Source organism: Harpia harpyja, chromosome 16 (genome assembly GCF_026419915.1).
Source record: "Harpia harpyja isolate bHarHar1 chromosome 16, bHarHar1 primary haplotype, whole genome shotgun sequence".
Lineage (NCBI taxonomy): Eukaryota > Metazoa > Chordata > Aves > Accipitriformes > Accipitridae > Harpia > Harpia harpyja.
Window position 1 is genome coordinate 2,837,285 of NC_068955.1, and position 268,529 is coordinate 3,105,813.

The following is a 268,529-nucleotide window of genomic DNA, read 5'->3' on the forward strand; positions in this document are numbered from 1 at the left end:
GTGAGGGCTAGTCTGGGAAAATACCCATACTAGGCATTTATTCATGGACCGCATTTCTGTGTGCATACCATCTTTACCTCATATATGACACAAATTAGACCCTCCCCCCTAATCCTGATTTACTGTATTCAGCAAGCCAGAGAATCTGGACAGCAGCAAAAAGCCTCTTCTTCTTCCTTATGACAGATAAATTAATTTTAAGTCCTCGTCTGAATTGCCCCTTGCTCACCTAGGACACTTCTGAACATCAGTCTTCTGCCAGGATAGATTTTCTATCTAGCAACAGAAAGACAATTAACACTTCAGCCAAATTCTTTGGAAAAATAAGACTGACATACATACACATAAAACCACACACACATGCATACACACACACTCACAGTTAAAAGCACTGTCTCCCACCAATCAGAAAAGGCCTTTAGCAGATTCACCAAAGATATTAGGCAGTGAGTCTTCTGTTAAAGCCTACCAGGAAGTTTTTTCACACCTGCAGAGTCTGATCACCATGTAGACATACACCACAGACATCACCGCATCTCTAGAATATGCCCAGGTTGGGCTTAAGGCTGCCAGACTGCTCCCATACAGCAACAAAGGCTCCTCCTCATGTCTCTCTGCCAGGTCCCAGCAAGGTTTAAAAAAAAAAAAAAAAAAAAAAAAAAAAAAGGCAACTCCATTTAAGAGAGTCCCATAGGAATTAATGTATCAGGCCCTAACTGTGGGGTACTTTCCTCAAGTCAAGAAAATAGTTTCTGCACAAGCCAATGCTCTGCTGGTTTTCCTTAGACATAAAATTTACTTTATTTCTTTTCTTAAAAAGTTAAAAATACAGAAGGTTCAGAAACTGATTTTCTCCTTGCAGATGTTCAAACTGCAGCTTAAGGAGAAAACAATCCTTCACTGAAATGTTTCTCTTAATTTTTTTTTTTATTTTTATTTTTTCAATCATCACCACCATTAGGACAGAGGTTGAGGAGCACTGACTCCACCACTAATTTGATGACGTAGTTTGATTCCAGATTCACATTTCCAGGTGCCAAGAGTCCAGAAAACAGCCATGCTAACTTCTGCCTTCGTTTGAGATTATTTTTTTTTTTATTGAACACAGCAGTGACCGTTGGCATCTTTGAAGCGTAATCGCATCTTAGGTCGGTATTTTTCAAGGTAAAGCAGCTGTTTGGAATTGAAAGCTCCCCTCCTTTTCCTAAAACAAAGAGAACGAAGGCTAATATCAATGGAAAAAGTACTGCTTCAATCACTATATACATTCTAAGGCAGATTAGTCCTCATTTCAGAGCTTTTCTGTATCTACAAAAGAGCATTTTGGCTTGGTTCCATATCCATTGACACTTTGAGGAAGGATAAACCAGGCCAGCACATGCAGTTCATCACCTACATGCAAATATTAAAATCAAAATCCAGTTAGCAAATTTCAGCATATTTTCTTGGATTGGGAGAGTTTATTTCCATCACCAGCAGTAGTCACTGAACAACATCAAGGTCACCCTTTCCTTGCAGACGCATGTGCTACTTATTATATTAGCTAAGTAAGACCATGACATTCAGATACAAATATATAAGAGGTTCTCAGAAAAGAGCTTCTCGGTATAAAGTGTACCATACCCAGGAAGAGAAAAAAGGAATTTAAGAAAGGAAAAATTCAGAGAAATCTGTTGACAACAATACAGTTTACAAAGATAACTGAAGACCCTGGGAATCCATAAAAGGATGAACTGCTTTTTTGGCAAAGCTCATTCAACATAATCTTACCTGCTGGGCTTCATTTCAAGATCTGATGTTATCATCACTAAACCAGAGCTCTGCAGTCTCACCCTTCACCAGTTTTGTTATTTTCCAGCCAGGGTCATTGCTGACATTTCCTGGGTGGATAACACACTCACCCACAACACCTGTAGGAGTGCTTGTGCTCATCTCCTTGCTGTACAAATTCTGCTCACGGGCCCAACCTCACTAGATTTTTTTTTTTTTTTTTTAATTAGGAGCAATTAGTCCATGTTCAATTCATCCATGATTTTTACAGCCCCAGCCCAGACTTTTTTTCCTCTCAAGTTCAAAATCTTTGAGTCTTAGATCAATGGCTTAATATATAAGCCCACATTAAAAAAAAAAAAAAAAAAAAAAAAAGAGAGATCACCTTTTAATCCTCATCTCTAAAAAGAGGAAAGGGCAAAAGCCTCAGCATTGATGTCAAACTCATGATGCGCACTATTGTCAGGATATACTACTAGAAAACAAAATCGGAAATCTAACAAACTTTGCTGGACATATGCTGTTCAAATACAACATAAACGGAGAGATTTCTTGAGAATGGGGAAGTTTAACTTACTGCCTTATAAACTGAACTGCATCTTCGTACTTCATTCCACATTCAATGAGAGCAAGTGCAACCAGTACAGGAGCCCTAAAAGAGAAATCAATATCTAAGGAAGATCTAGAGAAACAATATACTGAACCCCTCAAAATACATCAAATTTATCTATTAACAGATAGCTTAAGTATTTTCTCTTTAAGCATTATCTGCAGAAAGACATTTGCCTGCTGAATACCTAATGTAAAATTTGTTTTAGTAGACAGCTCTGCCTCCAGCACACACATAAAAAAATAAAAGTCAATAGCTCCTGAGTGTTTGGGGCGTGAAACAATAATTCTAGATTTTTACTCTCTCTCATTTCACTATAACCTAATTTTCTACTTGGATAAAACAAGTGTGTAATACCTCTTGCATGCATTCTTCTTCTTATGAGACTGTAGATTTAGCTGTCTGAGACAAATCTATGAAGCATTGAACAGATAACTTATTTAGATTTTTTTTTTGTAATTATATGCTGTACATGGAAGTGGGTGTTCCAGGGAAAACAGAGTAAAACTTTCTACTTTGGGGTCCACATTTTGGAAATCAGTTAAATGTAAAGAGCTGACTTTTCAAACAAGCAGAAATCACAATACACACTGACTTTCTCCTGCATTGATGTTCACCCCACTAAACACACACAGTTGCAACAGGCACCGCTGACAGAGTAGTGAAGGATTAAACACGTGCTAGCAATTGGACAACTTGTACTCATGGCTAAACAAAAATATAGTTCAGGAGAAACAGCTCTCACTATCACTGCCATGCTGCACCTCCATGAACAGAATTATTCACTTTCCAAAGGAAAAAATTTGAAACTTCAAAAGTCACTCGAACAAAAAAAAAAAAAAAAAAAAAAAAAAAAAGCTGTCCCTTTTTACTGTAGTTGAAGTTCAACTCCCTACTACAGGTAGACAGTTCTCCAGATTAAAGCAGAATCTGTAAAGCTCTTGCTTTTCCCTCTGCCTGAAGAAGTCTGAGAACAGCAGCAAAAAGGTCATTCCGTAAGGAATAGATACACAACATAAGCTTATGTGACACACAGAAGATGGGAAGCTTCTGATACCCTTTAGCCTGATATTATGCAAGAAACAGGAGAGTTGAAAATCACTTGAGTTGCACGTGGCCACCTTCCTAAAGACATTCCTCAGATAAAAATAGAGCAGAAATGGATAAACAAATGTTAATTGCCTTGGGTTTTTGGCTCTTGTGTCTTTAAATATTGGCCGTTTCTCCCTCTACCTCTTCATTTCCCCCATCTTTTCTTCTCTAGAGGTGGAAATTTAAGAACTTGACAGACTCCAACTCTGTGCTTACTTATTTCTTTAATCCACCTTTCTTGCCCACTCATTCATATCCTTAAATATTAACAGTCCCATGGTTATTGTAAGAATACTAACACTTAAGCTCCATTTCCTCCTAGCCCATAGGATAAATATAACATTTAGAGATTACATTTGGGAATATGAATGTAGCATTTAGCTTTCCTGAATCAGTCTTTTTTTTATTTTGTCTTGAAAGGAAGTTCTTCCCAAAGAAGGAAGTTACATTTTGAGTGGTCAGGAGAGAAACATCAGTGTGCATGTGAGCAAGAAATACAAGCCTAACTCTTCTTGAAACTGAAATGAAGCCACTTTCAAGTAAGAAAGCAATTGAACCGGTTTTTCTAAATGCTTTTTTTATTACCACATGGCTTAATAGTATACCAGTTGAAAACAGGAGGAAATTAAAAAAACCTACTGTACAGCCTTAGAAATTGTACTATACATGTATATTGCATTTGTCAAGAAGCACAAGAGATTTTATTGTTTTAGCAGGAAGACATATACTTTCAAATTAATAGCATCTCTTAACTGCTTGCATCGTTCATGATTGACAGAAGTGTTCTGAACAATCTCTCCAAGTTTTTCCTTTCATCCTTGATCAGAGGTATGAAATTACTGAAAGTTTTTAAGCTGCAATAAATCTCTCTTGCTTTAATGACAGAAACTTGATGCTGCTGCTTTAAAATGTCATTTGGGAGAAAACAAGAGAAATTGGCATTTACTTAACACCTTCCGTGACCTACCTCACAAACTAACTTTAAGTCCAGTATAAAAACAAGACAGTACAATACTAACCTTCCCAACCCTGCAACACAGTGAACAGCAACACAGCATCCAGGCTCTTCACGAAATTTGGTTTTCAACAGGTTTAGCCAGTCGTCAACTATCTGATTCGGGGGTGGTGCTCCATCATCAAATGGCCAGTCCTTTGAAGGAAAAAAACTACTTTACCTATATGGATTTCAATTCATAATTAACAGCAAGGCAACCATAACTGGGAGAAGGAAAATATTGCATTCAGCAAGAAGCGCATATTACACGAACAGTTCTGTGGGTGTTTTTCTGGTTGCACAGAAGTTTGCAAGTCAATATCATAATGCAACAGTAAGTGTTTAACAACCATTTAATTGTACTTTTCAATAAAATTTCAATAAAACTGTACACTAACTCCTTTGTAGTATAGAATTTTTAGAAAAATAGCTGCCCTTGAAATCTCATTTTATTAAAAATATGTAAAAATCAATAGACATTTCAAATAAACATTTGAAAGATGAGAACTCTGTAGACTTTTGCCTGTGGTTGTGTCAACCTTTTAAAATACTATTTGTACTTCAGACTCTGTACAGAGAAGCTACTTCATAACAATTCAAGAGGATCAGAAGAGGAAAAGGTACTTCATAATGACTCAAATGGATCAGCTTGTCCAGCTGCCATGAATCCAGTAAGCAAGACAGTTAAAATTACCTGGGTATTTTCAAGTCGAAAAAAACACATTCACAAGCAAAAAGAAGAGTGCTTAGACACAGGCAGTCAACAATGAAGCAGCATTTACAATAACATTTCTGCCTATTAAAGGGGTAGCCAACATTTAAACTACCTAGGTCACATTTAGTATCATCAACGTGGCTGTCAATCAAAACTACATGCGAGAAGCTTCCCATTTTCTCGAGGTCACAGCTCTCCCCTGGAACTTGTGCTAAGTGGAGTACTACATGTCCTACATTTCAAGACCAAGCACAACATCACATGCTTTATAATCTCCTCAGACACAGGGAGTGCTGTAGAAAGAGCACTCCTAGATGCAAGGGAAAAAGTAATACCCAGTACTTATTTAGCACTTTTCATTAGACGAATGCAACGCATTTTACAAGAGAGACTCATAGCCAGAGTTTCATATTATTCAACCACCTCTCCAAATGGTAGGGAAATTGCTTTGAGAAGAGCCCTCTTCTTCCCCCATTGGCTAGAAACAAGTCTTTCATGTAGTATCTTGAGAACAGGTTAACATGAAGTAATATTCTCTGAAGCCTGAAAGAAGCATGCAGAAACTCTGAACAAGTACAACCAAAGGTAAAAATCCGCCAGACTTTTCATTTTGAAACGCACTTATTGCTACCCTAATACTTCCTGAACAGCAAGTACAACTTAGCACAGACCTCAGCCCAAGAACACCTTATAAATGTGTCAGCACTTGAAAAAGCTGCAAGGTAGAAATCTGTCTCAGAACTACAAAACCAAAAAGCTTTAAGTTACTGAAATAACTTTATATGCTATTAATTCAGAAAGATACACAAAGTCTGAAGAATGCGGAGAACTCCTTCTTTAAAGCAATGGGAAATTAAAAATATCTGGGACAACACAGCAAAATAAAAGGCTATAGAAACAAGATCATAAAGTAAAACTTGCTCTTTCTAATAAAAGGCTTTTATGAGATTTTCCACTCAATCACACACTGCTAGCTGTATTATTTTAGGCCCAGTGTCATCCACTGTCCCAGGAAGAGATGTATGGGCTGCCAAGAAGAGAGACATCACCCATTGCAAGATGCTTTCTTTTGAAACTGCCTTGCAAAGAACAGGATTTACATGTCAGTTCTGTGTCCTAGTTTTAGATTAAATTAAATCCTTTCCTTCAGACCAAATACAGCAGCTTACTACATTGCTTTAGCTTACATCTTAACCATCATGTCCACACAACTCTTGTGCTGGCCTGAATTAACCACAATCATCGCTTCCCCACAGAGCATCACCTTCTCAGCAATGGTACACCACTGACATTAAATTAGCACTGATAAAACACTGCTGCATGGGACACTGCCCAGAATGAGGAACAAGAATAATTCTGGGACTAGAGGAGTAATTGCAGCAAAGTTTTGCAGTTTTTTTTCCTGATTACGAGTTCTGCCAGCATCACCTCCGAACTCCTGTCAGACAGGAGAGAAAACAAATTGCTAAGCTCCACGACCAAAACAGTCATTAATAACCAGGATCATGCACCGAGACTGCACAAACAGAAAATACACCTCTTTTGTACCACCCTGCAGTAGCTGGGAAGGAGGATTGGCCAGAAAGGGTTATTCTTATTTACCCTTTATCTGAAGCAGCCTTGCTCAGCAGAACAGCTCTGAGTTTGTCAGTAACAACGACTGCAGGATTGGCAATACAGAACTGAGAAGACCAAGAAGCAGTAACAGGACTTCAAAGTGACAAAGAACCCTTTCTTCAAAACCTGCGTGCAACTCGCACTGAAGTTATGGCAGCAAAACGCTCCCAGAACTGCCTGCATCTGTGTAGGATGAGACCACAGCCACCAGCATGGAACCTTCCCACCTTCAATACCAGAGCCCATGGCAATGCAGTAAATATCAGATGGCAATGAAGTCACATCTCTAACACGGGCACTCCCGACTGCCTGCTAGCATTCAGGCGGTGGCCATTCTGGAGGGCACAGAGGGCAAAGAAAGTCTGATCCAGGGATGAACAGTAAATGAAGGACTGATAGAAGCTGAACAATAGAACGTGTCTTAGATCCTTAAGATGAACAAAACTATCGCAGCCTCCTTGGTTGCCAGCCAGTGCAAAAATACTTCCAGAAAAAACTACCAGTTTTTCTGATGTAACATTTCTATGTTAAAAGACCTTACATGTGAACATAACTGTAAGAACTGCAGAAGCCCACAGAAACTAAATCCATCCCCGCCTCCTGTCTCCTGGATTTAATCTCTGTTGATAAACATGCGGACGCAATAGTACTACCTCAAGCATGGAACATCTAATTCTCTACTTTCTCACTATGCCATCTGCCAAAGCAACTCCGTAGCTGCCACATTCTACCCATCTTGCCAGTACATGATCCTGTATCACGGCATGAGAGCAGGCTTTGCTAAAATGCTCTCATTTTCAGGGGTTTCACTATGCTTTTGACCTCAACAGTTTTAAAATAGACACTAATCTCCCTCAGGCTGTGTTTTTAATCTTAATGTTATTTTTGCAAGCAAATATTAGCTTTAAATAGTGACGTGTTATTTTCTCAGCCAGCTGGTAATTCAATACCATTTCTGAACAGCAACAGGACTCTGCTTTGAAAAAGCATGCATTCATAGGAAGGAAAAGCTATACAGGAGGTGGTTATGTTGGTGACTAACTAGGCTTATCTCAAATAGCAAAACGCTATTGCAATACAGTAAATTACTAAGACAACCTCATGACTGGGATCATCAGGATCAGTGATCCCTGTCACCTCCTGCTTTCTGTTACCCTTAACAGATGCCTGGTGGATTTATGCTCTCTCCTGTTTTGCCTTCTGCAGCAGTGGAATACTAAGAACTGGTATGTACCAAACGCAGAGAGGCTTGCTACCCGAGGCAAAAGCGTACAGACACAAGACTCTCACATGTGTTACTCAAAGTGAAAGGCTCTCCAAAAGAATGGTGCTCAGCAGAGCTGGCGGAAACACCATTTCCAGTTTTTAGAAAAGCTTCCTCAAAAAACTGCTTTCAGTTCAAACTTAGCCAACACCAAGTTTTTAAAATTTTTTGAGAACCAAAATCCCCAAACTATTTCAGAAGTACAGGCTCCAGAGCACAGAGCGCTCCCCAGCTCCTGCAGCTGCCTCTGGGGCCCCAGCCATGGGCTGGAGAAGGTGGATTTCACTCACAGCTGCAGCAGCCAAGGTCAGCTGGTCTCACAGGGCAGCCACTCTGGCAGAGCTGGACACCTGCAAAACTGTCCTATGTCTTCTACAAAGAACTCGGATCTCTGCTCTGGCAGCAGAACACAGAAATACTCTTAAGCCCCAGCTTAAATCAGGGCTCTGAGGGCTTCTACACCATGAGTTTAATCCTTGCAGTTTCTGGCAACCTTAGGAATATCACAGCTAGAGGTTTCACAGCAGCGTGCCCGAAAACGGTGTGACGTCCAAGTCCAAGACAGCTCTAGAGTGAACAAAAATGCTATTCCAGAGCACAGCCCTAGGAGCACTGGTAGCCCTGTAACGACTGATTTTTCCAACAACACTGAGGTACACGTGGCTGCCTGGAACTAGAGTAAATGCTTACTAGGGCCAGAAGCCAAGAAACCTGACTGACCTGTACGTGGAGTTTTCACAGATATGCCAGGGTACAAGATTTTCTCCTAATGGAAAACTGCAGAAGTTTTCCTCTGACTAAGCCATAAAAATCAAGAGGCAACAGAAGACTGACTACCTGCAACAAGAAGGTAAGATGCAATTTCTGGCCTCACAACAGAGTATTACTCACTCCAGTAAAATAAACTGATTATATCTGACACACTGTAATAATTCAGAAGCATTGCCTGGAAAAATACCGCCTGCAAGCTTAGTATGAGCACACACCTATTAAAAAAACCTCCCCTAAAACACCAAGCAATACTAGACGATCTAGTCAGACAGTCATTGCATAATGCTAACTATGAGTAGCAGTTAAGGAATTCCACCTGCTGAACAGGGAAGCCATCAGCAGCCAGGCTCCATTTAGAGGTGAGCAGCGATGAGGCCCTGCTACAGCCAGTCCACGGAAGCCTGTATCAACATGTCAGCTACAGTCTCAAAAGGTGGCCCTTTTTGAAAGGGCAAGAGAAGGGAGTTTTATCTGCATTCTGAGAAGGTCAACAGTAAAGCCAAGAAGTGCTGTATCTAGAGAAAAGGACCAAACTGAGCTGTATGGACCACAAGGCAAGGCTGAACACTGGATTACTATTGAGCTAGCCACTAAAACGCAATCAAAATATCTCAACAAATCCAGAAATCTGGGAATAGACATTTCTATTCCAACTAAAGCGCTCAGGCAATAGTAATGAATCAGCAAGTACCTTTCACAGAAGTACAGGGAGTTTCTCAAAACCAGCTTTAGCTGATGCAGGGGATCACTTTGCTTTTGGCCAATCTGAAACAGTCATAAGCTCTTGCCCAAAACATGAAAGCCATCCCCACCACTTCTAGACACATAATTTTGCATTTTTAGACAGTTTTAAAGGCAACTCACTAGAACCTGGATTCCTTCTTTTTCAATAGGAGCTTGATCATAAGTGGCATCACAAACTCGCACCAAGGTTGTCACTCCGTACTTCTTCAACTCCTTTAAGAAAAAGGAAAACATGTGAGCACACTGGCAGAGCGAAGAATTAAAGAACTTTCACATCAGCTACAAAACTAAACATTTTACAGAGTCAGCGGTACCATGACCATTGCACAGCTCCAAGGTGACTACACAGTGAAGGAGCAAGGGCCAATGCAGAAAGGGGGGTTTATGGCCTACATTAGGACAAGGGTTACAAGTGACAGGAGTAAGTGTGAAACAGCTCTGAATTCTTCTTCTCTAGGGAAATGCCAAGGTGGAGAAGAATTGCATATATAAGAGCAAAATTAAAATAGCTGCTTATATTCTCCAAGCAGCTTCTTCTTCTCTTTAAATAGAAGCCTGGAACTGTTTGCTTCAGCCAGTGTTGACATTTTGAGGCAGGGAGGAACAGAACACACACCCCACCATACTCCGGCTTCCTTGTAATGCACTATAAGTAGCACATTGTGCTAGATAAATAATCAGAAGATCAAACAAAAGCTGTTCCAGTTCACTTTGAAGGTTCATACAGCAAGCAGAATTTCCTCTCATATTTGGACTGAATCACTATAACTTCTAACAACTAGCAATAATATCTATTCCAGAGTCAAGACTCCTGAAAAAGGAAGACAATCCACAATAATAGGAAAAAAAAATAGAGAGACCAAAAGAACATGGCTTTCAGACAAAATTAACCACCAATATCTGAGCAGATTCATGGTGAAGAGCACACTGCTAAATGATGGAAGTCTGTTAATAGCCACAGTCAGACATCAGTATCAGATGACAGGATCTCTTTGGAATGAAAAGGACCTGCATACACAAGATAAAAGTCCTCTAGATACAAGATACAAGGGCACAAAGATATAGCAGGTTTGGAGCAAACTAGAATGCAGAAATACACTGTACTACTACTTCTCTGATGACACCATCTGTTACTTTTTCAGAAAACTGAATATTAAATTTTGCTGTATTTAAGATCTTATTGTGTTAGTAATGGTGTGATCCACTGCCCATCGTAAGTGACTCTTCCCACAGTTTGACCCAGGCAAATGCCATTTTTCATGGATAAATTCTGGCATATGAAATCTGACAATTCTGGGATTGGTAGGGCAGTTGGATAACACATCCTGTAAACTGAAACATCAGTTTAAGTATTGCACTTAATCCTACTCTGAGAGAGAAGAAAGGTCAGAAACCAGGTACAATTCTGTTAACTATTTTAAAAGCCAAAAGACAAGCAATAGATCGACATATTAGAAGCACTGCATTATTTAATGAAAAATAACACTTAGAATCATAGAACATGCAGTCCTTCAGAAACCAGGACAGGAACGATGGCAAGGGTGTGTGTTTGTATTCTAAAAATGGAAGCTCATCCAGCCTCTTGCAATTAAAGAAACGCAGGACTTTTGAAAAAGTAATCGGTGGATTCTCTTCTCATACTGTCAAGAGAATGTGAACAATAAATTAAAGATAAAAATGCCTTAAACTTCAAGTAACATGTAACATAGCCAAAGCATTGAGCAACAGGTGTGAGGAATGACTGTTCTGTACTCCTACAGAAACTATGAGCATATAAGGAAAGAAGGATGATACTTTGACTGCCTTACCTCTATGAACTTGCTGAGGGTTGCATTGGTTGGGTTGTGAGTGATCAGGAAACGCATATTCTCATAAGTAATTTCCACGGGGGCTGGACGGTTCATAATGGCAAATAAAATGTGTAAGGGGCCAAAAAAAATTAAAAAAAAAAAAATCAATAACCTTGGAAACGTTTCACAGCAGAAAACATTAAAAAGACCACTAAAATGCCTGGGATTGATCAGAGCTTGCTTTGACGTGTTTGTTCCTTACAGAATTCGCTTCTAGAAAAGCAGGTTTGCTTCAGAATCCACTTGAATTCAACTTCGGCCTCAATTACTGCAGGTGGTATCCTTCAGACTCCAAAAATTCTGACTACATGCAAGACTAGGCAGCCTGTTCTACATTTAGGCACTGGTGAGGGAAAAAAGTAAGGGCAGATTTTCTCTCCACTTTGTTTTCTTGATGCTTAGTTTTGCTAGAGTCAGTAAAAGGAATATGCTTCCAATGTTTAGAAGATATCCCATATATTTGAGTGTGTTCGCTGTGTCTGGAGTCTTCAAGGCAAAGTAATTATGGCACGTAGAACCCCCTGCACTCAGCTCACTTGTCAGCCAGGATGCTGTGCTGGGCCTGGCAGAAGTCTGCCCTCACACTCAGAATCGCCATAAATGTGCGACGTATATTCCAACAGAACACCTAAAGAGAAGAAAAATACCACGTAATAGGATTTGTTGCTTCTGCTTCCCGAAACACCAACTATTGACCCTCCCAGAAAACTCAAATTGGACTAGATAAAACTATATTTAAAAAAAACAAAAAAAAAATCAGTCTTCACTGGAGTCCCAATAGCCATAATCCCGAATATTCTTTCGGCACCAAGTATGCCCTAGCCCAGAGACACACGACTTCTTGTAACTCCTGTTCCTCGCAGCCAGGCACCAGAACCGAGAACAAGGAAACCTTTCTGTGCTCTCTGTGGCCCCTCCCTCCCAACCAGGTGCCCTAGAAGAGGAGAAAATAGCACAAAGCCAAGTACACGCTTGAAAGTGTCTGTTGGTACAGTCATACCTGTTTGGCTTAAGCCCAAATATGTAAAAAATATTGTTGGTATGGCTTTATTTTCTGAACAAAATCAGCAGTACAAGTAGAAATAAGAGTATAACTAAACTGCCATATATCTGAGTTTTTGCTAGCACATAAATTTCACCAACATTGTTGTACCACCAAACTCCCAACTGTAGTAGGGAGATACCCTTCAGAAATCAGTCACTTCAAAAGTAACCAAATGGTCATTTAGCGGTAATAACTTTTAGTTATTCTCAGTCTTATCTGTGTTTACAGACTAGGGCATTAAGACAGCGGCAGCTTCCAGTCCTAACACCCAGGATTCAAAATATAGATGTCCCAGCAATAGAAGATGGGACAACGTAATCCTACCATGAAGTTTAGAGGGATGAAAATGGAGCTAACCTAAACTAGCTCAACTCATTTAAGGCTGAAATACTAAATAAGCAACATGGCTTTTCATTGCATTTAAAAATCTTGAAGCCAAAGAATCACTACCGACACTTCCTTTCTAAGGAAAAAGTTTTAAATCAGTTGAATAAAATCCAAACTAGCAGCCAGAAGTCACAAACCTGCAACTCAAGCGGGAAGGTCAACGTGGCACACTTAAGTGAGTACAATTAGGGAAAAACACACACGCATGGAAGTTCACACCCCAAACTTCTAGTGCGCTCAACATTTTAATGAGATGCTCACTTTAAAACAGTCAAATTAAGAACTACAAAATTACCTTTTTCACTGACATGAAGTCAAAAATCACCCAAAGAACAGCAATTATTTCCTTAAAGAACAGCTTTCAATGCTAAAAAAAATACATTAATTAAGTTGCCAGAGGCAAGAACAAAGATGTTTTCAATAACCTTCCCCGACCTTAACGCAGTTCTTGCTCTGAGTGACTGAAATACAAATTTCAAAAATGAATACTGGAATATTTTATCAGTGTAAAGACTACAAGATTAAGTCTCACCCCAGATGGAAGAGTCCCAGCTAAACACATCATACTCAAGTCCTTACACTTGTCAATTCTTGCACATTTGTCACAACTCTCTCATACATACTACCAAATCTCAAAGCAAAGGATTTGTTAAAATGTATTACAGTCTGCTATAGCGATGATGTACCAGGAACAGAATGACTGAAGTTACAGCATCCACATGTGTCCAACACCTGTAAAACTTGATGCAAGAAAGTCTTTTTTCAGTCAAATACTGGCCTGTTTTTACCGCATTTGAACATACACTCCAGTCATCTGACATGTCCTGGAGAGGGACCTGCAGACTTACATTACAGGAATAATTTCAAAACTAACTTTTGAGGACCTAACAAGGTCATTTAAATAAAAACAGTGGTCAGCAGATCTTGGCGTAGGAGATCAAAACTTGGATCCAGAGTACCAGAGTGTTACAGCATTACAAAGTACACTGTCACGAGGGAAAGAGCTATTGCATCATATTTTAAACAAATCCTTTAAACATTTTTCTTTTCAGCACCAATAATTTGGTTGGAAGAGCCTCATCCAGTGCTATTTGCACTGTGAGTTGTATCAAATCAGGTCATTATGGTTACACTTCTCCTCCCTCAAGCAAATCAAAGAGGGAATTTCAACCCAATTATTTTAAAAGTCTTTTGTAAAAACGATTTACTAAGTCATTAAGAAAGGACACATGGAGATGACATGTTCCACTAAATTAAGTATGGCAGGGGAGTCACCAACTCAAGTCCTACTCTCACATCTGCAGCTGCTCATGGTCTGACCTTGGCCAAGCCACTTTCAGTAGCTCAGCTCATCGGCAGAACAGGAATGACACCATCTTACCTTCCCCAAAGGAATATTACTGAAGCATTTAATTAGCTAATAGCTAAGGAGTGATTAAAAATGTAAAGCACTGTATTTAAGTCTGAAAAATTATTTCCAGAAGGATAAGAAGTTTATGTAGCACACAACCCTATTTTTAAGAGTTTGGCTAGACACATATATCCCTTCCTGCCATGACTTTCAACTGCTAACAGTTAAGCTGAAGTTTAAAAAGAAAAACCAGGCTTCTAATTAAGAAAATGAAAAACAGGAAAAACCCTATTGTCTACAACCTCTGATCTCCCCAAGTAAATACATTAAAATGTCTTCCTCCCCGTCTTAGCAAGCAAATTTGCACTTCAAAACCCCAAGAGAACTGAGCACTATCAAACTGATGACAATAAATGGTAACCAGGTCTATGCACAACATAAAACAAGAAATAATTTTTCAGCCAATTAACCTTCAACTTTTTCTACATAGAAAGTGAGATAGCACATGGAGAGAAACCAAAAAATTACAACATGTTTTATGTGGCTGGCCTCAAAGGGAGCAGCAGTATCCAACACGTCAACGCTACGAATGAGGTGCCATCAGGAACCAGAGGAGAAAAAGCAGACAGCAGGACAAACAAGCCAAGCAATAACCATTCATGCATCTGAAAAGAACTAGATATGCTTGGGAGTCAGTTCCTGATGTTGTTTAACTTAATTATCAGAGAATAAACATCAATCAAGATGCCTATCTATACAGCCAAGTTTAGTGAGCTGTGACAGTCTCTGCACCTACAGACAGGACTAATTTAAGTTACAACTAACAGCACTGTGAGCTCCCCACCTCTCACACTCGCACAGCCATACACGCAAGAGAGCTTGATAAAGCCTAATGAGGCCAATTGGAGGAGAATGTCTTTCAAAATGCTACGAACGTGCAAGAATATGCTTAAAAGTAAGCAAGGGGCAGTTGTATTAACTAGCATAAATAAATCAGGGTGATTAACTAATTAAGAGAGGACAGTTAAATGAATTCCTGACTCGATAGAAGCTTCACTTGAGATTGCCTTAAGTAAAAATCCAACACACCTACAATATTCATCTCCAGTGGCTGCCTCGTCTGTCATTGCATTGACTCCTAAATTAGTTACTTCAATAGGGCAAGTCGCTTGCTCTTCTGTATTGAGCCTATACAAGTTCAGGGAGACAGGTTTAATGAAAAACAAGTAATAACATCGTAAGGAATTCCTAGTTCCACAATCTCCTTCAAAACACGCCCGTAAAAGTGCTGCCGTAGCTACACTGAGACAGCAAAACAGCTTACAACAGCTGCAGCTTCCAGAGATTGCAAAACACAGATACCTTTGGAAAGGTCACTTGGATCACCTTTCAAAATAACCCAGTGCACAGGATGCACAGCAAAGCCCGCTAATTTGTCAGTCGGTATTAAAAGAATACTTCAGTGTTTTGAAGACTAGTATTTTCAACTGATCTCAACTGATTTTGTTCCTGTAAGTGGAAATCCACATTTGATGTTAACTAAGTTAGGTCATGAGCTTCTAATTTCCCTCTTCTATAAAACCTCATTCTCGTGGTTCGCATTTACACACGTGAAATCAGTATCTCAGAGCACTGACGGTGTACAACTTGATCCCATAAAAATTGCCATCCTGACACAACACTGCAGTCCAGCCAGGCTTTTCCTGACACTCTGCGTACATCACATTTCGCTTCCCCTTCCTGCATTGCCCCACTAAGTGACCCACGTTCTATCCATACACTATCAAAATGTCCTGTTTTGTCTGGAGCACAAGGTGCTTTTCAAGTGAAAGAATTCACCCAGACCTCCAAAATGAGCGTTAAAACAGTGAAAACACACGTTAGCAAGAACCAAAGCAACCATCTTCTCTAAAACATACTCTCCTAGTATACAGAGAAAAGAAACTCTGGAACTAACATTCTTGGAAAAAATTCTTGAACGCTCTCTGAAGGAAGCCTGCTCAGAATGACACGTGCCTAGAGAGGGGTGAGGTCAAAAATTTTACTGTTCCACCCTATCCACCCCCGCTGCAGAGCTCCCTCCCAGCCTGCTGACAAGTTCTGCGGGTGACTCATTCGTTTCCTTTTGCACTAACCCAGTCGCTCCCTCCGAGGCTGTAAAACCCATGGCAGCAGATAGAGATCTGCCTTAGCAAGAAAAAAAAAAAAAGTCCAGATTAAAGAAGTCTCAACTTAAAAGCCACACATCAGGAAACAGTAAGCATTGTCAAACATACCATGCAAGACTACTCGGCAAGAGAACAATCCTGCAGCAAAACTTAAAATTGATTACTACACAGAAAAAGTTTAGCGGCTATCCCTAAATTTGGGTGAGGTCAAACCACTATATCCAACGCAGGCATCGATGCACAGAGATCATCATCCTGGCGAGCTCAGCAGTGGGAAGCGATTAGCTACAGCGTTAGCTCTTTCAGAAAGAATTGATAGGCATGCATGCTTTATGCTTAAGATCTTTTCTTTCCTGTTAAATAGAACCTGCTTCATAGTTATAAATGCTATTCTGACACAGGATTTTTTTGAACACCTTCCCCACCCACCATTTAGTTTTTAAAAGCCCTTCAGAGGACACATTTGAATGTTATTTACATACCATGCCCAAAAAGTTTAAAGTTACTAAAAGTGTTTGAAGTCAAAACCAAAAGGCCCCACTAAGAAAAAGAAATTTAAGCTATTATCCTGTTTAAGTCACAGAATTATATTTAAGTAAAATAAAAAATTACTTTAGACAACAGTTCATGAGTATGTGACACTAATAACCCATTCCTAAAAATCAGAATGCTGAGTTGTCTAAGCTGTATCAGCTCTTGGTCTTTGAAAAAAACAATCCTGCTAGATCATCAGTTCCCCCGACAACTCAGGCTAAATATTCTCAGACTTTAAGATGAAGTATCAAAAAAAAAAAACCCAAAAAACAAAAACACACCAAAAACCCATTAACAAGTCAAGCAGGACTTAAAAGCAATTTCAAATCAGACAGCAACAGGAATATTACTCTGTGAAGTTACAGAGTTGAATTACTTGCATCTTACTCATCTCACTTATTTGAATTTGCCATACACCTCTGCCGGAAGAATGACTTAGTGGAGAGTTGGCTCCTTTTCCATGCTCCTGTGGCAGTTAAATTCAGTCTGACAACTGAAACTGAAGCTTACTGATAAGTTTCACTGCACGTCCCTGAAGCCTCAATTGTTAGAATCCACCGTCCATTATTTCCAGCAGAGCTAGACTTCCAGTGTATGAGACCAAAAAGAATTTAACTTTTTAGTACAGAACAGAGGGAATCAAGGGGTAACAAAAAGGTACACGTAACAGTGACCTGAATAGAGACAGCAACCCAGCATCTCAAGTGTTACAACTGAAAAAAGGATTAAGAGATTTAAGACTCCTTTACCCCTTCACAATTAGCAAAATGAGCCACGAAAAGATACCGAAGTCAACAGCCACTATAAAGGTACTTTATACTCTCTTCTGATATGCATCAGCCAGATACTGGCCTAAATAGCTGCCAGCCTGATCTAGCACTGTAATTCACATGTGTCAAAAAGATAACTTCTAGCCCAGATTTTCAAGCCATTAGGTCTATTTTTCAATGTTTAGACAGAGCTCTTTTAAATCTCCAAGTCTTTAACAGGCAAAGCAGCTGTCAAACTAATCCAAATACAACAGACAACAGAGCTCCTCTCTGCTAGTTCAGTAATGGTGCATCACTGACAACATGTTTTCTCCTCCAAAGACGTTATCAAAATACACAACCTACACCATTTACTGTAGTGCAAGCAAATAATTTTTGTATCTCAAGAGCTACATTTTCAGCTGTGGATGGTCCACCTTAAAGCGAGAACAGAAACGTGCCTTTCCATGAGCCATGCATCGCCCAGCTCTCCCCAGGGCCGCACATCAGTGCTCTCCCTCCCAGGCCTCACAACGGTTAACCAACACAGCATTCCACCACGGGGCAAAGTCCAGCGGCAGGAGCGAGGAAGCCAGCTGCGATCACAGTTCAGCTCCACTCTGATAGAGGAAGAACATTTGAGTACTGCTGTGTGGAAGAGAATGATGAGTATTTGCAGGTAATTAAACTTGAAGTCAATCATCTATGTTTATGAGAGATGTACGTAAAAACATCACTACTAGACCCTGTGTAAGAAGGCTGACATTCCTGGCTGCGCATCCATACGTACACAGATACGTACTCCTACCTTAACTCCGACTGATCTTTTCTTTCCAACAGTTGAGTTCATTAAATTTAAGTATTTCTACATGTTGAGTCATAAGGAGATAGAGTTTTCTGGCTGTTGCTAGCGGTGGGTTTATCTTTTTTCTTCTTTAAATACTAACTGCAGTTCTGAGTCAGAACCTGACGGGTTCATTTTGGGAGTTTTGAAGTGAGTTTCCATTTATACAGTAGCCTTTAAAAGCCAACTTTCTGCCTTACTCCTCCTCACACTGAAACCAACAAGCACACAGCTGCCCTGAGAGAAAGAGCAGATCGTGACTAATCACACCAAGGAACCACGAGGAACCATCGCTGCAACTGAGCGGAGGCCACTTCTACGATCATCCCCATACCGTAACACCTCCCAACCTGCAACCTCGCCTGTGGTCCAAATCCCAAACCTCCAGCTCTCAATAACTAGGGCTCCTCACCCACCAAAGCATGCCCTAAGCAGCAAACGACAGCCATTCCCAGTAAGTACACCACTCCCTGTCTCAGGCCTTCCTGCAGGTCACTCTTAGCACCCTCAGCAACACTAGTACTTTCTTTAGCCACTGCCCTGGCCAGGCCAGACTTCATCAACTTCCCCCCTTTCAGCCCAGGCAGCTCCAAATCCCACAGGGCAGCCCTCTAACTACACAAACCGGCCAGCATTCACAACCCTGCCCCCACTCAAACCCCAGGAAAACCACCACATCCTGGACACCCTTCCTTTCCAGCTCCACATGCCCCCCTCCAGCCTGAGAAAGATTCCCCCCTCAACATTGCTCCCAGCCTTCCACCTCCGTTTTCCAGCCCAGATCCCAGAAAAATTCTTTACCCTTTACAGACCAGCTCCAGGCCTGACACAGGGCAGGCCCCTCTTCACCCAAAACAACTCTCCCATCCTTTCTCAAACTCTTCTCCCATCTGTACAGACACACAGGAATAAGTAACACCTCCTCCCCTCCAACAAACCTCTCCAAATGCCCCCCCATACCAGATACAAGACCCCCCCCCCCCCATTCACGCACACCAACCCCTCTGCAGTCTCCTCATCCTCCTACTGTTGCAATCCTACAGGCAATGACCTCCCCTCCTGAACACCACCCCCCCCAAGCCCAGGTACAAGGCAGACTACCCCCACTAAACTATCCCTTTGGAGTCCACTCATCCCAGCCCCACAGCTGAGGGGGGGACCCACACAAACCAGCCATACAAACCTGGCGGGTGGGCACTGTAAGTCAGCCCCATCCCACAGATGAGGGGAGGACCCTCCAAGCCAGCCTCGCAGATAGAAGGGACACCCCACAAAGCAGCCCAACACTGCAGGCAAGGGCTACCACCCTAAAACCAGCCTTACCGGCCACGGGGGTCCCTCATACCAGTCCAACCCACAGGCAGGAACCTCCCCTGCCAAAACCAAAATAGAGTAGGGACCCCATAGGCTAACAAGCTGCCCCCAAGGCTGCTCCAAAGGCCGAGGGAGCCCCCAGGGCCCAGAATGATTCCCCAAACAATCCCCACAGGTCAGGGAATCCCCCCAGACCAGGAAGGACAACCGGAACCGGCCCCTCAGACCAAAGAGAGCCTCCTAGACCAGCAAAGACCCCCCCCCCCCCAAACTAGACCCGCAGCCCAGGCGGTACCCCCAAAGCACAAAAAACCCCTCCGAATCAGCCGCGGGGGCCAAAGGAGAATCCCCAGGCCAGGGAAGCCCCCCCAGACCAGCCCCACAGGCCGGAGATCCCCTCAATCCCTCCCAAGGAGCCGGTAGGGGGGGGTCCCACAGGCCGCCCCGGAGCCACTACACCCCCACCCCACAACCCAGGCCCGCCCCGGGGCGGGGGCTCCAGCCTCCCGCCGTCCCTCCTCACCCGAATCCCCCCCCACCCCCGCGGCTCCCCTCACCCTGGGCATTGAGCGCGTCGGCGTTCCTTCCGAGCGGGCCCGGCGCCTCCCACACACCGGGCCGGGGAAGGAGGGAGAAGGAGCGGGAGGGGGCGCGGCGGCAGGCCCGGCCCGGCCCGTCGGCGGCGGCGGGGCCCGTGACGGGGCTGGGGCTTGCGCTCGGTCCGGTCCGGCCGCGGGGAGAGACCCGAGAGCCCGCGCGCCGCCAGACGGCTCCTCGCGCACAGGCCGCTCCCTCCCCGCCCGCGCCCCCTTTGGTACGGCCCGCCCGTCGCTGATTGGCACGGCCCTCCTCACACCCACATCCGGCAATTGGTACGATCCGTCGTCGTCTCGGTCCCCCGCCCCGGTTCAGCGCGCTGGGTGCGTCCACTCGCAATGGCGCGGGGGTGCTCCGGGCACGTCGGCGCCGGCACTAAGCGGCGTTGGGGCGGCCTCGCTCCACGGTTGCCGCGCCTCGCCGTACCGCTGCCGAGCGACCAGCCAGGTCCCCCTCCCCGTACCGCGGGGAACGGCTCCCTCCCTCCCGCTGCTGTTCGAACAGGCCCTCTCCCCCCCCCGCGAAGAAGGCGCCATTAGTACAGCCCGCTTCCCCCCCCCCCTTGGGCATTGGTACGGCCCTTCCCAGCGCGGCCCGAGACCGGCTCGCCCTGCTCCTCCTGCCCGCCCCCGCCTGCCCAGCCGGCGGTGAGCGGGGCCCGAAGCGAAACGCGCCGCCCTGCTGTCCCCAGTCACCCTTGGTACGCTCCGGACCGCCCCCCCCCCCGCGCTTCCGGCGCGCTTGGACTGGCCCTCCGGCCGCACGTGCACGCGGGCCTTTCCACGCCAGCACACACCCCCACCCACCCCCCCGCCAGCGCACAGCAGCAGTGGTACAACCCGTTTCCCCCCACACACGCCATGGTTCGGTCCGCCCGGCGGTTCCCACGGCTTCCGCTTCCCCTCCCCGCCCCGGGGCCGGTGCCCGCCGCCCCGGCAGAGACACGGGCCCGCGGCTCCCGAGCGGGCCGAACGTCCCAGGGGAAAGAGCAGTGGGGGGGACACACAGGTGCTTACAGCCCTGGAAGCACTGAGACACCTCGGGTTCCCCGGGAAGGCCAGCTCACGGCCCGGCAAAACCGAAATAAAGAAACGAGCCATTAATCCGGTTCCCTGCTCCGGGGCGGAGCACCGGATACGGTGACTCAAGAGTTTGGTGGGAGTAGGATCCTGGCCCGCAGGAAGGCCCACACTTGGCCGGAGCCTGTCCCGGCTGCGTGGCATTCAGTGACGCGAGGTGACAACCCCAACCGGACCGCGACGTCCCCTCCCGACGTGGCTTTTATCGGCAAGGGTGTGACAGCGAGTGTGTAACACGGCTCCGGCACCAGCTCCGGCGAGGGGGCCAGCTTCCTAATCTTGCCTGGAAGACGGGGTCCGTGCCCATCGTCATCCTGCCGAGAAGCTGAAGGACCCGCTCAAAATCGCCACTCCGAGACAGGGGCAACAAAACGTGATGTGGAGCCAGCACGGAGAAACCCTTTGCTGGGCTGGGCTGCAGTGGGAAAGGTTTTCCCGAGTGCGGGGTGATATTTTGGAGCCACGGATTAACGCGTCCTTTTCTGCCAGCTGAGATAAAAATACAGGAGCAAAGGACAGAGTCGCTGGACAGACGGACCGTTCCCGTGGGCATCGCTGCTGCTGCCGCCGCTGCCGGTCCAGCCCACCGAGCGGGCATTACGCGCTGAAACCGGCACCGGCGGGAGCTAGAACAAGAGTTTCTCTGTTCTCGGCTCCCGTGGGAAGCCCTCCGCAGGGCCCCTCACTCGAGCAGGCAGAGCAGGCAGCAGTGCGTCTGAGGCGCGGCCATTTGCATAATGCACAATATCGAGCGGTCCGGGCTGCCAGGCCTCTTCCTCTTCTGCAGCAAAACAAAGGCATTTTCTCCAAAAGCTGACAAACGGTCCCGTCAGAAGCAATCGCGTCCACACCAGTCATCAACTGCTCCCAGAAGACGTTCACGGAGGAACGAACTGGGAGGACAGAGCAGGGATGGCCCAAAACACACCCATCTCCTATTTTCAGCTAGAGGAAAGCACATCGCTCCTCTGCCCTCGGCCTGGCACTGTCAGGAAGGGAACCACTTCCATTTTAACACCCAGTGACTCTATTTCTGTAGCAGCTGGAGACTCTGGCCAGGCTCAGGGCCGCACTGCTCTCCCTGTAGGCTGCGTAAGGTAGTAACAAAGGAATGTTTCAGCCCCTTCACACCCTGAGCAGATCAGACAATATAAAGAAAGAAGATAGAAGTGACTTAAGTGGTTAAGCAAAGTGTCCAGGTTCACTCAGGAAGCCTGGGAAGTGTTGGAAACTTGTCCCAGATTTCCTAATTTTCAGTCCAGGGTGTCATCAGGCAACCTTCCTCTAAAAATTGAAACATTCTAAAGGAACCACACACATCTTTTTTTTTTTTTTTTTTTTTTGCTGAAGTTCTCTGAGGAACGGGTCCAAATCAAACAGCTAACGACAGCTGCCACCCACAGCTCCGTGAGCACAGCAGAGGTTGTGGGAAGATGGGAGCTGTGTGTGCTCAGGGAGTATGGCTGAAGCAGCAGGTGGAAACCCCAAGGCAATGACAGCCCGTTACTGGGAGCAGAGTTAGTTCATCCTGGTTCTGGGAAGATGCCATGGCATTTAGAAGTGACGCAGCTGTGAGTAAGGATGAGACGGGGATGGCAGGCAGGGAAAGAATCTCAGTGGAAAATATGCAAGAATGACATTGAAGATACACAACAGGGGGTGAAGGAACAAGAGACAGTATGTGAACGAGGAGGGAACTGGCGGAGGAGGAGCAGACCAGGCACACATATCTGGGATGCACGCAGCTCCAAAGTGATCAATAGCCAGAGCTCCCTTGTACAGGCAAGATGTTTTGTGCAGCAGAACTGCGCAGCCATTGACCACTGAGTGACAGGTTTGCGCAGGTTCAGGGGGGGCTGTTTGGAAATGGCACCCTGGAGGCAAGAGGAACAGGACAAGGTTCAGGCTGTGTTACCTGATGACGTCGGAGACTACGTCTGTCCATGAACATCAACTTCAGCTCTGCGCAGAAGGGGCTGCTGCAGACAGTGGTCTGTCACAAGATATTGAGAGGTCAAATAAGAATCGCATGCTTCCTTAACAGGCTAAAGCATATGTGTAACTTCACAAATTATAAAAGCTGTTGTCTTCCCATGTTCTCGTGCTATGACTGTCAAATTATTAATAAAAGGCCACGTTTGGTACTAAATTAAGGAGCTGCAGTACCTGAAACGTATCCTGTGTGCTAGTTAAATAACTGCTGCCTCCACAAACCACAATAACAGAAACCCCTGCACACAAGGGTTTTCACATTTGCAATCACCCTGACTGAAAATCTGTTGTGCCATGCTGCTGGGTTTCAAGACTGTGCAAACAAACCGTCCCCCGCTAGCTCCACCCCAGCACCTTTCACTGGAGTTCCTTAACCTCTGATAATCGTAATGGGTAAGACTCTTTTTCTTCCCTCTTCAACACCGTGTAACATCACCTGCTACACGGGAGTCAACTGTTCTCTCCAAAGCCCCATACCACGGCATGGGGCCAACACAACAAGGACACCAAGGGCTCGCCTCCCCAGCGGGCACTGCCAAGGCCCTGTACCGCTGAGCACAGGCAGGCCGTGGGCTCAGCCCTCAAGACAGGCTGGGCTGGGCTGTCTTACCGTACCAGCGGAGGCCAGGCGGGAGTGGCTCCGGTGCCCCTTTCGCTCTCCAGACGGACCCAGGCCCAAGACCCCCGCTCCCACAGCGCGCTTCGCGCCTCAGAGCCGCCGCCTCGAGAAAACGCTGAGAGCGCATGCGCGAACAGCCGCTTTGGCCCGGGGCGGGCGGCCTCTGCGCATGCGCAATACAGCCCCTACGCAGGCGCCGCGAGTCGGCGGGAGGCTAATTCTCTCGGCAGCCTGTGACTAATGTCACGCCGGTAGAGCTGCGCCTGCGCACTGGAAGCCGAGAGGGTGGTGGCCCCTCCCACACACGTGTCCCTTCCACCGGCACGGCACTGCGCATGCGCTCTGCCGTAGAGCGCTTCCTCGGAAGCCGGCCGTTGGCGGAGCGCGCGTGCGCGTCCTGGGGGCGGGCCCTGAGGAGCGAGGCGGGGGGGGGGAGGGTGGTCGGCGCGCGGCGGCTGTACTTGCGCAAGCGCAGAAGCGCGCGGGGTGGTCGCGCGGGAGCCGGCGGGTGAACGGGGGACGACGACGACAAGGGGCGGTCCTTCCGGCCCCTCACTTCCGGCCCTGGCGCTGCGGCGGACGGTGTGGCAGCGCCGCTCGGCCCGCTCCGCTCCGCTCCCGCCCGCCCCGCCGCCGCCCGCCCCCCTTTCCCTCATGCAACGCCGCGACGATCCCTCCGCCCGCTTAGGCCGGGGACCGGGCCCCGGCGGTGCCCGGCAAGGGGCGCCTCCACCACGGCGGCCGCCCCGTGGCGGTGGGGGCCGCGGAGCCGCCGCCGCCGCCGCCACCGGGGCGCAACCTCCGCCGCTTCTGCCGCCCAGCGCCACGGCCGCCGCTTCGGCCGCTCAGGCCCCCGCCGCCGCCCCCACTCCGCTGCTGCCCGGGGCCGCTGTCAAGATGGAGCCTGAGAACAAGTACCTGCCCGAGCTGATGGCCGAGAAGGACAGCCTCGACCCGTCCTTCACGCACGCCATGCAGCTCCTCACAGCAGGTACCGGGGGCTGGGCAGGGCGGGACCCCCGGGTAGGGCCCCCACCACCACCACCACCCTTCCCCCGTTCTCGGTGGGGCGGGCAGGGTCGGAGGCAGCTCCTAGTAAACGCTTTGGGAGAGGAGGAAAGGGGAGAGGGACACCCCCCCCCCGGGTGGCTGAGGCGGCGGGGGGCGGGGGGGGCAGCTCCCGGCCGCCCCGGGTGAAGCGGCGGGGGCGGGGAGGGGGCGACCGTTGTGCCGACCCGTTCTGGCTCCCCTGCCCGGTACGAGATGCGACCCCCGGGGTTTTGACGATTAGATATTTCTCTTATTTAATCTCTGTTCAGTCCCGTGCTTAATCCAGGGCCTGGGCCGGATTAAACGCAGAGCCAGAACTTGCTTTTTAAAACGGGGTGTGCGGTCGTACTGGCCCTTTTCATCCCTGGGGAGGGAGGGGACCAAAGAGAACGGTAAAACCTGGGGTTTTCCATGTAGCGTCTGCTTGAGTCCCCGTGAGGCATGGTTTGTGATCTCTTTGATTTTCCACTCTGGTAATCTGTATTAGAGCTTGTTTCATGCTTCTGATGAACCTAAATAGGGAATGGAAATGGCAGTCTTTGTTCTGTGCCCAGACTAGCCTTCTCCTTCCCCATCACCACTGTCCAATCGCCTGGCAGCTCTGATTTCTCCATATCTCCACAGTGCAGCTGCTGCACCCGCGTTCAGTGCCTCTATCAAGTAGATTCAGCTGCCTCAAGACACTGTAGTCAGCTTAAAAATTGGAACGAGTTAAAATATTTGCTGCCACTTACAGCTTTATGTGTGTGTAGTGGAGAGCTGGGAGGTACCCGGCACGAGGATATACTCAGATTTGATTTGCAGATGAGCAGAGTGTTTAGCTCTCTGGTACTTATCATTCTGCTTTTAAATGATTTTTTTTTTTTTTTTTAGGTCTTTAAAACGTATAGTATTGCCATAGTTGGTGCAGTGCTAGAGATTTTATTAGCTCCTCCTTTAATGTAGGAAATAATTCTTAAGAATTGCTGCCTCCCATTGTGCAAGTAACTGAGGTATATCGTCATGGGTAACTTGGCATCACTCGCGGACATCTTGATCTAAATAAATTAGTTTTATAATCCGATTTGCCGTCAATTTAATGTTTTTCATTAATAAAACCCTTTAGCCAGCTGATGCTTGACAGCTCAGTGATAATGCCTTCCAGTGAAATGAAACCTAAGGAGTTCGCTAATTCCCACACAAAGAACGGCGTTCTCAGCCCACTTAGTAAAGCTTCGTTCACAGAGTGGTGTAACAAGGATTTATGAGGTTTTTTTCATTAATTTAAAAATTGCTGATAGTAGACTGCAGCTTTGTGAGACTTAAAATTGGTCATTGGAAGAGCGCCAGATGCTTCCTGCTTGCTTTGGATATTTTGAAAATTGCTGTCCTTTGGGAGCATTCACTAGCAGTTCAAATTCAGGACCATCTGAGCAGAAAGCTCATGAGAAAGAATCTGAAATAAAACGGTGGTTTTAGGCGACTACATCTTTTTGCGCAGATGACCCCAAACTGATCTGGATTCCTCAGAATTTCTCTACTGCTGTGGCACCCTTTGGGGATGTAATGTTGGAGAAGCTGCTGTAAAGCTTACTTTGGAATTTAGGTCTGGGCCAAAGATTATAATGCATACAGCCAGCACAACTTAAGCAAAATGAGTTCCAGACAAAGAAATGACTGATTATTGTATGTCAGCAGTATTCCTATTCCAGCCTTTTTTCAGGAGTGGAAGTTGCTTGTCCTGCCTGCCTCTGGGAGGGAATCCTGCAGGACTTCTGCATTGAAACTAAGACTTCTTCTTTAAAAAGAATATGTAAAACTAGTCTAAAATACTTTTGTGGTTCTAAAGCTGCTTAGAGTTTCTGGAGAAAATTAGCATTATTTAGGAGGAAGATGAAGGGCAAGAGTGAGTAATACCGATTCTTGAACAATGTACTGTGTGATGAAAAGGTAGTAAAGCGGCTAGATTTTAGGATTCTGTTACCCAGCACCCTGAACAGAAACTGAAAACTGGGATTTCTTGCACCTTGGAACATGATCCACGTTTCCTCACTCCTGTGGTTCGGAGTCTGTGTGACCTTCTTCTTCCATAGGAGCAAGAAAACCCTTTTTCCTCACTTTGATTTATGCTCTCCATCTGCTGCGGGGAGGGCGGGAGGAGATGCTGGTGTTTTGAAAGGCACAGTCCTCTCTGCTTGCATGCATTGGGAAGACAGGAGACGTCCACCAATGTGTTAGTTGGGCGTAGGTTTTTTTTCCAAATTCTTGTGGTAATCTTAGCTATTTTTATTCCATGGAGAAACTCCAAGTGAAAAGAGCTGGTCATCTCTGAGCTTCCTATGCTGCAAACAGATATGTGAGCTATGTCATTCCACTAGCAAGTCTCTATATAGCTAGCATCTAGTTGATCCTTACGTTAAATGCAGCCCTTTACATCCCCAGAAGTGTGGAGTGGTGAGGAGGGATGGAGGCGGGTGGATTCAGAGCAGCGGGTAGGGTGTTAGAGCAGGATCCGTGGAGGGAGGGAGTGCCGAGCAATTGGAGTTGGAGCAACGCATTGCAAAGCAGGGAGCAGCTTGAGGTGTTGGAGGACTCCATGACAGAATCCCCAGCTGACCGTGCTGGTCCTCGTGCCAGATTCATTCAGTCTGTGTGTATTCCAAGGAAGGGAAAAGGGCTGTATGGGAAAGTCGGATGGATGGGCGGTTGCCTCGCTGGAGTGCCTTGCCAAGGAACCAAATAGTGGGATTAGAGATGGGCTGAGGTCACGAGGGTGATGAGAAACTGTATGTAACCCAGAGCAGTACAATGTCCTGAAGCTTGCTTTGTGTGGAGTTAAGACTGTCCTGAAATGGAGATTATCTAAATTTCTGTGTTTCCAAGTGTATCCCCTACCTCCCAAAGGAGCTGTAACTGCCACCTTAAACTTGTGCCCAGATGTCGCAGACTGTAATATGCTAATACCGTTTCACTGTTGCATTTTTAAATGTATATATTGCTAAGCCGTGCCAACATTATTAGATGCTGATGCTAGCCTGCCTGTCACTGCTGTGACTCTGCCTCCTCCCACTCCTCTGCCAGGAGCCTCTACTACCTGTGCCATTTCTCATAGCTCACCTCCAGCCTTTCTCTCCTCCCTGCCTCATGCTTGAGCAGTGTTTCTTTTCTTCCCCATGCGCCCCCTTCTCCCTGTGCTAGTGGCAGTCCCCTCCTGTCTCAGCAAAGCTCCAAAGCAGAGTTGTCTGCGTATGAATCCCAGCATACAGGCTGGAGGGTGGGGGGGTGTATTTCAGCAGAAAGCCAAGGGAGGGAAATGGTGGGGTTAGGCTTGCCAAATTCTGCAGCTTCCACTATTGGCAGAGTCCATCCAGGAACAGGTCCCTGCTTCCTCTCCTCTGAAATCAAACCAGCTGGGGAGCAGTAGTGTAGGAGAGGGGGCTCTGCTTTCTTCCAGAGGCTCCCATTCCCAAACTCTTTTGGGTTTTTGGTGGTTTTTTGTTGGTTTTTGGGCATGGGGTCAGTATTATCATACTGTTAAGATAATACTCTCAGTATTAGGAATAAACAGAATGTGTCTCTGCTTACAGAGCACAGGTGTGCTGCAGGACAGTGTTTAATGTGGGTTTTTTTGTTAAGGAGGAGCTTGGGCTTAGATCAGGAGTAGCACTGTGGCTGCTTAGCCTCCTCCTTGTGAAGCAGCGGTGTTACCAACCCCCTTTACCTACCCCTTAGGATTTCTTCTGAGACAATGCAATCACTGCCCCACATGAAGTCCTGGAAACCACTGCCACACATGCCGCCAGACTGCTGACATTCCCCGTGGCAAGAAGGTAACCTTCTGCTGCACCTCTGACACGGCTTTAAAAAATCAGCACTGAAATGAGGCATGCTTAATCCCTCAAGGTATATGTACGCTTCTTCATATCAGTAAGTGGTCTGACAAACTGCTACCACTCATCAGTTCATTCAGTACTGCTTCATGTTGCATAGCTAATATGCCAGAATGCATACAGATAACGCTGGAATCCGGAGCAGTAGGACACGTCACAAGTGGCATGTTTTTAGTTCTTCTTCACACCTATTTCCAGACTTGGAGTTTGTTCTGAAGGTGTGAAGGGGACTGCTAGGTCACCCGCGCTGACCTGAATTGCAAAAGCTAGAGAACTTACGAGTTATTCTGCTGTGCAGGGCTTTTTCTTCTATGTTTTGTGTTTCATTTGAAGACATGGTGATGGTGGATCCGATGCTTTTTTTAGCAACTGGTTAATTAATTGTTGCCCTTACAGACCGATTCCCAGATGTTGTTGCTACTGTTGCAGGAGGCAGAATGGATTTTGCTTTGTGATTGATGTGAACTGTGATTCATTGGTTTGCAGAGGCTTACATCTGATTGCGTTGTGTTTTGACAAGGTAGAAGATGCCTCTGGGTAGTTTAATTTGTATCAAGAAAGTTTTAGGGTGTTTTATTCTTGATGTGTGTGTAGAAGACACTTCTTGTTAATATGCAGAATGCATTTTCAGAAATTCACTTACTGTTTTTGGAGAACCAAAATATTTGAGAAGTAATCGCATTGTGTTACAGGGTCTAAAGCTATGTCTAACCAGCAATAAGGCCACCAGTGCAATCTTTAGTTTCCAAATCTTGATTGTCTGATCTATTCTTATAGCTAAAATTAAAAAAACTGCATAAAACTAACCAAGGCAGCCATCTCTTTTGCTTATGTTATAAATAACATAACAAGTGCTTGAACTTCCAGGTTTTTTACTTTTGCATAGTGTCTTCAGAAAATCATTTCTTTTTAAATCAAAAATCAAGCTATCTTTTTCAAAGCGATTAGATCTGGTAATTTTTTTTTAAACTAAGGAGTCATGGTAACACTTTTGTAAGGGAGCCAAGGTGCTGTTGCAAGTAGAAATACAAAATTTAGGCTTTTTTTCATAATTATGCAACACAATCTCCAAGTTCTATATTTAGATCTCTGAACTAAAAACCAGTTTATATTACTGTGTCCATAACTGAAAAGTTAAAATATCGATCATTTGATCATGTTTTCTTAAGATTTGGGTTTTTTTGGTTGCACATCTAGTTGCTTGACTTCCTTGTGGTCTGCACCATTTGAAAGATGCTTCTCAGCCCATGAGGCTGTGGTTGCCTGTCCGGTCAGAAGGATGATGGTAACCCATTGTTCTATTTCTGTTTGGATGATACGAGAATATTACTAGGTGGATAATATGTCAAGTATCTGATATGCCAATATTCTGAAACTGTAAACATGAACATTTAGTCTAAAGCATATAGTTTCTGACATGGACAGAAATCACAGGAAACACAAGATACTGCAGCTGCCCTCTTTAAATTCTGGTAATGACTAAGCAGTCTTCAGTTTCAGTTTTGTCTTGCAGCTTTAATCCAGTTATGTGTATAATCTTGTGAAAGTGTCTCTCTTTCCCCTGAGATGTGAGAAGTTGTATTTAGAGCACTTTCGACTCAGAAGAGATAAATATAGTTCTTGGGTTTGCTGATGAAATGGCACAATTTAACTTTTAAGGAAGGGTCATGCTCCTCCCCTGATAAGCATCTGTAAATAATAATTTGTGATGGCTATGCATGGTGTGACCGATTTTTTTTTTTTTTTTTTTTTTTTTGGTTGGACCAAAGAGTGCATAATGGTTTATTATCAGTAATTTGGGATTGTTAATAATGGATTGGCTCCAAATTTGGGGGAACTTGTCGCCTAGTTGTTGGCCATTAAATAAAAATTGTACATGACTGGACATCTCTGGAAAAGAAAAGCCAGTCAGCTATGGGCTGCATTCTTTTGAAGAATGTTGGGCGTTTTTCTTGTACAAGGGAAAGTGCATTAATGACTATAAGAACCTATGCTAGAAGTGCCTGCCTTGGAGATGATCTTCAGTCTTCTCCATTTGGGTCAGCTTTTATGAGGTGACTGTCTCCTGCCATCTCTCAGTGAAAGTTTAATTTATAGGCAGATTTGAGAAGGTGTTTGTGTACTAGTTCCTAATTGGCCTACCTTAATGACCTACTTCCAGAAGGTTATTTGGACTTTGTTCCAGATCCCCCTCAGGCTACAGCATGCCTTCAGTTCAGTCAGGCCACCTCAGTGTTTTTCCAAGACTCTATAATTCACAATATACAATTAAAAATGAGAATCTTATTTTGAGGTACAGAAATTTGTAGTTGCGTTGCCTGAATCAAGTTAAGGACTTCTGACACTCACTTTTATGGCTCTATGCCTGAGGCTTACAACTTAAAAACCAACTTATGAATTGCTTGGGTGATAAAGATGCATTCATTTAATGAAATGAAGCTTATAAGAATTTCATAAGCCAGACTACACTCTAGTGTGTCACTTATTCGAGCTTCTGTTTATCAGGAATGTTTTCAACCAAACTGAAATTCATAGTGTCGGTATGTGTTGGCACCACTAATTAAATTACAGATTTAAAATAGTGCATCAGTTTGAATGATAAAAACTTGCCTGATTTGCTGATGGCTGCTGCATTGTAGCAAGCATATACATTTAGTGTAGTTGGGGCTGGTTTCTTGGTAGGTTTAGGAGTCTACACGTGGGTACTGCATTCACGGTGGAGGCATGAGGTTGGGGACTGATAGAAGAAGGCACAGCAGAAGTGATACACAGAACTGTACTTGCAGTTTCCTACTCTTATTTGTTGAAGTTATTTGTAGGGCATTCTCTGCTGTTTTTTCTTATTTTTGTTCATTATCCTGGTTTTGGCCTTCTGGAATCCCTAGATGTGAAGGGAGGAAGAGGCAAGCTGGGCTAGCACTAAAGAGGTGGCCTGTCTATCCAGATTCCATTAATGCAATTATGTGTTCATATATTCACAGAGAATGAGGGTGGTATGTCCTGTCATAATTCCAACTCTAAAAATGATGCTTGTTTGAGGAATATAAGCAGCCCTATTTTTATCTTGTTTAGAAATTGAAAAAATTCAGAAGGGTGAAACAACAAAGAAGGATGAGGAAGAAAACTACCTGGATTTATTTTCCCACAAGAATATGAAACTGAAAGAACGAGTTCTGATACCTGTCAAACAGTACCCCAAGGTGAGGGCCAGAAAATAGCTTACTGAATCTCTGTGATTTGCTTATTTTCTATGGATTTTATGGCTGACTTTTAGAGATAGTAGCTGTCAAAGTGTCGTGAGGAGTTATGCCAGTGTTCCACTATCGCTACGGAATTTTTCCTATGCAAGCTTGCAGGATCTTATTTCTAATATATTACATTTCTAGAATGTCTTGGGATAAAGCTAAATAGTGATGCATAGTTGTGATCTTTTATTACTAGAATAGACACTTTCATATGTAGAGCTTTGTGGTTTACAGTTAAGAATTCATTTAACTCTTAAGACTTGCTGCCTGTAAAACTACTGGAGAGTAGATGTTAGAATTAAACGCTTACCATGAGTTAATATAGCTTGATTTTCCGGTGGAGCATTTTTTTCATGAAAAGAATGTTCTGGAACTTAAATTTTCCTGTGCATTTTTTGGTCTGTATTTTTTGGTGAGGTGAAGAGGAAATGGAGTGGCTAAATTTTTTGTCAGCCAGCATAACATTCAGAAAAGCTTTTGTTAAGGCTAATGAGCTCTGGAGCTAATTTTTTTTTTTCTTTTTTTCTTCATTTACAGTTCAACTTTGTTGGAAAGATTTTGGGACCTCAAGGCAACACCATCAAGAGACTTCAGGAAGAAACTGGTGCTAAGATATCTGTGCTTGGGAAGGGTTCAATGCGAGATAAAGCAAAGGTGAGGGCATCACCCTTGAAAACATATATTAATGCCTTTGATAGTGCTGTGACAAGTTGTGGTTCTCAAAGCATTTTATAAAAGATTAAACCATTAAAATCCAAAAGCAAAGGTGGTAGAAAGTCACCCTTCCAAAATTACTCTGTGCATGTTGGGAGCAATCTTGATTGGGGCAGAAGTGTGGTGCATGTTTTCTTTACGAGCATAACTTAGAGACTAGTCATCTTTTGATATCCTGTACCCTTGGATGCAGAGATAGTTTATATGAAAGGTGAAGTATAAAGTTTGTAAAATAAGAATTAATTCCAGCTACTCTGTGAAAAGTCATTCGCTAAAGGAATATATTACCCCTCCAGAAAAAAAAGGCGGAGGGGGAGGAATCACAAAGTGCCAGGAGGAAAAATTAAAAGAAATTTTTTTCTCCCTGCTTACTCCCAAAACTGAGCTAACAGTCAACAGAGCTGTAACTCGATTCAGCTTTTTACTTTAGCAGCATGAAAAGCTTTTACACTTCTAGCTTATTTGTAGCTTCTTAAAGCCATCTGAATAACACAGATATCTAAGAGCAGAGTTAAAGATCAAGCTTGTTTGAGGCATTAGACTTCACTAGGTGGTAAAGAGCACCTCAGGCAGAAAGGTGTTGTAGAAAAGGAGGAACACTGCTTGCATACGCTTAATCTTTTGGAAAAAAGGTGGCTGGCATCAATGCATTAGCAAAAATATCAGTCACCTGAAAAGGGAGCTATAAAAAGATGGAAGGTGTAGATTGCATGTGGCTTTTTATAAAACCGTATGCTCATGTATGTTGTTATGATCTGTGTCCAGGGATGGCCAAAATGCTTTTACAGACATTTCCTGTTCAGGTGTAGAAAAACAGATAAAAGAAAATTAGTTTCTCTGCATCTTATTTAGTTTTAGGAATCGCTAATCTGCTTTGTTGCAGGAGGAAGAACTGCGTAAAGGGGGAGATCCTAAATATGCTCATCTAAATATGGATTTGCATGTCTTCATTGAAGTTTTTGGACCCCCTTGTGAAGCGTATGCTCTGATGGCTCACGCCATGGAAGAAGTCAAGAAGTTCCTCGTTCCGGTATGTATGCCGATGTTGTTTTCTTTTTGAAGGGTGTAGACGAGCTGTGAATCTGGCTATAAGGATGGGTAAGATTTGCACAGTGTAAGGCTCACGCTACAGGAATTGGTGTAGTCGAGGAAGCCTGGAGTATTACATATGTGTGTGGCAGCTTAAGATGACCCCGTTAATCTGGCATGAAGGTATGTGTTATTCCCCTAACCATAATTAGAAAGACATACACTTACAGGGCAATTGTATAGAACACTTGGAGTAGGTATTTCTCTCCCAGTATTAGCTGTGGACACTGGGGTGGGTGGGTAGCTTGTATAGCTCCATGTGTCACTTTTAGTGGGAGAATAAGTTTAGCCATGCCTGGCGTGGAAGAGACTTCTCGGATGGGTTCCTCTGACTTAGAACTATGGCATAGAAATCTGGCTAGAAAACTTCATTGGCCAGATCAGAAACTGTAAGTACGGAGATGTTTGCTCTGCTCTGAAGGAGTGGTGTGAGGATGAGGAGGGTGACTGCCTAGGCAGCTCGGTCGTAGTATTCAGTGTTGTAGCTAGTTTGAGACACATCTGTTAAATCAGTATTTCTGTTGTGTTTAAACGTGTATGATGTGAAGGAACCTCTGTGTTCATCAGGTGTTTATACAGATGACACTTAGCTGTTTGTGGGTGTCTTTTACTGGTGAACCTTATAAGACCTTTATGGTCAACTTCATGTCAGTTTTGTGCCTGCTAGAGTATTGACTCCAAGAACTGCAGAATTCGAAGGAGTCTTCCGCATGTTATTAAAATGATAGTATTGATTGCTAAAGTAGGAAAAAAACCCAAAATGGAAAAGAAGCACACAGTGCTCCCTGCTTCTGGCTAGCTCAGCCTGTAATTCAGAGACCTGGCAGGTAGAGAGCTGAATATACCCTGGCACCATGTTCCACAGCTGAGACTGGGAGCTCAGATGTTCTGCCTGAGATACCGGGGGGGGTGGAACCCAAGAGCAGTGGGTAGTAGGGAAGTGTGGAAAAGCGTGTGGGTACTGTGTGATTTCTGTGAGTCTGACATGGAGAGGAGAGATTGCTATGTGAAGTGTCTTTGAAGGAAAGAGGTCATCTTCAAGGAGCCCCTGGGATGTATAAAACCTCACGCTTGCTAAAGCAAGCGTGCAGCCTTGCTATTTCAAGTGTCTTATCTATCGCTGCCTTCAAACAATGTGTTAAACTTCTGAAAATTGACAGAGAAGTCACTATGGAAGCCAGCAGTGCTCTGAAGACACATCTGGTAGGAGACTCCTTGCTTTGTGGTGTTGCCATGGCATCATGAAGATCCTCGATGCGAGGCCCAGCCTGCCTCTGTGTTGAGGGGAGGGGTGGGGTACAATGACTTCTGCGGGGTCACCAGAGATCTGTACTAATTCCTGAAGCTAGATGCTCTGAGGTGATAAAAATGCATGGAGCCAGACACGTACTGTGTTCCTAAGGATTTGAAAAGACAGCCTGGATTTGCAAATGGGTGTTTACTCTTTGTCAGGCTGCATCCTATCCTGTTCCTTCAGTGTGTTGGGAACACAGCAGTATTTTATGTTATGTGGGCTCACTGTCAGCCACTTGCCTTTAAGTGGGAGTGTAAGGTGCTTGAGGTGAGATATGGCTTGCCTGACTTCACCTCTGAACTGTCCAACACTTGCAAATAAATCTTGCTGACATCCCTGGGATGCTGGACATCAGATACCTCCAGAACCCCTATGAGAGAGGTTCTCTTCCCAGGGACCAGCTATAGTGCTCACTGCAGCTCCTGGACATGCAGGTGGTGTGCCCTTCTTGGCCGGTTTGGAGAAGGCTAGCAGTTTTGCCCTGCTGTCTGCTGAGCAAATCCTGGTAAAACTAACCAGCAGATTTTAATTTAGGACTATCAGGTTATTTTTATTCCAGCACAGTAGCCTGTGATATCCCGGAGCGCAGACTGGCTAGTTAGCTGTTCTTTGGAGTTGACTCTTTCCCCTTTTTAGGATATGATGGATGATATCTGTCAGGAGCAATTCTTGGAGCTCTCCTATCTGAATGGCGTACCAGAGCCAACTCGTGGCCGAGGAGTTCCTGTGCGGGGAAGGGGAGCAGCTCCGCCACCGCCTCCACCTGTTCCAAGGTATCTTTCCCAAAAGCACAGACCTAGAAATGCTGGATCTTGCTCAGAGTTGTCCTGCCAGATGAGGTTAAGCTACTTGTTCTTGCATATCAGCTGTTGGCCTTGACCTTGGCTTTTGGCCAAGGCTTTCTAGCCTTGTGTTGCAGGCTTGCTTTTAGCAAGCTGGCATCGAATGTTTTGTATGTTTTGAGATGTAATCTAGTGGAGTGGATGTTTTCTGTATTATTTTTGATGTCTGAAATCAGCAGCTTCATAAAGTAACCTTTCAAAAATTGGCCTACAAAATCACGTGTAGATAGATGTGTCATGTTTGCTTCAGCCTTCAGCAGAATAAGCGTTTTCAGTTTAAACTGACCGTCCTTTGAAAGTTATAGTGTGGCATTATTCTGTCATTGCTGTCAAGGCATTGGGATAAACTGGCGATAAAGCTCTGTTACTATAGTTCTTGCTTCACTACCTATTTCATGGGGGGAAAGTCTTTACTTCTGAGTGTTTAGCCCAGAAGTGTCCCTGCCTATCATCATTGATCTTTACAGTCCTGGAGGTCTGGCAGTCATTGCAGGTTAGTGATAGAGGGTTATTTAAAATGAACTCGGAGAAATTACTTGCCCAAAGTTCTGTATCAGATTTATTTCTTCGTCTGTACAACATCTAATGCAGTAGAGTTCTCATCCCAGAAGAGGTTTTTGTAAATCCTGCAATACAACAATATTAACGATTCTTGTGCTTTCGTTCCTGATAAAGAATTCATGGCTTAGTTAATAGTGACTGTATTTATTTATCAAGCTATTGCATTTTAAAGTAGGTGTAAGACGCGCATGCAGTGCCCTCAGTATTCAGCACACGAGCAGTACAGCAGTAGCTGTTCACAATCCTTTTTATCTCCTTTGCAGGGGGCGTGGTGTTGGTCCTCCCCCTCCTCCTCCTCCTCCTCGGGGGGCCCTTGTGCGAGGAGCCCCGGTTCGGGGTGCCATTGCTAGGGGAGCTGCTGTAGCCCGCGGAGTACCTCCTCCCCCAGCAGTACGGGGTGCTCCTGCACCCAGAGCGCGTGCAGCCGGAATTCAAAGAATACCGCTTCCTCCTCCTCCCGCACCAGAAACCTATGAGGAATATGTAAGAAACTATATATCTTTGTTTTTTTTTAATTCCAGCTAGCTGACCATGTATTAGATGCTCAACATTATTGAAATAAGGGCTAACAACAGTAAGATTGCTCTAGAGGAGCGACCACCAGTGCAAACACTGGCGTGGTGCTGGGTGTGACCTGCTCTGCCTCTTTAGTCCTCAAAGGAGGGAACCGCTAGTGTCCTAAATACAGGGTAAGGGGTGGTTTTTATAAAACTGAAATGTGCCCCCAAGACTGAAGTTTGCCATAACTGTCGGTGCATGGTAGAAAAACTACATCACAAAGATTGATGTAGTTCACATCACATTCTCTTCCTGCAAGAGAATTGTTTGAGCAACACCAAAGGTTTCTTACTTCCCCTAAAATCCTTAAAGTAAATATGTGAATGAACATGATGATGCTTCAAGCCATATAACTAAGCACCACCCTCCTGCCAAGCTTATCTTAGCATCTGTGCTCTTGGTATTCTAAAGGAAAAACAAGACAACTGTTCTCGATGCACAACAGCATTTTCAGGAGTCATCACAAATATTCATACATCTAAAAAGTCTGTTTCTGCTCTCGGTAAAATTTCTTGAGTTTTTCCACTGAAACCAATCCTAAGTTAATAGGTTGCTTTTTGTCTACCTGTAAATCTGTGGTTTGGATAACACAGTTACAGGCCTCCTGGCACATGGATTTTTACCGCAGACAAACTGCAGCCTTGGACATGTAAATGACTTTCAAATGTGTTGTAAATATTAGTATAGTTCATTCCTCCCAAGCCACAGGACACAAGCAGATCTTAGCCACCTATGTCTTACGATTGAGCTCCTTACCTGCAGCAGGCAAGGATTCACAGGCACCTCTGAAAGCTGCTGTAGCCTGAATACAGTTTTCGCATTACTCTTGGTCAGGCATTAACCTTTGGTCCTTCCATTAACGCCATTTATGTCATCATCTGTTTCAGGGCTATGATGATGCATATGCAGACCAGAGCTATGAGGGGTATGAAGGCTACTACAGCCAGGGCCAAGGGTAAGTTTGCTTGTCTCCTGTTACTGAGAAAATTATGCATGATCTTTTTTTCTTTTTTCTTTTCTTTTAAGGGAATGGAAACACTCATTTCTGAGTTTGAGCTGTAGGGAAAGTGCCTTCTGCTGGAATCCAGGAGTGCCTGGGAAATAACTTCTGGGAGTGTCCCAGTGTCCTTGACAATTCTGTAAAAGCAGTGATCAGACACACCACAGCCATAAGCAATATTGGGCATCTTTGCTTTTCAAGTGTTTGTGCAAGTTGTGTCAGTTTAGGAATACAATTTCAGCACTGTGTGTAACCACCATAATTACTCTTCCAGGGACACAGAATACTATGATTATGGACACGGGGAGGCACAGGAAACCTATGAAGCTTATGGTATGTCTGGGAATACTGTTCTCTTGACAGGGAAGGGGCTGCACACAGTTGGGAATTGCCTGCAGCAGTTGCACATAGTTGGGAATTGCTTGTGGTCGACCAGCTGTTTTCCAGTGCCACTCCACGCTCTGAGCAAAAGCTTACTGAGAACCTCAAGTAGTTTTCATGGTTGAATATTTATACCCTACAGATTATCCAGGTCTAAACAACCAAAGGCATTCTGGGTCTTTTAGATTCTTATCTAGCTTGATTGTCTCAAAGGTGGCGCTTTTAAAATTCCATTTTTTAACTATGGAAATATCTTTTAATTTCCTTGTAGCTTTAGAATATTTTAAGAGCTCTGGATTTCCACCCACAGCGCTACTTTTGCTGCAGTCTGGTGTTCACGGATTATATTTTGTTGAGCTGGATGAGTGCATGGTTCCATCTGCTTCCTTATCCTCAAAAACCCGCTAGCTGATACTGACTCTGCACTATACATTTGCTTGAAAAATGGATTTAAATGTCATATGAAGGCCTCCCTTTGATTAGGTGGAACAATTTTGGTCAATATGACTTGCAGGTAGTCTATGAAGTGCAGCCAATTTGAATTATGTAAAGCTATCAGCTTAGGCTAGACTGAGGGGTGTGGGAGACCAATTTAACCACAACTGTGTAAACCACCAACTGTTGAAAACAATAGGCCTTATATCTGAGGTGCTGGCAATAAAAGATTGGGTGACTGCATTTATTTTTTTTAAGCTAGTTCATATATCCAAGCTTATGAATGGCATCTGCATGTGGCAATGACTAAGATTCATTTTTCTCTCTCTGTAAACAAGCTGAACTATAAACAGTTACAAAAGCTATACAGTGAGCTGCTTAATGGCATGGAAATATGCTGTATTGAAAGCAGTCCCTTTAGCAGATCATCAGTTGCCTGAAGGCGTGAATGAATGCAGATAGTGACGAGCTGGAGGGGCTTTCTGGGATCCTCAGGAGCTAGGAATCCCCTATGCCATGTCATGCTGGTATTAGGGAAGCAGAGTTGTTAATACCTGCCTGTCTCCTGTGTGGGCCTCGGGGCGTTCCCTGCTCTGGGCTTAAGTTGCGAGAAGTTCAAATTCAGGTGCCTAACCAGGGATGCTTTTCCAGTCTAAGATGCATTTGAATAGACAGCTGCTGTCAGTAACATTGGCTATCTTTCCTGCCTTCAATGGCTTGGTTTGTTGCCTGCGTTAGTCACGCAGCACAAAGAGGCTTTTGTGCCTCCTACTTGGTAGGAGAGCGGTTGTGTTGTCTGGGATATGAAGGCCAAAATGCTCATTGTATACTTGGCATGAAGTTGCCACAGCTAATCTGTTTATCCACAGTAATTTCCTTTGGTCTCTGCTTTCATGAAAACAGAATTAGAGAAATAAATTGTTGAGCCAGGCTGGAGACAGTTTTGAGAAAATGGGAATGTGCTCCATGGTGGTAGGAACAGGCTCGGCTGTCTTCCGGGCTTCGGACACTTGCTTTCATAAACTGGTGACCCTGGAGAGAATGGCAGGCATGCAAGTATGAATGTTGCAAGCAGAAGCCATAATGAAAGCTGAGCTTGGATATTTGGGGGATATAGCTCGGGGACAATGGGAATGCAAACTTCATTTGCTTCGGTGGTGGTTGTACGTAGCAGAAGGGTTTGGGCTGTCCTGTCGAGTTCCCGTCAGCTGTTAATGCTGGTACAGCACTAGCAAGTGATGTCTTCTCCGAAGAGGTGAGCAGATGCTATGCGAGCTGCGGCTGTGAATTTTCCTGTATTCACGGAGGGGAAGGAACAGCAAGTCACAGTCAGAAAGCAGACTGGTGTCTGGAAGTTGTCGGACGTGCTGCTTTCCTACCGCAGCGTAGGGACTTAATTATTTTAGCACAATTATCCAGGAGCTGCCTTGCTTGGTGTCTGGGAAGGAGAGAAGCACTACCTGTAGCAGTCCCCCCAGCCCCAGCCAGACCCCAGGGTTATAGATGATGCTGGCCGCCAGCCCAAGGGGCCGTGACTGCTGCGACCTTCGCCACGGCTGGCTGCCAGAGCTGCCCCGTGAATTGGCTTCAGCTCTGCTGAAATTAATTACTCCTAAAAGGCACTGGGTTTGTCCAAGTCGGCACTTAGCTGGGCTGTCGGAGCTGCAGGCTTCCCAGGGATCCCGCGCAAATGGGGTTTTTTTCCCCGTGATGTCGGAAGATGTGCTGCAAACGAGAGGTTTTGGTGGACCGTGGGGCATTTTGCAGACCGGTTTTGGGGTGAAACGGCTGTGAAGATGCCCCGTGCCTCTGTGTCGACTCTGGAGGGGGAGCCAGCTCCGCCGCTCCCTCCGTGCCCCTTCCCTGGCAGCACTCCGCCGACCTTGACATATCCCTCTCTTTTCCGCAGGGCAAGATGACTGGAACGGAACCAGGCCCTCCCTGAAGGCCCCGCCGGCCAGGCCAGTGAAGGGGGCCTACAGAGAGCACCCATACGGACGTTATTAAAAAACAAACATGAGGGAAAAATATCAGTTATGAGCAAACAGTTGTTACTGATTCTTGTATCTCCCGGGATTCCCGTTGCTTTACCCACACCAGACAAGTAATTGTCTAACTGTTTTTCTTCGTGGCCCTTTTTCTCCCACTCCATCCTCACCCTGCATTCTGGCTTCTGTACGTAGTATTTTAAAATGAGTTAAATAGATTTAGAGGACCGACTTTAATTTTTTTTTTTTAAGTGTGTAGATGGCTTTTCTTTCTTTGTTGTTTAGATAAACACAACTGTACCTTTTTTAATAAAAAAAAAGTTGAGTTAAAAATGTTAGTTTCAAAAGTGACATGCTTTGCTTAGCAGTTATGAAATTAAGGTTTTGTTAACCTTTCAAGTTTGGTTTTAAGGAACCCATAAAAGTTGTAGTTGCAGAATCCCAAAGTAGGCTACATTTCAAAATTCAGGGCTGTTTTTAAGAATTAAAATCATAATGTAACGGTAGTAGCTGCCACCGTTTAAAAGTAACCTCAGATGTCAAACGTTCCTTAAAAGCAGATTGCTGGTGAATCTTAAGTTTAAATTTTAATACAAAGGATCCTCAAACGAATTAAATAGCATTTTTTAAAGGTAATTGACTTAAAAGAAAAAAAATTAGGTTTGTAAAATTGACTTTTCTTATGTGGGTTTTGAAATCTAGCCCCGAACATGCGGTGTTGAGAGATGCTTGGGAAGCAGATTTTCCAGTGTAAAGGGGTTCTTAGTTTGGTTCTATATGAAGAACTTTTAAGGGAAAAAACAAATTAAAGCATGGCTCTAATTGCCCAGTGTTTGATATTAGAAAACAGAGTATTATTACGTGAGTAGGTCTGAACTCTGTAAAATTACAGTCTTCTCATTTTTATAGTGCTTGGGGCAGATAATGCAGTGCAAGTTTAAAACTGACAAAATTGTCAATATTAGCAATCCCATTGACTTGTTCAAGTGTATCTCAACACTAGCTTTGCATAAAAAGGGACACTGCAGCTGAAAAAATGAGGAAAAATTTCACTTTGTACATAGGATAAAGTCCTAATTGGATTTGTACACTGTCCTCCCACTCTGTTCTTGAAGATTAAATGCTACATGTGTAAGTCTGCCTAAATAGGTAGCTAAAACTTGTCAAAATGTCTGCCGCAGTTTGTCAATAAAGTTTAGTCCTTTTTTAATCAAAGTAAATGTGATGAATTGTCATTTTTTTGTTGAGCAATAAAATAGCTATTTTTTTTCAAATAAATTTAAATTAATGCTAAAGCTAATTGTCTTTTTAAAACATGGAGACATTCTAAAAATGGTGGTTTTTGTAATTCTCACAAAAAGTTTATCAAGCTCATTGAACGAGCTTAATTTTTTTAAAAAAAAGAAAGAAAAATTGTTTTTCACCCCCTGGAAGTTGCTGAAAGCAGTTTGATCCTGGACTATGGCAGAAATCTGACTTCAGTCTGCTGGAAAGTGTTTACGGTTCTTTGCTGAATTACTGATTCAGATTTCAGGTGGCCTCGCAGAGTATTCCAGGCTGCAGGCTCCAGATTGAGTCTGAAATGGCTGGTTTAAACGTAGCGTGACAAAATGAATGCTGAAAAATCCAAGGCTTAGCTGCCACCAGGAGGAGAAGGAAGCTTGCTTTCTGCTTTATGTAAACACCCCTAACCCCCTCGGCTAAGATGATGCCCTTCTTATTTTACGGTAGCCTTTACTTGGAAAGCCACTTAAAAATGTATCTTTGTTTGAGGAGGGTGCTGCAGTTGCTCCTCATATCCTTCTGAGAGGGTGTGTATGCATAGATATATAATATAATAGTTTAAAGTAAACTGCTGCTTAGACAGACATGAAAAATGGTTTGTATTTCCCATCTGCAAAATGAATCTGGCATTCTAGGGGGAGAGAATTAAACTGCTCGGGGGTGAAAAATAGAGCATTAGGAACCAAACTGCTTGTAGCAGTGCATGATTGAGGGGAATACTTTAAAACAAAAAGTTGTATTTGTAGATTGTTATTAAAGTGTAAATAACTGAATTTTCAACAATGGTTTGGAGTCAGCTTTCAGGGCATAATGTCTTGCTTGATGAAAAGATCACCCTATACCCCCCTTTTAAAGGAAAATTATCGCAGGAGAATCAGGATGTGTAAAGCTAACATGCATCGCAAAACCCAAAAGGTAACCTAAATGTCTGATTTTAATAGCACATTTCTCTTTTACATAAACTGTGACGGCAACTTGCATAAACTTTATTGAAACAATTCTTCAGATGTTAATTTTAATGTAAAAATTTGCAAAAAATGTTTAAAATAAACATTTAAAAAAAACCACATGCTTCTGCATAAATTAGCAATAACTTTAATAATGTGCCCTTTGAAAATGCACTGTAATGTAATGTGGGCAAAAAGGAATCGGCAAGCTTAAATATCAAAAGATGTAAAATGACAACGAATATAGATAGTCCTGCTACTGCCAAAAAAAAAAATTCTGCTCAGTTATTTAAAAATGTAAAATGATGGCCCTTTTTAGACCCCAGTATTGATATTTACTGTGAAATGTTCAAAGCTCAGCTTAAGTTGCATGTTTTCCTTCCTGTGTAATTGCATGCAGGACTCTCTTTCTTTTGATTTGTGCTCACATTAAGGAGACTCACAAATGTCTTCAATTTGCAGGAGTCAAGAGTACATCGCTGTGAATCACTTGGGTGAAGATGAGCAGGGGCAACAAGAAGTGGGTAAGTTTGTTTATTTTTGCAACCCATTGCAAGTTACTAACATGTTTTGTGTGGGAGGTGGGGGGCGGCACCATCTGAGCTGCTAAATTGAAGCCATTCTTTATATACCCACAAATAAATTACTCTTGTGAAAGGCCAGTTACATGACTGACACTCTTGCAGAGGTCATGGTGTGGAGGAGGCTTCGGTACGTACCTGCATAGAGCTCTCCCACCGAGATCCCATGGAGAAGGAGGTTTAAGTGGATTTGAGGAGAGAGGGAAACGTAAGGAGGTCTGTGGGAGCTGATTCCCGGCTGAGATGCTGGCCTTCGTGGGAGTGCTCTCGGCAGCAGGGTAGCGTTGAAGTTGTTGTTACCGCATGCTCTAGAAAGAGAGCAGCTCGAGGAACGGCTCAATAAGAATTCCTATAGGAGTCCGTGATGCATCAAAATTATAGACTGCAGATTTTAGACCAGATGCTGCCCAGCTAGGCCTTGCTAGTTCTTCCCCTTCCACCCCCATCGATGGGCTCTGAAATGTGATCTGCCTGCTGGCTGTTCTTTTTTTTTATGGCTTTTTGTCTGATGTCATTGCTGGAGACGGCTCGGGCAGCGGTCCTGCCCGCCCGGCTGGGACGCGTTTAGCTCGGAGCCCCGCAGGGCTGCACGCCTGGCGTCAGCGAGCGAACACCCTGAGCCCTCGGGAGGGGTGATGGACCCCCAGCACCTTTGGGTGCTGGTGGGGGTCAGCACCCACAGTGGCGGGGCTCCCTCTGGCGGCTGCTCTGGCCCCACTGACGTGCTCGTTCTCCAATAAATACCTTCATAAATGCACGCCGGTGCTTGCCAAACCGAGTGGTACCTTGGTTGGGGAGATAATCACGCATCAGTGGAGTGACCTGCTTACACAGCAAGGACACATCTCCCCCCAGGCCCAAAGGCAGCAGCCGTAAGCGTTTCCTTTGGGGACAGCTAATCGCTTTCTCTCAAATCTCGAGATCACTGAGAGTCTGAGCTCCATAAATAAAAGAACAAAGAAATAAACCCTTGCAATGCTGAAGAAGTCTAATGGCTTCAAAAGACAACTGTGAAAAGCCCTGGGCATAGGACATCGAAGGACATAATTCTCATTTTATATGGAATTGTAAAGCTACCAAACGAGCTTCTCTTATCTTAGCAGTATTGGGAACAAGAAAGCGGTGATATGTGGAAATGCTGCAACAGAGTGAGATTGCCCTCAGTTCTTTGACTTTCACTTGAAAATTGGATCCATAGTTTTCTGCGAGGGAAATCATAACATGTCTGGATTTGTGGCCTGTTTATCGAATGCATCTTCATTTACAATGTAATTGGAACATCAATTTATATGGTGTTGTACCAATCTTTCCCATTTCTTTCTTAATAGGCACAGCTTTTATATCAAGTGGAAAAGACTTGATAGAGATCATCTATTATGATGCAGTTTTTTACCAGTAGAAGTGGATCTTGTGACACTGCCTTTGGAGTAATACAGCTTGCTTGTGCATTGCATTTGTTGCATGTTTATGTGAAAGATTTTAATGTTATGGAGGAATGTAAATCTTAATATATTGAAATAACTGTATATGCTAAAAGTATTTTGAAAACATGCCCTGCGTCAAACATCTTCCTCCCTCTCATAGCATTACTACATTCAGATTTTAGCCTAGAGTCTGCAAAAGCTAATTTGAGATCCCAAAATAGCCATCAGCATCGGATGTGTCTCTCAAAGATGCTCTAATTAGCCAGACGTTCCGGGGGTGATACAGGACTTGCTGAAATTTGTGAGGGGTAGAGATTCCTTTGACTACTGAAGTCTGAGTCACCTAAATAACCTTCCCTTTTATACCGGCATGTAGCCACTGGAGGTGGTATTCTGCTGGCTGTGAGCTAACAACCGCCAGTGATCTTTCATCCCCCGATTTCCCCAAAGGACTAATCCACATCTTATTATTAGTAGGATTTTGGTAAAGGCCATAACCAAGATAAAGGCCCCCATTGTGCTTGGTACTGTACAGTGTGATGTGCAGCAGCAGTCATGTCTCCTCTGTGGAAGTGTTTCCCAACAATACTGTTCTTTTCAAGAGAAGCTTGGCTCTAGAAACATCGTCCTGCTGCAGAGCGCTCTGTGTCCCAGCAGTCCCATCTTCTCTGCCCCTTGCTCTGAGTGGCCACAGCTTCTTCAGCCTCTAGTCCAGCCCTTTGGTATAAATACTCCGGCTGGCCTTGCTTGGAGCTGGTACAAACCTGGACTTTACACTTCCCCGGTGAGGTCTCACCATGCATAGCAGTTCATAGCCGGTATCTTGGACAGCAACAGGAGTGTGAAACTGAGCTTGCAGGAAAAACACTCCAACTGGTATTGCAGAGATATCCCCAGCAGCTTTTCCTGGAAAGAGACTGTCATACCCTGCCTGTTCCTTAACCCTGGTTTCAAGTTGCTGTTTGGATTATTAAGTAAAGCAAGTGGCTACAGGCTTTGTTTTATAACTTAGCTGTGGTATTTTTATGTTTAACTTAAAACACTGTGCTTTCGGTAAGGCGAAGACATTACCTTGATAGGGCCCTCTGTAAAACTCCCTATTTGGTAAGTTGGGTTTAAGAGCACAGCTGGATTCCCTGTTCGGCTGTTAAAGCAGATGATTCTTTTTGTACAGAATGAGTTTTTAAATTTGTATGAGAGCATCTGTCACAAACAGAGCCAAGAAAAACAATTTAAATGTGCACGTCTTCCCTTCCTCAACCCATGCCGCTGCTCTCCTAAAGAACACTTGGGCAGAGGGTGATTCCTGCAGCCTGTGATAGACCCTCCAAATGGCCCCAGAGGAGGAGAGACCAGCTGTGACCCGTCTGCTGGGAGATGCAGAGGAGAACAGGCGGTGTTGCAAACACAGCTCTTCTCTCAGCTGTGAGGAACAAGTACATATGGTGCTTTTGGGGAGGAAGACAGGGCTTAGGGAAATTCTTCTTTAATTGATAAACCTATAACATCTTGGATGAGATGTTGGACACATGCCCCATTTGTAAGCTTTGAGGGGGAGGAATTTCTGCAGGCTAGTCAGGGCCCGTGGGAACTCCCATCTCGAATGTAGATGTTACTCCTCTTTTTCTACTCAGGAAGCTCAGTTCCTTTGAGCACAGAACAGAAACCTTTGCTGTTATTGCTCAGTTGAGCCTTCCATTGCTACCATATGTTTTAATAGAAATGTTTGTTTCCATGCTCATTTTGCTCCTTTTGCAAAGTGGGATGAATCTCCGACGAGCTGATTTCAGATCTGATAAAGGAGCACCGTTAAGATGCCGTTCGCTTTACTGTGGCTGGGAAATAGGAACCTGCCAGCTCTTGGTGAGTGTTGGAGAACACCGGAGCCTCCCTCGGCTGCCGCAACCCCTGGAGAGCAGCAACTGTGTGTTGGAGTACTGAAATATAAAGTGTTTTCCGATGAAGCTGTTACTTTTACCGCTGGCTTTAGAACCAAATACGACCAAAGGCTTGTACACGCTGTTACAGATGCAAACCTGTTTTTAACCTGACATTGGTGCCTCCTACCTGTTACCTTTATAGTTGTTCCTGGAAGACTTTGTTAAAACTGCAGGTGTCTGGATACTCCTGGTTTTTGATGGCTCTGCGCAACGTAGGTTTCAAAACCAGTAAGAAATGAAAGATCAGCCCTGTGAAGGTTCATTAATTTTAGAGCTGGCTTTGCCTCCAGCCCAGGCAGGGGTGGTTCTCTGGATTGTATAATGCTCCATCTGTACTGAAGCATCAAACCACCCACAAGTTAGGGAAATCAATGAGAAATCCTGCAAGTGGTTGGTAAAGATGGTGAAAACTGATCAAGGTGAATCACAGCATTAAAATAACTTGTATAGGAAACTGGCAAGCTCTTCTGTGCCTGGTATTTAGCGAGAAGTGTTCAACAGATGTTGAAAGTGATTAGTCATTCCCAATAATAAAGGCCTAACGTTGAAATTTTTTTTTTTTTTTTTGGCTTTCAAAGGCGTGAGGTTTTTCTTTCGTTTCTCTTCCTGCTGCAGAGTTGCCGTTTATGGGAAGATGGAGTTGGGGGAGGTTGTTGAAGCAGGGTGGGCGATGGGGGTCCAGCCATACCTCAAAATGCCCGAAGTGCTTCGGGGGCGGGGGGGCGTGGCCGCGGGGACGGAGGGCGTGGCCGCGGGGAGGCGGGGCGGAGCGCACCCGGCGCCCCGCAGGAGGATTGTCCGCTGGCGGCCGCCATCGCGCCGCCGGCCCCGCCCGCCATATTGTGCCCGGCGCAGGCTGTGCGGCGGCCGGAGATGGGTGAGGGGGGACCGAGCGGCGGGACGGACCCGGGACCCGGGGAGGAGGGGAGGCGGACGGGTGCGGGAATTGGGAAGGGGGGGGGGGGCCGAGCGGCGGGCGGGGCTCTGGAGAGCCCACAGCTGGCTCCGCCCCGCCGCCGCCGCTGTGAGGGGGGCGGCTCCCGGGCCGCGGCCTGGCCCGGAGCCCCCAGGGCGTCCCGGGGCTGCCCGAGAGCCCCGGTCCTCCCTGCAGCCTCGGTGCGTGCTCCTGGAGCCCCCCCCCCGTAGCCCCTAATGCTCCCCTGCAGGTTTCTTGTACCCCGGTGGAGTCCTGCGAGCCTACGGCCCCCGCGGCCCTCCTGTAGCTCCCACTGCTCCCCTACAGCCCTGGCCTGCACCCCAAGGGCCTTTATAGCCCCCATCACGCCCTTACAGCCCCAGCCTGTGCCCCCAGAGCCCTTACTGCTCCCCGAGAGCCCCTGTGCTCCCCACTGCTCCTCTGTAGTCCCCACTCGTGCCCCCAGATTTCCCAGTTCTCCCCTGTAGCCTCTGCCTGCGCCCCTGGAATGTTCGTGGCTCCTGCTTGCGCCTCTGTAGACCCCCACAGCCCCTGGGCCGTGCCCTCACAGCCTCCACTGCTCCTTCAGAGCCCCCATCTGAGCTCCCAGAGCTCCTACAGCCCCTGAACTGCACTCCTGTTGCTCCCAAGTGTGGCCCCCCCAGGCTCCCCAGCTTTCTTCCCAGGCCCAACACTTTGATCCTACCACTTTTCCCTCACAGACTCTCTTGTCGTGGTGTCCTGGGCCTCAAACCTGCTGTCTTCACCTCCCCCCAAGGTCCTTTCAATCTGGTGCCCCCCCCCCAGCCCACATGTTCTGTCCTGGGGGGGTCCCTGTGCACAGCCTCTCCTCTTCACCAGCAGTTGCTCTGTGTCCCCCCAGTTCCCCCAGCGCTGCAGCCAGCTCTGTGCCCCACTGGCCTGTGTGATGGCACCCATCTCGGGGTATCTTTGCTTTTCTGGGGTCTAGCCCCAGGCGCAGCCCCCCTGAGCCCTGTTCCTCATTGTCTGGGACTAGTACGGCAGTTTGCTGGAGGACTCTGGAGCTCAGCATAAGCTTTAAAACTTGTTTAAGAGCAGTCTCTAAGCCTTCAGCAATTTTTGTTTTACTCCAGCTAATTGCTAAGTGATGCAAATTGGAAATTAACAATCAGAAAAAGAAATGTTAAGCAATTGATATGACCTGATCCGAGTTTCTTCACAGCTCAGATTTCACTTCTAAATGGTGTATTATTACCCTGTCCTTTCTCTAAGTTGTATAGATTCTCCTAAGGTTAAACAGGATCCAGAGAAGATTTTTAAAAACTTGGCATTGTTACTATTGTTTACACCATGGCAAGCAAGCACTAGAAAAGCTAACTTTAGGCTAACATCCCGTTGAGCTCTGTGCCACGCAAACATACTACAACAGCAAATGCCCCAAGAATGCTAGTTATTTTTTTTCCCATCTTAAAGGAGCAAAAAAGGAAAAAGCCGGTTTGTGTGCTTTTGCAGTGTCCCTTTGAAAGAGCTGTGAACCTTTTATTCCAGCACAAAATTGGGCAAAAGGGGATCTAGGTAACATCCCCAGTTTACTGAATCCTTTGGGCAAATTGTTTAGCATCTCAGTAAGTGTATTGCTCTGCCTGTAAAACAGGGATAACGCCACAGCGATGCAGATTAAATTCCTTGTAAACTGCCTTGGGTTGGGAGAGAGGCATGAAATGCTTCTTCCTGCTCCGATGGAAGCCTGCGTACTTTAGGCTTTAGACTCTCAGTGAATTCACAGCACCTCAACAAGCTGCTGCATGTCCTAGGAGTGTCAGGAGCTATCAGGGGCTGCATCTATAGCCTGTGGCAAATACAGGAGATGTAGAAAAGGGTTGAACAAAGTTGCATTATCCTCCTTTGTGCTGCAAGCTAGCAGTGCGAGTGATCGGTTCCGTTGGTCACCAGGGGCGTGGTGAGCAGATGAGCCTTGATTATAAATCTTTTCCTTTCAGTTTTAAGGACTGAAGACATAATCACGCAGTGAACAGCAGAGAAGCCACCTGCAAGAACAGCCCTCCGCACCCTCTGTTGTTATGGCAGGGGGAAGGCGGGGCCCTAACCGTACGTCCTACTGCCGAAATCCCCTCTGTGAACCTGGGGCCGCTGGCGGCTCCGGCCATTCCACGAGTTCCTCTGTCACGGGTGTGCGCTCACGCACCAGGTATGTCCGGCTCTCCACGTCTTCCCATCTAGCCAGGCCTGCCGCTCCTCTCTGAGGCAGTTGTGAGGCCACCTGTATCTCCCCATCTGACACACTGCTGGTTTTCTTGTGGCTCAGCGATTTGTTAACTCCCGGTGTCTAGCTGAAATCCTTTTCCTGTATGTGGCAGTGTCCATGCTACGTGTTGTAATTTGGATAGGTGGCTTCTAATTTGCCCGAGACTGTGAAGTGCTTTATCAGACCGCGACAGACTTCCAGGAGTGTTCAAAAGCCTTTAGTGACCATTGAATGGAAAATAAGAATAGTGACAAGTTTTTATCCAAGGCCTGACTCTGGAGTTCAGGTTGTTGCATCTCCTATGCCCTGAAGTTTATGTCAGGTGAGGCATTTCTGGGGTAGAGTTTAGCTAGGTCAGGTGATGTGTAGGCTGCGGGGTTTTTTTCAGGTTCTAGCCTAGCTGGTTGGTTGCATTTCTGCGACTGAGGTAGAGAGGAGGAAGAAGCGGAGCACCGACAGCAATGCGTAAGCAGGAGGTGCCTTATGAACTTTCTGCAAAGAAAATGTTAGATCTGTCTTAACATACTCCCTGCTTACGGCCCTAGGCCAAGAAATTTATAGGGATACAGTTATTCAAACAAGTTATTGCAAGGCCACAGAAGGTGGAGCAATCCACCGCGTACATACTTTGCTGTGAGAGCATGCACAAAGGTTCTTATCGCAAGTAGGTAATGCAGTACAAATCCATGCCCCAGCTTACCTCCAAGTGGTTTGTCTCTGTAGTCGTATCCTCTGATACCCATCACCTACGTGGCGGTCCAGGCCGAGGAGTCCCAAAGTGCTTTATGCATATGAGAGCCTTGTTGCTGCTCTTGCAAGAGCACCCTTAGGTCTCGTGTGTCTGTTCAAAGCAGAAAAGGCTTTGTGTTCACATTTAAAGCCCTTTTCTAGAGGACCAGGACAGGAACTCTTCTTCTGTGTACAGGAGCAGAGTTTATTGGTGGATTTATTAATCCTGACAGGCTGAATCAGTCTTGTCAGCTTGGGAATCTGGGGATTTCAGAGAGACAGCTCGAGTTCCTAAAGTTTTCCCCTCACGCATAGCCTTATTTTAGGCTGTCAGCCTTCTGTTTTAAAAAGCATGGACTGATCCACCTGTGTCCACCCCTGGGCTAGAAGTCTTTCTACAGTCACACTCTGAGACTTTTGTGGTTTCGTTTTGGGATTTTCAATAGGAGTTTGTGCTCTGTAGTTCCTTTGAAACCCACACCCAGATTCCTTTGACTGTTGTTATTTAGAGATTGCAAATCAGGAGAGATACATCTAGTATATATTAATTCCCTTCCCTTTGATTAAAAGGGTTGCTGTCTGGGATTGTGTGCGTGCTCACACAGGAATATGCACCTCTGGCTAAACTTGTTTTTCCTCCATAGTTGAATAGAAGTTGAAGAATGAGAAAGGGCTTGTGTATAATTGCTCTGTATTTCATGTTCAAGCACTCTTAGAAATGTAAATAGCAACTCGAGGCCTAAAAGCTTCCAATTAATTAAGAGGGCCACTGGTTGCCCCTTGAATAGCAAAACACAGCCACAGCTTTTAAACCTGACTCAACACAAGGGATTTAATATCAAATGACCTGGTGCTGTAGACTGGCCTGGTTCCAAATATTGCTTTCGCTGGGCAAATTCCTGCTCACATCTGCCTGTAACAATCGTCCTAGACATCTTCGGGGTGCTGACACTTCTGGTTTGTGGCAGCCGTTGATCATGATAGTCAGCTTAGGTTTCTCAGTCAATATTAGACCACTGACTTCTACAGTCTGAGTGTGTGGGCTAGAGGACAGCGCTGTCTTTATCTCACGGAAGTGACTGCTGGCTTTTGGTTTACCTTGGTAGGAGCGGTTCAGGTACAGGCCTTTCCAGCCCACCTTTGGCAACTCAGACAGTCGTCCCCCTCCGGCACTGTAAGATCCCAGAGCTGCCTGTGGAGAGGAGTGTGCTGTTCGAACTTCAGCTCTTCTTCTGTCATCTCGTTGCTCTGTTTGTCCACTATATCAACATCTACAAAACTGTGTGGTGGTACCCACCCTCCCATCCACCTTCGCACACATCCTTGGTAAGCACCAAAGGACAGCTGCTGTCCGGTGATATTCACAGACTGTCTCTTGGGTCGTTAGACAAAGTTTTCTATATATGTTTGATGCAACCTACATGTGACTGTACAGCCCTGCAGGGTTGCTTATGTGACTCTTATTTGGCAAATTTTGGGCGCTGTCTGTCTGCTTGGCATTCTCTTTCTGATCTTGGAAGAGAGAGTCTGAGGAGAAGAAAATAACTTGGGAGATTCTCTGTTGAATGTGGGTTTCTCCTGCCTGATGGAAAGTGGAATCATTTTGTTTTTGTCACCACAGAACTTTCATCTTATCGACTTCAACGTGCTGACAGTGACAACAATCGTCCTGGCACGTCGGCTGATCGGTGCTATTGTGAAGGAGGTAAAATCCCCAAGCAGATCTCAGAACGGTTCTTTCCTCTCAGGCGAAATGTAAAGCTGTGCGTCCCTTTTGCAGTTCCAAGCTCTTCTGTCCTTTTCTGAAGAACTCTGTGCTATGTCCAAGTCAGAAACCTAGGCGTAGTTTCTAATGGGAAGAACAGAGAACAGAAATGAGCGCCTCAAACCATTGCTCGTGACTCTCTCTGTCCTTCTGTGATTCCTTCTGAATTACGGTCTCAACTAGCCTGTAGTAATTCTGCTTTCTTCCTCGTGAAGAACAGTATTTGGCTCTTTTCCTGTTCTCTTAATTACCCTAGCTTTCTGCAAGGAGGAACCAGCATAAGCCGGTTTCTGCAGACTGCAGAAGCTTTCTGTGATGAGCAGGTCCAGGAGAGGGGCCTGGTCACACCGATAACTATCAGACCTTAACAAAAAACTCTGAGAGCTCTCCTCACTCCAGCTGGAGGAATGAGGCCCTGGGTTTTGGAGAGTGCAGATTCCAGCCTAGAGAAGGCTTCCCCTTCCTGGTGGCAGCCAAACAGAGCCTTTCACTAGCTCTTCCTTCATGCATATGAACTTGATTTTACAGATCGAGTGCTGCTCATTTACCATTTGCTTCCTGTTGGAAGAGTGAATTAGTCTCTCCTCTGCCCAGCTCTTTCTTTTCTCCCCGCAGGCTTCACAGAGTGGCAAAGTCTCCCTGCCACGCTCTATTTTCCTGGTCATCACTCGGTTTGCTGTTCTCACTGGCACAGGCTGGAGTTTGTGTCGATCAATAATTCACCTTTTCAGAACCTACTCCTTCCTTAATCTCCTGTTCCTGTGTTACCCGTAAGTATCTTCTGTCACTTGTGTGTGATTTCTAATGTTGCTTCAGTGCAGTGAGTGTCGCTCAGTTGAAATGAAGTCTGAAAGTAAATAAGCACTCGATTACCTGGTAACAGAACTTAAACTACCCTTTTCCCTCTTGCTGTGTCACATTTCTTCTTGGTGGCAGGGCATGCCTTTAACATTTACCCGTATGCCAGCTTTAATGTAAGCATTAATTATTAGATTGCTCGTGTCCTCTGAAGAGGATTGTATGCATTTCTCATGGTATTCGAAGAACCCATGTCTTCGGTTTACCTTCATTCTTAGGTGCCTCTGCCAGGTGGAGCAAATCAAACAGCTTCCCTGCTTCATGCTAACTAACAAAAGGAAGCCAGTTCTATTTCCAGTCAAGTAGTGGAAATAGCTCCCTTCTCTCTGGTAGATGCAGGAGGAAGCATCTCATAAAGATCTGAGACTTGGTGCTTGTGTTTGAGATCAGATTAGTGAAGCTCTTTCCTGGAATTTATATAGGTACTAGATGCCATTTAGGAGGGGCGTGCGATCGTAATGCTGATCTGCTGCCAGCAAAGGCATTGCACGGGGAGCTCATAAGAAAGTAACCCCTTTGCTGCACTTTGCTGCTCCAGGTTTGGCATGTACATTCCCTTCCTTCAACTGAACTGTGACTTTCGGAAGACGGGCCTCTTCTCCCAGGTGGCCAACATTGGTCCCAGAGAGACCGGCGAGGTGAACTCCAGGAGCCGAGACTACCTGACTGTCCTAAAGGAAACCTGGAAGCAGCACACTCGACAGATGTATGGCATAGAAGCCATGCCCACTCACGCCTGCTGCCTCTCCCCAGATCTCATCCGCAATGAGGTGGAATACCTGAAAATGGACTTTAACTGGCGGATGAAAGAGGTGCTGGTGAGCTCCATGCTCAGTGCCTACTACGTGGCCTTCGTGCCTGTCTGGTTTGTGAAGGTGAGCAAGGGCCACCACTGCTCTTGAGACACTGCTTCTGCAGGTGTGGGACTGGCTGGGGAAGATTGTGGGGAGATGGACACTGGGTTACGGAGGAGGTCTGGTTCTTGCTTAACTGGAACATGGGAGAAGTTAGTCAGAGGGCTGATCTCTGTGCACAGGCGGCTGTATCAAACCCATTTACAGAGGCCTTGGAAAAAGTAAGAAGCAAAACCATCTAGGTTTAGCTTTGCTTAAACTCCAGATAACAGAGGACAATATTGTCCTGTATTCTGACCGTTCATGAGAGTGTGCATCCATCTGTTAGGGAGCGGTGTCTTCCTTCTGGTTCCCCGTAAAGCTAGAAGGACTCCAGGCTGACCATTCCTTCGCACACTGACCTTCTGTGAGGACAGAGCTCCAGGACAAGGGGATTGACTTTAATAAGGGAGGCAGTATGAAGGAGGATGGACTTTATTAGGATTCTTAGCTGTTTTACTTAAGTTACTAATACGTCGTATAATGAGACAAATGTCTTGTAGTAAATCTGTCAGACCTCAGGGATGAGCCCAAGTCCCCTTCTCCTGAGGGCTGAGCCCATTGTCAGCTGAGCTAGGGGAACATCAGGAACTATCTCCCTAGTTTTGATGATGGGTGATGATAGTGTAAATGTTTCGCTGTGGTGTGTTCAGGAGTTGTACAGCAGCCATCCTATGTGGGCGCTTCTTTTTCAAGTGGGATTAATAGCTACGTGAAAAGCCCTCGTTTTACCTGCCTGAGTGCTTTGTGTTTTGATGGCTTTGTTGGGTGAAGTTGTCCAAACACGTTGTCACACATTCTTCTTGTCCCCCCACAGAACACTCAGTACTATGACAAACGCTGGTCGTGTGAGCTCTTCCTTCTGGTTTCCATCAGCACGTCTGTGATCCTGATGCAGTACCTCTTACCTGCGCGCTACTGTGACCTGCTCCATAAAGCTGCAGCGCACCTGGGCTGCTGGCAGAAGGTCGATCCAGCTCTCTGCTCCAACGTGCTGCAGCATCAGTAAGGAACTCTCTCCTGGGGCTAGGGCTGGAGTTTTCTCTTAGCTGGCATGCCTGTTGGCGTGAACAGAGGCTGGATGGGAAGCTCAGCTTTCCAGTCATCATTCCTCCTCCTCTTGTTGCTTAAAAAAAACAAAGAGAAAGAAAAATGAAAGCAGAGCTGTCGGCTGACACACCTGACAGCTTACAGACACTATCTGTACCGTCCACTTCTGAGTGCAGCAAGCAGATCTGATTTTTGGCAAGGTGCCTGCTGCTTCTGGCCACAGGTAACTGCCGTTTGTCACTGCCGTTGTTACATGCCTCGGTGGGCCAAACTCTGCCCTTGCAAATGACGGCAGCTTCCTACTGTGGCCAACGCTGCGGAAGCAGCTCGTTCGTTATCCTAGCTGATGATGGGAAGGCAGCAGACCCCCCCCCTTCAGCTGCAGAGGTAGAAATAAGAGCTCTCTGCTTGTTTCCTGCAGGTGGACAGAGGAGTGCATGTGGCCACAGGGAGTGTTGGTGAAACACAGCAAGAATGTGTACAAAGCTGTGGGTCATTACAACGTGGCGGTGCCCTCTGACGTCTCGCACTTCCGCTTTCACGTAAGATCGCATCTCCTTTCTGGGGACCGAGGCGTAAGTGCCTCGGCAGGGTCACGGTCCTCTTCTGAACGCCTCAGACTGCCTGAGCTGGCTCTGCGAGCAGGAGAGCTGCCCATGGGGTGTGCCGGGGCGGTGGAACAAGCGGGGTTCCGTACAGCGTTTCACATTAGTCCCGCGTCTCCCGTCGGTGCTGCCAAGGGGGTGACTCTGGCCCCTGCAGACCCTGCAGAGCCGTTCACGGGTGGATGTTGTGTCTCCAGAGGGGAAACCCAGAGGAACCCTCACTGGCCTCTGCCTCACGTCCTGTCAAAAACACATCCCGAAGGGTCTGGCCTTGCTCGGTGCCTTATTGTGGTCTCTCCTGCAGTTCTTTTTCAGCAAACCACTGAGAATCCTCAACATCCTGATTCTGCTGGAAGGAGCCGTCATCTTCTACCAGCTTTACTCGCTGATTTCTTCAGAGAAGTGGCACCAGACTATCTCGCTGGCTCTGATCCTCTTCAGTAATTACTACGCCTTCTTCAAGCTGCTGCGTGACCGTCTGGTGCTGGGCAAAGCCTACTCATATTCTGCCAGCAGAGACTCAGAGCCGAAGTTAAATTAAAACAATTGCACTGATGCTCAGCTTATTACAAAACAAACAAAACAACAAACCCTCAGAGCTTTGTATTTTTGTTACCACTGCTTTTTTCTTTGATAACTGATGTAATTAAAAGGAAAAAACATATTTTTTTACTCCCAACAGTTGTTTGTGTGTTTGTTGTCTGGTAAAATCCCCCGAGAAGGCCGCCTCCTGCTTGTATTTGAGAGGAGTGATTTATTAACAACAGTGCTTAGTTTTGAGAGGTGCAAACACTGCTGCTTCTGCTGCAGTCGGAGCTCCGGCTGGCACTGAGTGGGAAGATGAGAACTACAGGTACGTTAGAGCTCACAACTTCCAGTCTGGGTTCCTTTATAAGGGGGTGAGCCCTGATCCCGTCCTTTCCGGGGAACCCCGAAGGACCTCCCGCAGCACCCCCGGATGCTCTGTGGCCGGAGGGGAGGGCTGCATTGTTTCACTCTAATGATTTTTAAATTCCTGTGCCGGAATTGCTGCAACCCCTCGCTCGCAGCCCACGCAGGTGATGGTCTGAGGTCGTGGGGGGACTGGAAGGGGAGGACAGCCACGGTGGGGAGCTCCAGCTGCTCCCGCTTTGCCTTTCCATGAGTGGGTTGGGTGTTTCCCCCCCCACACACTTGCCTCCTCTCCAGCCCAACCTGCCCGTCAGGTCTGCTCAGGGCTGGGGCCCCGGCAGGATGAGCAGGGTGACATCACCCGGGCGAGGAGGAGGAGGAAGAGGAGGAGGTGGAGGAGGAGGAAGAGGAGGAGGAGGAGGAGGAGAAGGAGGAAGAGGAGGAGGAGGAGGAGGAGGAGGAAGGGCCGCAGCTCAGCACCCGGCTGACTCGGGGCTGGGGATCCCCGCTGCCCGTGGGGACAGCGGCCGTGCCCGCCGCTGTGACCGGGTCCAGGCTCGGGCCCCCTGCCCGTGATGGGGCTCCCCGCCGGTGCCGGTACCGGATTCGGTCTTTGTTCTGCTGCGGCCCCCGCCGCCGCCAGGGGGCGCCCGGAGCGCGCGCGGTCCCGCTCCCGGTGCCGGTACCGGTGCCGCCCCGGCGCGTGCCGCTCTCCGGCCTACGGGAGCCCCACCCCCCCCACCCCCCCCGGGTTGATTATTGCTAATGAAACCGGAGATCAAACACCCGACCGGAGCGGTCGGGATCCCGGTAGGGGGGGGGTGGGACCGATAGGACCGAAAACCCTGCAGCCCCTGTAGAATCGTCCCGGTGCACCGGGCGGGGGCGGGGGGGGACACACACACATAGGATTCCATACGCGGACACGGCACCGAGGTGACCCCGGGGGCAGCGAGGTGACCCCGGACACGGCACGGGGGTCTCGGTGCCCGGCAGAACGGCGCAGTCAGCCCCGAGAGCCCGTCCCGCGTGTCCCGTGTCCCCCCCCCGGCAAAATGTCACCCCGGCCCTCGGCGGGGACACGGCGGGGCCAAAGGCCACCGGGAGCAAAGCCCCCGCCGCCGCCACTCGCCGGTTTGTTATCAACCCCTGCGTGTCAGCAGGGCGAAGGGCACGGTGAGGAAGAGGAAGGAGGAGCTGGGGGGGGGGGGGGGAGCCCTGTGGGACTGTCCACCCCCCCCCCCACGCAGTCCCCCCCACCCGTGACAGCACCGGACGGGGACGGAGACTCCCGCCTGCACACGGGGAAGGCGACGGTCGAAGGGCAGAGGTGCTTTGCTGGCGTGGGAAAGCTGCACGAAGCCCCCCCCCCCACGCCAAGGACCCCCCCGGCAGGTCCTGGGGGGCTGGGGGGGGGATAGAGAGACCCCCCCCCCCAGCCTGTCCCCTGGCTCTCCTATTGCCCCAGCCAGGGCCAGATCCAGTTTCTGGATGGGATTGCTAACTGGGACGGGGGGGGGGGGACGGGGGGGGTGATGTCGGGGCGCCGTGGGCGGGTGTGCCTGTGCCCGGGCCCCCTCCCCACCGCGGCGGGAGGAAACGGTCGTGTCCAGCCTTTCCCGAGGATGAGGATTTCCTTCCTCCCATTGAATGGGGACCCTGAGGTTAGCACGCAGCCACGGGGTGCTCAGCCCACGAGACGGGGAGGGGAAGGGGGTGCCTGGCTGGGAGGTGGGGGGGCAGAGACACCCTCCAACCCCCCCCGTCCCACAGCTCCTGGCAGGACCCCCCCACTTTCCTCCTCCTGCCTGGCCAGGCCCAGTGCAGGCGCACAGGCAGGAGGAGGGAGCCGGCTTTGTACTGGGCTCGGGATGGAGACTTGGAGATGGAGACTGGAGACCTCCTTCTCTCCTTCCACCCCTCCCTTTGCCCAGCCTGAGCACCCTGCTGATATTTTGGGGGGCAAGAAGAAGCCAGGCTGAGCGGGCAGCCCTGAGGTGACAAAGCCCGTCCCCTTGTGGGGTAGCCCAACTGGGGCTGGCCCAGCTGCAGCCACCCTGGCTGCAATTTTTGGGCTCCCAGTCATGCCCGGGAGGGCTTGGAGGATCCTCCGGGTCCAGCAATTTGGGCAGAGCCTCCCAGCCCCGAAGGGTGCCTGCACCCCTCCTCCTTGCAGGGACATGGCCCGGACGTGGAGGTTACTGGATTCCCAGAAAAGGCTCTTCCTGCAACTGGGAAGGGCTGTCTTGGGGAGCCGGGGACACTTCCCAGTTCCCTTGAATCATCTGAGAGCACAGGGGCTTTCCCAGGAGCCCCAGAGGGGTTGATGACCCAGGGGACATCCTGGGTGGGAATTCCCCTGGGAGCAGCCGGACAGTCCTTGGAGGTGGCTTCACTGGGGACCCAACTGCTTTGGTGACCCCAGGGGTCCCGGGCAACCCGAAGGGTGCCCGGCCCGCGGGCAGCGCTGCGCCGCGGGGGTCCCAGCCTGGCCGGGCTCCATCTGCCGCCCTCCTCGCACCCGCTAATCCCAGGATTAGCAGCCAGATGCCAGGCGCAGGTTTGCTGCAGGTAACGAGTATCCCTCGGGGAGGAGGTTGCGGACATCAAAGTGCCGGCAATTATGGCTAATCCCACACCTGCGCCTAACGAGCTCGGCAGCCGTCCTGCCTGCGCCAAGTGGGACCGGGCAGCTGCCAGGGAGAAGCCGGCTGGCATTGCGGTGGGGTCCCTGAGCCAGGAGGGCAGCGGGTACAGGGAGCCTGCGTGTGCTGGGGACCCATCCGGGGGTGCCCCCAAGCATGGGACCCCAGAATAATGGCCGTGTTGGTGGGTCACGGGGCAAAAAGCCAGGCAGAAACGCTCTCCATGGGGCTCAGCACTGCTGGGGGCACGACTGAGCCCTCCCTTGTGCACACCCAAAATGGGGCACGTGCGCAGGGGATAAGCTTCAGCGTCCCGCTGCCTACCGGGAATCCCCTCACTGCTTCCCAGCGGATGCAGCTGATGGGAAGTGGCTGTTTTCCCCGAAGAGCCCATCGCGACATTCCTGGGAGGCCACATGTGCTGCTCACATCCCGGGACCTCCGTCCGGCTCGTTCCCAGCTGGTCCCACCCCAGCTCAGTGCAGATGGAGGACGGACGCTGCAAGCACGGGGTTGCCGGCAGCCCCCGACCCACAAACCTGCCCCACGCGTGCATCCTGCCGAGCTTCTGCCCCCAGCATGGTGGGGGGGACAGAAACAGCCGGCACAGATTTCACACTTGAGCCTGCAAATGCCCGTTTTTCTCCCCCGATGCAGTAGGCAAAGCCGCTGCCACCTTCCAGCAGCAACGCAGAGATGGTGTTGGTGCCCCTCAGGACCCTGATGCTCCGGTGACGGGGGGGTCCCAGGTTGCTGGGTGAGCCTGCAGCAGCAATACCCCATCGGGAGCACTACAGACACCCCCCCCAGCTCCTCCTCATCCCCCTGAAAACACCAGCCTGTCCCTGGTTGATGCACTGCCGAATCCAACATCCAGCAGCCGCTGATGTGGGGAGTGGGGGGGGACGGGAGCACCCCACGAAGCCGAAGGTCCCCAGTCTAGGCACGCAATGCATGCAGGTAATCCCAGCTGGGCCATGTCGTCCTTTATCTGGAGGCTGGTAGCTTTAATTCATCCTTAATAATCATTTATGCCATTAATAAAGCCAAATCCCTAAAGTAGCTAATTAAGGGTTCGTTCACCCGCTGCTCTCACACCGGGGCAGGTTTTGTGTGAGATCAAGAGGGGGAAAAAAAGAATCACAGGGAGGGTGGTGGGACCATCCTCCCCGTGCCCATCCTGCCAGCATCCCTGCTCCCCCAGGATGGGGGCTGGGGGCCAGGGACCCCCGAGCAGCACCCCAGGCCCCGCTCTCCCCCAGACCCAGAGCCATGGGGGTCTCTGTGGGGCCTGGGCACCCAAATCCGGGAGATGCTGAGCCAAGATGAGCTGAGCCGGCTACCGCTGCCCCCGCTGCTGCCTGACCTTGCCCGGGGCTCACCTGGCCGAAACCGGGGCAGGACATGGCCCACGAGGCCCGGTCCCGAGACCTGCCGAAATTGGCAGCCCTGAATTAGCATATGCACATCCTCGTTAGCAATTACACACACACACACGCCCTCATTTTCTTATCTGAACAAGTCTACGGTGGGGACCCAGGAGACAGGGTGAGCAAACATGGGGCTGTGCGCCCAGCCTCTCCCGGTCCTCTGCTCATCACCCGAGACTGCTAAACTCATTGCACTTGTGCAACGGAGCAGAGACAACACCTCCGGCACCCACGGCCCCGCCGGACCGCTGCTTGGTCCCGGGTGGGGGCAGGCAGCAGCCCCCGCGGGGAGCAGATGGCGACTCGCAGCACTACACCGCACGGAGCAGCGTGGGGGCCAGATGGACCGCAGGGAGCAGAACTGTCCCGTCGTCGTCGTCCCCCCTCCGTTTCCGCTGCCATTTTACCCAACCAGCTCTAACAGCAGCTATAAATATTTAACAGCTTCATCCTCTGCTCCGCTGCTGAACCGACAGCCGGAGGGACGGCAGCTCCCACCGCTCCAGCCCACTTTGCACCGCACTGGGGGTCACTGGGCCGAGACCCCCCCCGCCACGTGGGCACGGCTAAGGGCACATCCCCTCCCTGCAGCATCGCTAAATAACCCCAGCAAGCCAGGCTGGAAACGCTTGAGGACTGAAATACGGTGAATGGAGACTTCAGAGGGTGCTGGGACATTTCCCAAGAGCTGGGGACGAGGGGGATGCAGGCAGAGCTGGGCAGGTCACCCACCCTCTCGGGTGGGTGTCAGGCTCTGCGGTGGCCCCATCCTGGGCACCGTGCCGGCTGAGCACCCCTGCGCCCTCCTGGAGGTCCAAGGGGCCATAAATACCCCCAAAACCACCCCTACACCCCCAAGGGACCGGGCTCCTCGGTCAGACCCCAGCCAAGAGCCCTGTGGGCAGCATCACCGCCTCGCCGGCCACCGCAGGGGGGGGTCCCAGGGGTCCTGTCCCCGGCACAGGCACGCCGGGTTGTGGTCCCCGGCCGACAGCGGCGCAAAGCCGGTTGCAGGATCTCCCACGCTGCGGCACGAGGCTGCAAGTCCCGGCGTGCGGCTGCCGCGGGGGCACGCCACGGCCTGCAACCCCCAAGGGCGGCAAAGAGGCGTTTGCAGCCGAAGTCTCGCCCGGGAAAGGCCCTTTCCCGGCATCGAGGGAGTTTCGGTCCCACCGCAGGCACGGCCGGTGCCCCTTCTCGCAGTGCCCAGGCACAGCCTCGGTACCCCCCGTGGGACACACGTTGCACCGGGGCAGCCCCTTGCCGGATCGGGCTTCCTCCCACCGCCACCACCGCCGTGGCCCCGAGCTTTTCCGCCGTTCTTCCGCCGACCCCGGGGGCCGCCGGCTGCCTTCCTGCTCCGTCCCGCGCTGCCGCCCCGTTTCCTGCCCGCTGGGGCTGCCGCAGCCGCTCAGCCTCCTCCCCGGCCCCACATCCACCCCACGCACATCCCTGTTTTCCATCCACCGAGCGTTCCCAGCTTTCCCCGCCATGCCGGCACCGTCCGTCCTCCCTATTGCTCTTTCCCCATCCTCGGATGGGGGGACCTGGCCCTGTCGCTGTGTCCCCAACAGCTCCCCGGGGACCCTGTGCCATCCTTGGGGGGTCCGGTCCCCAGCCTCCGCGTGGGACCTGGCCCCGATGCCGCTGCCGGAGCGACCCGGCTCGGTTGGGCGATTTCAGGGGGTCCGCGTTTCACCAGCCATTTTCTTCCAGCTCAGTGATAAAGGTATCGAACGCAGCAAGTCTCCCCCAGGCTCGCGCCCGGGGAGCGGCAATTCCCCGATTGCAATCACTTTTGGGGATCTACCACTGACCTAGTTTTTAACCCACTGCGCCGGGGCGGCAGGGATTGCACACAGGGCTGCCTTCGGCCGGCGGGAACGAGCAAGAGCTTTCCAGGAACATCGATCCCCCCGCCCAGTGCAAAGCCCCCCTCCTTGTTTTTGGGAGACAAGGGTCCCGCAGGCAGCTCGGCAGGGCTGGCCCCAGCTCCGTGCCGCGCTGCTGCTGAGGTCAGGCCGTTCCCACGCTGAGCCCAAGGGTCTCCCCGAAACCGGTCGGGCGTGCGGAACCATTACTTAGCCCCGAGTCAGCCGGTGGGGAACGGCATGCACCGGCAGGCCTGGGGGTGGGGGGTGCCGGCGGAGGGCACGGGGTGCGGCGGCAGGATGAGACCTCTACGGGGGCCCCCCCCGCTTCCCGGGCAGCCACGCCAGAGCCCTTAGCAAACAGGGAAGCAAAAAATTTCCTTTTCCTTCCTCCTGCAGAACTGCAGAGCTGGGGTGATCTGCCCCTAAAGCAGCCCCCCCTGCCCCAGTGACCCCACAGGGTGAGGACTGGGAAGGGCTCTTAATCTCCATTCTCAGCTGACGCAAGGTTTGCTTATCGCTGCTGCTCCCCAGGGCCACCCCGCTGCAGGGCAGGTGACACTGGCGGTGTCACCTCCCCTTCCAGATCCAACCCTCCCTGCAGGGATGGAGCAGGGATGATGCCACCCTCCCTCCACGGTCCTTACATACATTTCACCCCCTCCCCAGCATCACTCGCTGCCCCGTGGCTTCTTGGCCGAGACCATCAGGGTTTTCCCCCCCAGACCCCGGGGCAGCCGGGGGGTCCGGGGTGGGGGGTTCGCTGCATGCTGGGCGTTGGAAGCAGGCTGTTGCCAGCCCTCTGTGCCAGCCAGGAATAAGTGGATTAGGAACCAATCTCATTATCGCTGCTAGCAGCCTTGGCAAGGGCCGTGGGATGGGGACAGGGTTGGGGACAGTCCCGGTGGGGGGGATCAGGGGTGGCCGGTGCCTGGCGCGGGGCAGAGTGTGGCCACGGTGCTTCAACAGCAAGGGCTCGGCTGCCTGCTGTTCCCAGTGGCGCGGCATCCGGGCTCTAATGAGCTGGGACGGTTAATTAGTCAGTGTCAATTTATGTTAATTAGTCGGAGGAGTGGAGAGACCGATTCCTCTGCCACCTGGCTGGCACCAGGATGCGCAGGGCCTGGCTGGGGCGGCACGTGCGTGTGCATGGGGGGCACGCACGTGTGTGCACATCTGCGTGCGTGCGTGCATGCATGGGTGCGTGCACAGATATGTCTGTGTGTGTGCATGTGCACAGCCCCCCCATGCAGCCACGCACTTGTGCACACACGTACCCATGAACACGTGCACTCATGCACCCATGAACATGAACACCCACACGCTCACGCAGCCATGCACCCACGCACACGCGTCCATGCACGCGCGGCTCCGGAAAGCCGAGCTCACACCAATGCCACAGCTCCGGGTGCCGCTGCTCGGGTGGCCCCGAGCAAATAAAGTAGGTGACAAGGGACGGGGCAGCCACGTCCCCGGTGCAGGACAGGGTGTCACGGTCCCACGAGCCGCGGCAGGCAGCGTGCGCTCGGTCCCGTGCAGCGATGGGAGAAGCGATGCAAAGCTTCCTGCGAGTGATTCATGCTCTTCCTCGACTTTTTGCTGCCGTACGAGCAAGGGCTGAGACCCCAGAGGAAGCCGCAGGGATTTCCAAAAGGGCTCAGAAAAACTCCCCCCGCCCCCGCCGCCCGCTGTGATTTCCTCCCTCCGCTTGGGTCGAAACGCAGCCGCTCTGGGGGCGAAGGAGCCGTGTGGGCAACTCCATGAGGCAGCAAGGCTGGGAAGCTCCCGGCGATGGGAGCAGAGCTGGGCTCTGCTGCAAGGAGGGAAGAGGATGGGAAACGTGCCGTTGTCGGATCCAGCCGGGGAGCGAACCCCTCTCCGGGCTGGGGATGAAGCTGCTCTGTCTCATGCCGCACCACGGTTTATTCAATCCAGGCTAACAAGCATCACAGCTTGGGCTGCTGTTAGCTTCTGGGGTTTGTTTCTTCTTCTTAAACCAGGATTGCAACCACAAACAAACAAAAAAAAAAGGCAAAAACCTTAATCCTGCAAATCCTCTGCTGCTCCTGCCGAAGGCCTCGGTGTGTGGCACGGGCTGGACGTGCCCGTCCCCCCCAGGGTGCCCACGATGGGATGCTGGGGTCGGATGCTACCGCAGGGCTGCTCGGGGCTGCCCAGCTCAAGCCCAGAGCAGCTAAAAATAACCCCCCCGTGTCTTTACCACACCAGCCGAGGTGTTGCAGCCACCAAATCAGCTATGCAAACCAGACCAAAATTAAATCAGCTGCATGCAAGAGAGAAATCCGTTAACCCCTGCCAGGGCGGCACGGATGCGTCCCTCCGCGGGCACCGGCACTGCCGCGGCGGTGAGGGCCGTGCCGGTGCCAGGGATGCGCGGCACCCACCGGGGCCGAAGCCTCACCGGGGCAGTGGGCTGCCACCAAGCACAGGGAGCGAGGGCTGTGGTCCCATGGTGGGGCTGAGCCGCTGTCTTCCCCCCCCCCAGCTCCCCAGGCTCACAGCCATCTGGCCGGGGTGTATTAAAGGCATGAAGAAGCTGGAGAGAAATGAGGTCAGGGCTGTGATGGCAACCAGGGGATGGGGCGAACCTGCACCCTCCTCGCCTTCTCCAGCAGCAGGACCCCTCGTGTCTCCAGCGGGACCCGATTGTGGCACCAGCCAGAGCAGGGACGGCTCTTTGGGATACCCTTGGACCCCCCCAACGGGAACCCAAAGCAAGCCCCGGCCCTGACCACGGCATCTGGCTCCCGGGCGCAGCGGGGGGACGTGCTGGGTGGACCGCGGTGTTACCACAGCCCGGCAGCACCGGCAGAGCTGAGCAGAAGGGCTGCACCGTGCCTGAGCGCCTGCCGGGAAATATGCCCGTGCCACGGGCATGCAGCCCCTCGCCGGGGCTGGGGACGCGCGGGGCATCAAACAGCACCAGGAAAGGGAGAGCAGACCCCCCCCCGCCCCGCTGCCGATACCCCGAAATCTGGGCAGCGAGCCCGGTGTGCACCCCCGGGCTCCCCCACCGCTGCTGCCTGACCCCGGGTGCGTGGGTGCAGTGCCAAAAACGTGCCCTCCCCCCCCCCCCAGCCAGTGCATGAGCGTGAGCATGCGTGTGCGAGTCCCCGTAGGCAGCTGCCTGCATTTCATGCATTTTTAAGAAGAACAAGGTTAGTGGGTCACTCCAGCGCCGGAGGCTTTTCTCCAGCTGAGCTGCTTTGCTGCCAAACCCATCCGGGCTGGTGGCTGCCTGCACCGTGACGGCGAGGGGGCTGGGGCAGGCAGCGGTGCAGGCAGGCAGGCAGCGGCCCAGCCCGGCGTCGTGGCAGCGAGGTATTGCAGCTGCTTGGGGCTGCAATGGCCCTTTCTGCCCCCCCCGCCAGCTCCGGGCACCATTCACCCCCAGAGGCACCCGAGAAGCTGGCAGGAGTGGGATGCAGCCAGACCGGTCCCTGTCCTGCTGCCAACAGGCAGGGAGCAGGCAGGGAGCAGGCAGGGAGCGGGTGTGCATGCTGGGGGGGACTGCAGCCCCCCAATAGGGCTGCCAGGTGTTGGGGGTCCAGCACCCCGAGCCACGGGACCTTGGCGAGGCTGGCAGGGTGCAGCGGTGGCGGCAGAGAGGAAAAGCCACCGCGGTTAAAAGTTAACGGGGAGACAAAGCAGAGCCGGGACGGCAACGCCAGCGCGGCCACACCAATGCAAACAGCCCCGGCTTTATGGCAGCCCAGCCCTGATAAAGGGGTGAGCGGCTCCGTCCCCACCCTGCCCAGCTTTTCCCTGCGGCGTTGCTCCCCCCTCCTTGGCACCGTCACCCCAGGGAGAGCGTGTGCATCCGTGCAGCCGCGCCAGTGCCCGTGTCCACGCTTGCACACATGTGTGCAAAGCAGCACGCACGTGCCAGTGCGCCGTGGACCGGGATTTGCGCCAGCATCGCTGCTGGGAACGGGGTGAAGCCAAACCTGGGGCGAACCCAGACCTGGGGCGAAACCAAGCGGTGGGGTGCGACGGCAGCGATGCAGCGCCGCGTCACCGCGCAGCCCCCCGGCATCCCGCCGCCGCGCAGCCGTTGTCATGGCTACGGCCATGCAAGTCTGGGCGAAATGCATCTGCCGGTGCAGCCTGCTGAGCCGTGGGGGTGGGGAGGGCACCGACGCTCCGTGTCGCTGCCGCCGGTTGGGCCCACACCACCAGCCCCCTACCCAACAGGTCCCCATCAAACCCGTAACGGGCTGCCGTGCCCTCCCGGGATCTTTTTGCCGAGAGCGAGAGCCATCGCAGGAGAGCGGGGTGTGGATGGTGGGGGGTGCCGGCCCCCTGCCATAGAGGGGCTGCAGACCCCCTTTGCGGTGGGATGGGGTACATCATGGTGAGAGCCCACCACGCTCCCCTGACCCTGAAACCTGTGCGAGAGATTTACCAGCGCTGGGCAAGCCCGGGGAGGGGGGGTCGGAGAGCGGTGCCTGCATCCAGCCAGTGCAAAACCCCCACGTGTCGTCCCCCCCAGCGCATCCCACCAGCTCCCGGGAGCAGAGAGCCGAACCGGCGCAGCTGGGATGCCTGGGACGCAAAGTGCTCCCCAAATAAGCTTAGCACTAGGCTGGGGCACGGAGCAGCCCCCCTGGAGCCCATCACCAGGGTCTCTGGGCTCTGCCAGCCCTCGGGCTCCCACCCACGGCCGTGGTGGCCCTGGGAACTCTTTTGGTTTTGCTTTGAGGCAGAGGGGAATTCTGTTCCTGGCAATTAAGCAATCCAGTCTGGGGACAGCAGGGGATAAGGGAAGGAGGGGATTTCTGATGGAAAGTTGCAGACAATCCCAGCGCTGCCGTCATTCCCCCGCCGAGCTCCACTCCCGGCTCCCCCCTCACAGCCCACCGTGGCACGGACCGAGCCCCTGCCCCATCCCACCTGTGTGGAATTTTGGGGAGAGGGTACCCCAGGATTTACCAGGGGCGACAGGTATCCCCGGCTGCCCGGCCCCAGTAAATCAGCCGGGATCTTCTGGTAGAGGGAGCAGCAGGTTCCTAATAAGGCTTTAAAGTTAATAGTCCGTTAAGATGAGGGGGGGGCTGGAGGTTTGCATCTCCCAGGGCTGTTTTTCCAGGCTGTTTGGGTACCAGAAGATAACACCCCCCCCCCTCCCAGCTCCCACATCGCCCTCCCGGCACCCAGCACTCCCTATCCCTCCAGCCCTTCATCCAGGCAGACAGAAGCCAGGCCAGGCCTGGGTGTCCCTCCGTCTTTCCCGCTGCCCGTCCGTCCATCCCGGTCCCTTCCCCCACGGCCGTCCTCCGCACACACTGGCCTCTCTCTGCCTGGGCCCGTCAGATGTTGCTGAAAAGGAACAATGCGACGTATTGTCTGTCCCTGCTCGCAGGCTTCAAAACCCAGCAGCGCAACAAAAAGACACATTGACTTGCAGGGAGAAAGAGGCCCATACATCCCCGGCTGCTCGCCGGGGGAGGGACCGCTGCCCCAAAGCATCCCAGCGCCGCTTTCCTGTCCTGGGTCCGGCAGCGCCGGCTGCCCCCCGATGCGGTTCGGCTGGCTGCCACCGGCCCCAGGGACTTGGGAGAAAGGGGTCACCACGCTGCGCTGGGGTCGGGGGGCTGGCGGTGGAGATGATGGGTCGCCCGTGCCCCATCGCCAAGGGTTGACCTTGGGATCAGAACGTGCAAGATGCTCGCCGGACCCCCGCTGGTGAGCGTGCACGGGCTGGGACGGTGCTGGGTGTGCGCGCGTGGGCTGGACCCATGCTGATTTTGCACGCGCAGGCTGAGCCCTCGCCAGCCGCGCACCCACCCCTGCAACCCCGAGGAGACCCAGGGTTCGCCCGTGACCGTACTCTCCGAGTGGGGAAGGAGCGTGGCACCGGCACTGCCTGCCTCGCACCCACGCTCACGCAACCGGGGAAGGGACACGCCATCCTCGCCCGTGCCCGAGGCCAAGGCGAGCTGCCGTCACGCAGGCACAGCTCTGTGCAGAACGGTTGAGGCGTTGCCCCAAGTAAGAGCAAGGGCTGACCCTAACCCATGTGCCCGTGGCACCGTGAGAGCCACCACGCGTCCCCAGCCCTACTGGGAGCTCCGGCAGCCACCAGCAGCCCACCTGCACGAGAGCAACCTGGGCAGCGTGGCGCAGCTCCGAGGTCCCGTTTGCAGCCGGTCACCAGGACAGGGCACAGGTGACATCGGGGATGGAGGGAGCTGAGCCCACCCTGAGGACAACCATGGGCTCTCCCTGACTTGGGGGGGTTACTGTCCCCAAGGGAAAGGCAGGATCCCACCTCCACCTCCGCTCTGCCGTGGCAGGACACCGCTGCAGCCGGCCACGTTCACCGTGGCAAGGCTGGACTCGGTGAGCACCGTGCAGCGGGGCGATGCTCAAAACATACATGCCCCCCCTGCCGTGCTTCCCCACCGCGTGCCCCGGCTGTGGCGTGTGGGCACGCTCCTGTGGCACCTCCGCAGGCAGCTCCGGAGGAAATGGGACGGGAAAAGCTCCACTTGGACCGAGTATCGCTTTTGTTTCTATTATAAACTTCCCTTCTAACGAGGAAGGAGGCTCTGAAACACGCTCACTGCTCAGCCCCCGGCCGGGGGACCCTGCCAGCAGCCCCGGCCGGGGTGGGGGGGAGCAGAGCCCGGTGTGCCGTAGCACCCAGCCACCCTCCCATCTCCGCTGCCAGCTGGATTCTGTGGCTGCTTTTCTCTCCGGACACCCGCTGGCAGCCGTCCTGCTCTCGTAATGCAACCGAACCGGCAGTGCACGGCTCGCTCAGGGTCAGGGAGCCCTTTATCAGCATCGAAATGTAGCCTAGGGCGGGGATGTGGGAGATAAGGTGCGTGGGACGAGCATCCCGCCTGGACGAGGGTGTTGCGGCGGGTTCCTGTTCTCCCAGGAGGAGTCAGGACAGACTGGCAGGCTGGGAAAAGCGATGCGGGGGCTCCCCATGGGGTGTTGATCCCTGTCATGCAGAAACTCCCCCAGGACTGTGCCCGCGGGGAGGCACCCCGGACCCCTCATGTCCCACCACCATCCCCATCCTCATCTTGGGGCGAAGCGGGGCTGGGGGCCCTGGGTAGCACGGCACAGCCCACCCCATCTACCCCACTCATGAGGTTGGAGGGTTTTAGGTTAGAGGGCTTGGCTTTGTTTGCAAATGCTCCAGCTCCTGGCTGAAAAGAAGGGCAGATGGTCTCCGAGATAAGAGACCGAGGAGATTGCTCTCTCTTTCCTCCGCCATGACTCACAGCTGCCAACCTCTGCCCCCGGCCGCCCCAGCGCGAGCGGGGAAGGGGGTGACGGAGGGAGAAAGGTCCTGGGGTGGGAGAGCAGGGCTGGTCTTGCGGGGTGGGATGCGGGAAGGATGTTACTGGAGTGAAAAGCAAGCCCAGAAATAGCAAACGCAGTTACACAAGGCACCGGTTGCCATGGGATCTTCACAACCAAAAATGACGGGGCTCTGGCAAATACAAGAACGGGCCCTTTCATGTGTTTCTATGGGAAGTCAGCGCCTCGCTGCAGCCTCCCGGGCTGGAGCCTTTCCCAGGGCAGGAAGGATTCGGGGACGCCGGTTGCGGCACCGGCTCCGTGCGGGCGGCAGGGAGACCCCCGGCAAAGTCCCAGGCAGACCCTTGCTCGGGTCCAGGATGCTTTTTCCTGGTGCAAATGTCAGAGGGTCGCTCGGCGCTGACTCGACACAGCCCGAGTGACGGCGCAGCCACAAGCAGGTTCGGCAGCAACCAACTTCTGCTTGGGCGAAGGATTGGAAAGATCCCCTTGGCCATCACACGGCCTCACTCTTCCTCCTGCCTGCTCGGCCCCGACCGGCCCTTGGCCCCTGCAGAAATCCCCCAGCATGAAGCTCAGCAGATTTTTCCTTCTGCAGCTGAGGACAGCCTCGCTTGGCACCTGCGGTCGCCCCCAGCCCTTTCGCCCCGTCCCCTCGTGGGCTGCGCAGCCGGAGCATCTCTCGCCCTGGGGACCGGGCAGGTGGTCACATCCTGAAGCTGCACCGCGGGGCCCGGGAAAGCCAAACCGCAGGCAGGCACGGCTGGTGGACACGGCAGCACGGGCAGCAGAGCAGAGGCAGACCCCGGACCCTAACCTGTGGCTACTATTTTTAGCCGAGGGCTGTTTGCAAGGGCCGTTCCCATGCCGGAGCTGCTGCGGTGGCAGAAGCCATTACCGTCCGTCCCTGCATACGGCACAGCCTGGCCACACACTCTCCCTGCTGGAATTCTCTCCCCGGAGAGATCTAATTAGCTAATTCCTTTGCTATTTATAAATCAATATGGAAATCCCTCTGCTTTATTCCCAGCACCGTTGGTTGCCCTGGCTGGGCCCCTGCTAACTCGGTTAAAATCCTCGAGCAGATGATCAGAGGCTTGTGAATGGCTCTAGATACATGAATAAATAATTGCATTAATTCTTCGTAAAGGGCTGGGGGAATACGGCGGGTGGCAGGAGCAGGGCAAGGGGCTGGGGACTGCACCCTCCTGCTCCACTCCAACCCCCTGGTGCAGGGGCTGCGCTCGCCGGTCTGCCTTGCAGCCTGTCAGCGCTTGACACCTAATAAATTAATAATCAGCACGCAGTTTAAGTAGGTCTGGAAAGTGGAAAATAACATCCGCAAAGATCTTGCGTCCCCGAGGCCTTTTAGGCAGGAGCAGCACGCAGAGAAGCAGACAGATTTGTCTGCCTGTCCATCTGCTTGAGGAGCAAACAGACCCGTAATCTGTCCGTCTGCCTGCACCCTGCAAATCCCCGTCACTTCCCGAGCAGCCAAAGCCCCGGGAGCCAGCGGAGAGCCTGTGCGGAGCCGGAGCATCCTCTGCCCCGCTCCGGTTCCCTGCCCGACGGAGCCCGACCCACGGCCAAGGCAGCAGCGGAGGGATGGGACCCACGGCAAGCGGGTCGCACTGGTTTCCACTGGGAGGGTTTGGGTCGGGGTTCGATTTATGCTGGAAACCCACCGCTGTTCACAGCAGCCGGCTTCTGCCCTCCACCCGCTCTCCCGGTGTAGCCATACCAGCCCCGGCACCTACGCGCCAGCACCATCTGCTCTGTGCCACCAACAGCCCCTGCGACACGCAGGAGAGGAAAACGGCCTCTTCCCAGGTTGAGAGCTGGAACAACCGGCCGTGGGTCTGCTCCGGGGAGAGCCACGCTCACCCCACGGAGTGCCGGGGCTCCGGCACCAGCAGCAGCTGCCGGTGTGGCCGCACCGAGCACCGCTCCTGAGCCAGCTGAGTCCTTCAGGTGCTGCTGCCATCAGCACAGGCAGGACAGACATCTGCAGCGGAGCCAGGCCTTGGAAGAGGAGGCACGCTCAGGAATCCACGGGGGAATGTGTCTATTTATAAACACCCCCCTTACACAGCGCTGCAGAAGAGGGTTTTCAAGAAAAGGCAGGATCAAGAGAGATGTGGCAACTGGGGATTCCTCGGAAATGAAAGCCGCTAGAAAACCACACGCGAGGTTTCCTGCATCACCTCTGATGGTGACGGAGAGCTGCCCCCCCAGCAGGTCTGCATCTTGACCTGTGTAATCAGGCTAAAGTTTGCCCTTTAGAGACATCGCATCTGCCTCCCATCACTCCAGCGCTGCCCGCCGATTGCTGTGGCAGGGGAGCAGCGGGGTGTAAAGCACTTTCTCCCCTCCAGCAAAACGTGGAAGAGACCTGGGCTTTGCATGGGGGTCGGCAGACAAGGGGGGGGAACCGAGCCGAGCAGCCCCAGCTGAACCAGCAGCACAGAGCACGACGGCAGCACCGCAGCCACCCCACCGGCCCCAGCCTGATAAATCCCCTCCCGAATAAGCAAGCCCGGCCACTCATCCACCCCACCACTGAAGAAAACATCTTTCCAGCAAGCAGCCTGTTTCACAGCACAGCGTACACGTTTCCATCCCCAACCCAAAGGACAGACAAAGCCACACCAGGGCTGCCACCGTCACCCCAAAGGCTGCACCCCCAGAGCCCCCTCCCAGCTCGCAGTACCCGCAGCGGGGACGGTGTAGATGGATGGTGGGTTGCCGGTGCTGCCTGACCTTAACGGTTCCCCTGTGGCTTTGGTACAGGAGGACGGGAGCGTCTCAGGGCTGTTGCAGGGATGGACAGTCTCGGACGGGTGCTGCGAAAGCTGGTGCTTGGTCAGGTTTGCTCGGCACAGCCAAAACATGCTCTTGCCGCAGCAGCGGGGCAGCATGGCTGGGTGGGATGGGTCGGGATGAGACAGGGCAGCAGCGTGAGGACTCTTTGCATTCCTGCAGAGAAGAGCCAGGACAAAATGAACCTCAGCAGAAAGACAGAAAATCACTCCCAGAAGGTGGGAAGAAAAGTCTGGGTTGGCACAGATGCTGCCCGATGCCGGACGGCTGCTGGGGCAGAGGGAAGGGCTTGCCAGCCGCGGCTCTGCTGGGTTTTGCTCCCCAGCAGGTAACAGTCGGGGACACTGGTCTGGAGGTTGCACTCAGGAACAAATGGCAGAAGCCGGAGCATGTTTACCGGCTAATTCAACACACTTGCTTAGACCGTTTGTCTTCCCAAAGCAAACAGCCTCACTACGCTCTGAAAAACGTGCTTTTAAACAGGGTACATCCTCCGTGGCTCCTTTGCAGCCCTGACGGCTGCTCGGGCAACTCTCGGTCTTGCAGACGGCCAAAGGCACGGCCGGCCGGCCCAGCAGCAGCCCGGCAGCCATTCAAAGGCTTTATCAACTGGCAACCAAAAGTCAATAAGGAAGATGCCGCCTGTTTTAATTAACAGAGAAATTTCGCTCTAACGGGGGTGAGATGATGTGTGCCGGGGCGGGGGGGAGGGAGGACAGAGACAAAACATGACCTTGTTGGCGGAGCGCACACAGCAGCACATTGTTTTCCCCTCAGAGACACTGGCCTTGATCCTGCGCGGGCTCTGCGGCGCAGCTGGGGGCTGAGGGGGGGTCCAGCCTGCCCGTGGCTGCTCCCGGGCAGGTTTGGCAGGAGCGGGGTGCCTGGAAAGCACCGGGGCTGCTGGGCTCAGGACAGGGCATTTGGGAGCGTGGTCCGCTGCAGTTGCTGGTGGGATGCGGGCTAGCCAGGGACCACCGGTGGCTTGGGCAGGCACAAAAGGGTCTCGATTTTGGGAGCCCCCAGTGAAATCAGCTGTGCCTGGGTGCCAAGGGAGCCCCTGGGAGCGAGACCCCTGCAGCCACTGCTGGCTCCACGCTGCGGCCAGTGGCTTTGGCAGCATGGGGAAACTGCAGACCCCTCACCAACATTAGCATCCACTTTGGTTTAGTCCCATTTTTTTTTCTTCTAAGCTCTCTTTTCTGGGAAAGCAAAGAGGAGGAAGACCCAGAGGGGAACTACCTACCAGTCTGTGTGTCAGGGAGCACAGTGAGGTGGAAAGCCGGGGTGTGACCCGTGGCACAACCTGTGCCCCACAGCAGAACCAACCCTCCGGGAACTGACGGGGCTGGGGTGAGCGGTACCCGGGGATAAGGAGTCCCGGGGGGTAAGGAATCCCCTCGGGTGACGGGACTGAGGCAAGCTGCACCGTGACACCGATCTGGGGGTGATGGGACTGGGATGAGTGGTACCATGGGACCCTCCCAGGGGTGTCGGGGCTGGGAGGAGCAGCACCCCAGGGGTGATGGGGCTGGGGGCAGAGGCACCCCAAGGATGTCGGGGCTGGGATGCACAGCACCCTAGGGGTGATGGGGCTGGGGGCAGAGGCACCCCGGGGGTGATGGGACGAGCAGCACGCCGGGGTGAAAGGGCTGGGATGAGCAGCACCCCAGAGGTGATGGACCTAGGGGCAGAGGCACCCCGGGGGTGATGGGGCTGGGGGCAGGGGCACCCCAGGGGTGATGGGGTTGGGATGAGCAGCACCCCAGGGGTGATGGGCCTGGGGGCAGAGGCACCCCAAGGGTGCCGGGGCTGGGAGGAGCAGCACCCCGGGGGTGATGGGGCTGGGGGCAGAGGCACCCCAAGGGTGTCGGGGCTGGGAGGAGCAGCACCCCAGGGTGTCGAGGCTGGGAGGAGCAGCACCCCAGGGGTGATTGGGCTGGGGGCAGAGGCACCCCGGGGGTGTCGGGGCTGGGATGAGCAGCACCCCAGGGGTGATGGGGCTGGGGGCAGAGGCACCCCAAGGGTGCGGGGGCTTGGAGGAGCAGCACCCCGGGGGAAGTGGTCTGGGATGCGCAGCACCCCTCTCCCCTTCCCCACCGCCTCTCCCCACCCGGGGCTGCCCCGACCTGGAGGGTCGCAGAGCCCGGGAGGGAGAACGGAGACCGTCCATACCCCCCCCACCCGCCCCATCCCCGCCGGGGCGGTGGCTCCATCCCCGTCCCCCGCCCCCGGGGCGGGCTCGACGGCGGCCCGCCCCCGCCCCCGTGCCTTATTACCGGGGCGGCGGGGGGCTCTCCCCCACTCCCTCTCGGCGCCGCTCGCCAGCCGAGCGCAGCCGCCGCGGCGGGGTCCGCCCGACGTTGCCGCATCCATGGGCAGCCAGGGCTCTAAGCCGGCCAAAGCGGAGGGCAGCGCTCCGCTGGCCGGTCACGCCGCCGTTACCGAGCCCGCCAAGGCCAACGGGCAGGTAAGTACCGGAGGGGGAGCGGGGAACCGCGCCGTGCCCCCCCCCCCCCGCCGCCGCCGGGGCGGGCGGGTAGACAGACAAAGGCAGCCGCGGCGGCTGTTTCGGTGGGGAAGGGGAAACGGTGACCCGGGGGGGGGGGGGGCCTTTTGCCCGGCGGGTACCGAACCATGCGGCACCTCCCGCTCCGGGCACCCTCCCGGTACCGGGCGGGGGGGGGGGGGGGGACACCCGTCCGCCGCCTCGCCCCGGGACCGGGCGTGGAGCGCGGGCGCCGCCCGGTGGCAGCGCACTGACACCCCCCCCGGTGTATATTCCCCCCCTCTCCATGCTCGGTGCACCCCCTTTCCCCGGCTGGGTGCCCCCCCCAAGCTGGGTGCGGGGCTTTGGGGAGGGGGTGCTGAGTCCCGGTGGTGCCTAACGCGGTGCTCCGCTCCCCCCCCTCCCTTCCTTCCCCCCCCCCCCCCCCGTAGGAGAACGGCCATTTGAGGCTCAACGGGGACATGACGCCCAAGGTGGGTGGCGAGGCGGCACCCCTGAACGGGAACGGCTCGGCTGAACCCCTCAAGGAGGAGAGCAAGGGCGAGGCGGGCGGCGGGGATGCCATCGAGCCCGCTCCCCCCACCGAAGCTGGGGACGCTAAACCCGAAGGTGCTGCGGCCCCCAAAGACACCCCCAAGAAGAAGAAGAAGTTCTCATTCAAGAAATCCTTCAAGCTGAGCGGGATCTCGTTTAGGAAGAACAAGAAAGAAGCTGGGGACTCCTCTGGGTCCTCTCCCACGGAGGACCAAGGCAAGGCGGAGGCCAAGGGAGAGGAGAACCCCGCTTGCTCGGCCGGTGGGACGGAGCCGTCGGCTCCCCCCGAGGAGGGGACAGCGGAGGAGCAGGGCAGCCCCGGGGAGAGCCGTCCCGGGCAGCAGGGAGCTGAGCCCAAGAGGGAGGATGCAGAAGCGGGGGGAAGCAAGGAGGAAGAGAAGCAGCAGGCAGGGGAAAGCCACGGGGATACAGCCAAACCAGAGGAGCCCTCAAAACCCGCGGGGACCGAGCCTACAACAGCTCCGGCGGCGGCGGAGCAGAAGGAAGAGTAGAGCCCGCTTGGCATCGTTCCTAACTTAAGACTCTTACGCCATCCTCTCCATCCTGGTAACGCCACGGACTCGCCGCCTTGCCCACACACCTCCCTTCCCACCTAGAACTGACAACTCTTTCTAAAACCGACACCCCCCCCCACTCCCCCACTGAGTTATTTCTTCCCTTCCCTGTTAGAAAGCTGGTTTGGATTCCCACCACCGTCACCACAACTTGGAGTAGTTTTACCTGAATCCTTTAAAACTGTGGAGGAAGACTCTCCTGGACATAACTGGAATTTACAGTTTGTAAGAACCCGGCTCTCACATCCCGCTCTGGTATCTCTGCTGGTCTCCTGACTGTCCCCACTCCTCCCGGCAGCCTTCGAAGCCCAGCAAGCCAGTGACTGTTCAACGGATTCTTTTTTTTCTCAGTTTACATTCCTGGTTCTGACTTCATTTAAAGTATTTTGTGCTTTTTATAGAAATCAATGGTTTAAAAGCTAATCTGGTTAGTTTTTTATAATGTCTTACTATTGGCTTAAAACCATAAAGCTTGTAAGTCCGCTGTGTTTAATTCTGCTTCTAAGGGATAACTTTTAGGGTGTGGGGTGGAGGGAGGGGGCCTGCCAGCTGTATAATGTGAAGCAACATTGTTTTCTCTGTAAATAATTTTTTAATGGCCAAAACACTTGATTTGCAATTTTCTAACTTCTAAAAAAAAAAAAAAAGCTGTATGGGCTTTCTTGTAACACTTGAAAGGAATAAATGGTGACCCCTTTATGGGTGAGCTTGAGTCCTTCTTGTCCTGGATGCCAGACAAGGGCCAGGGAAGATAGCAGTTGCTTATTTAGTTCAACAGCTGCTGCATTTAATCACTCCAGCCCTGGCTCTGCTTGCAGTTAATTGACTTGCAGCAGATGTAGAGCTACAGCCACAAAGGACTTTCTCACACAAGCCTCTTGTCGCTACCTTAGGATCACTGTTCAGCTGGCTGCTCGGTACCTGTTTTCTTAGAGATCTAACCCATTTTTTTTCCTGGTGGGGGGGGAAAGGAGAAAAAAAAGTCTTTTCTCCTAAGGAGGGGCCCAGGAGGGCTACTGGGTGAAATTCCCATTTTCAAGCTTGGTTTCTTTAATTTTAAATTTATTGGTTTTAGTGGCTTTAGAAAAGGATTGGCTCCCCTTTCCTGAAAAGACATGCTAGAGCACAACAACTATGCACTGGGAGCAAAGATTTACTTCCAAAGAGAAAATGAAGGCACAATGGCTGCCTCTCTCATTTCTCCTGTCATCTGCACAGGGATAGAGGTGATTTTTTTTTCCTGAGACAGGCGTGCAGCAGAAGGAAGGAGCACTGCCCCTCTCCAGCAGCTGAGCTTGAAGGCTACAGCCTCCATCAGAGCTCCTTCTGCCAGCTTAGGCTGCAGCAGTAGTGCACAGCCCCTCCATTTAATGGCCTGCTCCTAATTCCCAGCTAATCACCTGCCCCTGCTGTTTTGGCTGGCAAAGAAGATGGAGAAAAGCAAGGACCATTGTTTGCCCAACTGGCACCACCCTTGGCAAGGCAGGGCCTGGGGCAAGGACCATCACTGCTCTTCTGTAGCCCTCGAGGTAGGTGGGAATTGCCAAAACTCTTAGTTTCATGCACCACATCCTATCAATAGCAGGAAGGTAAAGCAAGTGACCCGTTTCCAAATGCAGCAGGGTATTCATCCCTATTCATTGGGGGGGGGGGGGGGGGGGGCAAAAAAAAATGGTATTTTAAATGTAGGCACTGTGGTCTGCAAATTATTTCTAAGATTGCTCGCAGTCTGTCATGCGAGACACAGCTGCATTGTGCCCCAGCCGAGATCCGGGGCTCAGTGCATCTGCCAGGGAGCTGCCGTACAGCATCGCGGCAGCCATTTTAAGAAACCCTGGAAGAGAGAAGGACTGCAGTTGCACATTGGCATGCGTGATCTGGCAGGGGTAACTTGAATTGTACAGTTGTTTTTGTTCAAGGAGGAGGGGATTTTAATTGTCTGCTGTGGTGAAAAAGGGTAACTTAAGTTTCCTGGAGTATTATTACAGCAATGAAAGTCAACTGTGCCACGCAAAGCTTTTTCTTAACTACAAAACCAGCAGATTTGGCTTACGAACCTTTTGTGTCCATTTCAGGTGTGATCACCACTCGGTTGCAGAATGAACCTGCTCCTAATTATATTAAAGAAATTTTTTTCACTTGAATCCCAGCCACTTTCATCCAAAAGATAGTCTCTTCCCCTAACTTACTATTCCTTTTGTAGATTAGCATTGCTTTCAGAGCATCAGCTGCGTGAAGTGCTGTAACTCCAAACAAACCACAAACCCAGTTAGCAGCAGCAATGCTGCTGGATGAGAACCCAGCTGTAATTCAGAAAAGAGACAGAAAAACCACCCCAGTGACCCTTAGTAGAAAAGTTGTGAGCAAACAAAACCCACAGTATTTTGACTTACCTTTTCTGGAGAGAAGGGTCATGAGGAGAAGTTCAAGGCTTTTTTATAAAACACAGGGGAAAAGAAAAAAAAAAAAAAGACCAAACCAAACATCTACAAAAGAAACTAAAGCAATCTTTCACATGCAGCACAGAGTACTACGTTTCAAATAAAATGCTCTGGTGGATGGCATTTAAACCAACACATCTAGCCCTCTTCCTGAAAGAGGAGGGAAAGTAATCGTGCCTCACCTCACCTTTCTTTCCAAAGCCTTACTACAGCTGTCATTTTTTGTTGTTAGGACCTACATTACATCACATCGTGATCACAACCAAGCTACTGCACCATTTTCCAGCAATGGTTCTGAAAACAAAATGAACTCCCACTCTGAGTGTTTCCTCTCAGCAGAAAGCAGTACAAACTCACACCAACCATAGAAATGTACCAGTTTTATTACAAAGATTCTCAAAATTCAAAATAAAAGCATCTTTAAAAAACCACAATATATTTCCCCCCCAGACACAAAGATACACTGATCTCTCTCGCTTCACATACAAACACTGAAGAGCAGGAGTGACACGTCACTCGGATTCAAAGAGACTAAAAAACTCACGGTGGAAAAGGGAAAAGAAGTATTTAAAAAAATAAAACATTTTAAAAATAACCTGTGTTAAGTTAGCAGCATTATTAGAGTTGAAACCATCAGCAGCGCTCCGTGGGAGGTACAGATCCTCTTATGGACAGAGGAATCCCCCTGAGAAAGGAGAGCAGCGAGTCAAAACTGCCTGCAAAACTTCTGCAAAGCATTTCACCAAAAGCTCATCTAATGATCAGTTGTACAAAACGAGATGCAAAAGAAAGGCCAGTTCTGTTCACAAAAGACCTTTGGGTGTGAGATAATGCATGGGAGTAGGAAAAGGAGTAGTTATAAAAACGTACAGAGCCCCATCTGCTGTTCCCTTATAAAGATAACAGCTCAGCTGATAAAAAGGTTTTCCATATTTACTGGCCTTGAGAGCAAAAGAGAGGAAAGGTTCAATTTGAAATCATTTGTAACTTCACTTCAGAGAAGAGTTTTTCAGTGAGCGACACACATCGACAAGAGGTTTCAGCCAGGCTCTGTTCGGTCTGGCCTTTAGACGAGTTGGGAATTTCTGCAGTGGTTTCAGCCTAGGACACAGATCAGTACTGAGAAAGCACATTACGGCACATGTAGCCGAGGGCAGAACAAACAGGAAAAGCAAAGCAGGCGGCCAAATGGGCAGTAACTCACTTCCCCCCCAAAAAGGGGCATAGGTATAGAAAAAAAGGTATAAAAATTTCATCCCTTCTCTTACTTGAGATGCATAATGCTGCCACACTAACTGGATCTGCAAGATCTTGGAAAAATGTTAACCACCACATTAGGGTGATTTTCATTTTGCATTTTCCAGATCTGCACCTGCAGGGCTCTTGGGCTGATTCACTAAAGCGCTTTTCAGACTGCTTTTAAGCTGCTTCATCTCTTTCCACAAGTTTGCTGCAGGGAGGTAGCCAACTCTATTCAAGAACTGCACTATTTGACCCTGAGAAGCGGCACCAGCTTGCAGTTACTTGCCATGGTGGAATCAAACTGAAGACCAAAGGAATAGTCTCTCACAGGCTTCGTTTGGGAACTCATATTCTCCCACCAAAAAAAAAAAAAAAAAAAAAAAAAGAAAATTGATGGCCATCTTTCCACCTAACCTGAAATGCAGATACTACTTCTACTTAAATTATTCTTTTCCAAAGGTGGTTATTTCAGAGGAGAGAGTAAAGAAAGGAAGTGATTTTTTTTTTTTAAAGACACACTAAGGAGGCAGTGGAAGGCAAGAGTGAAACTTCCCAGTCACCAAATCTGGGCAGTGCAGGTCTGTCTACTCCGCAGAATCCTCCCTATCTGCTCCCAGCGGAGTGCAGCAAGGAATAATTTACAGTTCTCAAGTCATTTATATATTTATATAGAAATATATACAGAAACATATATAAAATATAAATCCTGTGGAATGGGAGGCAACCAGAGAAGCTAACCTACGACAACTACGCACTGACAGGTACTGTCCAGCTGCAGCCATCTTAGGTGGATTTTGTCTCTTCCTTCACCCTGTGGAAGCAAGCAGTGAAGAATTTGGTTTAAACAAGCAACTTGGGCTGTGCCCAAGCTTTAACAACAAGCCAGAGCTGCAACCTTAAAAATGCTGCTTATACGGCCCATCTTCACCTAAAACTTGTAACATGTTACTGAATGCAGGCACCATATTTTTAAGCCCTTTTCCCTGAAGGCTCTCACAGCACTTTATGAGGCGCGCTGTTGTACACATGCAAACTTCTTCCCATTAAGAGCCCATGACAAAGCCATCCAAGCTACCACCTCTCTCCTTCAACCCCTCAACTTGTGCAACTTCCCACCAGGGGCATGGGTAGGTGCACAAGGAAGTACAGGCACAGCCATTTAATCACCATGCCAGGAGACAGGGCTCACCCTTTGGGTTCTGCTTTCTCCTCTTTTGCTTTTTCCTCTTCTTTCTCATCTAGGGGAGAGAAAAAAAAAAAAAAAAAAAAAAAGACACACAGTAGTACAGTAGAAAAGTACATGCCAGGCAAAGTTCCACAGAGCTGGGAGGGCTTCTAGTCCTAGCTCTCATGCGTACCTTTCTTCTCCTCTTCCTCCTTTTCCTCTTCTGTTTTCACACGCTTAGCTTTCTTAAAGTTGGCAACATTTTTGCGCCCTCCTTCCCCTTCATCTTCAGAGTCAGAGAATTCTTCATCACAGGATATTCTCTTATCGGAATTGCGGACTGAGTGCAAAGAAGATGAGAGGTTGTTTCAGCAGATTTAGAAGTCAGGAGACACCAAGCACTAACTTCTCCAAGTACGTCTACACACCGGAATGAATTAACGAGTCTACGTAAGTCAGAATTAGGCCACAATAAAAACACTGTCTTTCTACCTGCCATATCTTTTAACTCACCACTCCTAACTGCTCATGCCTAAGATCCAAGATCACATGTACAACTTGGATTAGGTACAGTGTGATGTCTAGACTTGACAGCATAAGCAGGTTAACCAACCTCGCACTGAGAAAATCTGTCTGCCAGATCTAAAGGCCATCAGCCAATCTGGATATAAACTAGCATTTTCACTGTGGAAGACAACTTCTGGCATCAAACCTGACAGTCTCCCAGAAAGTATTCTGTCATAGCATCTACATCACAGGAACTGTTTAAATTCTCACATTAAAGCATAGGTTCTCCCATTATGGAAATCATCTGGCAAAAGTGCCGTTTCTCCAAGGGAAAAGAAATCTATCAGCCCTGCAATCCCTAGCATCATTGCTTTATCTTACAAAATCAATCAGGAAGGTGGGAACAGATTCAAATTGAAGGACTCCAGAATAGAGATTTACCTAAATCATATATCCTCCTCTCTTTACTAAGGTAACTCAGTTTAGAGCCTGCACGTTTCTCCAGCTAACTGATCCTGTTCAGCTTTGGCACCCACAGGCTCTGAACAGTATGCTCCCCAGCCAGGCAATGCAACTACGCCAGAGACAAGCACATACTTGAAATGCGTTTCTCAGGATCTTCCTCCTCTTCATCTCCACTGTCTTCCTGAACAGCATCCTCAGGAATTGGCTGCATCTGGACACCAGGGGCATGAGGCAGCATGCGCAGATTCTCAAAGAGACGCTGCCTAGAGCCAGCCAGGAAAGGAACACCTCCGTCAGCAAGATGCCGCCCACGGCTGCGAAGCCCCCAGTAGAAGGTGTCAGTCTTGCAAAGAGGAACAAACACTTACTTGATCTTCTCAAGATACTCATTGGTATTCTGGTTAGTCATGTTCGAGGGACTGATGTGGAGCTTAAAGTCTGGTCCAAAGTACTCAAAATAGTCATTATATGGAAGTTCTGCAGGCAATTTAAAAAGGAATAAACACCAAATTACCACTGGATGGGTGACGAAATACCACAAACACATTGTACTTCTACGGAAAAGCACAACTGCATTTACCTAGGCATAGGGCTCTCCTAGCCCAAATTCAGATGAAAGCAGACAAATTAGCAACAGTGCAGTCAAAGCTTACTTGGCAGTTAAACACTATCAGTGCACACAAAAGTTTTCAGAAGGTCATCTCATTTCAGTAAGTCAGCAAGGCTGCTGGGTACCTTTTGCTGGAGGGGAGAGCTACGGGACTAGAATGCAAACAAGAACAGCTACCGCAAATCAGGGAATCCAAAAGCTCTTCCACAGTAATAATCAAGAGCTAATGAATCATGTTAGGGTTGCTACCTCTCCCACAGCAACATCATCTCCCTGAGCTCTGTTTCTAGAGTGTCATTGTCCCTTAGTCTTGCTTCAAAGGCTCCAGGGGAGAATTACCATTGGGAATTTCAGTGTCCAAAGCCACAGCAGTCTCATAGGTCCAGCATCTAGCCACGTTGCGGATCGTATAGCCACCTCCTCCCAGCATCAGCATAGGCAAATTAAAACTTTTTACAAACTCCACACACTTGGCATGACCTGCAGCAAAAACAGTGGGGGAAAAGGTCATAGCCTCATGGCAGAAGAGGAACAAACTCTTCAATGAAATCTAATTATATCAGTTATGCCAGTTCAACACAGGCACTGTACAGTAGGTACTCTTACCTTTGATGGTCAGATTAAAACAACCCAGCCTGTCCCCTGACAGAGAATCTGACCCACACTGCAAGACAACTGCGCTAGGCTGGAACGTCTCCATCACTTTAGATATCACCTAAACAAGAAACCCGTTGTTACACACTCTCCACAGGACAGTGTCACAGCAACACAGTAATGTCCATGTCAGCAAGTGACATGAAGACATCCCTAGTGTTCCCACAGCTGCTGACTCCCCTATATTGGTAACACTGAGGCTCTTGCGAAGAGAAGCTTACTGACGACAGGCTGCAATTGTTAGGGAGGAATACAGCCCCTGAAAAATCTTTTCACCGAAGACTGAATCAATCTCCCCAAAGAACGGCTCCATGAGCCACCCAGTGACAAAGTATGATCCACAAAGAATCACTCAGCAAAGATGTCTTCACTTACCGGCTTGAATATTGCTTCATAGGACTCATCATCAATTCCGTCCCGGAGAGGATAGTTGACAGCATAGTACTTGCCTTTGCCTGCACCAATATCCTATTAGAGTGAAAGACAGGAGAGACCACAAGTCACCAGAGAACCAACTGCAACACATAAATTGTGCTCCAAATTAGGAAGAGAAGTCTGGGATTCCATCGGTGTAATCCAAATGTAAGCCTAGGCTCTCACAGACAAATACTGTCCTGGCAGAAGGCAGCAAGAGTCAGCTGACTCTAACAGCAGCTTATTTGGCATAATTGGGTGCATTTGGCCCTCAGTGTTCAGAGAAGAAAAATCTACTACTACATGTTGCTCTGAGCGCACAGGCTCTCATTTCACTGGCAAAAGCCACTTTCTTACATAGCAGTAAAACTGGCAGCCAAAATTCTAGTTCCAAACCTGTACACTGCAGAGATGTACAGCTCGACATACCAGTTTGGGCTGACCATGCAGTCTAGTAACTGAAGGAATCTATTTTTTTTTTTAAATAATATATATATTTTTACGTTTCCATTATCTCTCTCATACCCAAGTGTTTTCTTAAAAATAGGTATTTCCTTTATGGTGCAGAGTGGCTGCACCAGGGAAGAATGCTGCAGCTGCACACAAGTTCACATCACCAGCACCAAACTCTGGGCAGGGCTGAAAAAATACAAGTCACAATTGGAAGACAAAAGAATTTAGATAAGAAAAATGTAATTCCACTAAAAAGCATATAAAAAGAGGTAAAGAACCTTTCACCCCCGAGAACAGCATTTTGGCAATGTCAGAAGTCGCAAAGTGAACCACACCTGTACCTAACCTGAAAGAGTGCCACAGTTAACACCACGATTCATTAACATGCAGAACTGACTCACAGGAGGAAATGCCAACAAGATAAACCAACACACACAGAAGTACTCCCTCATAAACTTTCACCCAAAAGCTTGTGTGACCAAGCTTAGTTTGCAAGTAGCTAGAGATGACCAACATGCCATCTTCAGAGTCACTTTTCTGAGCATAATCCCACCAGAAGGCTGCTAAGAGACTGATATCAAAGCCTTGGTTTTATTACTACACAGGATCACAGGAACAAAGCACCCACTCCAAGAGCCGAGCCAGCTGCCTCACACCTTTGCCCTCAGAAAAAGGATGCCACTTTGAGAGCAGAAAAACCCAGGAGAGCAGTGATTTTAGTTAAATTAGTATAACAGCAAACAGATGGAAAAGACCAAATTTCAGAGTAATTTTCTGCTAAGCCTTCATTCTCACCCGTAGGTCCCCTGTTCCTGGGAAGTATTCTCCGTACTTATGAAAGGACACGGTCATGACACGGTCTGTGGTATAAAAGGCTTCCTCCACGCCATCTCCATGGTGAATATCAATGTCAATATAGAGCACTCTCTGGTGATACCTAGGATCAGAAAGGAGTCAAAATACTGCATTTCTTCAGAGCAGAAACTGCCTTCACCTGCAGAGCAAATGGGAGGAGAACAAGGAACTTGGTGCTAATCCCCAGGCTGCACAGCTACCGGGCAGCTCTCTCACCAGAGTCTACAAGCAAAAGTGCAGCAGAGAACAGACATGTGCCTTGGTCAGCAGCGGAAAAGAACCACAGAGGAAAATAAAGTGGCTTTTGCTGCTGCAACTGATCTTTGAAGGCAGACTCAACTCAGTTTATTCAGATTCAACCAACAGACTGCATTTTTATGTCCTAGCCTCCCATTGAGGTTTGCCTTGAGCCAAAAGCTGTCACATATTACAGCTGTGCCCCCTTTTCCAGGGTGGGTGGTAGAGAGAAGGACCTAAGAGCAACCACACAATGCTCCAAGCCTTCTGCCTCCTGCATAGTGCCACCATTAGACATACCCCTTCGGGAGAGAGGGTACCACAAAGATAGCTGATTAAGCCCTCCTGGGAAAACACAGCTAAAAAAAAAACAACAAAAAGAAAAGACTGGGAAGAAAGCACTAAGGACTGAGAGGAAATGCAGCAGAAAGGACAAACAAAAGGGGTAAATAGTACTGCCCTTACTTTAGGAGCTCCAAGATAGCTAAGACGATATCGTTAACATAACAGAAGCCAGAAGCCTCTGACTTCTTAGCGTGGTGAAGGCCTCCCGCCCAATTCACAGCAATATCTGTCTGTTGCTTGTTCAGCTTCACAGCACTGGCTGTTGGGAGAAGAATTACAAAATGTTAGCACAAGAGCAAAGGCCCCATGACAGAGACTGAGGGGTAAAGTACTGGTCCCTTACAATCACATCATTGCTTATGTGTGCATTTGGGTACTTTACAAAGCACAAGCCCAAGGGTTTAACACTGGATGTCTCAACAAACTAACAAGAGACAAGGGAAGAGAAATGCAGGCTCTGTTTTGCCTGCACACACTTTTCACTGCTTCCCACTTTTGCCTCAGAGCATGAAATCTGCACAAACAAGTCCACAGCATTCTAGCTGGGGTCACAGTTGAAGACAGTCTAGATTTCTCAGTGCCCTGAACAAAAGATTTTAATGAAAGGTTTTATCCAACGTATATTTAGGTCATTCACTGAACATGCATTTAGGCAAAGGAAGTTCTCTTCCCCCAGCCCCTTCATAAACTTTCTGCAAATTCTGCAAGTCTCCTGGGATCAAAACAAATGATATATTCTGTGGAATCAACAGCCGTGGGACCAGAGAGCATAGAGCTACTTCAAAAAATGCTGCAGTCAGTACTTGTACGTACTGCTGAACTACGTTACAGGAAATAAAGACTTCTAGATGTCATTGTGGGAGTAGCAGCCACAAAGCTTTAACGCCTATGTACCCTAACACAGTTCCGCAATACCGGTCTTTCTGCAACAAAGTATTTGAAAATAGTGAAAGCATTTAAAATGTTCCAGCTTTCAGGGAGCTTACTGAAACCTTTCAGGTTCTATTTTGCCTCATGTCCAGAGACAGTGGCTTCTTGTTAAAAACAACAGATAAAGTAACTCTTTTCTTTCCTTTCCAAGTTACGCCTGCCCAGAGCAAGGTTTTTACAACTTTTTTTTCTGTAAAGCTCACGTTGATTTTTTTTATTAAACCCCTGTTGCTGCTGCGGTTTTGTTTTAACTATCACTGGCAATGTTGTTATACCACTTACAGAGTCCTTCACATATTCAGCAAAGTAACCCAGACTAGTGAAGATATGCTTAACAAATGTAGAGGGATCTGTCAATATGCAAGGCTTGAACTCTCACATGGGAAGAAATCTGGATCTAATTATTAAGGAAATCAGAAATAGGTTCACAGGGCTTCCCCACCACCACCTACAACCATTTATTTCCTAGACAGAACTACATTACACACATCTGCTTAAGAGAAAAAGAAAAGAACATACAACTTGTGAGCTTACCAACTGAGCCTCCAGCAGAGAGCTGACAAAACTCAAACAACCCATCAAACACAGGGCAGTCTTCCCCAACATTAACTTGAAAAGAATACAACAGAGTTTGTAAGACAAAACTACAAATAAATGGCAAAGCTTATACCACCAGTCTGATTTAAAAAGCTAACCAGATAAGCGATCAAAAGTTTTAAACAACAAAATACCATGCAGAAATAATAAAACGTTAAGGTAATCAACCTGAGGATTGCCTGATGAGGCAAAAAGGTCGTTGCTGTAGGGAAGATGCTCCTGACTCGTAAGAAAACAGGAAAGCAGGTCCCAGGAGCTCTGGCGAAAGCGGCACGCCATCTACCGGGGTGCGCTACGAGGGATCCCGAAACCAGTCAATCGTGTCGGAAAATGAGTGGGCAGAGAGGAGATGCTATCAGAGCTGTGTAATACCGATACACATCCTCAGCAGCAACTCAAGTGGCGCTCGTTGACGTAGCACATTGACAGTATTCTGCTCTGCTCCGGCAGCACATGCTGGTCACCACGAGCACACGCAGGCTGTGCAAAATGGGGGCCAGCACCCCTCACTGCCCCGCATGGGCCACGCTGCAGCCCTGCTGCCTGGGCACTGTGCCTTCTGAGGGGGAACGTTGCTGTTTCTGACTACAGAGCTGACACCGAGCTCCATTACACAACCCCACAGCAAGTGGGAAAGGTTTTTGCGTCTGTTTCCTGCTGTATTGTTGATGAGGAGTTCAGAAAGCAAACAGTGCCAGCGCTGCAGGAGAAAGTGGGGAGATGGTAGATAGTGGCGCATACTGGACCAGAAGTTTACATCTACATCTGTTTTGTTACACTTTGTACATTCCTTTTACTTCACACTGGACAGTCAGTTTTTAAGTTCTCAGCAGTACTGTAGTTTCGGCCTGGATAAATTTCTACTGTAAACTGTTCCACAATTACAAATAAAAACAGTAACAAAAGACTTGTATTGAATCTAGATTTTGCAAGATTTGGTTTAACAAACAAACAAAAATTTGTATTTTTGTAACAACAACTGTAGAATGTTTACTCCTGTGCTTAATGAGAAAAGCACAAACAGCACAGTTCTTGCAGCATTAGAAACTCGTCAGCGCACAGTCTTCACAAAGACTGTGTGATAAGGGAGTTTGAATGGTCCCAGTTCGGGACAGGGATCTCCGAGAAGGACAATACCCATCAGGAGACCCAGAAGGAAGCAATTGTTCCCACTTTCCAATTGTTTCAGCAGGGCATGGCAACTGGCGGAGTTTGAATAATCAACTCAAAGAGGTGGTGGGAAGCTTTCCCTGTTAAGTGAGGAGAATTTAAGTCATCAATTTCTGCATGCTTCCCATTACAACAAATTAAACTTCTTGCCCTTTAGGTTATAGAGTAGTCCTCCCAAGTCCTCAGGCAGGCAACACGACATTAGCAGAATGAAATTAGAGACTGTTCATTACCTTTACTGCCCCTCAGAACTTTGTGGGCAGCTCTGAGTATTTGAGGGCATCCCCCTGCTATACCTGTCAAAGGCAGGAGCTGCTGGGTAAACAGAAGCCAGTTGGGCTTTTTCCCACCAGGAGAGTCAAAGCAGCTAGGACTACTAAGGAGGGATATTAATAATAGGGGTCAATCACTTGACTATAGGCATAAAGCTCTGGTGGAAGATGAGAGGCAGATGCTCCTTCTTCCTTGCAGTGGGTGAGGAGCTTCCTATCTGGGAGAGTGCAACCAGAGAGAGCCCAGCATTAAAGGTGGATACATTCTTATGGAAATCATAGCAGCTATCCTTCCCTCAAAAGAAAAGCTGAAGCACCGGGCAGGCTATGAAGACCTGCCACTGTACTTGGGAGCGGTGACCTTGTCTCCTATATCCCTAACCTCTGTTCTGAGCCTCCTGTGCTAGTTCTCTAGCTACACAGAGGCCACTATTTTGCAGGTCTCATTGAAGAAAAGCTCTGTCCTCCGCATATTTAAGATTAATTTTCATATTTTTGCCTCCTTCAGGTAAAAATAGTTCTGTGGAAGTACAGTACAGAAAATGTTGACTACCAGAGAAAGCAGAGTGGGTGTTTATGAGCTGTATCTGCTTCAGGGGTAAACAGTTCAGTTTGTGTAAATATGGACTTTGGTACATGTCATTTGGTGTACTAAGGCATATCATTTACTGTAGGAAGTCTTTCAATGTATATTACTCATGAACCATATTTACCATTCCTCTTACATGCTTGTGCCTTAACATCTGTCCCCTTCAGCTCATACCAGATTTCCAAGTGTCTCTACTTCAGACTCCAGACCCGTATTTCTTCTAAATTGGAGATTACACTTACTCCACATAAATGAACCCCATGGCCTAACAACTTTTTTCTGCTCTAAAGGATTGCAGTGTGCAAGACCAAAATACTGTTTAAATGACCCTTGAGCCTTCCCCACTATTTGTCTATACTTGCTAGAAATCTAGTTTGCCGCAGTCATTGCCAAAGAACATCAACTCAGAATTGCAGAGACCAAAAAAAAGGTTTCTGTAACACTGAAGTCACCATTAAAGAGCCCTTCTGCAGACTGTAGAGGTTAGAGCAAGAGATTAGCTCACAAAATAAACCTTTCTAACACAAAGTGGACAGGTATTATCGTGCATCTCAACCCTTCCCCACTTCCAAACAGCCATTGCCCTGAAAAAATCCTTCAGAGTTACTGCAGATTTTGGACACAATTGATGAGTTGGGGTTTTTTTGTTTGTTTGTTTTAAATATACAACCCTTTCCCACCTCAATACCTCTGGTTAAAGATAAGCGATAACACAAAATACATGCAGCTCAAAAATGGAGTAGTTCAGTCATCTCTGAACCAGAAAGGTTTCCACCAAAACACAAGACCAAAAAAAAGACAGCCAGGTCAAAGGGTTTTTCCTCAGCTCTTTCAGCATATTGGCTTGAGAGAAGGACCCATTTTTAAAATGCTTGATTTACCAGAAAAATCAAAAACAAAGTCAGGAGAAAGACAATTTTCCATGGTTCTTCCTACTCTTTTTATCACAAACCTCTAAAGTTGGCCTAGGATTCCCAGAACCACAAATTTTAACATTGGCAGGAACTACAGCACTACACGCATAGCTTACATCTTTGCATCTGCTTGCTGTACTCAGACATGTTATCTGGACGAATAGATCTCAGAAATTTTATGTAGTCATCACTGTGGTACTTGGTCATTTCTTCTGCATTTGCCTTGTGAGGGCGCTGCAAGGACAAAAAAAGAGCAAGGCTTGTTTTGAAATATCTCTCTCCCTAATTCCCATTTCCAATCTCAGATTTACTCCCAGGAACAGCAAAAAACTCAAAACAGCAGCATTAAACAAGAGAAACTTTTTCTCAAAGGCAAGAATGCCACTACCAGAAACTGGAATGTATTACATATCTAGACAAAGAAAATATTGAAGTTAAGGGAGAAGAGCAAATTCTCCAGTCTCCAGAACTTATTTGAGGCAAAGAACATCCCACCACAAGCAATCAGAAGAAAGCTGAAATACATCAGCACAACTGTTTGGGTTTTTTTCTCCTCTTTGGCTCGTCAACAGAGAACTTCTGTGTCTGAAGCATCAAAATTAAAACCTGACACGTGACTAAGATCTTTCATGTATATTTCTCTTCATGACCAGCCCTACACTTACATATATCTCCATCTTCCTGTAGAGGCCATAGTTCAGCAGCAGGTTGTGGGTCATCCGGATCCTGTGGGGTTTCATTGGATGTCCTTGGCCATAATAATAGTTTCCAACATCACCTGGGAGCAGAAAGGATTTTGTTACACCAGAGAAAACTATTAATTCCTTCAAACAGAGTCACAGCCAATCCACAAAAGCCATCAGGTCATCTGTCATTTTATTTGTCCTTCAGCAGTGCATCTGTTCACAGGGGATAGGGTCTCCCATCTTGTTCACACAGCTATCTCCATGGATTCAGAGAAGTTCATCCCCGACTCAAGTAAGACAGATATTTGGAAATCAGGGTATGTCCAGACAAGGAATTTTTTAACGCCAGTTCTGGGGAAGGCAATCCAGGTAGAGTCTGAGCAACTAACATCACACTGCACAAGAGGAGGGAGCTCCAGCTTTCTTGGACAGAAGGAGCTTTGGGCACCACATCTGTGTGTCCTCACTCAGCAAATGACAGCTCTCCAATGTCCTCTCCAGGCAGTTCAGGTCCACAGTGATATCTCACCTTTACAGAGCTCACACATTTCACCAAGAAATGCAGCCGCACTCTGAGCAGAAACCCGCACGCCAAGAGGCATGCAAGTTTAATCCCGGCTCAGACAATGACTCATCAGATGGAGCACATAGCCTCTTTGCCTCAGTTTCTTACTATTTAACTAACAGAAACAAGATACAAAGCAGCTAATTCTGTCAATAAGCAAACACCAGCACAGCTGTAGTTTTACGGCTTCTCAGTCATTTTCACCCTTTATTATTGCTTGAAAGGCTTCAGAAGAATCCCAGTCCCTACCAATCACATACCCACACAGATGCACCTGACGAGATATCCTATGGGCACCAGCGTTAACGAAGTTACGTTCCTGCAAATACATCCCACAGGTCATCTCCCCATGCGGATTTTTTCCTACCAAGAAAAAGCTGAGCTCATCCTGCACTCTCCCACAGTAGGCACAGCTAACTGTCCTCTCCCAGAGTACTTATTTCCATGACACTTACAGAAATTTAACTTTCAGATTTCTGCCTCCTGCCTGATTTGGCTGTGAGACGCACAGACTCCAAAGTTGCCAAGAGCAGGAAACACGCAGACAGCCACATGCAGCAGCAGTATCGCGCAAGCCTCATTTTCTTGGGAAACCAGACTAAGTTGTTCATGTAGTTGTACAACTCCCGATCAGTTTAAGCAGCAGGACATCCAATCCGGTCTGGCTGGTGACTCAGTTGGGAGTATTAATATTTCATCACCAATCTTAACATTCAGGAGAAACTGCTACTTCCTCACAGCACGCAGCTGTAGTTTTTCCTCCTGTGGACACAGCTCTGTTTTCAGTCAAAGTAGATGCAAACGGTGCAAATCCCAAACCCAAACAACACTGCTGCTGGAGTTTACCTGTCCATAGCACTTCAGTGAAATGGGGTGTTCTTTGCACAAAGGTATTTTACTGGGGCAACTATCCCTACAGTAAAATCAGGTTAAATCAAGCTTTGGGGAATTCAGTAAGAGATGCTCAAGACCCTATCTAGAAAATACAAGCACAAAACTACATGAAGCTTTGAAAAATCATCATCTTCACCTCAGGCTGTCAGTGAAATGCCCTGGGCAAACCCTGACTTCCAGAGCCTGTTCATGTTCACTCTGCTAAACACATCCCACCACGAGTCCTACAGAGCAGCAGACGAGCTTGTCTGCTCATGGATGTCAGTGCAGATTAAGAATGTGTGAACTTAGCAGATACCTCTTCCTGTCTGCTAGGGTTAAGCAAGTCCTTACATAGGGAGCTAATAAAGGAGAAGTTACTGTTCAAGTTCAAACCCTTGCACACACCCTCAGCACCCCTCAGAATTTCCATGAAGGACCCTTACAATACCCAATTACCTTTTCCCCAGCCTCTGCATCCCACCTAGACACTTCCCTGCAGCTCAGGTTCCTTCTCCAGCACAGGATGCCCTCCCGCCATCTGAAATGCATGGCTCAAGGAAGAGACCCACACGCCATCTGAAACAGTGCCCAGGGACCTCCCTTCGGGGAATTACTGCACTAGATTGCTCTGCTCTAACTGCCCTGCATGGAAAATAAAAGCCCCTGACAAACTAGCCTCCCGCAACTGCAGATTATGCCTTTCCCAACAATAAAAGCACACTTTCACCCTAGGACACGCTGTGGATGTTTGCCAGCCACTCGTAAAAGAGCAGTGGAAAGAAGGCACTAAAACCTCACCACAGAGTAAATTAGTGAGGGCAGCTACAGACAAGAGCATATAACGCTAACTTCACGTAGTTATTGTGCAATAAAGACTACAAGGATAGCATCACTGCTTAGCATTTTCAAACAAAATTACTGGTTATTTCATATTTAAGACATCATCACGTGCCTTTAAAGATTATAGCTTGTTCACAAACTGACAAGTTTCTTTCTGAACACGTTATATTCCAAGGACAGGGATAAGTTTGGACATAGAGACCATGTTTTTCCAACACCCAGGTTGTATGCACATGTATGGCATTCTGGCACTCCCTGCAAGCACCCTTCAAGTTTAAACTAGGCATTTTAGGGCCAGGGCTCCACCATCCCCTTGTATATTTTGATATGACGGGTGTTGTGCAGAGATCAGTTGTGTGGTGAAACTGGGCTCAGTTTAGCTGCACCCAGAGCTCTAATCCAGACTCCTCCTCGCCCTGCCCTCCCAAAGACACAGGCTGAGTCAGAGACCCCACAGGACTGTCATTACAGGTTGCAAACATACCGCTTAGATTTACTTCTCTAGAGAAATGAAAGCCCTCACTATATGCCTGACACATACGGCAGTTTAAAAGAGTCTGCTTTACTGCTTGAACGCTGAGCACATCCATTTACCAGGAAAAAGTAGCGAGAAAAAGTTTTTATTTGATTTCACAGACTAAAAACCACGATGAAATAGAGAATTGCACAATGCCTTTCACAGAGAGTGATCACAGACTCTATTAAAATGAGCTCGCCCATCACCGACGCACCAAGCCACCCCTCCAAAGGGGAACCAGTTGTGAACGTGCAGAGGTGACGTGACTGTGATTTCTCTCACAGACTACGGGGTAGAAGTGGGGAAGCCGACAAGATACCCAGCTTGGGATTTGGCCAGCTCTAACACCCCGTTACTTCCCTACCCCAACAGGATGATTATATAGCCCCAAAGCAGTGCCTCCCCAGCCTCGTAACAGAAAAAAAACGCCAACAAAAAAACCCCACCAGTCTACAATCCAGCCAAGTTCAGAGCCAGAACTAAACAATGCTCCTAGACACAGGAACTCCCTACAAACAACCACGCAGTCTGTCTGGCTCCTAACTTCTTTGGGTTTGTTCCTTGCTTGACAGCAACACCGCTGACCTAAATGGGAGCTTCAAGAGTGCCTCTTCCTCTTAACGTGGCTCAAGGAAGCTTCATCTCCCACAACGCGTCCCATCCCCCAGCACATCCCAGAGTGCTCCTCATCCTCCCAGAAACCTTCTTCAGCATCTCAGCACAGCTCCCAGAGCCTCTCTTGGCCTTATACCCCTCTCCCTATCCTGGACCCTTCACAGCCTTTCCCCACCTCCAAAGTCCCTAGGTCTCCAGACCTCCCCATCCTATTCTACCCCCCCCCCATCTCCCCCAATACTGCTCCCCTATCTTTCCCCCCACTCTTCCCCTTCTCCTCTCCAGTGCTCCCCCATATCCCCGCCATGCTCCCCCATGTCCTTCCTATGCCCTCCAGTGTCCCCCATTCCCCCCGACCCCCCATCATCCTGCCCCCACACCCCTACTGCTCCCTGCCCCCCCCCCGGGCAGCCCCCAGCCCTCCCCTGTCCCTCAGCGCCCCCAATTTCCATCCCTCCATCCCCCAGTGCAGCCCTCCAGTGACCCCCATTACCCCTCCCACCACCCTCAAGGCAGCCCCCAGCCCAGCCCCGCTCCCCAGTGACCCCCCCACTACCCTCAGCCCCCCCCCCTCAGAGCAGCCCCCACCCCCCCGTCCTCCAATGACCCCCCCATTACCCTCCCCCAGCCAACCCCTCACCCCCCCCATCCCCAGTGACCCCCATTACCCGCCCAGTGCAGCCCCCATGACCTCCCCCAGCGCCTCCCATTGCCCTCCTCACCCCCCCGCCCCCTCCCCCACCCCCAGCACCGCCTCCCCTCCCCCCCCCCCGGTGCAACACCCCCCCCGGCCCGGCGACCCCCGTGGCCGCCCCCGTCGGTGCCTCGCAGCCCCTCACCGTCGTAGTAATAGCAGACTTTCCGCTTGGTCCCCTGCGTCAGCGCCATTTTCCTGCCTCCCCACAGCGACAGACCCTACCGCCGCCCCGCGCAACCCAACCCGGCCCGGCCCGCCCCGGGGCCCGGGCCCCGCCGCCCCACTTGCTCCGCCCCCGCACTGCCCCCGGCCTATCGGGGAGGGGGGCTCCGCCCCCTCCCGCCCGCCGACCAATAGGAAAAATGGCAGCGGCGGGAGAGAGCGGGCGCGGGGGTAGCTAGCAGGCTAGGCGGAGCGGCGGGGTGCCTGGGCTGTACCACCGCCGCGGGGGCGGCGCCGTGCGGGCTGGACCATCGCTGGGGCGCGGGGGGCGGGCAAAAGGGGAGAGGGTCCAGGTGGGCGGGGCGGAACCATTCGGGGCGGGGGGGGGGGGCAACAACACCAGGTGGGGCTGAACCATCCCTGGGGGTGGGGGGGGGACACGGACACGGTAGAGGCCGCTACCAGCAGCCAGGCCCCGTTCCCGGCCTTTCCCACCCGGGGTCGGCGAGAGTGGGGCCGTGGGGGTCTCACACAGCCGGGGTCGGCGTGAGAGGGGCCTCGGGCCCTCAGCAGCACCCCGGGGTGGCGTTGGTGTGAGTCGGGGTCCATCCCTTGAGGGCATCACCCTGCTTGCCCCATGGCGGCCTGGCCTCCCCAGGGCCGTAGCGAGGCCCCACGGCCACCGCCAGTGCAGAGGCCTTTATTTCCCCAAAACGCGATGGTGGTTACTGGACAAGGTCCTGCAAACGCCACGGAAGCAGAAAGAGCATCCCACGGCCAAGGGCTGGGGTGGCCATTGCTTGCGAGGAGGGGGTACCTGCCATCACCGGGGTGGAGGGTGTGAAGGAGGAGGCGAGGCCCAGCCAGAGGGGTGCAAGGGGGCTGGTGTGGACCCTGGGCAGCCTCCTGTGGGGCTGGCGGCTGGATTTGCACTCGGGCAAGCACAGGAACAGCGTGGTGGGCACCCACTGGGCCCCGCACAGCTCCACCAGAGCCCCCCCAGCACCAGCCCTCTGCTCTTTGGAGTCACTTGTTGGCTTTGGCCATCCGTCACCTTCTGGGGGGGGTGAAATCTGCTGCTCCAAAGATTTGAAGCATTTCAAATCTTTACTGCTGAGGTCCAGGCAGTGTTCGCCAATGCCCCAGGGCGATGTGTATGGAGTCTGTGGGGACCTGGTGCAAGGGGGAGTGCCCCCGGGCACCCCAATGCAAGGGTGTCCCAGCTGCTGCTGGGGTCCTCACGGCTGCTGCTGGTACTGGCCCTCGGTGGCAGTGAAGAAGTCCTCCAGCACACTCTTCATGTAGTCAAAGGTGGGACGTTCCTCGGGCCTCTCCTTCCAGCACTGCATCATCAGTTCGTACAGCTCCTGCGGGCAGTTGTCTGGCTGCGGCATGCGATAACCACGCTCCAGGTTCTGTATCACCTCAGGGTTGGTCATCCCTGCGAGGACAACATGCACAGCACTGAATTTAGGTCACCCCCATGTCACGGGCAGCACCCTACATGTGCAAATCCCACGGGGATGTTTCTTTCCCCCTCTATTGCCTCTGAAACCCCCGGTGGCTTTTGGGCTGTGGCTGGCCACGTGCATCGGGAAGCGGTCGAAACCATCACGGGCTGGCAGGGAAGGGAGCCAGATGGGGCGGCTCAGAGCATGTGTGCGTGCGGGAGTGCATGCACACACTCGTGGGTGTGCGCTTGCGTGTGTGTGCGAGCCCTTCTGCCGCGCAGCTGCTGGGAAATCCTGACCTGGATATGGGATCCGGCCGTAGGTGACGATCTCTGTGAGCAGGATGCCGAATGACCAGACATCGGACTTGATCGTGAACGTCCCGTAATTAATAGCCTCCGGTGCCGTCCACTTAATGGGGAATTTAGCCCCTGAAAAACAGCAGGAGGGAGAAAATAAAACATTACAGCTGAGCTGGAAACGTTCCTCTCTGTTTAACCTGATGTGACAACCCTGAGTCAGCCTCTGTCCCTGCTGTATGCCTGGGGATGAGCTGGGTCTGGTGGCAGCCACCCCCCCGACCCCCCCCCCCGGCTGCTTGGCTGGCTACAGAGCCCCCCTGCAGCGGGCCAGCACGCCTGTTCCTGCAGTAGCCACCAGATAGGGCTGTCACCCCACAAAAGCAGGGTTGGGTGGGCATGCAGGGTCCCGCAGCCCCCCTCCGGTTCAGGGGAGAGAGATGGAGGGGGGAGAAGGACCACCGCACCCCCCATTTGCTTCCCTCTCCCAGGGCTGCAGGCAGTCCTGCAGCTCCCGGGGCACCGCGGGGACCCTCAGAAGAGGCTGGGGTGGGTGGGGGTTTTCCTCCTGTGGCCCCAAGCTGTGTGCACCCCAAGAATGGGGCTCGGTGGGGGCACATGTGGGGCCGGGGCAGTGGGAAACGCACCCTCGCGAGCTGTGTACTCGTTGTCCTCGATGAGGCGAGCCAGCCCGAAGTCGGCGATTTTGCAGCACAGGGTGTCCGACACGAGGATATTGGCAGCCCGCAGGTCGCGGTGGATGTAGTTTTTGGCCTCGATGAAGGCCATGCCTTCGGCGATCTGCGGTTTGGAGTAATCGCAATTAATAGCCGCCAGCCCGAGCAGGGCAGCCCCAGCTCCAGCCCTGGCAGAGCCTTCCCCACCAGCAACGCCACGGCTCCGTCCCCCCTCACCTGTGCGGCCATGTCCAGCAGTTTGTTGATGCTGAGCTTGACTCCTTCCGAGGTCTTGAGGAAGTCCACGAGGCTGCCTGCAATGAAGGCGGCAGGTCTCAGCAGCAGGCAGGCACGCTGCCTCCCCCCTTGGCATCTGTTGGGGCTGGGGATCATGGTGGTGGGGTCACCAGGGCACTGTCCCCCACTGCAACACCGAACGTGGGGCCGGGCAGCTCACAGCCCCTGGAAAGGCAGGCAGGAGTGGATGGGCAGGAGACCACCCTGCCTGCAAGGTCCTTTTCCCCCTGCCAGGGCTGACCCCCGAGCTCCCAGCTGGTGACAGAGCCGTGATGCAAAAGCAGAGTGCGGGGGAGGCAAAGGATGCTAAAAGCAGCTCAATAAACAAAAGCCAGCACTGACCGCTGGACGGGAGCAGCCAAGAGCCGAAGGACCACGGCTCTTCACAGCCCCCAGCCACCCCCACCCATGGTGGGCAGCACCCAGGTGCCCTCACCCTTCTCCATGTACTCTGTGATGATGTAGATGGGCTCCTTCGTCACCACGGCGTAAAGCCGCACCAGCCGTGGGTGCTGCAAGTTCTTCATGAGGTTGGCCTCTGCCAGGAAGGCGCTGGGTGACATGCTGCCCTGCTTCAGGTTTTTGATGGCCACCTTGGTGTGGCCATTGTAGAAGCCTGCAGAGAAATGGGGCAGAGCGTGATGGGGGAGAGGGACCCCATCACCAAGCACGGCCGGGGGACATGTGGCAATAGCGGTGCTGGCGGAGGAGGCAAATGTGGGGGCTGCTCTGTGGATCTAGAGCATCCAAACCCAAGACTGCACAAGTAAGAAGTTGGAGATTGCAAAGGTGGGCAGAGGACCCTCGCTCCCTGGAGGACTGTTGCAGTGGGGCCAGAAGACTTTTGGAGGCACTCACAGCTCCGTACTGATCACCTTCTGGGCAAAAACCTGTACCCGCATTTTAACCCACCAGGCAGATATTTTTACCTGTGGCTTTCAGCCACCATGAGGAAAGGAAGCTGTTGGTTGCTGGGCTTTTAACTGCAGGGGCAGCTGGGGGAGCCAGGCAGCGATGCCAAAGCCTGGCTCCTGCTGGGTACCCAGAGAAGCCTTTGTGGGACAGCCAGCACTCGTGGGAGCGAAGGCAGGGACACCGCTCCGGAGCTGCAGGGCAGGATGGAGGGGAGCAGGGCAGCCCCAGTGCCTTCCCCACTGTGGCACCTGGGGAGCAGGAGGTGCTTTTTGTGGCTGGATCGCAGCACGCTCGAGGCACCGTACTGCCTGCGAGCCCCCAGCTGCTCCCAGCGTCGGAGCGACAGCCACAACAAGGGCCATTTCCCGTGCGGAGCCACGCACGGTGCTCGCGGGCCCCGTGCCAAACCCGGCAGCTGCTCTCACGGTGAGCAGAGCCCAGCTCGATGAGGACATGGTGCAGCCCCCCGTGCATGCACACCTGCACTGGCACACCCGTCCCGGCGATGGGTGCCTGCCCGGGCAGCGGTGCAGGGGTCCGGGTGACCAGGGATGGGAGAAGGGGGAAGCTTGGGCTGCTCTGAGTAAACCAGAGCTGCCCCTGGGCTGCTCTAGCTGCTGGCTTTCTCCCTTTTTCCAGGGCCCTTGTAAAAAGCCAAGATCCCACGCTTGGGGCTGTGCTGGCTGCTCCATGCAAGACCCCAGCTGGGGACACCGCGGGGCTCAGCTGACGCTGCCCACACCAGTGGCCTCAGCCGGGAGGAAGCACCCCAGTTTCACCCTGACTCACCCATCCAGACTTCTCCAAACTGCCCTGCTCCCAGCTTCTCCACCAGCTTCAGTGACTCCCGCGGCACCTCCCACTCATCCTGCCACCATGGCTTCTGTGGCTTCTGGGTCCGGCAGGGCTTGCCGAGGCGGGTGCACAGCCCGTCGGAGCTGCCTGCAGCGCAGGGGGAGGCAGAGCCAGTGTCAATGCAGGCAGAGGGCACAGGGTGCCCAGCACAAGCTAATGACTTTGCTGGGGCATGGGTAGCAGCGTGTCCTGCTCATCCCATCCCATCCCATCCCATCCCATCCTCATCCCCATTCCCATCCCCATCCCCATCCCCATTGCCATCCCCATTCCCATCGCCATCCCCTGCCTGCAGGCAGGATCAGCCCCTGGACCACTCGTTCCCCCCCCCCAGCCCCTGGACGACACATACGTGTGTAATATTCCACCAGCTCGTGCAAGCTGCTGAAGGTGACGCGGGGGGAGATGTAGTACCCCCCGTTGTCCATGTTGCGGATCTTGTAGTGCTTCACCGTCTCACCCTGGTTCTGGTCGAAGTCCCTTACTGACAATGAGTAGGAGCCTGGGGAGACGGGGGGACCGTGTGGGTGCGGGACCCTAGCACTCCTCCTGTGCTTCCCCAGTGCCTTTCCCAGCGCCCGCAGCAGGAGATGCCGGCAGGACCCGTGGGACGGTACCTTTGGTGGTCTCGCTCTCCCGGATGAGGAAGGAGCCGTGAGTGTTGCCTGACGCCAGGAGCTGCCGCTCCGCATCCTTGCGGCTGATGTTTTTGAAGAACCACCTGGGGACACGGGGCAGAGTTAGGGCTGGGGGGGCGGGTCAAGCCACCTTCACCCACCGGCGCTTTGGGGGATGCTTCTGGCACCTTCCTCCACCCTGCTGACATGGCTCCTGCCAGGGCAAGGCTCCTACTCAACCCCTACTCACGGCTCGGGCTCCAGGCTGTTCACCATGGCCACGAAGTTGTAAGGGATCAAACCCTCCTGGCCGGTGGTGAGCGACTGCGCCTTCCACCACTCCCCGCTCCTGCAAGGACACAGCGAGGTGAGACCCCCCCCCCTCCAGCTGCCAGGACCCCGCACGGACCCCCCCGACAGCACCGGGATGCCGGCTGGGGAGCCGCGGGGTCGCGCCGGCGCGGGTGCTGGGACACCGTCGGCGCTCACTCACTCTTCCAGGATGCGGAGCTTCTCGCCCTTCCGCAGCCCCAGGTCCCCGTCGTGCTTGGGCTCGTAGTTGTACAGGGCCACCACCAGCTTATCTGGGAGGACAAGCGGAGGGGCAGGGGGGTGGTGGCCAACTGGGGGGTTTGTCCACAGCCACCCCCTGCTGCGGCCGGACCTTACCTTGCAGGGGGGAGCATGGCGGAGACGTGGCCTCGTAGGACACCAGGGGGTCTTGCACCTCGGAGCCGTTGCGGATCAGCCTCTGCCAGGGGACGAGGAGCCCGGTGAGCCCTCGCCTTCCCGGGAATTGGCCATCCCACGGCCACCTCCGGAGGCGTTCAGCTACCGGGATGGGGGACGGGGTGTCTGCTCACCCCCTCCTCACCTGGCGCTTGCTGTCGGGCTCGATGGGGTAATTGCAGTGCTCACAGATGTCGATGTTCTCGATCCAGTCCTCATCGTAGTCCGAGCTGCAGCAGCAGCCCATGGTGGCTGCAAAGGGGCAAGAGGCGGTGAGGGAAGCCTTCGCACCCCTGGCCCCAGCCTTGCCTCTCCTCCCGCTCCAGCGCATCCCCATTCTCAGCTTCCCACATTGCATGGCTCATCCCACACACTCCCCAGGTCCTCAGCTGAACTGGGAGCATCCTCTGACTCTCCGTCACTAGCCATATTTCCTCCTAATTTCGTTCTGGCTTTGTTAATTAAAAACACTGAAAGCAATTAGTCCCCAGCCTGAGGCTCCCCTTTCCCACCACTACAGCGTGGCGTTGCCTTCTTCGCCGGCTCCTTCCCACCCTGCAGCCCTTGGGCTGATCCCTATGTTCTCCATCTAGATAACAATCTAAACATGAATATCCCATTAGCAATTAATACATTCTTGCATGGCCCTGCAACGCGTGTTTTATGAGGTTTGGCTGGACCAGGCACCTCCCCGGCCCTAAAAAATGGCTCCTGGGGTCAGAAGTGGATGCGAGTGCTCACCCACCCACGCTGCATCGCCTCTGATTTCCTTCCCCCCAGGGCTCTCATTAACCTTCCCCCCCCCTGCCCCCACCCCAGCCGTGCATTCAGCCCTGTCGCTGTGGTCCTGTTTCTCCTGCATCAAGGATGTTCTTTAAACCCACATCCCTGCTCGGGCACCCCTCATCCTCGGCAGCTCACCCTGAAACATCAAGAATCCCCCAACCTCAAGCATCAGCCCTGGCTACGGTGATGCCAACACAGTGCAGGACTGCGACCCGGGGTCCCTGGCACCGTGGTGTGGGCACCGGGGCAGCCTGGCAGCGATGCCACGAGTGTCGCGTGGGCTCTGCAAACCACCTGGGTAGCTCATGCCTTCCCGCAAAAGCTGAGCGCAGCACAGAGCCAGGAGCCCCGACGGTGCGTCACATGGAAACGGCAGCCCACGGCCCTGGTAAAAGCTCTTCTGCAGAATCCCCCACGCCTACGCCACCGGGATTTATCTCCACCAAAACCTGGCCCCCAACCCCTCTTTTCCAGGCTCTGCCCAGCAGGTTTGGGGGCCGGGGCACAGTTTCCGCCGGTACTGGGTGCCAATGGCAGGGCTGGGACCCCCGCGCTGCCAAAAGCCATCCCAGGTGTCTCTGCCCCCAGCACCCAAAATCAGCGGCCACTTTTGCAAACGCCGAGTGGGAGCTCTTATCTGGCAGCGAGGCAGTGCAGCTGCGAGGGTCCCCATCCTCGCCGTACCCTGCAACGAGCCGGGTCCCCGGCAGGCTGGCCGAGCCCCGGGAGCTGCTTTACTGGGAGATGCCGGCTGCCGGCACCGCCGACACCGTTTTCTCCTTGGTTTCCTACCCGGGAGCCATTGCGCAGCTGTGTTTTCACAAGCACATGCTTAAATCCACCTCTGTCCGTACTGCCAAGGAGGGCACGGCAGTGGGGGCTTCGTTTGAGCCTGTGCCCCCTTGGGCAGCTGGGGACAGAGGGAAGAGCCTCGCAGGGGGTCCCCAAGGAGGGTGCGGGGTCCCCAGGGTGCTGCCAACCCCCAGTGCCACCAGTCGCAGCCATCAGAGCCTGCTGTCAGGGCTGGCTCTGCAAACCAGGACCCCCCTCCCTCAGGAACAGGGTCGGTGCGGCTCTTTCGGCATCCACGGCAGGGACACGGGCGCTGTCCCCACGGCGCTGCCTCGGGATGCCCACTGCCACGGCAGCCGATGGGCAATTTTGGCGAGGAGAGGGCAGACGAGCGAGCCCCCCCACCCCCCCCATGCCATGCAATGCTGCTTTGGGGACTCAAATACTAAAAACCACCCTGGTGCCTTCAGCTTTTGGTGACACCTGTTTGGCAACACACTTTGGCACCCAAAAAGGGGTTTGGCCACGCTGCAGTGCCCCGATGAAGGCAGGAGGAACAGGCAAGGCCCCGGTGATGCCCAGGCAGCAGCAAAGCCCGTACCCAGCCCCAAGCACAACCCTGGCCCCGCAGAGAAGCCCCCACTCTCCCAGACCTGCCCGCAGCCCTTCAAATGCCTTTACCAAAGGCGAGCACTGCCAGGAGGTGTTTTTTCCTTCCTGCACGAAGCCGAGGTGGGGAGGGAGGTGCTGCTATTGTGCCTTTTTTTCTTATGTACTCAAGCCACAGCGTAATTTCCACCGAGCAGCCGTTTCACCTGCGTGGCGCGAGGGCCACGCCGGTGAAATGGGGCGTTTGAAGTCTGATTTTGTGACTGCATCTGTGCAACCGAATTTCTCGTGCCAAGGCTGCCTGGGAGGGATGTGTAGGCGCCTCTGCCCCTTGCCTCGCCATGTTCCCGGGGAGGTGTCTGTGTGTGTGTGTATGGGTGTGCACGGGTGTGCACGGGTGTGCACGCGTGTCCTCGCACGGCCGTGTATGTGCCTTTCCCCGGCTTTGCTCGGGAGCATGTCCGGACTCCCTGGCTCTTGCTGGCCCTTCCGCACACGTCTTCTTTGGCCAGGTCCGGTTGGTTTGTTCACAAGCGTGGGCGGGCGTGAGGAGGGCTGAAGGCTGGGCTGACTCCGTCCCTGATGCTCTTCAAGGCTCACTGGGATGTCCCCAAGCCAGCTGTGACCCAGCTGGACAGTCAGCCCCACGCTGGCACAGCCTCGCAGAGACGGGAAGGACCAGGGCCCCAGAGCTGCCATCACAGCAGGGAAGTGTTTGCACTGAGACGGCACCAAAACCAGGCGTATCTCAGTGTCTGAACCCCCCAAACTGGGCAGCGGAGCCCGATGGACCGGCACTAACCCACTGCCTGTCCCTAAGCTGCTCTTGCCCACAACTGGGCAGGCGGGAGCCTGGCGTTGGGGACAAAACTCCTGCTTTGCCCTGGAAAAAACGAGGCTCGGGGAGAGCCCTGCGAGGGGGCCGGCGCTCCCACCCCGGGCAGGCCCCCCCGGTGGGCAAGAGGGCATCAGGGCAGCGGCTTTCACCCCAACTGGGAGGCCACAGAGGAACGGGGAGCACAGCCCTGCTCCCCCCATCCCTCACCCCGGCACCAGCGCTCCCATCCCCCTGCAGCAACAAGCCTGAACCCCATTTCCATCTCTCCGAGGGGCAACCTTGGAGAGTGCAACAGGACCCCCGCCCACCCTCCGCAGGCACCCGGGTGGTCCCCGGCTCCCATCTGGAGGGTGCAAACCCTCTCACCCCCAAGTCCCCATTACCTGTTGGCAGCAAGGCGAGGACCAGCTGCTCTCAGACTCCCATGGCCCGGCAGCAAGAGCGACGGCACCGTCCCCGCTCACGTCCTCTCCATCCCCGGCGGGAGCACGGCGACCCTCTGGGGGAGCAGAGACGAGCCCCCCGCACGCGGGCGCGCGCTCCCCGCTGCCGCCGCTCACTCTTGCTCACTGCCTGCCCTGGTTTCCTGCCTCATGAGCAAACTCTAGAGAAGCTGGTTCGCAGTTCGCGCACAACCGCAAGAGCTAGTGACAAACCCCGATGGCTTCCTGCCATCCCCAGCACGGAGGGTCCCTGCTCTGGGTGCCCACCCGGCCACTGACCCCCAAGGACCGGGTGGGCAAGGGGATGCTGAGCCCCTTGGCCAGCAGAGGAGTGGGGTCCCATGGGCTGGGAGAAGTGCTGCGAGGGGCCGGCGATGGGCAGGGGATTATCACCCGCTGCTTGGGCAGTCCCGGCTAGCTGAGTCCCCCCGGTCCCCTGTGCTGTCCCCTCTCCGGTGCTCGGCATGGGCAGGCTGGCAGTGCTGTGTACGAGCCCCCCCCGAACCCTGTCAGACCCTACGCAGGTTGTGGGATTCATCCTGCACCCTGCAGCCCCCGCTTTGGCCGTCACCACCAGGTCACCCCAGACCCTGGCACCCTGCGAACCACGGTGACAGGAGCTGAAGCCAAGGGGACACGTTGTGCCCCAGCCGGGCTGTCAGCCTTGTTTTTTTGGAGACAGCTCAGAGCAGAGCAACCACAACCCTATTGTCTTGGCTTTTGTGATCAAACATGAAGCCACAGGTACCTGCCGGCTGCTCTGCGGAGGCACGGGCAGGAAGCCCATCTGTGTCAGGGGGGAGGCTGTGGCAGCCTTGGGGGGGGCACCGCCGTGGCAGCACCGGACGCAGCACCCACCCCGGCAGGGACATTTCCCAGGGTCAGCCGCGCGGCCCCATTCCCAGCGCGCTCCCCAAAACCGTGGGTGCCCCAGGCAAGGGGTGATGGGGAACGCTCCCAGGCCCTGGGGTGTGCCACAGCCTCGGGGCGCACATTGGGTTCTCCCTGTGTCCTGCCGCTACCCTGGGAAGGAGAAACAGCCCCCAAAGTTGTCCCCGGATCACCCCACAGCTTCCCTGGGTCACCCCACAGCTTCCCCGGCGCTGCTTCCAAAAAGCATTCTGTGAAAGTCACATCCCCAAGCAGCAACTTCTTTCGTAAAGGGTTTGATGTTAATGGAGGAAGGGAAAAAGCCAAAAGCAAACCCCTCTGGTGAAGGCAGCGTTGTCAGCCCTGGCTGGTACTACCCCCAGGATCCCTCCTGCTCCCAGCGCAGTGCTGCAGGGGCTCGGACGGGGGCACGGGGGCTGCCGAACCCTGTGTTCAGCCTCCAGCACCTCCTGGCCTCAAAGCCTCAAAAACAACCCCTCCATTTGCAGCCGGTTCGGTGACGAGCATTTCCTGCAATGGTGCAGCCCGAGCACCCACCCGCTGCCAGGGGCATCCCGGGGAGAGGCTGGCAACGAGGTCCCCAAAGCAGAGACACTGTCTCTCCAGCACGGCACCGTCCTACAGCAGAAACCAGCGAGAAGCCACCCACCCTACGAGCCAGAGCCCTGGGGAGCAGCCGGGGAAGGGGCGATAGCAGCATGGTCCCCCCCTGCCACCCCCAGGTCCCCCACAGCGAAGAGCCAGGAGCCACGTCTAGAGGCACAGGCAGGTGCCCAGGTGCATGCAAAATAAGGAAAAAACATCAGCTCTCACCTTCACCTCCTTTTATTTCTCCTCAAAGGGCTGCTCCCCACATTTTCCATGGTGGTTGATCCCACCATCTTTAGGGACAGGGCACTGGGTGCCCCAAAACACCCTGTGCCCAGTGGGGATGGTGGCATTTGCCATGCCACCGTGGCATGGTGTGGCATTGCCCTCAGGGCAGGGCTGGCAGCACCACTGGCCCAGTACTGCCTGCCCCGAGGGAGCTCAGCCCCAGCAGCAGCTCCGCAGTCCCTGAGGCATTTTGGAAGGGATCCTCAAGCCCTACCAGGTCTGGGTGCACCCATGGGTGCCTGCAAGGCTCCCATCTGGGCTTGGTGCAAAGCATTTCACGGGGTCCCGCCGTGCTTAGCAGAGGGAGAACCGTCGAGAGTTGATGTTCATGCGGGTGACTCCGATGTGCTTGAGCGGCATGGACAGGAGGAAGGCGGCCTTAGGCGGGATGTTGCAGAGCAGGTCCGAGTCTTCCTCGCAGCCCTCAAGGCCGAAGGTAGCGTCGTCCAGCATCTCCTTGTGCTGGTGGCAGGCCTGCTCCACCTTCAGCCGGTGCAGCTGCGCCCGCAGGCGCATCAGCTGCTGCGCCAGGCGCTGGTCTGCAGCCTGCATCTCCCGCTGCACGGGGAGATGGGCATCAGGGTCGGAGCAGGACCGGCCGTCGGGTCAGCTGCCCGGGCAGTGGGGATGCTGAGGCAGCAGGGCTGAGGTTTGGTCAGGGCATAAACCCACCGGGGACCATGTGCACACGTGGCCTTGGGATCGGCATAGAGCCCACGCACACAGTGCCAGGGTTGGCACGGGGTCTGTGCCAGGGTCACGGCACGGGGTCAGCTCAGATGCCCGTGTGTTTGTACCCGCATGGCTGTTGCTGCCTGTGCCACCCTATGAAAGTCACCGCAGCCGTGCCACCAGCAGAGCAGGCAGGAGGTGGTGACAAGCACAGACCCTGACAGAGCCGTGACCCCCCAGGGGACACGGGCAGAGCTGTGGCACTGGCAGAGCCACATGCGCCTTGCAAAAAGCCACGTACTCTGGCCATGCTGGGCAAAGGAGCAAAGCACGGCGCTGCGGCTGGTGCGCCCCGGCCCCCACGCATCCCATCGCTGCTGCACGAGGTTGGGCTGCAAGCGCTCCCTCTGCACAGCGAACCCCCACGGCCCCATCCCTCCCATGAGGCTCAGTCCTTGCCCACCCCTTGTGCCCCCCATCCCACCAACATCTACTCACCAGCTCCGTCCTGAGCCACTCCAGAGCTGCCTCCATGGTGGCAAAGCCACAGATGCCACCATCCCACTTGTCCTCGGGGTGCCCAGGGGCCGGCTCTACCCCCCGTGCCCCCCCAGGGGTCCGGCTGTGCCAGGGCTGGCCCCGTACCCGGGCTTCCCACTCCAGGTAAGAAGGTCTCCGTGTCTGCAGCTTCAGCTTGGCCGTCAGCGCCTTTACGCTGTCCAGGCTCTCCTCTTCCCAGGTGGGCTCCTCCTCACCCAGCTCCTTGAACTTCAGCTGGCTAAAGGACATAGCGGCACCCACCGGAGCCCCCCAAAATCTTTGGGTGAGCTCTCGCCCCCTCAAAGCCCCCGTGCAAGCAAAGTCTCTGCCCCGCTGCACCTACAGAGCAAAGAGCACCCTGACCACGGACACCCACCCACTCTCCCCAGCTACACCCGAGTCCCGGCTATTTATTCACCCCCAGAACAATAAAGGTTGGGGACGCCGAGGACAATTCTAACGGGCAGGAACTTTCCTTATCCCGAGGAGTGCAAAGGAGGGGGCTTTTTTTTTGGTTTTGTTCGGTGGCAGTTTTGTTGGCTTTTTTTTTTCCTTTTTTTTTTTTCCCCTTTTTTTTTTCTTTTTTAGCATTATTGTCTCCAGCTGGGAGGAGACTCCCTGTTCCCCGGGAGGAAACCTTCACCGGGACGTACTGGCAAGGAGGAGCAGGGATGATTTATCCCCGGGCGCAGCCGCCTTCCCGCACCCGGCTTGGGGGGGGGGGGGAGGCCAAAAAAAGCCCAAGGAAGGAAAAAGAAACCGGTGGGGGCTACGGGGGTGGGGGGGGCAGCTGGGGTCCCGTATCCCGGCCGGGCCGTTAAGGTGGAACGGGGTCAGGATCCGGCCGCTGTCCCCGTTCCCCCGCCCCAGCCGGCGGTGCAAGCCGCCCCGGGGCCGGGCTACCTTAAACCCGACATCCGCCGGGCGCGGAGCCCTGCGCCGAGCTGCCGTCCCCGCCGTGCCGGTAAAGCTGTGCGGGGCATCGGCCGCCTCCAGGCTTGCACCCCGAGGTCCCCTGCTTGCACCCCAAGGTCCCTGCTTGCACGCTGAGGTCCCCCGCTTGCGCCCCAAGGTCCCCCGCTTGCACCCCACGGTCCCCTGCTTATGCCCAGCGGTTCTCTGTTTGCACCCTGAGGTCCTCTGCTCGCACCCCAAGATCCCTGGTGCGCCCCACAGTCTCCCGCTTGCACCCCGAGATTCTTGCTTGCTCCCCAAGGTCCCTTGCTTGCGCCCCAAGGTCCCCCGCTTGCACCCCAAGGTCCCCTGCTTATGCCCAGCAGTTCTCTGCACCCTGAGGTCCTCTGCTCGCACCCCAAGGTCCCCGCTCGCACCCTAAGGTCCCCCGCTTGCACCCAGAGGTCCCCGCCTGCCGCTGAACCCGAGCAGGTAAGTACAGGGGTGGCCAGGGCAGGCAGCGCTGCCAGCCGCTCAACCCTCCTCCTCCTCGCCCAGGGCACTTGGCAGCAGCTTCTGCTCCATCCCCAGGCCCGGGGGTGTCTGTGGGTGCAGGCAGAGCCCACGGGGCCGTGGGAGCCAGGGTCAGGTTGGTGCCGGTGGTCTGGCAGCGGCCGACGCAGCACCGAACAGCCCCAGCGCGGCAGGCCCCACCGCAGGCAGGAAAGGACCCAGAGCTGCTCCCTGCAAGGCAGCAGTTGCATTTTCAGCAGCCACCAAAAATGCCCCCCCGCCGCAGCGCAGCCAGCATCGGGTGCGGGGTACCTGGCTTGGGGTCTGGGCGCTGCCGGGGAGCTTGGAGCCAGCTCAGCCCCCTCTGCCCTGTGCCTCAGTTTCCCCATCTGCAATGACAGCATTGCTGGGGGGGGAGAAATGTCACGCTTCCCTGCGTTTTGCAGCGAGGAGGCTCCATATGCTATAAGTGACAATGTAAACAAGAAGAGGGGGGTGAGGCTATAGGGCCCAGCGTGACAAAGAGGGAAGAGGGGGTTTCCAGGCTGGGCTCTGCAGCTGCAGGATTTCCCCTTTCTCCCTCCAGCCCGGAGGCAGCCGCTGGCCGCAGGTCCCTGTCCCTGGCAGAGGCAGGCTACGCCGAGGCTCGGCGGCTGCCGGCACCGCCATGGAGTTCGCCGAGCTGATCAAGACGGCGACAGTGGAGAGCGTGCTGCTGTCGTGCGCGGGGCTACCGGCGGTGAAGGGCACCCTGTGCATCACCAGCCACCACCTACTCCTCTCCTCCTGCCCCGGGGGGGACAGCCAGCCCGGTACCGTGGAGCTCTGGCTGCTCATCCGCAACGTGGACGCCGTGGAGAAGAGGTGGGTCTCTCCCTACAGCCAGCCCCGCGCTCCCTTCTAGCAGCATCACCCCTGCCTTAGCTGGAGGAGATTCCCCACTGCTCTCCCGGTGCCCACGGCAGAGCACGGCCACCCCACGGTGCTGCCCGCCGAGCCTCGTCCCTCCTCTTCCGCGCGGCCCATGACAGGGAATGCTCGCGGCACCGGCCATTGACCTCCTCTTCTCCTCTGTGCCTCAGAGTGCAGAATTTAGGCTGGTACCAGCCTCCCCGGACTAACGGCTCCCCACGAGACACCAGGTTTGGCTTTTAACATGCTCTTGGCTCTGCTAACCCGCCCGGCAGTGCCCAGCTTTGTGCTAACCATCGCGGCACCCGCCGGGCCCCGGCCAGGGCAGGGAGATGGTGGAAATCCCGGCTTCAGACCGGCATGCCATCGGTGTCAGATGAGAGCCAGCGATTTGGCACCCACACCAGCACAGCCCTCCCGCTTCGCCCCGCTCGGCTCTCCCGGGGGGAGAGGGCAGCTCAGCGCTGTCGTGTGTCTGTCCGTGTGCATGGACCAACAGCCAGCCCTGACACTCCTCCTGCCTCCCCCAGGCTCGCCGGCTCCTCCGGCACCATCACGCTCCGGTGCAAAGACCTGAAGGTGCTGCAGCTGGAGATCCCGGGCATGGAGGAGTGTCTCAACATCGCCAGCTCCATCGAGGTGAGCTCCCGGGTGGCCAGAGAGCCTGGCCCGAGCCGCGTCGGGGTGCAAAGGGTTGGCAGGAGAAAGCAGCCGCCTGCAGTGTTTGCTCTCGGTCTGTCATTAACGTGGGTAAACACTCGGCTCCCGGACAGCGTTGGCAAAGGGTGCCCGAAGAGCTGGTGGTGCCAGCGCCTGCCTGCCCAGCCCTCGCTTGCAGCTGGGACACGGCCAGGAGCGGGGAACGGGGATGGGGTTTGCAGAGCCCTGGGGACGCAGCGGGGACTTTCCCAGCCACCTCCGTGCCCCCCACCCGTGACCAGCTCCACCTTTGCTCCCGCTCCAGGCCCTCTCCTCGGTGGACTCCGTGATGATGATGTACCCGTTCTTCTACAGACCCCAGAGCCTGAAGCTCGAGGAAGGATGGAACCTTTTCCCCCTCGAGCGGTACTTCCAACAGATCGCCTCGCAGGTGAGCCTGGAGGGGAGAGACCCGGCTAGGCTGGGGAGAGAAGTGACTCCCTGCACCCGTGCCGCGCTGCCCGCTGGGGCTCACGCTGCCGGGGAGGCACCTGAGGCAGCCCCCCACCCCGCATCTCCCCCAGACGAGCCAGTGGCGGCTGAGCGACGTGAACCGGGATTTCACCACCTGCCCCACGTACCCTCCCGCCGTCATCGTGCCGGCGGCGGTGGACGATGATGCCTTGCAGAAGGCTGCTCGTTTTCGGCAGGGTGGGCGATTCCCCGTCCTCAGCTATTACCACCCCAAGAATGGCACCGTGAGTCCATCTCCCCATCCTGCCCCTCATCCCCTCTCCCACCACTGCCAGCCCTTGAGCGAAGGTGGCTCGAAGCCCCCCCCCCATCCTGTGGGGTTCCCCCGGTGTCCCCCCCGGCTCTCGCTGCCCACCGTCCCTCACCCCGCAGGTGATGCTCCGCAGCAGCCAGCCGCTGACGGGCCCCAATCGAAAGCGCTGCCGTGAGGACGAGATGCTGCTGGGGACGGTCCTGGATGAGGGGGAACGGGGCTTCATCATCGACACGCGGTCAGCCCAGGCGGCGAAGCAGGCTCGGATGACGGGGGGGGGCACGGAACCCAAGTCCTCCTACCCGCGGTGGAGGAGGCTGCACCGGCCCCTGGAGAGGTGAGGGGTTGTGCTGAGGCTTTGCACGCTCGTGACGCTGCCCTGCCAATGGCACGGGGACTCCAGCCCCCCCTCAAAAAAGGCTCGCCAAGCCCCTGACACCGCTTTCCTCCCCTCCCAGAGGCCGCCCGCTGCAGGAGAGCTTTATTAAGCTGGTGGAAGCCTGCAACGACACTTCGATCAACATGGACCGGTGGCTGAGCCGGCTGGAGAGCTGCCGCTGGCTGAGCCACGTCAAGGCGGCCCTGAGCACAGCCTGCCTGGCCGCACAGTGCATGGACAGGTAAGGGGAGAGGGCTGCCACCCCGCAGCCCCTGCTTTCCCCCTTTCAAAGCTCTCAGTGTGACACAAACCTCAGGCATCATCCCGGGCTCGCCGGCACAGCCGGCATCGCCCCGACCACTCGCGCTTGCCCGCAGGGAGGAGGCCAGTGTGCTGGTGCACGGGGCGGAGGGAACGGACACCACGCTGCTGGTGACGGCGCTGGCCCAGGTGATCCTGGACCCGTCCTGCCGCACGCTGGTGGGCTTCCAGGGGCTGCTGGAGCGGGAGTGGATCGAGGTGAGACCGGCAGTCCTGAGGGGGCTGGGGACCCCAGCCTGGTTGGGCAACCTCTTCACTCCCATTATTCCCCCTCCGGGGTCCCACAGGCCGGCCATCCCTTCCACCTCCGCTGCGCCCGCTCTGCCTACTCCCATGCCCGGCTGAAGCAGGAGGCACCGCTTTTTCTCCTCTTTCTTGACTGCGTGTGGCAGCTGAGCCGCCAGTTCCCCTTCTCCCTGGAGTTTGGGGAGCACCTCCTCCTCACCCTCTTCGACAACGCCTATGCTTCTGACTACGGCACCTTCCTCTGCAACAACGAGAAAGAGAGGTGAGTGGGTCGGGATGCGGGGACAGCGCTTTCCCTTAGGAGCAAGGCCGTGGTCACCACCGTGACCTTGCGGCAGACCCTGCTGTGGCCAGGGCAGGGGCTGACCCTGCTGGATAGGGCAGAGCGAAGCTTTCCTGGACATAGCTTGGGTCGCACCAAGCCCCACGACTCCCGGCAGGGACTGAAAACTCGTCTCAACTCTCCCATAGGTGCCTGTGTAAAGTGAAGGAGACCACGCACTCCCTCTGGGCTTGGCTGAACCAGCCTGGAGAGAAGAAGAAGTACCTGAACCCTCTCTACTCGCACAACGCCCTGGTCATCTGGCCCTCCGTCGAGCCCCAGAGCATCCAGCTCTGGCAGGGTAAGCTGGGTCCAGTGCTCTCTAAACCCATCTTCAGCTCTGAGCAGAGCTGCGTGAGGGAAAGCTGCTCTGCTTTTCCTTCTCTCGACAGGGCACTGCTGAAATAACACACAGCCCCTTCTCTCCTAGGTTTATTCTTCCGATGGATCCGTTCATCCCAGTACCTGGACGAGGCCTGGGCAGAGATCGAGCGGTTAGTAGAGGGCAACAAACCCCCTGTCAAGGAGAGTGCAGGGAACAGGCTGAGCCGGTCCCTCTCCGATCCCGCTGCCCAGACAGAGAACGAAAGATGAACAGCAGCACGGGCAGTTCGGTCCCCGTGGGTTGCCGGCCCAAGGTGATGCTGCAGCTTTCCGTGGGAAGCGCTGTGCAGGACACAGGCCTCGCCGAGCCCAGAGGACAGCTCTGGTGGTGCAGACACACTCTCCCTTTCACAGCCTCTGGGCTGCGCAGACTGAGCTTGTTTCAGTAAAGTGCTCTCTCTCGCAGCCCACGCCGGCTTTTCTGCTCTTACATAGGGGCAGAAGCAGCCCCGCTCCATCACAAGCGAGGGTCCTTCCCGCTCTCTTTCCCAGCGGGATTTCAGCAGCAGCGGCGGAGCAGAAGGGCAGGAGGCAGCAGGAGGTCGATGTGCCCAGCAGCATTGGCCTCCAGCAGCTCCCACCGCAGCATGCCTGGCTCGCAGCCCCTGCCCAGCTGCCAGACACAGTCAAGCAGAGCAAGAACTAAGCAGCAGAACACACTAAACCCCCAACACCCTCTCCACAAAGGGCACGCTGGTCGCCCACGTTGCGTTAGTTGCTCCTAGCTGGGAGCCAGGCTGGGAAATCTGCCCTTGAACCCAGTTTTGAGGAAGGAAAGAGATACAAACCACCCCTCCAGACAGACAGACACAGGGTGAGAGGGCTGGAATGATGAGGATTTGCAACACAAGCATGCTAGTGCAGGAAATAACTGTTCCATGAGGAAAGTTGGCTCAGGGTCAGTCTAGCAAATAAACAAAGCACCAGAACTGGGCGCGTGCGTGTCATCTGGAAAACAATGACTGGCTGCTGCGCTTCCAGCCCGTTCACACTTCAGGGCCGGACCTGAACCATAGCTGCAGATCCTCCCTGGGAAAGAGTTAACCTAGGCCTGGGCCGGACAGAGGCCCCAGGAGTAACAGCACTGCTGGCTGCCCATGGGTGGGGAGCAAGGCACAGCCAACAGATCCGGGAAAGCAAAGCATTCGGGATAATTTTGTTCCAGATCGAGAAAAAAAAAAAACGAAACCAAACCAACACAGAGAGGTGCTTTTCCTTGTGTTTATAAAAGATTTATATTTATTTCCTGATGATTTTTTTTTCTCCCCTGATGTATAAATATGCCCAGCAGGGCAGGAAGCTAGCATCCCCAGGGGCAGGCAGGCAGCCAACCCAACTCCCTTCCTTGCCTTCACTCTATCTCCTGTGAAAGCCAGTCCTGCCCTTTTGAGCCGGTTGGGTTTCTAGCTCCCCACCTTCACACAGCCCCCCGAGGTTGCTGCTAACTGCTTCCCGCTGCCTCCTGCAGCGCAGAATAACTTCAGGCCTTACAACAGTTCTGCGCAGGAGCCGATGGACTGGGGCAATGGGTTGGAGGAGGAAAGAGAAGAGGAGAGGAAGTCCTCCTTTAAGCTTCAAATTCAAACTCAAAGTACTGGGGATCGAAGTAATGGATGCGAACGTAGCCATCCTCACCCCCGCTGCTGTAACTGTAAGGGAGGAAAGACAAGATAAAGTCAGCAATGTTGTCAGGAGCTCACGACATCTAGGTTTATACCAGTATTGGAGTCTGTTCTCACACCCCCCTCCAAAAACTAATAAAGGAGTCATAGGACAGAAAAAATATCAGCGACGCAGCCAAAATGTGCAGTAGGGCATCAGTGTGAACCCCCTGGACAGCATGGGGGGAGGCAGCAGGGCTGGAATGGGAGAATTAAGGAAGGTGCTTGCTCCATTCCCACTGCAGAGCTCCTGTGAGTCCAGCCATCTCCTAACTGAAAGGTGGGCTTGGCTTGACCGGGGCACGCTGCAAGACCCACAGAGATCCTCACCTCTTCCCGTCGGGGTGAAAAGCAACGCTATTTATCGGACCAAAGTGACCCTTCACTCTGCCAAACTCTTCTTCAAAAGCCAAATGGAAGAACCTGGGAGAAGGAAGAAGATTGAAATTATCACAAGAAGTCAGGAGCCTGGTTAGGGACACAATCAGGGTTTCCTCAAAAAAGCTCTGCAAGTTTAATGACTCCTCCAACACTGCCAGGAGAAAGATGCTCTGGGACAAGCACCCCTGGGCTGTCAGGAGTCCTCCAGGTGAGGACTCGACCCTGCCAGAGGAAAAGTACCAACCTCGCCTCAAATTTGCCAATCCTGGTGGAGGTCGTGGTCACATCCATGGCCTCTTGCCCACCACCAAGCACGACCTGCAAAGGAGAGAAGCCAAAACACTTCAGTGCTGCTTACACCACACGCACAGCAGCAGCCGGGAGAGGAGGGAGCCGAGCCTTGGGGATGCCTCCTACTAACCCTGCAGATCCCAGAAACTCATGAGCAGGCCTGACTCCAGCCCCAGAGAAGGTCCTGCCTCCCAGACACACTCATTTGAACATTAGAGGACACAAAGCCTTGTTCCCTGCACCAGACCGCAGCAAAGTTCCCCAGACCCATCCCACAGTCATGTTTTTTAGCTGAACTGGTGACACTCTTGTTTCCCAGCTACCTGGGACAATGCAGGAGTCACAGCAAGACCGTTACAATGAACGAGCTCATTCTTACGTGATCAAAAATGGGGGAGAGTGCAGCAGAGTTCACCGGTCGCTCCGTCCGGAATGTCTTCAAATGTTCAAGTGTCGTGCAATCAAATAGCTAGGAGGCAAGAGGGAGAGAGTTATTCTGCAAGAGGGCTGGCAGCCCAATTAACTCACACAAATCTTGCTGCTGGGCCTCACCCCTGGCCGTTAAATTATAACGTGGTGGCACCTCCCCTTTCTCCCTGAACTTTCCCACTAAGCTTTGACTTTCCATTAACTCAAATTTCTAAGGATCAAACCTCTGTGATAGCCACAGCTCTGAGCAGAGGTCCTGCAAGCAAATACCAACGGTCCACTGCAATTCCAACAGGAGGCCTCACCTTGGCTGTGTTGTCCTTGGAGGCAGTGATGAACATGGTCATGTCCCTGGAGGTCTGAATATCGTTGATTTGCTTGGTGTGCTCCTTGATGTTTGAGAGCTGCTCCCCTGACTGAAGGGCAAAGAAGGCAGTTTCAGCGTGCTGGCAAGCAAAGTGAGTGTACACACGATTTCTCCATGAAAAACAATTTAGGAGATGTCGCTGTCAGCAGCAGGGCAGACATTGGTACATCAGCCTTGCTCAAGGGAGCTGTGTATTTTAACTATCCTTCCATGAGGCTGCTGGTTTGAGCCAAAAAGCCCATATTCTGTCCCATGACCAGAACAGGAATGCTGCGATATCCTCCCCCAGGCATTGCTGCCCAAAGAAGATGCTGTTCCTTATCAGGCTGACCTTGGCACTGAACTGGTTCAGCTCTCCGCTCTCATGTCCTGCAATGATGAACTCTCCCAGGGGGCCCCACACAGCACTAGTGATTTTAGAGTCACTGCAGGGGATTTTCATGTAAGGCTCGTTGTTCTCTGCAGGAAGGAAGGAAGGAGACAGACAGACAGACAGACAGAGTGGCACCAGCTCCAGTGATCAACGCTTCCCCTTATTCCCTGGTGCAGGCACTGGCCCGGATTCCTCACCGATCTGGCTGGGGTCCCGGAGGTCAAAGAAGCTCACAAAACACTGATATCCCATCTGCTTGTCCGTGGAAAACATGATGATGTTTCCTCCAAAGTCGAAACCACATGTCCTCACTGCTGAGCTGGTCTTCACCAGGGCGAGCTGCTTTCCTGAACACAGAACAGAAAGTGTCACTTCACCAGGTATTTTATTGCAAGGTTAATGAAAAAGATCAGCTGAGCGGCAGGGTCAGAGGGAGGGTGAGAGCATCGGGCGTAGCTGACAAGCAGGTTTGGTGACCTGTAAGCACTAACTGCACGATTTGACTACTTGGGCGGTAAAGTGCACAAATTCACTACATAGTCGCTAGAAACTAGGCACATCCACAGACCCTCCCCTCCAGCAGTCTGAGTTAGGATTCGATTCAGACCTCTTTCAGGGGGGTGAACAAGCACATGTTTTGCTGCCACTATGCACTCCAAGCTTAGCAGACTTCATGGCAGGACAGAGCTGTGACTCAAACAGAGAGGAAAAGAGTCTTACCTGTTTCACAGTCCCAGAGCCGACAGCTGTTATCTGCAGAGCCAGTGAGCACATGTCGTGTGTCCCCTAGGTCACCAGTTAGGGAATATCAGCACATTCTCAGCCCCAAAAAGCTACTGTCTAGATACCCGGGGAATATTTATACACAAGATTAAAAAGCTGTATTACACAGAGATTGGGCAATGTTCATTCCAGGACCAGCAATACTCCAGTACAGACAGACGCAGAGTCCAAGTGTTCGCATTACAAAATCCACAACTTTCTTCTAGAAATGTTAGAGGAAAAGGCTCCAGCTCTTACATTAACACAACCTTTACACGTTTTTGTCTCCGCTAACTGCTGCCCACACTGGAGACGGAAGACCTTGTGCAACTCAGACACGTTCCCAGGGCCACAACAGCAAAAGCAATGATGCACAAATGAGAGCAGACGGGGCAACGCTGCACACGTTATTCCAAACGACAGCCCGGGATGAAAAATACCCAAAAGATGGAGTAAAGGAAAGACAACAGAAGAGTTAAATACACTGTATGACCCCCCCTCCCCAGCTCCTCTTCAAGAGGAAACAGTGCAGCAGTTGGGAGGAATCGGCTCAAGTGAATCCCTGTAAGGAAAATACATGGGGCAGATAAACTGGTTTCCACGATCAAAGGATACAGTCTGCATCCACACACCACACGGCTCCTGTGTGGCCGTTGTAGGTGCCGAGCCTCTCTCCATTCACTGAATACCAAACGTTGACAATCTGGGAGAAGAAAACAACCAAGCACCCCTCTTACCAGACGGATTAATTAACGGGACTGATGAAAAACCCGTCAATCATCGCGGCGGACGCTGGTTTTCACCCGGGGGTGGGGGTGAGGGGAACACGGACGGGCAGGGCCCGCCGCACTCACGGGATCCTTGGCCACGGTGAAAAGCAGGTCTCCCTCCCGGTTGTACTTGATCTGCGTGATGGAGCGCTCATGGCCCTGCAGCAGGATCGGCTTCTGCGAGGCGGGGGGAGACGCCATTTAATGCTTCAGGCGAGGCACGGCCTCAGCCCCCGGGCCGGGGCTCCTGGGCCGCGGGGAGGGGGCGGGGGGCGGCAGTGCCGCCCCCCGCCCCCTCCCCGCGGCCCAGGAGCCCCGGCCCGGGGGCTCTGACACCGTCCGACCACCGGTCACGACCACCGACCCGACCCGGCTCTTACCATGGCGGCAGCTCTGAGGGGAAAGAACCAGCCGGTCGCTTCCGGGTCAGAGGGTGCGCGGGACGGAAGTAGCGTCACCGTCGCTATGGCGCCCGTGGGTGAGCTTCCGGGATGGAGGGGAGAGAGTTCCCGGGCGGGGAAGGTTCTGCTTTGAGAAGGGAACGGGGTCTTCCCTTGGGAAGGGAAATAGCCACCGGCTGGGCCTTTGTGGGGGGCTTCCTTGAGGGGGGGGGAATGTGGCGGCAGGCTGGGCCCCGGCGGGATCTTCCCTGAGGGTGGAACAGGGCCATGGCTGTTACCGAAATCCGGAATAAAACTCCTTAACACACCGATGTGAAGTTAAGAAGCAGGCGCTTCGTTTAGTGCAGCGCTGGGGACGCGGGGGATCGCTCCTCCAAAGGCGTGTCCCACTTGGTATCAAAATCCATCAGTTTTTATAGACTTTTTCTGTCAGGTCATTGTTACATAAGCTCTTTACGTAAAAATGCATACTATGCTCGTTCTTAAATTTAACCTTTATAATGATTGGTCCTTTGATTATATAACCTTATCAATATTCTTATTTAAAAACAATCATTGGTCAGTTACACTTAGCTCTACTGATTGGAATCTTCGATACTCAAATCAAGATGGGAAGGGTAAGGGGGTTTCCAAGCAGCAAACTGGTGTCCATGATGGTTTCCTTAGTTTGTTGAAACAAAACATAGAAAAACCAGTAACTTCCTGGTGAGGTTTCTATGGTTAGCTATTTCAAACTTTAACAATATTGAGGTTCCTATAGTCACACATAACACAGTTCCTAAAGTTTCTACGGCTACATGTCAAACTTAACAATCCTATACATTATGCTTCACAATTTTACTTCTTAATCAAACCTAACTCTTCTATGTGATTAAATTTTGATTTCTTTACCAGAATATTTGCAGCATGGCCTGGACCCCTGTGGGGTCTTCTCTGTGGGGGGGGATGTGGCCCTGGGTTTGGTCTGCTGTGAGGTTTTCCCTGAAGGGAGAGCGTGGCCACAGGCTCGGTTGGCTCTGGTGATTTCCTCGAAGGAGCATGGCTGCAGGCTGGGCCCGGTGAGGGGGATGCAGCAGCAGGGTGGGCTCGCTGCGGGGATTTCCCCACCACCCCCCCAAGAGGAACGTGTCAGTAGGCCCAGAGTGGGGTTCTTCACGATGGGAGACAGCAGTGAGCTGGGCTGGTGAACGTTGTCCCTGATGGGGAATAGCAGTGGACCAGGCCAGGCCCTCTACAGGGAGATGAGGCCAGGCTGACCCAGTATGGGCTCTCTGAGGTGATGGCAGACCGAGCTGGCATTCCCCTGGGGCCAGTGGGTCGCTGAGCCCAGGCTGTGCCGCAGGAGAGGCAGCGGCGCTGGTGCTGGTGGCCGTGCTGTGGGGCAGCACCGGACCGTTCCTGCGGACGGGCGCAGCGGGGCTGGAGGAGGTGCGGCGCCAGGGCCGCCTGCAGCAGCTGCTGGCAGAGATCCGCTTCTTGGGCCTCAACTACAAGGTGCGACACCGTCCAGGCTGCCGGGCCAGGGAGGTAGCAGGGTGTCAAACTGCCTTTGGGATCATTCCTTCCTGTTTACTTCTGGACTTGATACTTAAACTGTTAAATATTCCATCTATCATCACAATTCTTTATCCTTAGTAGTGTTTCATTTACTTGCCTATAGTACTGCTCTTCTTGTGCAGAATTGAGACCACTTTCATAGGTGGCAGGTTATTAACCCTCATATTTTACATAAAATAAGCACGGTCTGCCTTTTGCAGATTGGAGAACTAAGACGTTGAGGAGCTTGTGCCTGGCAGCGGAATCGCCAGCGTGCCACATTTCCGCTGCCCAACACGGCACAGGGCAAGGGGGTCTGGGCTCTGCTGCCCGCTCGCTGCGGGGCACACAGTGGGTTTGCAAGCAGCAACTGACAGGCTTGTGTTCTTCTTGCAGTACATGGTGCCGTTTCTGCTCAATCAAGGTGGATCTCTCCTCTTCTACCTCACCTTGGCATCCGCAGGTTAGTTCTCGTCGCTTTTGCGGAGCGGGTTGATTGGGATTTTGGGAGGATCAGTGCTATTGATTACTCTGGTGACTCAGGTAAACATCAAGCAGCTGTCTTGTAATAATCACAAGTAAAAGAAGTCCCTTATGATTTGTACAAGATCATCCATTTTAAACTGTTTGTGTTACAACTGTTCAATTTCAGATCTGTCCCTGGCAGTACCGCTCTGTAACTCCCTGGCTTTGATAGTCACGCTGGTGACTGGGAGGCTTCTGGGAGAGGACATTGGTGGTAAAAGTAAGCTACACTTAAAACATTTCCTCACATTGTCTCCTGCACCTATTTGCTGACTTAATAGCATGGGCTGCCCACTGGTCTCCTGAAAAATAGCAAACACTCACACAAGGGCTTTAACTAGTTAAGCAGCAGTTCTTGCTACAGGACCTGAAAGGGAAGTGAAACAGACTTGTGGGCAGCGGTAGTAAATTTGAAGATAGAACTGGCTGTTCTAAGCTAACAAAGTTTATAGGACCGAGCTTTTACCTAACTAGATATTTAACCATAAGAGAAGCACTAAATAATATGTCCACCGTGGAAAAGGAGTGCCCCATAAGCCCCCAAATGTTAACACCCATCCTTCTTTCCTTCCCTTACATCCTACAATAACATTACCTTGCTCGGAAAGTCAGAAAAATGGCAGGAAACTTGAAAGCTTAAAAACACCAGGACCTGGCGCAATAGCTGTAGGAATACACTAAAATGTTTTTTTGTTGTTTAAGCATGGTTCTTGCTAGCCAGACATACAGCATCAGCAACGTTTTCTTAGAAACATGCTTTGCTCAATGTACGCGGGCAGTCCAGACATCCAAAACCCTTCAGAACTCACCTGGTCCAGGTCATATCTATCCAGACATTTATGCTAGCTTATTTACTGTGACATCTGAGCATCATATAGTTAGCAATGAGAAGATCTGACTAGTGTTGAACTGTGTAAGTTCCCAACATCTTGTTGTTCATTTCCGCAGGGGCTGTGGTGGGAATGCTGCTCACCATCCTAGGAGTCACGCTCTGTGTAGCTGGTTCATGAACAAGATGCAGTAAGAAGGAGAGGAAGAGAACCTGTTCAAAGGTAACCCCCGTGGCTGAAGAGGGTGCTTCTGGCTCAGCAGCAGACCCTTTGGCTCAGTTGGACCTAGGAAGCTGTATTTTGACACACAGATGTCAAAAAACATGAAAACCTGGACCAGGGTGGAACAAGGCATGTTGCAAGGACATCCTATTTAATGTCTTGAGTTAAGGAATTTTTTGTTTGTGGGTGTTTCAAGGCAAGGATGATTGAATTGTCTTGTTCAGCACTGCAGGGATAATAAATGGTTAATAAATCGTTCAAAGGGAGCTTCTGGGACCGAGTGTTTTTTCTGTAGAAGGAATCTGTTTAGGAACTCTCCCTTTTTGTGGCCAAGCACATGGAAGTGGCTTCCTCCACTGCGCTCAGCTGCAACGTACCAGGTCACGCTGCACAGCCCCTTACGCTGAGGTTACCACCTGGCTTTTCTCCACTGGCATCTTGTAGAGTGCCTCTCATCTGTAAAATAACAACAGTGCAGTTTTTCCCTAGGGAGGGAAGAGTGTTTTTCTTTTTAGTGAAATTATCAGTCCAAAATACCAGATGGATCACAGAAGGAAAAAATCTTTGTTACCCTTGTAATTAATCAGAAACACTAGGGAGGGGAATACAGAAAGCCTTGCACAAAGAGGGTTAATACAAGAGCTGTTTATTACTGTGACTTTTCCTAAATCAGACAGATGCTCCTAAAAGAAGTTAACAGAAACAAAATGTATATAGTTTTGGGAACAGGTTTGATTGCTGCAAACATTATCCAAGCATTCCAAACCAGAGGGACAATGATGCGATGAAGTCTCTTTATAAGAAGCATCTGACATAGAACAAATTTCCTGGCAGACATTTTGTTATAAAGGCGTGTATCCTATTTGGCAATTCTTCCTTCCCAAGTTCAGATACAAACCAGCTTAATTAGAGTTCAGAAAAGCAGCCATCGCCTCTGCCGCATCATCACACGATAGAGATGAGGAAAGAGGGAAGATCATTATTTAACAACATTGTGCATCTGATTCATTACTCACTGGTACTCTGCTTCTCAAGCCTAGACGGTGAGGATGCTTGATTTTAGAAGAGTTTGTTAATTCATCAAAAAGCTTGGCCAGTCTGTGGTGTTAGAGAAATCTAGGATTCACATGCTTTTGTTTTCTGCAGCTGTGCAGATAGCCGTGTACCAAACTGTCCCTCTTCTCCCATCACACTCCCTTTGTGAACTCTTCAGAGCTCTTTCCTGCCAAGGGCAACATCGTTCGGTGCTTTTCATCCTCAGAGTCACTGGCATCCCTTTTCCTTGCCACAGTCTTTTGTGATTTGTCTGTAGTCTGTGCCTTTTTGCGGTGAGAAGGAAATACAGTTATTAATGTAGCACTTCACTATTACAGAAAGGCTCTGGGACGAAATTCCTGGATTCCATTTCCAGTCTTACCATGGCTTTGGTATGCAAACTTGGGTCTCTACATTAAATTCAAATGTAGTTTATTTAAGGCCTCATGATTCTCTCCCACTGCAGAGGAAAGCTGTGACACTCAAATAATAACAACTGTAGAGCAGAGTGATCTGGAGGGGAGAAGGCCAACGGAAAGCAGCGGCATCAGAGTGCCCACCCCACGGAGAAATGCTGGCCCAGCCTCTAAAGCAAACACAGCACGCCAGGCTCCCCATTGAGCCAAGAAGTCAGAAGCCATTAGCTAATTCTTTACTAGGGCTTTCTCTAATTTAAGTTCAAAGGAGTTGTTTTCCTTTGAAGTTCTAATTAATCCAAAGAGACTACCTAGGCAGAACTATGAATCACCTACAATATAATGCATGTCATCCCATTACATCAATTCTAAATGTCCTTACGAAAAGTTTAAAACATTAATATGCCACAAACAATAAGCATCTTGCAGACATTTTTCACACAGAATTGTGTTTTAAAAGAACTGCTTTTTTTCCCTTTTAAAAAAAAGGCTTAAACTTGCTACTATCTAATAAATGTGTTCGGTCATTTTAGGAATTACATGTTTATTCCCTGCCATGTTTACTCACCTGGCTACAGGCAAGTTCTGCTTAACAAGTTGTATTTAGGGGTACTGAATTTTAGTGTAAGAACTCTGAACACAGCCAGGAAGGATCTTACACACTTCATAGAACCATTAAGTGGAATATATACCTTATTGTGGTGTATTATTTTGGCTTTTGGTATAAGTTCTTCTGCAACTCTCTGGAACAGGAGTAAGGATAGAAGTAGTACACACAGAAAAATCCAGGAAAGCCTTTGATATCCTTACTGCAGTGGGAAGCTGTAACTCTCACATTCCAGAAGGGAAATGTTCATTACCCAGATGACAATCTCTCGGCTTTCTAACATGCAAAGCCCTGCCGTTACACACTGTCCTCTGGTTTCTGAAGTTCCCCCTGGTGGTTACTTTCATCTTTACACATTGTAGAGAGAAGCGCAGCGCTTCATAAACCTAACGAACAGGACTTAAAAGAAGTGAGAAAACTGAAGGACTTCCCAAGCAATTGCTATAAACTATTGACTGATGTATTCTCACAGACTGTCTCTGAAGGGCTGGCTCTTGGAGTTAGCCTCCCTGCTGTGCAAAACCTGCAGCACCAATAGATTCTAGTGGGACCATAAGTACCTCCCTGCAGCAGCGAGACTCTTAACAGGGCAGAAATTCGTTTCTCAGACCTGATCAATGGGTACGTCCACCCTTGTGTGTTCATCCTCTTTTACTTCCCAGGCACCTCGCATCTCCTTCCCAGGATCTCTGGTTTTATAGATGCTTTCTTCTGCAAGGAGAAGAAAAGAAAAAAGCTGTTCAATAGGTATTGCAGATAGCTGTGCCCTGGTCTTGATGAGGCTACGGAAATGTCCTCGTATATGCCCAGATGAGGAGAGGAAAGAAGCAGAAATTCAGAAGTTATTGGATGCATCACTGCTTTCTTTTGGTGCATCTGCAGGTATTTTGTCCTTTAGCATCAAAGTAAAGCCAGTCTTCCTCTATGCTTACAGCAGTGTCCTTTACCTTGATCAGGCCAGTGCTGCATATTCCTGTTGCTCCTTCTGTTTTGTCCTGCACGGACAGGTTTAGCATGGAAAATGGACTCTTCCTCTCTGAGGCAAGATTTCCTGGCTTGCCTTGGCAGTTGTGGAAAAGCAGCTGGGATCTTGCCTTTCTCTGCAGCTCCTGTGGTCTGCATCCTGCGACTGTCCAGCTGAAAGTATTCACCACACACTTCTGATAGGCCTTCTTGATAAAACAGTTTATAAAACAAGAGAAGTTTTGCAGGGCAATCCCTTAAACACTGCAACTTTCCTCTGTGACCCTTGATCCTGACTGGTACAAATCTGTAACGCTGCATTCTCTGACTGGGTTTTAAGTTGATACTACAAGTGAAACAGATACAGGGAACACATAAAACACTTTTTGCAGTCACTCCTACCTGTTGAGGTGGTTCAGCAAGAGCAGAGTCACCAGCTCTGTCCTGGGAGGTGGCACAGAGTTCACCAAACTGAAAACAAAAGAAAAAAAGGAAAAGGAAATTTTAAAAGCAAATAGCACAGATAACACAGATGCACATTTCAATGGACAATCCAGGACAGCCCAGCTGCTGTACCTGTAGTCTCTGTTGGGCATTTTACCCACACAGTGAGCAGGAAAGATATCCTAGCTCCAGGATGAATTCTCCCTGCCCATCAGCCAAAAAGGAGAAGAGGTAAGTGAGGCCACTTTAAGGAGTTTTTCTTCAGGCAGTGAGATTTAATTCAAGTGTGATCTGGCCACATAACTGTCTCTAGCTCCTCTCCTTTGGGAATGGTGCCAAGCAAGGATGCCATAGCCATGGCAATTGGGAATGGAGATTGTGGTACACATCCACTGTGTATAGAGGGATGCCTGCACAAAAGTAATGGTGACAGTAGCACAAACAGTCCTGCGCCAGCTGAGCCACCTACCCTTCTGTGGTATTTCTTGCGCCTGCTTTTTGGGTGGTTCCTGCAACAAAAAAGAAGCAGATTCTCAGTATCAGGTAGAAGTCAGCTGCAGGAGGACACGATCTCCCCTTTTCCCATAAGAGAGAGGGCCCCTGGAGGTGTTTTTTCTCAGCACAGGTAGAGCACACTCCACAGCAGATCACCTTCCCATTATATCACACCACCCACCACAGGCCTGTGAAATTCAATGCCTGGCCTAATGGGCAGGTGCTCCTCAGTGCTTGATGAACACTTAACTGAGAAACAACCAAACCGCTTGCTTTCTCTGGCACTGAACTCTGGATTTCAGGGGCTAACCTTCAAAGCTTTGAAAACACATTATTTCTTCCTAAACTTCCAACACATGAAGCAAAACTCAAGCCCTGAAGCAGACAGCACTGAACAGGAGGGCTACAAAAAGGATGGCTTTAGCTGAAGACCACCACGGACACGATTCTTTAAACCACTTGGCCACAGTCTACGTACCACAGCGTCCTGCGTGCAGAATCCTGGGGCACCAGCAGCTCAAAGTAAGGCAGTTTTTTGTACTCCTCATTTCCCACTGCCACATAGTAATTGCCATTCACCAGCTCCTCCCCACTGGACACCTGGGTTCCGTCCAGCCTGCAGAGCCTCAAGGAAGAGACAGCAAAAGGTTTAGAGATGTCACCAGACCCTGAACAACCCCTCAGCATGGAAGCAGTCAGGCAAGCGCAAAGTGGTAAACAGGAACGAGACAAGGCAGAGAGGATCAATCATTCTTAGTATTGCTCCGAGGAAGTATGCAGAAATATTACACCCAGTGATCACTGAGATGCAGTTGATCTTAGCTTTTTCCTTGGGAGTCAGTAAATAGGTGTATGAGGAGAAGGTAGGCTGCATTTGTTGGATAAAAGCCCCTCTAGACATAAACTCCTTTTTATGCCATGCTTTACAGCTTGCTTACTGATTTTTCACCAGACCACCAGCAACATCAGCCCTCCTCACAAAGCACCCAAGACATTGGGGTTATCCCTGATTTGAAGATGGGAAAACCAGAAAAGCAAATGAGTTTGCAAAAGCAGACTTTAAGTGGCTGTCTGAACTCCCAGTCTTCTGTGCTAATCAGAGCTGCTTATGTTCTGGACATAAGGAAAGAGGAGCCGGCAGTGCCTTATCTGGATACCCACTTTTTAACAGCTCCACTGCGCAGGTCGGCTTTCTCTGTCAATGTGGCCAGGAGCGCATCCCACTGCAGTGAGGTGCTCTTGGAGAGCGGCAGCGGGAAAGGAGGGCTCAACAAATCCCCATTCCGGAAAACACTGCAGTAGAAACAACCCAGAGCATGCGATGAGCCAGTACTCCTGCAGCTGTGGAAGGTGGGGAAAAAAGCCAGCCACTGGTGCCTGGACAGTATTTACAACAAATAGTTCTGGTAGAAGCTGGGAATTGTGCCTGTGGGGCAGCGCTCCCAGGATCTCAGAGAAATTGCCTCCTCCAGCCTCCAAAAACATTCCCAGAGACCCTCCAAGGAGAAAACACCAAGGCACTTACTGTATCGTGCAGGGCAAGTGGGCGTGCTTCTGCCATCGCGCCAAGACGTTCGACTTCCAGGGAGCTACAGCGCAGAACTGTAGAGACCGAGTTCAGTGCACAAGAACAGTGACAGCCCTGACAGAGCCTCCCAGGGCTGTTCCCTTTTCTCCATCAGGAGCTGCCTGCTCTGGGACACCGCCTGCCCTGCCTTCAGGCTTGCTGCTGCTAGGTGGGATTTGTTGTCAGCAACACCCAGGCTGGAAAGGCTCTTCACATAGCTGAGCACGTTCCAGAATTGCCAGCCAACCTCTGAGCACAGATCCCTCCCCTGCACCATTAAGGGGGATGAAGGTACACAGCAGTAGCCCCTGTGCTGTCTCACATGTCCTACTGATTCCTGTGGCACTTTCCTGATCTCCACTGGGCACCTCGCAGCCTTAAATCTCAACTTTACTTTCATCAGTGCCAGCCCTAACATCTCTCTTACCTCCCCGCTCATTCTGCGCTCCCGCCTGCCCCCACTCAGCTCAGGGACTCACCTGCAGACCCTCGCTGTTCCTTGTCCCACGGAGCTCCTTCCTTCCGTGATTTAAATAGCTGTGAGAAAAAGACAACAACATTGCCACATACCAACTGGGTCATGGCTGACTAAAGAGCAGTGAGGAAACAACCAACTGCTCTGCCTTGGTGCATCGCCACCAGAAGTGTGGGTCACTTATTTGGGTCACTTCTGAAACAATTCTCCGGGTGCCCCACCTCATGGTCTCCCAGAACTTCAGTCTAAATTAAAGTCTGCTACATTTAAGAAATTCCCAGCCAAATACAGACCATTTCAGATCCCCATGCTAAAGACACCCAAAAGATTTTATTCCTTTGTGTTGCTCACTGATCAAGGCTCCAAGGGCTGACTGGCGTTAATGTAGCCTAGACCACCTCCTCAACAAAATACAATACACACCTGGGAGCCAAATTCACCTGGCACACACACCACACACCTCACCTCTAGAGTCAAGCAATGCCACAAAAACCCCTTTAACCCTCTGTATTTCAGGATGAACCAAAACAGCTCTACTTTGTACAGGATTAGAAAACAAAAAACCTTCATCAAACCAAAGCAAAAGTATTTGTCAGTGGAGACAGTGTGACTGACAGCTCTGCCAAGGAAGCGGGCAGCAGAACCTCCCACGCCACAAAACAAGGTGCACGGGAGGCAGAGCAGCACCCATCACAACATCCTGCCAGAGAACGCATGCCTCCCCCAACGTGTGTTCTTCTGAGAGTCAATTGACCTTATCAGGAATATTTGCATTTTCCATGCGATCTGGAATATGTCCAGTAGTTTCCAGTAAGAAAAGAAATTAATCTGTCTCTGGTTTTCGTTGGGTTTCTACCCCTCTTACCTCTTTTTTCCATTCACACCCCAATACATTCCCCACAGAGGTGATGTAAAGCTGCTTACCAAACCCAGAGACCAAAGTTCCATCTACTCACTCAAGCTTTTTGAACTTTTCAAAGCCCGCAGCCACGTACTGGCATCCGTCCTGCAGGTCCCCCAGCTCAGTGATGCGGTGGCCGTGCCTGGGTGTGTAGATGTTCCTCACAGCCAAGGGCGCACGAATGCTCTTGGTCACCTCATTCAGAAATGCCTCAAAGGTCAGAAACCGCCGCTGGTTCACTACAAACTTCCTCCCGGGGAAGAAGGGGTCACCGTTGCGATACACCACCACATTCTTGGCTGGAGGTGCCAGAGCTAAGCCACAGGAGCTCATCCCCCGTAGGTCAAGCAAGTCCCGCTGACCAGAGAGGCAAAACAGACCAACGTGGGGAGCAGAGGAGAGCTCCAGCCAGCCTCCCGCTGAGCCCAGACCTTTCCGACCAGCCGCTCTCACGCTCTGCCGTCCCTTCCCAGCGTAGTCTGGCGCGGCTGGCTGTCTCCATGGATGCACGCCCAGCAGGAGGAAGTTGTGGGCCCGTCTGGAGGCCACATCAAACAACCTGCAGAGCACTTTTCTATTTAAGAACCGGGAACCACACAGCTCTTTAATCCCCAAACATCAAGTACTGCGAGCTCCTTCACCGGCCGCTGCAGCCACCAGGCTGATTAATCAGTCTGAAGGTACAGTAAGTGCCAGTATCTTTACGGCAGCAGCTCACATCCCATCCGGAGCAGTGCTATCCAGAAGCTGTCACCCCCTTGCCATTGCTTGCTACCTGCATGAGAAGTGCAATGGGTTTCTGTCCTGCGTTTATTGGACAAAGATCCACATCCCAGCGGACACACCACCCTTTGCACTGAACAGGCTGACACGGGTCGGAACGGGCCGCGGACTCACTTGGGTCTGCCCAGGAGAAGGTGGCAAGCCAGACAGGAATAGACAGAGTCAAGAGACGAGTGTCAGGAAAGCTTTTTATTCACAAACAAGTCGGCATCATCAGGAACAGAAAGATACATCTGCCGTATGGCAAGAGTGACCATTCAGTCAGCAGGAATGCAGAGTGTTTGCACAGAAGACTCGGGGTCCCAGTAGGGAACCACAGCACCAGTCCCTTTCTGAGGGACCTCGAATGCCCCTGAACTAGAGCAATGTATAGACAAAGTGCTAAACCCTGTTAAGTCCTTACTTGCTCCCTCAAGCACCAGTCCAGGTGACTCTGCCACACAGAGAGATATCACCATGGCCAGAGATGTGCAAGTCAGGAACCAAGCCTCATCTCCCGAAGGTCGGGTGTGATGTGCCATCGCTCCCCACCAACTGCACAGGAAAGTTAGGAAACTCTCCTCCTAACTTAGCACTTCAGCTAGGTGTTCCCTGAAGCCTACCAGGACTGCTTGGAGATCCCAGATATTGCAGAGCTGTGACGTGCGGAGCCATCCCAAATACACAGCTCAGATACTGGTACGGGTCACACAAAGTTTGGTGGAGAAGAGCTTGTTCCTGCAGGTTCAAAGCACCTGCTGCCTTCAGGCATTTTAGTTCCACCACATGCAATCAGCTGGTCAGAAAGCACCTTCTGTAAGTGACAGTCTTCCTAGCCTCGATTTTCCCCTAGGACGGTCCAGCTCAGCCAACAGAAATAGGGTTCTTGGGGAAGAAGCCCTCACTGGGACTCCCTCCAGGACACACAACCACCTCCCTGGCTTCACAGTGGTGTTTAATCCCTGTTTTGACCAAATATTCACATTTAAAAGAAATAAAAGGCTTTCTTGCCACATTCATCTGAAGTGCAAGACATCAACCCACAGAGCTGGAGTTCCCCTAAGCTGCTGCTGTCCATGAAGTCACATCACGACTGCGGTGTCGCAGCTCCACTGCTTCTCCACACCAATACAAGTGCCCCTCGTGCTTGGGAATGCCCTCCTACGGGTCAGGAGTCCCCAGCCTCTGTTTCAGCATCAAGTACTGCAAGAGAAAGAAAACCAACAATTAAATCCCAGAGACCTACAAGTAGGAAAGCACTCACCCTTGCAGATTAGTCAGCAAAATCACTGCACTTGGCCAGAAGATGCACGAGTCTCACCTTTCAAGCAATGCAAAGAGCAGCTCGCTACGCTAACTGGTGCCTAGGTACGTACCACTGCCTCGTACAGAGACAGGATAGTTACCAAAGTAGCAACGTCCCTGTAGCAGGCCAGGAGCAAAGCTTGTAACCAGATCTAAACAGCTCCTGTTTTCCTTCATCATTCCTGTTTTTTCCCAGAGAAGCCAACCCTTGGGTAACTGAACCATCACCATTCAACCCCAGTCCCACCACAGATGGCACCGCTCTGGCTGCAGACAGGCACTGGTCTGACCCACTGTTTTGGAAGAGGCAGGGTCAGGCCCTTACGTTTTTACGGCTGACAATAGCTTGTTGCAACCACAGCAACTCCATGATCAAGTGATTTCTGTAGGACTGGAGACCAGACCGAGTTCGAGGAAGGTCCTTCAAGTCCTCGAGTGGAATTTCTGCAAAGAAATGGAAGAATGACCTATTATTAGAACAAAGATTCGGATTGCACCTACTGTCTCTCCTGCACTGAGTTTTTCCAACCTCCCCAGGATATTCTCAAGGTTTTGGTTCTCCAGGGACCTACTGTGCCCCCTGCACTCACCACCAGGTCACTCAAGACCGCACAGGAGAGCATGGGCTGCGCGCCAGCTCCTGTCTCTTACCCAGACAGCTTTCGAAGGACTCTGCCTCCAGGACAGTGCTGTCCCACACAGAGGATACGTTGCTGTCATTCTGCCAGTCCTCGCTCTCTGCTGGGGCAGCGCACTCCTTTTCAGTACATTTATCGGCATCAGCCCTGGGATTTGGGGGGTTTGCTGCATCGCCTTCACCCGTGGAGCTCAGTTCTTTCTGGCTTTCCAGCTGAGCTCTAGGTTTCACACTGCTGCAGTCCCGGTCATGTTCTGGTTCCGAGGCGTCCACCTCCTCCTGGGGTTTTTCTGCACTGGCCTCGTCACTCGGTACAGCCTCCAACGGACCTGAACGCTTCCCTTGTGCTGGCTTCTAAAGGGGCAACATGCGAGAGATTGAAATATACGGAAAAGAAAATATAAAGATCTGAAAGGTGGCTCTGCTGCGGGCCAGAGGCTCTGCCCCAGCCAGAGATCTGCTGTTAGCAACACTCCAGCCACAACAGTAACGTGCTCTGGTTTGAACCCTCGCAAACTTTTTAAAGGGCTTTCTTTCCAGAAGTGGTAAAAACGTCAGAAAGCGAGGCTCAGCCTCCGCAGGAGCCCGTCCGGCCGTTCAATACGACCGGGTGAGGTGGGTACCAGGGGACAAGACCCGCAGGAGCCACCTGCGCAGGGCGGGCGTTTGACTTGACGCTGAGCTTCACCCAGGGGAAGAAATCCTCAGCTGGGCGCTCAGGGGGACAAGTCAGGGGGAGTCTTACAGGCCGGGGCTATGTAATGATCGTTTTTAATCTGGTAGAATTACAGCTTCCCCGGACTACGCTGCAAAAGTACCGTCTGCCCGCTCCGCCAGGCCACGCCACCCACCGTGCTGCTCCCCCCCTCAGAGGGGGCTGCAGAAGCCCCCGCTCGTCCTGACGCACGGACCTCGGGGACAAACAGGGGCCGCGGCAGGAACCGTCCCCTCCACTCCAGCCGGCTCAGGTCTCCTTCGATCTCCCGCACCACCTCCTCGTACTCTTCCCGCAGGCTCCGAAACCGCTTCCGCAGCAGGTAACCCCTGACGCAGGCCTGCGGGCACCGGGCGTTGATGCTGCTGGAGCCGGCGAGAGCCCCCCGCTCCCCACCCGTCCCCCCCTTCGCCCCCCCGCTCCCCACCCGTCCCCCCCTTCGCCCCCCCGCTCCCCACCCGTCCCCCCCTTCGCCCCCCGCCCCGCCACCCCCCTCCCCACGCACCCCACGGGACGCGGCCTGGCACAACACAAGGAGCGAACGCGTCCCACGTCTGCAACCCAGGCGGCTTTTAATGAGAGGCAGCGCCGGCCCCGCCGGCTGGAGCAGGGCCCCCCCCGAGACCCCCCACGGGAACCCCCATCCAGCTGTGCACACACCCCCCCCCCCAAGGACCCCTTCCAGCTGTGCAGCCCCCTCCCTTCCCCGTGACGTCCTCTCCCAGCCGGGGACCCCCTCTCCCACGCGTGCCTCCCCACGGGAACCCCCCTCAGCCATGTTCCCCCCCCCCCCGGGGACCCAGCGCCCCGCCGCCCCAGCCGGGCCCCACCGTGTCCTCCCCCAGGCCCCCGCTGACTCGCGGTGTGTGTGTCCGTCCCCCCCAGACCCCCGTCCCGGGTGGGTCCCCACCTGCAGGCGGGTCACGGCGCGGAGCAGCCGCCGCCATCCCTCCGCCTCCGGCCCCAGCGCCGCCGCCATGGCCGCCCCGACGACCGGGCGCCGGCTGATGGCGTCAGCCGTCCCCGTGGGTCCCACCAAAATGGCGGCGGGGGCTGGAGTTGGGGGGGGGGGGGGAAGGTGTGTTGGCCTCGCAGGGCCCGACCGGCCCCGCTGTCCCCGCGTTGCGTGACCGGTGTCGCCTCCATCGGCCCTTCCACGGGGGGGGGGGTGGCCCCGGTGTGGGGCTCCCGTGGGGTGTCCCGGTGGCGACCGTCCCCTCTAGCCGAGCCGGGCGTAGGGTCAAGCCGCCGAGTCCTCGGGGTCGGGGCTGTCTGCCAGGTGCAGCTTCTGTCTGAGCGCGGGTCAAGGGAAAGCGCCGTGGGGATGCGCCGTGTCCCCCCCCCCCGCCATCGCCGCCATCACCACCGCCATCACCACCACCATCGCCACCGCCATCACCGCCGCCATCGCCACCGCCATCACCGCCGCCATCGCCGCCGCCGCCATCACCGCCCCCGCCCCGCGCCTGGCCCAGGATACATGGAGCCGCTGAGCTCCTCCAGCTGCGGGAGGCAAAGGCAGAGGCTGAGGCACCGGCGGCGGGGAAGCCGGGGCCGGTGGGGATCCCGGCCGTGGCAGCGGGGCCGGGCAGGGGGAGAGGGGGGGGGAACGACGCTCACGTGTGCCAGCAGCTGGTCCAGGTTCCTGTCGGCCGCCGCCTTCTTCTGCTCCTCGGGGAGCTCCTCCACGCAGACGTCGAGGCCGAAGTGGAGCCGCGCCAGCTTCTCCTGCATCTCCCGCACATGCTCCAGCTGCTCGAAGGAGCACTCCTTCCCTGCGCCCGCGGGTGGGAGCCGTCACGGCCCACCAGCCCCGGCTCCCCCCAGGTGTCATCCCCCACCCCAGGTCCCCCAGCCCCTCACCGAAGGCCTGCAGCTTTCCCGAGTGGAAATCGCTGAGGAGGCTGAGCAGCCCCCCCTCCATCTCGCAGACGTCGGAGACGTCGGTGAGGAAGCTGTGCTGCAGCGGGGCCCCCCGCGCCGCCCCCCGCGCCGCCCGCCCCGCACCTGCTCCTTGCTCGTCCTGCGTGGGGAACAGAGAGGTTGGCATCGCCCAGAACCCGCCTGGCCCCTGCGCCGGAGGGGCCGGCGGTCACCCCCGACCCACGCCGGCACTGACCGCCTGAGCCGGGCACGCTGCCTGGGCGAGGGCAGGGTGGGCAGCGGCAGCACGAAGGACGTGCTCTTGCTGGGGGGCAGCGGCCGTGGGGCCCCGGCAGGCGTCGGCTGGGCCAGGCAGGCCTTGGGGCTCCGCTTCTTCCTCCGGTCCTCCATGCTGAAGGGCGCGGGGGCACCGGAGCCACGGGACAGGGATCCTGCGCGGGACGGACGGACGCAGCTTCTGGCGGCTCCTTCCCCGCGCAGGGCCTCTCGTCCTCGGAGAGGACGCGTCTGCCCCGAGCCGGTGAGGATTGGGGTCCCCCCCAGGGAGCAGCGCCGGGACGGTGCCACCCCTCCTGCCTCAGCCTGTGGCGCGACGGAGGGGCCCCGGGACCCTCAGCACGGCGGCGGCGTGCCGGCCACGGCCACGGGTGAGCCGCAGCGGGGCTCTGCGGGCTGCACCACAGCTCTGCGGCGGTGGCAGGGCTGGAGCCGGGAGCTCGGACCCCCCTCCCTGGGTGCCGGCAGCTGGGCTCGGGCTCAGGCTGCGCTATCCGGGCGTCTGCGCTGGAGCATCGCGGCGTGGAGCAAAGCCAGGGCCTGTCGAGCGGCTGCCGGCCTGGCCTCGGCTTTCAGCGTCTTCCCCAGCGCTGCGGAAAAGAGGATTATGGCCACACGCGCCAGGGCTGAACGACCCCAGCTGCCCTCAGCGAGAGCGGGCCAGAGACCGTGGGGGGGGACACCTGTCACCCCCGAGGCACCAGCCAAGCACCCCCGTGTCTCGGGGCCCTTCGCGGCGGCGGGACGGGGCTGCGGGAGTCCCTTTGTCCGCAGCCTCCGGCCGCCCTCCCAGAGCGCCATGGCCGCGTGGGGGGGACTGACCTGCGCCAGGCCCCGGTCTGGCCTGCGGTGCCGAGCCGGCCGTGTTCCTGAGCCCGCCGGACACCCCGAGTCTGCCGGACACCCAGAGTCCGCCGGACACCCCGAGTCTGCCGGACACCCCGAGTCTGCCGGACACCCGTCCTGCAGCCCCCGGGCTGGGATTTGCATTTAAAGGGAAAGGGAACTTCCTCCAGCTCTGTCGTGTCCCCAGGGCGGTGGGATCGCTGGACACCGGCTCCCCGAGCGGCCTGCGGCATGCAGGATGGCTGGGCCTGGCCCCGACCGCGGCACCGGCATCGGCTTCGTGTTGGGCGTGGGGGAGACGGCAGGATCCGGGTCCATGGTCCTGCAGAGCCGGAGCAGGCACAGTGGCCACGTTGGCACAGCGAGGGTCTGGCGTGGGTGATGGGGTCTGCTCCCACATGCCTCCCCCAGGAGCACCCCATCGGACCTGCGGTCACCGCCTGCCACCCCAGGCCGCCGGGGTTTACCCCAAGTCTCCCCGGCATCACCGGACTCGTGTGATCACAGGATCCGCCTCTGCAGGAACCAGCCTCCAGCCCTCACGCAGTGGCAAGATTAGACAAGTCCCGGCCCCTCAACATACACCGAACTGAACGTGGCTGCTTATTTAAATCATTGCAGGATTTTAAGCCAATCTTAGACGTTTTGGAGCCAATGCAGACGCCAGGGGCTGGCTAGTCCGGGATTTGATACCACCAGGGCCAGGACCCCCAGGGCAGGGGGGGTCTGACGAGCACACAGCGCTTGGTGGCTGCCCCAGCTCGAGGCAGGGGAGAGCCACACAGGAGATACCGGGGGTCTTGGGGACAGACCCACCCGACCTTCCTCCCCAGCAGGGATATCCCATCACTGCTGCAGCAGAAGGTCCCTCCCAGCCTCCCCAACCCCTGCCCCGCTGGGAACGCAGGGCCAGAGCCCCTGGGAGACAGGGAAGCCATTGCCCAGCAGAGGCTGATGTGGCCTCCCCACTCCCACCCCACGGCCCAGTGCCCCTGGTATTCACTCCCAAACGTGACCTAACGAATGAGAAACAACAGAGGCAGCAGCAGCGAGGTTGGGTGCATTTCTATTGGATACGAAGAGACATACAATAGCCCCCGCAGAGGTTATCTGTACCATAACAGGGGAAAAAAAAAAGGGGGGGGGGGATTTTCTAAGAGGTTTTTCTTTTACTGAAAGAGTGGGAAGAGAAGTTCAGAGCCCGGCTGCAGCCCTCGCTCAACCTGGCTGCTGGGAACGGGGTGGTCCCACCAGGCCAGAGCTACATTCGCTTGCTCAGGGGCTCCTGCCGGCTCCTTCCAGAGGCAAACGTGTCCCTTGCGCTGGAGGAAGCAACGTTGACAGCGAGGGGCCGGAAGACAAAACCACGCTCAGCTCCAGGGAACACGTCCCAGCGGGTGTTCAAGACTGTGGCTCTGCGGAGACTCGTTAGACCCCGTCTCTGCTGCAGCCAGCCACCTTCGTTAGACCTGAACTCGCTGGAGTCCCCATGGAGGAAAGGGGGATGCGGAGGCAGCTCCTGCAGGCTGCTCCCCCAGCAGCGTGGCAGGTCCTTGGCGAGGGCACTGTACAACGGTGGAGAGAAGATGCAAGAGCAGCTGCGTTGCCGGAAGAGAAACCAAAGCTGTTCCGCTGAACACATCCACTGCGAGGAACGGCTCCGGCCAGCTCGCTTCAGCTTCAAGCGAAAGGAAGGCAATGCTGAAAATAGTCTGTCATAAAGAGAAGCCGCAGCAAGGAGGTTTCCAAGCAAGTAGAGGTCTCCCAAAAGAATAGCGAGAAAGTCTTGAGAAACTAAGGAGAAATCCCCTAGCCCCGTGCCAGCAGGCCCCACGTCTGTCCATAAACACCCTCCCAGCACAACAGGGTCCTTCGGGTGAGCACTTCACCCTGTGGGCAGAGGCCGCAGGGACCCAGCCAGACATGGCGGCGCTTGGGAGATGGTCTTCCAAGAAAGCAGAGAGGGAAAGGAGAAAGGCAGGGGCTGTGATAGCACCAGCACGGCTGGACTGGAGGGCCCACGGGGGTCTGACACTGCAGAAGGGACCAGCCCGCAACACGGTCCTCATGCTGGTCCTGTCAATTCAGCTTAAGCAGCAGGTCGTGGAGCAGACGTAGGTTTTATCCTCCTGGAGCCCCAGCTCCGTGGACACCTCCGAGACCGCCCGCTTGGCACCAAGGGATGGGCCAGGGAGGTCCTGACGCAGGGACAGAGGAGCTCAGGTGGAACCTCCCTGTCCCCTTGCACAACTGATCAGACACGCTTGTGCAAAACACTTGGGAATTAGACCTTTGGATTAACTGTTTAATACACTTGTGCACATGTGCGTATAGCAAAGAGGCAACTGTGAATCATAAGGCTATTGAGACATTGGCAGGTTCTGGGAAGAGCAAAGGCCCCATGGGAGGCCTGGGTGAAACAGGCACCCCCAGTTTCTCTGCTTCTTTTTGTCCCTGTTCAATACACAAAACCCAGACAGAGCAGGGGCAACAGCCTCTTTCGCCCTCGTTTGCTCAGCTCACCCACGAGAGAGCTGCCAGCCAGGGCACGAGAAAACAAGAGCAAGTCCCGGAGCTCACTCCTGCCTGAGGCAGAAGAGGAAGGGAGAATCCAGCACTGGGAAACGCTTCAGTTCTCCCCTGCTCAGCTCCTTTGCTTTCACTCGATGCGAGAGCGTCGCTGTGAAGGTGGAGGCGGCGACGCATCCAGCTGTCCCAGCGCCGCGTGCTGGGGCAGATCCACGCACCTGCTTTCCTGAGCTGCGCTAGATTTTAGGGGAATCGCAGCCTGCCAATGACAAGGTCTTTTAGTGAAAGGGACGATCAGTTGAGTCTCCATATATTAGTTATTCACGCACACGCAGGGAGGTGGGCCATTCTAGTTTTCATGTATATCCATATATAAAGTGTACGTTGCCCTGCACATATTTTATATATCATATATATATATCATATATATATATAAAATTTTAAAAACCCTCCAAAAACCTAAGCTAGGAAATCTCAAATTCCCAGGAGGGCTGTCCTCTCACGCCTGTCCAAGGACCAGGAGAGGGGCATCAGGTCGAGTCTACGGAAACATTCATGTTACCCTCCCTCGCCCTACCTCTGCCTACCGCACAACGGGCTCAGTCGGCGCCCTGAGTGCGTTCCTCAGTCCCACTCTGCCCCAAGGCTCCTATGCTCAGTTCTCCCAGGCTCTCCGCAGGATCCGTGCTGTGCGTCGGCTTTCCCGAGTGAAGGCAATCCTCAGCCAGGCGCTGCTCGGCTGGAGCACCTCCTGCCGCCGCCTCGGAGCTGTCCCGAGATGGGTCCTTCAAAGGCTCCAACAGGTCCGTGTCTGCCCGGGGCGCGTGGGCACACAGGTCCTGCACCTTCTTATTGAGGTCGTTGCGCTCCGTTTGCAGGGCTCGGCACAGTTTCTCCAAGCGCTGGATTTTCACCTGAAGCCCCTCTAACTCTTTGTCCCGGAGGGTTTTCTGCAAACAGAGAGGCAGTTCAGACTCTACCATGCTGGGGACAGAGAGGCAGAAAGGGAGAGATGAAACCTCAAAGGGAAGCTGAAGGGGGAAACACTTGTGACCAAGCAAACATGCGGCATTCAAAGAACCTGATGCTATTGTCACTGCTTCTTTCTTCCTTTGCCCCCACAGAGGCCAAGTGCCGCTGAGACTGTCTGATTTCTTCTGCGCACCTCTGCACTAATTAACCTTCACTTCTGCCACGTGACAGAGTGTCCTACCACCAGGTACAGGGAAGGAAATCAAGCTGAAAGGAAAAACATAACCCCCCACCCAGCCTGCCTGCAATAAGACAGGACCTGTCCTGCTATCCCTCAGCTCCGGCCCAACGTCACACAACACATCACCACGCTGCTCCAGCTGCCTGCCTCAGCACGGAAGGACAGCCAGAGCCTCCTCACCTCTTCAGCCATTTCCAAGAGAGCCTTGTTGCTGCTCTCCCAGCGAGAGCGGTACATAGTGGTCTCTTTCTCCAGCTTCTTAATTTTCTTAGTCATCTACAGAATCACAGTGACAAAAAAGGAACAAATAAGCCACAGGCAGAGCGCTGCAGTCACTTACATCTCACGTGTCCTCAAATGGGCACCCACTGTCCCAGCGCAGACAGTGTGGTTCTACTGTCCCGGGAGATGTCTCCTTGTCTCGCTGCAGTCAGCTTCGCCAGTGGGAAACACTGACCAAGTAACAACAAACCAGGAGACAGGGGTAGTGCTGCTTGTTCTGACACAAGTGGGACACAGAAGTCACTGGGCAAGGACAGTATCAGTCTTCTACAAGCAGCCAGCTAGTGGCTGATTTTAATACCAGTAAAACTAAACAAAACTACAGAGCTGCGGCTCTTCCAGCTCACAGAAGCAGTGAGGAGAGACAGACAGGCAGTGCCTCCAGCCCACACAAGCTCTGCTGGGAAGCAAAAGTGTTACCCACCTTCTCCATCTCCTGCTTAAATGTCGTGAACACTTCACTGCTTTTGGAAAGGGTGTTCTGGAATTCTTCAAACTTCTCTGTGTAGAGAGCCAGCTGCGGGGAGAGACAGGGTTATAGCTCCTCACTGCTCACTACGGCACCTCCTGATAGCCTTCCCCAGGAGAGGCGAGATGTCAGCCAAGAACTGAGCTAGTTCTCTTGCAACTGGACTTTACAACAAACAAACTGGCAGCACGGAGCTGCTCTGCCAATGTTAGGTACCGGGGAATGTGGAAAAATTCTTTCCTGGGGAAACATCCTCAGAGACTGATGTGTTCTGCAAACATCTCCTGGCCTTGGCAGGAGGCACTTGTGGGGTCTGATTCAGCAAGGTATGGTCACACGACTGCTCCCAGCACTGGGAAGTGCGCTGGTAAAAAACCAAGGCCCCTTTCTCCCAGAAGGCAGAATTGCTGAAGGAAGTCTCAGCTCACACCGTGCTGACACAGCCTCACCAATACCAAACCCCGGAGCAATCCTGCCCCTGTATTTTCCAGATTAAGGAACTTTGGGTTGTTTCCTGCTTAGGGAGGAAGGGAAAAAAACCAAACAAATAACCAGCCTGAGCACACAGACAGGGTAACTCACCTGCTGCTTGAGATGGGTCTCCTGCTGCTTCATCAGCTCACACATCCTCTGCGATTCCACAGCTTCCTTCAGCAGCTAGGGAAGAACAAAAGCAGTTACCTGGCTGCCACCAGGGAAGCCTCTCACCATGTCCCTGCACAGCTGGCGCTTGGCCAGAACACAGGAGCCGACAGGGAGAAACACAAAGAGCAGAGCAGGGCTGCAGCCTTGCTCCTGAAGCTGCTGGGGGAGCGGTCACTGTTGGGCATGCAGGAAGCCTGGGATGACCTGCTCCATTTTGGGCTCTGCACTCAGGGATCCAACAGTAACAAGCCTCCACAGAAGGACAAGGCAAAAAACTAAGCGCTCGCAATCATTAGAGAACTGCTCTAAGACTTACAAAGTCCTTCTCCCGCTGGTGTCTCTCCTCTGCCTCCTTCAGCATTTCCTGCGCCTGCTGGAGCTTGGCGTCCACCAGCTGCTGCTGCAGGTCTTTGTGTTTGAAAACCTTATCGATGTGCTGCCAAGGAAACACCACCAGTCATCAAGATGCTCAGGCAGCAACCCCAAGGGAAGATCCCAGAGCCCAAAGGCCCCTTCTCCCCTCCAGCAGCAGTCCCTGCTCCAGAAACATGCTCCACTGGGCAGAACGGATGCACCAGAGGAGGCCTACACCAGGTCTCCTGCCCTGACCCACCTCCTCCCGCAGCTCGTACTGCTCAATGAGCTTCTTGAGCCGCTCTGCCAGCTCCATGTTCTCCTGGCGCAGCTTGGAGTTCCTCTCGTTGTGCTGCTCCATCTGGAGCTGGATGTCGTTCAGTGTCACCTGGAAGTGGGATGTCACCTCCTTCCGCTTCTCTTCTTCCTCCCGTGCACGTTGGACACCCTCCTCCTGCACGAGGAGGGCAGAGACAGCAGGGACATGTCAGCCTCTGTGCTGGGCAGGTAGGTGAGCAAACTGTCCAAACTGCGATGCTCTGAACCCGCCCAGACTCCCACTATTGCTTGTATCAATCAGGAAGGGACTTCGGGCCTTTCCCCTCCCTTTCTCTGGTGAATATACCCTGAAACAACACTCAGGCACTGTGGATAACGATGGCCTAACAGCAAAATTAAAGCACTGCCCTGGATGGTAGACTGTGGTAAAGGTAAAGGTGGTAAAGCAGCTCCTGGAGTAGTGCCCAGGAGACACTGACCTTGAGGGTGCGGTTGTGTCTCTGGAGCTCGCGGCACAGGCTCTCCAGCTTGCTGCGGGCCAGGATGGCCTTGCTGTGCTCACTCTGCAAGTGGTCCTTCTCTTGCACCAGCTGCGTCTGCTTCTTCTGCAAGATCTTCATTTGTTTCTGGGAGTTACGGTGCTCTTCCAGCTAGGATTGGGGAGCAAAGGGCACAGATGCAGCAAGACAAACCAGGGCAATATGCTGTACCCCGATGAGGGGACACGAGGATCAAAGAAGTGCTCTCTGTGCTCTGAGAGGAGGACAAGAGCTTTGTAATGCAAAAGATGCCACTTTTGAGCAGAGCAGAACTGATGCAGAGCTCGAGGTCCCCTGAATTCCTTCTGAATTCCTCCCTTCCTGAATTCCTGTCCTGCTGGAATCTGAAAGACTCGCACATTCATGCAGCACCTCCACGCGCATGTTGCTCAAATGGAGCAGAGCTCCGAGCACAGAGAAAACGTGCACATGTCCACTTTGGATATGCACAGACAGTCCCACGCCTCTCCTCTGTACCAGATCCATGCACAGAACTAGATCTGTGCCTAGAACTAGCTCTGGTTAAACATGGCACCACTTTGTGCGTGTTGTATGGCTGAACGTGCACATGCAGCAGCATGGCAACTCTGCCAAACACAGTGATGGAGATGGCAGATGTATCTGTGCGGTCTTCTGTCACAGCTGGGCCTGCCACCTCACAGCTCAGCCCTGCCTGCAGAGAGATCGGGACATGCAGGCTCACCAGAACAGACCTGGCCACAGTACACTCCTGGGACAGGACGGGCGAGAGATGCAGCTTCCACATTAGAGAAGCAGAGAGAAAACAGATCTGAAGTCCTCTTACAGGCAGATTTGCCAAAAATACTCCTGTCCACCCTTACCCTTCCGCAAACAACAACGCCTGGCTGGACCAAGCAACATCTATCCTCTAATAGTTGGATATCCAGCACTGCAGAGATCCCAGAACATCCATGAGTGTTCCTGAACTGTCCCTCTCAACATCAAGAAAAAATTACCTACAGCCATCTTCTGCCTCCTCAAGCAGCTCCCGTGCTCACTGCTGCAGCGTCCTCCCCCAGCCCCAGAGCCTGAAACAAAGAAATAAGCACTCACCAGCTCAGCGTATTTCTTGCACAGTGCTGCTAGTTTCTCCTCTGGCGTGCTCAGGGTGTTCAGTGTCTGCATCAGCAAAGTGATTTCTTTACCTGGAATGAGACACAGAATTAAAATAAATAAATAAAATAAAATCACTTACACAGAGTTCCAGCTCATAAGGACAAAGACAGGAGAGACAAACCAGGTCTCACAGCTGTGCCTGCCCTGGGCCAGAGCTAGCATCTCCAGTGCCTTCTCAGGGCTCTGCCCCACAGATTTCACCCTATACAGTGGGTGAACAATTGAAGTAGCTGGGGAGAGACCTGGTTTTCAGAGCAGAAAACCACCAATTGGCTGGCTAGAGAGAGTTGTGTCCAGCAGAATAGAAATCCACAGACTTCAGAGGCTGCAGCAGCACCCAGGAGCAGTCAGTGCCTTTGCAGCACTCGATACATTTCCTGACATACCACAAAACACGATGCTGTATCATTCCCAAACACTGCTGCACATCACGCACCCAAGGCACTTATTTCACTGAGGGCAATCAGTGCAGTATAAAATCAATGTCTGCACCGAAGTTCTCAGGCTGGCAGCACAACCGGAGCAGGGAACCTCTTACCTAGGCCCTTGGCTTTCTTCTTTTCCTGAGCCTTCTTTTGATCCCGCTCCCCACACTCCTCGCCGGGTCGAAACTCTTCAGTCCCCTTCGTGCTTTCCTTCTCCCCATTCATCTCGGGGCCGCCCGTCTCCTGGTCACCGTTCCTAGGGGACTCGCTACGACACTTCTCGGCTTCTTCCGGCTCCGTGGGCTCACTCTGCCCGCCGTCCTCGCCCGGACCCTCCTGGCTGGCATCCACACAGTATGTGTTCAAGATGTCCTCAAGCTGTCTGCTTAGCTCTTCAGAGACGTCACGTATGGCAGGCTGGGAGGACTTGGTGTCCTCCTGTGCAAGAGGAGCTGTGGGAGACGGGAACACAAAAGCATGAGACTTCCCCCACACCGTCTATTCTCTGGTCTCTACGAACACACGGCAAAGGGAAGGTTTGCCGAGCACCCCACTGCACCAAGGCTGGCTAAACTTCCAGCAACATAAGCTGCTTTGTTCTGGCTGCGTCTCCAGCCAGCTGCCCTGACAATGGAGGTGCATTCCTAACAGCCTCTCTTTTGATCACAAGAGCATGACCAAGCCCCTGACATCTGTCAAGAGCAAAAATTCCTCCCCCCTCCCCACCATCCCTTAACGAAGGCAGGTTGTGCATGAGCTTTCCCTCATAGGAACTGCCTGTTAACATCCCCAGAGCCAGGCTTTTTTACATTACAATAGATTTTTAAACCTGAGTTAGCCTCTCTCCGCACATATAAGAGCAGCTGTACGTCTCAGATCAAACATATCTTGTCCCCAACAGCAGACCTTTAGGGAAAGAGCAGGCAACACATCCTTCAGTACGCTTCTTTGCTTCCAAAGTTCCTCCAAATGAGAGACTTACAGCAGTTGATTATTAAACTAACTCTACTTGCTGTGCATTTCCTACACCCCGCATTTACTAGGCATCAGAATACAAGGTAGGGTTAATTTTAACCAAGCACCTACTCGATTAGACCTGGTTTTCCTCTTCCAGAGAGTTATTTTTATGAAGTGCCAGTAACAGGGCAGGTCACTCAACATAACGCTGCCCCAAGGAAAGAGTTGTCTGACATATTCTGAATGGGACCCTTAAGGTCTAAGCAACAATAAACAACCCATCATTTTCAGGTGAGAATCAACTCCACACTTTGGTCAGAAAGAGGGAACTACTTCAGAACCATACACACACAGAAATAGGAGGAAACCAGGGTTTTCTGCCCAGGAAATCACAGCTGCTCTTATACAAGTAAAAAGAGCTGGATACAGCAGCCCACCCTCATACAGAGAAAGCAACACCCTGGCTCTCCAGGCTCGAAACCCACCCTCACGTGTTTCCTGCCCCTCGCTGCTCAGGCTGTCAGCGCTGCCATCAGCCGCAGGCAGGGAGCGGCGCGCCCCAGGCCCTGGGGACTCCCCACCTTCCTGGGGTGCTGTGGCCTCTGGCGAGTCGCCTTCCTCCAGCGCCAGACCGCTGCTCATTTTGGAAGAGCTAGCAGGCCGCGGGGCTGCTTTGGTCTCCCCGCCTTGGTTCTTCATGGTGACCTTTCTCCCTGCTCAGTCTCAACAAACCCTAGAGAAAGAAAAACAGCAACCATGCTTAATTTTAAGAAGTAACAGTTTGAAGGATTTTAGGAGTCATCAACGTGGACTGGGAAGGAACTTGTGCTCAGCAGAGGCTGCCACCCACAGCTCCATGCTGAGGAAAGCATCATTTCGTTTTCAGTTTGCACCTCACCGCAAAGGTCTCCGTGTCAGGATAACTCCTCTTCCAGCTGAGCAGAGCTGGAAGCAGCCCCTCCTAGAGCAAGGCAGCATCTCCTGACTCACAGACAGCATGCAGTTCTCCTAATCCTCTGGGCCCAGCCTTCTCAGCCCTGGCTGTCCTTCCCCCTCACCCCCACTGTGTTTTATTCTTGGATTTCAAAACTCAGAGCTGTCTGTGCATGCTGACAGAGAACCCCCCTTGCTGCGGTGGGGGACCCAGAGACCAGAGCCTCGACAGCAGAAAGGTCAACACCTGCTAAGACTGCATACCCGGCTGAGGAAAGCCCGCAGGTCCCTGGCAGAGCTGGTGCTCAGCGCTGAAAAGATTAACTGGCATCGCCATGAGCCAACGCTAACAGACCGAGCCCAAATCCCGGCTCCAATCTCCTCATCCTCTCTCCCTCCGCAGGGTATGTATGTTCTCACCCTTCCCACCAGCACCCTCTGCTCTAGTTATGACGCTAATTACGGAGCAGAGGCAGACGATGCTCCTAGTCTAGAAGCAAGGGATTGTTCCACAATTGTTCCACAAAGCGGAGAACAGCTTTTCTTGCCATTTTGCAGCAGTCACACAGAGACCTCAGCTTTTCCTCAGAGAACAGCCCAGGACAGGGCTTACGAAGGAAAAAAAAAAAACAAAAAAACCACAAGAGAAAATTAGCAGCGGCAGCAGCCAAGCACATGTGTCATCCACCCACGTGCAGGCTGGAGGCCGTGCCCCCTCCCACGGCGGGCCTGCCAGCACGGCTTCACGCCGCACACCTGCCCCAGAGCCTCGGGCGCTCTTTTTCCTCCTCTCCTGTAAATAACGCAACTCCCATCCGCTTCCCGAGGCTCCGACGGACGATAACCGGATCCGCAGCACCCCGCTGCGCCCTCCGCACCCCGACCCCGGGCGAGAGGCAGCCGCTCCGACCCTGCCTCGGCCCTCGCCCCCACCCTGGCTCCCCTCGCAGCCCCCTGCCCCCCCCCCTCCCCCCAGCCCATCGCCCCTGACGTGGCCTCCTCAGCAGCCCCTTGCCCTTCACTCTGACACCCCCGGCCCGGCCACACCCTGCCCCCCCCCCCCCAAGCCAATGCCCCTGCTCCTGCCCTACCCCCCTCATTAACGTTTTTGACCCATCCCTAATTAACACTGGCCTCCCCATGCCCCCCCCCCCCCCCCCCCCGGGTCCAGCGCTCCCACCCTGACCCCTTCAGCGCCCCAGACACGGCCCTGCCCCCCGGTAATGCCCCTGCCTTCACCCCCCACCCCCGCCGTTAAAAGCAGACACACGTCTCCCCCCGCCCCCCAGCACCGCAGTGACGTCATGCACGCACCCCCGTGGCGTCAGCTCCAGCGGTCTGACGCAGGTCTCTCCCCTCTCTCCTCAGCCAATCAGCGCGCAAGAGCCAGCGGCACCCCGGTACATCGGAGGGAAGGGGGAGGGGAGGGAGGACGGAGCGACCCCCTCCCCGTGCCGGTGCCGGTACCGGTGCCGCTGCCCGCGGCGCCCCGCCCGCCTCCCGCCGACCTTCCGCGCTGAGGGAAGCGGCTCCGGCCCGGGCCTCCCAGCGGGCGCGCAACGCGCATGCGCCGGGCCGCCCCGCCGTCCAATCAGCGACGGGGCGCCGCGAAGTCTGCCGGGAAAGACCGGGAGCGAAGCGGCAGCCGTGGCGGACTACAACTCCCGGCATGCCCCGCGCGGGGAGCACGCCCGGCATTTCTCCCGCCGCCGCCGCGGACTACAACTCCCATGGTGCCCCGCGCCAACCGCCGGCTCCCGGCCTGCCCCGCGCGCGGGGCTCCCTCTTCCCGCCGAGGGAAGCCTCGCCTGAGGCAGTGGGAGCCCTCTCGCCTCCCCCCGCGGGACGGGGAGTCACGGCAGAGCCACCCCCCGCGGGACGGGGAGTCACGGCAGAGCCTCCTGCCTCCACCCGTGAGGTGAAGCTGCCCCAGCCGCCCCCCTCCTTTACCCACCCCCGGGGGAAAGGCCGGCCCAGCGAAGGTGCCCGCCCCGACAGACTTCTGCCACAGCCACACCTCAAATCAACTGCACAGATGTAGTTTATTCGTTTCACAATAAAGGACTCATCAAACCAGAGCTCCAGCCGGCGTGCGAGCAGCACCCCGACTCGCTTCTCACCCCCCCAGACGGCCTCCGCAGGCAGCGGCCAGGGGCTCACCCGCAGCGACAGCCAACTCTCCCCCACACCCCACAAGTGTTTTTGTTCTCCACAGCCTAGCGCGTTCGCTTTTGTTTAATGAAATCTTGGCTAAGTAACTCAAATCGGGTAGAGGAGTTTAAGACAGCTCTATGTTCGCTTATACAGTACGTGAGTAAACAGAGGAAAAGAAGCAGGACCACCAGTGAGTGAGTTGGGGCCGTCATTTCCAGGTGTGCCTGCCTCACAGTGCTCTATTTACATAAATTACAGAAATTTTATATATATTTTTTCTCTGAAGCCCAATTAGACAAATATCTACCTATATATAATATAAAAAATACAGAGATTTTACTTTTTTTTTTAAGTAAAATGTACACGATCCAACTGTGAGCAGGAGGTAAACCTGAAAACTCAGGCCTGTTGCTACTGAAGTTAACACCGCACACAACACTGCTGTCAAGTGTAGCTACGTCCTCTTCCTCCAACCCATTAAATGATCCACCCCAACCCAAGTCAGAAAAAAACCCCAGAACTCAAAACATGTTCTCATGGAAAAAAAAAAAACCCACAAAATTTTTTTCAAGTAAAGATGAAGATGGGTTTTCACCATTTCAACAGTTCCATGACTTCAGTCAGTAGCAATGCAAACAAAGCCTGTGCAACAGCAGCTGTGCTTCCTGTTTCAAAAACCACCCAAGCATCCCGCCCTCTTCATAGTTACCATCTTTGGGGTCTTGTTGTCTTTTTTTTTTTTCCTCCTTGTAAATACCACTAGCAGTTCTTCAAAAAAACAACAACAACAAAAAAATCTAGACAAAGGGAAGAAGCCTTCCCCCCAGAAAAATCTTCCCAGGAGTGGAAGAACTTCCCATTTCTCTGTCCATTTACAGTATATCTCAGGGGAAACTTGGCCCAGGTTCAACAGGACTGTCCACTGAAGGAGGGTCGCAGAAAGGCCAGGGCTAAACTTTGCTCTTGGCAAATTAGAGTCTTTAATAAAGAGTAACATGTGCAAAAAAATTAAATAGATCAACCCAGGTTTCCAGAATTATTGTTGTCAGAATGCTTACTTTCTATTTGTGTTCTTACCCAACCCAATGCTGAAATCTCAATTAAGTACCCGAGGTAAGAAGTGACATTTGGGAGAGATCACCACAAAGAAAAAAAAAAAAACCAAGAGGTGCAATCTGTTACCTCAGTGTCCTTCCTCCACCCAGATGCCTGCTTTAAAGACATGTATGTATGCAGCAGCAAAAAGAAAAAAAGTGTAAGAACATCCCCTTCTCTCCGTGAGGACAAAGCACTGTTTCTAGTTGTTTGAAGGAAGAATTGTTTCCTAACAGGTGGAGTGGGTGTTTAGCCTTCCATTTGCAAGGAGGGGATGGGACAATCAGCTGCTCCCAGTTGCTTTCCGGCAAGTTTGTGGTGGTTTTTTTTCCCCCGGGCACATTATAGCTGGAAACCTTCCATGGGGGCTTCAGGTTGCTGGAAGATGAATTGCTGCTGGTTCTCATCTACCTGAGGAGCTAGAGTGGAGTCATCCTCTACTCCAAAGTAGTGCTCAATCAGGTCAAAGGCCTTCTGGTAGATCTCTTGGTTCTCATGGCTCTGTAGGAACTCTATCTTATCCAAACCTTGGAGGAAAAAAAAAAAAAGAAGTGGAATGTGATGAAACAAGTAGATCCTAATACTTACACTGTCCCACATCCATCCTCCGCCCTTACCCCTATTCACTGCAAGACCCCTGTCTGTTAGATTTGCATTTTGTGAGCAGCACTGACATCTAAAGCTAACTATTGCAGAGCTGCTTGTGGATTTCATCTGTATCGGGCAGCATTAATGTCCTTTCAATAGTAGGTTTAGCTGACACAGCTAAAGCAGATGTGCTCCCAGCTCTCTGCTGGAGACTAAACCAGATTTCAGTGAAATTAAAACAACTGGCTGTGAACAGTTTGGTAGTTGCAGGGGGTAGGGAGGGGAAGGAAGCAGGGCCCATCCCAGTAGCCTCCAGCAGAAGGGCAGCAACAGCTTTAGCTGCCCTAATTAAATCCACTGCTGAACAGAAAGCATCCAAGTACAACATACTCTCAAGAATTTCAAGAATTATTCTTACTGGGAAAATCAGGACACACAATGTAACAGTCAGCGAGAGGGCAAATCAGACACTGGCAGTATACAGGGAGTTTCAGACCAAAATAGGAACTGTTCCTCAAAGCATTAAGAGCAGGACAAAAAAACCCCCACCAAATTAAGTCACTCCAGGGAAAAGCAAAGTCCTTCTGGATTTCCACTATACATCTACAGTGTACCACTGGGTACAGTTAGAGCAATCAGACCCAGAAGCATCACTTTTTGCTTAGATCAGCTTATTTCTGATTAACACTTCCAACTCGTGCGAGCCACAATTATCAGCTTGGCCTCCAGGTCTAGGAAGCTTGGATCAGAAGTATGGGAGTTTTTACTTCCAAGTATTTTGTCCTATGCCCCATCACAAGAGTCTAAAAAGACAGACTACTGGAACAAATATTAGCTAGTTTGGAATATACTAAGTCCCCTAGCACAGCAGAAGAGCAACCAACAAAACTAGCAGACACCAGACACCTGTGGTGTTAAAGTCAATAGCACCGAGGCCACCAGCCACAACCTACCATAAGCCTCCTCAATCAGGCTACAGTACGGGTTGATGCCTGTCCCACTCTGGTTGGCTTCCTGCTCTCCAAGCCTCAGTATGTTCTCCAGGCCATTCAATGCCACCTGAACAATCTTGGAGTCCATGACAGTCAGCAGGTCGCAAAGAGGCTTGATACAACCCAAGTTTACCAAGTATCTGAAGAGAGAGCACCAACAACATACACTTGCTGTTCAGGATCTAGCAAGTATCACCTTGGCTCAGTGAGAAAGAGCAAGGGAAATGAGTCAAACTAAAATACAAAAGTTACCTTAAAATAAGTATTTACTGTTCTGCAAGGTTAATTTTTATCCACTTATTTGTATACACACCTCCTCTTAAGAAACCTGCTAACTCCCTTTGAAATCCAGGTGCTACTCAAATTACGCCCACACTGGAATTTAATTGTCATCAAGTTTGGACATTTAGCCTAGTCTAAGCCATCTAAAGGGGGAGGGGGGGGAAGTAGTTTGGACTAGCTTATCCTTATTCAGAAGGAAGCTACAACTTGCAGCGCAGTATACGATCCAGCTATAGCTTTGCCTGTGTCTCAGGTACTCTCCCAGATGTTCTCCAAATTACTCCCTTGCTACTTGTCTTGCAGTTCCCGCAAAGACAAAGCTACCATACATTCAGACAGATTTCCCCTAAGAGGGGCCACAGGGAGTACCTGATCTGTTCGGGAGTTCCTCCTGACGTTGCATTTGTAATAGCCCATGCTGCCTCTTTCCTCGTGCGGAATTCTGCTTTCTGCAAGATTTCTATCAGTACCGGGAAAATGTTTGCATCGATGACTGCCTGGGGAGAGAGAGTAGTAAGAAGAGTTTCAATTGGCAACACAGTTTCTAAAAGGCTATTAAGCACCTGAAAGAAACCTCTATCTCCATTTTCCAATGCAAAAGAACTTTCCAAGCTGTACCCTTCAGCGATTCCTCCATTTTATTCCTCAGCCAAATCCTATTAACACGAGATATCCAATTCCATAACTAGCACAGCAGACAATCCCTATTATTGCATCAATACTGTAGGAATGCTTTCATCACTTATCTGCTTTTGTATGTAGGTTATTAAAAGGATAATTAAAACTCAACAAGCTCCAGCTTTTCAAAGGGATATCTCTAACTGAGCATAGAGAAATAGGGGCTGTATGTCCTCTTGTTCCAATGATCCAACCTGTGGGACTCATTTTAGGCTAGTCTTTGTGGGTACAATTAGCAGGCTTTTTTTAGCTCTTGTTTGGCAGATGGCTGGGAGCAGCAAATTTGCAAATTACTGCAGAATAAGAGATGTGAACAAACACAGCCTCCAAGTGTCAGATAAGATAAAAAGTTGCAAACCCTTAATGCCGAGCTTGGAATCTAGGATCATTACAGATGGGCTGGAGAAGACTGTACCTGTATTTGTGCTCTGTTTCCAGCTGTGATGTTAGATATAGTCCAGCAGGCTTCTTTCCTGATTGACTCCTTGGGACTACTTAATAAGTGAAGAAGACAAGGCAGGGCTGAACAGTTCAGAATCACCTTTTGAGAAAGAAAGCAGAAGTGAGATCACCAGTATCAGGTAACAGAACTCATGGGCACTGCACTTCCCTGCAAGACAGTCATTTCCCCTCACCTGGGTCTGGATGTCATCCCCTGTCACGATGTTGCCAACTGCTCGCAAAGCTGGGGAGGCCACTTTGTAGTCATTGTGCCTGCAGGAAAAATGGTACACGGACAAAAACCAAATCTATCAGATCACAGGCACCTGGATATTTATGAGATTCTCTCCCCAGTATCTCATCTGCATTATTTACTTTGAATTCCATCCCCTAGCATGTAGAAGCGTACAGCAAGTTGACCGTATTGCCACCGGACAAGCAGACTGAAAACAAAGTTGCAATACAGAGTTTTCATCCTTTACATCCTAACTCCATCATCTTCAGCTTAATTACAGACCTCACCTTTTACATATCCTTCCTGAACAAAGATGTTGTTAACGCAATGAGAACACCCAGAATTTTTCAGGAGAATTTTGGAAGCAAGCATCTCACAGTTCTACCAATTCTGAAGGTGTTAGAGGCCCATTCAAACTGCAAATAGCAAACATTTTTGTCCAAGTTTCCACATAGATATCAGAGAAACAAAGCCAAGCTGAGTTTTGCTAGACAGTATTCTTGCCATCTTTGATTTGCCTACTAACTAGGCTTCCGCAAGCCTATTTGGAGTTTGAGAGCACAAGACACTCTGCAGTCCCCTCTCCTTTCACAGATTAGAAGTGTCAGTCCAGCCTCTCTTTAATTAATAAGTTCTTCCTGGCATACAGTATTAACTAGCATTCCAGCACTAGAAAATGCTCAGCTTCCTCAAAGAAAAGCCAGTAAACTGCACCTCTCAACCTGCTTCAGACCCTCCTACGTAACAGCTCCAAAGTCAGCTAAGGTACACATTACCTGGATCCTCTGTGCACGAGAGGTGTGAAGAGTGCTCTGATGGGTTTTGATATGAACTCATGCTCAGTCACATGCTTCCCAGTCTCACTGGGCTGAAGCAGCAAGACAAGTTACTTACATTAACAGCTCCACCAGTCGCCGACACACTCCCGAGTCAATGACTGCTTGAATTTTCTCATTGGGGCCATCTGATAAGTAGGAAAGAGCCCAGCACGCATCTGCCAGCAAGTCAGAGTCACTGTTGAATAACAATCGGGACAACACTGGCAGGCAGGGAGATACCTACAACAGCCACCACCCCAGAAGGTTAGTCACGTTCTGTCAAGGACCACCACATTTGCAAGCAAACACCATGTGGCTACGCTGACTGACAAGATAACAAGTCTTGAACGTCCACAGTTCCCTTCCCCAAAGTCAGCAGCTTCCTTGCTGGTTCACATACCTCATAATCACAGTGTCTAAAGTTACCTCAACAGCTTTATTGCTAAACTAAAATTACATCCCTTCCTCTTGGACCAAGTCTAGACTCCTGAGACAAGTGCTGCTGTGCATGCTACCGTTTGGAAGCTCCTTACATGTCTTATGTAAGAGCACTGCTCCATTTCTTACTCTTAATAGCCCTAAATAGCTCAATATTCAGAGCAGCAACAATCAACAGTTACACCTCTGAGTACTTCAATCATTTATAAGTGGTTTTATATTTAAACTCAATTCAGATTTCATCCCTCACCACAGATTTCCCAGCTTTGACAGACACGAGCTTTCATTTAAAACAAGTGAGAACACATTGATCTTAAAACATTTTTGTTCTGCCAAGGAAAGATGAGACACCTGAAAGGCCAGCAGAACCTTTTATTAGTGCCACTAGCACACCAGGAAAGGGAAAGAGGAAAGCTACTACAGCTCCCATGTAGCTACAGGAGTCCTGTTTTGTAGCATTTGGAGGTCTCAGAGTCAAGATTTTAGTCACAAATTGAGTGAAGTCTCAAAATTCCAGAGTTTATAACAAAAGGGTTTAGAGAAGCCCACAGCATATGCTACTTTGCAGGGAAGCCTGGGCTTGCCCCTTGAGGGGTCCAGCTGATGGGCTGCCAATAGAGCCAGGCAGAAACGTTGGCAGAAAATTAAACAGGCACTCAAACATTTGCTGAACAGTAAGATCAACCTCAGCAGGAAGAACCTCACCCTGTTCCCTCCCAGAATGACTTACAGAAGTCCAACAGCCAAAAATAATTTAGACAAACATCTTGACTGGGTGTCTCCCCATCACCTCTCTGCCAAAAAGGCATTTATTCTCACCTTATCAAATTCAGGTGGTGGACTCTTTCCTCTGCACAAGTTTGACAAGGCCCAGACAGCATTTCGTGTCATTGTCAACCTGGTGGACTTCGTAAGGAGCCTAAAGAGACAATTACCGTGAATTATAATCCTTGATGTGGAAGCCAGCAAGGGAATCAGAAGAAGGAAAAGTAGTATGATTTTAAGGAATTCAAATCACTATTCCACTTGCTGTAGCTCAAGCCATGCTGCTTGTCACTTGAGCCTCTCAATAAGCAGAAGTGGCATGCAACTACTTCTTAGGATAAATAGCTATTATTCCTAACAACATCAACTGACATGAGTCAGGAAGGCAAGTTCCACATTAGACAAGTTGCAGAAAGAATGGCAAGTTAGTCAAATGCAGTTCCAAGTTCAAATTCAGCCCAGGCAGACACTCACACCCTTATCTGAGGTCAGATGGTCCTCACTAGAGACCAACTGACACAAACTGCTGTCTCTCAACTCTAATGAGGACAGTGAGTTCTGTGCACTGAGGACTTCAGTCAGCAATCACTGCTGACAGGTGACTGACAGAAGTAGCAGTATAACAAGCCAAGTCACTTGTGACAAAGCATCGGTTTGCCAAGGACAGGATAAAGTAAGGATTAATTCTTTCCAGAGCAGTGAACAGTACTTGAAAACACACTCCTGACAGGCAGATCTTCTGACTACGGTGAGTATGCACCACACAAGAGCTGCAGAGGCAAGGTGGTGTGCAAAGACCTGCTCCCTTTCCTCAGTTCTAGAGGAGCCCACTCAGAAAAGCACCTGAAATCCATAGCATAAGCACACAGAGCAGGCATCTGGAGGGACACAGTGAAACAGCAAGCCCTGTGACTTCAGAAAGACAAGCATGCTGCAACAGCACCCACTTCAGATTCAGAGCAGGGTAAAGGTTTGTGAGAAGGCATGTTATCTACCAAGTCCCACTATTTATCAGATACTTCTCTGAACCGCCAGTTTATCTGATACCAATGATTTGATTCCCAGTGAACATTACCACACATCGCTAGGGAATCTATTCGCCCAGCTCAAATATTGCTCTGCTGTAGTACAATGGGACTTCAAGAACTGTATTGGCAAGTATTCATGGCTACTCACATTAATAAGGGAGGAAGAATAGCGCAGTTAAGGACATAATCTCTACACACAGAGCTGTCTCCAGCAATGTTCCCCAATGCCCAGACAGCCTGAAAGGAAACAGCAACAGTTTTAGCATTCACACAGTTTCTGAACAGAGGAAGAAAAGGGTAGTGTGCTAAGAAAGGATGTCCCCCGTAATTCCAGGCAAACGATACTTCAATTTGTGGTCTGAAGCCAGTTGTTAGACACTGGTCACTCATTTTAAATGCTGCACTTTAATCGTGTGCAATCCACTGTGGTTCTCTCCCTAACCCCAAAGTAAGAAGTGAACCTTACCTGTTCTTGAACATCCTCAAAGTCAGAGTTTAACAGCTCTATAAATATAGGAACTGCCCCAGCCTCAATTACTATTTTTGTTTGTTGGGAAGTTCCTGATGCAATATTTGTCAGTGCCCACGCTGCTTCAAACTGAAACAAGCAAATAAACAACAAAAGTATGAATAAAATAATCCTGATTTAGCAAAATATTTGCCATTAAATTTTGGCTATAATTCTTTCAACTTCTACTAAAAAGGCTGAGAGAGAAAGAAAGCATATCACAACAGAACACCTCAATACTCAAAGGATTTTATTTTCTTGAGCAATAAAAAAGCCATATCTGCTAAATGCCTTCTCAGAGGCTATAGCTTCTCAAAGGATTAGCAAGTGAAGACATCACTGTCAGTCACACCACATTATTTCACCTATGCAACAATTTTCAGCAAGAAAAGTGAAGACACACAGTTCATAAATACATGCGGAGTAGAAAGTTTTCTGTACCTAGTGCAGACTAGCCAGTTCTAGGCCACCCCCTCATCTGGCTAACACCACAAAGATGCCTAGAGTTCAAGTGGAGCTGAGCAGCAAGTTCCCTGCTTTTGCCACTCATTCTTTGGTTTAAAACCAGATTTACATTCAGTTCTTCTTGAAAGTAAGCCCCTATGATACATGGCCTTGGACCAGAGGGCAGGAAGAAAGATGAAGGCAGTCATCAACTCTGATCCAATTCCATGTATGGAAGTATCTTTAACCCCTACAAAGTAACTATAGTTATTACCAAGCTGGATGGAATCTCAAGAAGCCATCTAGTCCATCCCTCTGCCCCACAGCAGGATCAGCACTACCTAACCCATTTCTAACAGACTCTTAGCCTGTACTTAAAAGCCTCCAATAAGGGAGGATCTTCCTCACACAACTTCTTCCTATAGATTTATTCTGTGGCCCCACCAGCTCCCAGCAGAAATATCAGACACAAGAAGGCCAATTCTCTTCCACTGCAGCTGAACGATGTTATTTTTGTCAGCACTCTTCCAAGAATTTCATTTAGAGCAATTTATAGTTTCCTTTTTTTGCCTAAGCATTACAGGCTACCTTTGTCTTCTCCTATACATCACATAACATGCATCTTTTGGGTTCAAGACATCATTTTTCCCTGATAGCACCTGTGGGTTCACATTGCTAAGCTGTGAAAGTTAAACACCTATATGCCATGAAGAATTCATACCACAATCTCCTTTACCTGTAGCGTGCAATTTTCACTTCTTTTCAGGAATTCAACAAATCTGTCCACCACTCCCTGAGTGTTTATCACTTCATCTATTGGAGGATTCGGCTCTGAAATAGCAAGACAGTGTCAAAACAGTATATAGGTCTAACGCAGGGTCAAAACAGTATATAGGTCTATTGGAGGGGAATAACAAGCATAAACTATTACTGAATTGAATGATCTCAAGCTGTACTGAACTCAGCAGGACAACTCTCCAGAAGCACTTTCTGTACAATTCATAGAACTGTAAATCATTAGCAATATATTAGATTATTAAGTTTCTAGATTATAACTTACTTGCCCCAAGCTCAAAGCTGCTAGGCTTCTGTACAGCCACACACGTGCACAAATGCTTGCAAAAGAAAGGCTACGTCAGATCCTATGGCAGCGATGAGTTTTTACCTTTGGAGAGTAACTTTCTGAATTTCTGAGTGGTTGCTAGCTGTAGATCAGGGTCATCTGAGAAAAGCATCTCTACCATCTCTCTTGTGATCACTCCCTCCTGAAATGATGCAAAGGAGACAGAACAATGATTCCATTTCACACTAAGATTATTTAAGGCATCACAGTCATGACAGCCTACCACGATTTTGTGCTTAGCTAGTAATCCAAAGATTCACAATTTGAGATTACAGCACGCTATTTACTTCCTGGCAGACTCTTCCAGTTCACTGTAGTAATATTTGCAACATTCTCAAAAATGAGAAGACAAAAGCATTGAGGTTTGTCAGTTCTATGCAGTCCACAGCATTAAATCTATCTGGAGGCACGACTGCAACAAGGAAAGGCACCTTACCCCACATGTTGTGGAACTAACATAGGAATCCACAAGGAGACTATCAAACATGGAGGCATCTTCATTGATCAACTCCACATTTCTTCTTTTAAAGAGCTGGTGGTGAACAAAACACAGGAGTCATTATTAGAAAGCAATGATGAACAGTCTTCATAACTAGACATTCTTGTTCCTCAAACAAGATACCGTCAGCTAGACTGAACGCAACCTGAATAAAAAAGTAGTCATTAATAACAGCTCTGCACTCTGAAGACTAGTTTGGCATACAAACCCCAGTAATAAAACATGCTAAGTCTTGCCCTCAGATATGTAAATGCCCAAGTCACTGAGACACTGGTACAGGCAAGTGCAGAATTTGACCTAACAAGTTAGAGAAACTGGGGAGAAGGCAGCCTGTAGATGTTGCACTAATAGACCAAACATTTAGTCTGAGTCTCATACATCACCTGGGAATCACCTCTTTCAGAGACCTCCAAGCCAAAAAAAACCAGCTCAGAATTAAGAAATATGTGCAGCCCATACTTTCACTTGCTCTTCCTCCTTCTCGAGGAAATAACCCCATTCACTAATTAATAAAAAAAAAATATTAAGAAAACCTTTAAAAACAAGGATCTGTGAACAAAAACCTCCAGTACCCCAAGAACAAAGTGCTTAGAGAGCTCTTGATGTGAGCTACACTCTGTACTAGGTACAAAGAAAAAGAGAAAAGCAAGATCTCAGTTAGAACAGGGAAAAATAAGAGGACTGCCAACAAACCTTAATGCACAGATCCTTGAAGATTCCAGTTTGGCAGCAGCACAATCCTGGTTGTGTTAAGGCTGTACACAAGCTAGTCAAGATGACAGTTACCTGTTGCTCTCGTTTCTGTTTGCGCAGTTGAATTCCTTCCTCTTCTCTTCTCCGACGCATTTCCTCAGGATTTAGGGCTTTGTTCTTGTAACTCTTCATTCGATAATTATCCTTCGCAGGACTCGCCATGGTTTCTGTGAAGAGAAAAAAAATACCTGCCTCAGATTTCTTGTCACTCTCTGCTCCTTTACCCACACGTCCTTTCTGACAAGAAGTCTGTGCACATGAAGAAGCATGGAATAGACAGATTAAACAGACTTATTTGCAAGAGCTGGTCTCAAAAACTAAAGTAGAAGCTTCAAGTTAGAATGTGATCCTAACCTTAGTTCATGTGATATGCTGTCATGGTAAGAGTGTTACGAAGTTTCTAGGAAGCATAAGAATAGATTTATGGTTCTGAAAGGAACCTGGACCCAGCTTCACAATATCGAGCACGTTAGCCATATGAAGGGCTTCTACTCAAACAGCTTCACTGTCCTCAGGAGGTGCATAACTCAATTCTACTTTGGTTTTCAGCAGGAATTATTTCCCTTGTATCATCATGGCATAAACCACACCTTGACATTTTTTTCCCAGATTGAGAGGCTCACTGCATACGCATGGCAAAAATCCAACAGAACTCACAGCAAACCAAGGCCTTGGTTTTATAACAATAAAAAAACCTTCCAAAAGCAGAGTTGTATGTAGCACATAGGCCATGTTTGTCCCACCAGGTTACTGCAAATGTTCAGTACCTGACCTACTTATTTTGTTGCTTCATATCTGACTAATGCTGTACTTCAAACTTGATTACTTGTGTATTTGCCTCCTAGTCAGGGAAGTGACACTCCACTATTTGGCACAGTTAAAGGCAACCAGGGCCAAGCAGTAACCTGAGTACAAAAGGATATCAATTCCTCAGCTGCATCCAGCTGTAATCCACTGCTTTGACCACACGGACTCCTTTTTGCATCTTTCCAAACACTCCCTTTCTCCCATTTATTATACAGATTATTTGCTTAACATCTGTGCCTTCCTCAGGACAGGAAGGAAGCAATCATGATACACAGCATCAGAGTGCCAATTAATCCATAGACCAACTTACTCTTCTCCAGAAGTCTGCTGGACACCAATGCTTTTGTTTTCTTCCAACTGCTAAGGGCAGGTAGAAGCAGCGTCCTGTGAAAGTTTGCAGCGCTATCTCCTTACCCCTCTTCTTTCAAGCTTTAAGCACTCCTCAGCCATACTGCTTACAGAAAGTTTCGGTGCGACTTATCAACTGCCTCCAGCCATTCTGGAGACCTTCCAAGGTCAGCTGGAGAAGTTTCAGACCTTACCGCCCTCCAACTAGGAAAGCCCACAGCCAAGAAAAGACATATACAACGTACAAATATCCAACATTTCATTGCTATGGAAAGAGGAAACAACTGGGGAAAAAAAAGTATTTTAACAGGCAAGGAAACAAAATAACTTTCAGTTCTATGATTTCCCCAAAACAGCTAAAAAGATACAAAGCACTGTGAAAAATTCAGGCTCTATTTCTCAGCATCTGCTTTCTAAGAGGGCATTCTCTTTCCTAGCCAAAGCATCAAGAGGACATTCTTCTGAAAAGCAATAAAGAAAAAAACCACCAAACCCCAAGTCCTCTGGTTGTTTACACTGTAACAGAGATGCGTGTCCCTGACAAACACCCCTGACCCCATGCTGTCCAGAGCTGTGAAACAGTTTTGAAGCTCAGCAACCAACAGCTACATGCAGAGACAACACCAGGCTTGAAGAGGTGCAGCATGATGGGTTGCAAGTTTATTGGCACCTCTGAAACTAAAAAGAAACTACTGACCACAACTCTTCATCAGTAAAAGCAGTATTCCAGTGCCAGGTTGGAAAGCCTTTTTCAGTAACTTGCTCGGGGCACAGTAAGTGGCCACAAGTTATAAGAAAAAGGTACTATGTCATGCTGAACACCACTAAGGAAAAGGCATATAGCCTCAAAACTGACTGTAGGATTAAAGCAATCAAATTACAGTAGGTCTTGCAAGATCTTGAGCCTTACAGAAGTTTACCTTTAGTCCCTTTTCCAAGTACCACATTTTATAAGGTCTGTCCTCAATAAAACCAAGGCAAGAAACCTACTTACAACACTAAACGTGGCAGTTGGACTATACCTTACTGACAGCCTCACTGTGAAGCCTGTACTAAACCATTAAATTTTTCTCTAAGTTTATTTCTCACAAGTCAGAGGTTCAGAGGAATAGCTGGCCTGTTTCTAAAGGTATATGACAGCACACTCCTCATTCTAAAAGACCATTTACATGGCAAAGAAAATCAGAGATTGAAGATCACAGGAACTATGCAACTGTTCTCACTTGTCCATCCCTCTTCCCAACAGCACTGTATGCCAAGAATGGAGGAAAGAATTTTATTATTTTTAACTGAAAAGCAGCCAATTCAGAAGATAGAAGACTTCAAAAAAATCTACAGGCTTTAGGGGTTTATATCTGATCTTAGAGTAGCAAGGTGTGTCAGCTACATATAGATTTTAATTCAGAAAATGTATTTAACCACCCCTGTTATGTCAGCGTATTCATATTACCACCCCAACGCTAATGGCTAATACAGCCACACAAAAGAGCAAGAGTTGCTAGCTTAATTCTGAAGATTACAACAGAATCCCTAGCAAAGACAAATTTGTTACCTCCCTTTGGAAAGCGAAGTCTCCAATTAAAAGGTAGTTTTTAAGAAAAGGAGGAGGAAAAAGTGATTAAATGGCTTAACACTACACACAGGATTACCAGCCAGTCAGTCATATAAATAGCCAAGTGACACATGACAGTTCAGCTGCCTCCAAACTTGCACAACCCCACTCAGCTGGGCACGCCCTGGACCCTGCTCTGGGTATCTGGAAAACAGCCAGAGACTCTCAGCCATGCTGCGAGGTCTCTGCACACTCTAGAGCACCAAGAACGCTGTTATGCTGCAAGGAAACCCCAAAGATACAACTAGCCCTTGAAGAGTGATTTTTTGCATCAGCTGCGTAACAGCACATCACAGTGCAACAGTGGCACTTATTTTCTCTCACACATGTTTATCTCTTCAGATGCTTTCCATTGACATAATCTGTGTCAATACTTTAATGACATTAGAATGCTAATTTGCTATATTACACCCCATTTCCATGGCAATGGATGAATGTCACAAATGCAGGATTATGACTTCACAGTGAGCTCAGAAGATGCTGTAGGCACCACAGACTGCAGCAAGCCCAAACACATGAAACAAAACAGACAGTGGGATGCCAGGCACATACAAATTCTTCACTTGTAGTGTTTCAGTACAAAACATCTAGCTCACTCAGCGTATCTACAAGTCAGGCTTCGTCGTTAACTATTAACTCAAATTCTATCAGTGTGAATACTTGCAAAACAATCCCACTAAATCAGACTACTGGAGTAACCTGGACTGTCAGGTTAGGGAAAGCAATCATCTGCTCAACAGATGAGTGATACATAGGAGATACTGAAGCCACAGATTTTCACTTTGCATCTTAACATTGTTGCTCTGAGAAGTTTCACTTTTACAGAAAAGCCCTCAACTGCAAAGTGGCAATGGAAACTTCACTAGAGCAAGTTTAACTGCTCTAAAGTTTTAGCTGCTGCATTTAGGCAGCCACCTTAACCTCTACAAAATGCTGCCCTACTAGAACAGTACCTTGCACTGCACCTCTCCTAGGAAAGGTTTTTCTTCTCTAAGAACCAGCTAAGCCCTGCCTTAAATGAAGATAGTATCAGCTCACACCCTAGAATTACAAAATTGTTCTGATGTTGTTCCAGCCAGAACTCCAGGGCTCCAAGCTTACCTGCAGCACTCCAAGGAAGCTGGGCAATAAGGCTTTTTCCTCCTATACCACAGCAGCTCACCCCGAGCAATTTGTGCAGCCTGCAGCTGCTTCAGGTACCCCTTTTTCCTGAGACCACACCAAACAGACTGCACACTAGATAAACTGTTCTGGCAGTGCCTGCTGCCTGCTCACCACTTATCTCTCCCCCAGAAACCACCCCCCCGACCCTCCTCCTGGCACGACAGGTACAGGTACCCATTCACGTGAAGGGGAAAGTCTGCAGGCACCCAAGCACAGGTGCCTGGGGCACAGTGCTGTGAGCCCATCTAACGACTTGCTGAAGAAAGAGGACAGGCTTACTGCACATCTGCCAAATATCTCAGTAAGTGGCAACGCAAGAGGGATACGCAGGCATTTGGATAGGACAGCCAGACACCACAATCCCAGCATCGTCCCTTCACGACAGGCATAAAACCATATTTTCACCCGCAGAACTAAGCTCAACCTTGTCTGGCCAGGTACAGAAGCATGTCTGCGTGGGAGCAGGACTGTTTGGCAAGGGCCAGCGCTTGCCCTGTTCTACTAGAATCAGCACAGCATGAATATCTTGTTAGAAAAGAAAGGAAAACAGCAAGAATTAGGACAGAATTAGAATCAGGCACCTCCTCCACCAGTGGAAACAGTAACATAGCTTTTCCAAAAACAGCAAAAGCCAGTTCAGCTACTTATGTTTCAGGCCCTTGCTTATACTGCATTCCTACCACCCTAGCCTCCTGCTGCAAGAGACAGCCTCGTTTTCTAGGAACCTGGTTTCCTCCAAGTTCAGCATCCCTTGGATTACCCTGGAAAAGTACAATCTCTACCTTTTCCTTTTTCACTGGTCAATTAGAACTGACTACTGGAAGTCCCTTTGAAGTACCTGTGTTTCCTCAGCAGCATATTGCCATTCCTGACCACTGGTTACAGAGGGGCTCAGGGTGCATCACCCTCACCTCAACCTCTTCAGTACAATTCACCTTCCCTAGGGCAGAATTAAAAACTGCAAAGGTGAAAGCTTATACTGCATTAAAAAACTGAGTCTGCAGAGCTTTCAACCCATCTCTTCCCAAGACCTCTGCAGACCAAACAGTTCCACAAACCTACAAGAGTTTTAACACTATTTCCAAATACGAAGAACACTTGAGGATCTCCCATTTACACCAAAAACCTCCCAATGTTCATTCAAGAAAACGGTAAACTTAGACTTGCAAGATTGACTCCATTTAAAATAGTGTTCTGACCAAGCTTGGAAAAATATCACTTCTGTTCTAGGAATCCCCTGACCTCACACAGTTCCCTAAGTCAGTGCCTTTTGTAGCCAAGTACCTCCCTGCATTAGTGAACTTTATTCACAGGGACTCCACAGAAAAAAGTGACGGTATTTGCATTTCAATAGCTCTCCTATTGAGCATCCAAGCCCTGCACCTCCAATCAGATCTGCCATTAGCCCCAAGATGCCAAATCAGACATTAAATTCAGTGCTAACATGACACAATAAATAGATCTAAGGATTATCAGCCTGCATATATAAAGATTTATTTCTATATCCTGAACACATAACAGCAGGTAACCCTGGCTCTGCAGGACAGATTTTGAAATCCATTTGTACATGTCTGATGACTTGCTTTAATAAAGCACAGCTATGTAAAGCTTTGCTCAGGCACCTCAGAGACCAGGCAGATGTAAAGCTCACTAAAAAGCAAACCACTTGCTAGTCCTGGCTCAGAGGGACTCCTCTGTCCTGAGGAAAAGCGCAGCAATTGGAAAACTTGGCAGAAAGGCCAAAAGGGATCATGTACTAAGTGTCAGCAGCGTTAGCTTTTATTTCTTAGCTACACGAGTGGCTATGCAGGGTGACATGCTCAAGGGAACTCTGTTAAGTTTAGCAAGAGCTGAAGCCACTACCTGACAAGTTACAAACAAGCACTGAGATTGAAACAGCAACATGAGTTTAGATGCATCTCCATCATCCTGAGCCAGAAAGAGACAAGGCCAACATCAGACAAGTAACTCTGCTCACTATTAATCAGGCACGAGTAAGTTGCTGCAATGATCTGCATTTCATTTCAGAGCATGAAGCAATTAGCTGCCTTTCTAGGTCCGTATAAAACATACATGTAAGCCCGATACTGATACACCTTTCAGGATTGCAAAGCATCAATGAGTTAAAACACGTTTTTATAACTCCTTTTAGAAGACTGTTTGCCTACATCCTCAAAACTCACACTACTAGAAGTCCACATGAAACCAATCAGCTTCTCCATTATTCTTCTTTAGTATCCCCAGAGCAAAAAATTGCCTAAGTGGGACTTTAAAGCCACTATGAGATCATGCCTCCTAGCATATAGCACATCTTTGGCATAAACATTAAAAAGTTCCCATGCCAACAATTTCTGAATGCTAACACCTTTGGAATCAAATTATTGATAAAAACTGGTCCACTAAAACCAAAGCAAGGCTTTATTAACCTAGTAATTCATACTGGGAATGACTTCAGGTGTTCTGCAAGCTGAGAATCCTCTTACAAGAGCTACAGGAGCAGTCAACCTTAGGGATGAAGTTTAACTGAACAATACCTTTTCAATTCCTTGTGCTAAGGAAACCCCCTCAGGAGAGGAAAGAAATTTGGCTCCTGCGGTAGGTTTTGTTGGCAATGGTTGTCTTCACTGAGGAAAAAAATCCTCCAGTTGTCATGTAAACCAAATCATTCCTAGTACAGGTTGCCACAGTTGTCGTTATATAATGAAGGATGAGAAGGTATTTACCACTTAAAAGAAAGGAAAAAACAGTGTGAAAGTTTGACTTTGAAGGCTCAGCAGAGCACTCAAATCCTGTAAGCATCTGTGTAAAAGCCAACATAAACTACAGCAGTTCAGCCAGAAAACTGTAATTCCAGGCTCATTACTGCCACGCCAAGATTATAACGGCTTCTTAATGTTACTAGATTAGAAACCCAACCTTGCTTCTTTTCAGATGATGCTATACTCATTTCTCTGCATTACAAAAAGCATTTGCTTCAAACATTTTTTCAGCTGCTGATTAAACCCTCCCAGCTGAGTCACTGCAGGGACTCACATGTCTAAATCAGGACTTGTGCTGCTGAGTCAGACCAAAGTGACAGAGCAGAGAAACAGTTACACTGACAGATCTGACAAGGCCTTTTTTTTTTTTTTTTTTTAAGCCAAAACACCCTTTCACAAAGGTAATCTTCATAAGATATCTATTACAGTTCTGTTGCTGGGCATAAGACACATACCTAAGGCAAAGCCTGGCCAGCCAGCAAGGCTGACAGCTGCGTGTTTCGAGTGGAGAAGGGTAGTAAAATTATGCAAGTGTAAATGAATACACTCGATGAACTCTATCGGCCCTGATCTGCCAATTAGTGCCCACTGGGTACATTTCAAAGCTTCCCAGCTCTGAGCAAGCACTGGGCTAGATGACCTCCAAAGGCCCCCTCCAACTTAAGTTTTCCCTGTGATAGTATTACCTTGGTCAGTTACAATCAAAACCCCTCTAAATTTGAGAAGTAGTAGCAAAACAGACCCAGTGAACTACTAAGTTTCATTTGACAAGCCTTACTGACTATATTCTTTGGGTTTCTCCTACCCAGCAGAAAGTTTCTCCATTTCATATACTCACCTGAAAACCCAGAGGAACTTCCCATCTCCTCCCGCCTCCCTGTTTGCACAGGCTCTGAGCTAAAGACATATTCCTACAGCATCACACTCCTGCACTGCTGTTGCAAGAAAAACTACAAGCAGCACAGGAATGGTTACTGCTCTTTGCTGCCCTTGGTCTCCTCGTATTTTCTAAGACGGACCGAGTTGCAGGGGAATAGAGATAAACCACATCAAATTCACGTAAGTCACCATCCCCCTCCGGGGTGCCAAGTTGGTTCAGGCACCAAAGAAGAAACACAGGACTCTTCTGCAACAGTCACCAGGACAGTAAGCTTGGTAGGTGTCTTTCTCTGCAGGATCCATGTTCAACAAAATACCTATGCTTTCAACACTATGCCCTCCAGGAACAGAAGACAGTTGAAGTAAACTGATTTAGTAGTAGTAGACATCAGACCAGTTTGGATCACACAAAGAAAATGAACCTTACCTTGAGAAGAACAAGCTAGCATTGCTAAATCAGAGGTTTAAGACTCTAGTCATTTCCCCTGACAACGTTAAAAACTACATGTGATATTCAAGCTATCTCCAGCTACAGTTACTGAGGCATTTCTTTAAAAAAAAAATCAAAGCATTTGTGATATTTTTGGACCTGGGGAGGAGGGGCCTGTAAGAATATGCCAATCATCTTCTGAGGCTGCACACACAAGTCCATAGTGGGCAGTGGACATTAGACTGACTACACGTTATTGCTTCATGATCCCACATTTCTCCAGAAGGCTTAATAGCTGACATTTGTAACTCTCACACTCTTGTTATTTCTGCCATCAGCTACTCAATACAGCTCACAAGAACACACTGAGAGTGAAGTCCTGGAAACTTGATTCAGCATTTAGGTACGGCATGTCAGTTTTGAACATAGTTTCTTGTTGCTATCACCTACTTACAACTGAAAAGAAAAATCTCTGCCCGCTTCTACGTTCATCCTTCCATTGACTCTTACTTTGTCAAACTGTCACCAAAGCTGGTGCTTTAAGTGAACAAAAAAAAACATTCAATGCAATAGACAACAACAGTGTTAGGCATTTCTGAAGTGTTGCAAAATCTAAAGTCTCTCTCTTCACCTAGCCAAGTGTATCAGCATTAATCACTGGTTTCCTTGTAAATGTAGAGAGTGTCACTTTACAATTAGCAGTTCTTACATGAATTTCGTTCCTTCTATCTCCCATTTGTGAAGGGGTGCCTTCACTTTGAGAACAGAAATTCTTCTGAAACTCAGCTATGTAATGCATTTTACAGCACTCTATAGATGTGTCTTTAGTCAATGCTTAAGAGCTTAAGCACTTGCTTTACAACACAGCATAAAGGTTCTTCCTGACAGAAGCTACAGATATGGACCCATTAACATCTCTAGAGGATTCTCTTCTAGAAAAAGTGTGTCCAGGACAACTTTATGATTTCAGCTGAAACCACAGAAAGAGAAACCTAAATAATCTGTACTACCTAAATGTAAATTAAATGAAGCTGGTTATAATAAATACATAAAAATAGTTGAATAGTTGACTTGTATACACAGTACAAAAAACCAGCTCTGAACTGCTACCACAAATTAGCCAAGAATAGATTCTTATATTGAACGTGTCACTTTGGTAGTTTTGCAGTGAATAAAAAAAAAACCCAAACTTCATTTGCTCAGAAGACAACAGAGGGAAAAGGAAGCTAAAGAGTCATGCTTACAGGAGAACAACAACTACATAAGAAGTCCTGTCAAATAAGCAGCAACTCAAGGCTTTTCCTCTACAGCCCTGGAATTACCCCAGCTGCTGTTAAACCCTGGAAAAGCAGCCAGAGTTCTGTCATCCTGTCACTTGTGCAGGTCTGTTTTGCATGTTTGCTCTGCTGCTTTTATGCTCTCACACAGGTCACTTGAGTGTTTACTACAAATAAGCACATGCAGAGCCAGTTCTTTTTCAGAGCTGCCTTAAACCCAGCCTGCCACCCTCCCCTGGCTGGGCGCTTCGCACACAGTACACACTGTGCTAGTAAAACGCTTATCCATGCAGCTATTTGGCTGTCTGGTGCAGCAGCCACCATTGGCTCGTTCCCTTCTGTTTTAGCTACCAAGAGCCAGTGATGTGATATCACTACTGGAATGTGCAACAGCTTCACTGATGGTGCTGGCTGTGGAGGGGGAAGGGAAAAGCAAAAATTCTCTTTGGGGAAAATCAACAGTCCTACAGCATACTTGTTCTTCACTAGGGTCAGTGTAAGATTTGGATTCCTTTTAGGCTGTCCATGCCCTGACGTAAAAAGAACCCACCTATTCCTCAGTCTAGTTCTCAATACACATTAATTTCAACTCTACTTCCTCCTGATCTTTTCACTCGAAAAAATCCGAGGTTTGGGGTCTTTAAATCCTCTTCAATTTGATTTACATATCCTGAGACATTCAGATTTCCTTAAGAGTGGACCGATCAAGTACAACAGTCTGCCACCTGAGGTCAGGGAGTCCTTTGTAACAGTTCTTAAAACAGAGATTAACTCTTTGACTAAATTAACTCAAACTCGACCGACAAGTTATAGGAGGTTTAAAAACAACCAGAAATAGTCAGAGACAATTACAGAGGGCTATAAAATTCCAACAAGCTCATCCTTCCCAACATGTGCTTTGCTCCAGAAACAAACAGTACTGTCTGATTTGCTAAGCAAATTTGAGTTTATCTGGACCTCACTAGCACAATAGCTTAAAGCTGAAAGGCTGAAGGAATTAGTACTTTCACTATTACACTATTTTAATGATCACACTCCCCTTTACAAAGTTCATGTTTGCTCTCCTGAACACAAGCAAACAAAGCAAAATAGCCAAATAACTAAATTCATCAGCCACAGAAGTTTTGCTAAGAATAGAGCATAACATACTGCTCTGCAGGCTAAATAGCACTATAAAGGCATTTAGACATGTCATTTGCAGAGAAAACGATGAACAAACTGATGAGCATTTCTAACAACACAGGCAAGACCAATATCACAACTGCTTACAAACACCTTCAACCTGCACCATACAAGAAGGGGTAGCAACATTATGCTGCTGTTGCTTAGCCCTATTAACCTAAAACAAAGAAAAAGCTGTCTTAGTTTATTTAAAAACTTAAGAAAAAGTTACATTAGGATAATTCAAATGAAGGAAGTATTAAATTCTTGCTGTCAGAAAAATGCCCGTTTCAAACTCCAAGAAGAAACGGGGAGGCAGTGGTGGGAAAGCATGGGAAGCTCCTTGGCATGACCATCCTCAGTTCCAGATAACAGAGGCAGTTTTCAGACATTCACCAACAGGCCCGAGGACATTTTTCTACTCAAAGTTGCCAGTCAAGATTTTACATCTCAAGCTATAAATTAAGTTTTAAAAGCTGTTCTGGACTGGGAGGTGCCGCAGCCATTGCATACGCAGACTTGTGGCCACTGACTTTTCCTGGAACATCACAGGAGGGGTTTGAAGATGGCAGGAGTGTTTTCAACGAGATCATTTTGGTCAAGCAGCATCCCACCCCAAGGGGTATTTTTAAGAGTTCTGAAACAAGTCTGGTTAAAAGACAATATTGCAGGTGAAAACTGATAAGACCTTAATCCTTACTTCCCAAAGGATCCTTACTCTGCTTTGTCAAGAACACGCCTGCTACAGGCTTGGCTTTCCAATTCACCTTATCTATTCAAACCCCATCGTACTACGTGAAGCCTCAAGAAAAAAAACATCTCTCCTCCCCGAGTAGGGAGCTTCAACTTCAGGCTACATCAAAAGTGACAAAAAAAGTCTGCTGTTAGTAAAGTACCTTTTGAAGGGCAATACTCAGGTATGATTTATCTGTAGCTCACAGAAAGAGCTATCTGCTACCTCTCTGAACCTTTAAGTATATGTAGTGGTACTGCTTATAAAGATGCAAACAAACTCCTCCACCACACTCCTCTACTGCACAGTGTCAGGAGACATATTTGCTTATATTGTCCACCGCGACCTGCTGCACAGGGACAGCCTCGGTAAGTTTATGTTGACACCGCCGCTGAAGTTTTATTTTATGAAAGCTACAACAGCCAAGGCCCTGCTGGGTTATTGGAACACTAAACAGTTTAGTAGGATGTCCCTTGAGGTCGGTCCTAAACGTTTACAAACTTCAGAATTTAAATGAGCCAACGATCAGAGGTCTGACAGTATGCCACAGACACTTTGACGAAGCTTCAATCGCAGCAGTTCCTTTCCACCACCACTGCCTCTCAAGGCTTTTACCTTGCTGCCTACGGCACGAACAGTCCCCAAGACCCAAGAACCAGACTGCTACAGCATTAAATAACCCGCCCTGCTCCCCTCACTCTGCCCCGGAGCAGCCCAGAGACCGAGCTGCCCATCACCCAGTCTCCACTGGCGCTGCTTACAGCAGGCAACAACCCCCCCGCCCAGCAAAACCCCTGCTCCAGCCGCCTGCCTACTCGGTGGGGCAGAGCCCGACCCCTGCCCCGAGAAAACCCCGCGGCAAGACCACCACCACCCCCCCCCCCGCCCCAACTCCCGCCGCTAGGTCCCCCCCCGAGCCCCGGCTCCGCCGCCAGGCCGCAGACAGCGGGCTCCGAGGGCCTTGCCCGGGGAAGGCCCCGTCGTGCCGGGGCCGGCAGCGGGATGACTCAGCGGCGGCGGCCGGGCCCGCAGCCCCCCGCCCCGCCGGGCCAGGCCGCCCCGCCGCCGCTGAGGGGAGGCGCCCGGAGCCCCGGTGAGGGGCGCGGGCGGTGCCAAGACGGGCTGTCCCCCCTGCCCGGCCAGCGGGACGGCTCCTCCTCCCCTCTCCGCGTACCTCTCCCTCCCTCCCTCCCCGCCCGCTGCCGGGACGCCCCGGCCAACGGGACCGCGCCCGCCCTCACCCATCGCGGCTCCTCAGGCGGCGGCTCCCGAGCTGCGGCGGCCACAATATGGCGGGCCGGGGGAGAGGGAGGGCGAGGGGAACGGACGGCGGCCGGAGCGGGACAAACCTCCTCCGCGCGGCGGGCGCCCCGCCCCTTAAGGAGGCAGGGGCGGGGCCGCTCTCTCCCGCCGGGCCCGCGGCGCTCGGGCGCCCCCAGCGGGCGGGGGAGGCGGGGAGGACCTGGCCTGGTCCTGGCGTCCCGTCACGCGTGTCCTGTCCCTCGCGTGTCCTGTCCCTCGTGTCCCATCTCCCCGCATCCCATCCCTCACACCCCACCCCCTCGTGCCCCATCCCTCCCGTCCCTTCGCACCCTGTCCCCTCGCGTCCCCTCTCAGCCCACGACCCTCCACGGCCGACGCACCGCGCGGGTTTCGAACACAGAAATGCTCCAAGATGTCTTTTTATTATAAAGTCCGTCACCAATCTCTGTCCTCGGCAGCTCCGCAGCTCCGGGGCTGGCTGCGGCCGGCGCGGCGCTGGCGCGGGGGGCGTTAGGTGGTGCGAGGCCTGCCGCTCCCTCCCATGGCGATGAAGACGTCAATGGGGACGTTGGGCAGCGTCAGGCAGTGGCTGCCGGGGCATCGCCGCAGCTGCCTGTGGGGACAGAGCAGCGGCGTGAGCCCAGCGGCACGGCACGACACGGCACGGCACAGCATGGCATGACATGGCACGGCACGGCCTGACATGGGCCAGCATGGCATGGCATAGCACAACCTGGCACAGCATGGCATGGTGTTGTCCAATGTGGCATGGCATGGCGTTTTCCAATGTGGCACGGCACATCACGTCACAGGACGCTGCCTGCCCCGATAAAGCCCGCTGGCAGCAGCAGGCAGGCAAGCAGGGAGCCAGCCTGTCCTGTCGCAGGACAAGGAGGGGTTCGAGCCATCAGACGATGCTTTTGGGAGCAAAACAAGCCATGTTTGCCAGAGCAGGGACCTGTGTGATCGGGACATGGCGTGGCTGCGTCAGGGCCAGACGCTGCACCCCACAGGGTCTCCTGGCCCCCCCTTACCTTCCCACAGACCGCTCAGCGCCTACCGGCTCCTGCGTTTCGGGAGGCACAGCTGAGCTGGGACAGTCGCCTGCCTCTATGGGGAACCTCCGAGCCTGCGGTGTCTGCTGGGAGTTCATGTCCGGGCCCTGGACTCGTCTGACCGGAGAGGAGTGGGTAGATGAGCTGGGAGAACACGAGACCCCTGGCAATGACGAAAGCACAGGGGGGAACGTGGGGGGACCCCAGCCAGCCCCGTAACCTCTGCAGTGCCCACCCCAAGAGCCCCCGCTCACGGACAAGGCGTTCCAGCCTGTCCCCCAACCTCGCTGCACATCCGCCACCCAACCAACACGGCATCGGCTGCATCACAATAGCAACTCCAGGTTTTAAAAGGTCCCTCTGTGCCCCCCCGGGGTGCTGCAGGTGCTGAGATGCTGTTGAGTCGCTGAGGGATGAACTGAGGGAGCGAAGGGTCCCAGCCCATGCAAGGACATGGAAGGGTTTTTGCTTGCCAATGGCTACCAGCTCGGCAGGACCATTGGGGAGGGGATGTACTCCAAAGTGAAGGAGGCTTTCTCCCAAAAGCACCAGAAGAAAGTGGCAATTAAAATAATTAATAAGAACGAAGGCCCAGAAGGTAAGAGGTGACCCCGAAAGGGCTCCAGGCTGAGGCACTGTCCCTCCTCGGAGGCTTTTAATTCCCAACAGAAAACTAGTTTCCCACACTTGCCACCTGAGAGCAGATGGGGCCGGGGGGGGGGCAGTGCTGGGGAGTCCAGCAGAATTGCTCAGGGCCATGGCCTGAGGAACAGGACCTATTTAGGCGGCTGCCCCTCCGACCACAAGGACAGCAAAGCACTGGTGGAGCCCAGCACCCCCCCCTCGACAAAGCATCCCTCGGGGAATGGGGCCAGACGCCCCAGAACAACCTTCCCTCCCTCTGCCGAGTCCCAGAGGGGTGCCTGGAGCCAGCACCTCCGGGACTTCCCCATGAGCAAACCTGCCTCCTCTCTCGGCAGAGTTTATTCACAGATTCCTGCCCCGGGAGCTCCAGATCATCACGGGTTTGAACCACAAGAACATCATCCGCGTGCACGAGATGCTGGAATCCACAGAGGGGAAGATCTGCCTCGTGATGGAGCTGGCGGAGGACGGGGACATCTTTGACTACGTGCTCCGCGAAGGTCCCTTGCCCGAGCCCCGTGCCAGGACTCTCTTCTGCCAGCTGGTAGAGGCCATCCAGTACTGCCACAACTGCGGGGTGGCCCATCGCGACCTCAAGTGCGAGAACGCCCTGCTGCAGGGCCACACCTTGAAGCTGACGGATTTTGGCTTCGCCAAGCTGCTCCCCAGGGACGGCAGGGAGCTGAGCTGGACCTTCTGCGGCAGCACAGCCTACGCGGCCCCCGAGGTGCTGCAAGGTGTGCCCCACGACAGCCGCAAAGGCGATGTCTGGAGCATGGGTGTCATCCTCTACGTCCTGCTCTGCGCCCGCCTGCCCTTCGACGACACCGACATCCCCAACATGCTGCACCAGCAGCAGAAAGGCGTCTCCGTGCCCAGACACCTAGAGATCTCCAAGGAGTGCCAGAACCTCCTGAAAACGCTCCTAGAACCAGATATGACGCTGAGACCCTCCATCGAGGGGGTCAGCAGACACCCGTGGCTGACTAACGCCTGAGAAGGACTCGCCCGGCTCTCCCCAAATGGAACAGATTGTTTCTAAAATGACGATAAATTTGGAGGTCAGTGTTTCCCATCTATCTAGCCTCGCGGGTGGTGTGCCAGGCCTCCGGCTGACAGAGGCAAGGTCTGGTTCATGCTAAGGCATTTTTATCGGCTCACTCAAAGCCCTCGGCCCTCAGCAGCAGGGAACAGGGCAGACACGTCCACTGAGCAGCCTGGGGCGGTGTGAATCCACCTTCCCGAGTTAAGCAAACCTTCCCCGAGGCAGGTGGGAGGAAAGGGAAAGTTAAAGCAGCTGACATACAGACCCTCTTGTGGCAGCCATCCCCTTCCCCGCAGGCAAAGGAAATGAGAACACCCGACACAAGCAAAGACTCTGTAGAATTCCTTTAATTGCTGTTAACTGCAAGTCTGTAAAAGGTTTGGAGAAAGTCATCTTTACAAAACTACCAGCTGTTAGAATTGTTCCTGGTTTTCACCCCAGCTAGAAAAGGCTCAGGGAGATGCAGAATAGTTCAGAACAGAGAATATTGCACAGACAACCAAACGGTTAATTTGACTAAAGAGAGGAAAAAAAAAAAAAAGTGACACAGATGAGAGCACTGCACCCTCCGAGCTCTGCTGCAGGCCCAGGGATCCAGCTGCAACTCATACCATCAAACCCCGGGGGAACACAGCCCCAAGGCCCCCATCCTGACACCCCCACTGGTGTCATCTACCCACAACAGGTTTTCCTGCTATAGCTAAATTTGAGCCCAGGACAGGGTGAGGCTGCAGCACATTTCAGAGGCTCTGCCAGGCCCACCGTACACCAAGCAGGGTGAGAGTTGTAGCTCAGTCCCCGGCCCTTGTGTGTTTTGCAGGACAGACATGCTCTCGTGTAAGCGCCTGAAGTCACCGCTGCCACCAATGCACCTGTGTGGGCAGCTGCATTCGAGAATCTCCCCAAAGGGGGAGGAAAAAAAAAAACCCAACCACCAAAACCCCAACTCCTCCAAGTGCACCTAGGTTAATGCTATCCAAAACCAGAAAGAAACCCACAGCTCCAATGAAGCAGCCCTGGAAGGGTCAGAAGGACAAAGGTAGCATGTATAAAACCACCACCCGAAAGGCCAGAGACAGCGGTGAGGGCTCTGTCCCTTTAGGGTAACTGTATATTAACAACATCCACTGAGGAGCATCTCATGACATTAGAAGGGAACTGTCCCAAAAAGAGAGGCCGTGGGTCCAAAGGAAGCATTGCAAGCAGTCACAGGGGGCTTAAGCGAAGGAACCCAAGTGAGCACAGCGAGGCTTGTGACCCTGGTGGCCATGGAGCCTGGCACGGGTGGGACATGAGGGGACTCAGATGAGTGGACAGATGCAGCCTCAGCCAGCAGGTACCACCCGTACTTGGATGCTTCTGCCTCCCCCCGGGCTGGGAGAGGGAAGGGACAAGCCTCAGTGCCAAGGCAGAGGTTAAAGTGGTCAGTGGGCCAGACTGGGGCTTTGCGAGGGCTGAACTGGGCAACACAACGGAGGGGTTCTGCTCTCAGGGTGACGCAAATCACTGCCTGCCCTGAAGGGCTCAAGTAAGAGCAAGCCACAAGTACTTTGCTTGGAGAATTTAACTAGAAGTACACAAAACCCAGCAGAGGAAGGCAGTGCAGCTGCAAAGGGAGCAGCAGCAGGCCGTGGCTCTTAGAGGAGCTACTGCTCTTGCAGCAGGAAACAGGAGTTTCCATTAGAAAAAGCTTCCAAGACAAAAAGCCAGGCAGAAGCTCAGGGTTTGGCAGGGAGTTTGGCTCCTTCCAGCAGGGCCCAGCTTTGGGTCAAAGCCACAAGTCAACTGCCTTTCTTTGCAGCAATGAGTGGCACAGCAGAAAGGGCTTCTACTGCAGCATCTCCAGCCACCAGCCACTCCCTGCATGGGGGCTTTCTCCAGGGATGGCCTGGCCCACAGGGCAGAGCAGCGAGCGAGCAGGCACAGCTTGCATCCAAGAGCCTTTGAACTGCTGTACTGTAGATTACACGAGCACACACAAGCAATCAATCAGCCAGCTGGCAGTCTGGCGGCATCAAGCAATCCTGCCAGGTGTCCGAGTGCCCAGCTCGCCCCGGGGACCCCTCACTGCATCACATCTGTCTCTACCCAACGCTTTCGGAGCAGCCGGTTTTGGCTTGGCCAGCCTCTAGGACCTACTGAGAAGATGGGCTCCCTAGCAGCTAAGTGTACGAGTGAACTCTTGCTTCCTCCTCCTCCTCCAGGTCTGAAGGGGTCACTTGAGTTGCCCACAGGATTTAGCAGGAATTAAACTCCTCCAGCCTGGAACTGCTGCAATCCCCAGCACAGTTACACACAAAGGAACAGCCGGTCCGTGATTTAATTCACATTCGATGGTGGAAATGAGCCTGTGATACACACACTGGAAGCAGTTGCTTTATTCCCAGTCTTCCCACTCTTCATCTTCCAGCTGCAAACAAGAGTAACATCCCTCAGTTTGTTTCTGTAACTCAACAGCCATCTGTCAACAGATCCTCCTGCCCAGGGCACCCAAGTCAGCACAAAGCCTGACATATCCTCACGCTCCCACACCCTCACAACAGGGATTTGCTTGCTCTGTTCGCCTTGGGGAACTTGCACACTCATCCCTCTTTAAGCATGTCCAGACAGCTACTCTCTGCTCCAGCTAACACCCATGACTCCCGTGGTGAGATCCCAAGCTAAGCCTGTGTCCTCAAAGAGCAAGTAACGCCTTTGAGAAGCCTCCTGTGAGCTACTCTCGGCAGGCAGCTGCCTGCTGCAGCGCTGCCCTTCCAGGCCAGCAGCAGCCACGTCTCGCTGCAATGTGCTGCACAGCCTTGGCTCCAGCACAGGGACTGGAAGCGGAGCTCAAGCGGAGGGATTTGCCCTCTTGCTCTGAGGTACTGCAGGCTCTCTTCACCTCCCAGGGGAAGCACTCAGCAACGGCAGAACTCACGCAGCATCACCCCAAGGAGTTGCTGATGGTTTCTGGGAGCAACCTTCTTGCCTATTTGAGTGAGCCCCTCCCCCCGACTCACCTCCCCAGACACTTCCACCTTCGAGAGTGCCAGCTGCACCTCCTCTTCAGTCATGTCCAGATCAAAGTCCTTTTCCCAGTCCTCACTGATATCAGTGCTGGAGCCTGTAACCACAAACATCACGACTGAGCTGTCAGAGCTGCACATGCTCTCCAGACACTCTGGCCGAAGCACACAGCTGCCCAAGAAGGCCCACAAAGCCCTGGCATTCATGAGGCTCAGATCTACTGCAGTCTGCCTGAGGAGAAAAAGCCTCCCCCATTCCCAACAGCAGGCTGTCAGCTCGCTAACAGAGATGGGATGGACTGAACTGCACTTCCCTTGCAGCAAGGGCTGGTTCAAAACAAGTGGGAGAGGTGAACGCTGAAACATGTTTTCCTCTGGCCTGGGAGAATTAGGACGTGTCACATTTCAGTCACGCAGAAAACACAACAGATAAGGAATGACAGGAGTGACTTAGATATGGGGACTGTCATAGTCCCCAACAGAAAGAACAACCGCCTGAGGCAGGGGAGCAGTAGGGACACTCCGAGGGGCGACATGCAGGGGGAAGGAAACACCACGCTGCCTACACAGACCACAGCCTTGCCCCGGCTCCCAGCAGGCCAGGGACCAAAGGCCTACTCTGCTCAGCCAGCAGACTTTTGATTTCTTGTCCAACTTCATTCTGCTCACAGACCCAGTTCATGATACTTGGCCACCTTGCTGGATCTTGGGTTGCCTACAGTGGCTTTATAATCCTACAACCACCATAACCATTATTCTGGGAGACCTGCAGCAGGCTCTGCTGAAGGCAGTATCCCCTGCAACGAGAGATTTGTAAATAGTGTCAGCCAGAGCTGCAATGTGTCCCTAGTCAGGGTCCTGGAAGAGTCTCACCCTCCATTCTCCTGAGGAAGCACAGGAACAGGGCTCAGGAGAGGGCTCAGGCTAGAGCCAGCTGTGGCACCAGCCCAGCCGCCTGCTGAGAGCAGATTGTCACCATCTGATGTGACCCACTTGACCCCACCCAAAAGCATAAGGATTTGCTTCCACTTTAATTTTGGCCACTAGACAGTCTTTGGATCTAACCTTCCTGGGTGATTTTGGCAAAACCCCCTTTCTCCTCCTTCACCACAACAAAATCAGGCCCTTTCCCCAAAAGCTGCCACCACCAGCAGGTTTCCAGGCCCTGTGCTGGCCCCACATACGCACCTTTCTTGCCGTTGTTGGACGGAGTGGATTTCCCACTATCCGAGTTCAGCTCAAAAACTCGTAGATCTGTTGGTCCTTCGTCTTTCACAGTCTCTGTCCTGCCCTGGGCTTTGCTCTCCACCTCTTTGAGCTCCGTAACAGCCAGTTGCTCTGAAGATGCTGCTGACTCCCGCGTAGGTGCAGAAGGATGACCAGGTTCTGGGGGCTTTGGCAGAGAGCTCTGCTCTTCTGAGGTGGCCTCGAGCAGCCTCTGGGAGAGGTCTCCGGTCCCAGCTGGTTGCGCTCCAGTCTGTAGCTGCGCAGCAGGCACAGAGGCAGGGTTTGCAATCTGAGTCACAAGGGAGATGCTCTCACTGCTCTCAGAGGGGCTCCCCTCTGCTGGGGCCGGCTCTGGAGGGAGGACGGCCCAGCTTTCCTCTGAGGGTCCCTTGTGAGCAGTGGGGTGGCTTCCCTCCAGGGCTGCAGGGGCAGATTCTTTCTCTGCTGCTTCTGGAAATTTCACGTTTGCACAAGGCAGGGGTGACATCCCCAAGAACTCCTCTGTAGGAAGGCAGAAGAGAAGCGAGAGATGTTTCAGCAAGCGCAGCAGCAGCTGACAGTGCAGCAGGATTGGCTGTAGCTGGGCTGGGAGCTGAATTTCTGGGAGCAAGGAGGAGCCACCACCCTCTCTAACTGAGACCTGCCGAGGTCTGCATGAGCCCTCCCACAGATCCCCAACCATCTGACCCACCTTCATCCTCTTCCCAGCCTGGCTCCTCTTGGTGAATGCTCTGCTCCGCTCGCTGCTTCAGAGCCTCCCTCCGGGCTTCGTCCTGCAGGGAATTCAACGTCAACAGCGACTCAGGTCCCCAGTCCTTTCTTCCCCCAGGCATTTCAGCGTCAGTGACAAGGACACAGACAAGGCAGCCCAGATCCCTGTTTCTCCAGCAGAAGTATCTTCTGCCTCTCTGGGCCACATTAGAGAGCTCGTTGGCTGGAGCGCCCACCCACTGGGGGAGACATCCACCTCCTGACCTACCTGCTCCAGGCGATGCACTTTATAGAAGTAGCGCTGCCAGAATTCAGAATGGGAAACAGCCACAGGGACCTGGGAGCAACATGGGAAACACTATGAGTCACTTCAGAAGGAGGGCTGCAGTTGCTGCCTTGCTCCTCTCTCCTCCCGAGCCTTGCAGCTACCCTTGTAACCTGTGCAAGGCAGCTGCATTTTCAGGTGCACAGACTTGGGACCAAGCCTCAGACGCTCCGACACGCATTGGATAGCTACAGAGGAACTTCTATTCCAGGCCCGTGACAAACAAGCAGGGAAGAATACAATATGCTGCCTAATATCCCTGTGCCAGTTTACCATGCAACTGCAGTCCTTTCTACCACCAGCTCCAGGGCCCAAGCAGCTCAGGGCTTCCCTGCACCACACCCCAAGTCAGAAGCTGCCCACTACAGGAGCCGGGCAGGGCCTTACCATTTTGGTGTAGAGAGCCCGGATGGAAGGGCTGGTTGCCAGCAGCTCTGCAATCTCCCCTTTCTTCTCCTCTAGGTTAAACTGAGAGAGCCAGGCCTCAAGGAGTTCAGCAGGGCCTGTACAGGACAAGCACAGAGATAACAGTCCTTGGCACAAACAAGGCAGGAACAGTTTTGGGAAGTTTCATTGGAAAGATGCTATAGACCAGACCAGCTGGGGTGAGCCAGGGGCAAAGAAGGAGGCAGACATGGGTCTCTGAGCCCACCCGATATTGCAGGTCCTCCGCCAGCACAAGGCCACACGGCACCAGCAGCAGTGGTTTAAACTGGCCCAGCAAACTCCCAGTCTAAGCTAGTCCCCAATGCAACAGCAAGATCTGCTCTCCATAAACCGTGACCCCACCCACAGTCAAGCCAGCAGGCCCACTGGCGAAAGGCTCTGGGCAATTCAGGATGGCCTGCAGACCCCACACAAGGGCCAGCTTGGCTCGGCAGCAGCGCTGAGCCCCCTCCCGCCCCATACCATCAGGTTCGTTGCAGTAGGTGGCTGGGTCTGACTGGAGGCTGTAGAGGCGAGCCTGGAGGAGAAGACACACAGGGCAGAGCCATCAGTGGTGGGGCAGCAGCAAAGCCCCAGGACAGGGTTCGGGACTCTGCATCCCAGAGAGAAGCTCCGGGAACGGGGCACTCACCTTGGCGCTGTCATAGGGCTCTGTGGTACCTGTGGGTGTTGCCATCAGTGTTATGACATCGCAGTCAATGGTCTTATCTGGTGAGGGAGCGAATGTGTCCGAGATGACACCCAGGAAGTCAGAGAGCCCTTTCCTCACCCTTTCAGTTGCACCTGAGGAACCTTCCGTCCTCTTTAAAAGAAAAAGCAGCACAGTATAAGTAACAGTGCCTGCAGCAGGAGGGCAAGCCTCAGTCTTTTCTGGATAGGTTCATTTAACCAAGCAGAATGTCTCTTCATACCAAAAAGTGCTAATGAGGCAATTGTGTGGCCACGGCTGGGCTAGGAGAAGGGTGTGGTGGCAGGCACTAGCCTCAGGTGGCAGTGGGGCAGGCAGGCCTTGTAATAGGTTTGTGGGGAACTGAGCCTAGGCTTTGTAGGGAAGGCCACAGCCGTGTTCTGGGACTGGCTGGTTTGGGGGTTGGACTGTCACAGCGGCAGTTGTGCAGGGCTAAGGCTGACAACTTGCACGGAGATCTGATGTAATACTATGGTGACACTGCCAGCATCCCACCTACACGGCACACAGGGAGAGGGAAAGCACAGGGAACCTTTCTCTACTCATTTCCGGATGTTCCTCACCACTACAGCAAGGAAATCCCACACAGTGCTCGGCACCAAACCTGCACTGGGGAGGATGCCTGAAACCTGAAGCTCATGGTTACACATTGGGGTTTGTTCAGAGGATCGTGTCCTCGGGTGCAGGTACATCCTATCCACCCTCCACTTTGCTTTCTGCAACAAGAATCCCAGCTCTCTTACTCCTATACTCACTGCCAGCTTGTCCTTGACCACGCTGGCCGTAGCAGCGATAGTGCAGGCTGTGTCATGCTGCACTACTTGAGTGAACTCAGCCAGGTCCCGTTTCATGAATTCCAAAGCTTCTGTGGACTGTAAGAAGACGACATATAGATTGTGCAACCTTTTTGCTCCCCAACGAAGCCACGGTCACTCTGGGAACACCTGGCACATTACGAAGATTAAAGCGCAAGAGCCAGCTGAACCCTTACCCCAACTTGTGCAATGGGTAAGACAGTGATAACCAGAATAACAACGGGCAACAGCTATGCCCAAAACACGTTACGGTGGGGGTTTTTTAAGCCAAGAAGGAAAAAAGAGAGGTTAGGAAAAGCCTTGTTCTGAGTTTTACATACAATTAACACAAGCAGTGCTGTTGCAGGCAGGAAATTACGCATCAGAAAGCGATGCTGCAAGCACATGCCTTCCCTGCTCAGGTGGCGATTTTCACATCAACAGAGCCCAACGCTGCTCCCCCGAGCCATAAGATCCCAGCGCAGCGGTCAGGTCCCCGGCTCCCAAAGTTATAACAAATACATCCGAACTCCCTCGACGCGTACCCATCGGTCCCCTTCCCGGGGTGACGGGCTGCGCTACAGCCGCACACCCTCGCAGGGCGTCAGGCGGTGGCTAAGGCCGGGCTCAGAAGGCATCGGAGCCGTTGCTGACAAAGCCGCTGTTGAGACTACGGCCCGGCCGGCGCCGCAGCCCGCGGGGAGCGCGGTGCGAGGCTCCCTCAGCCCGCCGGCGGCCCTTGGGCGGCGAGTCCCGGGGCCGGCCGGCCCGCAGACCCGGCCCGGTGGCTCCTACCTTCTCCTTGACGGCTTGGTAGCTCTGCTGCAGCCAGCTCCGCCACCACCCCGCGTCCTCCCTGCCAGGGGACACGCACGTCAGGCAACCCACGGCCCCGCCACGGCCCTGCCCCGCGTCCACCCCGCTCCCCGGCCCGGCCCGACCCGGTGCCCGGGCCCCTCGGCGCCGACCCCCGAGGCCTGCCCCTCTCTCCCACCGCCGCCACCCGGGGCCTGAACCCGGCCCGTTCCCCGACCCCCCGCCCCCGCAGCCCCGGCCTGGCGATACCCAACTCACCCCTCCGCCATCTTGGCGGGCTGACGTCACCAATATTTACCGACCCCTCACCCCGCAGGCCCCGCCGCCGTGGGCCGTGACTCCCCGCCGACGTCACTTCCTCCTCCTCCTCCTCCTCCCGGGAGGGCGGCGGGGCGGGCAGAGCGGCTCGGTTCCCCCGGGTTCCCGCCCGGTTTACCGGGGCTAAAGGAAAGACTCCTCGGCGGCAGCGACGGTGCCTGCCGGGTGGCGGGGAAAGAGCCACGGGGGTCCGCGCGGCGGTGGGGAGGTGGCGGCGGGGCCGCTCCCGTTCCCTCCGGCTCCCTCCGGTTCCCTCCCGTCCCCTCCGGTTCTCCAGAAGTTACCCGCGGCCCCCGGGGAGAGGCTGGCGGCGTGGTGGTCCCCGGGAGTCCCTCCTGCTTGACGGTGCCTTGTGGTTGATTCTGTCAGCGGGAGCAATGGAGATGCAGTCGTACTACACCAAGCTTTTGGGAGAGCTCAACGAGCAGCGCAAGAGGGACTTCTTCTGCGACTGCAGCATTATCGTGGAAGGGAGGATCTTCAAAGCGCACAAAAACATTTTGTTCGCCAACAGCGGTTATTTCCGAGCCCTGCTGATTCACTACATCCAAGACAGCGGACGCCACAGCACCGCCTCGCTGGACATTGTCACCTCGGAGGCCTTCTCCATCATCCTAGATTTCCTTTATTCCGGGAAGCTAGATCTCTGTGGGGAAAATGTTATTGAGGTGATGTCTGCGGCTAGCTATTTGCAGATGACCGATGTGGTCAACTTCTGCAAAACGTATATAAGGTCATCGTTAGATATTTGCAGGAAAATAGAGAGAGAAGCTGCTTTCTATCAGGCTGATAGCGGGAGCGCTAGTTCTGCGAGAGAGGGCACCTCGTACAGCTCAAAGAGCCAGTGCTCTGCCCCTGTCTCTTCCCTGCAGGAAAAGGAAAGGATTTCGGATTGCCAGAGAGATCCTCCCTGTGGTGAATGCAGCAGCTGCCATCCCCTGGAGCTCGTCGTCAGAGACCCCCTCAGCAGCGACTCCCCGGACGACGTTAATTCTTCGCTGCCCAAGGGGGTGGAACCCAAAGTGGAGTTTGACTCGGATGAAGTGGAGGTAGAAGTGGGTGAACGGCTGCCGCAGTACCCGACTCCGTTGTCCCTCGAGCAGATGGAAGAGGGGCTGCACGGCGGGCAGGCGATGGACCTGGCCTGCAATAACTATCATATGAAACAATTCCTAGAGGCCCTGTTGCGCAACAGCTCAGCTCAGAGAAAGGATGATGTGGTTCATCACTTTGTCCGGGGCTTTGAGGGTAGGCCAGAGGACGCAGGGGTAGCCATGAGTTCCATGATGGACATTCACAGCGACTGGTATGGTGAGGACACAGGTGAGAGGACTCCGGGGGGGCGTAGTCTGTATAATCGAGGAGGAAACTGCTTAGTGGTGCGACTTCCTTTGTCACTTTCATTCTTGTCCAGGAATATATTGCTGAATATTATGCCGTAGCAAAATAAACTATTGTTCTGGAGTTCAAAAGAAAGCTGTACTCTTTTATTCAGTGCAGCGTTTGGGAGGTAAGTATTTCTGACAGCTTTTACAGTCTCTTTGAAACGGATGCTGGAGCTTGGTGTTGGTGACACTGCTTTAATAAACAATCTCATTTGGGACCTTGTTGAACGGCAGGTGAATTTTTAAAAATAATCTTCCTCTCACAATGTTAGTGTTAGAAAGAGCAATCAGAAAGATTAAGTTGAGCTGCCACAAGAGGGATCTGCTGTAGAACCTGGCAGAGCAGAAGTAGCTTATTCCACCGCAGCTCCTGCCAGCGCATCAGTTGCTGGATAATAGTCTGTTTGCTGTTACTTTGAACTTCAAAAGGGCAGAAATCAGTTTTATTCAATACTGAGCGATACCTAGAAATTCTTTAAAATCACTGAAAGCTTTAAACTCTGTGGTATTGCATAAAGACGAGACTTAACTTTTACCTCTAGAGGCAGACTCGCTTTTCAGCTGCTGGTCACCTGAGGTTCCGCTCCTTTCCCAAGCCCAGGCCTGTTGGGATGTCTCACGCTGGCAGGAATATCTCCTGGCAGCGGTGTCAGGGACCTGGAGAAGAAGAAGGTCGTGTCCATATGCATTTCTCCTGAAGTGGACAATAAGGATTTGGGCATTTTATCTGCTTACAGCAATGCTGGCGCACAACTTGCCTCGTCCAAACTGCCTTACGAAGATGGGAGGCAGCTCTGACAAACGTTGCAAGTGCCGTCGCTGTTCAGGATGTGACAAATGCAATAATGGTGTGGGCCACAGAGAGGAAATCTTTCACTGAATATTCTACTCTAGATAGCAAGCTTACATTTGTGTCATTTTCAGCTCAAGCGTGCATGTGTGATCTTAAAGCCAATAAAACCAATATATTCTCTCACAGGTTCAAAATAAGGAATCTGATAAAATCACAAATCCAGTCTTACAGTCACCAGAAGACGAAAGTTAGCAGAACAGAGTGCTGTCACCACCAGATCATGCCTATGGTTTTTGACATGTAGCAAGGCAAGAGCATCTAACACACAAACTTTGATTACTTTTTTTTCTCTCTTAAAATCTTCACACTGTTAATGAATCATTAAAAGGGAAATGCTTCTAGAATTTGATAGAGAATGTCAGGTCTTATGACAACGTCTTAGAAATGTTAACGGTAGATGTGCTTTAAATAGGAGTGGGGAAAAAAACCCAAACCTGACATTCAGTTATGTTTCTCTGCTAAAACTGAACATCATAAGCATTTAGTAGAATGGAGGTATCTCTTCACCGTTTTTAGTGGTCCTGCTGTCTTAGCATTTTCACAAGACACTAGGAACGAGAACTACAAAGTCCTGATAAAAGAATGGTTCTCTTGTGCATTCAGGCTGACAGTTAAGATAAATGCCACTTACTTTCAAGTGTCCGCGTCTGTTCCAGTCACCCTGGTCCCCGTCACAGCTGATGGAGGGTAAACAGGCACCTCTGGAGAGCCTGGAAGCAAGGCAGGTCTAAGAACTGCTTTTCTTTTTTTAACCAGAGCTCTAAACGTCCAGCAGGGATTAGCAATACCTTGTGAAGGTCCAAAATTGGGTGAGATGAATTTCACTTGATAGCCACACGTTAATACTAGACATTCTTTTTTTTTTTTGAGACTGGGTTGGACAAATCTTAGTACAAGGAGTGTTCTACAGCCCCACTTTGGTGTAACTGTTAAAGAGCTCAAGACTTGATATGCAAACAATTTCCTGAATCAGTACCTCAAACAGGGAAAACTAATCTTGTAGTATAACATCTCAACCTTTATGATGGAAAGGAAGCTCATATCTGAGCTGATACTGACAAACTTGGGAATACCCATGTTTATGTAAAATGTGATCTTCAAATTTAATTCTCTCTTTTTGCATCTGACTTCATAAATTAGATATTACTTGTGTGCATATCATTTGATTTTAGGAAAAGTAAAATGCCACCAGCAAATGTATTGGAGTCCTTCATCTTGTTATTACCAATAGAAAGGCTAAAGTGAATGGCAGTAGAAAACAAGCATTCATATTTTTAGATGAGTTCCCCACATCTAAATTTATGCACTTTGTAAAAGCACACGGGAAACATTGCACTACTTCTACCTGTAATTTGTGTTAAAGATTTTAGTTTCTAATGCTGTTTAATGCTAATGGTATCTTAAAAAAAAAGAAAGTAGGAGACTTTCTATGGCTGAGAGAGCACAGAAACCCCACTGCACTAAAAGCAAATTTTTGGCACTTAATTAAATGGCTTCTTAAAATAAAATTCATTTGTTTTTCTGTTGTGAGGCAACTCCCTTAAAGTATCAGCTATGTAAGTATAGGCAGGCAGATTTTCAAGGGACTTGATCGTCTGCAGCTGCATGATGCCTTCTGAAATTGCACAACCTACAGAAGTTCCAGGTAAGCCAAATACAAAGAGAGGTGAAAGTGCAATTATCCTGACTCAGATGTGCAGCAAGGAGGATAAGAAACCAACACAGCTAACGTTGGTGAACTGCCTAATCTAATGCATTGTGTTTTTCTTCCAAAAGGTGATGTGTTAGTTGTGCCAATCAAGCTTCACAAATGTCCGTTTTGTCCCTACACGGCTAAACAGAAAGGAATACTAAAACGGCACATTCGCTCTCACACAGGTGAGAGACCCTACCCCTGTGAGACGTGTGGGAAACGTTTCACTCGGCAGGAACACCTTCGGAGTCACGCTTTAAGTGTAAGTTTGAGAGATTATATTTATCAGGAAATATTTTCCCAATCGTGTTCCCAAAATACGTTGGACAAAATGATTGTTGCCAATGTGAGATGAACTTTTCTAATAATAAGTTTAAGCCACAGATATTTGGTTCGTTAGCACTTATGTAGCCCCAAATCTTTGTCGCTGGAAATGTGATGGGATCATCTGCCCTTTAGCTTAAGTGTAGATGTTTTTCTGTTCTAGGAATATATGCAAACCAGCACCCTAGAAAGAGCTAAAGTGAGAAGGCAGATTGCCTTTTTTACCATAGTGTTTTATTTTTAACTTCAGGTGCATCGATCAAACAAGCCAATTATCTGTAAAGGTTGCAGGAGACATTCACAAGTAGCCTGTCTCAAGGATTACGACGCTTTGGCTTGTGCGACAGCTGCACCTGCGTGACCACTACCCATGAGGACTCGATGCCCATTAACCTCAGCCTAATGGAACCTTCATCAGAAGGCCAAGAGAAGGGTGATGCTGATAACGATTGGCCCATATATGTGGAGTCTGGAGAGGAAAACGATCCAGCTGACGATGATGATGCCGATGGTGATGACAAGCAGGAAATCCACAGGAGCTTATCAGATCGAGAAACACTTATGTAGCAGTGAGAGGAGAGTGGGAGCATTTAAAGTGTTTCCCTGGCAGTGGTCAGTCTGCAACTGGAGACTGCATGTTTGCCCAATTAGTGAGACTGTGCTGTTTTTTTATATTCCATTTTTTAATAGAAGAGTGGGGAGAATTGGAATTTTTAATACTTTTCAGTGCTGTGCACCAGAAATCTGTGAAGAATCTTCTGTCTGGGGTTCACAGAGGTTGTACTTGAGCAATTTCCAGTGGTGTCTCTGCCTCCTAGTTTTGATTTTGCAGGTGGAACATCTCTGTTTCGTTTTGATAACAGGTTTCTTCAAATAATGCTGTCATGGTCCTTAATCCCTGATCTGAAAGGGGCACCATCTTCTCTCTGAAGATTACATTAAAAGAAATGTAGTTTTCATCCATTATCTTGGACTTTTCTAAACTAAGTTGTGATCCTTCTGTATTAGGACAGTATTATCTAAATTGTAAACCTTAAGTGTTTGCTTAGACTGGATTTGACCTGGAAACCAGGACAGACAAACCAGGATAACAAAAATATGCTCCTGATGAAAGCATAGACAGAATAAACATATTTCACATGTCCTTAATTGCAGGTATTTAGAGAACAAACTTCTCTTTCTGTATTGTTTTTATTGCATCTTTCTCTCTGAAGAGCTTGGACTACAGATCTTCAGATGTGTCTTTAATGTCATTTAGACATTAGTAGTCTTGGCTTAAGAAATATTAAGCATACATTATGGTGTCTAGTGTCCTGGTCTCTCAGTTTAGACTAAGCGAACTGCCCAATTTTCTTCAGTTTTTTACACTAGAAGTTAAAAGCTGTCAAGCAGGTTACTTGGCAATTCTGATTCTGGTAGATTAAATAGCCAGATTCACAGCTGATGTAGCCGAGGAGCAGTTAAATATAAATATCTGAGCTATGCATATAAACCAGCTCTGAATACCCTTTTTGAAGCAATTGGGTAGGAAATCTCAGAAATTTTTACTAGCCTCTTTGTATGCAAATCCTTTTCTTTTACTATATTTTCTTCTAGTCTTTGGTGATCCTTCTCATGGTTTGTGTTGTTGTGTGAACTTATCCAAGTACTGTTTTGTTGGGTTTTTTTTAAAAAAAAAAAACTTAAGAGTGGACCTCATGTTTCTTTGCTGGGATAGATAAAGGTTGGCTTTCAAAGGAGGTGAGATTTTTTTTGCCTTTCCAGTAGCAAGTTGATACAAGCTATCAAAAATCAAGCTGGGGAGCTTTAGAAGAAAATGCACCACCAACAGAAAGCCTGTTTGCCTATGGGTAACCTACTGTTTCCTAATGAAGAGACAAAACTGAAATATACTGTGAAACAAGACTGTTAATGCTTCTTTAGTATGTTGTTCGTAAGTGTTTCATGAAAAGGCAAATTGTATGAGTCTTTCTAGCTGGAGTAAGTGCTAGATCAGAAGCCTGTAGACAGACATGGCTGACAAAAAATGAGCAGTTCCTCCCATTTAACAAGGCAGTGCTTCTTAAGGTTTTTAGTGTAAAGGCTTTACATTTGGCAAACATTAGATGGAACCTAAAAAACAAAGAGCCCCCTGATTTAACCAGGGTTTGTTTGGGGTTTTTTTGCATACCTTGTGTTTTTATTTTACATACTGAAAAAGAACAATTCAGCTTCTCTATCTGCTTCATCCTACAGTGAAACAGTAGTCCTATAGTCGTGTCGCAATTTACTTGTTGAGAGGTGATCTGATATCACAAATGGAGTTAAAAGTTCATTGCCAGATCAGGTAGGATGAGGAAAGAAGAAACAAGCTTCTTTTTAAACAAGTCCCTTTACTGGTGATTCCTGAAAAGAGCAGAAGGTAAAGAGTCTTGTTTTGAAATAGTCTGGTCTAAATTCTTGATGAGTGCCACCTTCGCAAGAAGATACTGGCATCCCGTGCTACATTTATTTTCTGTAACTTAAGCTGCATAAGCTTTCAGTAGTCCCTATTGCAGGTCATCTGTAAATTTGAGTTTGTAATAGCTGAACTGTATCATAGTGACATATATCATCATAGAAAAATCTCACTGGGACAAGATCTTTAAAAAATTCAGGGCTCTATAGCCCCTATTTCAGTCATTGAAATTAAGACCATCAAAACTCATGTAGATGCCAGATTTGGAGCTGAGCTCCTTTGAAGATCCTGCTGTGGTTTTGGGTCCTTAGCACTTTTGAAAATCTGAGCAAAATGTCGGCTTGTAAATCATGCTGGCACATTTGAAAATGCCACCTCCAGCCTACCAGGGCTAGTCTTTTGGACTACTACTCTATTTTTGTTGAGTCCATCCAACATCAGAGGGTGGTTTTTTGGTATCTGCTTATCTGATAAAGGATGGACTTCTGCATGTGAGAACACCTGAAAAAGAGTCACAGATTATCTGTGTTTGTTGGGAGACGAACTCGCTAATGAAAGTGGGGTAAGAATGTAAACAGGGATCCAAAATGGTGTTTAGTGACCAGGCATCCCAATTTCTGGCCATTCTAGCGTGAAGATGCCACCTCATTGTAAATATTGGTAGAAGCCACTAGACGTGGAATATCAGCTGGGCATGGTTCTGGCTAGTGCACCACAATTAAACTGTCAGAAGATTTAGCTTCTCACACGGCTGAGCTGTGTTGAGGTGCGGGCTAGCTAACTCTGAAACTGTAAAGTAATTCAGAGTAGGGAAAATTAACCTCTTGCGAAAGTCTGTTAGTAAGAGCTGCAGGAATGACTGCAGAGACCTTCAGCAATTTTACTTCAACCTGCTTTCTTTGGTCTTAGAGATTGTTCTTGTGTGTCTTGTGCATAGAGAATGGAGCTGTGTTAAGGTTTGTGTAACACGGGGTAAGGGGTGCGGGTGGGGGGTACGCCGTTCACATTCCAGATTGAAAGTGACCACCAAAATCGATGTTTCCTGTTGATCTGTCATGTTGTGCTGCTTTGTTTTCAATGGAGTCCTTCAGCCTTTGTATTTAGAAGAGGATGTAGTTTATCCATATTCTTGTGACCAGATGTTCATGTAAATCTGTTTGCTGTGCTTTCCATTTAGTTTTTGGATGTTTTTCCTGAAATCTTCCATTGTAGATCCAGCCTCTACAAGCTTTGAGAAAATGATGCAGCTGTTTTAAAATATTCATATGGTGCTTAATGAAGAATCAAAAATAATGTTTTTAGGAAAGTTATTTCTAATATCTCTTTCTCAAAGTTTTTTAAAGGCCACGCAGACTACATACCTTAAAGTCTTAGCTCTATGTAATTGACTTTGTTTAGGAGTATATGTTTTAACGTACTTTTGCACATAATTGCACTGTATTTCACTAAAGGAATACATGCTGCACTGGTATTTGTAGCGCATTTAATTTCTTGGTGCAAGACCTTGTAAATCTTCCAAATGTGGTCATTTAATTTACTGATGTTTTGTAAGGCAGTTTCATAACTGAAGTCCTTTAGTCTAGTTTAAATGACAAATTCTTATAAACCGAACCTTATTTGTAGAAGTGACTTAACTATATTTGTGGATCTTGGAGCATTCTGGAGCTTTTTGATTGTCTAGAAAATAAAACTCTCTGAGAGGGTTGCTTTGATTTTTTACCGTTCAAAAGGTGACTAAGTAAACCTGAGAGTGTCTAGATTAAGGCTCACATTTCAATTTCTGGGAATTAAAAATGAATATATCCATTTCTGGTGGCAGACAGTTTGCAAGCAAGAATCAGATTCTTGGTAGGAAAGGACTAAAAGGATGCTGTCAACTTAAAACCCAGCCAACCTGGTGGGGTTTTTTTTAGAAAATCTTTTATGTTATTAACACTGACTTTGTTTCCTTACCAGTTTTTGTAGTTTTATAATCATCTTAACTTTTGAAACTCTTTTTAAAGCTTTTCATTTTTTCGTGCTGGGTGAGAGAAATCCATGCAGCTGGGAAGCAGTCACTGATCCTAGCTAGAAGAAAATGCTGTCAAATGCCTATAATAAAATGCATGCGGATGAGGGGGAATAGACTCCCAAATATTCTTTCTAGATAATTTTGAATTATGTTGGGTATTTCACAAACAGACTTTTTAAAACCTGCTTTTACAGACTATGATATTTAAAACCTCTATTTACCTGTTGTTTTAGAATATCCTGAATCAATGAAGAATGTAATAACCCTTTCTTTCTTTTCACTGTTTTCAGTTGAACAGTGAAATCTGTTCGTTTTTATTTTATTGGGATCTTTAGGTTTATACATTTTTGTTTCAGAAGTATCTGGGAATTATTCATATTTCAAAACTTCTTTTTTTTCCTTTTTAAATTATTAAAACATTTTCATTAGTATTAAAGATTTTTGGATCCAACTTAAGTTGACAGTGCCCTTTAACGTGCACATAAAAATTGCATTTCTTCTCTTAAAGACCACTGTTAACATGTCAACCAAATAACTGAAGACAGTCTGGTTTTTGCCTTTTGTTGGATTGTTTGAAATTCAGATTTTCTACATGTCTAGAAATGTTAGTAGCATGTATGAGAACAAAAAGGTCGTGAAGTTGTTAAAACCTTGCCAGCGGCTCCATTTATACACGTACGTGTGGTGTGCATGCCCACACAGAGCTGCTTTTAGGTCTGGAGTTATAGTTAAGATGTCATCATCTCTGCCATGTAGGTCAGCGGAGCACTTTTACTAAAACACCACCAGTGAGTATAGCGACTTCTTTGTTTTTTATTAAATAGTTATAGGCAGGTGTCTGAGTACTAGTAAGTTAAAAAAGAAAGAAAAAAAAATTTAAAATCAAACCAAACCAAACACTACCCACCCCCCCCAAAAAAAGTCTCAAAACAACGTGCTGTACACAGCAACTTTAAATGCCACCCCCAAATATCCAAAGACAATATACTAGACTTTAAACTTTGGACTGCCAGTCAAGATACAAAATATTTTAACTGTCAAAATATATGACTCCATACTTCTTACATGCTTTTAGCATAACCAGCTAAGTCTCCAGTCCTATGAAGGCTTAGACACACAATTGGTCCCACTGACCACGAGACTAGTTATAAGGGTAAAATTTAAGCACACACTGACAGTTTTGCAGAATTAGAAACCAAATCAGGTCTTAGAAATTCTTAAAGTTCTTCAGTGGCAAGGCTTATTTTAATTTTTAGCTGCTGGCTTCTTTTTGGGTTGGAGGGGAACTACGTGAACACAAATTTAATTTTAGAGCCAATGGCTGTGCGACTGATTTTTCAAATTCTGTCTTGTTGTTTGGTTGTTAGTAACTAAGGTATGCGAGCTCTGACCCAAACTAGTGTGTATTACTCAAACAAAAATAGGAAGCTGGCTTTGAAATTGTTTCTTCTTGTAGTTGTTTGTGTTTCTGATACAAGACAGACATCTTTTGCTGGTAAATAATGGCTATTGATAGCTATAACAGCCTTTTCTAGATCACTAAAGTTTTGAACACTTCCGTGTTTGGAGACTTGGAGGATTCTTCTCTCCTCCTGTAGGAAAGTGAAAACTAGAATACTCACTAAACTAAACAAGAGTTAACACTTTGGGGAGATGTCCTGATTTTAGAACCTGCTTATTTTAGATACCATCATGCAGATGGATTTATGGGTAGATTCAAGGACCTTCATAAATCTCCAAGCCCATTCCAGGATCTGTCCAAGTGAAAGCCAGTACAGTAATAGCACTGTATTATTAAACAAGATGCTATACATTTGTTGAGGAAGATTTTCACTTTTGAAAACCAATGTGTGAATGTTGCCAGTTAATACAGTATCTTCAGACAGATCAGTGGAGTAGTTAAATCAAAAGTCAATTGTCCTAAAATACTAATTGGTACGATAGTATTTTCATTTGTACCATCTGAATCTGATGTATGTGAAATCCAGTTACCCCAGCTTTCTCTGAATGTCCATCTTCTTTTACATTTTTTACTGTTTTAACTCTTCTTTTATTGTTTACTGAACTTTTAAACATAGCAGATTATGACTTTTTTTAAAAGTGCTCCAGAACAAGCAAAATAAGGGTACTTAAAAAAACCCACCAACAACTAAGAAGAAACAGTATCCAATGTTAAGCAGATTATTTTGATGAGAAAGAGGAGTGCTAGGGAATGAAAGAAGGGACTGATATCTGGTGCTCTGCTTCCACAGGTATTTGGGATCAATAGTTCTATGTGGGAAAAAGGTCACGTAAAGTTCTGAATCATGGGTCTTTAGAGTATTTTAGAAAAGACAGCCTGGCAGCATTCACAGACAATTCAGAGTACAATCCGGGTGGCAGTGTGAACCTAGCAGCCCTTTCCAGATTTAGTAACTGGATGTTTTCTGCAGATCAGTAATAGAGAAGTTGCACTGATGTTTTACTGCAAGCTGCCAGATCTGCAAGTGTACCTGTCCTGATGCTGAGGTGTCTGTGAGTGTATGTGTCAGGCTGGAAGAGAGAAAACCAAATTGAACCAAAGTTGAGAATTAACATGCATCACCACCATACAGGCAATTTACCCTTTTTAAGGGGTGGGGATCAAATCTTTAAGTGCTTTTTGTAACGTTTTTTCTACAGTGGTGCATTACTGAATTTGTCTTTATTGTATGTTAAATTGTGTATGTAACTACATATGTTTATATTGTTGTATGTAGTCTGGTTCTTTTATAGTTAAAGAACAGAAAATATTAAATAAATACTAATCTCACAGTGAGTATAAATTTTTTCCATTTTTTTACATGACAGATGTGGGGCACTGAAGCACTCATCCCCGCTCTTGTCTCCCTGGCTCTGAGGGCCATGGGGTTGTTACCATCCCTGGTGAAAGGGACTCTCACTGTGGGAGAAGGAAAGTGGGAGTGCAGGGCAATCAAGGGAGATGAGAGGTTGTCAAAGAGCTTGCTAATGATTTGGGGAGAATTAATTGTTTAGATCAAGGTCTAAGTCATCAACATAGATGAGCCGTATGCAAATATGCTCACAATTTTAGGTGTTAAGGAAAGCTGGGTTGAAGATAAGGATATGTCTAACAAGTATTTAATTTAATTCTATTGGTACAGGATTAGGATTTTGGGTTCCTAGTACAGATGAAGCTACTGAGAAGTTATGCTGAGATGCTTGTACAGCTGCTGCCTCTGTTAACACTGCCATCAAACCTCAGACTTTTCCTAAGTTGTAAACTTTGTTTAGAAGATGGCCTGCTCGGTTACGTGTTAGGCGTACTGGCAGATGGAAGATTCCTCCCTGTACTCAACATTTTAGGACAGTGTATTATGATTTCCTTTTCATTTTGAAAAATGAAGTGATCTCCTGGTGACCCGGAGGCTGCACAATCATTTGTATTTGTAGCAGAAGACAACAAGGATGCAGCTCGGGATCTTCATGAAGACTGGCTTTGTCACACGGAAAGCTGATGACCGCAAAGATGATGTTGAGGCAACTGAACTAAAGCCAAATAGAAGTTGTTAGTGTATTAGATGAAAATTGTAATCTCATTCTTAATTCATTTCTAGTGTCTTGCTTATTCCCCTATCTCCAGACCATGTCTGTGTAACTTAAAAAGCTCTTTCATCATGACGGGGATATGGTCTTATCTTGCATATTCCTCAATATCTTTGTATTCCTCAAGGCATTAGGTCCTGTAACACTGAAAAGTTTTCTAACATGGAACGATTAGCAACTCATCTATGAACTACTAAAAAATATGTATTTTTATGTCACACTAAGTTTCTTGAAAGCTTTTAAACAAACAAAATATTCTCAGAAAATTACTTTTCCTTTAAGAGGTATAACACTATTTTAAAAGCAACAATTTTTGCAGGAGCACGGATTAAAATTCCTGCTGTTCACATTTTCTCATTAAATGCATTTTTAGATCCAGCGCAAAAAAAACCCCCGGCAACTAATTAATTCTAATTAATTCCCCAAGCATGGTATGTTTCTGATCCAGTGGAAAAAACCAATGTGGCTATTTCTTCAGTGGTAGAAAAAGGAAATAAATTGTGTTGCTTTAGCCCAAGGTTATATGCTATTTTACTTATACTTTCAAAAATTTAAAATAAAACCCTTGGTAAATGCATATTACTTCACTCACACATTTGGGAAAAATCCATTGCAACTCTAACAAATTAATCTTGTGAATCAATGCATGTCAGTCTTCGAACTATGGTACTTCAGTTGTTCTAGTATATGCTCTTGAGTTTTCTTTGGCCAGAAATATCGCTATATATTTAAAGTCAGAAAACATACCATAACTGAACTCTGTGATTTTTGAGAAACATTTGTTTTAAGGAAAACTGTTTAAGGAAAATCTTTTAACTGGTGTTACTGTTAATTATATTTCGTTACCGAAACCCAAATAAGACAATGCAAAATTTATGTTAATAATTGTTGTATCAGCACTAACAATGTCATTTTTTTTTTAAGTAATTTGTAAATTGTTCTCTGAAAAGCAGAATATTAGTCTTGCTTTGCAACACTCCTCCTGTTGCTGTGAGAAGCACCTCCTCCACATAGCTGCCAAGTTTATTCCCATTGGATAAGCTCTCCAAACAATATCTCAACTTCAAGTGGAACTGTCTTGGCTAGACACCGTAATTCTAAAATTTAGAAATACAAAACAAAAAAATAGATTAAACAACTAAATACATTTCTGGAATCAGTGGATTGTTTGTGATGTATTACTGTGCAAAACAGGATGAAATCAGTCCCTGTGCGTGAGAAAACCAAAGTCTGTTCCATGGCCGTTCCTAGCTGCACTGCACAGACTCGAGGGCACGGTTTCTGAAGTGCTCTGAGTAAAGCACTTGCAACATCTTTAAAAATTCTAATTAAGCTACTCTAGATACCACTGCATTTTTTTCTATGTTTTAAATTCTATTACCTGTTTCTAGCAGATGGAGAACCCTTGAAGTCCTATTAATATTGATATAAACTACCAAGCAAAGCACTCTCCGATATACAACTGAAAGTACCAATTACCTGAAAAGTCAGCTAAATCAAACAGAGAAAATACCTACAAATAGTTCTTTTCAAAAGGAAGGTTTCAGCAGATGAAGTAATTTGGGCATGGATCTGAAAAAAATATGTAGAATGTTCTATAAAAAGAGGTGCTACTTAGTTGAATTGACAGGCAAACTCAAACTGTAGAGAAATGAATTCAAGCGGCATTAAAAACTGATACTGCAAATAAATTTTCTAGTTTGTATTAAACAAACTAAGTTATTGTTTAATTGTCTGTCGTCTTTATTTCTCAATACCGGAATCAGTAATTGAAAGGTTATGTTACTTGGCAATAAACTAAATTCAATGAAATTCCCCAACTCAAGACTTTTGCGTCAGAATTGGTTGCTGTATGGAAGAACACGACAGGCAATATTTTTACTTGAACACTCTTCCAGTCTCCTACAGTTTGTGACTTGGGGACTTCTGAAGGCACAGGACATTTCCACATGTAGCTCTCAAGTCTCTCTCATGACCACGTCTAGTACAGCCCTGTAACACTCAAACATTTCGCATCCACAACAGCCTATAGCAAGCAGTTCCAGTGCTGAACTACGTGATATACAAAGAACCACGTCCTCTTGTTTGCTCTGACCCTGCCACCTGCTAGCTTCATTTGCTATCACCTTCCTCTTAGGCTGGAATAAGCAGTGAACAATCAGTCCCTATTGATCCTCTCATGATTTTATAGATTTCCATTTACCTCACCTGCTTAACTTTTTTTCCTAGCTCAGACATCTCTCACTCTACAGACATTTGTACAAAGCTGTGCCAGACTTTGATCATTTCTCTTTTCGCTCCCTGAAGCATTACAGGTTCCTGTATACACACTTTGAAATGAGTGACCCTGGGGCTGCATACAGTATTCAATGTGCAGGTGTGCACTATTAATTAATGGTAAGAGCTGTGAAAAGCTGGGTGCTAGGGTTGTGTTGTCTAACCCTGAAAGGGGAATGATGAGGAAAAAGATGCTCTAATGGTCCTCTGGGCTGACTTTGGAACCGGTTCTGCTAATACAGTCTTTAGACTTTGATGTAAAAGCAAGATAAATTACATGAAATTTGCACGTGACACTGATCAGAGGATGACTATGGACTGGCAATGTGCCATGGCTGGAAAAGGCTGGTCAGTTGTAGGTACATCAGATTGAAATGTTTTCAGTTGATAATTAACACCATTTCCCAGTGGACTGAAGAGATTCATGCGAAATACTGTGTAAATTCCAATTGCTTTCATGTTCAAGAATGATTAATTTAAACTGGTCAGGTACAGAGTGGAGTCTTACGCAAGCAGAACGGGTCTCATGAAAGATTTTACAAGTGTGGCCTGCATTTGAAAGGAGATGGAATCTACAAAGCTATGGATGTTTATTAAAAAGGGGGAATTAAGCTGGTGAAAAATATTGTTGCAATATAAATGGATATAAATTGAATATGAATAAATGATATACTGGGTGAATGTTTCCAACAATCAGAGGAAAAAGTCTTTAGATGTCTTTCCCATTTTGCTATAGTGGGGAAAGGAACATGAATTGTTTCAAGATGGAATGTCTTAAGTTTATGGAAGGGAAGGCTAAAAAGGATACAAAGGATACAGTTAAGGCAGAACGGCTCCCACGGGAAAACAAGTATTTATGAGAAATATCTGGGGTGTCAAGAGCACAGAAAAGACCCTGGTGGCAAGAAGAGGAAGGAGAAAGATATCAAACTTCGAGTGAGAGAAGGTGAGAGGTTCAGGTACTAGGATTTCAGATGTGCTTTTTTCAGAAGATAACAGACATGAACGGGAAAAAATAAAAAATAAAAGAAGACCTTACATCTCCTTTTGAGGAAGCTGCAGGCGCGTTTAAGAAGGATTTGGGTCATCAAGGCCCCTGCTATACATAAAGGTGTGAGAAGGAAGCATCTAGGGCATCACATCCCCTCCCGGACAGCATGTGGGTGTGGGAAGAGGCGAGCAGCCCCGACTGCAGGGCGAGCAGGCAGAGGAAAGCCGCTGGGCTGCGCCTGCAATCGGTGCGTTGCCCCTTTAATTGTGTCCCCAGCCCTCGGGCGTCTCTGTCCAACGCCCACGTCAGCAAATACCTTTTGTTTCTCTCACGTTCGGGCTTCCAGGGCTCGGGGCTGCGGGACCAGCGCGTCGCCTTCAGCCACCGCGAGCCCCGACGCGGGGCCGGGGACCCCCGCATCCACCGCCCGCTCCCTTCGGCTCAGCGGCGGCCGCCCGCAGGACCCAGCCCGGTGAGTGGCGGCTCTAGCACGCCGGCAGGCCAGACAGGGCGTTGGGATTTGGGGGGCGGAAACGGCCCCGGAGCGAGCCTTGCTGCGAGGGGCAGCGAGGGACGGCCCCGGGCTCCGCGCTCTCCGAGGGCGCCGGGGTCCGTGTGCCGTGACGGCCCGCGGGCAGCTGCCCCGGCAGCCGATGGTTACCGGGGCTGCACGGCGTCCTAGGCGGGCGCCATTTGCAGCCCCGGGCGCGGCTGCGAGGAGCCAGGCGCGGCAACAAAGGGCTGCGCGGGAGCAGGAGCAGGAGCGGGCGGCGGGTGCGCGGCGAGAGGGGCCGCGCAAGGGGGCGGCCGGGGCGCTGCCCCCCGCGGGGAGGCTGCGGGCGGCTGGGGCGGGAGCGGCCCCGGCCCGGGCCACGCCGGGCGCCCGGCACCGGGCGGCGGCAGCAGCGTGGCGGGGAGCTCTCGCGGAGCGGCAGCCGGGGCTCCGCTAAGGCGGGCGGCTCCGGGCTGCGCGCCCGGCCCGGCTCGGCTCGGCTCGGCTCGGCCCGGCGGAGGGGAGCGGGCAGCCGCCCGGAGCGCTGGCGGGTCCGGCGCTGCGGTCCCCGCGGCGGGAAGGGGAGCGGGGGCGGCCGCGGCCGCCCGCGAAGCCGGGAGGCGCCTCCGCGCTTTGGCGGGCGGGTCCGGCGCCGTCGGGCGTCCCGGGCTGCCGATGGCCGAGCGACCAATTCGGCCGGGCGTTGCGGGTGAGTGACGGCGGCCTCCGCCAATGCCGGGGGAGGAGGGCTGAGGCCGCCGGGGCTCGGCCGCCGGGTCCCATTTCTGGTCGCTTCGGCGGCGAGGCTTGGAGCCCGGCGGGAGCCGGGGCGATGCGGTAACGTCGGCTCAGGGCGCGGACACGGTCCTCCACCGCAGCTGCTGGAGCGCTCCTCGTCTCGCTGGAGAGCGTCTGAAGGGGGTGCAGCTGCCTTCTGTGTCCTGCATCCTTTGGAAGGAGATGCTCTAGGTGTAGCACGCACATCTCTGCCAGATAACGTGTACTGATTTGGCTTTTTCATCGCTCTTTAATTCTTGGAAAAAGAATGTATGGTTGCGCATATTGTAATTTAAATGTATTTATAGATTTAAATACATGAGATTATTTGTAAAGATGTCTAAAATTGGGTCTGACATCTTTGGCTGCGTTGCACGATGCTGAAGTCGAGACTCAGGTTATTTTCTTTATTTTTTAGAGCGACGCTTCATTTCATCTTTTCTGGAATGGAGATTTCTTCTCACCAGTTTCACCTCTTGCAGCAACTAAATGAGCAGCGCAGGCAAGACTTATTCTGTGACTGCAATATCCTGGTGGAGGGCAAGGTCTTTAAAGCACATCGCAATGTGCTGTTTGCCAGCAGCGGCTATTTCAAAATGCTCCTTTCGCAGAGCTCGAAGGAGGCGAGTCAGCCGACGACAGCTACTTTCCAGGCATTTTCTCCTGACACATTTACAGTTATTCTAGATTTTGTGTATTCGGGCAAACTGTCTCTCACTGGTCAGAATGTCATTGAAGTCATGTCAGCTGCTAGCTATCTGCAGATGACCGATGTTATCAGTGTGTGTAAAACGTTCATTAAGTCATCGCTGGACATCAGTGAGAAGGAGAAGGATCGCTACTTCAGTCTGTCAGACAAAGATGTAAATTCAAACGGCGTGGACCGATCCTGCTTGTACAGCGCAGGCTGGAGGGGAGAAAGCAGCCCCCCGCATTCGCACTTAAGTCCGGACCAAGGGACATGTATGATGGGTGGAAACTCTTGGAGCAATTTCAGCTACTATCCGACTTCTCAAAGAAATGCCCAGCAGCAGCTGTCCAAACATGAGCAACGGCAGGATTCCATAAAGAAATCCCGGCACCTGGGACTGCAGCAACCTTCTGACATTCCTCACTATAAATCAAGCAAACTGGAGGACAGGGCTGCCGAGCCCGCTGGCCATATTGCTCAGTCTGAGGAGCAAGTTCAGATTGAAACAGAAGTTGAATCCCCTCACGTGGGCTATCAGTACGGCCAAGGGTCTGACGTGATGCCGAGGAGCTTGGCTGTGTCACAGCAGGAGCATGAATCACCCCGTTCTTCTAGTAAATCGAAGTCTTCAAAAGCAGACGAGCAGTACGCGAGCATGCCCTCGATTCTAGGTGTCATGGGAAGCTGGGCTGAAGGTAAGAATTAGTTTTAATGCTGTAGGTGCACAGTCATCTGTGAATCGTCTGTTCTGTCCGTGAGAAAACCTACTTTACTGAACGGGTGTACAATTTCCAAAAAGACATCTGTATTGTCCAGAAATGTAAGTTTGGAAAGTTTAACTCTTATTTTTCAATAATTGTGAATGATTGAAGTACCCGGTTTATTAACACTAGCCCATCAAAATACATAATCTTCAGCATCATCTTGCAAATTTGTGATCTTTTTGGATATTTTTAAGCTCATTTTAATATAGCTAACGGTCCGCTCCTTTTCCTTTGTTGCACTCCTGTGTATTTTACAAGAAAACACAAGATCTTTGTGCTTGAAAAGACCTACGGTAATATTGTTTTAATAAAAGTGATTTGCTATTCTGCTCATAGAATGCCTTTTCCTAGAGCATTATGTGACTAGACATGTTATGACTTAATTTTTTTAATCGCATTATTTTCTAACAGATGATCTGCCCAGGATGAGGTTCAAGTGCCCATTCTGCACTCACGTGGTGAAAAGAAAAGCAGACCTAAAGCGTCACCTTCGCTGTCATACAGGAGAGCGCCCTTACCCTTGTGAGGCATGTGGGAAAAGATTTAGCAGGCTAGATCACCTAAGTAGCCATTTTCGAACAGTATGTATTTTTAGTAACTGCATGATTTGTTTAATGTGTAAATCTGTCTCAGTACAGTTAAACACAGTACAAGTGTATCTGGTTGATATATTGACTCCTGTAAAGAAGAGGTAATAGAAAATGAATTTGGTTTTGTTGTCAGTTTGAAACATAATTTGTATGAAAGGGGATGAATTTCTGTGTTAATTGATGGCTCACAAAGGTACTGCTCTGTGCAAGTCCTGTAACAGAGCTTAAGTGGGTAATTACAGCACCTGCGATGGTTTAATTTTTAACTTTGGATGACTGTCTCTCAAAATGAGTTAACACTACCATTTGACGCTACTCCAGCCCTACTTTTTGTCATCTTAAAAAATGCTTCTTTGTGGACACGTTATCAAATTTATTCCTTTCAATTTTCCCAGATTCATCAGGCTTGTAAGCCCATCTGCAGAAAGTGTAAACGCCACGTGACTGAGCTAACAGGACAAGTGGTCCAAGAGGGGACACGACGTTACAGACTCTGTAATGAGTGTTTGGCCGAAGCTGGCATAGACAGTATTCGCATTGACTTGGAGGCTGAAGCACCCCTTGAATTTCCACAAGATGGGGATAAGGATTCCAGGTGGCACTATGGGGAAGACAACAGATCCGATGTGGAGATTGTGGAGGATGGGTCAACCGACTTGGTCATTCAGCAAGTTGATGACAGTGAGGATGAAGTAGATGAAAAGGAAGTAAAACCAAATATTAGGTAGTTGCAACAGAAGAATTAGGAATTCTGTGTAAGAGGGAGAATGTACTGTCTTGACCACAAACCCTCCACCAGCCTGTTGTTAATCGTGCAGAGATGTACTGGTTTCTCTTGAACAGGTCCAGACTTGCATGTATTTATGGACTTGCCATTGAGTCCACCCTGAGTTTTCTTATCAGAATACCCATGCTTCGCTTCATTAGAAAGAATCCACCCTTAAATGAAATAATGGATGAACAAGGAAACTGAAGTACTACATGGATAACTTCTTATAGCAGACAATGGGTCACTTCTCAAAACCTCTTTCAAGGGAGTGAGGTCTAAATACTAAAAAAAAAAAAAAAAAAAAAAAATCACACAGTACTGTAAATTGCCCACTTTTTAAACTTGTAGAGATGTGGGTTTTATACGTAATATCATCTGGTGATAAAGTATAAATACCCCACACACCAGAATATAAAGAAAACCTCTCTTCAGTATTCAGAAATGAAGATAATCTTCCAGGAAATTTCATGAAGTCTTCATATTATGATAAGGAAAAAAGGCAGCTAATTAAGAAAAAGCATATAAAAATGTTTTAGAATATTCATCTCGAAAAGCACTTTCTTGTAAAATTTATTAGAATAAGGAGAATCTTTAGCAGATCATTCATTCAAGACATATTTCTTTACAAGAAAATAAACACATGAATGCTAGTCCTAGTCAGCACATCAGAGATAAAATTATTACAATTATGGATCACTAATTGATGCAAGTAGATGTTTTATTGATTCTGAAAATTGGGAACTTGGACTGGGGTATATTTTAATAAGCACTAGTAAAATACTCTTTTTTTTTCTTTTTTTTTTTTTTTTTTTAAAAAACCTCTCAAAAGTGCTAGACTGACATGACTGGTAGCCCTGCATCCACGGCATTGCCAATGGCAGTGTCAGCTTCTCCATGCCAATGTGAAGGAAACAACCCTTATGAGGTTACTTTAGCTGTTGTTTTCTCTCTTTGTCCCGTTTTATTTGCCAATAACAGTGGCAGAACAATTTGTACAGTATATATACTATATAATTAGAAATGGAACTGATGAGATTTTACATCTGAAACCATTGACTGCTCTTGTTTGTATTGACCTGTACTCAGTTTAAACTGATTAATTTTAAGATGGAGTCATTATCAATTTATATATTCCCAAAGTCATTCGGTCACCAGGAGAACACACTTTAACCTTTTTCAGTCTGTACTATATGCTGATGAGAACAAGATGTACTGGAAGTTCTAGGCATCTTCTTTGTGTAATTTTACCTACAATTAGACTACAAGAGATGAGATGACTAATGGTGAAGAAAGTTTACTTCTGTAACAAAATAAGCCAATTTTTGTTTTGTTACTTAGTGAGTTTATCTTAACCAGCACTGTAAACAGGAGAGAAGTATGCTCCTGGGGTGCTTTTACTCTGCGTTTTCTTGGACAGACCTGAGTATTAATACAGTCTTCATCCCGTGATCATTGAACTCAATGGGTAAAGGCTTAGAAAACTTTTTTTTTTATTATTTTTTTACAACTTTGTAAGCATGTTTGGCTGAAACCCGGGATTAATTACAGAACAATCCCATATATATATACTATATAATCTCTTTCCCAGGGGCAGCTAAAAAGTCACTACTTTATTTTTATTTGTGTAAAAACTATATAGCCTTATTAGTATCATCATTACCAGAGAGTGCAGCATTTTCATTCCAGACTGCAGATGGCCAGCCTACAGGTCTCTTAAATGACAGCTCGTGCACTTCCTTCTAAGTTCACAGTGTAAGCATTAGGAGCCCTTCCCCTCAAACGTGCCAGGCTATCAAGAAGCAGCCTGCTTGTATGTTCTAAGGAGACAAGAAGTGGTATTTTATTGTTCCTACAAAAATTATCATCCATTGGCTTGGACTTGGGGAGGGGGCTTGAAGGGGGGAACTTATAAAACTTTCTGATGACCCAGATGAAAACATCTTTTCCAAACAAGACTTACACTTCCCTCAATTTTATGTTACGCTTTGGTCAGCAGTCCAGAAAACAGTTGTTATTTTCTTGGACCTTACTACTCCTAAAATGCATATTATTAAATGGCTGAAATATTCCTGAGCAACCTTAACTAAATCAAATATAGAACAAAGAAATATATAAAAGAATATGGAATGACTTCAATCAAACTTCAAGACAAAATGCTTGCTGAAATCAAATTTAATAGATTTTTCCGTTTCCCTTTACATTAAACACTATGCGCAATAAATTCTAGGTATTGGTGCCTGCTGTCCCAGAATACAAAGTGGCTGGGATTAGTCCGTGTGTGTGTTTGGGGATGGATTAAGGGGAGGGGAAAATAAAGTGTCACTCTAGGTCTAAAATCTTAACTGCAACTGTGAAGGTGAGACTACTAAGTGTTTCTGTATACTTGGGGGTGTTTTTAGAAGAAAAGGGATTTTTGGATCAATACTCAATCTAATTAGATACCATAAATCTAAGAATACTGAGGACCAGATGCTTCAGAAAAAGATGCGAGGTGGCTATAAATGGGCAAATGGAACAATCCATCCATATGAAGACATTTACTTTTTAAATATAGGCAGATTAATTGTTGATTTGCCTGGCAAATAAGGGTTTTTACTGCTTTTATATTTTATTGTTATTCTCAGTAGCATAACTAGATATCTGTAGTAATTTTTAAGGTATCTTATTAAGCTTGGAGTTTTAGCTCAAGACTGCGATTCCCACAGGTCAATTATGTTCTGTATTTTAAAAAGGTTACCATTTTTACATTTGTTGCCTTAATTTCCGTTGTTGTTCCCTTATTTTTGTATTGCAAGACAAGATAAATGTTAAGTGCCTTCTATTTTCTACGTCTTCATTTTACATAGCCAGTCATATATTTTGCTTGTTTTTCTCTAAATGAAAGTAATCCTATTTGTTTTCTTTTCATCTCCTTGCATTGCCTCTGATGACTGTCATCTTCATATTTCTGTTATGATCACGTACCACTCATTAGCAGAAGTAACATTGTCTTTCTTCTCAAAGAAGAAAGTAAAGACCATATAGGGTTGTTCCCACAGAATTTCATTTACCTGGCAGTAACTGATTTGAATGTGTTGCTTTTAGAACTTTGCCGGGTCACAAGTAGGACACCTGATTTTATCTTTAAATGCTAGAGGATGCTGTATAGAACTGTATTGACTTCTGCGAATAGCAATCCATTCAGATTCTGTTTCTGTCCTGCCTCTGTACATCCAAATCACAGTTTGAGAGGTTTAAATTGTAGTGCAGCATTGGAACGGGCTGTGCAGAAAGCAGCCTCAGAGATGGTTGTCCTTGAAGGTGTTCAAGACTTGGCTAGACAAAGCCATGGCTGATCTGATCATGATCTGATCTCGATGCTGGCCGCCTTCCTGTGGGAGATGGGACTAGAGACATTCACAGCTCCCCTATGACCAACAGTTCTGCAAGTCCTCTCAAATTGGTTTTTGCTTTTTTTTTTTAATTTTTTTCCTTGCATTTCTTTCATCTTATTCATGTTGCTTTGAATGCTCTTAAATACTACTTCTTAATGCATGTTTTGATTATTCACTGGTTTTCAGTACATCATTCTCTTGTCATTTGCTTTTCCATTCCCCATTTCATCTGACTAACATTGGAGGGATGTCTACTTCAAGAGGCATTCCTCATGTATACCTCTACTTTCTGTGCAGTCCTAGTGTCTTTGTCCTTTTCTCTCCTCTGTCTGTCCTTTGTCACTGAAAGCCTGCCTCTTAGGGACATGCTTTAGTGTTGGACTTGGCAGCGCTAGGTTAACCGTTGGACTTTATGATCTTAAAGGTCTTTTCCAACCTAAACAATTCTGTGATTCTATGATTCTTTTTGCTTGGCTTGTGTTTATCGTGTTCATAAAACCACAGTCAAGAGTGAAGACATTCATCATCTTCTGTTAAGTGTCTCACCTTTAACTATCCTTATTTTCTGACAACTATCTTGCCATCCTTTCAAAGGCTGAAACACTGAATTAAAAAACATTTCTCTTTCTCCCTTTTCAGGTATTTCTTACAGAATTCTACCTGCCACATAAACCTATGACTTCTGTGATACTTGATTAGTTTTTCTCCTTCATATCATATCCCATTTTTTTTTGTTTTCCATTAAATTATCTAAACTTCTATATTTACTATCCCCCAAAAATGACACTTATCTTTATCTTAATGGTTCAACTGTTGGTTTTGTTGGTTGTTTTTTTCTTCCCCCCAAATTAATTAAAAAAAAAGCAGACCCTAAAAAACAACCTCATAATGCATCTCCCTTTCCAACTTTTTGCTATATATTCTATTCCAATTCTGAATAACTGAGATGAAAAAAAATTGCAAAAATATTTAGTGTGAGTTTTGAAAATACCTGTAAACCCACAGATCTAGTGGAGGACTGACACTTGACTGCTACATGTATCATCCTTCCTTTACTTATGGCTCTTCAGAAGAACATTCCATCCTCCAGTATTTTGGGATCCCTCCCAGTTTTTCAGTGATAACTTAGAAAAAAAAACCCAAACAACTCTGTTGTATATAAAATTATGGAATGTACTACATTTCTACCCTGAAGCATCTGGTCACTGTCAGAGGTTATCCCATTACCTAGCAATGCCAATGTCTACCTTTCTTATATTTTGGTCTCTTAGTCTGCAGAAATACTTGGCTTTGAACTTCAGATAGCCTACACAGGGGCTAATAGCACTATCTTCAGCCCCATTTATTATTTATATGGACCTTGATTTAGCTGAAGAATGCCTGACCTGCCATCTGGCTACAGCTGAGTCAATGGCTGTGCCCGGATCCCAGGATCCCCCTGTGACTATCGTTAGCATCTGTCAGCATAACAACAATGCTATATAGTTGAGTATCTATCTGAAACCTTAACTGCTGAGGGCTAGCAGAGTTGAGGTTTGCATTAAGTGAGGATTACAGCTAAACTAAACTTTTCAGTTGAATTTATCCTAAAAAAGGCATTTAAAAATTATATTTTAATTGAAGCCTTGAGGCTAAAGATAGCACCAGTCAGACTGGAATAAGCACATGCGTTTAGGGTTTATTTAATAAGATTACAAATTCATAAGGAACTACTTAAGTGGACTGCTGAGGCCAGTATCTATGTGATCTGCTCAAGCTGGCACTGGGGACTTCTAACCATTTGCAAGGTAGAGAAATGTAAATTATAATCCAAAAAGAGTCCGAATAGTTAATTCTGTATTCCTTTTATTGTTTCTACATGAATAAGTACAGCGGAATTGTAAGAGTAGTTCAATATTCTAGTACAGGCATTTGAACACTTGCTTCTTGATTTTTCTGGAACATCTCAGGAAAAGTCAGAAGTCAATTACAAAGTTACTATTAGTTGGAAGGCAACATGTATGAGAATGAAATAGCAGAAAATTTCTCTAATTCTGGCCAAAAGGCTGAGTTTTGAAGAAAAGGATCTTATAATCATCCAGTCCCTGCCTCCAGACTTTCAGTGTACTTTTCCCATTAGGTATAAATCTGTACCAATAGTCTGTATGTCTGTTGAGTGGTGGGTATAATTTGATAAGCTACTAAGAAAAGCTTATAATACCATTTAGTTAAATATTTTCTATACTGTTTAACTTAAAAAACCTCCCACACTGGAGTTAGCATAACCTTTCATCATATTTAACTCTTGAAATGCAGAGAGGCATCTTATTTGGTGCATCAAGAATTTTAAACATAGCAACACAGAACAAAAAATCTTGTAAGGAAAAACTGGGAGGAGTGGCAGGAAAAAGATTTCCGTATCTTGGTTTAGCTGTTGTACTAAATTAAACACTAAAGAAGTTCTCTGCCACACTCTGACCTGACACTTTTTGGGATGTGTCAAATGGGAACTGTTCTTTGACCGCGTTCTAACTGAGCCTGCTTTGAGGAGGGGACTATACCTGAGGACCTGCAGAGGTTCCTTCTCAAAATTATTCAATGGTCTCGAGGAACAAGATTGAAAGTGTCTTGTCTTCTCACGGGCATCCTGATTTGATTATCTTTTTCAACACAGAAGTGAAAAAAAAGGACAATCTGTCATATTGCACTCCCACTTGCAGTACTTTGGTTTAGGATTATCTCCATTGTCTGAATACAAAACTTGCCTGTTATGGTGCTGCTGTATTGAGTAATAGCATATATCTACGCCACAGAACTACAGGTATTTCCCATTCAGGTGGCGCCTTCCTTCTACATACAAAGCTATCCAGACGGGCCTTTAACAATAGCCATGCATTGTCTGCGGTAAGGCAGTGAGCCTCCCGGACAGCATGTGGGTGTGGGAAGAGGCGAGCAGCCCCGACTGCAGGGCGAGCAGGCAGAGGAAAGCCGCTGGGCTGCGCCTGCAATCGGTGCGTTGCCCCTTTAATTGTGTCCCCAGCCCTCGGGCGTCTCTGTCCAACGCCCACGTCAGCAAATACCTTTTGTTTCTCTCACGTTCGGGCTTCCAGGGCTCGGGGCTGCGGGACCAGCGCGTCGCCTTCAGCCACCGGGGACCCCGCATCCACCGCCCGCTCCCTTCGGCTCAGCGGCGGCCGCCCGCAGGACCCAGCCCGGTGAGTGGCGGTTCTGCTGTACACCGATAGGTCGGACCGGGCGTCGGGGCTGAAGACGGGTAGGAGCGGGCTGCTGCGAGGGACGGCCCCGGGCTCCGCGCTCTCCGAGGGCGCCGGGGTCCGTGTGCCGTGACGGCCCGCGGGCAGCTGCCCCGGGAGCCGATGGTTACCGGGGCTGCACGGCGTCCTAGGCGGGCGCCATTTGCAGCCCCGGGCGCGGCTGCGAGGAGCCAGGCGCGGCAACAAAGGGCTGCGCGGGAGCAGGAGCAGGAGCGGGCGGCGGGTGCGCGGCGAGAGGGGCCGCGCAAGGGGGCGGCCGGGGCGCTGCCCCCCGCGGGGAGGCTGCGGGCGGCTGGGGCGGGAGCGGCCCCGGCCCGGGCCACGCCGGGCGCCCGGCACCGGGCGGCGGCAGCAGCGTGGCGGGGAGCTCTCGCGGAGCGGCAGCCGGGGCTCCGCTAAGGCGGGCGGCTCCGGGCTGCGCGCCCGGCCCGGCTCGGCTCGGCTCGGCCCGGCGGAGGGGAGCGGGCAGCCGCCCGGAGCGCTGGCGGGTCCGGCGCTGCGGTCCCCGCGGCGGGAAGGGGAGCGGGGGCGGCCGCGGCCGCCCGCGAAGCCGGGAGGCGCCTCCGCGCTTTGGCGGGCGGGTCCGGCGCCGTCGGGCGTCCCGGGCTGCCGATGGCCGAGCGACCAATTCGGCCGGGCGTTGCGGGTGAGTGACGGCGGCCTCCGCCAATGCCGGGAGGGCTGAGGCCGCCGGGGCTCGGCCGCCGCCTTCAAGCGCGGCCCTGCCGAGCTCCGGCGGGGGCTCTACCAGCGGTGGACGGGTTGGAGGCGCGGGCTCTCCCGTCGGGCGCGGCACTCCCCGGGGCAGAAGGGCCGAGTCCTTGTCAGTCTGCGAGCCGTTCACGTCTTCGTCGGTGTAATCGTAATTCTTTTAGGATACGCAGTAACCCTGCTGAGGCATCTTTTCACCTTTTCTAGAGTTGTTAAGTTTCTTCTCTCATGTTATTATGCGGGGTAGGGGCTGCAGGGAGTTTGGAGATATAGTGGGAATGTGATACCATGTACGATGTTCATGTTTTTAAAAACAGAGCTCATCCCTTTAAAATAGGATCCAGCAACCTTGGTTTAGATTGTCATGGTTATACTTGTTTTTTTACTTTAGAGCAAGCCTTCCTCTTATTCCCTGACTGGAATGGAGATTTCTTCCCATCAGTTTCACCTCCTAGAGCAGCTAAACGAACAACGGAAGCAAGACTTGTTCTGTGACTGCAATATCCTGGTCGAGGGCAAGGTCTTTAAGGCGCATCGCAATGTGCTGTTTGCCAGCAGCGGCTATTTCAAAATGCTCCTTTCGCAGAGCTCGAAGGAGGCGAGTCAGCCGACAATAGCTACTTTTGAGGTCTTCTCCCCAGAGACATTTATGGTTATCCTGGACTTCGTGTATTCAGGCATACTGTCTTTAACCGGTCAGAATGTCATTGAAGTCATGTCAGCTGCTAGCTATCTGCAGATGACAGATATTCTTAATGTCTGTAAGACATTCATTAAGTCCTCACTCGATATTAACGAAAAGGAAAAGGATCACTACCTCAGCCTTTCGGCCAAAAGTACAAGCAGTGAACCTGCCCATCCATCTCTTTATCGGTCAAGAAGGAAAGCAAAGAGCAACCCCAGGCGTTCCTATTCAATCCCGGATGAAAAGGCTAATACGGTAAACGAAAATTCCTGGAGTAGCTACAGCAGCTACCTGTCCTCACAGGTGATTCTTCAGCGGGCAGAAACACAGCTATCGAAAAGAGGCAGAAAACAGGGCTCAACGAGAAAGCGCCGAAAGCACCTCGGACTGTCACAGACCCGTGATTTTGTGCAGTATAAATCAAACAAAGCTGAGCGGGCCAGCGGAGGTTGCAGCGCGTCAGATTCCAGCCACATCTCTCGGGTTAGAGAGGAGGTCGAATTTGATGCCGAGAATGACGTTGATCATGATGATTATGGATATAATCACGAATCGGAAGTGATACCAAAGAAGTGGTCTGTTGCTCAGCTAGAACAAGAACTTTCAAGAACTCCCGAGTTCATGGAATTAAAGGCAGAGGAACTGTACACCTCAATGCCCACAATTTTAGGTGTAATGAGTAGTTGGAACGAAGGTAAAAAATACATATGGTTTTGCAAAGTTTGTCTGTCTTTGGAAGAATTCAGATGATCTTTTGGAGAGAATTTGTATGGCTGCATGAAAACCAAAATGATGCCTAGTGTTGCAGATTATTTTCTTGATCTACTCGATTATAGTACCTAACAGAATGAGAAACTTTGAAGCCAGAACCGGGCATGAGAATTAGAATCAGAGAACTTGACCCATGTATTCTGTAAAGTTAAAACAATACATGCCAGATTATTTGGACCCAAGTGGAATTTAATGAAGCCTCAAGAGCTGTAATTGACTTGGGGACCTGAAGGACTGAGTTTCTCTTGTAAGGTCCCCAATACCTGGCAGTAATAGAGGCATCCAACCTAAATCCAACCAAAGTCCTTCCCAAGAGAAGGTCATGTCACTGGCAGGATGCTGCATTTCCCGTGAGGTCCAAACCAGCCCAATCTTCACGACTGTTTGGCCACACTACATAAAGCATCTAAGCTCTTGACAGCATATGCCTGAGATGGTGGAATAAAGTTGACAGGTGTATTCTTACATGCATTCTGATGGAAACTAATGTACCTATATTTTATTATAATCGCATATTTTTAAGACTTTGGGCATCCTAGTATATTACACAGAGATTATAAATGTTAAAGCTATGAACTGTTAGCTGATGGAAGGGTCAGATATGATGACTATATGTAATAGCTATGTATTTATGATCATCTGTATGTCTAAAAAATACCCTGAGGAAGAAAGAATATACTATCAAACGGCCGTTTAACAATTTCAATAAGAAATACTGGGTTTGGAGGATTGTATTTTGGGATTTTTCCTATTTAGTGACAGACCAGAGGGAAAATGAACTGCTGCTTATTTAAGGTGAGAAATAATCAAACTACTACATAAAGAGAGGCCACTGCTATTTGACATTTTACCTGTATTTCTCTGTAACAGATGACCTACCTCGGATGCGATTCAAATGCCCCTTCTGTACACACACAGTGAAACGACGCGCAGACCTGAAGCGACATCTTCGGTGTCACACAGGGGAGCGACCGTACCCGTGCGAAGCGTGTGGGAAAAGGTTCACCCGACTAGAGCATCTACGTAACCACTTCCAAACGGTATGCCATTTCCGTCGGAGACTCAGCCTAGAAAAAAAACCCACAAGATGTCATTGGTACCGGCTGTTCAGTCATTTCCAGAACTAATACCAGAAAAGCTTCCTAGCTGCACATCAACATTAATTATTCATTATTTAAATTGGCAAATTATATTTTAAATTTAATTTTTAAGAATGATTCAGTGAATTTTCTTTTTTTAAAAAAATTTGCTTTTGGATGAACACTGACATTTTCAAATTTTAAATCTCTTTAGATACATCAAGCTGGCAAACTGATCTGCAGAAAATGCAAGCGTCACGTAACTGAACTAACAGGATGTGTTGTTCAGCAAGGAACAAGACGCTACAGACTGTGCCCTAAGTGTCTAGCAGAAGCTAATTTTGACAGCATCCCTGACGATTTAGATGCAGAACATTCTCCTATCTCCTCCACAGGAAACAAACGTTCCAAATGGGCTTTGGAGGAGGAACAGAAATCAGATGAAGAGACAATGGAGGAGGAACCATATAATTTGGTTGTCCGACATGTTAATGATGATATTCCAGATGAGGTAGATGAAAAGGTGAAACCAAATCTTAGGTAGATATATTTGTGTATTTGTTACTGTTGTATTCAAGATTAAATTACTTGTGTCCTACCAACTAATGCTGGTTTATTACTTTCATTAAAATGAAATATAGCTAAAATTTTATTATGAGAAGCAAAATACGGACTACAGACAAATCGTTTTGTACTTAACAGACATGCACCAGTGTAACTGCTTCTAAATATCATCCAGAAAGTACTTATTATCTGGAAACTATTTAAAAGAATTGGTTTATATTTCAAAGACTTGCTCAGAGCCCCTGTTCATAATGGAAGTGTGAACCAATCTACAGTTCTACAAAGATTCTATATTATATAGATTTTTAAAAAACAAATATTGATAATTTGCTTTGAAAAAGTCTTACTAAAGCAGCTAAGAAATGTAAAACACATTTTTGTTGACACTGTAATTAACATGTATATACACTTCAGAAACTTCATAAGAAAGGAGTAAAGAAAACAAGTGGAATTCTTCCTGTTGAAGAACGTTTTTATGAGAGCTTTGTTTTCTGAGTGAGCTTATTGCATCTTATAGTTCAGAAAAGCATGATTAGTTTTAAAGAATACACACAGCCGTACAGAGTAGAATAATGAGCAGAGCATCTGTAGTGCACTTGGATAGTATGAGTTTGCCTTTTCAGATATGCAGTGTTTTTGTACTGTGAATTTTAAAGAAAAATACACTAACGTGGTTCCAAGGAAATAAAAGTGCAATCACTGGAAGTACAGTTGTCAGGTTTTTTCCATTTTTTTTCAGGACTGGTGCAAGATTTGCTTAAACTCCTGTCTATCTTACGCTAAGATAATAAAGACGACAAGTCCCTTTAATTTCAGTGGGACACTTGTGACTTAGATCATGGAGCTACTTTAGAAAGGCTTTCCTGCTCATATAAATTTAGGATGCTTAACAGCTGCTTGACAGTCAGCATAAAAACATCTGTTTATATGGACAATTTCCCTCAGAGTTTAAGTAACCTTTGTAATTCTGGAGTCTCTTCAGCTTTTTTAGTAATAATTTTTTTCCCTGGTCATTTGGCTCAGAGAACCTCCACTTGCTAGAGAAACCGAAAATGCTCAGTACTAAAATGATTAAAAAAAAAAAAAAATCTCAGGGAGAATGTCTAGAAGAAACATTCTGCCTGAGAGCAGAGAATGGCATTCCCAGTAGGTACTCTTGATAAAGAGCCACTGTTTGGTCTCATGTCTCATTTTATGCTATGTTTCCTTTCCTGTTAGCAGAATCTGTAGCTGGAGGTTACTGCCAAGCAAGCAAAGATTCCCTGTAGAGAATTTGAGAACAGCCATATTGATTCACATCAAGATTCTCCCTGTCTCCAATAGTTGCCGTTAACAGATACCTAGGGAAAAGTGAGAACAGGGCAAGCCTGTATAATAATTCCCTAATGCTCTCCCAAACTCCAGCCATTTTCAGTTAAGGGGATTTTCTTAATTTGGGATTTGTACATTTAGAAACCACCAATGCACATCTTCACCGCTCTACCCTTAAACTCATCTAAACTTCTTGCATCAGCAGTATCCTTTGGCAAATGCCTCCACCAGTCTAGTATGCCCTGTGAGTCCCATCTCCTTTGAATCTGGCTTCTATAACAGCCACCACCATGTCTAGCTGATCCACAGAGATGCACACAAACTCAGTGCAGAACTTGCTCAACTAACAGCCAGAAAGAAGGGTTTGCAGTTTTAGCATGTTTTTTAATTAAACACTTTCAGGTAGTTAATTGTCTCAGTGGGCCCCAGCTCAGTGAGAGACTACAGCCAGCCATGGGGCTCCTGTATAACGCACCGGGAGAACAGCACTTAGAGTAAACACGCCGCTAGCTGAAACCTGTCACTCTCACAGCTGTGGAAATGGAACAAGGTAAATTTAAGGCCTGTTTTATAGTAAGTACGTAATAAATACTGAAAAAAAAAAAGATGACTAACACTTACTTAGTTAATTCCAAATGTTTTTCTAGGAAGTTCTGTCACCATTTCTAAAAGCGGAGCACTTGTGTTACTACAGCCTGTGACTGATGGTATAGACAGGGCATCTCAGCACTTCTACAAATTTAACTGCATAAATTAATCTTCTCCCGTTTTAGAGGCCTGGGCAAAAGGAAGGGACTCCCCAGCCGCAGCCCTCCAGCCCCTGCGCCCACCTCCCCGAGGGTCCCGGCTCCCTCCTCAGCCTCTCTGGAGAACCAAGCCGCCTCAACTCGACGCCTCATTGGCTAATTCCCAGTCGCCTGACCCAGCCGGCCAATGAGGTGTCAAAAGCGCTGCTGAGGGGCGGTAGCCGCGCTGTGCCTGCCTGACGGGCGGCGGCGGCAGCGCCCGCCCGCCCGCCATGGCGTTCACCTCCCGCGGCGGGCGGGCTGTTTGCCGCGCTGAGGGAAGGCCTGGAGCCGTTCACTTCGACCAGCGCCAACAGGCGGGCCCAGGCCTCGCTCTTCCTCCACAGCGCCGCTGTGTCTGGCCTGTCGCCTTAGCGGGTGTGTGCTGGAGCCCTGGGGCTGCTCCTGAGGAGGGAAGAAAACCCAGTGTGTGAAAATCGTATTTATTTTTGTACCATCAAATAGGCCTATCGTCACTCTTACTGACAAAGAAGTCTGCTCACCTTAGCAGAGAACGAAGCACAAATGTCATTCATTGGTGTTAAAACTCCGCTGGCCAAAATTATTCACACACAAACCCGTTAATTCTTTCAGTCCAAGTTTTATTTCAGCATTGAAGCTTTCTCAAAAAAATAAAAGGGGTTTTATCCCTCAGTCTTCACAATATGGAAGTAAAACCAGATCTATTCAAGATGACTTTACAATGAAATCAAGATGAGACCCTGCCTCCAGAGGTGAGGCACTTGTAGCATTTACAATAAAAAAAGCAGGTCAGGCCTGCGCTGACCATCCCTTACTGTGCCCCTCTCACATTTAAATAGCAATAGCAGGTAACACACGCTTGCTGTCCTGTGATTTAAAACAAAACACACTTTTGATTATTTTTGATTAATTTTGATTCAGTGAACTGCCCATAATGCTTTGACATGAAAGGATTGTCTGTATTGTCCTTTCTAAAGGAAGAAATGGAAGCTGATCCGAATTGTCTGCTTTTTCTAAAAGAGAATCGGCTTTCGCAAGACATAGTTGGGAGTGAACCCACAGAGAGTCTGGTGCATCCCCTTCTACCGCCACAGCAAAGTTGCCTGCTTTTTAGAGTGGTAATAGGTGCTACTAGGATTCCATGAACATGTGGAAATTTATTTACAGCAATTCAGCACCACCTGCTGGCATGACTTTTTTTTTTTTTTAAGTAGTCCAGAAGGTGTCGTGGTTTGTTTTTTTAATTGGTACGCTTTCTTAGGTGTCCTTTGAACAGTCAGAAAATTTTCTACATTAAATCTGACCCACTGCTGATATTTTTGACCCTTTATATAATATGGAGGAGGGCTGTCACCTCAGAATTAGAGTATTTAAATCTAAAAATGAAATCATGTCAATGAACATTTACCTCCTGCCACTGTATAAAAAGGTAGTGTTTTAGCTAGCAGCTCCACTAATTTCTCTATTTAGTTCATACAGCCCCTAACACATATATCAGCCTTAAAAACCGACTACTAGCATTCCTGAGAGACTTTCAACCCCTGCAACCCTCATTCTTCTTCTCAACACCCCCAAAACCCCAACTAGTTCTTTTTTTTTTTTCCTGGCATGCAGGTATTTCTCTGTCTCACCATCCTCAAGTCAAAACAGGGGCTGACATTCCCCGCAGTTACGCCCTTCAATTTATGACTTGAATTGGCAAATTCCTTAGTTACTTCCACAGGGATTACAGTTTTCAAGGGACTTTTGCCAGCCAATGCCAAGTATCCACTCAACCACACTTTTCTTGCTTTAAATGTCAATGATGACAAAGACTTCTGGCTTTTCGTCTTCACAGATCTGCATTGCTGAGTAAGTTATGGCTTTGACCTCCGTACCCTAGAGAGAAAAGACACAAAAGCATGGATTTTCTAAATGACATCCCTTGTAGCAGTTAATGACAGTACATTATCACCTTCTACAAATGCTATCCAGTTTAATAGTTTTTCTCCCCAAAAAACTGTAACTGCATTTGTTCTGATGAATAAGAAAGTTGGCATACTAATGGCAAGGTCTTGGCCAGGCCAAATAATGAGTAAGTAACTCTTCCCTTATTTTATTGCCTCTTGAATACTACAAATTCCTCCTCTTACCTCTGACAGAACATCAACATTTGCTATGCTAATACTGACACAGCTGAAGAGCTGGTGGGGAGATAAGGATTTGCTTCTAGCAATTCTTTAGATCAAAAAAAAAAAAGCAAAAACTGACTAAGCAAAAAGCTGTGATAATAGCATGAAAACCAAACCCACATACACATTCTGGATATAGATTGGTTTACTGTGTTATCAGCATCACAAAAAGGAAGCCAACTGTTGAGTTTTCCTAATGCTGAGGAAGCACCAGATGCTCAGGTCAACAGTTTCAGGAACGCATTCACAGAAAACAAGCAGAAAGTGAGATCTTAAGTTTAGTGCCTGTGATACCATTCAGACATGTTTATACTTGGATCTCTTGAGAACTTAAGAGGTCTGATTTAAAAGACACCACACCTCCCCACCCTACCCCTAAAATGTAAAAGACGTATAGACAAACCACTGCATACCTGAGGGTGTTTGGGTAAAGAGAACTCTTCTCCCCACCTTTAAAGGCAAAAAGAAGAGAAGCGGTTGGAATTTTGGTAGTATTTACCAAATGTTGTAATTAGTTCCATTGATGAGCATAGGACAGTGAGATTTTCATTTAAAGCATCAAAGGAAGAAAAAAAGTAGTCCACAATCCACTTTTTAGAAAGCATCAGTGAACTCCAGCACATCATGATACTGCAGCGTGGTTACTCTGAAGACAATATGTGTGTTTTCAGTGAAGATATTCATTACTCAACTGATCGTTTAAGCTCACCCAATTGATCTTATTTTGAATTGCATTCGGTCAATGTAAAGCACTTTCACCTCCTGCAGAGAAAGCGAGAAGAGAAAAATGTCAGTAACATCTTCTATCTTCAGGCAGAAATTCTCAGTAAATCCCATTTACAAGGGTTATATTCCACTGTTTAGATGCAATCTAGAACCAGAGAATATGAGCAGCCTCAAAGAGCTACACTGCTACTTGGAACATGAAGGCAGCAGAGCTGCCCCTACTGTGTAATAGCAGCTAATAATTGGTGTTTGTGGTAGCAAAGCTTAACAATTTGTTTCTCAAGTCTTTCTGCCCCGGTATTTTCAATTCTCCATGTGTTGTGCTTAAGTGATCTGCTGTGTCCCTTTTTCTTCGCTAAAGTAACATTGCATTCAGAGCTGGTATTATCAGAGAATAGCCTCGACCTCCAAATGGAAAAAGATCAAAACAGAATACTTACCCTGGGTATAAAGAACTCATTAGCACTGAATTTATACAGCCACTCATCCAAGAAATGGAAGAGAAGAGACAACATGTCATGTCCTGCATGGTTGAAGCAGAGAAGATAGTCAGTTGATTGTCTCAGCAAGAACGCCCAAACGTTTCTAAGAGTACGTCAGATGCACAGCTTCTGCACTACTAGAAGATTCAGATTAGTGTGATGCTTAATTAGATTTTAATTAACTGCAACAACACTACCTGTAAAGATTCAAAATGTTGGTACCCTTCTCCCTCAGGGTTCATACAGTTCCGATACAAAAAGTCAACCCAGTCTTACCTTCTGCCTCTACCTCTACTGTATCCACAGGCTCCACGGTCTCTGTATCAGTCATGTAGCCAAACATGGCCATAACACACTGCTCAAATGCTTCTTCCAAAGTGTCTCCCCAGGCATGTAGCCTAAAAAGACATGGGATAATTTACCGGACTGTAAAAAAACCCCAACCAAACAAAAAAAAAAAACCAAAAAACCCAAAGTAATATGCACGCGAGCAATCAGGACAGGAGAATTAATGGAGAGGAAGTGAATGAACAAAAATACTTGCTTTTCTATACCTATGCATTTGGGCAGATTACAGAGATTTTTCTCCTTGAGGTTTGTGAGAAGAGTTTCTTGGGAGAATATGGAAAATACTTGCTGTCTGGTAAAACATTTAAGTTCTTTCTCAATATAGCTAATTGACATCTATAAAAGTGAACTACTCAGAAGAAATTTGGTTTAAAAGGAAGAGATTAAAGGAGATTTCAAAAGACATTTCCAAATAAGAGTCTTAATCAGAAGCACCATAGGAACATTACATTAGAAAAGAAACCAAACACATGGTTCTGTGCTCTCCCAAGAGCAGAAACAAAATTGACCATCAAAAGACCTGGTGTGTGACATTTCATAGATCCATAAGGTGTACATCTGCAACCAGTCTTCGACAGTTACTCCAGATTTATCGCAGTGTAAGAAATAATCAATTTGTCATATTGAGAAATCCCAGCTGCCCATACTTACTGCACATCTGCCGTGTGATCCAAATCTGAGGGGGAAGGAAAAAGAAAGGGCATGACATCACCAAACATATTAAAATAATGAGGATCAAAAAAAAAAAAAAAAGAAAATCAGATATTGTTGTTATAACAAGAACTTTTTGCATTCATTTTCAGACGTGAAACAGTGATAATCTATTTTGCAGTATATTAGAAAAAGTTAGCACAGGTGGAATCTGGGATTATTTCTGCGAAGCAGAAAACCAGTGTTTAATGTAATTATGTCAGTGCCCTACATGTACAGCACTGCGTGCAAGGTATGGCTGTTGTAACGCAACAGGCTTCTACAAGTTAACTGCAATAAAAAGAAACTTTAACCAGTAGTAAAGAGTTCTTGCTGAAGTCTGCAGGACTGAAAATTATTCATGCAGAGGACGAGATTTGCAAATATTTCCAGCTCAGTGAAGAAATATACCTGTCCACACCCAAAAACACCCATTATGCAAAAAGGAGAATTAAAAAAAAAAAAAAAAAGTATGTAATACAAAATAGAAGGCAACCTTCACTAATAAGGTAGGATTAACATCCCAAGCATGTATCCAGTTTTACATTAACATCATTTATATTCATTCAGAGGAACGAGAGAAATCCAAAATGGTATAAAGGTTGGCAGAAACAGAGCTAACTTGGGATGTAAAATAAATGCCACACCATGATCGCTCTAACCAAAAGATTGTTCTGATGCTGTTTAGATCGTTCACACACTATTAATGGATTCTCAACAACAGTCTCTAAAGCAAACAAATTCCAGTGGATGTAAAAGAAGAATAAAACCTCTTCCAGTTATGGAAACAGCATGACTATTGTAATATGTCACCATATTTCTGCACTGCTATCAAATAAAGATCTGAACACATCCTAAAAATATATATTCTAACAGAGTAATAGACACTGTCCCTCCAGACAGACACCGCTGAAATAGAAAACAGTCACTGACACTGAATGGTCTCCTGTGAGTGCCTTAAACTAGCCCTTGGGCTGCCACCCACTTGCTTGACATGTTCTTAGAAGACATTCCAGGGGTGGGGAAAGGGAGAGATAATGATCTTTAAGTAGTGCATGTAGGAGAAAAAACACCACACAGAAGACCAACACACTCTTGAATGTCTCCTCCTAGATCAGAGAGGTAGAAAAATGTACTGCCTTGCTAAGAAATAGCTTGAAAGGGGAAAGTTTTCAAGGTGAGACTTAACTAATTTATTTCTATCATGATTTCTTTAGCACCCTTAACAAGAAAGGCATTTATCTGTGACAAAGAAAATTGTAGATATCTCAATTAATTCAATTACAGATGCATCCCACAGTCTAAACAGATACGATACTGGCATACTAAGAAACCCCACATGTGCTTACAAAGCATATCCTGCTATCTTCCTTCCCCTCCCTCCCCCTCATGACTGCACCGTCACACGTACGTTGCATCAGGATAGCGTTAAAAATACTCACATTCATATTTCTTATTGAGCGGTGGGTATTTGGCTTTGATAGCCTTCTGCGCCTCCGTCAGGTTGTAGTCCCTCTCATCGGCTGCCATAGCTGCTGGGCTTGAGCAACACTCACTCACTTCCTGGTGGTAGGAAACATGGCGACCTCCGCGAGTGCTTCAACCCTGCCAGGCTTCTCATGTGATGCTGCTGTAAAAAAGGGAGAATTGCCTCTCAGTTCAGTTTTTCACTTGATAGCAGTTTGGTAACACTTGTACACAGGCTTGGGTATTCAAAACAAGATATTAAATGCACGTCATTTAAATTGTTTGCTATCGAAGCTGTCACTGGGAGATGGGGGAAGTTCAGGGTTCGATCCTACACCGATTGCCTCATGAACTGATACGAGTTATGTTCAGCCAGTGAAGGCAAGGGCTTACAGTTCTTACAGAAAGCGTGGACTTTGACCTTTTCTGGGAAGAACCATGTTTCTTCCTCCTTGTTGTGTACGCCACCAAGGATTTCTCTCATCCTCAAATAATAAAATACAGTAATAATGAAAAATAATGAAAACAGCTGTAAAGTGAATTAAACTTTCATGCTTCAAGTAACATCTACTGAATTTTACAACTCAGGGTACTCAGCCCACTGATACATTACACAGCAAGCCAAAATATGCATTGCCTCCAAACTCCTAGACGTGACTTTACACATGATTTTTCTTCAGGAAAAAAAGTCTTGTTTTCTCTTAGGACAGGGATTGTATTTAAGCCTTCAAACCTAGAAGCACATGCATGGCAAATACAACTGTCACACAAGTGCAGGGGTTTTCCTATGTTCCTTTTCTTCCATAACATGTGTTTTTTTTTTTAATTAAAAAAAAAAAAAACCACCACCGATGAACTGTATCAAATCCCCATTTAAAAGTCAAATTCTCAGACCAGATCTTAGTAGTTGCTGTTTCATGCAAGCTTTTATTTGTAAATCTAACAGACACAAATTAGAGAACCTGATTAACTTCAGGCTAATTCATTTTCCTCAGATGAAATCTCCCCAGGTTTCCAGATATAATAACCATTCTCACTCTTATTTTTTTTGTCCATTACAAGATTTATCCACAGCCGAGCCCAAGACTTCCCCAAATAATGCAAATGATAGATTTATAGATAGCACGTAATACCATCAAAACTACTTTCAAACGGGAGTGGTTCTTATTCTGAGGCTTAGAAACAAGACTACACAGGATTTCCAGTTTGTTTTCAGGTAAGCGCCTAGATACATTGCAAAGACAGGTCTGAAAGCGAGAAGCCAGTGCTCCTCTTAGGGAATAAACCCAGATGAACACACATTTTGATTTTAAACCCGTCAAGCCTTGACTGCAGAGGGTGAGATCCAGGACTGATCACCCCGGGTTACCCACAGCGGGCCCATCAGAACCAGCTACATACTACGGACGGCTGTCTGTAAAGCTCACCGCTGCACTGAATTAGGGGAAAAGGAAAATTATTAGTGATTATAGACAATTAATAACCCAAGAGCAAGCTGAGGATACTCCGCAGGTTTCTGGGCAGTCCTGTGAGGAGGGGAGGGCCGAGCCTCGGTCCCACACACGCACCAGTCCGGTCCGGTCCGCTCCCATCCGCTCCCGACACGGTCGTGGTGACCGAAAGAAACAGCGGCCTCAGCCACGGACCTTCCCGCTCCCGAACCGGGGCCTGGCCCCCGGCCGCGGCAGAGCCGCCCCTCAGCGCGGAGCGCTGCCGCTTTAAGAGTGAGCGAGGGGGTCCCCTCCGGAAAATGGCGGCTCCCAGGGGAGCTTCACCAGCACCCTCCTCCTCCTCCCCCGCCCGCCTTCTTCCCGGCCGCCCTCCCACGTGACCTCCGGGCGCGCTCGCCTGCCCCTTGTCCCCGCCCCGTGCCTCTCGTCGATTGGCGGCAGCGTCCCGGCGGCGGGCGACGATTGGCCGGCGTTGGCGCGCGAAGGGGTGCGCGGCGCCGGAGCGGCACGCAGCGGGGGCAGGAAACAATAGAGCCGCGGCCGGAGGGGTCCGAGCAGGGAGCGGAGGAACCGGCCGCCCGCCTCGCTCAGCCCAGCCCAGCCCAACCCAGCCCGCCCCGCGCCCCGCAGCCGCCCCGCTGCCCCCGCCCCGCCATGGCGGACAAGGAAGGTAGGGCTCACGGCGCAGGCCCCGCGGCGCGGCCTCCTCCGTGAGGCGCGGGGTACACCCCTCCCTCCCCCCCTCCCCACGCCGGTAACGGCCGCCGGTCTGAGGGGAGCGGGGACGGGGCCCGCCGGCCTTCCCCGAACCGCGCCGCCCGCCGCTTCCCCTCGCCCCCGGGCCGCGCGGGGGAGGCCTGTGGCCCGACATGTCGAGGCGGCGGCGACGCCGGGGGGGGGCGGGGGGGGGGAAACCCTGCCCGGATCCCGGTCCCTCCGCTCCGCCCCCTCCCTTTTCGCCGTTTGATGGCGCCCGAAGGAGGGAGTTTGTCTTTTCCGAGCAGAGGCCGGTGGGCTGGTGTAGGTGGGGAGGGCCGCAGAAATGCCGTCCCCCCCGGGAGGGGTGCAGGCAGCTGCCTGCCTACTGCAGACAAAGAGATGTCACCGGCCACACTGCCGTGTTCCGTGGGTGCCCTCCCGAAGGTCTTGCTGCGCTCATTTGGTTTCTGTAGCGGAGAAGGCTAGCAGGAGATGGTGTGAGAAAGAAGGCAGCAGAAGGAGCCTTGGAAAACTGGATTTTGGGAACTAGGAGTTCAAGGCTGCACCTGGACCAGTGTATTTAACAGCAGTTGCCGGACCTCCGGCATTTAAACATCTTCACCATTCTGGTTTTTGCCTCCACAATATCCTGTGGCAACAAGTTTCAGAATTCATTACGCTGTTTCTGTTGAGATGATGGAAATTTGACATGGTTAATTTCAATTCCCAGCCTTATATCCAGAAACAAGGATTAGCATGTGCAACAAAGGATTTTTAATCATCTAGCCACTACTCCAATAGAGTAGTCTAACAGCAAACCAGGGTGTGATGTAGTTGGCTCTTTATTCAATTGCCCACTCGCAGTGTTGTGCGTGTGTTGTAAATATATTCATAAAGGCTAATCGTATGCATTTTTAAAAAAAAACTTTAGCAGCCTTTGATGATGCAGTGGAAGAACGTGTGATTAATGAAGAGTATAAAATATGGAAAAAGAATACCCCCTTCTTATATGATTTGGTAATGACCCATGCTCTGGAATGGCCCAGCTTGACTGCTCAGTGGCTTCCTGATGTAACAAGGTAAACTGATCCTTTTGTTTTGTTTTTTTTTTTAAAGCAAAATAAATAGTAAATCTAGGATCACTTTTTGTTAAGGTAAGACAGTATGTGATTCCTTTCTGTCTTGATGGCTTTTTGTACCCTTGCCTTGCCAACAGCAAGTCAAGGACTATGAACGCTAGAGAGATAATCAGACATTTATAATTTGGGAAAATGTCTTCTATTACTGAGAAGGTATTTTTACACGTTTCATTTCCATGTTTTTCTTCTTCCAGCTTCACCCTCCCCTCTAATAAGCAAAAAACTACTAAAAAATAGAACTAGATATAATTTCTGTATAACCACCATTTTGTCCTAAGCTTCCATAACAATGTTCTGCTTGCAGTGAATGTTCATGCCCTCAGAGTTGTACTTGGGAGGAGCTGCTAAGGTCTGTTAAAGGAAGGCATAGGAATGGTGGTCTGTCAGAGTGTTGTGCTGCAAGAATTTTAGGTTGAGGTCTTGAGTTCCAATAAGAGATTTCCTCTGGAGGAAGCGAGTTTGGTGTTGGAGCAGGAGAGCAATGATAACTTTAAAGAGTGTTATTAGTGTTAGAAGCTGTCATCAAAAAATGTTGTAATCAGCTCAGTATTTGTGTAAACCCCTTTTTTTGTTTGTCATGTAACTCTCTTCCCTTGCAGACCTGAAGGCAAAGATTTCAGTATTCACCGGTTAGTCCTGGGGACCCATACTTCAGATGAACAAAATCATCTCGTGATAGCTAGTGTGCAGTTGCCTAACGATGATGCACAGTTTGATGCTTCACACTATGATAGTGAGAAAGGAGGTAAGGAACCAGAGGGAGTTTTAACCATTTTTTCCTTCCGTTCTCAAAAGAACATTTGTCTTTCCTTAAAGTCAGGCAGCAAAGTTCAGATATTACTTCTAAACTAATCAATTTATTTTTAAGCAGTACCCTTAATTAATAGACAAGTACTATGTTTTTTGAATGTATGTAATGTCTTAATAATATAATGATGGAAAAAGAAGGTGGCAGACTTATTGCAAAAGTACATGTAGGGGGTAAAACCTCACACCTCACTATTTCTCATCAGGAATTGACATTGAATTTCATGGAGTACTGCTTATTGGTATTTGTATTATCACTTTTGCATTACAAAAACTCTTCCAGTGAGAAAGTCACTGATGTAAAAGAATATTTTATGTCAGAGGAGCGTAGCATTTTAAATGTTCTTGTCTGAATTCTGCTGCCTGATAGTTGTGCCAGCCCCTCTTGGATAAAAAGATTATTGTGTTTTGTTGGGTATATCAGGCTTGAATTGGATGCTTTCTGTAATCTTAGTTGGCTGTCAGCATTGCTACAAGTTAGACATTTCTAATTTTTACTTGGTTGAATCACTCTTTCTACCTGGTGAAAGTCCTTAATAATCCAATGTTTGCTCTTCTTTTTGCTGAAAGCCTGGATTGTGCAATTAGTATTTTGATCTTCTTAGAGTTATTCATGAGCACAATGTTGTCTAATAAATACTTTGTTTCTATTCTATTTTAGTATTTCTCAAAAACATACTACTCCAATTTAAAAACAAGGCAAACAAAAAAACCCTCTTTTTGCCAGAACGGCGCTGTGCAATTTTGTGAAATACTAAGTTACTGTGACTTTACTTATAAAGATCAGGTAGCTTTAGCGAGTTATATTACAGTCCTGTATCTTAAACGTAGTGCAGCAATTTGTTTTTACCAGAAATTTGTTTATTCTGCAATGCTGAATTTTGTTATATTTGAAAGTGCAGTTATATCACATCTGTTTCAAATGTACAACACATCTTCATTACAGATAAGAGTTTTAGATATCATAAATGTGGAGCTTGTGTTGTTAAATTTGAAACAGTAAAAATCTGGGGGGAAGAAATGGTCTTTAACTTAGCCAAAGTCCTGATATTTTGACGTTATGAATAGAGATGCTTAAAACAACATGCTATTTGAAAGCTGGATTCTTTCAGTTACAGTTGTTCTTGTGACTGTCTTTCAAAATAAGTGCTTGGTAGTACCAGATGTACTACCAGTAAATAATAATGGGCTTGTTATTTACAACTACTAAATTCTTATTTCCAGAGTTTGGAGGCTTTGGATCAGTTAGTGGAAAAATTGAAATTGAAATCAAGATAAATCACGAGGGAGAAGTGAACAGAGCACGTTACATGCCACAGAACCCATGTATCATCGCTACGAAGACTCCATCCAGTGATGTCCTTGTCTTTGATTACACCAAACACCCTTCTAAACCAGGTGTCTGCTTTATGTCTGTGCTTCAGAGATCAGCTAGCCCTTCCTTAAGAAAAGGCTGGTGTAGTGAAAAAGAGTTAAAAAGTTTTGTGGATTGCATGTCATTTGTGATTTTAGGGGAAAGTGGGTTTTTAGTGTAAAAGGGTATTTTATATGAAGCTTAAATATATGTATGCAATATGTATCAATAGAAAGGTATGCTTTTTTTTTCCTTTTGCTGTTCTACTGCATGTTTTATCATGTCACTGTATGTGTTGGTATTTGGGGTGGTGGAAGGAGGCTCTTTGGAAACTGTATGATTTGCTGGGTAGCTGAGCTGTTGTCCTGATATCCTGTAAGGATATTAACAGTCATTTACCGATGAACTCATCAAGATCATATAGAGTAACTAGTTTTGCCACTTGCGGGGAGGATCAGAAGTGCCTTTCTCACTTTCAAAATGCAGTTGGAGATGATGAGGGAGAGAAAAATACCGCACCAGCAGAGCGTTCAGGAAGAGTTTTTTGAGCAGTAACTGAGATGAGCTGCTGTTCCTCCATGCAGCTAGATCAGGCAACTCATGCCAAAGCATGGAGGTGGCTACTGGGCTTCTTTGATTCTTCAGCAGGTACTGTAGCACTAATTTAGAATGGACTACTGCTAGGTCATCCAGCCAGAAAAAAAAAAAAAGCAGCTTGGAAAAATCTGCAGAGTGCTTTTATTAAGCTAAGAAGACAAACTGCTTTGTGTTGTTTCAGTGCATTCTGTTTTAATGAGGTGATTCTTCAGTTGGGGAGAATGCTCAAAAGGCTAGAGAGGGATCCTGTTGAAAATGTCAAAGCAAAGTTTAGTAAAGCACAGTAAAACTTAATGGCAGGTGTTCCAGGATGTGCTGGAAATGATCCTAGGCACTGGATTTCTTATGCCACCTCTTTACAGACCCTTCTGGAGAGTGTAACCCTGATCTGCGTCTTCGTGGACACCAGAAGGAAGGTTATGGGCTGTCATGGAACCCCAACCTGAGTGGGCATTTGCTTAGTGCTTCTGATGATCATGTGAGTGCTTTAAATATAGCTGGGGTACAATCTGCACTTTGTGTCCCTTGGCAAAGGTCAAAAATCGTTTTGTTTTTTCTGAGGGGGAGGAGTAGAGGAGGTAACAAGAGTGTCTGTCTAAAGATGCAATTTAAAAAAATTTTTTTTTTTTTAAAGACCATTTGCTTGTGGGATATTAGTGCTGTTCCAAAAGAAGGCAAAGTGGTGGATGCAAAGACCATCTTCACAGGGCATACAGCAGTAGTGGAAGATGTATCTTGGCACCTGCTCCATGAATCTCTTTTTGGATCTGTCGCTGATGATCAGAAGCTCATGATGTAAGTGGGGTTAACGTCTCCAGAAACTGAGTGCTTCTGTCCCTCTTGCTTTCCCATCTGCTCCTTAGTCCCTCAGTAAAATGGGATATAAACCTTTGTTTCAATTCCATGTTTTCCCCTGACAGTTGGGATACTCGGTCAAACAACACCTCCAAACCTAGCCATTCAGTGGATGCTCACACAGCTGAAGTCAACTGCCTCTCTTTCAATCCCTATAGTGAGTTTATCCTGGCTACAGGATCAGCTGATAAGGTATGTCTGCCTTGAACTTGAAACATACTTGTTTAGTTTCTGGTGCGTAAATGTGGATGTATATGTTGGTTACTTCAACAAAAAAATGTTCTTATGTGTTTTTTCCTAGACTGTTGCTCTATGGGACTTGAGGAACCTAAAACTGAAGTTGCACTCCTTTGAATCACATAAAGATGAAATATTTCAGGTATAACAAGATGTCTTTCTTTTATGCACTTAGACTTAGTTCTACTTAGCTGTCTGGAAAAAATGAAAAACATTCTTTTCCACTCTATGTTTTTATTAAATGTACTTGCACTTAAAAACTCCTATATTCTTTTCTCTCATCTGCTTATAATTTTCTGGCTTATTGTTGTGGAGCTGTATAGCGCTCTGTGTGGGGTAGAGCTCCAGCACAGATAAGAGTGTCCAGAAAGCCAGGGGCAGAATGTAACAAGCAAAGATCGAGAGCTTTAACCACAACAGAAGGGTGAAATGCTAGCAGTACAGAGTAAATGTAAATTATTCATGGCAGCAGATTGAAGCAGGGAGGCACAATGAAATGGCTGCAGTGTTTTCATTTTCTCAGCTTGGTCCTGTAGGAAGGCTTTAGCTGGTACCCATTAAAGGGGATCACCGGAACATCCTGTGACAACGAACAATTGCTAATTTTGCTGGTGTAAATATAGAATGTTAACATCATGGATAGCATGTGCTTAGCAGATACAGTATTTCCATCTCCAACTCATGCCTTACTCAGAAGAAAAATATGTAGAGATTTTTTGTAGAAGGGTTACTAGTTAAGACTGTAGTTACCTCTAAATAAAGTGACACATGGAATCTTGAAATGTCAGGTTAGTGTGCAGAATTATGTGTTCTTTTCTAATTCTGTGATCCTATAAAGTGTGTTTTGAAGAGATTAATCTCCAGCAGAAGTAGTAAACGTAAGCTTTTGCGCAGTTAAGCTTAATTACAGTGATTTCTTTTCATGTATTAACTGTACCTACTATTTAAGGAATCCATGGTTTATATTTTTGCAATCCTTATTAAGGTAAAGAGCAGCTAATATCCTTGAGGGCTGTTTGCACTTCATAACACGTGGTCTTTGTTAGAGCAAAGGTTACATGTGGTACCTTTTTTGGTGCTCAAATGCCTTTTTAGTGTATGAACGTTCACAAACCTACCTCCTGTGTTAGAATGTTATTATTGGACGTATTCATATTTCAAGTTAATATCAATTTGAATTCTCACAGAGCTTTCACAATGCAAAAGATAGTGGTGTTTGTTGTGAATGTCTGTGACATTACAGCTTTGTAAAACTAACTTTGTTTCTAAATTCATCCTTGTCTGTAGGTTCAGTGGTCTCCCCATAATGAAACTATATTGGCTTCCAGTGGCACTGACCGCAGGCTAAATGTTTGGGACTTGAGGTAAATCCCAAATTAGTCAATGTCGTCCTGACAAAATACTATTGACAAATTGCATCACACTTCAAAAAACAACCAACCTCCCACCTTTTCATTTTTCCTCCCCCACCCTTTTTTTTTTTTTTAAACAGTAAAATTGGAGAAGAGCAATCCCCTGAAGATGCTGAGGATGGTCCCCCAGAGCTATTGGTAAATCTTTTGAATCTCATTGATTGTTCTGACGTGTTATCTCTGTGATGTAGATTTGAAAACATTCCCCTTTTTGTTTCCCCAATACTAGTTTATTCATGGTGGTCATACTGCAAAGATATCTGATTTCTCCTGGAATCCCAATGAACCCTGGGTAATTTGTTCTGTATCAGAAGATAATATCATGCAAGTCTGGCAAATGGTAAGTTGTTGAAGGTGCGGGAAGTGGCAGATGAGAGACGGTGTTGAAGTGCCTGGATTCCGGCATTCCTGGTTTTATTTACAGCTCTCAGAATTACTTATTTTGTAGCACTGCTTAAATCTCAAAGGGATAGTGAAATCCACTTTAGGTTTGGTTGAAACAATGGTTTACAAATACTCAGAAGCTGTTCTGTGATTCTCATGATTAAAAAAAAAAAAAAGTACTGGTGCAGAAGCAAATTTTTCCCTTCTACATTTGAATGAAAACAGCGTGTGTGAGAACCCAAGATGAAGTTGAGGTTTCTGTTAGTTATTGTCTTAAAGAATGAAATCTTTGCAAATGATATAAATGTCTTCCTGAAGATGGAGAGGGGTGGTGGTGAATAGGAAAAGTTTGCTGGCCCTAAATTACCAGCTGTTGAAGGTTTTGGAAAACAGTCTTGTATTGTTTGAATAACCTTTGACAAGACCATACTCCTAATTTTTGTTTATCTGTAAATTGTTTTCCAGGGGCTTTGTTCTTAGCAGCCTTCCACATAGTTGTTTTGGAAGGTGCTGCTGCAAAGTAGAGGATCTACTAAATGTATACAAAATATCTGTTAATTGAAGTAAGTCTTGCAGCGGTCTCTACTTTAACAAGGCAGATTTCCATAAGCTACAGTAGCCTACAGGGTACTTATGAAATGTTTTGGAGATATGGCTCTTATGGAAAAGGTCATTTGCGTTGCTTCTTTTATGTTAAATGGCCTTGAGGGATCAGGGATGGGTGATAACATACCTGCAGATGAAAAACTGCCAGAACTTTTTGAAGTGTTCTAGCAGATGGAATCCTGTTCACTGTGGTGGTAAATGCTTCTTCGGCTCCTCCACTGTCTTGCAGGCGGAGAACATATATAATGATGAAGACCCTGAAGGAAGTGTGGATCCAGAAGGTCAAGGATCCTAGACGACAACCTTTTCCTGTTTTTAGTCTTTTTCCTTCTCTTCCCTCTCAGCCCCGATATTGACTTAACACTGGTTTTGAGACACACGTAGACTTTGTGTTCAGCCATCCTTCTGTAGATACCATCAACAGGCTTTTTAACCCAGACAGTGAGTACTCCCTAAGAAAAGGGCTTAGCCCGACTCAGCTGGTACTGTGCTGTAGCTCCTTGGTCAGATTTCCTACAGCAACCTCTTGCGTATAGGGCTGGCCATCCCATTTTAGCTGCCTTCATCACACAGAGCAAACTTGGTTTTGTTTTTTTCTTCTGTTGTTAGCTTGCTACAGTTGTGGGCTTTTGCCTAATTTAAACAAAAGTTAAATTGGTAGAACTGCCAGAGTATGCCTGAGCCAATGGAGATGATACAAGTGTTAATCCACTGACAGTTCAGAAATGGTGTGGAAGGTCTTGTCCTCTTCAGTACAACTCAGAAGTCTTGGGATTCCTTTAGTTAATCTGTACCTTGTGGATTTTTCTGCCTCTGCAGATACAAAACAGACTTGCAGATTCTGACTTGAACTGAAATTAAATTTCTTTCTGTATTTTTTTGTCTCTACTGGTAATTCTGGGTTTTTCCTTCCTTCCTTCCTTTCCCTTTTCTCCTGTCTGCTGGGCGACAGCGGTTTGGATTCGTTAGGTATTCCTGCAGAGCATTGTTCACCTTCCATGTATTTTGCTCTATTGTGTGTTTCTTGAGCTGTGTTTTCACATATATTTCTTTCCTTTCTGTGAAATGGTTTTTAAAACTTGGGGCCACCAAGTTGTAAAGGTGTATGTTTTTACCAACTGATGTACCACAGATGGCATGCCCGGTAACCTAAAAGAGCATTGGTAGCTGGTATCTGTAAAGCAAATTAAATGTGGATGAACTACTTTTTTTAGGAGTTAGTCCTTGACCACTAGTTCCTGCACATCTTCCACTAGGGTGTCCTGTTCCACCAGCAACCTGTTACTCTCCATGCTCCTCATGACTAATTGCGTGTAAGTGCTTCAGATGGAATAAATTTTTTTCTACGTAAATGCTGTGTAGCTTTGTGATTTTTGCGCTGATGTTTTCCTTCTGCATTAACTACTTTGTCGAGAGTGAAGTGTACCTCTTCAGAAAACAGAGAAAGCAGGGGCGTAGTCTTTATCTATACGTGTCCTATGAGACTAGATGCCAGTATAGATATTTCTTAGTTTGTAACACGTGGACACTTCTCCCCCTCTTGTTTCTGCTGCTTTCTTTGTGAAATGAGTAAATGAGTACTTCATATCCCCAAGCAGTCAAGAATGCACTGAAGTGTGCCTTCCACCTGAAGCGTGCTGCTGTCTGGATTTTGGGTCTGCCTGTAGCCCTTACCACAGAACTATTTTTTTTTTTTTTTTTATTAGTCTGCAGCATGAATAGTTTGATACTTTGAAGTACCTTGGTTTGACACACAAGCTTGTTATTTTGAGACAGCTTTGAGAATGAAAAGGATCCTTAAACTCCGACCTTTATTTTCAGTGTAAGACTTTTATATAATATAAAGTGGAAACCTCTTATCCACAAACTAGTTTCTGTGGCCCACAGTGGAGCATAGAATCAGTTAGGTTGGAAAGGACCTTTAAGCATGTCACAATACAGCAGAGACTCTTGAAATACAAAAGAAAATCCTGTTAAAAGGATAAAGCTTGTCTTGCATGTAAACTTTAAAAAATCAACCCCCCTAACACTAGCTTCCAGAACAATACTTTCTGTATACAATCCACCTATGAAACAAGACAAGATACATTTCCCGAACACAGCAAAACATGTATCTGTTATCCTTCATATATGTCCATTGTTCAGTGCAAGTATTATTTCCTCTGCTCCTCTGTGGAAAAGCAGTTTTACTACACAATCAGCAGCAGCGCCTTGAGAAATACACACAAGCAAATGATTGGTATTCCTGACTTCAGGCAGCTGCTGTGCATCAGGTAGGATAAGCAGCAAGAGGTGAGGTCTCCTGCAGATGCCTCTGTCCTTTGCTTTTGCTACAACAAGGAAAAGTCCACCGTTCCTAACAGTCCTGGTCTGCTTTTTCTTCCGATTTGCAAAGGTGGCCGTAGATTTCTAAGCAGCTCCTGTATGGGTAGAAAGTAAATTTAGGCTACTGAATATTTACATCAGGTACTCTGGCTGGAGAAAATGGGGAAGGGGGGACAGATGTTATTTCTGAAAAACATTCTTTCTTTTCACGGTATGGAAGAAAGTAATTAGGAAATGCTTAAACTGGCTCAGTACATGGTCTTGTGAGCGTGCAGACCTAGCCCAGCCCTTCCAGAACGCCTGGCAAACAAACTAGCTTTAACAGAAGGGAATGTAATTTTTGGTGTGAGCTATGGGAGACGGCAGCTCGGAGCCATACTTAACTCTGAGGTCCCCGGTGCAAATGTGAAACTTAATGAGGTGTCCTGACACACAAGAAGCCTTGCACGCTATCGCTTCCAGGGACGGCAATTTGTAGATTGCCAGGAGTTAAGAGACTGCGCTGCTGCACCCAGGCTTAAATATTAGTCTGTGATTTAGAAGGACCCCAAGCAGCAAAGACATGGGGTTGCTGGGATCTGGTCTGAATCGTAAATGCAGTTACTCTCATTAATACGTCTTGGAATGGCTGGTGATGTGCCAGGCTGAAACAGGGATGTCTTCCCCTGTGCTTACCATGCTGAAGTCTTACCTGGATAAAAGAAACTATAGCTATTTGTGGCAGGGAATATCTTCCTGTGGTGTGCTTGCATGAGGAGGTTTGAGTGGAGAAGAGGAAAAAAGTACTAAAGTAACAGTGAAGCTACAGAAAATGGTTAAGAGTGTGTACAGCTGAGATTGGAGTAACACATAACACCACAAATTTTGGTGAGTAAAATAGTCCACAAACTTAAAGACATTTTCTGGAGCTTTAAAAAATCCCGTGTGATGAAGACCTGAGTGAAACCAGCAGTAGCGAGCGATAAGCAGATAGTTCTCTCTCACTGGAAAGCACCCACAACGGTGTTTCCCAAACCTAAACCACAGCTCCTTTCCACATATTCCTAAGGAAACTGGCACTTAGTTTTAAGTTGCCACGCCTGCTTCTCGGAAAGCAACTTGGAAAGCAACCTCCACTCCTCGTGTACAGGAATTTCCACCAAATCCCTATTTCCTGGACGCCCAAAGGTCTGGAGCTCCTGCTGTGCTGCCCCACCAGACCCCTTGCTTACGCACCGGCCACGTGCCCAGGGACCAGGACCAAAAGCCCATGGTGTCCAATAGCTGTGTGACCACCAGCCTCTCTCCACCATCCTCCTCCTCCCAGCCCCTACCCACTGTCCTCCCAGTCCCCTCCGCACTGCAGGGACAAAACACAAACGGACTTGTAGATGGAGAGCTCCCGGTGGAGGCTGGTCCTCAGCTCCTCCAGTTCCTGATTCTTGCGCTGCTGGAGCTGGACCCCGTTCTTCAGCTCCTTCAGCCTGTCTTCCAGCTCCTCAACATGTTCCTGGAGAGTAAGAAGACAAAAGTGGATTACCTGGGGGAGGAAGGCTGTCTCGGTGCCCACGCTCAGCTGCTGCCCACGCTCTCATGGAGAGGGGATCTGCCTGTCGATGGTGTTGGTCTGGACAAAGCGCAGCCAGGCTGATGGCTGGCCAACTACTGTCTTATAAAACCCTCTGCAAAAAAGCTTTGTTTTATTACAAAGGTGGGAGCTTGGGCTGGGATGTGATGCGTTGGGTTCTTAGGCTTCTCTCGGTTGGTTGGTTTTGTCCCCTAGACTACTTTGTGTGTGTTTTGAGATGCTGTCAGAATTGTATAAACCCATGAGTCAGGAGAAGATAAACATGGAAACTGGGAAACAGAAAATGTGGAGGCACATCAGGGATGCCCCAAAGTCCTGTCCTTCCAGAGAGAGTGGACCCTGAAACCCAAGACAAGCAGTGTCGTGGGCGCTGGTGACCTGGTCCCCAGCTCAGCAGGGAGGAGAAGCGATGGAGGGGGGGACGCCAGCTTCCAGAAGCTGCTCAGAGCCAGGCTGGGAGGAGGCAGTGATTACGAGCCGAGAACAGGGAGTGTTGAAACAGCGGAGATTAATTGTGGAGCTTCTTTGCCAAATGTGCTCTTGTAGATATTGAATTGCCTTATCCCTCAGGACAAGGTGCCGGGGGGGGGAGGGATGCCTGGCGCAGCCAGAAATAACCCTCTTGGGAGGCAGCCCGGCTCCTGGGCTGTGGGCACAGGAGGCGAGACCCTTCCTGGCAGTGGAAAGGGCAGGATCTGCCCTGGCAGGGCTGGGCTTTTAAAGAAAAGCCACCTTTACTTAAAACTGACTTTTCCAAGCGCCGTAGCTCAGCCCCCGTGCTAGTACAAGCTGCAAGAAACGTGTGGTGCCTGGGCTCAGCAGCATTGCGCAGCTCTGCCACCAGCCCGCTCTGGGAAGGAAACCTCCCATCCTTCCCCTCTGCCTCGTCCCTGCTTGCTGGAGCCATTTCCGAGGAGCAGGTCAAAACCAAGTGAGAATATAAGCAGGAGAAACCTTATTTCTAGCAGCTCATCGAGTGAAGCCCCAGCACTTTCCCACCGCATCCCTGTAACCTCGGGTTTGCCCTACGCCCAGGGGCTGCTGCTTCCCCTGGCCCGTGCCAGGGCAGGGGTTGCTTTTGACTTCAACCGGGAGGAGATATTCCACCTCCTTACCCTCCTCATCCACCCCGCTCCTCCCCTTGGCCCTACGAGCGAGACATTCAGCATCCACATTTCACCGGCTGCAAAGAACGACTCCCACTCTCCAAAGAAGAGGGTGCGAGGGGTGCCCAGCTGGGGCGCGTACCCGATACTGCCCGACCTCTTCATCCCGCTTCTGCTTGACGAGGATGATCTGCTCCTCCAGGCTCCGGTTCTGCAGCCGCAGCCGGCTGACCTCCCCCTGCAAGGGCCGCAGGGCTTCCTTCATCCCTTGGATCTCCCCCTGCATCTCCTGCAGCGCCTTCGCCCCGGCCTCGCGTCTCTCCAGCAGCCGCAGCAGTTGGGGCTCGTAGTGCTCCTCCAGACCCCGCCGGCTCTCCGCCACGAAGCTCTCGAACTCCATGGAGAGCCGGCGGCTCTCCTGCAGGTACAGGTTATCCTGCCGACACGGCGGAGTCTCCAGCCGTTGCCTCAAAACCTCCTTTTCCTTCTCGCAGGTCTCCTTCAGCCGGGACAGTTCGCCGGAGAGCTGCCCAGCCTGGGTCTCCAGCTCGCCCCGGTAAGCAGCGTGCTGGGAGAGGTCGTGCCGCCGGCTCTCCAACTGGTACTGGCAAGCCACGCACTCCTTCGTCACTTTGAACAGCTTCTGCTTGATCTGTCGGATCTCGTCCTTCAGGTTGTCCCTCTCCAGCTCCACCTTGGCCAGCAGCCGGCAGGCTGCCTGGATCTCCTCGTGGGCATGGCGGATCTCCTGCAGCGCTGGCTCCCGGAGCTGGGCGAGCTCTGCGATCAGGCTGTCTCTCTCTTTCTCCAGCTGCTCGACGGCTTCGATGCACTCTTGGAAGTAGTCTCCCAGCTCTTCGAGGGTCAGACACTGATGCTCCGCGCCATCTGCGTCCAGGGGGCTGCCTGCTCCCTCTGCGTCCATGTCCAAGGGGATCCCTGCCCCATCTGCGTCCATGTCGGCTGGGATCCCTGCCCCGTCTGTGTCCATGTACAGCGGGATCCCTACTCCATCTGTATCCACGTCCAGTGGGATCCCCGTCCCACCTGCATTCACACCCAGTGGGATCCCTGCCCCATCCACATCCAGCGGGATCCCTACTCCATCCACGTCCAGCGGGATTCCTGCCACGTCCACGTCCAGCGGGATCCTGGCCCCAGCCGCATCCTCGTCCAGCTGGGACCCTGGCATGTTTACCTCCAAGGAAGTGTCCCCGCCATTTGCCTGCAGCTCCTGGCCGGCATCTGGGCTGTCCCCGTGGAGGGGTGTCACCCCCACCCCTACCGCAGGGTCTAAGGGGCTGCACGAAATGTCCAGGTGCGGAGCAGCACCTGCAGCCTTTCCCTGCGGGGCTGAGGATGCTCCGACTTCATCCAGCTGCAGCTCTAGACGGGGCTCGGGCTCTGCCATCAGGTCCCTGGAAAGAAGAGGAGACGTGAACCAGAGCAATGAGTGTAACAGGTCTCAGCCCTTCCTCTCCACCCTGCGAGACGCGGGTGTCCCGCAGCAGGCTGAGCTGGGGGTGCGCTCGCCATGGCCCCACTGCCGTGACCGTCCCCATGTCACCCACGGGCTGTGCAAACTGGGCAGGGCACGCTCTGATGACAACTTGGAGCCAAACTGTCAGCTTTGTCATGGGCGAAAACAAGGGAAGAAAACCCTCTTAAAGTGACTGACCGCCACGGAGAAAGAGCGAGGGATGCAAACCCAGACCCCAAAACCAAGAGCTACTCTAGTGTCGACAGAAACTGCCATCCTGTCGCAGCCGATCTCCCCCAGCAGCACCGGTGTGACTGGCGTGGGGACTCCCAGTAAAACTTGCGGGGATTTTAGCATGTGGCATAACCTCACAGCAAGGGAATGTGCTTCCAAAGCGCAGGCAGGCTCCGAGACGGTTGAGATGGAGTAAAGCACCGCATGCACAGTGCCGGAGCGAGCGGCAGTTTCTGCAGCAGGAGCCCGGCGAGCTCCTCTTTGCAGAGTCATCCGATCCCATCATTATCCCCAGCCCCGGTACCTGCAGCTGCCACCACCAAATACTCGTGTCTGACATTTGCTCGGGTGCTATTTGGGGTAGGATGGAGAGGACAACCCTCGGGACAAGCCGGGGCTTTTCCTGCTGCTTCCAGGAGCCGGGGCCGGTGGGTTTGGTGGGAGGATGCTCTCACCTCCCGGCCACACCGCTGAGCTCATGTCTAGTCATCCCCCAAGGAATGAGCGCAGGCTGGCACTCGCAGGCAGCCCTCGGCTCGCAGCAACGGCTTTAAGGAAAGAACTGATTTTCACCGATACTTTCTCTCCTAATAAGGTAGTTTTCGGCAGCGATGACACATCGCAGCCTCGGACTTAACGGCCCGTTGGCTGGAGAGGGGGCAGCGCCTGGAAAGATGGGGAAAGGGCTCCGCTTCATTTTCCCTTGCCCTCCTCCAGTGCCAGCGCTTATTTTTCAAAGTTCTCGGCTCTGCTTTGCATCGGTGGGGCAGGAGGGGAGGACGGCTGTCCCACCCTCACAGTGGGGCGCGGGGGCTCGCTCCCACCCCCCCACTCCTTGTCCCAGAGCCCCCCAGGTGGGCAGCACTCCTGGGTACCCCAGAGGGGCTGTTCCCCCCCCCCCCCGCCCCACTCCTGAGGGTCCACGGATGCTCCCCGGGTGCTGAACCTCTGATCCCCCCACCCCATCCCTGCACCCCAAGCTTTGGCAGCCCCCTCGCCTGCCCCACGCCCCCCACCTCCTCAAGGATCCCGCACCCATGGGACCCCCCCTGGCCAGACACCAGCCCCTTCTCCGCTCCCCCCCCCTGCTCGCCCCGGGTGGGCTCTTACCTTCCTCCCCTGGAGCCCAGCACCTCCGGCTCTGCGCTGCACATGGGCTTAGCATGGGGCGGGGGGTTATTAATAAACAGGGTTGGAAATCAGACTCCCCGGAGCAGCCGCTTCGCTCGGCCACCGCCTGCAGTGCCAGCTGCGGGCGGCTGCTCCCTCCACCCCGGGGAGGAGGAGGAGGAGGAGGAGGAGGAGGAGGAGGGCGGGGAAGGCCAAGCCGCCTGCATCCCTGGCAGAGGCAGCTGCAGGGGCTGGCTGCAGCCAGCCTGCATCCCTAGGGAGCATCCCCCGCATCCCCCCATATTCCTCTCCGGCTGTTCCCACCCGTGATTTAAGGTGGAGGTTTGCTTTGTGCAGCCTCAAACTTGTCCCTTCCCACGGTGCTGGGGGCTCCTTCCCGGGAGCTGCGGGGCTGGGGTCCCGGGCAGGACGTGGGGGGCCGGGATGGGGACAGCGGGGTGCCTGGGCAGCGTCCCCCAAAGCTGCGTGGGGTTCGCCTCTGACGCGGGCGGCTGGAAGGGGAAACGCCGGAGGAGGATGCGGCACGTGGCCGCCAAACGCTGCGGCCTCATCCTGTGCACAGAGCGGGGTGCTCAGCCAGCCAGCGATGCGCTCCCCTTGGTATTTATTAAAGCATATTCATGTATTAAATACCAATAACTCAGGGGTCTTTAGGTGCCCCCGTTGGGCCCTGCAAACAGCCCAGTAACGGCAGAACGCAGCCTCCGCTTCCTCTTCCACCCATAACCCCATCTCTGCCTCCCCTTCCCCCTCTGTTTTGGGCATGGAGTTGGTTGTATTTCGCTCTGCAAAGCCCTGCGGTGGCCAGGCGCCCGGCAGCGATGCTGCCCTCACCGCTGCCTTCGCTGCCCACAGATGCGGTTTTCCACCTCTGCTCACCCACCATCCCCGCAGCTCTGCTCGCCCGCAGTGCCCGTCCCCATCCTCCCCATCCCGCGGCACCCTAAACCGGCCCTTCAGTGGTTATATTATTAGCATGTATTTATATAAAATACATATTTTAGATATATTGCCCTGTTGGCACAGGTGCAACTGCCCAGCGCGGTGACACGGCCAGTGGGCGCTTCGCCCGGCCGCCCCCCGTGGTACTAGAGCCAACCGAGCCTACCTCTGCCTGGGCCTGATCCTGCCCGCTGCCGCCGTGACTGAGGAAGTCGGCACTCGCCGTTCAGGAAGTCGCCAGCTTACGTGCCCCGAAATCGCTCAGCAACGCGTACCACAGCTTGCAACATCGCCCAGTGCCACCCTGTCCCTGCGTCACCAACACCATCACCGACACCTTGCCCATGCCTTGCTCGCTGCCGGGCTGCTGAAATCAGGTTTAAAATAACTGCGCTTGTCCATCTCCCAGGAACAGAGCTTTAAAAGGAAAAGGGAGATTTAGGTGGGGATTTTTTTCTTTTTTTTTTTTTTTTTGATCCTGTTGCTTTTTTCAGCACGACCCACCTTTTTTTTTCCTCTCTTTTTTTCCATGAAGCGCCTCTATTTGTGCCGAGATTTTTGACTCAATAGGAGAGGAATGCTGTTAACTCGCACAAGTTGCGTGTATAAATATATATCTAGAGCTGAAACTGCCAAGGGGAGAAACCTGCGGGTTGTGCGGGCTAGGTCCAACAAACCCTTGTAGGGGATGGAGGGGACGATGGCAGCGGTGCTGCCGAGCCCGGCCTGGGGTTTATCTAATGAGCTGCCAAGGGCAGGGTGGGGATTGAAGAGGCTCAGCTGTTCTCCGTAAGAAGATACCCCGGCCCCAGCGCGGGGCTGTTTTGTGGATATAACCAGGCAACGGCCAGCTCGGGTGTCAGCAGCCGGACCCCCATGCACTCGGCAGAGTCTGGCCGGCCGCGGGCACGTGCCGAGTTGGGCCGGCACGGAAAGACACCGTCGTCCGTGAACCGGAGTGGACTTTGCTCGGGTAAACAGAGCTGGCGGGGAGTTATCGGCGCTGCTGCCGAAGCGGAAAGCAAAAGGCAGGAGAGTATTTCGGAGACAAAATGTTCCGGCTGTTAGAATAAATGGCAGTGGCTCCAGTCACTGCCCTGCCCCACCACCGCCGTGGTGTCCCCGGCACGGACCCGGTGAGCGGCTGAAGACGGTCACGGGGAGCAAAGAGCATCTGTGGGTCCCTTCTCCTCGCCTCCGGTGACCTGGTGCTGCCATCCCCCTTCCCGGTGGATTTCTCCTTCCCGTTACGCGTGGCAGATCCGCCCCGAGGGCAGGGAAGAAGCCGACACTGTGGTCTCGCCACACTGGCACCACCATCTTGGCACCGCCACCCTGGCACCGCTACGGCAGCTCTGGCTCTGTCCCCATGCTGTCCCCCTCCCACAATCTTTAGGGACAGGCTTGAGGTACCGGAGAGGCTTCCCCAATTTTGGGACCTCCTCGGCCAGAGGCTCCGGCAGCACCGGCGGCACCGCAGGGCACCCAGCCTGCCCAAACCCCAGCGCCGACTGGTTTTAGCAGCGGCGAAGCTGGGTGATGCTGCCAGCCCGGTGTTTTCCGCACGCGGCTCACCGTGGGTCTGTTTGCCGAGGCCGCGGGGGCTCCGGCTGCAGCAGGGTGAACGGTGCGGATCTGGCCCCCCCCCATGCGCAGGAGCTGCAATCTGATCTCAGGGGGAAAGTGTGATTCATCGCTGGAGCTGGGAACGCTTCCAGGGACGGATCCTGGCTCGGAGGGCGGCAGCATCGTGCGCCTGCTCCTGCCCTGCCCTCGCAAGGTGGCCCCTTCGCCCCGGCCGGGTGGGGGGTCCCCGGGTGAAGCCGAAGCGGCCGTGGCTGCGTAGGGATGGCACGTGGGGGCATTCACGCGGGTCTGGGGGGGTTGGATGGCACTGGCCCCTTGGGAACAGCTTGGCTCGCTTCACCTCCTGCCTCAGTTTCCCCAGCTGAGAGCTGGGGGGGGGCCCTGCCTTGAGGCCCGCCACCAGCAGTGACGCAGGGGTGCCGTGGGGATGCCGCTGTGGGAGCCGGCACGGGGTGAGCACCGCAGTCGAGTCCCTGGAGCTGGCAGCTGAGGTCTCATCGTGCACCCGCCATGGAGATGCCGGAGTCATTGCAAAACTCCCAGTGCACCAGCCTGGGCAAAGAGAGTCAGGATAGATCCTGCGAGAGGGAGGCAAGGTCACGCAGTGGGGCCGGAGGAGGAGGAAGAGGAGTGCGGCGTGGGCATGTGCCCAGCTGGGGCAGAGACGAAAGGGAGCCCGAAGGCGCCGTCTGCCCCGCAGGGACCTTGGGAGCTCCACGGGAGCAGGGCAGGATCCCACCCCTGGGCCACAGGCGCCGGCGGCTCCCGCTTATCTGGGTGCCTGGGTGCCAGGTCCCACTCTGCCCCACAGAGAAGGGGGACGAAGAAAGCGCCATTCCTGCCATAATTGCTCCCGAGGGAGACGCTGGTCCAGCCAGGGGAGCGGAGCAGGGACGGGTGGGGGGGGTCTGGCTGCAGGGACCGAGCACCGGAGCCCCCGCCAGCACACCCGCTCCCGCATCGTGCTCCTTCAGCTTTATCTTTGCTCAGCCCAGATACCGGGCTTCAAACACTTGCAGATACTGGGTTTTAAATATTTGCCTCAAGGCTGCCTGTCCCGGCAGCTCCCACGGCAGCCCTTGCGTGTGCGTGTGCCACCCCGTGCCACGGGCTTACGGGTGCCCCAAGCAGCGCTCGGCCACGCTCCTGCAATGCCCACCACGGTGTGTGCGTGCGCATGTGCCCGTGTACACGTGTGTGCACAGCTCAGCGTGCACAAACAGCCCCGTAACTAGCAGCCATTGCAACCGGTGACCCACATTATTAGCAGCCCATGCGCTTGTGCGACGGAGCTGGCAGGGCGCCGATGCGGTGGGGTCAGGTCTGAAGGCATCTTTGAAGCAACGGTGATGGACACCCTCTTCCTCCAGTTGCCTCCCAGAGCTGCTGGCTGCCAGCCATGCTCGGGCCATGCCGGGGGATTTCACACGCCGGATCTGGGGCTGCCATCCACCATCAGCCCCATCGAGCGCCTGCCGCCAGCCCACGGCGCAATTCTGGGGCAGATCAGCCAACCTGTCCGTGACATCTTATACGGCACCCTGTGCCCATCGGGCACCGAGGCTGTGCCGACTTTCCTGTGGGTTTTTCCCTTTGCATTGAATCCAGATGCTCACACGGGAGCTGCTCATGACCACCCGGCCGGGACGCTGCAGGCATGGGTGATGCTCCTGGGAGGCCGTGACAGAACCGTCCCTTCCCAGCACAAGGGAGCTGGGCAGGGAGCAACTGCTGCTACTTATTCATCACCGTCTCCGTGTGCACCGCACCTCAATAACGAGCCGTTTGCCTCCGTTCTTCCAATGACATTTACGGCCCAGGCACCCTTTTATAAAACCCCATTTTTAAAACAACGAGCACAGCGCTGATTTTAAGCATCACACCAACCAGTCCCCGTGTCCAAACGATCGCTAGCAGGGTCACTCGTCGCTGGGTTTTTCCATATCCCGGGGCAAGCAACGGGGATCAGCAGCTCCAGCTCCGGCTCCTGGCCCCGTGGGAGGGATTCGGAGCGAGCGGCTCCTGCTCGGGGACACAGCGGGGTGGGAAGCGGCACCCAGGGGCTCAGCGGAGCTGGAGTGGCCGTGCGAGAACCTTGTCCCGGCTGCCCACGAGCGCCAGAGGTGTTAATGAGTAATGAGGGAGCAGCCATCCCTCCCGCTGCCCCGGCGAGGGGAAGGAAATGGGGGCAGAGGACGGGCCGAGCACACCCCAACGCGCCGGCTGCACCGAGCTCGTGCCGTCCCGGCGCAAGAGGCAGGATCTTCGGCAGCTGCTGAAGCGCATGATGCCGCAGCCGGTGGCCGATGTGTTTTGGCACCCTTAGGTGCCGTTTGGGATCTTGCCTCGCAGGGATCAGGCATGGGGGGGTCTTAGGGCACGACAGCCCCCCGTCTCTCTGCCTCCCCTCCCGTGTGCCTCTGCCTTGGCCTCGCAGGAGCCGAGCTCCAGCCGGCTGCTCTCCCGGCGAGGCGCCCGGCATCCTTGTGACCATCTTGGCTGAGCAAGCGGAAAACGAGTTACCCAGCTGGGTACCCCGGCATGCTGCCGGCACTGGAGCTCTCTGGGGAAGGGGTAAAGCTTTCTGGGGCTCTGCACGAAGGGCTGGTGCTTTAGGGAGCTCCTGGACTTCCCTTTTCCACCAGGACCGTAACAGAGGGAAAGCTGAGGATGACCTTCCTCTTTGCCTTCCTCCTCTACTTTACTTGTCCATCTGACGAGAGCTCTCCCCGGAGGGTAACAGATACTCTCCCTCTCGCTGTGATTATTTGGACAATGCTCCGTAACTGTGTGCAAATATATTTCTCAAACTGGTTCTGCTTCCATCCGAGGAGGGGCAAGATGTGAAAACCAGGATCTGTTTTTGGAGGCTAATGACTCGGAAGTTAGAGCCGGCGGCAGAAAGTAACACAAACACCCTAATTGGGGATTAGCTTTTCCCCAGCGCAGTTCACCTCGACGTGGGTCACCAAAGCCTCGGAGGGCAACGGCGTGCTCAGCCCTCGCCCTGGGAAGGAGCCGTTCCCCTGGGACCATGGGGGGGCAGGGGGGTGCCAAAAAATCGCTGGCCAGTGGTTGCAGAGCTCATTTAGGTCTTGAGTCCGGGTTCAGGGGGGTAAAGGGGAGGAACGAGAGGCAGAGACACAAAAGCACAGCGAGCCCCAGCCCTTCTGCAGGCATCACCCAGGATTCAGCGTCACATCCCCATCCCTGGTCACTGGTACCACTGAAGAGCAGCAGGATGCTCAGATTTGCACAGCCCACAAGACATGCAGTGCCGGCCCCCAAATCCCACAGGAGATGGGAATGTGCCAGGAAGCCCACGGGAAGGACAGTCTTCTTGTTTTATAAATTCTTCTAGTCATTTCCAGCGGTTGGCAAACTCCTCCGGGCACACAGCCAGGCACTTGCGAGCCTCCGGGAAGGATGCGGCTTAAATGCAACGCTGCAGCTTTTCACATCGCGAAACTCATCCGCACAGGGACCCAAACTCGACTGAGCAGAGAGCGTGGAAATGTGGCAGAAACCACCTGTTTTCTTGCCGGGCTCGTGCCCCTGGCTTTGCCATCTGTCCTGCCACCGACCCGCTCGCCGCCGGGATGTGTTGCCGCTCCGGCCCAGGCTCTTGTGCATCCTGTTGTCCCCTCGCAGCCGGATCCGCGTGGTCATGCTCCTGAGCAACGTAGGCTTGTAGCAAGCAATGAAACCTTTTATGAGAGCCGCTGCCATTCCCGGGCAAGCTCCCAGGCGCGCTCTCGGCTGCAGGCAGAGGCTGGTAGGGCCACGTCAAGCGGCCGAACCCCCCCCGCCATCCCCATCCGCATGTCATTTCATTTTCAGGAGCTGATTTATTATTAGCAACAAGAAGCAGCGTGGCACAGGGTGTTTCACGGGAGCGTGTCGGTGGCCTCAGGTACGCCCAGGTCGGCCGCTGTTCGGGAGCACTGTGTCCCCCCCGGGTGCTGCCATCGGCGGTGACATGGCAAGTGTCACCCTCGGGCCCGTCAGGTGAGGAACCGGTGGTGGCTGCGGGGAGAGGGCAAGGACAGGACACGGCCACCGACCCCGGCTCCTCTCCTGGGGACAGGGACGGCCACCCCTGGGGACCCGCAGGACACCGCTCCGGGCGGTGACGATGCTGTAATTACTTACCCCGCTCCTGCCCAGCCTGTTGTGCTCCGGTTCACTCCCGCTGATGCTCAGCACCACGGGAATGGGATGGAGACGGGGGGGGGGGGGAGAGATGGAGGGTCCCAAGGGACGAGAGCAGCCCCCAGCTGTCCCCGCACACACCCCCCCCCCCCCACGCAGACCCGGACAAAACCGGCACCCACCGGGTGGGTGAGTGGGGGGGGGCAGCTCGGAGACCCCCAGCAGCCCCGGGGGGGGGCTCGCCCTTGCTCCGGAGCCCCCCCCGGTGCCATCCAAGGGAGGGTCGGACCCCCCCCCCGCCCAGCCCGCAGGTGGCCCCGGTGTACCGGGGGGGGGGAGGCGGGGGCCGGTGCGGGCGGAGCCTCCCCCGCAGCCCGGCCCCGCCCCGCAGAAACTTTCCGTCGGCTCCGGGCGTTCGGCGGGAGCCCCGGGGCCGGAGCCGGGGTTTGGTAGCCAAAGCCGGGCGGGCCCGGCCCTATGGGCAGCGGTTACCGGCGGTGCGGGGCGGTGCGGGACGCTGCCCGGCCCCGCGGCCATGTCCGCCGGGGCTGCACCTGCGGCGGAGGGCGAGAGGGAACCGGAGCGGAGCGGCGGCGGCGGCGGCTCCGGTTCGGCGGCGGCCGCCCCCCCTTCCCGGCGGAAAAAGGCCCGGGCGGGCTCGCTGCGGCGGGCCCTGAGCTGGCTCCGCGGCCGGCGGCGGCGGCACAAGGGCGGCAGCCCCTCGGCCGGGGCGGAGGGACGAGGTGAGGGGCGAGGGGACGGCGGCGGTGGTCGTGGAGGCGGGCGGGGAGGGGACGGGGTGGGGGGCGAGGAGGTGGGTAAGGAGGGGTCGGGGCGGTGGCTGCGGAGGGCTCGGGGTGGTGGCAGAGGAGGGGTCACGGCGGTGGCCGAGGAGGAGTGGGAGTGGTGGCCGTGGAGGTGGCTAAAGAGGGGTCTCGGTGGTGGCCAAGGAGGGTTGGGGTGGTGGCCGTGGAGGTGGCTAGGGAGAGCTCGAGGTGGTGGCCGTGGAGGTGGGCGAGGAGGGGTCACAGTGGAAGCCAAGGAGGGTCGGGGTGGTGGCTGTGGAGGTGGCTAAAGAGGGGTCTCAGTGGTGGCCAAGGAGGGTTGGGGTGGTGGCCATGGAGGTGGCTAAAGAGGGGTCTCGGTGGTGGCCAAGGAGGAGTCGGAGTGGTGGCCGTGGAGGTGGCTAGGGAGAGCTCGAGGTGGTGGCCATGGAGGTGGGCGAGGAGGGGTCACAGTGGAAGCCAAGGAGGGTTGGGGTGGTGGCCATGGAGGTGGCTAAAGAGGGGTCTTGGTGGTGGCCAAGGAGGGTTGGGGTGGTGGCCGTGGAGGTGGCTAGGGAGAGCTCGAGGTGGTGGCCGTGGAGGTGGGCGAGGAGGGGTCACAGTGGAAGCCAAGGAGGGTCGGGGTGGTGGCTGTGGAGGTGGCTAAAGAGGGGTCTCGGTGGTGGCTGGTGAGGGGTGGAGGTGGTGGCCAAGGAGGGGTCACGGTGGTGGCCAAAAAGGAGTTGAGGTGGTGGCTGTGGAGGTGGCCAAGGAGGGGTCACAGTGGTGGCTGTAAAGGAGTCAAGGTGGTGGCCATGGAAGTAACCAAGCAGGGGTCACAGTGGTGGCCGAAAAGGAGTCAAGGTGGTGGCCGTGGAGGTGGCCAAGGAGGGGTCACAGTGGTGGCCAAGGAGGGGCGGAGGTGCTGGCCGTGGTGGTGGCCAGGAGGGGTGGAGGCGCTGGCCATGGTGGCAGCAGAAGTGGCTGAAGGGGGGTGAAGGTGATGGTGGCCGTGGTGGTGGTGGCCATGGGGGCTGTGCTGGCCACGGTGGCCGCTGCGGCCGCGGCAGCAGGCCGGATCCGGCAGTCCCTGGTGCAATCTCGCCCCTGCCCCGAGGGCTGGTGCCGGTTCACTGGGTAGGTTCTCTCTCCGCTGAGTCAGAAGGTCACTGGGGCTGAGGGAAACCTGGAGGAACGCCAGCCGCTGCTGCCGCCTTCTCCTCCTCCTCCTCCTGGGCAGGGTGTTTGCGTGCTCCAGGTGTGGCCCTTCCTGTCCTAGATATGGCCCTCGCCCCGGCCGGTTTGCGGGGTGCTGCCTCCGTAGCCCAGCCACGTCCCTGTCACCTTGACCAGGACGATCCTGCAGCGGAAGGTGCTGTGGGTGCCCTCTCTTCGCTGCCCCGGGGCTGTTTTATGGGGACCCGTGGGCTCCGCCTGGCCTCCCGTGGGCCGGTACCTTCAGCAGAGCGATGGGTGGTGGCGTGTCTGGTCATGCTCATCTCCTTGGCACGCTTGTTTTGAAGTAGTAGGTGTCCCAGCGAGGCAGCAGCCTCTGGAAGTATCGCCCCGTGCAGCAGAGAAGTGCTCAGCCTCTCCCACCCCATGCTATCAGGGACACCGTCTGCGTCATGCCACCGCCCTCCTGCAGGGCACCTCCGGCGAGGACGTCACCACGCTTTTGCCAAGGGAAAGGCCGCTTCTGCGGCACCCAAATGCAGCAGGATGCCATCGCCTGGGACTTGCTTCCTCCATTTGCCCCAGGGAGTGAATTTCCAAGCATCCAGGACTGCATGCAGGCACGTTTACTGCTTGGAGAAGCACAGGGAGATCTGTGATAGGAGAGGAGCGGCCGTAGAAGGGCAAAAGGGACTTGGGAAGAGGCTGACCTCTCTGCTTAGCTGGTCCATCGGATGCTGCCGGTGCCTCCCTCCCGGCCTGCCGTGCGTGGACACCGCTGCCACGGCCCAACGCTGAAACCTGAGCAGAAAAAATGAGATGTGCTGGAGCATGTGATGTTCCTCTTTGCAGTGCAGAAACGCCCCCAGCAGCTCTGCCAGCCCTTTTCTTTTTTTTTTTTTTTGCTTCCCCTAAAGTTGTAGCATTCACCAGCTAATCCTCAAAATGCGAAGTCACTGCCCATCAGGGTCACAGTTCGGGGACCTCCAGCCCACTCGCCGCACCATCCCTCGCAAGCACGCCCTGCCAAAGCAGCCTGCCACTCGTCTCAGCCGGGGCTCCGTCACCGCGCCGCCACCGCGCCGTTCAATTAGATATCCCCGTGGCCGGGAGAGCTGCCCCGGGTGCCCGCCTGCCCGTGGTCCATGCTGGTGATGGAGCGGCCGTGCGGTGCCACGGCCAGCCCCGGGGCTGCAGGACCTTTCCCCTCTGGGCTGTGCTTTCGGTTGTGCTGGTAGCTCACGGCATCCCGTTTGGCGTGCGTGGGGCCGGGAGGTGCCGCGTTCCACCGCGTCGCCGCTTGCTCGGTGGCGTGCAGTGGGGAAGCAGCGCGGATGTGCAACGGTTGCAGCTTGCGTGCATGATTGAATCACCCTCCCCGCTCACTTCCAGCGTGCAGAGCGCGCCGGGAGCCCCACCCTGCTTAACCACCTCCGGGCCGGCTGCGGCCACGAGCATCCTCAGGACACCGCCAGCACACGCCAGGGTTACCAGCATCCTTCCCCACGAGATGGGGGAGAACGCTTCCCTGTATGACGGGGGTCAGGTTGCCTCGAGCGGCAGTTTGGGCTGAGCTGTGGAAATGGAAGGAGTGTTGGCTCGGGCAGCGCCGAGTGCCGGCTGCTTTCCGTGGGCGGCTGCGGCTGCAGAACTGCGTGCTGGAGCCGGCGGCATCGGCCGCCGCCGCTTGCAGCTCTGACCTGCCCGGAGGCTGCATCGGCCTCGCTGCCGACAACACGAGCCCTCGTGCAGCAGGAGCCGGCCAGGCCCTGCCCCAGTTGGGAATTTTTCCAAACATCAGCTGGGAGCTGTGGGAGGGGGAGAGGGGAGAGCTTCAGCGGGTCCTTGTAGGCTCTGGGTGCCTTTGGCTTTCTCCCTGTGTCTGCACGGTGCTGGGGGGTGGTCTGGATCAGGCCCATGACCCGGCAGCTCCCCATCACCCTGCCGTTCCCGCAGTTGGCTTTGGTCATGGAGGGAGGACAGGGCACATCCGACCATCCCCGGTGCATCCCGACTGGGGGGGAGTGGGGATGGGCCGTGCAGGGTCTTGGGATGGCGCGGGGGCGAGGGAGGGAAGGAAGCCGTCCCCGGAGAGACACGGGTCAGGACTAGTTCCTCAGCCTGGGCATCTGCCCGTTCACGACCTGGGTGTCGGTGAGGTCGGAATTGCTCAGCACTGAAATCATGGGAGCAGGAGGATGAAAGCATTTCCACTTTGGATCAAACCCGTGGGTCTGTCTAATCAGAGATCCCATCTCTGGCTGCTCAAACAGCTGAGCTGTGTAGAGGAAAGACGCAGTAATCCTGCTCATGGGCGAGTTTCAGGCCACCTCTCCGGGTGGGAACACCAGCGGTTTATGCTGAGTGGGGGGATGGCTCCGTCCCAGCTGGAAGCCGAGTCCTCTCCCATTTCCCAACTGGACGCTCTGCCCTGTTTGGGTGAACAGGCCCCGCTGGCTGCAGCGTCCCCTTTTTATACTAGTGCAACTCTTTGCCGCAAGATAATTCCTGCTGCGAGCTGTAACGCCACATCCCAGGGTATGCAGCATCCCAGGGTATGCAGCAGCTGCCAGGGTGCTGCCAGCCCCAGGCTGTTTTACCTGTACACAGCCTGACTGCTTTGAGCACCTCCGTGGCCTCATCCCTGTGGTATCTGAGCACCTCGATTCCTAACAAACTGTTTATTTCCACAATAACCTTTGGAGGCAGAGGAGTGATTAACACCTGAGATGGGAACTGAGGCTGGGAGAGCGGCTGGGCTGTACCGAGGGTCTAATACAGAGCAAGGAACCGGGGTGCTTGGCCAGCTCTGGTTTGCTGCCTGTGGCTGCTTTTTCCTGGTGGAAGCTGGGAGCAAGAAAGCTGAAAGCTTTTCCTTCTCCTCTGTGAGCACTGCCTGCAGCCCCTCGGATGAAAGCAGCCTGTTAACCCTCAGTGGCACGGCAGCAGCGAGCCTGCTCCCGCTCCCCGGGCTCCCCGAGCGCGCGGTGGTGGAGTACTGCTGCCTGCGAGTGGTTTTAGTCCAGTTTTTGGCTACTGCTTTATCCAGGTTTCGCAATATTCTTCTTAATTCCCTCATGAAGTAAAGGAATTGATGTTCCAGAAATATTAAATTAGGGTTTGGTTTTTTTTTTTCCTTTTTGATGCCAGTTTAGTCCGGCAGCAACAGATTTCCTGACTGGGGAGGGGGACACTGTGATGTTAAAAATAAAGCCTTCAATGCACACAGCTGCTTTATAACATCAGCAAGTGCTTGTTGAAAAGCCTGCGGGGTGGTTTCGCCATGTGCGTGGTGAGCCGGCAGCAGCGTGGTGAGCAGCGAGCGGGGCAGGGGCTGGGCTGCGGTGGACACCGTGCCGGCGGCATCGGGCTCGACGCTGCGGGGTGGTGGAGGTGCACGTGAGTCCTCGAGGCAATTTGGGGCTGGGTTGTTCCTGCGTGTTGCTCTGATAATAACCGAGATGTGAAATCTCCCCGGACACTTGATTTCCTCCATCCTCTGCTGCCGTGTGGCACGTGGTTTTGTGTAAACACAGGCTTTGTGTTTTAGTCCTGAGCTCCTCAACTCAAAGGAGGGAGGAGAGGTGTAGGCACTGCTGCCCCCGCACCTCCCGCTCCCTGGGATTGTTCCCGTGCGTGTGTGGGAATGAACTTGTTAATCTGCAAAAGGCAAAGAGTGACACTTCAGAAAATGTGAGCAGCAGGAATCCCCTGGCTGGCCTGAACTGGCAACGGTGAGCGGCTCTGCGAACAAAGAGAGGTGTGTCTGCAACCACAGCTATTCCACCTGGAGACAACTGGAAGAATTACTCTTGCGAATAACGTTCCATAAGATCCGATAAAACTATTTCACCGGAGTCATGTTTCTCTTTAGAAGGGAGGTCTTATTTCATAAGACAATATCATCATTGACTTTGACTCCAGCAGCGATGGGAACATAAGCCGTTGGAAGGTGAAGAGCTGGGCAGCGATGAAGCGAAAAACCATTTCCCTGCCAAGCAGGAGCCGGAGCCCTGGGCTGGTCCCCGTGGCTCCCGCCGTGCATGGATTAAAAAATACCTTACCCAGAGCAGGGAGCTGAGTTCCCTCTGCCTCTGAGGGCTGGAGCTGGAGCTGTCATCGGCAGAGCCGGCCTGGACTCCAGCTTGAGCAGGAAATCATTTGAAACCCTCCTGGTTATGTATTTCTGTTAATGATTGGGGATCTCAAGTGGGTTTTTGTGTTACCTTTGCCTTGCTGAGCTTTACTTCCCCGTGAAGGGAACAAGGGCTGAATTCCTTTCTCATTCAGGCAGCTCAGCCTCTGGTCCGTGTTTGCTCAGCAACGGGATCAGGTTTAGAAAACATCAGGAGGGACGGATAAAACACCGGGAGGGACGAATCCTTCCCCCGTGCCAGCGCAGAGAGGTCCCCGCCACCCCGTGCTTGGGCTGGCCTGTCTGACCGAGGGAGCGCGTGACTTTGGGGCGATCAGATGTGCTTGAAGCAGTCACGCCGTGATGACAAGATCTGTATCTCATGAGCAGCTTTCCCCCGCCTCCTAGCTCCTTGCTATTATCAGAGTCCTCTCAATGAATAAAACCAGGGGTTTCTGGGCTGGAGAGTACTGAAGTCAGCATCTCTGGCCCCAGTTCCCCATTCTCGCTGGCTGCTCCGCAACTGGGTTTCGTAGTGTGCCTGCTGTGCTGGGAACGGCATGCCAGGGAAGCTGCAAATGCTTCCCCTCCGCTGCCACGCTTTCCAAGCAGATTTCTTGGTGCAGCAATTTAAACCCACGTCTGGGATGAAGGACGAGAGCAGCCGGCTGGCAGTGCAGCCTGTCCGTGGGTTTCAGAGGGGTTTGTGTCCCGAAGCAGCGATGGGGCAGCGGTGTGGGTTAAAGTGGGGTCTGCGGGGATGCTGGAACTCCCCGTGCTGCTCTCAGCCCCCCAGCTACGGCAAGGACTGCAAACGCGGGATCCAGGAGGAGCTGGAGCTGGGTTGCCATGTGGCTGTGAGTTACCCCATTAGCCCCTTGATATTTATGGCACACGTGGGCTTTGCTGGGTTCTTGGGGCTCGGCTCTCTCTCGAAGCCCCCTCGGCACCTCCGAGGCTGTGGCTTGCCGTGGCTGGGGGCGGTGAAGCTTCGGTGCCGGCGGTGGCTGCGTTCGCTAGGCAGGTGCTGGCACGGAGGGCATCTGTTTTAGGAGAGGAGGGGGAAGTGTCTTGCTGTATCTAGGGCAGCGTTGCAGGCTCCAGCCTCTCCTTTTCTTGCAGGGAGAGAAATAAAAGTGCTTCACTGGGAAAGCTGTTCCGTGTGGCTGCGGAGGAGCCCCCCGTGTCCCTGGGAGGCGGACTGAGTGGCACGGGGGGTCCATCCACCTCGTTTTGGAGCGGCTGCGAGGGGATGTACATCCCAGGGAGGCCCGGGAGGTGCTGGGCGGTGGGAGGAAGCCCTGTCCTGGGCTGGAGATGCCCCCGGCCGACCCAACTCCTGCAGCCCGGGGGAAAAATCATCTCCCCCAGTCACTGGGCAGAGACCTCCGATCTATTGCACTTGTGACCACGACCTTGTTTAATCCCAGCGGCCCCGAGACGGAAAGGTTGTGCCTGGGTACAGCTGGTGATGGGAAACAGGGAATAGTTTCCCACTGGATCCCCCATTTCCTTAACAGCTCCCACAGCAGATGGGGCAGCAGACACACGGGGATGCTGGTACAGCTGCCCTGGTGCCAGGCGTAGTCCGTGGCACAAGATGGTCTCTGCCCTGCTGAGCATGCCTTTCCGGCTGCAAACCAAGCTGGTGAGAAACTGAACCATCGATATTTCCATTGTGGAGAAGGAGACTGAAGTCCAAAGATGTATTTATTGCCAATCACCTTGGGAGGTCAGGACAAAGCTGCTGGCTGATTTTAAAATTTTTTTTTTTTTTTTTTTACATCACCTCCCCAGTTTTGTGCCTTTCCCACAAAGTCCTCCTTCCTATGTATTCCAGCCTTTGATGAATCACCTAAGGAACATAAACATTGCCAGCAGGAATTGCCCACTGCCTGGCCGGCTGACCCCTTCCTGCCCTCGCAGCATTTAATTTTCTAATTAAAAATCAGGAGGGAAAGCTGGGCTTCGGAGTGGGCAGGCTGGCGTCTGTGTTTCAGAACGGGCAGCGGTGGGGCTTGTCCGTACAGCGTGGGCAAAACCCCATGCAGCTGGAGCAGGGTCTGGAGCGGGGAGAAGCCGGGGTGCACCCGAGGAGGGCATGGGAAAGAGGTGCCGGCGGTGTGAGCTGACGTGAATGCAGATGTCCCCGTGGCTCGCCTGGCTGTGACTTGCCCCAGACACGAGTGACTGCAGAGAGGGTGGCAGGGGGTTAAACATCCACCTACGGGCAAGTGGGTGCTCGCCCTGAGGTTGGGCAACAGCCGGACCCAGCCCGCGTCCTCGGGCGCTGTGCTCCAACCTTGGAAGTCCTGTTCTAGCCTTGGCAGCTGGTGCCAGGCTCGGCTGGGGTGTCCCCGCGGGGCTGGGACCCCCAAGACCCAGGAGGGGGGTCGTAGCCTCGGTTGTCGGAGCCGTGCTCGGTCAGGGACAGGCAGAAATGGTGGCGGCTCGGCGGAGCGTGGCAAACTCCAGGGGAGGCGGGAGCGGGGTCAGAGGCGAGCGCTGCGCTCGGCCGTCCCCATCTTTTGGGGACGTTTGGGAACCGGGGGGGGGGGTCTCCCTTTGCCCGTGGGCCTGGCCGTGGCACCCACGCGTCCCCGCCGGAGGGATGGAGCTGGGAGGGTGCCGTGGGATCCAACGGACGATTCCGGCAGGCCCCTCCTCTCTGCCTGTACCATTGGCTCCGGCACAGCCGCCTGCGAGAGCTGAGCTCTGCCGGAGCCGGAGGGATGGGAGCCGGCGGCTGAGAGCCGTCGTCTCCCACGGCCGCCCGGGCCACGCCGGAGCCCGTTCGGCTCCGCCATGTAGCGTCCCGGCCTCCTCCACCCGGTTGTGGTGGAGGGCGAGAGCGGCCTCATGGGCAACGTGCACCGCAAGAGGAGCCCGGCGGGCGTCAAGGCTGGCTCCTCCTGGCCCTTCGGCCGTGCCGGGAAGCCGGGGGCAGGTAGGAGAGATGGGGCTGCCTGGGGAGGGGCTGGGGGTCCCGGCTCGGTGCCTTTTGGGGGGGGGTCACGGTGGGAAAGTTGGCTGCCTTTGGCGTGGGGCTGGGCAGGACTTGAGGCACTGTGGCCGGAGGCTTCGCTCCCCCCCTGTCCTTCCCCGTGCTGGGGGTGGAGGGGGGGGGGCAGGATCAGGCCCCTCTGACCCCGGGTGCCGGAGCTGGGGAGGAACCTCCAGCTGCACGCTGGGGCTGCGCCGACATGCCGGGGACCAGCCGTCGGCTTGCCTGCGCTATCAGGACGGAGATCGTCCGCTGAATTAGTTACCAACTTGTTTTTCTAAGCGGCGTCCCAGCGGTTAGAGCAGGGACCCAGGGCTGCCGGCGTCGCCTTCCTCCCCGGCCTCCGCTCCCGTCCCCTGCCTCGGTTTCCCTCGCTGTGCCCCGGGGAGCGGCGGATCTGGGAGCGTTTGCAGAGAGCACCGGGCTGCTCCCCCCTGCATCCGTCCTGCGCAGCTCGCCCACCTCGTTCTGCGCGTGTCTGTCTGTCCGTCCATGCACCGATTGCTCCGCTTCTTTACGCTCCGGCTCCACGGATACGGGGGAAAAGCCCAGGAGGAGGCATGGGGCAGGGAGAGCTCTTTTCTGTGGGGAAGAGGAGCAGGGAAAGGAGTCCCATGCCAGCCTGGACCCACATATTGAACCATCAGCCCCATGGGGTGCCCGGTCCCGGCGAGCTCCCTCCACGGTTCCTCCGTCAGAGCGGGGCGATGCAAGCAGGGAAGGTCTCTCGCAGTAATGTCGTCCCCATCCCGGGGCTGCCGATTTCCCCGTTGATGTCGTTAAACCGTCCCCACGTCCCCAGCCCAGCCAGAGTCGGGGAGGGGACTTGACGGGCACGTGGGCAGGGGTCCAGGGTTGGTAGGAGCAGGGTTAGTGGGTCTGGGGGGGGTGGTAACCAGGTGGTTTTCTCCTGCCAGCCCTGTGGGATCCCTGGCCCTGCTGTCCCTCCTGCCCTTGGCTGCCCTGTTTCCCTCAGTCTTTACAGTCAGCAGCTGCCCAGGTGCGGTGAGCCGAGCTGTCCACAGGGTAAACAGGGTCTGGAGTCAACCCCTCGCAGGCGTGCGGAGCGACCACGCCAAGCAAAACTGTCCCGGAGAGGCAGGGGCCGGGATGGGGAGACCCCTCAGGCAGGTGGGGAGAGGGTGCTGAAATACCCCGGCTGGCAGCATCCGCATGGCACCTGGGGAAACTGAGGCAGGAGTGGTTACACCAGTCGCCCGTGGCTGTGCAGGGATGGCATCTCCTTTGCAGCAGGCTCTCCGCCGTCCACCTCTCCTTGCCGGCTAGCTGCGGTCTCCTCTCCGCCGAAGTCATCCTCTCGTGGTCTCCACGCGGGAAGGGCTTGGTGCCACCGACCGGGCTGTGTCGTAGCCAGGCTCCGGCTCTTCTCTGGCTCTGCTGGACATTGTCCCTTTACCTCTGCCCTGAACTGCAGCGGTGCAGGTGATGGGGTGAACCGCCTCCCTGGGAGAGGTGGTTTGGGGGCTTGTGTGAGCATCCCTGGTGCAGTCCTCGCCCTTTCCTTATGCCGTCCCTGTCCAGACACCCGTCTCCTCTCCATCCCCCTGCCACGCTTGGGTGCCCCTTGCCAGTCCCTGAACCAGGACTGTGGGGCTGCTGGGGGACGCGTGCCACCGCTGCTGCCGTTCCCCAGGGCTGGCCGGGAGAAGCCCTGCTCCATTTCGGATGCCCTGAAATGGGTGCAACGTGGGACCGTGCAATACAGCCCGGGCGGATCCTGCGAGGCGAGGGCCGGTGCTGGGGCTGAAGGCCGTGGGGTGGAAGGTGCTGAGAAAACATGGGGCGAGTTGTGTTTGTTCTCTGCGGTGGCTCCATGGCAACGGTGCGGCGGCCACAAAGCGAAAGAATTTGCATTGTGTCGCTTCAGCATTTCGGAGGGCGCAGCCGGGATCACCGGCTGGGGGCAGGGTGCGCTGGCACCCGCCGGACGGGCCCCCACGGTTGCTCTCGTCTCCCCCCTGCCCCTCAGCCGGACCCTGGGACACCCTGGGTGCATCTGGGTTTTTGGGTCAGAGGCCAATTGCATATCGCCGGCAACTGGACCGGTATCCCCCAGTTCCCATCTCTCCATCCCCGGCTGCTTGGGAGCACCGGTTTGGCCCCGCCGTGCCCACTGCCGGCAGGTCAGGCCCGGGCAGGCATCGGCAGCTGCCTTTGAGCTTCTGCCATGCGCGGGGCGGCGTGGGCACCCACTGCCTTTTGATCCTGAAGGGCCAGAGCAGCGGTCCCCAGGGACGGGGTTGGCTGGGCAGGAGCCTCGGGAGCGTGGCTGAGGGCTGCCGGCATCGCTCTGCCTGCTGCAGGCAGCTGCCTGCAACCTTTTCCCTGCCACCTTGCTCTCTGCCTGGGCCTCCCCGCTCTGCTTCACCGGTGCCAAACCCGCACGTCCCCATTCCTGTGCCGGAGCAGGGCCCGGCTTGCTCTTGGGGGGCATCCCCTGCCTCTCCTCCCAGTCTGTGGCGGGAGCTGCTGGGGAAGGTCCTTGAGCACCAGGGAGACCGAAGCTGCTTATCACCGCCTTATCAGGACCTCCCCGCCGGGCCCTGCTGAGTCAGGGTGGAAGAACGTGGCGGCCGGCCAAGCTGCGCCCCACGGAGTCAGCGGGGATGCGGCTGTAAGCCGGCGCGGGGCTCCCTGGATGCGGGGTCCCCCGACACCCGCGTCCCCGTCGGCGGGCTTTGGGGCAGGTTGCAGGGGCAAACGCCTTGGAGGGAGGCAGGTTTGGGACGAGGGGCGACCCGTGGCCGTGAGATTCCCCGGCAGCGGGCACCAGTGCCTGCCCTAGCCAGGGGGCCGGTGGTGGAGCCCCTCGGCAGCCCCGGCTCTTGCCGTGCAGCTCCGGGGTGGGCTGGGCAGCTCTGGACGTCTTTTTCCTTCGCAGCAGTTCTTCGTGCCAGACCCACGCTGGGCCGGCTCTGCAAACAGCCGGGGGAGAAGATAAGGGCAGGGGCCCGCCCCGGTGGGGGACATACCGAGATTTACACAGGTGCTTTTGCCAGGCACCGCCAGCCCGGCACGCCGGCCTACCGGACTCGCCTGCCGGCATCCTGCTGCTGGCTGGGAGGGCTGAGCCCTTCCCGGTGCCCTCTCCTGCTCCTGGAGCAGGGGAGGAGGTGATCTGCGGGTGTCCCGGGTAGGCAGCTGCCTCCAGCGCTCGGCTCCGACATGCCGGGCCGTGCCCGCTTGGCAGGCACCCCGTCACCAAGAGGCAGGGATGGGACCTGCTGTTCTGCTGGTGGTTATCCCCCCACCCCATTTTGGTGGCGGCCCCAGCCCCATCCGACGGCTCCTCTCCCATCTCCTTCGCCGATCCCGCATCGCCGTGCCCGTCTCGGTCCTCGCTGGAGGATCGGCAGCTCCTCGGCGCTTTCTCGCCGTCTCCTGCCCGCGCTGCCGAGTCAGAGACCTGCAGGCGGGAGCAGGGTTGGGTGCTGTTTGCAGGATGGTAGATCCATGCACAGAAGAACCTGCAAGGTCTTGTCCCTAATCCGTCTCCTGGATTTGCTTCTGCGTGGAGCCAAGTACCTGCTGTGACAGGCACGCCTGCCATTTACGGAGCACCCTCGGTACCCTGCAAACACGCCGGGCATGACGGCACGCGCCGCGGGGATGCAGCCAGCTCCGAGCACCGCGGCAGAGAACCGCACAGGCGCCGTGGCGGCGTGCATGGGAAGTGGAGGAGAGGACACCGAGGGAAGGTGAAGCAGGGCTGTAATAAAGCTGTGGACTTTGGCATAGCTCCGGGCAGGGAGGAGGTGCCGGTGGCCCGTCTCCGACTGTGCGTGCCGCCGGCATCGCCTCCGTGGCCCCTCATCGCTTTTGAGGCTCTACCCGCCGCCCTCTCCCGCCCCACGCTCCCCATCTGGGCCGTTCCCACCCGGATCCGGCTCCTGGCCGGGGAAAGGCTGTTATTTACCTTCAAACCTGTTTGGTGGCTTCTCCGGGGAGGGGACGAGCGCAGGGTGGGGATGTGGTGGGACGGAGGCTCGCTGGGCTGGAACAGGGGCTGGGGATGGGAGCGAGGCGCAATCGGGCATCGGGGTGGTCCTGCCTCCCTCCGCGGTGCTGGGGTCCCCGCCGTGGGCTGCTGCCAGACCCTCGCCTGGAGTCCGTGATAACACACGGAACAGGAGACATCGCGTGTCACCGCAGGGGCTGCCTGTGGGGCATGTGCGGGGCAGCGGTGAGGTCGGGGCCGAGTCGGCTGCGGTGCAGCCCTGTCACACAACCAGGTGTGCTCCTGCCATGACAGCGGCCGTGGCCGGAGGCAGCTGGCCGGGCAATGGCTCTCCTCCGAGTGGGTTTTCACCCTGCGCTGACTCCTTTGCTGTGGCCCGTTGGCTGGCGGGGGGGATGCAGGGCAGTTTTCTGCACTGTGATTTAGAGGAAGAAAAACGATCCAAGTTTGTTTTCCCATTTGAAATTAATTTTATTTCTCCCTCTGCGTGGGATCGTGTTTGAGAGTCAAGCCAGCAGCGCAGATCGGGTCGTGTTTATTTGCTTTGCGGAGATGTTTTCCTGGCTGAAGCAGCAGCCCCCAAGTGAAGCCAAGGGCAGGCTGTAGCCCCTGGGCTGGCAGTGGGGGGCTGTGTGGGCAGAGCCACGGTAAATATTATTGTGCTCTTATCCTGCCTGGAGAGAGCACAGTCCTGCAGCGTGTCCCAGGGCACGGATCCGGTGCAGAGACAACAAGGGTTTGGGGAGCCAGGGTGGCCGGGCTGGTTGCCTTCAGTGGGGCTGTGGCCCTCAGCCTTGCTCGCCAGCCGAAGATTGGGGTGCAGAGGCAGGGCAGGGTGGCACAGGCGGGTGCCAGGTCCCACCCGGGGCCACGGAGCTGCCTGAGCAGAGGTGATGGGCCCAGGGGAAAGATGGACACGCTTAGGCTCGTAAAAAGGCGTCATCGCTCCCAAAAGCGAGATGCCGGTAGGGCTGCCTGCACCGTCCCACCGGCTGGGGAACTGGCTGGCCGTGCTGCAATGGGAGAGGCTGATTCGGAGGGAGCAGAGGGGCTGGATGCTGGAGCAGAGGGGCTGGATGCTGGAGCAGAACCCGGGGGCTCTCACGGCCGTGGCAGGGTCCACGTGCTGACCGCTCCGTGGGGCTTTTGGGGCTGGGGTTCATGGTGCACCCCATTGATGTTATCCATGCTTATGGCATCTGCGAGCAACTGCCACTTTGCCCCTCTCCAGCACGGGGAGCAGAGCGGTCCCCAAGCCTGGGTGCATGCCTGGATGGTGCTGGCCAATGCCTGGGAGCAGCGTGGTGGGAAGGAGCCCCAAAGTGGTGGGAGAGCATCAACCCCACGGGGCAGGGAGTCTTCTCGCTCTCTCTCGCTGCTCTCTGCACCGCACCGGCTGCCAGAAGGGAGGCAAGGTCTCCATCCCACTGAGCAGGACACACACACACAGGCAGGTTCTCCTCCCCTTCCTCCCCTGGGGACCTTGCAGCCCCTTCCCGCCTGCCTGCCAGCTCCCCCCTCATCCCCATTTTTCTCCGGTGAGTCAGTGGTGGTGGAAGGGGCGGGCAGGGAGCTGCGCTGCCTGTTCCCTGCCTCCTGCCGCAGGACCCGCCGCTGTGCAGGGAGAAGGCAAGTCGAGGCAGTGCCGTGCAGGCAGAGATGGATGTTTGCAGCTGAGTCTGGCCAAACCTGCTGCTTGCAGGAGGCACAGGCCTGGCGAGGAGGGGGGACAGGAGCCAGGGTTTTCTCCTCCGGCTCTCCCTGAGTGAAGAGCAGCATCATGGCTAAGCCAGCTCCGGGAGGGAGCTGGGCTGGCACCGTATCCCGCTTGCAGCATCGCTGATCCAGTTGCACGGCCCTGGCCGTGTTCCTTTGGGGTCTCAGCTCTAGTCTCTCACTTGTGCAGCCCTTCCCATTCCCACTCCGGTGCCCTCCAGCCCCTCTCTGCCACCATAGCGTGGAGCAGGCAGAGCTGAAGGCAGGGTGCCTGGGGTTCCCTGCCCCTTCCTATCATTTTGCCTTGCTGCAGGGATGCTTTGCTCCCTCTGGACCATCCCGGTGGTGGCAGATACCAGCTCTGGTTCAGGGAGACCATCCTTGAGAGAGTGCCTGGCCCTGAGAGGCCTCCGGCTCCTTCTCCGGGAGGATCCCACTGCCACGTGCGGACAAGGCACGTGTGTCAGATCAGCACCACTGAGCCTGGAGGGGACGGGGCGATCCAGGGCACGTCGCAAGGAATGCGCGAGGGACGGGACGCCAGCTCTGACCGGGCGTGTTGCTACCGGCACTGGCTGCAGCTGCGGCGGCTTCCTCAGCCCACCAAGATCTGAAGCCTCTGCTGCAGGATCAGGACTTTCTCCCTCCTGGTTTTCTCCGCTTTTCCTGTCCCCTTTGCAGCAGGTTACGCCATGTATTGACAGAGCCGGGGTGAGGCCGTCCGGGCGAGGAGGACGCGGTAGCGAAGGTTGCAAGGAGTGGGAGGAGAAGCAGAGGCTGTTCTTCACGCGGCGCCATGCTTCCCAGCATCAGCCCTTGGCACGAGGCTCTTCCACGGCCAAGCAGCGCTCCTGCCCCGGCTGGGTGGTGGCCGCGGCGCCCTGCCCGGATTATCTTTTGGGTGATTGCAGCCGGGGATGCTGAGCTCCTCCTGCCCCAAGCCGCAGAGGTGTCACTCAGGGGAGGGACACATGTCCCCATCAGCAAGGGATGCTCTCGAGGCCCTTTGGGTCCTCGTGGGTGATGGGCCATGTACAGGGAGGAGGAGCAGGGACAGGCTCTCTGCCGGCACCTGGGAATGTCCTTACAGCCCCAAGGCAGCATCTTCCACGTGTGCTGCCATCAGCAGACCCACGGGGCTGAAGCTCAGCTGTGCCTCAGCCCTGGACCAGCGGCACAGGGGGAACTGTCCCTCTTTACCCACAGGGGCTCCCAGAGCTCCTGGTGCCGTGCAGGGGGGTCCCAGGTTCAGCCTCATCCGTATGGGCAGAGCTGGACGTGCCACCCTGGAGGGCCAGACCCTTCCCTGCAGAGCTGGGAGCAGCGTCACTCTCAGCTGAGTTTGCCCGCCGTCGGCCGTGGCCCTCGCTGGGGCTCGTGACAGGCTGCCCGGAGAGGAGAGGGCAGCGTTCAGCGCAGCACGTGGCTGCCCGCTTTGTGCATCCTCAGCCCTTTAATTATGTCCTTTTTCCACTTGCGCTGTGAAAAGAGCTGGGGAGCGTCTGCCTGCAGCCGCCGGCACCTTCTGGGTGAGCGCGTGGGCAGCGGGGCCGATCCTGCCCATGCTGGAAGCAGGGTGCTGGGTTATGCATAGCAGGGGCTGCAGGGCGCCGCTTGTATTTGCTGTTATGGGCACATAGGAGACGCAGGGGAAGAAACTCTCGCTAAGCCCGGAGCTGCCTGGCCGGAGATGCAGAGGTGCCCATTGCAAGGTCAAACTGTCCCTTGGGCTGCACGTTCCACGCCTGGGATCCGGTGGGACCCTTGCTCTCTGCTGCTCCGTCTGCAGCCCAACCTCTGTCTGGGTGCAATAAACCCTGGGCGCAGCCCGTGGGGAGCTGGCAGGGCAGGGGAAGGAGGGTTTGACATTTCAGCTCCCGGGTGGCATGAGGACGGCCTGGCCCGCTGGGTAAATACTGGAAGCTCTTCACCTTTTGGGGCAAAACACCTGGACATGGGAGGGATGGAGGTCCCTGAGGTGTTGGGCACCCAGGGCTGATGGACAGGGCAAATTCCCTTTTCTGCACGGGGCACCGCTGCTGCAGGCAGCCTGCCTGCTGCCTGCCAGACAGCGCGGGGCTCCCTGGCACCCACCGCCCTGGGAGCACGCAGCACCTTGTGCGGTGGGGACGGGTGGCTGTCAGTGCCACGGTCTGTGCCGGCGCACGACCGCCCGGCATTTCTGCCCCTGCCTTCACATGCCCCCGTGCCAGCAGCTGGAGCTACTGGTTAGACTGGTCCGAGACCTTGTTTTCCCCCAGCGCCGCCGGCTCTCGTGACCGTGACGTAGCTGTGCTGGACGCCCCGTCCCTAAGGACAAGCACTCTTTGCCCCATGATGGCTCGTGTCCCCCCGCTGCGGGATGAGCCGTGCTGGGAGTGGGCCTCTCCCTGGGGGGGCTGCAGTGGGTGCTGGGTCCCAGGGGGCACTGGGGACAGACAAGGAGGGGGAATGCCGGCACGGTTGGCTGTGCTGTGCCGTATCCCAAGGGCTGGTGCTCGCCAGAGGAAGAGCCTCCCAGCTCCTCCCAGTTGGCTGCACTGTTGTGGAAGTGAGCAACTGGTTTGCAGGGATGCTGAGCCCAGCGGAGAGCAGGCGAGGAGGGTCCTGGGGGGCTCGCAGGGGTGCAACAAGGGGGGAGTTGGAGAAATCCTGGCCCTGAGCCTGGCAGAATGGATCCTTGCCAGCCGTGCCGTGCGTGGGAGGAGGCGGGAGGGCCGGGGGCGAGCGGGGAGGCCAGAGGAGGGGCCCCCGCTCTCCTTCTCCCGTGACCGAGGAGCACGGTGGGTGCAGCTGGGGCTGTTCCCTCCTGCCGCCGTGCAGCCATCCCCGGGGTCAGGCTTCTCCCAGCGCGCAGGCAGCTGCACCGGAGCCTCTTTGCCCAGCCGAGCATCCTCCCGCCGCGCGGATGAGGACGGAGAGAGGGAGCTGGGGGCCGCCGGCATCCGCCTTGCCGGCACACGGCTGGGCAAGAGCTGCCCCGGCACAATAGGCAGAGCCTCCGTGGGGGGCAGCGGACCCCCTGCTCCTGCCGGGACCAGACCCTCTCCCTGGCCACCATGGTGGTTTTCATGGGCAGGAACCTTTCCTCGCTTCTGGCTTTCTTCAAGAAGAAGGGTGAGTGAGCGGGAGGGAGGGAGCAGCGCCTTGTCCTTACACAACCCCTGTCCGCCAGGACCCCCGCCCGCCCGGCGCCGGGTGCTTGCCCACCCGCAGTGGGCAGGGGTGGGGGGCTGCTGTCCCATGGGGAGAGCAGGGAAGGTGACCCCGACCCTGGCCTCGTCCGCTGGGAAGTTAATGGAATAAATCACTGCGCTCCTCTCGCCGGAAGGCGGCTCCGAGTGTGCCGGGGCGGGGGGTGTCAGGCGAGGGGCTGCCGAAATTGGGGGACGAAAGGGCTTAGGAAAAGGGGAACATGATGGTTGGGGGGCTGTGGGTGTCTCGTGTCCCCTTGCAGGGACCCCGCACCGGCACAGGGGTCCCCTGTGCCGCCATCTGCTCTCCCGGCCTGGCCGTACCCCCCGGTGCCCGCTCGCCGCGCCGCGGATGCCGGCGGAGGCAAAGGCCGGCGAGGCGGCATGGCGCGGCAGGGCGGGCCGGCTCCATTGTTCAGGGCCTGCTCCTTTGTGCGGTGGAGCGCGGCCGCCTCGCTGCCTGGCCAGGCTGGCTAGGAGGGGACGGGGGACACGGGGGACACGGGGGACACGGGGGACAGGGGATGGGTACGCGGTGCCGGCGATGCTGAGCAGCAGGTGCCCGTGTCCCCAGGGTGCTGCCGCCAGCCCTGCCGGTTTCCTTTGCTCGCCCTTCCCTTCCTTAGCCTGAAATTGTTTTTTTTCCGGGCAGGAAGAGTTTGAGGCTTCGCAGCAGGCAGTGGTGTGCAGGCAGGAGCGGGCAGGGCTGTGCCCGCCGTGCTGCGGTGCCCTGGCTGGGCGATGCCAAGTGCAGGACCCAGCAAAAGCCCGGAGCCGGTTGTCGGCACCCCAGGGTGCTGGCGATGGTTTGCAGGGAGGGGGCTGTGCCGGCCCTGGCATGGCAGATAGGGTCTCCACCATGTGGGGGGCTCGGAGGGGGGATTCGGGTCCTCTGGGGTTTCTGCACCAGGCTGTGCCTCAGTTTCCCTCGTCCGTGCAGTTCCCAGCCTGCCTGCGCACAGGGTGAGTCCCTGCTCTTGGGGTGCTTTGCAAGGCCTGGGGATGATGCAACCCTACAAAGGGAAAGTCATCGTCTTTCTATCCTCGTTTAACCCTCCCCATGCCGCCCCTTCTCTGCTCAGCTGCCCACAGCCCCGCACAACTTGCTGCCTCGTTTGCTCCTAACGAAGGTGCTGGGGAGGAGGGCGGTGCTGTGCCCCAGCTCTGCTCCGGCCGGTGGGGAGAAAACCCTGCGGCTTCACGCTGGAGTCAGCCTGACTCAGGTATATCGACCGGCCGGGCAGAGCCGTGGGAGATGATTTCTCGCACGGCATTTCCAGTGCCCGGTTTGGAGATGAGCGGGATAACGTCATCCCGGGCCGGCTGTCATCGCTCGGCGCTTCTCCCAGCTCGCTGCAGCCACATCCTACGGGTGGGGGTGCATCGGTGGGAACGCGGCTGTGTCCCCCCCAGCCAAGCTGACCCCTCTGTCTCCACAGGCGCTACCAAGGGCGAGGCTGAGAAGCGGCTGAGCGTGCAGTATACGGCGGGCGAGGAATGCCCCGACAACGTCTTCTTCCCCACCACGCGGCCCCCGCACCTGGAGGAGCTGCACAACCAGGCTCAGCAGGGACTGAAGTCCCTGCAGCACCAGGGTAGGTGTCCCCGGCCCCGGGGACGTGGCGGAGGGCGCAGCCGGCCGGCCCCAGCTCCTGGCTGGCCGGGCTGCGTGGGCGGCGCGATGGGGCTGACCGGAGTCCAGTGCCCTGGGGCTGGTGGTGGTGGCTGGGGTGTGCGGGCAGCATTGCCGGACTCAGCGGCCGTTTGGCTGGCTGGCTGGTGGCTCCCCTGGCTCCCCTGGAGGGATTTACCCCCTGCCTTCCCTCCGCAGAGAAGCAGAAGCAGACCAAAAGTGCCTGGGACCACGGGGACACCAGCAGCCTCCAGGTGAGCCCTGCCGAGGAGCTGGCTCTGCTCCGCAGCGCTCTCAGGGTGCCCTGGGGGTGAGGGGACACAGGTTGGCCCCTCTGTCCCCCCACCCTGGGTGGTGTTTGGGGGCTGGAGGCAGATGGGCAACCAGCCGAGGCTGCAGGACCATGGCCGGGGGGGTTGTGGGAAGGAGTCATGCGTCCCTCAGCGTTATCCCGTTTGCCCCATGACGAGCTGCTGTCCCCATCCCCGTCCTCAGCCTCAGCACGTCCTGCCCTGCCTTGTGGGGCTCTGCCCGGGGACCCCCACCGTGCCTGCGTCCCTCTGTCCCCCCCCACCCCACCCCACTGGTGTCCCCTGGCAGCCCCGAGTGAGGTGGGACGACGGGGCGGCATGACGGGGACCGTTGGCCATATCCAGCCCCGTGGCCGGGCCCCTCCCTGGCTGCTGACGAGGAGAAACTCCCACTCTCTTGGCCGAGCTAGGCTTCGCCGCTTCCCAGGGCTCTGACCCCGCTGCCAGTGCCTCACCCGCCCGTGTTTGCTCAAGCCGCTGGCTCTTGGCCCCCTTAACCCCTTGGAAGCGGGGGGCCGGGAGCCCCTGAGCAAGCAAGAGCGGTCGGGTGTTGGTTCACGCCGATGTGTCTCATCCCGACCTCCGCCTGTGCCAAGAGATGCTTTGGAGGGATGAAGGGGCACTGAAAGCTGTGCCCGTCACAGGGCTGTCCCTGCGTGTGCTGCGGGTCCCCGGCACGGCCACGTCACTGCCTGCCTGTCCCCGTCCCCCCCCCATCCCTCAGCCCCACGCCCCTCTCCCAGCCGTGGCAGCCCTCCAGCCCTGGGTTTTGGGGCACAGCGGGGCTGGACGCAGCCACGGGGGCCATTTTCAGCTTGGCACGGCGGCGAGGCCGGCGGTTCCATCGGGTGCCCCTCTGGCAGGCTGCACCCCGGCTCGCTCGCTCTCCGGGGGGCTGCGAAGCCACGCGGGGTCCCTGGGGCTGCTCTCGGCCCCGCTCCTGGTGGGAGGACTCTGGATGCCGGCGTGGCTGACTCAGCCTTTGGCCCTCGGAGAAGCTTTTGTCTCGGCAGCGCTGGGCTGAGGAGTCAGTTTGCGGTGGAGAAGGGGCCTGGCGGGGGCCGGGGCAGCTCCGTCCCCGCAGCCCGGGGTCCGCCTGAGCCTGCTCTCTGCCCATACAGTCCTGCGCATCCTCGGAGGATGACAGCGTGTCCTTTCGGAGCCGGGCGGCCTCCTGTGCCACTGACAGCACCTCCGAGGACGCCCTCTCCATCCGCTCCGAGATGATCCAGCGGAAAGGTATCCAGCTGGGGGGCTGCGGGGCCGGGGGACGCAAGCTGAAGGGGTGCGAGGGGGGCCAGGGCGCATGGCAGGAAAGCTGGGCTCTGCGTTGGCGTGGCCGTGAGCCAGTGCAGGGATTTGGGGGCCCTTAGAGAGAAGAGAGGAGCTCTGGCTGAGTCAGAGCGTTGGGGCTGGGCGAGGGGGACAGACGGACGGACAGACACTGTCTCCTCCCTGCTCAGACTGCGCGGCTGTTTGGCAGCTGGTAATGCCTCTCCGGGCTGTGCTGAAAGCCTGAGCCCTCAGCTCAGCCTGCTCCGGTTTGTCCTGGAGCATCTCCGGCGGTGGGGGTGTGATGGGGATGCCGGGGACACCCTGGCCAGGGTCCCCCTCGCGCCAGCTGGACCCACTCATGCCTCTCGCAGGTTCCACCTTCCGACCGCATGACTCCTTTCCCAAATCCTCAGAGAGGGCTGGCAAGAAGAGGAAAGAAAGGAGGACGACGGTGCTGGGCATCCCCCAGCATGTCCAGAAGGAGCTGGGTAAGCATCGGGGGCAAGGGGGGATTTTTAGGGTCTGGTCTCGTTGGCCAGGCTCTGTTTGCCTTGGCTCGGTGCATCTGCCTTAGCATCACACCGGGCTCGTCTCTCCCTGCTCCCAGGTCTCAGGAACAGCCGGGAAGCCAAGGGACACCCCGAGGCTGATGGGCGAGGGCAGGCAAGGCACGGGGGCAGCCAGGTGCCACAGCCCTTGCTGAACGGCGGGCAGGTCTCCGGCGACGCCGTCCGCATCCCCACCATCGACGGGAAGCTGCAGCCGCTGGCTGTCTCCGGGGGTGCCCGTGTTCGCCTGGGAGCCTTGGAGGAGGCAGACACGGCCCTGCAGAAGCACATCGACCGGGTTTACTACGACGACACGTTGCTGGGGAGGAAGACGGCGGCCAAGCTGTCGCCCATGGTGAGGCCAAAGTCACTGGCCGTGCCGGGCATGACCACCAACGCCACCCCCCCGGAGCTGCTGAGCCCTGTCATGTCCATCTCGCCCCAGGGCACCTACATGTCCAAGATCATTCCCAACGCCATCCTGCCGCCCATGGTGGACGTGGTGGCCCTGACGCGGAGCAGCGTGCGGACGCTGAGCCGCTGCAGCCTGGTGTCGTCCAGCCCGGCCTCGGTGCGCTCCCTTGCCCGCTTCTCGGAGTGCAGCACCCGCAGCCGCGAGCCCTCCTCCTCCAGCGACAACTGGAGCCACTCGCAGTCCACGGAGACCATCGTCTCCAACAGCTCCACCATCTCCTCCCAGGGTGGCTCCGACCGCCGGCAGCCCGAGGCAGGACCGTGCGGCGAGGCGGATGCTGTGGCTCGCTCCGACACCGACCAAGTCAGCGTCTACAGCTCTGCCAGCTTGGCCAGCTCCTGCTCCAAGCCTGCCGCAGGCCCTGCACCTGCGGCCCCCGGGCTCCTGGTTGTGGGGGGCAGCAGCGGCCGGGCGTCCCCCGCCTATAGCATGAGCAGCCAGGCGGAGGGCTCGGACACAGGCAGCCTGGCCAGCGAGCGCTCCTCCGCCCGCAGCGTCTCCCTCAGGAAGATGAAGAAGCCCCCGGCTCCCCCTCGCAGGACCTACTCTCTGCACCAGAAGGCCGAGGGGGAGCCCAAGGTGCTGGGGCTGCCCCCCAAGCCCGACCGGCGGTCCCAGCGGGAGAGCAGCGCGCCCTGGTCCCCGCGCCCCGAGCCCTTCAGCCCCACGGCCGAGGATGAGGTCTTCTCCCCGTCATCGCTGAGCGAGACCAGCAGCCTCCGCTCCGAGAGCCTTGCGGGCGCCAGCTCCCCCGAGGCCTCGCGGGGCAGCCCTGGGGTGACGGTGGTGCTGAGGGAGCCCCAGGCTCAGCCCAAGTGGAGCTGCCCGGATGGGTCTGACCGCACCATGTCCCCTTCCAGCGGCTACTCCAGCCAGAGCGGGACGCCCACGCTGCCCGCCAAGGGGCTGGGACCCCCATCTGTATCCCCGGGCAGGGCTCAGCCCCAGAAGCCGGACCGGGTGTGCTCCCTGCAGTCGCCTGCGCTCTCTGTGTCCTCCTCCCTCACCTCCATCTCCTCCTCGGCCTCGGACCCAGCCCCCCCAGAGACGCTGCCCTGCCGCTCGGACCGGTTCATCATCCCGCCGCACCCCAAGGTGCCCGCTCCCTTCTCCCCGCCACCCACCAAGCCCCAGCAGCCCACGGCCCCCGCCGGCCCCCTCCTCCCCTCGCCAGACCCACCGGTGCCCAGCACTGCCTGCCAGGAGCCCTCGGCCAAGCCCAGCGGCAAGTCTCCACCGCCATCGCCGCCGCCTGCCTACCACCCGCCTCCTCCGCCGGCGAAAAAGGTGGAGGGGACCCCCCAGGCCGCCAGCGAGACCCCCGCCGACACCGCCTGGCCCCCGCCGCCCCCGCCGGCTCCCGAGGAGCACGACCTATCCATGGCGGACTTCCCCCCTCCGGATGAAGCCTATTTCTCCAGCCTGCCCGATGCCGCGCCGGCTCCGGCGGCCGGGCAGAAAGCGGCACCAAGCCCGGGGGCTGCGTCGTCTTCGTTCTCGGCCGCCGTCTCCTCGCGCAGCCAGCAGCAAGGCCCGCCGGCTGGGGCACCGCGGCCGCCTTCCCCCGCCGAGCCCCCTCCCGAGGTCGCCGTGCCCCCGCCACCGCCGCCACCTCTCCCCCCACCCTCGGCTCCGGCTCTGCCGCCCCAAACCAGCCTTAAGAAGGCGGCCAACGGCCCCCGGGCAGACGCCAAGAAGGAGCCGGTGTCGCGGAGCAAGAGCGGTCCCGTGCCCAAGGAGGATGCCAGCCTGCCCATCGTCACACCCTCGCTGCTGCAGATGGTACGGCTGCGCTCCGTGAGCGTGGAGCCGCCTGCCGGGGCCGGTACCGGTGCCGAGGAGCGGCCGGCACCCCAGAAGCCTGTCCGCCGGTCCCTGTCCACACGGCAGCCCCCTCCTGCCAAAGACGCGGTGCCTTCAAACCAGCTCCACCACGCCGTGCACCTCAAGGCTGCCGCCTTGTCCTCCGGTGAGGCTGCGGAGAAGCCGCCGGGCAGCAGAGCGGCTCTGCCCGGCTCCGAGGGGCCCCCCGGGGACGGCCAGCTCTCCCCCAGGCACAAGTCACCGGCCTCCACCGCCAGCTTCATCTTCGCCAAGAGCTCTAGGAAGCTGGTGATCGAGACGGCCTCGTGCCCCGAGGCGCAGGCTGACCTGAAGAGGAACTTGGTGGCCGAGCTGATGAATTTCTCGGGGCAACGCTCGGCAGCCCCGGCTGCCGCCCAGCAGGGCCCCGGCAAGGCACAAGCCCACCGAAAACCTGGCAAGATCCCCCCTCCGGTAGCCAAGAAGCCTTCGCTTGGCCCGGGGCCGGCTCCTTCCCCCCTGAACCCAAAGGCACCGGCGGCAGAGGCACTGGGCTCCCCCGTGCCGGACGGGAAAGCCAAGGCAGTGCCGGCGGACGAGAGCAGGACTAAGAGTGAGCCGGCAGGGATGGCGGCCCCGGGGACGGAGGACAGGAGCGCCGCAGAGCCGCCGGCTCAGAGCCTCCCTGCACAAGGTACGCGGGACGGGGGCCCGGTTCAGCCCCACCATGGGATGGTGCCGCTGTAGGTGCTCGGGCCCCTGAGCTGTAGGCTCCCAGCGCGGCACGTGGGCCGTGTTGGGGCTGGGGTGGCACCAGCATGGCCGGGAGAGCCCGGCCATGGGGCCAGACCTGGGGCAGGGCCATGGGAAACTGGGACTCAGGGTGGCTGATGGGCTTTTCCCTCCTGCCTTGCAGATGGACGGGGAGAGACGGCCTGAAGGATGAAGCTGCAGGACTGGTGTCCCCATGGACAG

At 51.5% G+C, this 268,529-nt stretch overlaps 24 protein-coding genes and 1 long non-coding RNA gene across 56 annotated transcripts in view; 11 read left to right on the plus strand and 14 right to left on the minus strand.

Moving 5' to 3' along the window:
* Positions 1 to 773: 773 nt before the first annotated feature.
* PTP4A2 (protein tyrosine phosphatase 4A2) lies at positions 774 to 23,430 on the minus strand. 2 transcript variants are annotated; one of them, XM_052811931.1, is made up of 6 exons: positions 23,411 to 23,430; positions 11,386 to 12,055; positions 9,698 to 9,790; positions 4,492 to 4,622; positions 2,348 to 2,422; positions 774 to 1,204 (listed from the first exon to the last, which is right to left on the minus strand). In XM_052811931.1, exons 2-6 carry the CDS (start codon positions 11,479 to 11,481, stop codon positions 1,096 to 1,098), a joined length of 504 nt encoding a protein of 167 aa, XP_052667891.1. In that variant the 5' UTR covers positions 11,482 to 12,055; positions 23,411 to 23,430; the 3' UTR covers positions 774 to 1,095. The 2 variants fall into 2 exon arrangements, with proteins under 2 accessions (XP_052667891.1, XP_052667890.1); XM_052811930.1 differs by lacking the exon at positions 23,411 to 23,430 and adding an exon at positions 20,377 to 20,560.
* Positions 23,431 to 24,576: 1,146 nt separating this feature from the next.
* On the plus strand, positions 24,577 to 47,858 carry KHDRBS1 (KH RNA binding domain containing, signal transduction associated 1). Of its 5 annotated transcripts, none has more exons than XM_052810838.1 (11): positions 24,577 to 25,097; positions 32,098 to 32,225; positions 32,808 to 32,924; positions 33,868 to 34,014; positions 36,004 to 36,140; positions 37,034 to 37,253; positions 38,216 to 38,283; positions 38,603 to 38,661; positions 41,054 to 43,331; positions 43,826 to 43,887; positions 44,050 to 47,858. In XM_052810838.1, the coding sequence occupies exons 1-9, from the start codon at positions 24,761 to 24,763 to the stop codon at positions 41,149 to 41,151; spliced, it is 1,311 nt and encodes a 436-aa protein (XP_052666798.1). In that variant the 5' UTR covers positions 24,577 to 24,760; the 3' UTR covers positions 41,152 to 43,331; positions 43,826 to 43,887; positions 44,050 to 47,858. The 5 variants fall into 5 exon arrangements, with proteins under 5 accessions (XP_052666798.1, XP_052666797.1, XP_052666799.1 ...); XM_052810837.1 differs by having other exon boundaries at positions 45,273 to 47,858; XM_052810839.1 differs by having other exon boundaries at positions 41,054 to 41,248; positions 45,273 to 47,858.
* A 217-nt stretch (positions 47,859 to 48,075) lies between these two features.
* On the plus strand, positions 48,076 to 57,051 carry TMEM39B (transmembrane protein 39B). Of its 2 annotated transcripts, none has more exons than XM_052811553.1 (9): positions 48,076 to 48,185; positions 50,207 to 50,415; positions 52,308 to 52,527; positions 52,823 to 52,906; positions 53,582 to 53,736; positions 54,363 to 54,699; positions 55,535 to 55,722; positions 56,189 to 56,309; positions 56,677 to 57,051. In XM_052811553.1, exons 2-9 carry the CDS (start codon positions 50,288 to 50,290, stop codon positions 56,911 to 56,913), a joined length of 1,470 nt encoding a protein of 489 aa, XP_052667513.1. In that variant the 5' UTR covers positions 48,076 to 48,185; positions 50,207 to 50,287; the 3' UTR covers positions 56,914 to 57,051. The 2 variants fall into 2 exon arrangements, with proteins under 2 accessions (XP_052667513.1, XP_052667514.1); XM_052811554.1 differs by having other exon boundaries at positions 48,097 to 48,245.
* An 18,571-nt stretch (positions 57,052 to 75,622) lies between these two features.
* On the plus strand, positions 75,623 to 77,643 carry MARCKSL1 (MARCKS like 1). Its single transcript, XM_052811204.1, has 2 exons — positions 75,623 to 75,798; positions 76,269 to 77,643. The coding sequence occupies exons 1-2, from the start codon at positions 75,703 to 75,705 to the stop codon at positions 76,881 to 76,883; spliced, it is 711 nt and encodes a 236-aa protein (XP_052667164.1). The 5' UTR covers positions 75,623 to 75,702; the 3' UTR covers positions 76,884 to 77,643.
* Positions 77,644 to 79,752: 2,109 nt separating this feature from the next.
* On the minus strand, positions 79,753 to 95,887 carry HDAC1 (histone deacetylase 1). Its single transcript, XM_052811203.1, has 14 exons — positions 95,745 to 95,887; positions 91,472 to 91,584; positions 90,923 to 91,040; positions 87,799 to 87,873; positions 86,455 to 86,593; positions 85,693 to 85,834; positions 84,406 to 84,498; positions 83,983 to 84,091; positions 83,716 to 83,856; positions 83,135 to 83,243; positions 82,899 to 83,029; positions 81,988 to 82,134; positions 81,819 to 81,867; positions 79,753 to 81,440 (listed from the first exon to the last, which is right to left on the minus strand). The coding sequence occupies exons 1-14, from the start codon at positions 95,791 to 95,793 to the stop codon at positions 81,413 to 81,415; spliced, it is 1,443 nt and encodes a 480-aa protein (XP_052667163.1). The 5' UTR covers positions 95,794 to 95,887; the 3' UTR covers positions 79,753 to 81,412.
* A 270-nt stretch (positions 95,888 to 96,157) lies between these two features.
* On the minus strand, positions 96,158 to 105,191 carry LCK (LCK proto-oncogene, Src family tyrosine kinase). Its single transcript, XM_052811799.1, has 13 exons — positions 105,013 to 105,191; positions 101,750 to 101,856; positions 101,545 to 101,626; positions 101,369 to 101,459; positions 101,126 to 101,224; positions 100,876 to 100,979; positions 100,611 to 100,760; positions 100,193 to 100,345; positions 98,925 to 99,104; positions 98,429 to 98,505; positions 98,162 to 98,315; positions 97,515 to 97,646; positions 96,158 to 97,205 (listed from the first exon to the last, which is right to left on the minus strand). Exons 2-13 carry the CDS (start codon positions 101,849 to 101,851, stop codon positions 97,003 to 97,005), a joined length of 1,527 nt encoding a protein of 508 aa, XP_052667759.1. The 5' UTR covers positions 101,852 to 101,856; positions 105,013 to 105,191; the 3' UTR covers positions 96,158 to 97,002.
* Positions 105,192 to 106,770: 1,579 nt separating this feature from the next.
* FAM167B (family with sequence similarity 167 member B) lies at positions 106,771 to 108,567 on the minus strand. The gene is made up of 2 exons (XM_052811253.1): positions 108,010 to 108,567; positions 106,771 to 107,397 (listed from the first exon to the last, which is right to left on the minus strand). The coding sequence occupies exons 1-2, from the start codon at positions 108,298 to 108,300 to the stop codon at positions 107,134 to 107,136; spliced, it is 555 nt and encodes a 184-aa protein (XP_052667213.1). The 5' UTR covers positions 108,301 to 108,567; the 3' UTR covers positions 106,771 to 107,133.
* A 386-nt stretch (positions 108,568 to 108,953) lies between these two features.
* On the plus strand, positions 108,954 to 113,853 carry LOC128152768 (myotubularin-related protein 9-like). Of its 4 annotated transcripts, XM_052811379.1 has the most exons (13): positions 108,954 to 109,082; positions 109,389 to 109,437; positions 110,045 to 110,322; positions 110,541 to 110,600; positions 110,901 to 111,009; positions 111,335 to 111,460; positions 111,594 to 111,767; positions 111,916 to 112,133; positions 112,255 to 112,416; positions 112,553 to 112,694; positions 112,784 to 113,004; positions 113,214 to 113,365; positions 113,495 to 113,853. In XM_052811379.1, exons 3-13 carry the CDS (start codon positions 110,126 to 110,128, stop codon positions 113,656 to 113,658), a joined length of 1,725 nt encoding a protein of 574 aa, XP_052667339.1. In that variant the 5' UTR covers positions 108,954 to 109,082; positions 109,389 to 109,437; positions 110,045 to 110,125; the 3' UTR covers positions 113,659 to 113,853. The 4 variants fall into 4 exon arrangements, with proteins under 4 accessions (XP_052667339.1, XP_052667343.1, XP_052667342.1 ...); XM_052811380.1 differs by lacking the exon at positions 108,954 to 109,082 and having other exon boundaries at positions 109,420 to 109,437; positions 110,052 to 110,322; XM_052811382.1 differs by lacking the exons at positions 108,954 to 109,082; positions 110,541 to 110,600 and having other exon boundaries at positions 109,344 to 109,437.
* Positions 113,854 to 114,655: 802 nt separating this feature from the next.
* Positions 114,656 to 118,917, minus strand: EIF3I (eukaryotic translation initiation factor 3 subunit I). 2 transcript variants are annotated; one of them, XM_052811385.1, is made up of 11 exons: positions 118,863 to 118,917; positions 118,567 to 118,659; positions 118,328 to 118,415; positions 117,671 to 117,736; positions 117,148 to 117,297; positions 116,909 to 117,036; positions 116,516 to 116,626; positions 116,161 to 116,250; positions 115,735 to 115,808; positions 115,440 to 115,532; positions 114,656 to 115,097 (listed from the first exon to the last, which is right to left on the minus strand). In XM_052811385.1, exons 1-11 carry the CDS (start codon positions 118,863 to 118,865, stop codon positions 115,016 to 115,018), a joined length of 978 nt encoding a protein of 325 aa, XP_052667345.1. In that variant the 5' UTR covers positions 118,866 to 118,917; the 3' UTR covers positions 114,656 to 115,015. The 2 variants fall into 2 exon arrangements, with proteins under 2 accessions (XP_052667345.1, XP_052667344.1); XM_052811384.1 differs by lacking the exon at positions 118,863 to 118,917 and having other exon boundaries at positions 118,567 to 118,698.
* On the plus strand, positions 118,894 to 121,959 carry LOC128152770 (uncharacterized). Its single transcript, XR_008238751.1, has 4 exons — positions 118,894 to 118,960; positions 120,816 to 120,882; positions 121,072 to 121,164; positions 121,893 to 121,959. It is a non-coding gene; the product is annotated as an uncharacterized LOC128152770 (long non-coding RNA).
* A 667-nt stretch (positions 121,960 to 122,626) lies between these two features.
* On the minus strand, positions 122,627 to 129,737 carry DCDC2B (doublecortin domain containing 2B). The gene is made up of 10 exons (XM_052810995.1): positions 128,955 to 129,737; positions 128,003 to 128,060; positions 127,482 to 127,558; positions 127,118 to 127,249; positions 126,435 to 126,581; positions 125,931 to 125,970; positions 125,420 to 125,488; positions 125,002 to 125,191; positions 124,665 to 124,765; positions 122,627 to 123,315 (listed from the first exon to the last, which is right to left on the minus strand). The coding sequence occupies exons 1-10, from the start codon at positions 129,230 to 129,232 to the stop codon at positions 123,184 to 123,186; spliced, it is 1,224 nt and encodes a 407-aa protein (XP_052666955.1). The 5' UTR covers positions 129,233 to 129,737; the 3' UTR covers positions 122,627 to 123,183.
* Positions 129,738 to 129,858: 121 nt separating this feature from the next.
* On the minus strand, positions 129,859 to 133,373 carry IQCC (IQ motif containing C). Of its 3 annotated transcripts, XR_008238702.1 has the most exons (6): positions 133,229 to 133,373; positions 132,455 to 132,658; positions 131,618 to 131,957; positions 131,292 to 131,410; positions 130,706 to 130,864; positions 129,859 to 130,623 (listed from the first exon to the last, which is right to left on the minus strand). XR_008238702.1 is itself a non-coding variant. In XM_052810996.1 (5 exons), the coding sequence occupies exons 1-5, from the start codon at positions 133,295 to 133,297 to the stop codon at positions 130,823 to 130,825; spliced, it is 774 nt and encodes a 257-aa protein (XP_052666956.1). In that variant the 5' UTR covers positions 133,298 to 133,373; the 3' UTR covers positions 129,859 to 130,822. The 3 variants fall into 3 exon arrangements, 2 of the variants coding, with proteins under 2 accessions (XP_052666956.1, XP_052666957.1); XM_052810996.1 differs by having other exon boundaries at positions 129,859 to 130,864; XM_052810997.1 differs by having other exon boundaries at positions 129,859 to 130,864; positions 132,515 to 132,658; positions 133,229 to 133,370.
* A 40-nt stretch (positions 133,374 to 133,413) lies between these two features.
* Positions 133,414 to 134,592, minus strand: CCDC28B (coiled-coil domain containing 28B). Its single transcript, XM_052810998.1, has 5 exons — positions 134,434 to 134,592; positions 134,182 to 134,341; positions 133,939 to 134,093; positions 133,799 to 133,821; positions 133,414 to 133,610 (listed from the first exon to the last, which is right to left on the minus strand). Exons 1-5 carry the CDS (start codon positions 134,590 to 134,592, stop codon positions 133,559 to 133,561), a joined length of 549 nt encoding a protein of 182 aa, XP_052666958.1. The 3' UTR covers positions 133,414 to 133,558.
* A 1,779-nt stretch (positions 134,593 to 136,371) lies between these two features.
* On the minus strand, positions 136,372 to 146,645 carry TXLNA (taxilin alpha). 3 transcript variants are annotated; one of them, XM_052810994.1, is made up of 11 exons: positions 146,401 to 146,645; positions 144,735 to 144,886; positions 143,310 to 143,648; positions 142,709 to 142,800; positions 141,575 to 141,745; positions 141,076 to 141,270; positions 140,779 to 140,898; positions 140,400 to 140,474; positions 139,773 to 139,865; positions 139,247 to 139,342; positions 136,372 to 138,803 (listed from the first exon to the last, which is right to left on the minus strand). In XM_052810994.1, exons 2-11 carry the CDS (start codon positions 144,850 to 144,852, stop codon positions 138,453 to 138,455), a joined length of 1,650 nt encoding a protein of 549 aa, XP_052666954.1. In that variant the 5' UTR covers positions 144,853 to 144,886; positions 146,401 to 146,645; the 3' UTR covers positions 136,372 to 138,452. The 3 variants fall into 3 exon arrangements, with proteins under 3 accessions (XP_052666954.1, XP_052666952.1, XP_052666953.1); XM_052810992.1 differs by having other exon boundaries at positions 144,639 to 144,886; XM_052810993.1 differs by lacking the exon at positions 146,401 to 146,645 and adding an exon at positions 145,351 to 145,584 and having other exon boundaries at positions 144,639 to 144,886.
* A 464-nt stretch (positions 146,646 to 147,109) lies between these two features.
* On the minus strand, positions 147,110 to 170,466 carry KPNA6 (karyopherin subunit alpha 6). 6 transcript variants are annotated; one of them, XM_052810937.1, is made up of 14 exons: positions 170,339 to 170,466; positions 157,961 to 158,094; positions 157,112 to 157,207; positions 156,718 to 156,817; positions 156,289 to 156,383; positions 155,067 to 155,198; positions 154,749 to 154,837; positions 153,627 to 153,726; positions 152,446 to 152,609; positions 151,511 to 151,589; positions 151,291 to 151,416; positions 150,567 to 150,694; positions 149,877 to 150,055; positions 147,110 to 148,862 (listed from the first exon to the last, which is right to left on the minus strand). In XM_052810937.1, the coding sequence occupies exons 1-14, from the start codon at positions 170,340 to 170,342 to the stop codon at positions 148,678 to 148,680; spliced, it is 1,611 nt and encodes a 536-aa protein (XP_052666897.1). In that variant the 5' UTR covers positions 170,343 to 170,466; the 3' UTR covers positions 147,110 to 148,677. The 6 variants fall into 6 exon arrangements, with proteins under 6 accessions (XP_052666897.1, XP_052666893.1, XP_052666896.1 ...); XM_052810933.1 differs by having other exon boundaries at positions 157,868 to 158,094; XM_052810936.1 differs by lacking the exon at positions 170,339 to 170,466 and adding an exon at positions 165,924 to 165,960.
* A 374-nt stretch (positions 170,467 to 170,840) lies between these two features.
* FAM229A (family with sequence similarity 229 member A) lies at positions 170,841 to 171,733 on the minus strand. Its single transcript, XM_052811717.1, has 3 exons — positions 171,727 to 171,733; positions 171,395 to 171,578; positions 170,841 to 170,973 (listed from the first exon to the last, which is right to left on the minus strand). Exons 1-3 carry the CDS (start codon positions 171,731 to 171,733, stop codon positions 170,871 to 170,873), a joined length of 294 nt encoding a protein of 97 aa, XP_052667677.1. The 3' UTR covers positions 170,841 to 170,870.
* Positions 171,709 to 173,307, plus strand: TSSK3 (testis specific serine kinase 3). The gene is made up of 2 exons (XM_052811411.1): positions 171,709 to 172,013; positions 172,396 to 173,307. Exons 1-2 carry the CDS (start codon positions 171,869 to 171,871, stop codon positions 173,055 to 173,057), a joined length of 807 nt encoding a protein of 268 aa, XP_052667371.1. The 5' UTR covers positions 171,709 to 171,868; the 3' UTR covers positions 173,058 to 173,307.
* A 127-nt stretch (positions 173,308 to 173,434) lies between these two features.
* On the minus strand, positions 173,435 to 181,471 carry BSDC1 (BSD domain containing 1). Of its 2 annotated transcripts, none has more exons than XM_052811409.1 (11): positions 181,377 to 181,471; positions 181,098 to 181,158; positions 180,252 to 180,380; positions 179,452 to 179,622; positions 179,283 to 179,337; positions 178,761 to 178,876; positions 178,317 to 178,385; positions 178,029 to 178,110; positions 177,299 to 177,838; positions 176,105 to 176,208; positions 173,435 to 175,515 (listed from the first exon to the last, which is right to left on the minus strand). In XM_052811409.1, exons 1-11 carry the CDS (start codon positions 181,385 to 181,387, stop codon positions 175,483 to 175,485), a joined length of 1,371 nt encoding a protein of 456 aa, XP_052667369.1. In that variant the 5' UTR covers positions 181,388 to 181,471; the 3' UTR covers positions 173,435 to 175,482. The 2 variants fall into 2 exon arrangements, with proteins under 2 accessions (XP_052667369.1, XP_052667370.1); XM_052811410.1 differs by having other exon boundaries at positions 180,264 to 180,380; positions 181,377 to 181,439.
* A 46-nt stretch (positions 181,472 to 181,517) lies between these two features.
* Positions 181,518 to 189,832, plus strand: ZBTB8B (zinc finger and BTB domain containing 8B). The gene is given in 4 exon segments (XM_052811436.1): positions 181,518 to 182,759; positions 185,451 to 185,629; positions 185,942 to 185,981; positions 185,984 to 189,832. Coding segments are annotated over 4 exon segments (1,440 nt in total). The 5' UTR covers positions 181,518 to 181,813; the 3' UTR covers positions 186,259 to 189,832.
* A 7,523-nt stretch (positions 189,833 to 197,355) lies between these two features.
* Positions 197,356 to 202,538, plus strand: ZBTB8A (zinc finger and BTB domain containing 8A). The gene is made up of 4 exons (XM_052810681.1): positions 197,356 to 197,464; positions 198,681 to 199,648; positions 200,129 to 200,298; positions 200,703 to 202,538. The coding sequence occupies exons 2-4, from the start codon at positions 198,709 to 198,711 to the stop codon at positions 201,033 to 201,035; spliced, it is 1,443 nt and encodes a 480-aa protein (XP_052666641.1). The 5' UTR covers positions 197,356 to 197,464; positions 198,681 to 198,708; the 3' UTR covers positions 201,036 to 202,538.
* Positions 202,539 to 207,359: 4,821 nt separating this feature from the next.
* On the plus strand, positions 207,360 to 212,219 carry LOC128152448 (zinc finger and BTB domain-containing protein 8A-like). Of its 2 annotated transcripts, none has more exons than XM_052810679.1 (4): positions 207,360 to 207,644; positions 208,807 to 209,794; positions 210,742 to 210,911; positions 211,165 to 212,219. In XM_052810679.1, exons 1-4 carry the CDS (start codon positions 207,360 to 207,362, stop codon positions 211,492 to 211,494), a joined length of 1,773 nt encoding a protein of 590 aa, XP_052666639.1. In that variant the 3' UTR covers positions 211,495 to 212,219. The 2 variants fall into 2 exon arrangements, with proteins under 2 accessions (XP_052666639.1, XP_052666640.1); XM_052810680.1 differs by lacking the exon at positions 207,360 to 207,644 and adding an exon at positions 208,209 to 208,350.
* Positions 212,220 to 214,195: 1,976 nt separating this feature from the next.
* ZBTB8OS (zinc finger and BTB domain containing 8 opposite strand) lies at positions 214,196 to 221,283 on the minus strand. 5 transcript variants are annotated; one of them, XM_052810685.1, is made up of 8 exons: positions 221,045 to 221,280; positions 219,452 to 219,636; positions 217,971 to 217,995; positions 217,248 to 217,369; positions 216,930 to 217,012; positions 216,473 to 216,525; positions 216,177 to 216,213; positions 214,196 to 215,470 (listed from the first exon to the last, which is right to left on the minus strand). In XM_052810685.1, exons 2-8 carry the CDS (start codon positions 219,537 to 219,539, stop codon positions 215,384 to 215,386), a joined length of 495 nt encoding a protein of 164 aa, XP_052666645.1. In that variant the 5' UTR covers positions 219,540 to 219,636; positions 221,045 to 221,280; the 3' UTR covers positions 214,196 to 215,383. The 5 variants fall into 5 exon arrangements, with proteins under 5 accessions (XP_052666645.1, XP_052666644.1, XP_052666646.1 ...); XM_052810684.1 differs by having other exon boundaries at positions 219,452 to 219,639; XM_052810686.1 differs by having other exon boundaries at positions 219,452 to 219,639; positions 220,961 to 221,280.
* Positions 221,284 to 221,389: 106 nt separating this feature from the next.
* RBBP4 (RB binding protein 4, chromatin remodeling factor) lies at positions 221,390 to 229,891 on the plus strand. The gene is made up of 12 exons (XM_052810683.1): positions 221,390 to 221,597; positions 222,558 to 222,705; positions 223,365 to 223,510; positions 224,797 to 224,970; positions 225,886 to 226,001; positions 226,158 to 226,318; positions 226,444 to 226,570; positions 226,680 to 226,757; positions 227,903 to 227,979; positions 228,108 to 228,165; positions 228,257 to 228,367; positions 229,247 to 229,891. The coding sequence occupies exons 1-12, from the start codon at positions 221,582 to 221,584 to the stop codon at positions 229,310 to 229,312; spliced, it is 1,278 nt and encodes a 425-aa protein (XP_052666643.1). The 5' UTR covers positions 221,390 to 221,581; the 3' UTR covers positions 229,313 to 229,891.
* A 920-nt stretch (positions 229,892 to 230,811) lies between these two features.
* SYNC (syncoilin, intermediate filament protein) lies at positions 230,812 to 238,222 on the minus strand. 4 transcript variants are annotated; one of them, XM_052810917.1, is made up of 5 exons: positions 236,840 to 237,007; positions 235,063 to 235,433; positions 234,158 to 235,029; positions 232,707 to 232,831; positions 230,812 to 231,437 (listed from the first exon to the last, which is right to left on the minus strand). In XM_052810917.1, exons 1-5 carry the CDS (start codon positions 236,881 to 236,883, stop codon positions 231,374 to 231,376), a joined length of 1,476 nt encoding a protein of 491 aa, XP_052666877.1. In that variant the 5' UTR covers positions 236,884 to 237,007; the 3' UTR covers positions 230,812 to 231,373. The 4 variants fall into 4 exon arrangements, with proteins under 4 accessions (XP_052666877.1, XP_052666878.1, XP_052666875.1 ...); XM_052810918.1 differs by lacking the exon at positions 236,840 to 237,007 and adding an exon at positions 237,969 to 238,222 and having other exon boundaries at positions 234,158 to 235,433; XM_052810915.1 differs by having other exon boundaries at positions 234,158 to 235,433; positions 236,840 to 237,006.
* A 5,671-nt stretch (positions 238,223 to 243,893) lies between these two features.
* The window catches only part of KIAA1522 (KIAA1522 ortholog), a 25,427-nt gene continuing 791 nt past the window's right edge, over positions 243,894 to 268,529 (plus strand). The window contains exons 1-7 of one of the 4 annotated variants that reach the window (XM_052810909.1): positions 243,894 to 244,284; positions 262,949 to 263,104; positions 263,341 to 263,396; positions 264,575 to 264,692; positions 265,100 to 265,216; positions 265,336 to 268,248; positions 268,471 to 268,529. The exon at positions 268,471 to 268,529 is cut by the window's right edge and continues 791 nt beyond it. In XM_052810909.1, the coding sequence (XP_052666869.1) occupies positions 244,077 to 244,284; positions 262,949 to 263,104; positions 263,341 to 263,396; positions 264,575 to 264,692; positions 265,100 to 265,216; positions 265,336 to 268,248; positions 268,471 to 268,493 (3,591 nt within the window). In that variant the 5' untranslated portion in view covers positions 243,894 to 244,076 and the 3' untranslated portion in view covers positions 268,494 to 268,529. Of the gene's footprint in view, positions 244,285 to 250,357; positions 250,474 to 252,219; positions 252,564 to 260,781; positions 261,433 to 262,948; positions 263,105 to 263,340; positions 263,397 to 264,574; positions 264,693 to 265,099; positions 265,217 to 265,335; positions 268,249 to 268,470 lie in introns of those variants that run through there. The other 3 variants (XM_052810910.1, XM_052810911.1, XM_052810912.1) reach the window with 3 other exon arrangements.

Bases quoted from the DNA above. Each gene is read 5' to 3' on its own strand.
- TSSK3 (XM_052811411.1), top strand. From the start codon at position 171,869: ATGGAAGGGTTTTTGCTTGCCAATGGCTACCAGCTCGGCAGGACCATT. The intron at 172,014-172,395 runs GTAAGAGGTGAC...CTCTCTCGGCAG, and splicing joins TAAGAACGAAGGCCCAGAAG to AGTTTATTCACAGATTCCTG.
- MARCKSL1 (XM_052811204.1), top strand. From the start codon at position 75,703: ATGGGCAGCCAGGGCTCTAAGCCGGCCAAAGCGGAGGGCAGCGCTCCG. The intron at 75,799-76,268 runs GTAAGTACCGGA...CCCCCCCCGTAG, and splicing joins CCGCCAAGGCCAACGGGCAG to GAGAACGGCCATTTGAGGCT.
- FAM167B (XM_052811253.1), bottom strand. From the start codon at position 108,300: ATGTCCTTTAGCCAGCTGAAGTTCAAGGAGCTGGGTGAGGAGGAGCCC. The intron at 107,398-108,009 runs GTGAGTAGATGT...CTCCCCGTGCAG, and splicing joins AGTGGCTCAGGACGGAGCTG to CGGGAGATGCAGGCTGCAGA.
- KHDRBS1 (XM_052810836.1), top strand. From the start codon at position 24,761: ATGCAACGCCGCGACGATCCCTCCGCCCGCTTAGGCCGGGGACCGGGC. The intron at 36,141-37,033 runs GTATCTTTCCCA...TCTCCTTTGCAG, and splicing joins CCGCCTCCACCTGTTCCAAG to GGGGCGTGGTGTTGGTCCTC. The intron at 38,284-38,602 runs GTAAGTTTGCTT...TTACTCTTCCAG, and splicing joins TACTACAGCCAGGGCCAAGG to GGACACAGAATACTATGATT.
- DCDC2B (XM_052810995.1), bottom strand. From the start codon at position 129,232: ATGAGCTCCTGTGGCTTAGCTCTGGCACCTCCAGCCAAGAATGTGGTG. The intron at 125,192-125,419 runs GTAGGAGTGACT...GAATACTTTCAG, and splicing joins TTGCTGAACCACCTCAACAG to CTGGACAGTCGCAGGATGCA. The intron at 123,316-124,664 runs GTCTGAGAAACG...CACCGCAAAAAG, and splicing joins TGGACGTACCCATTGATCAG to GCACAGACTACAGACAAATC.
- ZBTB8A (XM_052810681.1), top strand. From the start codon at position 198,709: ATGGAGATTTCTTCTCACCAGTTTCACCTCTTGCAGCAACTAAATGAG. The intron at 199,649-200,128 runs GTAAGAATTAGT...ATTTTCTAACAG, and splicing joins CATGGGAAGCTGGGCTGAAG to ATGATCTGCCCAGGATGAGG. The intron at 200,299-200,702 runs GTATGTATTTTT...CAATTTTCCCAG, and splicing joins TAAGTAGCCATTTTCGAACA to ATTCATCAGGCTTGTAAGCC.
- HDAC1 (XM_052811203.1), bottom strand. From the start codon at position 95,793: ATGGCGCTGACGCAGGGGACCAAGCGGAAAGTCTGCTATTACTACGAC. The intron at 87,874-90,922 runs GTAAGCTATGCG...ATTCTTTTCAAG, and splicing joins CAGCAAGCAGATGCAAAGAT to TTAATGTTGGGGAAGACTGC. The intron at 83,857-83,982 runs GTAAGAGTACCT...TTTTTGCTGCAG, and splicing joins TTTTAATCTGACCATCAAAG to GTCATGCCAAGTGTGTGGAG.
- SYNC (XM_052810915.1), bottom strand. From the start codon at position 236,883: ATGTGCAGCGCAGAGCCGGAGGTGCTGGGCTCCAGGGGAGGAAG. The intron at 235,434-236,839 runs GTAAGAGCCCAC...TCTTCTTTCCAG, and splicing joins CTGGGCTCCAGGGGAGGAAG to GGACCTGATGGCAGAGCCCG. The intron at 232,832-234,157 runs GTACGCGCCCCA...CTTACTCTCCAG, and splicing joins AAGAGGTCGGGCAGTATCGG to GAACATGTTGAGGAGCTGGA.
- RBBP4 (XM_052810683.1), top strand. The intron at 226,002-226,157 runs GTGAGTGCTTTA...TTTTTTTTAAAG, and splicing joins TTAGTGCTTCTGATGATCAT to ACCATTTGCTTGTGGGATAT. The intron at 226,319-226,443 runs GTAAGTGGGGTT...TTCCCCTGACAG, and splicing joins GATGATCAGAAGCTCATGAT to TTGGGATACTCGGTCAAACA.
- BSDC1 (XM_052811409.1), bottom strand. The intron at 178,877-179,282 runs GTATGGGGCGGG...TGTCCTGTACAG, and splicing joins CTACTGCAACGAACCTGATG to GCCCTGCTGAACTCCTTGAG. The intron at 178,111-178,316 runs GTAGGTCAGGAG...AATTCCCTGCAG, and splicing joins AAGTGCATCGCCTGGAGCAG to GACGAAGCCCGGAGGGAGGC.
- LCK (XM_052811799.1), bottom strand. From the start codon at position 101,851: ATGGGCTGCTGCTGCAGCTCGGACTACGATGAGGACTGGATCGAGAAC. The intron at 101,225-101,368 runs GTGAGTGAGCGC...GTGTCCTTGCAG, and splicing joins AAGCTCCGCATCCTGGAAGA to GAGCGGGGAGTGGTGGAAGG. The intron at 97,206-97,514 runs GTCAGGATTTCC...TTGTCCTCGCAG, and splicing joins CGGCCGGATCCCATATCCAG to GGATGACCAACCCTGAGGTG.
- LOC128152448 (XM_052810679.1), top strand. From the start codon at position 207,360: ATGTGGGTGTGGGAAGAGGCGAGCAGCCCCGACTGCAGGGCGAGCAGG. The intron at 209,795-210,741 runs GTAAAAAATACA...TCTCTGTAACAG, and splicing joins AATGAGTAGTTGGAACGAAG to ATGACCTACCTCGGATGCGA. The intron at 210,912-211,164 runs GTATGCCATTTC...AAATCTCTTTAG, and splicing joins TACGTAACCACTTCCAAACG to ATACATCAAGCTGGCAAACT.
- EIF3I (XM_052811384.1), bottom strand. From the start codon at position 118,683: ATGGCGTCTCCCCCCGCCTCGCAGAAGCCGATCCTGCTGCAGGGCCAT. The intron at 117,737-118,327 runs GTATCCTTTGAT...CTGGTGACCTAG, and splicing joins GTGGTGTGTGGATGCAGACT to GGGACACACGACATGTGCTC. The intron at 117,298-117,670 runs GTAAGACTCTTT...TTCTGTGTTCAG, and splicing joins GCTCTGGGACTGTGAAACAG to GAAAGCAGCTCGCCCTGGTG.
- CCDC28B (XM_052810998.1), bottom strand. From the start codon at position 134,592: ATGGAGGACCGGAGGAAGAAGCGGAGCCCCAAGGCCTGCCTGGCCCAG. The intron at 134,094-134,181 runs GTGAGGGGCTGG...CCGCGGGCGCAG, and splicing joins GGGAAAGCTGCAGGCCTTCG to GGAAGGAGTGCTCCTTCGAG. The intron at 133,822-133,938 runs GTGAGCGTCGTT...TGCCTCCCGCAG, and splicing joins TGGACCAGCTGCTGGCACAC to CTGGAGGAGCTCAGCGGCTC.
- KPNA6 (XM_052810932.1), bottom strand. From the start codon at position 165,945: ATGCTAGCTTGTTCTTCTCAAG. The intron at 153,727-154,748 runs GTGAGTAGCCAT...TTGTCTCTTTAG, and splicing joins ATTCTTCCTCCCTTATTAAT to GCTCCTTACGAAGTCCACCA. The intron at 152,610-153,626 runs GTGAGAATAAAT...TGGCTGTTGTAG, and splicing joins CACCACCTGAATTTGATAAG to GTATCTCCCTGCCTGCCAGT.
- IQCC (XM_052810996.1), bottom strand. From the start codon at position 133,297: ATGGCGGCGGCGCTGGGGCCGGAGGCGGAGGGATGGCGGCGGCTGCTC. The intron at 131,411-131,617 runs GTAAGAGACAGG...ATTTCTTTGCAG, and splicing joins GTCCTTCGAAAGCTGTCTGG to AAATTCCACTCGAGGACTTG. The intron at 130,865-131,291 runs GTAAGGGCCTGA...TTTCTCTTGCAG, and splicing joins CTATTGTCAGCCGTAAAAAC to TACTTGATGCTGAAACAGAG.
- FAM229A (XM_052811717.1), bottom strand. The intron at 170,974-171,394 runs GTAAGGGGGGGC...CTGTCCCCACAG, and splicing joins GCTGAGCGGTCTGTGGGAAG to GCAGCTGCGGCGATGCCCCG.
- PTP4A2 (XM_052811931.1), bottom strand. From the start codon at position 11,481: ATGAACCGTCCAGCCCCCGTGGAAATTACTTATGAGAATATGCGTTTC. The intron at 4,623-9,697 runs GTGAGTTGCCTT...TTTCCTTCAAAG, and splicing joins AAGAAGGAATCCAGGTTCTA to GACTGGCCATTTGATGATGG. The intron at 2,423-4,491 runs GTTAGTATTGTA...TTTCTCTTTTAG, and splicing joins TGTGTTGCAGGGTTGGGAAG to GGCTCCTGTACTGGTTGCAC.
- TXLNA (XM_052810992.1), bottom strand. From the start codon at position 144,852: ATGAAGAACCAAGGCGGGGAGACCAAAGCAGCCCCGCGGCCTGCTAGC. The intron at 140,475-140,778 runs GTAAGTCTTAGA...GTTCTTCCCTAG, and splicing joins ACCAGCGGGAGAAGGACTTT to CTGCTGAAGGAAGCTGTGGA. The intron at 138,804-139,246 runs GTGAGGAGGCTC...CTCTGTTTGCAG, and splicing joins TCTTGGAAATGGCTGAAGAG to AAAACCCTCCGGGACAAAGA.
- LOC128152768 (XM_052811379.1), top strand. From the start codon at position 110,126: ATGGAGTTCGCCGAGCTGATCAAGACGGCGACAGTGGAGAGCGTGCTG. The intron at 110,601-110,900 runs GTTTGGCTTTTA...TGCCTCCCCCAG, and splicing joins GGCTCCCCACGAGACACCAG to GCTCGCCGGCTCCTCCGGCA. The intron at 113,366-113,494 runs GTAAGCTGGGTC...CTTCTCTCCTAG, and splicing joins GAGCATCCAGCTCTGGCAGG to GTTTATTCTTCCGATGGATC.
- TMEM39B (XM_052811553.1), top strand. From the start codon at position 50,288: ATGGCAGGGGGAAGGCGGGGCCCTAACCGTACGTCCTACTGCCGAAAT. The intron at 50,416-52,307 runs GTATGTCCGGCT...TTACCTTGGTAG, and splicing joins GGTGTGCGCTCACGCACCAG to GAGCGGTTCAGGTACAGGCC. The intron at 52,528-52,822 runs GTAAGCACCAAA...TTGTCACCACAG, and splicing joins CACCTTCGCACACATCCTTG to AACTTTCATCTTATCGACTT.
- ZBTB8OS (XM_052810685.1), bottom strand. From the start codon at position 219,539: ATGGCAGCCGATGAGAGGGACTACAACCTGACGGAGGCGCAGAAGGCT. The intron at 216,526-216,929 runs GTAAGTATTCTG...CTTTCTCTGCAG, and splicing joins ATGAGTTCTTTATACCCAGG to GAGGTGAAAGTGCTTTACAT. The intron at 215,471-216,176 runs GTATGCAGTGGT...TTTTCTCTCTAG, and splicing joins CTTTACCCAAACACCCTCAG to GGTACGGAGGTCAAAGCCAT.